At 41.8% G+C, this 262,675-nt stretch overlaps 8 protein-coding genes across 9 annotated transcripts; 4 read left to right on the top strand and 4 right to left on the bottom strand.

The window, feature by feature from the left end:
• Window positions 1-1,292: 1,292 nt before the first annotated feature.
• On the top strand, window positions 1,293-12,083 carry dcun1d4 (DCN1, defective in cullin neddylation 1, domain containing 4 (S. cerevisiae)). 2 transcript variants are annotated; one of them, XM_012861178.3, is made up of 11 exons: window positions 1,293-1,381; window positions 2,620-2,690; window positions 2,801-2,840; window positions 4,680-4,752; window positions 6,403-6,491; window positions 6,588-6,658; window positions 8,093-8,184; window positions 8,293-8,401; window positions 11,630-11,734; window positions 11,821-11,923; window positions 12,006-12,083. In XM_012861178.3, exons 1-11 carry the CDS (start codon window positions 1,363-1,365, stop codon window positions 12,059-12,061), a joined length of 828 nt encoding a protein of 275 aa, XP_012716632.1. In that variant the 5' UTR covers window positions 1,293-1,362; the 3' UTR covers window positions 12,062-12,083. The 2 variants fall into 2 exon arrangements, with proteins under 2 accessions (XP_012716632.1, XP_012716634.1); XM_012861180.3 differs by lacking the exon at window positions 1,293-1,381 and adding an exon at window positions 1,423-1,736.
• Window positions 12,084-17,919: 5,836 nt separating this feature from the next.
• LOC105916844 lies at window positions 17,920-34,541 on the bottom strand. The gene is made up of 6 exons (XM_036141683.1): window positions 34,185-34,541; window positions 32,358-32,810; window positions 25,903-26,072; window positions 25,385-25,718; window positions 22,762-25,290; window positions 17,920-17,951 (listed from the first exon to the last, which is right to left on the bottom strand). The coding sequence occupies exons 2-6, from the start codon at window positions 32,779-32,781 to the stop codon at window positions 17,920-17,922; spliced, it is 3,489 nt and encodes a 1,162-aa protein (XP_035997576.1). The 5' UTR covers window positions 32,782-32,810; window positions 34,185-34,541.
• A 68-nt stretch (window positions 34,542-34,609) lies between these two features.
• sgcb (sarcoglycan, beta (dystrophin-associated glycoprotein)) lies at window positions 34,610-41,478 on the bottom strand. The gene is made up of 6 exons (XM_012851486.3): window positions 41,266-41,478; window positions 40,460-40,669; window positions 39,066-39,251; window positions 38,769-38,960; window positions 38,143-38,274; window positions 34,610-36,388 (listed from the first exon to the last, which is right to left on the bottom strand). The coding sequence occupies exons 1-6, from the start codon at window positions 41,278-41,280 to the stop codon at window positions 36,191-36,193; spliced, it is 933 nt and encodes a 310-aa protein (XP_012706940.1). The 5' UTR covers window positions 41,281-41,478; the 3' UTR covers window positions 34,610-36,190.
• A 1,180-nt stretch (window positions 41,479-42,658) lies between these two features.
• On the top strand, window positions 42,659-53,201 carry spata18 (spermatogenesis associated 18). Its single transcript, XM_012851483.3, has 12 exons — window positions 42,659-42,969; window positions 47,168-47,273; window positions 47,369-47,484; window positions 47,613-47,731; window positions 47,811-47,906; window positions 47,979-48,113; window positions 49,760-49,991; window positions 50,188-50,346; window positions 51,376-51,551; window positions 52,553-52,676; window positions 52,770-52,838; window positions 53,074-53,201. Exons 1-12 carry the CDS (start codon window positions 42,883-42,885, stop codon window positions 53,128-53,130), a joined length of 1,476 nt encoding a protein of 491 aa, XP_012706937.3. The 5' UTR covers window positions 42,659-42,882; the 3' UTR covers window positions 53,131-53,201.
• Window positions 53,202-70,184: 16,983 nt separating this feature from the next.
• Window positions 70,185-83,704, bottom strand: usp46 (ubiquitin specific peptidase 46). The gene is made up of 9 exons (XM_012851484.3): window positions 83,331-83,704; window positions 79,304-79,384; window positions 77,888-78,101; window positions 75,347-75,585; window positions 73,882-73,958; window positions 73,701-73,784; window positions 73,323-73,520; window positions 73,148-73,226; window positions 70,185-73,032 (listed from the first exon to the last, which is right to left on the bottom strand). Exons 1-9 carry the CDS (start codon window positions 83,364-83,366, stop codon window positions 72,931-72,933), a joined length of 1,110 nt encoding a protein of 369 aa, XP_012706938.1. The 5' UTR covers window positions 83,367-83,704; the 3' UTR covers window positions 70,185-72,930.
• A 20,143-nt stretch (window positions 83,705-103,847) lies between these two features.
• rasl11b (RAS-like, family 11, member B) lies at window positions 103,848-106,064 on the top strand. Its single transcript, XM_012851482.3, has 4 exons — window positions 103,848-104,110; window positions 104,211-104,267; window positions 104,387-104,463; window positions 104,920-106,064. Exons 1-4 carry the CDS (start codon window positions 103,996-103,998, stop codon window positions 105,418-105,420), a joined length of 750 nt encoding a protein of 249 aa, XP_012706936.2. The 5' UTR covers window positions 103,848-103,995; the 3' UTR covers window positions 105,421-106,064.
• Window positions 106,065-107,937: 1,873 nt separating this feature from the next.
• On the bottom strand, window positions 107,938-246,772 carry scfd2 (sec1 family domain containing 2). Its single transcript, XM_012851471.3, has 9 exons — window positions 245,941-246,772; window positions 243,776-243,944; window positions 224,375-224,502; window positions 215,259-215,434; window positions 178,032-178,320; window positions 127,691-127,836; window positions 118,982-119,116; window positions 113,210-113,329; window positions 107,938-108,290 (listed from the first exon to the last, which is right to left on the bottom strand). Exons 1-9 carry the CDS (start codon window positions 246,752-246,754, stop codon window positions 108,198-108,200), a joined length of 2,070 nt encoding a protein of 689 aa, XP_012706925.3. The 5' UTR covers window positions 246,755-246,772; the 3' UTR covers window positions 107,938-108,197.
• fip1l1a (FIP1 like 1a (S. cerevisiae)) lies at window positions 246,339-250,940 on the top strand. Its single transcript, XM_036141682.1, has 9 exons — window positions 246,339-246,640; window positions 246,699-246,775; window positions 247,256-247,296; window positions 247,434-247,480; window positions 249,470-249,528; window positions 249,737-249,841; window positions 249,941-250,053; window positions 250,253-250,329; window positions 250,925-250,940. Exons 1-9 carry the CDS (start codon window positions 246,339-246,341, stop codon window positions 250,938-250,940), a joined length of 837 nt encoding a protein of 278 aa, XP_035997575.1.
• The last annotated feature ends 11,735 nt before the right edge of the window (window positions 250,941-262,675 follow it).

Below are 262,675 nucleotides of genomic sequence, written 5' to 3'. Positions count from 1 at the left end.
ATTTTTTTTAGCTCTGGTGATGGTTTGTATCTCATAAAACCAGCAGCAGAGGTTGTGTTTTACAATATCTATATTCTTCTTCTTCTTTTTGTTTACTGGCAGATTGCAACCTTAGCTTTTAGGTGCATACCGCCACCTACTGTACCGGAGTATGTAGCATGGGCCCTATCTATGTGATAATTACTTTATGAATATCTACATCTACATATATACCTGTATATATCTACATGTCTATATTTATATCTATAAATCTATCTATATGTATATCTATCTATATCTATATATATCCATACATACACATATCTATATATATACACATACATACATCTATATATCCATACCTATCCATATACCCATATATATCTATCTATATATACACACACATACACACACACATATATATATACATATATACACTTACATACACACATCCATATACATACCTATATACACGCACCCATATATCTATATACCTTTTAAATCTTATAGTATACTCCTATATTCTTAAGATATTTAATAACAGCTTTCTGCATTTCCTTTATCCCCTCTCCTGTTGTTCCTATTATTCCTTTCAAATTCCATTCCCTTCCTATTTGTCTTGTCTTTTGTTTTAATCTTATCCTTTCTTCATCATATTTTCTACAATATAATAAAATATGTTCTACATTTTCTATTACTTTACATTCTGTGCATTCATCTGTTTCACTTTTCTTTAATAAAAACAATGTTTTATTTAACCCAGTATGATCAAATCTTAATCTAGTTAAAATAGTCTCCTCTCTTCGATTTTTCTTAGTCACACCCTTGGCATTAATAGATTTCTGTATCATATAATAATTTCTTCCACTTTTATCCATGTTCCATCTATCCTGCCATTTTTCCTTAATTTCTTTTTTAATTATTGCCTTAGTTTCTCCTTTCCCATACGGTATATTTATAATATTATTTGTTCTAATTGATTTTTTATCTATTTGGTCTGCTCTTTCATTTCCATTTAATCCTTCATGGGCTGGAACCCAACAGAATGTTACATTTATATTAAGTTTTTGTATTCTGAATAAACTTTGATGAATTTCTAATAATAAATCTTCTCTTTCTGATTTCATATTTTGGATACTGTAAAGGGCTGCTAAAGAATCAACACAACAAAACAATATCTATATGTAAGCAGCATGCTCTTTTACCGTTTCAACCTCAGCATCACTCTAAGTGGATAACTCCTCCCACGCCAGCGCCTCCGGGGACTTCACCGGCTGACCGTAGAGGAACGCACCCATGTTCTGCGGGCGTCTCTTACGCTAGCAAGGCCCGCCTATTGGCCGGTCTACGGACTTCCCACAGACAGTTGTATGTTTCATAAAAATGCACTCTGATGCGGCAAGTAAGTAGAAACGTTTCAGGCGCTTTTCTGCCTTAAATCGGGAGTGCTTATAGGGCGAGTGGCGTGTCAGGGAGTCGGGAGCGGACGTGCTTGTGTTTCCACATCCGCTTTTGTCCCGTGGCTCCGTGGGGTTTGATGAATCCCGTGTTATTCGCTGCTCTCTTTGTATTTGCCTGCGCTGTCTGGGGCGACAACAAAGGACGGACGGCTACTGTTAATTCCAGTAGTTTTCGGGTTAGGCAAGACTCTTCGTGATCATCTGCAGCCGGGGGTTTTTCGTGCCGTGCATCCAGTGCTCGGATCACCATTCCGCCGTCGTTTGTTTTGAGTTCAGATTGGTCTGGGTGGTTAATCGGTGAGTTGTGCTGTGTTTTTTTTTTTATTTATTCGCCGTTCACCGGTCTGCCCCGGCTCAAACTTGACACCTACGCGGTGTCAGAGCCACTCGGCCGATTTTCGGGCCAGCTGCGGAGTGTTGGAGAGCTGGAAAATTGTGACGCAGTTGTCTAAAACATCTCTGGTCGCTCGCTGCAACGCCGCTGCCGCTTTTCGCGTCACCCGCACCGGCCGCCGCTAAAACGGCAGCGCGGCGCTTCGCTGCCGGTGGCTACACGGCGATACATTTATTCATCGATGTAAAACGTCTCCGGTCAGCCAGGGAGAACATGTTGGAGGGGGGTTTAGCTGGGGTCTGAGAGAAGTAGTTGTGTCGGTAAGGCCTGGGAGTTGTAGTCCCGTATCCCGAGCGGAGCCGCAGCCCGTAACGGACGCCGCGGATCAGAAGAACTACAACACCCAGAGGCTCAAACTCTCTGGATACTTTGTAAACTCTGTGCAAGTTGCTCGTCTGAGCTGCTATTTTAGGTATGCAAGCTTAGTGCTGTCCGCCCGTTACTTTCTCCGCTGGCTGTTTTGTCCACATCGGGCCTCTCGGAAGTAGATCTGTGCTTGATGGCAGCTTTAAATCACATCTCCGCTGTAATTATGTTTGCGTCAATGTCTCTTGGATGGCCGAATACGTTCGCGTTTGGTGGAGAGACATTTTCTGCAGTTTTCCAGGACATAAACTACTTGGATTCGGAGACCATTCGCCTGATACATAGACTACTTATAAAAAAAAAAAATATATATATTTTTTTTATACCCCCTTCATAGTCACGGACACTATGTTGGAATGTGGAATGTTTTTTTTCCCCTTCTCTGAATGTAAAACACATTTGTTGTTCTTATGGAAATAGATTTTCAGCTGAATTCCCATCTAACAACACTAGCCAGTATCCACAAGATTCATCACACCTTGCACAGGCTGGTAAATATCCGCTGTCAGTCATATTAATCCTACTGTCCCTGAATGCATCAGAGGTGCTGACACATCTGTGTGTGTTTTTTTTTTTTTTTGTTCTTTTTTTTTTTTTTAAGAATCTGACTGAAGACGTTGGACAGGACAGCCCCCCATCAGGTAACCCAATCAATGAGCCTGCAACATGTGTAGAACGTCTTTAAAGCAACAACATGGAAAAAAAGGCATTTTTAATTTGATTTGAGGGGAATTTTACCCCCCCCCCCCCCATTTAGTAATAGGATAATATTTTACAAGGTTAGAGCATACAGAGAGAAGGATCTTTTTTTTTTTGACAATCGCTAGATGGTTCCAAGTCCAGGATTCTCTGCCCTTTTTCGCTCAGCCCTTAGGTTTTCTTTATGACTTAGGCCCGTTGAGGGAAATGGCCATGGATTATTGTTCGTTTAGCATCTGGAAAACCAATTCTACGTCGCCTTGGCCGCATTGTTTGGGTGATTATTCCTCTGAAAGAGGCGACAGTGACCTGTTTTCACTTTGCAGAGACCGTCAGATTTCAATTTAAAATGTCTTGGTTTTTCATAGTTGATGGTGTGATCCATGCCAACCAGGTTCCAAAGGCGTGGAAAGCTTCCACAGCATTAGAGATCCTCCACTGTACTCAACAGTGGGTGAGAGAGTGTCTTTATCACATAACCATCCTGGAGTGCTTGTTGCCAAAAAGTTGCGGCATGCAGATGAAGCCCCATGAAGCACTCTCCATTCTGGGCAAAATGTGTGAGGCCTCAAACACCACATATGTGACCTGTTGCGTAACCTTAGCCAAGCAATTCTAGCTCAGGTGCCCAGTTCCATTACACCTTGCTGGACTTCGGTGGAGCAAGCTCCAGAGCCGCTACCGAAAAGCCCAATCTCAGTCCCGTCTGACCAAAGCGACCCAGTTCCCGCTGACGTCCCAGTAGAGATTAGCACAGTCCATGTGTTGGTTTGTAATGGCAGGACAGTAAAAAGCTTTTTCCTGGCTTGCCTCCTAAACAACTGGTTGGTGTCTAGATTGGATCTTAAGGGAAGCACCTCTCTGTGTGTGGTGGAAAGATAGATATAGGTAATTGTCCAGCCTTGTGGTCAAGTGCAAAATGTTTGAGTGAACGAGACTGTAGGAGTCACCAATAAGAACCTACCAATGGTGCTGTAGTGTCCCCCCCCTCCCCTCCACTGCTTAAAGCAGCACCATGTACATTTTAACCCATGTATTAGCTTAATTCGAGATATATTAAATGATTTTTCAGGTCAACACAGCACTCTGAGCATATGGATGCTCAGTGCAAGCTGCCCTTCTAAAAAAACTCACCTTTGTAACTTGGAAGGTTCAGGTCTGGCTCTGAATGGGTCATGTGACCTAGAGCGCTGCTTTGCAGCAGTCTGAGCTCCCCTTAAACACGAGAGCTAACCTTACATGCTTCTACTTTTCTCATCCTTGAGTCAAAGCTTGTCATGGCCATGATTATTACAAAATACAGTAAATAAAGTTCACAAACCTACATGTCAGTTCTTTGTTGAAGTTCCAGCAGCCTTTCATACCAGATGAGTGAGGATGTTGTCTGCCCCATCCTCTTCTATGGCTCCTGAAGCTCCCCCTCCCTCTCCCCCTCCCCCTGGCTCTGCCTTGCCCTCTCATCTCCCTGACTTCTCAGTCTGCTGCTCTGAAGGGCTCTGCTATCAGATTCCAAAACACGGAGGGAGACTCTTTAATTTTGCGGCAGTGCAGCGTTGCCAGTGGCCTCTGGGGGCGCTAAACCTGGAAGTTACATGTCTAGTGCTCCTGGGGGCTAAAAGTTACATGGCACCGCTTTAAATGTATCTGAATTAAAGTGTACGTCCTTCAAGCAACCATAAGTCTTTATTTCAGTGATACTGCTGAAATATAACATACATTTGTTTAAATGTGGCCAATGCGCAAAGCTGATGATAGTCCTCCATCTATTCTCACCTTTCCAGCCATGCCGCCGAGAAAAAAGAGGAGACCTTCTGCTGGAGACGACATGTCAGCCAAGAAAAGTCGCCAAGACAGGTGGGAGATGTCGGCGATGTAACCTTTTTTGTGTTTCTTAAGTTGATTTTTTTTTTTTTTAAACAATTTGTGGCAAAAATATTCAAACTTCTCTTAAGTTTTCCACATTCTTTCCTGTTTTATTGGGATTATATACGATGGACCAACACAAAGCACGTCACAGTGCTGAAGCAGAAGAAAACACTAGGAAGTTTTTAGATATAACTAAAAATCTACTCACTATAAACGACAGATGAATGGATGGATAGAGCTGCACAATAGATTTGCATCGCAGTAGTCATCGTAGTATTAGTGTGTGCAATATCGCAATCTCAAGAAACTGCTTGAAAGCAACGTTTGATGGGGGATATAACATTTAGAGTGTCATACATTATAGTGGGCTGATGGTAAGAACTCTGAACCCCCGTAATGACTGGACCAAGAGCATTTCTTTAGTGAAAAAGCTCTCTGAGAATGCGGATGGTAGGATTGTGGAGCGGGAATGAAAGACATGTGCTTGAAAATGATACTTTATAATATAAATAATCCACATCATTAAGGCAATAGTATTGCAATTAAATACTTTCCTGGTAACCGGACAGCTGTGCTCCACACATACTGTTTAGCATGAAGGCCGAAAAGTTGAATATTTGGTCTCTTTCTTTCAACTTTATTACAGCTCTTACATAGGGGCCAAACTTATGGAATGAATGTCTAATAGAGTAGAATAGAACTACCTCTATTGTCCCACAGTGGGGAAATTCAGATGTGGCAAAAACGCATAGACAGGATCCACCAGAGTTTCACTCTAATGGTTGGTGGGTCAACAGATTGTTTCAACTGGTGCAGCTCCTCCAGAGTAGCTATGGCCAGCCTTCTTTTATTATACAGTGTCTGCTCCAATTGCTCAGTTGGTCTGTCACATTAGCTCCTAGTAAAACGTGGGAAAGTCTATGTGGAGAGTAGTGTTGGTAAGAACTAGTGTTGCACCGATACCAGTATCGGACCGGGCCCCGATCCAGCACTAAAATGGTGTTATCGGTATCGGTGAGTACCAACAAATAGGCACTGATACCATTTTGATGTTTGTATGTCACTTGAACGCAGCCTTCTTTCTCCCGACTAGCATTATACATGTTATATAAGTTCATGAATGTTGCACTATTTTGGCATTTGTGAGCCAACTCAGGGTTTAATAGAGATTATTCAATTATTATTGTAATTTTACTGTTGCACTACTATTATACATTTTATAATTTCACGAATGTTGCATTATTTTGGCCTTTTTAGAGCCAAAAGTTTATTCAACTATTGTCACCCATTGCAGTTAGGCAATAAAAAGTTCTGCTACCCTAAGTAGTATGCAGTTCTTCATATATATATATATATATATATATATATACACACACATATATCCATTTCAAACAGATGGTATCGGTATTGGCCAATACAGCACAGCCAGGTATCGGGTATCGGTATCGGCGCCACAAAATGGCATCGGCGCAACACTAGTAAGAACCAGCTGTTTCTGTTTTATGCAGTAAGTAGATGTAGACATAAAGATGCTGCTTTAGCAGTAGGGATTTTAGAATATGGGATGGATGTCATAAACTATCCTGTCCTGCCAGTAAGGTATTGCTGCTCAGCCCATGACTGTCTCCTCAACTGCAGCATTTTCAGAAAACACGACACGTCACAGATCCGGGAGGAGGAGACGTTTTCCAGTAAAAGATGTTTGGAGTGGTTCTATGAGTACGCAGGTACGTATCTTTTTAATCACTTTCAATCATCCATCGCTGCTGTGTGTTCGTGGCTCCGCGAGCCGACCTGATGGCGCACATTTACCCAACCTCTAGGCTGCGACGACGTCGTGGGCCCAGAGGGCATAGAGAAGTTCTGCGAGGACATCGGAGTGGAGCCAGAGAATGTAAGCGGGTCTTTTGCTGCTCTTTTCGGCTGTGGAGTCTCCGTTTGGACAAAGTGTTCCTCCCACTGCGGCAAACTCACACAGTCTCCTTGTTAGTGTTGATTTTTTTTTTAGTATTTTGAATAAAATCTAAATCACAATGATAAAATCTGTTATCGGAAACATTTCTGCATTCCAGTCACAGCTTTAATGTTATTTATGCTTAAATGTGACATAAAGGTAAGTGTTTTCTACAGGTGCTTATAGCAGATAGTGGACCCAGTTATTTACCCCCCCCCCCCCCCCCCCCCCCCCCCCAGCCCAAGAGTCATTTGTTTACACCAGGGGTGTCAAACATACGGCCTGCGGGCCAGTTCCGGCCCGTCGAACAGTTTAGTCCACCCCGGTGATTAAATGCATTATCATTATTCAACAATTAATTTTTTTTTTGCAGTGTCCTGTCTGGCAATGTGGCAATATGAATTGTCGTCTTAATGCCAAAAAGAGCTCATCAGATTTGACTTTCACAAGTGGAGCAGTACGGCTTTTGCCATAGTGCTCCACTTTATTTATGAATGTGAATAGTTTTATTATGATTCATGCGGGGAAAATCTCAAATGATATGGACACTACAGAGGGAAAGTAGGAGAGGAAAGGAAGAACAAGATGAAAAAAAGAAAAGGTGAAAGAAAGAGGAGATAAAAGGAAGAGAATGATTATTGAAAAAAACATTTATTGAAAAAAAATGTTATTGGAAATTATTGCAATTATTGAAAAAAACATGTACTTCGTTTAATTGAAAATCTGCAGTTCCTATATTGTCCACGAGGGGCGCTGTATTTTAATCAGCAGATGGTAGCACTGAGCTTTAGATGTGGAATATTGATTTTAAATTATTTCTTAATTTTTATCTGTTTGATGTATTTTGTCATGCAGGACAGTGTTTTTAAGTTCCAAAAAATGTGAATAAATGTTTTTCAACATTGTATAATCACTGTGATCAGTTCTTATGCATAACGCACAAGTAAATGTTTAACTGAGTAAAAGTATTGTTGAAATTGCACATACTTTTCTTAAAAACGCTGGGGTTATTCATAATGTATTGTGCAAAAGTGAAATTCATTTAATATAAAAATCAACAACAAGTCCACTTTTATTAGTTCTATTTAATCTTGCAATGAGTTTACTCATGTGGCCCTCTTGAGATCAGATTAAGCTGAATGCGGCCCCTCAACCAAAATCAGTTTGACACCCCTGGTTTATACGATGTTTCAGAGAAACATAAAACATTCAGTAAGGTTCCCGTCTGCATGAAATCCTCCATAAGCTAGCGCGTTAGCTGTTATTAGCTTCACACACCCCACGGTACTCTGCTGCGCCCCCTCCTTCGAGTAACGCTCCTCACGCTGTTTGTTGCGATATTTTCTGCCCTTATCATTTGTCATTTCTTCCCAGGTGGTGATGCTGGTTCTCGCCTGGAAGCTGGATGCTCAGAGTATGGGGTATTTCACGCTTCAGGAGTGGCTAAGAGGCATGGGCTCGCTGCAGTAAGCCAGCCACAACCCTTTCGTCTTTTTTTTTGTTCAGTTCTGTGTTAAATCAGAGTGGAGCGAAGGGCTGAACGCGTGTCTGATGGGTACTTCTGCTGTTTTCAGGTGCGATTCCACTGAGAGACTGAGGAATTCGCTCGACTACCTGAGATCTGTCCTGAACGACAGCACCAGTTTTAAGCTCATCTACAGATACGCCTTTGATTTTGCTCGGGTAAGTCGGGAGCAGTGTTTTCCAGACGCAAGGCCGCGTAGGCACCCTTCTACGTTAACTCATTTCAACTGAACGGAAAAGGTCTATATGAGAAGTGCATCGTGCCACGCTGCCATTCTTGAAAGCTCACATTTTAACTAAATATGATGCTTTTGAGAACGTTAAAAAATCTCCTCCAGTCTGGCTTTTCTGTCTGAGACGTTCATTCACCAGCATGAATAGAAACATGACCATTATTTCAATAATGGATGGTACAGTGCTTTATGACAATTTCAATCCACAAGCCTCAATGGATTTTATGTGACATTTAGCAAACGTGTATTATGCAGGTAACTGAGCAGCTCTGCTCAGTTACCTCTAAATAAAATCCAGCCCCACTTTCTGCCTTCAGAGGCCTTTTAATTTAGTAAATGGACTTCATCGCGCCATAATTGACTCTCAGTAAATCCAGCTGTTGTGTTTCTGGCCTCAGAGGTCTTTTAAGGCGTAGTTCCACCGGCCCATCTCGTTTTCGCCCGCTCGGCTTGGCACGGTTCATCCCTGCTTGGATTATCTTCGCCCGTTTTGTGATTCGAAAGGCCTGGAATAGGGAAACGCCTCCGAGCTGTTGCTCAAACTGTATTTGAGAGGGAGACAGAAGCGGAGAGGTGGAGTAATTTACCCTGCAGGGTTCGGGCCACTCAGCTGACTCCCTGGCCGTATCAGCGGTGAGAGCGTCAGCCGAGCCTCTGCAGAGTAGCTAACAGTGCCGAAGGAAACCGCTGCCTCGCCCCGGGGGTTTACAAAGATTTGAATCTATAGCGTAAAAGCATATTAACATGTTACCAGTCAGGCTTGTTCTCTTTAATTAGGCAATATTCCCAACGTCAATATTGAAAACGAATAATGTCTAGTCAGAAATTCATGTTAAATATAACTAATCTGTCATGTAGCTTCGCTTTAATCTCAACCATTAATCTTAGCCATTAAATTAACACTAAAATAAATCCAATAATAACCGTTAACTGTCGTCTGATTGAATTGCAGCGGTAGATTTAAAACAGTCACACCTTGATCCTCCGCATTCAGAACGGACATAACGGGCATTTCAAAACTAAGCCATATCTTGATAAACCAGCCAGATATTTCTGCTTTACAGCCACATTCTCCCCTAAAATCAGTCTAAAAGTTAATTTTGTATCACAGAAAGTGTAATTTACAAAACCTTGCTAACTTTAGTTTCTTCTTCATTCGGCTGGAGCTGCAGTCATGTGAGAGGGTCATGTAATGAGGGGTTCCTTGCTCACCGGGTAACTAACGCTATACTGCCCTCTGCCGCAGCTTCAGGGAACTGCATGTGACTTAACCTGCAACTGAAAGGGAAATGTTGAGACCGCAGCAATGTTTATATATTTTTAAACGACGGGTCGACGCATAAACTTTTGTGTCGACAATTTTTCATAAACGACATTGTCAATAACGTCGACTAATTGTTGCGGTCTTACTTGATACTGCTCCAAGTGGACGGTCACCAGGACCTGTGGCGCCACAGCCGCACTGACAGGTGTGCGGTGGGAGCCTGCTGGAGGAGAAAGTGTGGGAAATGCAGGGATTTGTCATAAGAAATGTAGGCAATAGGTACGCTCGACTATGAAGGGTAAAATGTCCACAGGAAGTCCGCGTGGCTCACATCATGAGGACAGTACTCCTGAGTGTGTGGGAGCCTTAACTCCTCAGATTCATATTCGGGCTCGAACAAATAAGGTTGGATGTCATTTGAAGATATTTCTGCCTTTATGTACACAGAATTTACTGAGTTTGTGACATTTTGTGAGAAATGCTGACTGACAGCTTGCAGTATGATGGGAAGTCGTGTTTACACTCCTTGGTGCAGTTCATGCATCGCTTCCAGTTCAGGCAATACTGGCCGCGCTGGTGGATTGCTTATAGTCTGCTATGGCAAATGTTTTAGGGGATGTAAGGAGGCCAAAATCCCTGCTGCAGTTTGTGCAAACCTGGTGAAAAACTACAGGAAACTTTTGACCTCTGTAATTCCAAACAAAGACTACTGTACCAAATATTAACATTGATTTTCAGTGTTCAAGTACTTATTTTCAGCAGTAACGTACAAATAAATTCTTTAAAAAAAAATCATACATTGTGATTTCCGGATTATTATCGTGTTTTTTTTTTTTTTTAGATTATGTCTCTCACAGTGGACATGCACCTAAAGACAATTTCAGATCCCTCCATGATTTCTGAGTGGGAGAGCTTGCAAAGTCGCAGGGTTTTCAAATACTTATTTTCCTCACTGTACATTAACAGTTCTGGTTGTAACAAGATGAAATGTGAAAAGCAGGAAGTAGAGTACATATAACCTGACACTTGCCAGCTGTATGTATCGCTCCGCCTAGCTCCACTCACATACATCTGGGACATCTCCCATAGAGAGTGATTTCTCCAACCAATTTTATGGTCTGGCCAATCAGGACGCAGGGCTGGAGTTTCATGGATGTGACGTAGTGGAGAAGCGACCATGACGTGAGACTGTTTTGATAGCAATGGTGGCTCGCATCGAGGAAGCAAGCGTTAACATTGATGCTGCTATTTCTTCTGTGTTGTCCAATCTACCTAATATTGTTTCATTAAAAGAACATCAGAGGACAGCTCTGAAGGCTTTTGTTGGTGGAAACCATGTTTTCGCCTTTCTCCCGACCGGATTTGGCAAGTTTTGTTTTCCGGGGCGCGTCCGCTGTGGAGCGGTTAGCACGAACCATGTTAGGAGGCCTTTAGTCCTCAACGCGGTCGGCCCGGGATCGACTCTGACCCGCGGTGCTTTGCCGCCTGTCTTCCCCCCTCTTCCTGTTAGCTCACTGTCAATAAAACGCATGCCACTAGAGCAGCAAACGCATTAAAAAAAAAAGTTTAGTTTTTTTCCTGCGTCGCTCTCACAGCGTCACGGGTTAGCTTTGGTGTGAGTGGTTGAAATAGCACGTCGATAAAGATGACAGACAAGTGGCTTATCCAATCATATGCAAGGAGTTTTGATAAGGCCCAGCCTTCAATAAAGGCAATTCCTATGGCGGTGTCCCAGATGTATGTGAGTGGAGCTAGGCGGAGCGACATACATCTGGCAAGTGTCAGGTTAGAGTACATAGGCTGCTTTGTTGAATCTGTGGGTGTCACTTTGCGTAAATCTTTACGTGAATGTTTTATTCTTAAAATTTTTTATGTGTTTTTGTTAAACAGGAAAAGGATCAGAGGAGTTTGGACTTGAACACAGCAAAGTGTATGCTGGGGCTTCTTTTGGGGAAAACATGGCCTCTTTTTCCTGTCTTTAATCAGTTTTTAGAGGTGAGCATATCACTAATGTTGCACTCCTAAGCACAGAGAGTTGCAATAATCTGTGCCTCTTGTTTTTTTTTTTTTTTGTTCCTTAGCAATCCAAGTACAAGGTCATCAACAAAGACCAGTGGTGCAATGTTTTAGAGTTCAGCAGGACAATCAACCTGGACCTTAGTAACTACGACGAAGACGGCGCCTGTGAGTTTACGGCCCGACTAAACGTGAAGGTATCGCACATTTGTCAGCGCGTTGACGGTCCTGTGTCTCTTCCTTTCATCAGGGCCCGTTTTGCTGGATGAGTTCGTGGAATGGTACAAGGAAAGGCAGATGTCATAGCCGCGGATGGCAAAACGGAAAGAAAAAAAACCCAGAGAAAAAAAAAAAGTTACAACTGTGACCGCAACAACTCTTGAGTATCAACAACCAATAAGCAAACACAACAAAATGGGTAAAGCAGTGGCAGTTAGTGCCTCCTGGTAAAAGACGGGGTTCAGGCGGCGGGTGGGTGGGTGGGTTGGGGGGTTTTGCGGGGGCATTGGCTTTGCAGCTCGCAGTGTTTGCTGGCCATGCTCCCAGGGTGGAGGAGAGCTGTTCTTGTAGAGTTATGCTCCCTATGGAAGTTGCATTATGGGTAGGTTTGCAGCACACATCCCACCCTCCTTCCCCCCCCAGTGGCGTAGCTCTCTGTCACTGTGACGTCTCATATTGCTGTCTGTGTTGGGATAACATATTCGCTGACGATGGAAACACAGTGGTATTGTGTGTCGTCAGCGCAGAGAAACCTACAGAAGTGACCATTCATGCATTGTATCCGAGTCTTAAACAGGATCACTTGGACCTAGGCGCACTCGAGTATTGAAGACCAGTGCAATGAACTTCAACTTGAGCTCCTCGGGACAGATGGCACTAACTACTGTTTGTGGTTTTCTTTAGCGTAGTAGTTCTCCTAAAAGCACACTGTGTCAAAGGGTTGACTGCAGGCTTCTGATGCCTGTGCCGTTTACTATCAATAAAAGCCAGTTCTTTCTTTCCCTCCATTTTTTTCTCCCCGTGTCCCTCCTTCTGTTTTTGCTAATGATAACTTTCTGCTAGCCCCACGCAAAGACCTGAGACCTCATAACACCAATCAGATCAGCATTGCTGCTTACTAACTCTTACTACAGTGCGAGGCTGAGCCACCAGTGCTCTACCCTGTATTTATTGGTCTAAGGACCAGTTCATGTATCTACAATGTGTAGATGAGAGTATTACTGTGCCTCAGACATGAAAGTCGCGTTGTGTGTCCCGCACAGATGCCAACACACCCAAACATTTACACATGTGACTCTATGGTACCTCTCAAAAGTATTCACACCCCTTGACATTTTATTTTTTTTTTTTTCCCTCTCCACATTTTGTCTCAATACAAACAGAAACTTCTAGGTATTGTAGGTGGATTCTAATGTCACAGACCAACACAAAGCAGTGCTGCATTCTGTGGTGGAAGGTAAATAATACATGACTTTAAAAATGGTTTATAAAGAAAAATCTTAAAAGTGGGCCACACATTTGTATTAAACCCCTTCGTCTGTCAGGGTTAGAATTGCCTTTCGCTGCAAATGTAGTTGCGAGTCTTTTCGGTTAGGTCTACCAGTTTTGCACTTTTGAAGACTGAATTGTTTTCCATTCCTCTTGGCAAAATGGACCCATTGGATGGAGAGTGTGTGTTAATTCTCAAGTGTTGTCATGCATTTTCAGTTAGATTCAGGTCTAGACTTTCACTGGAAGGTTATCCTCCAACCCAAACCCAATTTTTTTTTGTTGTTTTTTTGTTTTGCAGCATCTAACAGATTTTCTTGCAGGATTTTGCTGTATTTCCAGAGATTTGCAAAAGTGTGTCCCCCCCCCCCCCCAACAAACAACAAATAGGACATTGTTCGATGGAGAGCCACCTTTTGCAGCAATTTTAGCTGCAAGGGGCTTTAGGTCAGTCTGTATGAGGTTGCCAAATCTTGCCTCTGGGATTTTTGTCCTTTCCTCAAAGTTAAGCTGCTCCAGCTGCTTGATGTTGGATGGCTTTCTCTTGTGAGCAGCGACCGTCAAGTCTAACCTCAGATTCTCAATTGGATTGAGGTCTTGACTTTGACTAGGCCATTACAACACATTTAAATGTTTCCGCTTAAACCACTCGCATGTTGCTTGAACCTCCGTCCCAGTCTCAAATCCCAGACAGATTGACAGGTTCTGTTCCAGAATATCCTTGTATTCAGCGGCATGCTGGCCCTAGGTGTTCAAATGATTTGAACAGTGCTTTGTAAGATGTTCCTAACTTGGCATATTGTTTTGTAACCAAACCCCGCTTTAAATACTTACTGTCTGAATTTATTTTAGGAAATGAAGGTATTTCTGTATTTGCTTTCAAACTATTTTAAATTTAGCATAGAGTGTTTATTTTATTATACCACGTACCATACATATAAATGTCGGTATGTAGTAAAGGAGTTAAGTTAGAAACACTTTTCCATAAGTCCAACCAGTAAAAAACAGGAAAGTGCTTCCAAACCATTGTTTTGGTATGTTGAATATGCAGCAGCAGGTATACATTCACCACCTTAGCTGTCTGGTGATTTGTGACTATAGTGTTAAAGAGGACATATCATGCAAAAGCCCTTAAATACATTTTGTTGTGTACCCCGAGTCTCTGGAAATGCAATAATTTTTTTTTGCGGTCTGTCCAGGAGTTGTGTAGAAATCTTTATATTCTGTTTGGGTTGTATTTTTGAAGCCATTCAGTTTTCTCTATTACATTTATTTTTTAAGTTACGTCACAGTATTTGCTGCAGAGCTGCTAAACAAGGTCACGGACTTCCAGCTTACCAGTGGTATGGAACGCTCTGTGACCAGGAAAGGGGGGGGGGGGGGTTGAAGTGCCTCCGTTAATTTAAAGAGACGGCACCAAAATGAGTTGCTCTCAGGTACACCTTAGAACATGGGTACAAGAGGTGGATTAACGATGAATTCAGACCAAAGCATTGCATTTCCACTTTATATAGACCACAAATGAATGATTAAATTGTGAAAAATGAAGAACTGAGAAGCATTATGTCCCCTTTCTAAGGGATCAAACTTCTCCACAACTGTTTTCCTCTGACCAGTGTGGTGTTTTCTATTATTCATGATGGTGTTTGTTCTTTAATGTTCTCTAAAAAAAGTTCTTCACAGAACAGCTAGATTTATAGTGATATTAAATAACCCATAGTTGGTCCAGAGCTATAAATAATTTGACTGCGTTTTACTCCAGGGGTTTCAAAGTAAAGTGGACCTAACACAAACACACGCCACAATTCTCAGATTTGGATTTAATTTTTTAAAATATTTTTTAATCCTGACATTTTCCTTCCACTTCAAAGTTGTGCACTGCTTTGTGATAGTCTGTGACACAAAGTTCCAATAAACCTGAACTTTGTGGTCGTTCTGTGACAAAATGTGTGGGAAAACAAAAGCTGAAGAAGTGCTAACACTTTTTGCAAGACACTGTACATTCAGCACATGCAGGCAGTGACACATAAGTAGTCAGGTAATCTTTCAGGATGAATTCAGACTGTTTAGGCTGTGTTAGAAGTTAACACGGTGCCAGATGGTGTCCATTTTTGTCTTGGTATTTGTTTGTCTTCCTCGGTACACTGAGAGTTTCTGGTCTCCTTTTTACCAGTAGCATTCCTCCAAACACTGACAGTGTTACTACGGCTGCAGTGCAACACCTGAGACCATCGGGGGACACGGCGTCCTTTAGGCTAGCCAGATAGGTTTGCGGAAACTGTTTCTTTCTACCACCCGTAGGGCGTGAACGAAATACGGACGCTGACCGTTTGGAAGTGTGTGACGATGCTATGCTGTTCTGTTCGCCTAGTGTAATGTTCTTGTAATACATGTATAAAAAAAATCTTTTTTTGTCTTTGACCGTGATGTGATGCTGCACCGTCAGAAGATTTACTATTTGCATGCATGCTCCGACAGAGCCTTTTGTGAATGGATGAAAGTTTTTGAAAACATTTTTCAAACATACTTTGTTTTTTGTACAGTTAATTGTGCATGTGTTTTGTGCTTACTTTGACAAACACAGTCATGTTAGTTTATTTTTCCTATGAAAAAAACAACAACAAAAAAAAAATCCACAATGGTGTCCACTACGACCTGGAACACACATTTAACCTCACGGTGAATCAGGAGTTCCCTCCTGCATTTATCACATCTCACTCATCATCATCATCATGTAGTGTAATAACAAGCAAGCTGCAAACGCTGTGACGAATCATTTTTATTATTTTGGAGTGCATACAATATTTGTTTTGTAACTTCTGCAGTCGTCAGGATACACATCCAAATCTACTGTAGGACCATATGCCTAAGCTTCCATTGGAAAGGTTCACCATTAGCAAAAACTGGATTTAACGAGTGTCGTGGCTTATCAAATGCTGTGTAGAGATAACATTTTTAGTATTCTCCAATACAAATGCAGGAGGATGAACAGCCTTGTTCCCACTGTAAATATGTATGTAAACAACCTGAGTGTCTATATGTCTGTTTTCACTATAACCAATGTCTATACACAAATAAAAAGGTTTATTAACTTATTGGCTTATACCTGGATTCTTTGAGTATATAGTATGTAAAAAATAAAAAATAAGACTTACATTCGGATTATTGTTGTCCTTTGTACAAATAATCAGACTATATTATAACATCAGTAAATGGTGTGAATTTAGATAGTATAAATGATTTGTGGCCTTTTAGGCTTAATATCTTGGTAAAAGAGATTTACTAAAAAATAACATTTGAAATGTTGAACAACAGAGGTTGTGTTGAAGATTGCTAATCTCAAACATTAAAGTTTATAGGATTGTAATAATTTACTTACACATTTAGCTACTCTGTGAACAATAAATCTGGTTATCTGCATATTTGATAAGACGTAAATGTAAATAATATACAAGTTGAAAAAAAATCACAACCGGCAGCCAAGTTCTCTGATTTCAGTTGGGACGGCGCATGTTCTTTACTTTTTCTGTCCACAGGACCTTTTATTTACCAAGGAGTCTTCAGCCAAAGCCCGCCTCAGTCATTTGGCTGAGGTGTTGTTGGATCAGGAAGCGAAGCCTCAGTCAATGAGTCCCCGATGCTGTGTCTTTTGTAGCGGGGAACTCCATACAACAACATCAAATCTATTTCTCTTTTTGCCTCACTCATGGAAGGAGAATGCATTTGAGACTGCTGAGAAAAGACTTCCATGCTTTTTTCGGACTGGCTGTGACTGAAAACACTGCCATCTTGTGCATCAAATAAGGAAGCTGTATCTTTATCCGACTCTACCTCCCAGTTTCTCCTCTGTTCTGACATGGCTTTTAGGGCACTGAGGCCTTTCCTCTCCCCCTTGCCCCTTAAGGTAAATGCCTCCTCGGGATTTTCGGAGGAGTTTCCAGGCACATAGGGAATATCACTGGGGGAAGGAGATGCCCCTTCAGGACCAAGTGAAGAATATCTATGTATTAGTGTTGCATCTGACCGCAGCCTGGTCATCAGGTCTCCATCGGTCTTTGCTCTGGATTGCCTCAGCTTCCTCTTTATGATGTCATCAAAGCTTGTATTTGGAGCCGTCTTCGAGGCAAGAGACGTGTTTCTGTCATTTGACACACCTTGTGAGAGATTAGGTATAACGTCGACAGTTTGACTCCTTTTTGGGAAAGCGGTGTTTGGTAGTGATGATTTGAAAATGGAACGCTTGTAAGTGATGAGTGATTCCTCTGTTTGTCCTTGAATGGTGGACGCCTGTCTGCTTTGCACAGTGGTGTGCTTCGTCAGGTCGTCATTCTGGCTGAAAAAAGGTTGAGTGTCATTTAGCTCTGGAAGTGGTGCCTTGATGTCCAGACGCCTCTTGATGCGTGGAACACCACGACTCAGGTCAGTAACGCTGTGGTCTTTTGTCTCATCGTCGCTGTCACTGCTAGAAGAGGAATTGGAGCTCTTCTCGGATGATCTAGTAGAATCCTTGCTGTCACGAAGGCTTTTATTTTGGTTTATCCTCTGTTTAACTACATCTGAGAAGGTAAATATGTCATCCGGATCCTTCAGAGTTGGAGAAACATTTACTTGATAATTTTCCAGCACTGGAGACGAGCCTCTGTGTACTCTTTCTTTGATCCCAACGACCATTCTTTTCAGGCCTTCTCTTCTTCCTGAGCCACTTTCACTGCTGGGTGAAAGAGGAGAGTCTGGTCGGGGTTGGGACTTCAGATCAGATGATTCTGTTGCATGGGATGCGATTTCGAGACGTTTCCGGAAACGGGAGACGCCAAGATTCATTGTGGTCCATCTTGACTGAAGCTCTGCTTCTACCTCAAGTGATGTTCTGCTAGTGTCATTTTTTGGTATGTTCTGCAAGTCACCTGAAATAACTGTATACTTTTCAAATGGGATGTTGTGGTCTGTCTTTGTACTGTAAGAATTGTTTGTCCCTTTAACTTTTTGGAACATTATGTCCTTCTGCTCTGAGGCAGTTGATGTGAAAGACATGTTTTTAATTATTTTAGTTTGGTGGTCACTGTTCTCATCCTCACTTTCACTACTGGATGACTGTGATTCAGATTGTTTAAAACCCAAAGCTGAGCTGCTGTTGAGACCCAAGTGTAACAATGGTGATAATGTTTTATTATCTACATGTCCGGTGAAGGGTTGGGCGACTCCTTCCAGGTTTCTGTCTCCATCAGCTTTCATTGAAGGGTCTGCAGTCATTCCAGCACTTTCATTACTGCTTAAGGATGACTGATGTTGAATGGAAGCTTTGATGTCTAGACGTCTTTTAATACTTGGTATTTGTCCAAGGTCAAGTGCAGGCCACTGGCTGTGTGGTTTAGGAGTCGTTGTTTGATTTATTTCAGCTGGCGGTCTTGAGATCAGCAATTCCTCTTGCTTTTGTTTCATCACATCCCCTCTAATTACATCCTTAGTGTCACTAGTAGAAGATGAACCATAAATTGGAGATGGTGCTTTGATAACTAGATGCCTCTTGATACGAGGAAGATCCTGAATGTTAATAGTGGGCCACCTTCTTTCCGGATCATACGTTTCTGTGGTTGTTTCTTGAAAAGAGAGATGTCCAACATCTGATGTCCCAGCCTTCCTGTTTTCTGTGAGGAAACCAGTTTCATTCTCACTGTCACTACTAGAGGATGACTTTGAATCTGCAGTTGGTGCTTTAATATCCAGACGCCTTTTAAATTGTGGTATTCTCCAAAGGTCAAGGGACGGCCATTGGCTTCCTTGTTTTTGACTTACCATTTGGCTTGTTTTAAGTGGGTGCCTTGACATATGTAACTCCTTTTGTTCACTCTCGCTACTGGAGGATGAATCAGAATCCGCTGTGGGTGCTTTGATATCCAGACGCCTTTTAATTTGTGTTATTCTCCCAATTTCAATTGCAGGCCACTGATTCTCTGCCTTTTGACTCGCTGTTTGACTAGCTGGACGTTCTGATATATGTAACTCCTCTTGCTTCTTTTGTGTCATGTGGCCTTTTCTTTCATTGTCACTGTCACTACTAGAAGATGAATCTGAATCTGTTGATGGTGGCTTGATGTCTAGAGGTTTCTTGAATTCAGTTGTTTTTCCAACATCAGATACAGACCAACGCTTTTCTGGTTTAGCATGTACTGATGGAGGAACTTTAGCTGGAAGCTTTGAAATCAGCAATTCCTCTTGCTTTTGTCTCATCATGTTGCCTCTTGTTTCATCCTCACTCTTGCTACTGGAGGATGAATCAGAATCTGCTTTGGGTGCTTTGATATCCAGACGTCTTTTAAGTCGTGTAATTCTCCCAATATCAAGTGCAGGCCACTGGGTTTCTGCCTTTTGAGTTGTTGTATTTACATTTGTTGGGAGTTTTGATATATGTAACTCCTCTTGCTTCTTTTCTGTCATATGGTCTTCTCTTTCATTGTCACTGTCACTACTAGAAGAAGAATCTGAATCTGTTGATGGTGGCTTGATGTCTAGAGGTCTCTTGAATTCAGTTGTTTTTCCAAGATTAGATACAGACCAACGCTTTTCTGGTTTAGCATGTATTGATGGAGAAACTTTAGCTGGAAGCTTTGAAATCAGCAATTCCTCTTGCTTTTGTCTCATCATGTTGCCTCTTGTTTCATCCTCACTCTCGCTACTGGAGGATGAATCTAAATCTGCTTTGGGTGCTTTGATATCCAGACGCCTTTTAATTTGTGTTATTCTCCTAATATCAAGTGCAGGCCACTGGGTTTCTGCCTTTTGAGTTGTTGTATTTACATTTGTTGGGAGTTTTGATATATGTAACTCTTTTTGCTTCTTTTGTGTCATATGGTGTTTTCTTTCACTGTCACTGTCACTACTAGAAGATGAATCTGTTGATAGTGCCTTGATATCTGGAGATTTTTGAAATTCTGTTGATTTTCCAACATCAGGTGGAGGCCAACGTTTTTCTGGTTTAGCATGTACTGATGGAGGAACTTTAGCTGGAAGCTTTGAAATCAGCAATTCCTCTTGCTTTTGATTCATCATGTTGCCTCTTGTTCCATCCTCACTCTCGCTACTGGAGGATGAATCTGAATCTGCTGTGGGTGCTTTGATATCAAGACGCCTTTTAATTTGTGTTATTCTACCAAGATCTAGTGCAGGCCACTGGGTTTCTGCCTTTTGAGTTGTTGTAGTTACATATGTTGGAAGTTTTGATATATGTAACTCCTCTTGCTTCTTTTCTGTCATATGGTGTTTTCTTTCATTGTCACTGTCACTACTAGAAGAAGAATCTGTTGATGGTAGCTTGATGTCTAGAGGTCTCTTGAATTCAGCTGTTTTTCCAACATCAGGTGGAGGCCAACGTTTTTCTGGTTTAGCATGTACTGATGGAGGAACTTTAGCTGGAAGCTTTGAAATCAGCAATTCCTCTTGCTTTTGTTTCATCATATTGCCTCTTGTTTCATCCTCACTCTCACTACTGGAGGATGAATCAGAATCCGCTGTGGGTGCTTTGATATCCAGACGTCTTTTAATTTGTGTTATTCTCCCAAGATCAAGTGCTGGCCACTGATTCTCTGCCTTTTGACTCGCTGTTTGACTAGCTGGATGTTTTGATATATGTAACTCCTCTTGCTTCTTTTGGGTCATGTGGTCTTTTCTTTGGCTATCACTGTCACTACTAGAAGATGAATCTGAATCTGTTGATAGTGCCTTGATATCTACAGATTTTTTAAATTCTATTGTTTTTCCAAGATCAGATGGAGGCCAACGATTTTCTGTTTTAGGACGTTCCATTGGAGAAGCTTTGTTTGGAAGCGTTGACTTCAGCAATTCCTCTTGTTGCTTTTGTCTCATCATGTTGCCTCTTGTTTCATCCTCACTCTCGTTACTAGAGGATGAATCAGAATCTGCTTTGGGTGCTTTGATATCCAGACGCCTTTTAATTTGTGTTATTCTACCAAGATCTAGTGCAGGCCACTGGGTTTCTGCCTTTTGAGTTGTTGTAGTTACATTTGTTGGAAGTTTTGATATATGTAACTCCTTTTGTTTCTTTTGTGTCATATGGTCTTCTCTTTCATTGTCACTGTCACTACTAGAAGATGAATCTGAATCTGTTGATGGTGGCTTGATGTCTAGAGGTCTCTTGAATTCAGCTGTTTTTCCAACATCAGGTGGAGGCCAACGTTTTTCTGGTTTAGCATGTACAGATGGAGAAACTTTAGCTGGAAGCTTTGAAATCAGCAATTCCTCTTGCTTTTGTTTCATCATGTTGCCTCTTGTTCCATCCTCACTCTCGCTACTGGAGGATGAATCAGTATCTGCTTTGGGTGCTTTGATATCCAGACGTCTTTTAATTTGTGTTATTCTACCAAGATCTAGTGCAGGCCACTGGGTTTCTGCCTTTTGAGTTGTTGTAGTTACATTTGTTGGAAGTTTTGATATATGTAACTCCTCTTGCTTCTTTTGTGTCATATGGTGTTTTCTTTCGCTGTCACTGTCACTACTAGAAGAAGAATCTGTTGATAGTGCCTTGATATCTGGAGATTTTTGAAGTTCTGTTGATTTTCCAACATCAGGTGGAGGCCAACGTTTTTCTGGTTTAGCATGTACTGATGGAGGAACCTTAGCTGGAAGCTTTGAAATCAGCAATTCCTCTTGCTTTTGTTTCATCATGTTGCCTCTTGTTTCATCCTCACTCTCGCTACTGGAGGATGAATCTGAATCTGCTGTGGGTGCTTTGATATCCAGACGCCTTTTAATTTGTGTAATTCTACCAAGATCAAGTGCAGGCCACTGGGTTTCTGCCTTTTGAGTTGTTGTAGTTACATATGTTGGAAGTTTTGATATATGTAACTCCTCTTGCTTCTTTTCTGTCATATGGTGTTTTCTTTCGCTGTCACTGTCACTACTAGAAGATGAATCTGTTGATGGTGGCTTGATGTCTAGAGGTCTCTTGAATTCTGTTGATTTTCCAACATCAGGTGGAGGCCAACATTTTTCTGGTTTAGCATGTACTGATGGAGGAACTTTAGCTGGAAGCTTTGAAATCAGCAATTCCTCTTGCTTTTGATTCATCATGTTGCCTCTTGTTTCATCCTCACTCTCGCTACTGGAGGATGAATCTGAATCTGCTGTGGGTGCTTTGATATCCAGACGCCTTTTAATTCGTGTAAATCTTCCAATATCAAGTGCAGGCAACTGGGTTTCAGCCTTTTGAGTTGTTGTTGCTAAATTTGTTGGAAGTTTTGATATATGTAACTCCATTTGCTTCTTTTCTGCCATATGGTCTTCTCTTTCATTGTCACTGTTACTACTAGAAGATGAATCTGAATCTGTTGATGGTGGCTTGATGTCTAGAGGTCTCTTGAATTCAGCTGTTTTTCCAAGATCAGATACAGACCAACGTTTTTCTGGTTTAGCATGTATTGATGGAGAAACTTTAGCTGGAAGCTTTGAAATCAGCAATTCCTCTTGCTTTTGTTTCATCATGTTGCCTCTTGTTTCATCCTCACTCTCGCTACTGGAGGATGAATCTGAATCTGCTGTGGGTGCTTTGATATCCAGACGCCTTTTAATTCGGGTAAATCTTCCAAGATCTAATGCAGGCCACTGGGTTTCAGCCTTTTGAGTTGTTGTAGTTACATATGTTGGAAGTTTTGATATATGTAACTCCTTTTGCTTCTTTTCTGTCATATGGTCTTCTCTTTCATTGTCACTGTTACTACTAGAAGATGAATCTGAATCTGTTGATGGTAGCTTGATGTCTAGAGGTCTCTTGAATTCAGTTGTTTTTCCAAGATCAGATACAGACCAACGTTTTTCTGGTTTAGCATGTACAGATGGAGGAACTTTAGTTGGAAGCTTTGAAATCAGCAATTCCTCTTGCTTTTGTTTCATCATGTTGCCTCTTGTTTCATCCTCACTCTCACTACTGGAGGATGAATCTGAATCTGCTGTGGGTGCTTTGATATCCAGACGCCTTTTAATTCGTGCAAATCTTCCAATATCAATTGCAGGCCACTGGGTTTCTGCCTTTTGAGTTGTTGTAGTTACATTTGTTGGAAGTTTTGATATATGTAACTCCTTTTGCTTCTTTTCTGTCATATGGTCTTTTCTTTCATTGTCACTGTTACTACTAGAAGATGAATCTGAATCTGTCGATAATGCCTTGATATCAAGAGATTTTTTTAAGTCTGTTGTTTTTCCAAGATTAGTTGGAGGCCAACTGTTTTCTGGTTTGGGATATACTGTCGGAGAAACTAAAGTTGGAATCTTTGCCATCGGAAATTCGTCTTTCTTCTGCTTAACCACTTTGCCTCTTGTTTCATCCTCACTATCACCACTGGAAGAAGAATCTGAATCTGCTGTTGGAGCTTTGATATTTATGCGCCTTTTGATGCGAGGAAGATCCTGAAGGTTTATGGCAGGCCACCTTCCATCTGGATCATTAGTTTTTGGGAAAAATTCTTGAAACGTCAGATGTCCAGCATCTAACTTCCCCAGTGTCTTCTCTAAGTCAGGTCTTTGATTTTCTGGCTTAGGGCTTACTGTTTGAGATACATTTGTTATAATGCCATGGCCTCTCGGTTCATCCTCACTGTCACTGCAGGAAGATGAATCAGAACCAGGTAATAGTGCTTTGATATCTAGACGCCTCTTGAGACGAGGAATGTGCTCAAGATCTACAGTAGGCCAAAGTCCATTTGAATTCGACTTTTTTGACTTTTGAAATGGAAGCTGTTCAATATTGGTTCTACCTTTAACATTGACATATGACATTTTCTCTTCACTCTCACTGTTAGATGAAGGTGAATGAATTGCAGGTTCATTCACCTTCATCTTTCTTCCTTTCTTCCTTTTCTTAATTTTAGTATGCATTGGCTCCTTGTCACTGTCACTGGAATCAGAGGAAGAGGAAACACCTGTTCCTTTTCCTGACCTTTTTGAATCATAGCTATTATTGACTTGATGCGAGCTTGAGAAAGAATCAAGCAGACTGCTTGCCTTGGCGGATGGACTTTGACCTCCATCGCTAAATTCAAATAGTTCTTCATCATCCTGAGAAACATCAGAGCCTGTTGGGTCTGTTGTATTTGTATGTAGAGAAGTTGATCCTAGAAATTCATTTTTTCCCTTCATGGATATTTGTGGGATTTTTGTTTTAGCGCCTGTTGATGAATCAGCGGTCTTCTGAAGTAAGTCTTCGACCAGCTGAAGAGACTTGGGCACAGCGTGGTCTCTGGTCATTTGGTATGTTTCTGAGGCATTCTGAGATGAATTTGAGGATGATGAAAGGCTTCTCCTCTCTTCTATCTCATCCGGGTCTGGAATATGTTCAAACTTCATGTTTCGGAGGCGCTCTACAGCCAGGTCATCTGAGCTACTGTCATCCCGCTGCTTTTCCTCGGGATGCTTATGCAAGTTAACCTCTGGTGCTTGATACTCAAACACTTTATCGCTACTAATGCTTTCCTGATCGGCACTCGCCCCAGCATCATAATACTGCAGATTGCTTTCTTCTGTAATTTCTATTGTGCTAAATGTCACTCTTCTTTCCCTGTGAGGTTCTATCTCTCCTGGTTCCTCAGCACTGGAAAAGGCCTGGTTGTCATATTGTCTCTGTTGAACAGAAGTGGCAGTATGAGTTTCAGGTGGGGCTTTCTTTTTAATGACTCTTCCCCAAAGCCGTTCCAAACAGGGTCTCGCCAAGACTCCGAGAATGAACGCCAACAGAAATGTGAAGAAAATAGATAGACACACTGCCAGAGCCAAGTTAGACTGTGTAACGCTCCTAGCTGCCTCCACAGCTCTCCCGTTTGTAGCTCCTTGTAGGGATATTTGGCCATGGACGCCGGGTAAACTCCTTGCTTTTCTTGCACCTCCTGTTTTATTGATTTGGAGGTTAAAAACAGACAGAACTTGGCCTTCTTCAGACACACACACGTACAGTCCTTCATCTCCTTCTGAAAAGTCACTGATGAGCAGTTGACCTTCATGCTGGCTCACAGATGCTCGACCACTGGGTGTCCACCATACTGACTCTACAAATCAACAATAATGGCGTTAGAATAATTAGATAAAGCTATGTCATTATATACTGAGTTATTAGCTCTCGATTTCAACACTTAATGTTACCTTTTGCTGAGCAGGAGAGCAGGATCTCCGCGCCGCTGTAGACTGTCACATCTTGGTGAAGATTTAGGTTGTTTTCAGTGCTCAAACACTTTAGGTCCTCCTCATCCAGCTGTAGAAGATCTTTGCCAGAGACATTGGAGGGGAAAGTGCATATGATGTTCCAGGACTGTAGGCCTCTGGTGTTGCCATAGGCCATCTGTCTTCTTAGACCGCGCATGTTGCAGTCACAGCGCCACCTGTTTTCATCCAGCTTAACATCTGCTCCAATGTTGTGCAAAGTGAGGTATGTCAACTGCTGCATGTTTGTCAACCGATTGAACCTCAGGTCGAGGATCTTTGAGGGGAACAGAATATTGAATGAGATTAAATACAAGTTATTTTATTTTATTTATTTATTTTTGCATTAAATTTAGCACAGTAAATTTTAACCACAAAAATTAACATCATTTTATATTTTGTTTAAAAGGCAATATATAATCAAGTACAAGAAAATAATAGCCATCAAAACCCAGGCTTACTCTGAGTTGATCTAGATTCTGGAACATCTGTGGATGGAGATTTGTAATCAGGTTATGCTGTAAATGCAGCTCCTGCAGCTGATGAAGATTGCCAAGGACTCCCGGCTCAAGACTTGAGATCCTGTTGAAAGACAGCTGCAAAATCTTCAACGATTTAATGACATCCAGACCTTGAAGAAAGGAAAAAAGAGATTTAATTCAAATTCAACATGATGAGTAAGCAAATATACAGCACCTTCACTACCATGGAAAAGTACTTATGCCCCTTGTTATGACCAAAAACTTTAATGTGTTTTCTTAACATTTTATGTGATTGACCAACACAAAGTAATGCATAGTTATTGTTAAGTGGAACGATAGACATTTATATTTTACAAATAAAAAAAATTTCAAAACTGCTATGTGTATTTGTATTTAAGCCACTTTATTCAGATACTCCTAAATCAATCCAATAAAATCAACAGGTCTGTAGAAGCCAATGTGCAAAGAGCAAAATTAAACTTTTCTGGCCTTCACCATGTACATTTGGAGGAAAACTAACAATGCAGAACATGCTAAACACATTACCATGGTGAAACATGTAGGTGGCAGCATCATGCTATGAGGATCAGGGGCCTCTCCACAAGGTTTCAGTTGGGGTGGCCAAACAGGGACATTGATAATGTTGAAATAACACATCAGCATTTCAAGAGTTTTATTCAGCTGATGTCATATACAGGGCAAGAACAAAAATGACCACAAGCATATATAAATAAATGTTGCAAACCACAGGCTTCTCCTTTAGTCTTTAAGTTTATATTTGAGCAGAATAATGACCCTAAACATACTACCAAAGCTATAATGGAGGGGTTTTAGTCAAAAGATTGTTTTAAGCTCAAAGGAAGCCAAGGGACTCCAAGGCTCTAAAGGAGCTGCAAGAATCCACAGCTCAGGTGGGATGATCTGTCGGGACAACCATTAGCTCTGCATTCCACAAATCTGGGCTGTATGGAAGACTGATAAAGACTCACACAAGAAAGCCAGACAAAGTATATGGAAAAACCCTCTGTTCAGATGAAACGACAACTAAACTTTTTTGTCCTACATGCAAAACATTATGTGATGAAAAATACACTTCACCATAAACAGATCATGGCCACAATGAAACACGGTGGTGGCAGCATTCTAGTATGGGAATGATTTCATTTAGAAAGGAAATCTATTCTGGGCAAGGCAAAGCAAATTTATTTATGTAGCACTTTTTAGTAATAAGACGATTTAAAGTGCTGTACATGAACAGAAAACATTACAGACATAGGAAAAGACAACCATTACATTAATAAAGAAATAAGCTGAGTAAATCCTTTGACTAGACTTCTTTCATACATTAACAAACATACAGAAAGACTTAATTGTTTATATCCATAACAAAAAAATAAGCTAAGCATATTCTTGGGGATTTCTGATATGAAGTAAGTTGATGGAAAGATGGATAGAGCATAATACAGGGAGGTCCAGCAAGAACCTAAGGCCACCTCGGGGCCTTAGGTTCACCTTCCAGCAGAACATCGACTCTTAACAAACAGCCAGAGCTGTAATGGGATAATTCAAAAGCATATTCAAGTCCAGACCTAAATGCAAATTTGAATCTGTGGCAAGACTTGAAAATGAATGCTCACAGATCCTCTCCATCCAATCAGGCTGAGTTTAAGCTGTTTTGGCAAAGAGAAAAAGGCCATTCCTGTCTTAAGGAATGTGCAAGGCGGGTAGAAACATACCTTAAATGGGACATATCATACAATTTCCACTTGTAGAGCCCTTAAATACGTCTCTCCATATATTTATATTCTCTTTGGGTCCTATTTTACAAGCTATTCAGTTTTCTGTTAAAAATTTTTTTAACAGCAAATACTATGACAATTATGTCATAGTATTTGCTGCGGAACTGCTAAACAAGGTCCTGGACTTCAAGCTTACCAGTCTCGCTGGCACCGCCATTTTTATTTCTATGAGTGATGAAGTGGATAAGTCAAAATATTCGGTTGTTCATTACACCGTCACTAGCGTACTACAAAAATAGCCAAACTGGTGGAGTAGAACGGTTGGCGACATGGAGTAAAGGTTGGGGATTGAAGTGCCTCATCTAGATTTAAAGAGACTGTAATGATTCTACCTCAGTTTTTGCCTGATCACCTCCTCCCCACTGATCACCGTCACCTGCAACTAATTCCCTGCTCTAATTACTCCTGTCAGCCCATCCCTATATAAGCACTCCTCTTTCAGTTTGTCTTTGCTGGTTTGTCTGATCTCCAAGACTCTGCACTCCCTCAATCACCAGATGTCCAGCTTCCCTTCTGCTCCCCAGCCTGTGCACTCCTCGCCAGCCAGCCTGCTACCTCACGCCATCCCAGGTTAGTGGATCTTGCCTCCCACTCACCTCTTTACTTTGTGTTCCAGTCTTCCCTCCTGTCTCGATCCACCAGCACGTCCTGGCTTTCACCCTGACGCACCACAGCCACAGTCCTCCTTCACATCCTGGTCCCTGTACCGACGCACCACCTGTCCCACTTCGTCAGCACGTTTTGGACCCAGCTCCGGAGCTCATCAGGCTCGTTCTGTCGGTGCTCCAGCGTCCCGTCTGCGGTGGCTCCGAGGACCACCGTACCCGTCTGCCTGCTAAATCTCCACCATCTCCAGTCTTCTTCAGCTCGGTCCAGATATCCTACCTTCTTTGTGGCAATAAAGCTCCTAAATATCCGGCTCTGTGTGTGGTTTGAATTCGGGCTCGGACCCCGGTCATTACAGAGACAGCACCAAAACACGTTGCTCTAGGTAGGACACGCCTCAGCATAGGGATAAAAAGGGGGAACGAGGAATTCAGACCAAAACCTTGCAGTTCCATTTTATGTAGACCCCAACTGAGTAATTTAAATGTGAAAAGAAAGAACTGAGAAGCATAACATGTCTGCTTTAAAATACTTTTTAAAGCAGACTTTTTACTTGTGAAAAAATTAAAACTATATATCTTGTTTTTTTCCACCTAACCAGAAGTGGGCCTCAGAACTCTCAGCACAAATAAATTAGATGAGCTCTCCACAACCGTTTTAACAAAAATTGCATGGGTAAAACAAAAACAAATAAAAAAAACAGGTTCAGCCAAGCACAGGAAGGTGTGTGAAACAAGCAATTCATAACTACCTAATTGCACACACACACACCTTTTATAAGGCACTGGAATGTCAATATAAATTGTGACGGGAGTTTTTTATCTTGGGAGGTTCACTCATTTCTCCATGGAGCAAAGTTCTGAAGATAAAGGATCCAACTAGAAATGGTTTGTTTATGACAAAAAATCTGAACAGCTGCAAAATGTGGCCTATACATATTTGGATTCCAGTATATATATGCTTCTTTTTTTAATTTTCACATCATTATTATGGCTTTTTTCCCAGCCAAACACAGATCATTTTGACCAGTTTTAGTAACTCAAAAGTTATTTCCCAATTCCATTCCAGATGGCAAATAAAGGTGTGACTGTACAGCTTATCAGACGGATGTTCTTCAGCCGCTTCTAAATAAGGATTCATTTCTGGGAACCCAGTCCGACAGATTGGCTCCAATCCATTTAAACTTCCAAAACATTTGGTTTGCCTAAATATTACTTTATCGTCGAAACACAACACCATTATTTGATTATTTTGTTTTTTTTATAGTCCAGTTCTGTCACTTTAACTTTTATATCCACCACATACCACAATGTGTGTATGGTCCAGATAAGAGCCAGTACAGCTGATACGTCATGTGCAAGTAAAGCCCAAAAATGAAACGAAACGGAGATCTCTCAAATGATAATAAAAGACAACAGAAGCATCAGTTTCAACACTAATAATAAATAATTATTGTTTTGATTACATTTTTACGACATATTAAAAACCTTTTGCATGTTTCCACTGGTGTTTCCCTATTTCTGTTTAGTAATGAGGTCTAGGTCTTTGAGGGTGGAAGGTCTCATTGCCATCACCCTAATCTTTGGCTCGCTCCTTAGATTCTCCGTCAGATTCAAATGGTCACTCTTAATATTACTTCCAGCCAGGAGAAACATGTTGGTTGAATTTAAAGATTACTTTAAACCTAAATCCGCCAGTTGTATGAATAACTTTGGGTTTAGCCTAGGATAGCTGGCGGCTTGGTTTAAAAATTATAACATTTATAACTGTTGGGAGTGTCATTCATATTAATGGCTTATAAAAGCTGCTCTGTTTTGTAAATTTGTTGCAGCTATCAACAATAAACCGAAACTTATTTCAGCCAAAACATTTGACAACGGTATTAATCATCCAAATCTTCTTCGACTTGTTGCTCATAGAAATGTTACATTTCAATGTTCAATTCAATTCAGTTTTATTTATATAGCACCAATTCATGAAACATGTCATCTCAAGGCACTTTCCAAAGTCAAATTCAATAAGATTATACAGATTGGGTCAGATTATACAGATTGGTCAAAACGTTTTCTATCTAAGGGAACCCAGTTGATTGCATTAAAGTCTCGACAAGCAGCATTCACTCCTGGAGAAGTGTAGAGCCACAGGGAGAGTCGTCTGCATTGTCCATGACTTTGCAGCAATCCCTCATACCCAGCAAGCATGAAGTGACAGTGGAAAGAAATGGGGATATGAAGAAATGTTATCTCTGGAGGGCTGTATAAAGGATTTAGTTGATAATAGGTATGTTCTATGGCATTAAAATAAACATGAAAGACCTGTTTAATCATTATTCATAATCATTCATATGACAATCATCAACTAACATTTAACAATCCCGTTGGCTGCAGCCCTGGAAAGGTGTCCAATTATCTCACGTCAATGTCTTGCATGTTAGTTTTGATTCAGATGGAACTTGGTTTCTAAATTAATAAGTCAGCCGACACTTTTCAGATTTCTGCAGGAAAATATGTTGTTTTTTACGTGAATATTTATAATGCATTGTCATGGCCATCTGTACACAGGTTATTCATTCTTAACAAAGATACTGCACTCAAGTGCTTCCTATATAGTGTTGGACACATTTATTGGTACTTCTGGTAAAGGTGTGTAAAAAGTCTTCCTGAATTCATGGAGCAGTAGTATAGACGATGAATAATCCAATATTTAATTGATCTTTAATCCACTTTGCACAATCTCTCAAGGTCCTCCTGGTTGATCTCTTGCTTGCTTCTTTTTAGCCCATCACGCACGTTTTCTACATCTAGGAACTGAACTTGTCATGGAAGAATGTTGGTTTTGTCCCAGGTCAGTTATATCTGTATAGATTTGTCATTATGGTTTTGCTCATTATCCTGCTGAAATAGCCTTTTTTCAGTTTTCAGGTGCTCTATCAGATTTTTATTTCAAACAGTCAATGCAATGTAACAAAGTTTACAGCCACTTCTTATAGAGAAAGAGGACCACAGCATCGATCCACCAAATCCAGCTGCAGTGCTTAGTCTCTTCTGACTGAAGCACACACTTCCAGTCTAAATCCCAGAACAGTTAAGTTTTCAGTTTGTGATGGTAGCACAGAAAAGGCTTTTTTCTAGCCTGACTCCCAAACAGCTGGTTGACGTGTACATAATATACCACATATCGCTTCATGCTTGCTCAGTATGAGGGATTGCTGCAAAGCCATCAACAATGCAGACGACTCTCCCTGTGGCTCTACACTCTTTCAGGAGGAGTTAATGCTGCTTATCAAGACTCAATGCAACCTACTGGGTTTCCTTAGATAGGATTTTTTTTTTTTTACCAATCTGTATAATCTGACCCAATCTGTATAATCTGATTGAATTCGATTTTGGAAAGTGCCTTGAGATGGCGCTATATAAATAGAATTGAATTTAATATATAATGGTTTTGGAGATTTTGCATCCTGAAAATGCTGCACTTTGCTAACAGTGGGCTGGAAGCCATGGATCACTAACAAAAAAAAGCAATTATTTATTATTATGGGATGGGACTTTGTTTTTTCCACACCTCAGGTTAATGTTTGAGTTTTATAAAATATCCAGTATGCTCCAGCAATAACTTAAACAATATGTACATGTACTAAAAGGCCTTTTATTCATCTCTAACTTGGGTGCTTACAAATATAGCTAAAGTATATATTGAGCTATTTTACTTCTAACATATATATATATATATATATATATATATATATATATATATATATATATATATATATATATATATATATATATATATATAGATAGATAGATAGATAGATAGATAGATATGTTTTAATTTTAAGACTAAATTAGCTAATGTGTTCAATGGCAAAAATATGACTCATAATGCAACGTGTAATTCTATCTAGCACCTGAGGGTAAACAGTTGTAAATGTTTTCTGATTTCAGTGTTGCTGACAGTAGACTTTGCTCATTTAGGCACCTTGATAATGTTTAATTTGGATGGGTATATGGTCACACCACACCGACTCACCCGCTGGCAGCTGCTCTAGCAGATTCCTCTCAGCTGACAGCAGCTGCAGGGAGGGGGCCCAGGTCAGGCATCTCGATCCTCTCCCAGTTTCTGAGCGAAGCCTTAAATGTCGACCCCTGACGCTTCTCTCTATGCACAGAGACAGGTGTGGGATGCTGTTGTTCCCCAGCCATAGTTTGCTGAGGTTGGGGTGCGGTTGACGAAGCGTTGCAGAGCTGAGGAGGTTATGAGACAAGTCTAGCTCAGTGACCGAGTCCTGGATGAGCTGCGGCACCGAGGACAGGCCAGAGGAGGAGCAGTTCAGCAGCGGAGCTCGTAGGCAGGTGCAGGACTCAGGGCAGGGAGGTGAAGCGCAGGAACACCACAGATCCAAGGAAGCCAGGAGCAGCACACCCGCCAAGAACGACGAGCGGCGTACTGCCATCACAACCTGGCCTTCAAACACGCAGTAAACTAGGATTTAAAAACATCAACTGTCTCATGAAGCAAGTCAAATTCATTGTCACGCTACAAACTAACAAGATTAATATTTTGACGGCAAATCTTTACAACTAAGATCAGGGGCCCGTTCTTCAAACGTCGCCAATTCAGTTTGCTGGATTTGACTGTTATGATCTTGGAACGTTTTGGTTCTGGATTTGCTGTCATAGCAACATGCACAAGCTTAAACCTGCTCGAGAGCAGGCTTATTTCATGTAAACAGGATTAGATCGCAGCTTTATGAGTGGAGGAAATAGGGAAGTCTTGTCCATTTTTACGACAGCAACCTGTTGCGTAAGGTGCAAGAATAATTTCAGGGCTTTTCCAATTAATCGCGTATTGCGCAATAGACAGGATCCTTTAGCGCAGCGCGACAGTGTAATTGTAGAGAGATTTTTTTGGTGGCTGTTATAAACAGACATAATTTAACAGTGGCGTTTAAAGAGGAAAAAGTGGTGTTAGAGCCATAAATAGAAAGTTATTTGTATGATGGTTTGCTTTTTACTTTTATCATATTCAGTAAGAAGAGTTGTTCAGGCCATTTTATTGTGAAGTTTAGTTTTACTTTGAAAGGCTTGCTTCCTGTCGAGCCGTATATTGTATCAGAAAAAACTATGGATGGATTATCTAGACACGGAGCAATACAGTTTTACCGTGTAAACTGTGGATGACTTGGAAAAGGAAGAACTTCCTTTTTTAGAGATAAAGAACTTTTTTGTTAAAATTCCCAGTTTGCACGCGTCCTTTACGTCCGGTGTCTAAGGAATGACACTGATATAGGATCTGTTGCCATAACACGTGGCTTTTTAAAATAAAGTATAATAATTAAAGGCTACCATTTTGTAGAATATTCTTGTATTTCACTTTTACTTGTTCCCATGTTCTAGTGGGTCCCGTGGAGGCTCTGATATAAAAGAACAAAGTAAATATGAAATTATTAAAATGCAAAAATACATACTGTAGAAAGTGATAGAAACATCTGCCATGGACAGTATTTACGCATTAATTTGTCTGCTACTTTTTGCCAGCCCTCTCTCCTGGCTTTAACAAACTTTGAGGTGTTCCCTGTCGTTTTAATTAATGACTCAAATTCGGAATAACCTTCTATTAAAAGCTACGACAGACTTCCCTATCTCCTCCGCTTATAAAGCTGCGATCTAATCCTGTTTATATGAAATAAGCCTGCTCTTGAGCAGGCTTAAGCTTGCGCCCATGTTGTTATGACAGCAAGTCCAAGATGAGTTTCAAAGAACCGAACAATCCAAGATCATGCCAAATCAACAATCAAATCCAGCTAACTGGGTTAGCGATGTACGAAGAACGGGCCCCTGAATTAAAGAAACTCACCTGTGTATAGGCTGGCACCAAATTGACAGGAAACCTTGTGACTTCTCTGACACACCAACTGTTCTGTCCAACATGTTCTGATCAAAGTCTGAGGTGGATGTTGCTGCTTCAGGCTTAACAAGCCCCAGCCCAGAGATGTCACAGTAATTTATTCAATCATTTACACGCCTGGTTAATGTCTTACTGTCATTGTTTTCCTCTCGGTGCATGCCAGATAAGCAATCCTGGAAGTTTATGACTAAGAGAACCATGCCCTGGCTGCACATTGTGTCAGATGATAGGGCTGCATACCGATCACAGGTATTCTTTTATGATTTTAAACGACCGCGTAAAACACACACGAGACATAGGAAAGCAACGATAAGACGTTTCACACAGCAAGAAGTTTCTTTATTGAAAAACAAACTCGTGATGATTTTTTTTTAAATTTTATTTATTTTTTTCAAAACATGATAAACTGTTATTTCTCACCCAAAGCAACAAGTCTGCAAACTGCTCCAAACTGTTTCAGCATCATCAATACTGCTGCAGAGCAGGGCACAGAAATCCAAAGCAAAGGTTCAACTTTTTATAATATATTGCACAAAATTCAAACCACTCCATCGAGCTTCCACTTTCAACTCTCTTAGCTTGTCAAGAAGTTAGCATTTTACAGCTCCTTGCAAAAGTATTCCCGCCGGCTGAGCCTTCCACTTCCTGTCATGTCCCGACCACAAACCTCCATGTATCTTACTGGGATTCTATTTGATAGACTTGTCCTGAGGCACAGTAGCAGATAATTGTGAAGCGGAAGGAAAACAATAGATGATATTGATTTTCCAAATACAAATCTCAAATAAAGTCCAGTACCAACAAGTCAGCTTCAGATGTCATTGAAGCAGTAATTAGAGCCAGCTAGGAGTGCACTTGGCAAGTCTAGACTTTATGTGCTGTTCGCAGAGTGCCACAAGGACACAGTTAACATGAGGAAGCAGGCGATCTGGTCAGATGAGACCTAAAGTGAACTTTTTGGTCTATATGCAAAATGCAGTTTCTGGCAAAAAAAAAAAAAGCAACAATAACAACACTGCATATACCGGTGAAAATCTTTTGTTCACAGCCTAATCTAACAGAGAATCTCTATCCAATCTGACTGAGCTTGAGCTGTTTTGCAAAGAAGAACGGGCAAAAGATTCAGTCTCACGCTGGTGGAAACAAACCCCGTGAAGGCACACAGCTGTACTTGTAGTGAACAGCAGTTCTACTAGGTATTGCTAAGGTATTTCAAACTATCCCATAAAGTCCTAACGAGGTCCATTAAGGTTTGCAGTTGTAAGGTGATAAGTGTGAAAAGTTCAACTGGTATGAATACTTTTGCAAGGCGCTTCATCCGCACCGTAGCTTAGCGCACGCTCTCACTGTTTTACAATTTGGCTTTGTTTGCAGTAGAAAAGCTCTGCAATCCAGGTACGATATAAATTACAGTCCATCCCTTTAAATCCGTTGGCACGTGCATCAAAAACAGCTGAACGGGTGCAGAAAGAGAAGTTCTCTCACTGAGCACTACAGAGGACAACAACAGCCTGTCTTACATAATGGCGGCGAGCTCGGCTTCTGCACATTGTTTAAGTAGCACTATTGTCATAATTATCACGTCTCAATGAAGCCGGTCAAAACTTTTAAGACAAACCCTTTTGTGAATTAACGTCTGATGACGCAGAAAATAAATACTGCAGTTTCTGATTGCCACAAACGAGCAGGGTAAACCGTGGCATCACCCTTCATCGTGAAGCATTGTTTAGAATAGTTTTTGTGAATTTAGCATAGAGGTGGACAAATCTAAGAATAAAACGCCACGTTCGTTTTTTTTTAACCGTCTACAGTAATATCTTTGGGCGGAGGGCGATGATTTGTAACAGTGCAGACACAGCTCTCCTCAGCTGTCTGGTAAACTCAGTTTTCGGCGTCGGACCAAAACCAGGTTGGTTGGGCTTTCCGTGCGGACCGACCGGTTGGGCCAGGCGGGGCTAGTGAGGTCTCCCGCACGGGTTGTCTGAGATCTGGCAGCCCATGTTCGGAAACTTCACCAGAACGCGGAACAACGTCCCGTCTTCGCACATGCAGAGCTTGTACCTCTCCAGGCCGTCGTTGAAGGTCACGTCTGTGGAGCTGGGAATGCGTGTAGCGTTGAACATGACCGACCCATTGAGCACGATACTGTTCTCCTGCAAAGAGAAGAGCATCATCGGGATCCGCTTGTCAAGACCCTGCAGTATTAGGCTTTATACAGTGACCGGAAACGGGTTCCTTACGCTTATTATGGCCATAAATATTCATTTCAGAATCAGATCTTATTTGCCAAAGTTTGTGGGTATAAACAAGGAACTGGACTTCAGATTCAGGCTTTGAAATTGTTTCTTTTTTATTGTTCATTAATGCGTTTTGTAAACACACAATTTTTTTGGCATAATTGTGGCATCTCAACAGATTTAGTACTTAATTTAAATTAGTTAGGTGACTTTAAAGATCCATGGTCCCTGATTTCAAGCATAATCCACAAATCAATAGTATATGTAAGGTCAGAGCGTTCCAAAAACCTGATATTAGCCGAGTCTATTCATTCCAGCAGCTGTTCTGATGTTCTTTAAGCACTGCTCTGTTGCTGTGCCCAGGCTTTAACCGTCTGACCCCGCCCTCCTCAGATGTAAGAAATTGTATAAAACAGCCAACAGCAGTGGAGGAAGTGTCACCGCTGTCATAAAGTGGACACAGCTGGAACACCGGTGTGACTGCGCACAGTAATTTCACTTTGACATGGACTGACGGGGCGGCAACCAAAAACGCGGCTCCAAAATTGACACCCTCAAACTCGACTGCAGAAAAGCTTCCATGGTGAGCTGAGACAAAAGATCGAACCGCTTTAGGACAACAAGATTCAGAGCAGTCAAGATAACACTATTCTATTTTTACATCAAGCTAACGGCTAGATGGTTGAAACTTGGACACAGGCAGGAGTTCCAACAGTATAATGTTCCCAAACACGTGTTGAGCTGGTTTCGGACCGGAGAAAGCTGGCTAACATTAGGCTTTTGGAAAGGTTGGACCTAAATTTTTACGGGAAATTGGTTGATTATGCTTAAAAGGCCAGTCTGTGCCAGCAAACCAACAAACTTAACTGATCTCAGATATTTCTGATCGCAAGAGTGATCTGCTAGAAGCGTGTTGATACCTGCTAATACCAGATTTAGAACAAAATATTAATTAGGGTATATATGTCTGCGCTTGAGCTTGTGTGCATAATTTGGACGGCGTTCATTCACAGCGAAACCAAGGCTGTGCATCCGGTGGTTGTTTCTTTACATCTATTGAAGATGCGTGTTGTGGTCTGGCGTTCTGTTAACTGTGACATCATCCAAGGAAGACAGATCATCCGCTATTACCATCTAATGTAGAACAGATTACTGGATCACTGTGTGCTTCTGTGCTTTTTGTGTCTCTGCTCTGTCTTCTCTAACCCCCAGTCGGTCGAGACAGATGAGCGTTCATACTGAGCCTAGTTCTGGTTCTGCTGGAGGTTTTCCCTCCCTGTTAAAGGGGAGTTTTCCTCTCCACTGTCGCTTCATGCTTGCTCAGTATGAGGGATTGCTGCAAAGCCATCAACAATGCAGACGACTCTCCTTGTGGCTCTACTCTCTTTCAGGAGGAGTGAATGCTGCTTGTCGGGACTTTGATGCAACCAGCTGGGTTTCCTTAGATAGGACTTTTTTTGACTTTGGAATTTGACTTTGGAAAGTGCCTTGAGATGACATGTTTCATGAATTGGCGCTATATGAATAAAATTGAATTGTCATCCTCCCACTGTGAAAAAAGAGCTGCTGAAATGAATCACCGCAAGCCCAGCATGAAGGTGAAATTCATGGCCCAGATGAGGGTATGTGAGCTTCTAAGCAGTGTATAAGTCATTATGTGTCATACTTACAGCCCTGAGCTCGATGTCCCCGCCCATTTTAAACTCTACGGTGCGGCCCATGATGTTCACGCCCTCATTGCCGCGAATGATGGCCTTGCTGTCTCCCTTGATGTTCAGATCAGACGCTGCGCTGCTGGTGATCTGAAAATCAAAATCAAAATATGTCACTGACAGATAAGTGGTTTCCTCATGTTAACATGAGTTTGCATAGGCTCTGCCAGGGGGGAAAAACAACTAAATGCATCAGGACAACAGGTGCATCCTCTCATTTTTCCCTCACTAATTTGGATAACAGCTGTCAACTTTTGCAAGAAATTAAATTTTTTCACCCGTTAACAATTACATGACTTGCAAAATGTTGACGATCTTCTATTTTTCTTTTGCTACAGGTGAGACGGCTGGTATCTGCTGTAAGACAGCATGCTTCCGACATGTACCCTCGCGCTCTTTTGCCTTTGATCGGACTTATTGGGGACTATTCGTGTCTGGAAACATGGTTTCCCATTTCTGCCACTGGCTGCAATAACAGCAGCACCTGCTGCACAGGCTGGCAAACCCACCCATTACTGATGTAATTAGCGATGAATCACATTTTTACAGAGCACTGTCAGAAGACAGGCCGGCATCCTACACACCCTTTCAGTGGACGCCTTTTTCACGCTGAGGACTTTGACCCCTTTGGGCAGGTGGAACTCGTGGTTTTCAAAGTCTGTGCTGAAGAACGTTGACTGCGTGCGAGGGTCCGTGAAGGATATGCCCACGTCGCTGACGACAGACGTCTTGTCCTTTTCCACACTCAGCTTAGTGTTGCCTTGCTGGAACACGACCTGTTAACGACACGATGACAGAGAGGAGAAGAAGCTCTAGCGCGGTTTTCCAGACGCTGTCGTCCCCCCTTGGGAAAACTCAAGAGCGTGTAATCTGTTTCTCACCGGATTGTTGTTACCCACGATGACCAGGTCCTGGTCCTTGCGGCCTCCCACCGTGCTCTTGTGCAAAGGGTGGACGACTCCCATGTCGGCTTTCTGCTTGAAGCGCAGCAGGCCGCTCTCGTGGAACTCCATGCTGTCGCAGCCGTTCGGGCCGATCCGGATCACCGTCCATATCACCAGCGTGATCTGAGGGACAGCGGAGTTGCATCAGGCTTCGGACATACTAAGGCTGTGTAAGGCAGTCGGCGACAGAGAACAAGCATTAAACCAAATCCCATATTTTCCTAACATGACGAGCCAGATGAATTTCGTTCCGCTTAGCTCCACCTAGCTTCACTCACATCCATCTGGGACATCTCCCATAGAGAGTGATTTCTTCAACCAATTTTATTGTCCAGCCAATCAGGACGCAGCGCTGTAGTTTCATAGATGTGACGTAGTGGAGAAGCGACCGTAACGTGAGACTGTTTTGATTCAGATAGCAATGGCGGCTCGCATCGAGGAAGCAAGCGTTAGCATTGATGCTGCTATTTCTTCCGTGTTGTCCAATCTATCTGATATTGTTTCATTAAAAGAACATCAGAGAACGCCTCTGAAGGCTTTTGTTGGTGGAAACCATGTTTTCGCCCTTCTCCCGACCGGATTTGGCAAGTTTTGTTTTTTCCTGCCTCGCTCTCATCAGTGTCACGGGTTAGCTTCAGTGTGAGAGGATGAAATAGCACGTTGATAAAGATGACAGACAAGTGGCTTATCCAATCATATGCAAGGATTTTTGATAAGGCCCAGCCTTCTGAAACGCCGTTCCTATGGATCAGTCCCAGATGGATGAGTGGAGCTAGGCGGAGCGAAATTCATTTGGCTAGTGTCAGGTTAATGTTTTCCCACTACCAGCACCAAACCTCACTGTATTTTGGAGGGATTTTTATAAAAGAGAGTTTAAAATAGTTCATATGAGCAAAGTGAAAGGAAACGTTGCAACGAGTTTCCCCCTCCCTCTGACTCCCCCTTAAGCAGTGTCCTAAGCTTTGAACGTCTCACGGAGCGCTGTTTAGTCCACCATCTGACAATGGGAAGGTCATGGCACATCTACAAACATGCCAATATGTGCCCATCAACCTGGGGAAACGTGACCGTTAAATCAGAGACGCGGCCAAGAGGCCTGGCAGACACTCTGGAGGAGCTGCAGAGATCATGGCCTCGGCTGCGGGAATCTGCCGACAGGACAGCTATTAGTCAAGCCCAAAAGCCAGCGCTGAACGAAAAACTTCAAAAGTGCCGTTTGGCACGAGCTATGAGGAGGACACGGCAATCATCTGGAAGGAGGGGCTCTGGTAGGATGGGACCAGCGGGGTTAATATCTTTGCATGGCATCTGAATCAGGCTGAGAGACTTACAATGAGATTAATCAAGGCGAGAAGGAAGAGGAGCACAATGATGCACACAGCCATGTTCCCCTTGCGTCCCCTCAGCCCCGTCTTATGAAGACGCTCTTCTTCTATGGGTACATAGCCCGCTTTGAAGTTGCTGTTGTGCTCCTTGTTGACGCTGCGCCTCTCTATGGCCTTCTCCCGCATGGACTTCTTCACAGGGCCGTTGGAGCTCTCCTGCAGGGAAGCAGTGGAGAAACGCACAGTGAACTGCAGTATCTGCTACAGCCAATCAGCGACTCATCCAAATTACGCAGGTCACGGAGATATCCTTTGCTTTAAAACCTCATTTTAACAAGTCTGAACAGACAAGACATGTTGATGTTGATTTATTCGTGTTTTGCACAACCAGGATACATAAAATAAGCTTTCTTAATGGCGGAAGTTTAGTTTAAAAGCCCATTTAGTCTGAATGGCCAGGCTCAGAGACAGCCTGTCTGTTGTCATGACTAAAAATAAACTACACTCCCGTTCAGCGACGAGACACAGCCCTTTCTTTCACAAACATGCAGCCTGCGTCCCGTTTTAACAGCAAAAACAACGTCGTTTCCAAACAGCCGGTCGAAAATAATAACACAAAACTAATTTAATGCCCTAAAAACATCGACGCGGAGGCCAGCATTCGTTTTGGCCGCACTGATATTTCCACCGACAGCAGGGGCAAAACGCTCCAATAAACTGCTTAGAGCGGAACATTATTGCAATAAGAGCGATTCCCGCGGAACTCTCCCAACAAGCTGTGAGAATAAGAGCAGATCGAGGACATAACGGACCTCCTCGGACGCCATGTTGACCCTCCCTCCTGTGCGCCGCTGCTGCTGCTGCTGCTGGTGGCAGAGCCGAGGACGGACCAACCTTCGCTGACGAAGGTGGATGATAGGTCCGCGCTGAGCTGCGGACAGGCGGATAATTCCCCTGTAATGTTTTAAATAGAAACTCTGTGAAGAGCCTAACCAAAGACAACACGCACTGCTTTCCTATTAGCCCATTTACGCGTCGCTGACGCGTTTGCGCCGAATATAAAAGATGGTCTGCTCCATGCTGAGGCAGCCAATGGCAGCAGGATGGTCCCACACGGAAAACTCCGCCATTCATGTTTTCCACAGGAAAACTAAAACTGTCTCCATAACTTTATATATATATATATATATATATATATATATATATATATATATATATATATATATATATATATATATATATATATATATATATATAGATAGATATAGATATAGATATAGATAGATAGATAGATAGATAGATAGATAGATAGATAGATAGATAGATAGATAGATAGATAGATATTGATCCGGTGTTCATTTACACTACTACTACTACTACTACTACTACTACTACTACTACTACTACTACTACTACTAATAATAATAATAATAATAAAGGTTAAAGTGTGTTTGCATCAGTATTTCACCTGTAGGCCTAGTGTCTGTATTGCCCCATGAACACTACCTGTAGGCTTTTCACACCTCTAAGTTTTCGGCATTATTATTATAATTAATAATGATAAATATGCATGATGTTATTATTATTATTATTATTATTATTATTATTATTATTATTTTTATTATTATTATTATTATTATTGTTACTATTATTATTATTATTAATATTATTATTATTATTATTATTATTATTATTATTATTATTATTATTATTATTATTATTATTATTATTATACTTTAACCTTTATTATTATTAATATTATTATCATCATTAGTAGTAGCAGTAGTGGTAGTAGTAGTAGTAGTAGTATCATTATCATAATGATCATTATTGGTTATTTTATTTTGTTAGTCAGTTAATTATAATTGTATTACTTACATATTATTAGTAAGTTAGTTAGTTAGTTAGTTAGTTAGTTAGTTAGTTAGTTAGTTAGTTAGTTAGTTAGTTAGTTAGTTAGTTAAAAATCACTCTTGATGCGCCTGGCGTTGTGAACGCAGAAATAGGGGTTTCGTCGTGTCCATTTAATTGTGTTCATTAAGTCTTAATGAGGGGAAGTATAATCGGATTGGATCCAGTGCTGGCACATAGATCTACATCAGACGGACATATCTGCCACCCTGTTTCATGTTTCCTCGGGTTTACTCTTCAGCCGTCTGGTTTCGTTTGACAGCATGACGTCACGGAGACGCAGCACCCGCAGAAGAGCGCAGCTGAGGCCGCGTCGTCCGCCAGGAGTGTTTACGCAGCAGCTCCGTGCGTGTACTTCTGTTCTGTCCTCGCTTGGTTGCCACAGGCGCTGGTCGGCATCTGTTTGGCAGGAGGCGAAAGCTGTAGGAATTTCTACTACAGCGGATCAAGCTTCCTCCCCGCTCCTCCTCCTTCAAATCTTCAGACCTCCTGGGATTAGTTGGTTCATTTGGACGGACATGGCCGATACTTTAAGGAGATTGACCCACACATCTTCATTCACCGTCTTACAGGACAAACTTGAGAGCTGGCACAGAGACTACCATGTAAGTTCATCAATAAGTCACGATCGACCTAAATCTGACCACAGCACTTCGGGTGCTCTTACCTGGCCTGCATATTGATTTCACTTATTCCACTTTTATTTATTAGTTGTGTGCTCTTTTTGCACATTTAATCAAACTGACAAGAGGCCTAAAATACCGCCATCTCCCAGTGATACATGTTAATTCTGTCGAAGAGAAGATGTGTTGATTAATTATGTTTAGAATTTGTAATTTGAGTTAGGGAGAGGGTTCTTAAAGTGAATTGCATTTTTTAATATCGCAGTAAAGGAATTACTTTATTTATTAACAGTGATTTCTCTGTAGAGTTTGGTTGCCGTGGACGCTGATCGCCATGGCAACGGCCGGGCCGTTCCAAAGATGTTTTCTTTGTTGAGATGCTTCCTCTCCCGTTTGTTTCCTGTAGGAATACGACAAGAACAGCAGATAGTCTGTGGCACAAGTGTTTGGGATTTAGGAGGTTTCTATTTGCCCATGTAGGCCTACCTTACACAGAGAGAGAGCAAAAATAATAAAATAAATAACATAAATAAATAAATAAAGTGGGAATCCTCTTCCAAGAAAGCTTAAACGTGGTAAATAATGGCTTTTATGGCGTTTCCAACAATGGGACGTGAACTGCCTTTCTTGCTGTTCATTTCATTAGCATTCTAAATATATCTGTTCAACATGTTCCAGTATAATAAAATATGAAGAACAACAAAGGAAACTTAGTCAGTTCAGCCTTTTACGAGCAACACGTGTGTAAAGTAAGTAGTGAACAGGTCAACTTTTTTTTATAGTTTAAATATTTCAAATAGGGACATTGACATGATGATGGAAGCCAACCCAAGTGATCCACACATAAAAAGACATCGAAACAAATGATGTTATGAGAAAAACTTTGAATGACTCTCAGAATAAATATTGAACATATTTATTTATGAAATAACTTGTGGCAAAGCCTTTGTTGGTAACGACAACTTTAAGATGTCTAAACTATATTGTTTAATGTATGTGTTACTCAGGTTTTGACCCATTCTTCCACATAAACTATATAATATAATCTTAAAGGTTGTTGGCCCTTTCTGTAAGCTTTGATCGTCAGTCCTTTACATAGATTTCACTTGATTACAAGTTAGCTGATAGACTGGACCATTCTAACAGTTTTACTTAAACAGAAATCGGAAACCAGTCAAGAGCTTATTTACATATGTGTTTGCTCGGGACTATCGTCTTTCATGGAAAGCCATGCTCCTTTTATCTTCAGGTTCTTACCATGATCTTTCCCTTCCTGCAACTTTTCCTTTGGGATGGTGTTTTTGCTCTGACGTGCAAAACCATTCTTCCTCCAAACATGGTGTCTTATTTTTTTCAATAATAAGATTTATTTATTTATTTATTTATTTTTTTGCTTTCTTTGCTTTCATTAATCTTTCCAATAAGTGCAACACTTTGGTGACGAGAAACGTTTAAATGCTATCAGTTAATATTAAGGCAGCTAATAAGGACTTGCACACCAGAAATGTTGTCTACACCCTGTCGGATTTCAGCTGGTTTCTTGGCTTTTTATACCTTTTTGAACATCCTATTCTTCCTGTTTTCAATACTAAGCAAGATGATGTGTGGGGGATCCTACAACTAAAAGATTCCTAAACCATTAGATGGCTTACTAAGATGCCACAATCTGTTACACCTTACAAGCAAAAAAAGGCTACAGTTTAAATTAAACATCTTAAATTTAGCCACTTGGGTAAGCTAAACTGAGAATTCAACTATAATGCAAAGAAAACAACCCTCTGTCAATAAATAAAACAGATTTTGACTTTTTACATAAAACATTTTTGCTTTAAAAAGCAAAATACTACAAACCTGCATCAATTTCAAAGTGCAACAATGAAGACAAACCAACACTAAAAACGATGCTTATTCAACAGCACAGACTCAAATGAGCATAACACCCGATATAATAAACAAAGAAATAATACCAGTTTATTCACAGATAAGAGTCGGTGATTGGGCCTCAAAATGTCTGCTCCCTGGCTTTTTTACTTAAAAAGTCATTAGTGACTTGTCCATCTCATGGTTGATGCTGATTATTGCAGGAGCAGGGGGGCGATCCTGTCCCATGGGGGACCACAGGTAGGTCTTGATGAGCTTCACCTTCGAGAAGATCCTCTCTCTGTAAATGTTTTTCGTGGATGAACCTCTTTTTTTGGATGCACAATTCCTGATCGTCCAGTCTGATAGGCTCTTCTGGGGCTTCATAGGCAAACTGTTTTTTTTTGTGTGTTCCTTGGTCTTTTCTCTTTAAGTACAGCTTCCTCATTCATTTTCTCACATAAGTCAGCGGAGTCCTGAGCTGAAGCGAAGCCAGTTTCTCTGGAGTTAAAGAAGTTTTTGCCTTAGTGAGGTTGTCAGCGGTCACATCAAGACTTATTGGCATACTGCAGGAGCTTGCTGCCATGGTTCACATGGTTTACAATGTCATTCCATACCGCTGTGCTAATAAGAAACTGGTATGACCCCACTTTTTGTACCAGACCTTGGGCTTCAAGCTTGGTTGGAGGATCTGTCACTTTTTCCACCACCAATAATGCCTCCCCTATACGAGAGGCCTGCTGTTTCATTATGTTAACATGGCTGTCCCACAAGGCTTGAGTTGAACAGTGAGGCTTTCCCTTAGGATTGCCCATTTTTGTGGGGCTCCTGAAAGAAGGCTGCACCATTTCTGTACATTGCTAAAGTAGCTGATGGCATCTATTGAAGCATTTGCTGCATCAGCCAGTACATGAGACAGCTTCAGATAAAGACAGGACATTCATTCTCCTTAGATGAGGCTGAACATGCAGCTTTGGTGCCCCCTGGTGGGGGCCACAAGCAAACACCTCTGCTTTTTATTCCCATTACCCATCCAGTTTGTTTTTGATTTCTTTGTGTGGATAGCTTGGGTTGTTACCAATACCCAATGCAAATTAATTTTAACTCAAATACTAGAAATATATTTACTGAAAAAAAAGTCAACATGTTTAATACTAATTTTGACCTTCTTTTAACAGACCCGCTTAAATTTATTAAGCAGACTGCATTTATTATTTGCCAAAATGTCTGCCAACGCGGGAGAAAAACAAACAAACAAAAAACATTAAAAGAACAAATCACTCATAAGCAGTCCAATAACTTTTAAAAATATTAAGAGATATTTTGATGGAGATTTGGATGCAACAAGCTTGGAACATACAGGCGTGTTAATGAGGATATTTCTTTTCCGTGTGTGTTGGTTGTTTAGTAGAGTGTGAGAACTCAATCTAAAGAGTCCATTTCCTAAATCATTTTGGTCAAACTGCCTGCGGTGAAATAAGGCAACAGCTGATGTGTGTTCTTTTCTAACTTCTAACTAAGGGCTTCTTAGTGCAATAGCATTATGTCTGTGCAAATTCTCAGTTATCCGGTCACCACAACAGCAAATGGGCTTAAATCTGAGGCAACTGGACTTTGACTAAATTTTTCTGAAAATGTTTCGACAACTGTCACTGTCACTGTCACTATCCTGGGTCGTTTGAGGCTGTGGATTGGGACGGGTGGGTCATTAATTAGCATCTGACCTGTAATGCGTCTAGGAGGGTGGCCTTAAAAGCAGCAGCGCTCCAACTGCAGGACGCTCTAGTGTGAGTCGCCTGAACTGACAAAAACCTCGGGAAAGGTGTAGAAACGCTTTCAGAAAACCTGATCGGATGTCCGTTTGCCTCAGATTTAAGCCTGCTTGCTGTTACAGTAGCATTAGTTTCAACTGTTCTGTCCTTTTCTTTCTGTCATCTTCTTCAGCAGTGCCACAGTTAATGAGTCAGCCACTTCCTAAAGAAAATGTGTGTTTTCTTCAGCTTCAGTAAAGTTAATGTTAAGCTGTTATTGTCATCTGCTGTCTTCAGAGTTTCCTACTTCCTGTGGCTATTTAATTCAGTTTAATTCATTGAATTAATTTATACAAGCTGACGCACAACAAATAACGTCCCAAGGCAGTTTACAGGAACAACAGACCCAATTTCTATACAGAAATATATATTTTAAAATAAAGACTAAGTGTGGGGCTGCTAAGCGGGTCAGAAAATGGATGGATGGATGGACTAAAGGTGGGTTCTTAGGCATATTAAACGGACTCTCCAGCATAACACCTGAAGTGTTAAAGTTTGTCTGTATCCAGGTGTTTTCCTGTGACCAGAATCTGGACAGATGTTGTGAGCTGATTGAACTCACTGCCAGGATCCAAGGCCAGCTGTTTGCCATCCTAAACCGCGCTGCAGCTGAGGGTGAGCTCCACATCGGCTGCTCGAGAAGCGCATTTCTCAAAAACGTCAAACCTCGTCTTTGAAAGACGACCTTAACATCTTTTGTCACGAACCAGGCGGTCACTATGCTGGCGCTGACACTCTCAAAACGCGCCTCCTGCCTTGGCTTGGAAACTGTTTCTCCGTTTGGAGGCCCTCTGTCACAGACGACAGCGATCTGCAGCTCCTCCAGGTCTCACCACTGGTCATCCACGCTGCTTTCATGCCGTTTAATGATACCATCGTAAAGTCGTCCCTGTGATCCACCGCTTTATCGTGGCTCTGCGGTAGCATCGATGACTTGCCTTTTGTCACCATCAGGATTCAGCAGAGAAGGACAGAAAGATCAGGGAGCTCTCTTTCTCCCATGAGAGCGACATGCAGAATATGGAGGCTCGGCTGAGCTCCACCCGCCTCCAGCTGGAGTCGGTCACCGCAGAGTGGGTCATATTATCTATCATACAGCTGATGTTTGAGAGGGCTTTTTGTTTTTTTTATTTTGTTTTTATTTTTTACCAGACTCATGGATGCTCAGAAGGAGCTGGACGACACAAAGAGCAAGTCGACGACCACCCTACTCGCCACCGAGGACGAAATCTTGCAGCTAAAAGCAGAGTGGGTGGTGTCGTTCAGCAGCATTACGCTACACCTGCTTTCCTATTCATACAAATGAACCTTGTGTTTTAGTTTGCGTTGTGCAAACGAGCAGGTGGAGATCTACAGGAGGAAGCTGGAGGCTCTGGGTGACTACGAGCGACAAATTCAGCTGTTGAAGGATGAAGTGTCTTATCTGAACTCCGAGAAGGCCATGCTGCAAGAGAGGTACAGCTACGGACATGCAAACATTGTACGCCATTCAGCGGTGTCCTGCATGCACTGCCTCGTATAAATGTTCACACCCATTGAGTTTTTGCACATTTGGACTTGTTACAGTCAGAAAACTCATATCCTTTCGTTGGCCCCTTAGGTGACAGACCAACACAAAGTAGTGTGTGAATGTAAGGACACCTTTATGTGCTTCACAACTGTGTTTCCCAGGTTAAGATCTGAAAGGTGTGGCATCTGCATGCTTTGTATAATCAGCCCTCCAGAGTCAGCACTTTGTAGGACCACATTTGGCTGCAATTAAAGCTGCAAGTCTTTTGGAGCACGTGTCTGCCAGATTTGCACACTTACAGTCGTGTTCAAAGAAAAAAGTTCAGGTTAAAAGTACCTTTTAAAAATAACAGCCTTTAAGCAGGTATTAGACATACTTTTAATTAACCTCATATTTCTATATATCATATGTTTTGATTGGTCTGATGAAATATTCTAGTCTTAAATGTTGTGCTTTCACTAGCTGTAAGCGGAAAGTTCATTGATATATATTACATAACAATATATATGTGGAAAATTATTATAATTAACAGAAATAAAGGTTTTAAAACGTCTGTGTGTAATTAAGTTGTATGTGTTTCACTTAGTCAATAGAGTTATTGTTATAAATAACATTTTCAATAATATTCAAATTTACTCCGAGTGACAGGCTGAAATATATGTCCATCCATCTTTTCTGAAAAGCTCAAGTTTAATCAGATTGGATGAAGAGAGTCAGGAAACATAAACTTTCAAGATATAACGTTGACTGTAAATAGCTCTGGACTTTGACTGGGCCATTCTAAGCAATTAATATGTTTTGAGCCCACCCGTGTAGCTCTGGGTGTTGTCCTGGGTTTAGGGCTGGATGATAATTCAAGAACAATATATATATATATCCATCCATCCATCCATTTTCCAAACCGCTTAATCCCTCATGGGGTCGCGGGGGGTGCCAGTGCCTATCTCCAGCGATATATATATATATATATATATATATATATATATATATATATATATATATATATATATATATATATATATATATATATATATAGATAGATAGATAGATAGATAGATAGATAGATAGATGTGTTTAAATTTTAAGACTAAATTAGCTAATGTGTTCAATGGCAAAAATACGACTCATAATGCAACATGTGATTCTATCTTGCACCTGAGGGTAAACAGTTGTAAATGTTTTCTGATTTCAGACTTTGTTCATTTAGGCACCTTGATAATGTTTAATTTGGATGGGTATATGGTCACACCACATCGATCGATTGACGCATATCGATGATAGAAAAAAGGGTCAATAAAAAGTTCAATAGAAGAACAGTTTTCCTTCCTTTTGCATTCAAGCCATGTATGTTAATACTACAGTAATTACATCCTCCTAACCAATCACAATCAGACCCAGGAACCAAGCTCAGAATCCATGTATTTCCCTTCTGCTTCCCAATCATTTGCGGCTTTGTGTTAGTCTATCACATAAAACCCCAATGAACCACACAAGACATTTGTGGTTGTCTGACAAATTGCTAAAAGGTTCAAGAGGTTTTGTTTTGCAAGGCACTGTAGGTGAAGCTGGTGTTTTTGTTTCCACCTCTCAGGTTGGTCAGAAGCCGCTCTCCGAGCCCTCTGCCCAGGCTCAGCCGATCATCCAGCCCGCTGAGGAGCGAGTCGCCCACCAGAGCCCAGCTCACCAACTCCTCGCGCCACGCTCGCCTCGTCTCACGTTTTGGGGATCTGTACGCCGTGGAGCGCCTGGAGGCACAGAGCCTGCTTCGACGCTACATCCCAGACTTGGAGATGGTCCAGAGAATTATCTTCATCGCGGCCATGGTGCAATACCTACATTGAATTTCAGCAAAGCATGTGCATGTAGACAAAAGGAGGAAAAGAAATAGGCAAACTTAGAGCACAGCAGCTAAACATCTTCTGCAACCTTCTTTGTTTTGCGCTCTTGTTTTTTGTCCAGTGTCGCTGTGTTTTACACCGCAGGAGCACTGTATGCATGTGTTTGTCTTGTCTGTTTTAGGAGTCCTTCCAACGAGCAAAGCTGGCCTACCGTCAGTTCAAGCTGCGAGTGAGAAAGACTTTGTCCGCTTCCCACTTTGGTCCAGAGAGTCTGGAGGACGCCGCCGTGGACTACATCGTCAGAAACCTGGACCTCTATGATGTTCAAAGCAGTGTCAACGTAAGTTAACGTCATCTCCTATGAACAAATACAGGATCTGTGTGTGTGCGTCTTTAGGTTATGTTATTGGGATAGTATATGATAGACAAACATAGAATAGTGCATACTTGTGAGGTGGTATCATTAGGGGCGTCTCTAGTGTGAAAATGTCCATTCTTCCCAGTATAACTGTAGCTCAGTCAGCTTGGATGGAGAGCATCTCTGAAGAGCGATTTTCAAGTCTTGACACAAATTCTCAATCAGATTTAGGTCTGGAGACTGATTGGGCCACAATAACACACAAACATTTGATCTAAATCACCTTAATCAGTGTTTCAAGCCTTCTGCATCCATATATAGCTGCATCCATCTTCCCATCAACTCTGAGTAGTTTCCCTGTCCCTGCTGAAGAGAAGCATCCCCACAGCACAATGCTGCCGCCATCCTGTTTCACCACAGGGATGATGGAAAATGTTATTTTCAGCCACACTTGGTGTTCTGCATGTCGGTAAAAAACAATATCAATAAATAAAATATGTTTTGTTCCCGTCTCACCACACCACCTTCTTGTCATACATGCCCCACATGGCTGGTGGCGACCTTTAAACAGGACATCCTATCATTTTCTTCTCAGCAGTTTTCCATAAATGCTAAATTTGCCGAGCGTGAGGCGGACAGACAAATAGTCGGAACAGATCCCCTGTGAATGAGGAAAGCATCACCACAGCATGATGCTGCCACCGAATATCAAAAATGACCTGGCTACTTCTCCTGCATGAAAACACTTGGCGCCACGTATTGCCGTGCTCATAGAACAGCTGTGTCTAAGCTGAGATTAAAATACACAAAGCTGGGCTGCATTTATTCATTAGATGACCTCTGAAGGGCTTGGTTTCACTGGATGTTATGTAGGGGGATCAGAGTAACGAAGGTGAAATACAAATGCACATCACAGCACTCCGAGTTTTAATTTGTAGAACACTGGGAACACCATGTAGTGGCAGAAATACCTTTAGGGCACTGCATCTTACCGTGTTTTCCTTTTCTCAGGACGTGATCAACGCTATGAACGTGAACCGCCTGATCTCCTACCCTCCAGATGTGGACTTCAGTCTCATCAGTCCCCTGATCAGAGAGACCTGCCGGGTGGCTTTTGCCATGCAGACACTGGATCCACCTCTTGACTTGGCCTTTGCCAGTGATGGCGAACTATACAACGACACCAAGTTAGTACCGTGTAGCTGTTCTGTTTGTAGTAACACTCTGCCTTATAAGAGTAGGGTGAGTCTGAGGGGTTAGTCTAGTCCAGGGGTGTCCATAGTGTGGCCTGAGGGCCATTTCTGGCCCTTGGACTAATTTACTGCAGCCCCCAACTGCAGTGCAGGAATGATTTGACCCACCAGCACAGGTTGATGCAGATGTAGACTTTTTTTTTTTATTGCGACAAAATTATTACAGACAAGTTCAAATCCAATTTAAAATGTAAGGTATAACACCCAATTATTTGTCTTTTACATTCTCTATAATTTCATAGATAATAGGATCACATCTAACCAATGACCTTTATTCAAATGCAGACTTTGGTGCACCAAATTACGCTTTAAATTAATCTAGTAAAGGAGGCCAAATACAGCAAGCGTCTGACCCAAATCCTGTTCTCACTGATGAAAACAGGGAACAATCTTTGCAATCAAGCCCAAAATAATCAGCAAACTGGGCGACCTTTCATTGAGGCAAATACGCAAAACACTTCGTAAGTGTTGTACCTACAATGATTTACATTTTACACAGTCATTTCCCACAGAAAATATGACTAATATTACATGTTCATATTTTGTCGGGCAGGTAAAAAAAAAATCCCTATGCAAAATTATTTATTTAGTTATTTTACTGGCCCTTGGGTAATTTTGACTTGACAACTTGGACCATGTGACAAAAAGTCAGACTCACCCTTACCCCATCCTACTGCAGTCCTTTTTTTTTTTCTACAGTAAGATGATCCAAAAAAAAAGGTTAAACAATAAAACAACCGGACTTCTATTCTGAAGCTGAAGACATTCGGTTGAAGTTGGTTTGTTTTATTTTTTTTGTAACCCTTTTTGGATTGATCATGACCTGCATGACTGAGAATCTTCACCAACATGCTGTATATGATGACCCAACCAGCAGATGTCTCCCTCAGCTCTCCCATCATCATGCAGACTCACATCTCCTGTCTCTGTTCCAGGTACCGTCGCAGCTTTGACTCTGAGTTCACTGCTCCTCTGGTCGGCTACCACGTGTGGCCTGCCTTGGTGGAAGGAAACACGGTAGTAGTCAAAGGCGAGGCTGTGACCAGAAGAGCAGCACCTGTAAGTTGCCTCTTAAGATGATGAAAACTGACGCAGAAGCGGCTCTGCAGAGCTATCCAGCATAAAGTGCTGCGTGTGTTCCTGTTTGTCTAGTGGAGCAGAAGCAGGAGCCGAAGTGCCAGCCCTGTACGCTCCCGGTCACTCAGCCCGTCTCGCAGTCTTGTAAGTCTTTATAACCTCTGAGAGTCCCACCCAGCAATGAGATCGTGGTCAAAGCTAAGAATGTTGTTGACAGAGATGTTTGCATGCTTTCTAATCACTCACACGCGTGGCTCACACACGGCTCCAAGGGTATGTTGTCTGAAATCCCAGTTTGATTGAGGTGAATCTGAGTGAATGTGCATTTGTAAATAGATACAGTTTTAATCAACACTTTTTTCTCTCTCTCTTTTTATAGAGATTTAACAGCAAAAGAAGCCTGTCTCCTGACCGCCTCACTGCCAGTCACCTGTAAGCGCTCGCCTCATTGGTCAGCGGTGATGTCCACCTGCGCTTCCTGCTTGTGAAATAAACTCTTAGGGATCGGCTTTGTTTATTTCTACGGTATGTTCTGTTCCGCTCCAACCACAGAAAGAGGCAGGATCTTACAGAAGGTTACTAACCGAGGGCTGTTTCTAGTTTACAAGGTGCAAATATAACCAGGCAGCTACTGCAGCTATATTTACTCTGGCACAGGTTCTTTTTACAGCATTCTGGGGTGCATCGAGAAACTCAATATGCTTTATTCAGACCAGGCCACGATATTATGGTCTGATACAGTTAAAATCATATCTATAAAGTCATCCTCTCTTTATTTGACACCAAAGCCTGTGAAAGGGCAGCTGAAGGATGTTACTCTTTGGTGCTAAAGTTATCAGTTCTGACCTCACATCCTGTAGTCCTTGAATATCTGATATTGCTTAACATGTCTGTTATCACAGGTTCCACATCTGCTTCTTCTTAAGAACAAGAAAATAATACTTTGTAAATCTAGAGTGGTGTTTAAAGGGCTTAATTAGATAAATGTAGTTTCCCTTCATTACAAGGCATATATATATATGCACATAAAACTAATGCTTAGTTTGGGCAGTAACTTCAATAATATAATTTTTTTTCTATCTAATATTATGTGAATTCTGCTGTGTTAAAAAGTGTTCTTATAATTACCCTTAGAGAATTTACTTCGTTTTGTTATTAAATAGTTGAGCTGTGTTTTTCTCCAGCTCTGATTTGTCGTTCATTACTTCTTTTATTTTGATATATTCTTTCTTGTAAGATTCGTCCCTGCAGCATGACTATAATATAGCAATTTGGCAACTCCCAATCGGATCTGATCGACCATTTTTGTTTCAAAAAATATCTGCAAAGTTCTTGATTAATGTGTGAATTTATCACCTACAGTCCTAGCTTGTCTTTTTAACATCAGGGGATGCTACACCAGTTTTAAACATGCCATCCAGGGGTGCATTATTGTTTTTCACTAACAAAAGTGCACTGACAGTAAAAACACAGCTGATCAATAACCTGCATTTTCTCTGCAGGATTTCACAAAATAAAATAAAATAAAAGCATTGTTGAAGAAAGTGCTACTTTAGTTTCTGCATGAGAGCAGCAGGTGACGCCACATTTCCTGCACAGAATGTTGTTGGAACTTGAAAATCGGTTCTGTCGTTCTTCACAAACATGGTTGTCAGATTTAGCTGAAATCAATGCAGCGTTCTCACGTAGGGCTCAACACTGATGGAAGAATATGAATAGAATTATGCAAAAAAAACACAAAAACAAAAAAAAACGTAGGACAAAAAACAACAACATTCTTATGGATGCACACAGTTGAATTTGCCTCCTTATACCTTATTTAATGTCACCAGTTGCAAGTCCTTGTGAAAGCTTGTGTTAGGGGCATAGATCTTGTCTCATTTAAATAACAATTCACAGCAAAAGAGCAAAAAAACCCAAAACCTGACAATGACATGTTGCGTTGTACACGTCAAACAGTAGCTATAGCGAGTTTGATTGATTTTTACCGAATACTCTGGCATGTAGCTTTAAAGTCAGCTAAAGTAGAAGCTGAGCAGAAGGTAAGGTGTGACTTCTCATGGCCCATAACATGATATTTCACTTTTATACCGAACAGATTAATAACTGAACATTCTTCTGCAACAAGTGAAAGCTGAGCACAAATCACTGACAGTTATGCATGTTGCTATTTCAAAAGGCAAATAATTGTAGAAACATTACAATGTCCAACAATTGGAATAGTTTAAAAGAATACCAATATTCTGGCGCAGGCATGTGTGTTGGTGCAACATCTTTTCACTTGAATGATCATCTGGGCTCTCCCAGCAGCAGCCTGACTGGTTCAGCGCTCATAATGTTTAATTGGCTTTTCTCTTCTGCGTAACCAGCACACACACACACACACACACACACACACACACACACACACACACACACACACACACACACACACACACACACACACACACACACACACACACACTATAATTACATTTTCAGCTCATATCTAATATCATAGATCAGGCGTTTGTTGTGCCAAGCAGAGACCAAGCAAGCCTCCATGAGCGTCGAATAGATTGGATCAGGCCCCGACGAGAGCAGCCAGAGCTCATGGTCCTAGAGGATCAGCTGTTTTTCGTGCCCACGCAAAAAGCCCCAAAATCTAGCGTTCGAATATAGTAGTAAGATATGACTGGACGATGAGCATCTTTGTTGCTGCATATTGCACTCAGCTGGATTTGAGAAAAACATGTCGGGTTTGGTGCTGCAGTTGCTGGGATTACAAATCAGAGTCTGACCCAGCAAGATGATCATGGCGTCAAAAACTATAATATCAGATGTTCAGAAAACCACATTTAGGTGCGCTTTTACAGAAACAGAGAACATTCTCGGTTAAACTGGTCTGTTAGCACCAACTAAACGGCGCTGCAGTGGAGAACATATAGACTCATGTCCACCATGCCATCTCATCACTGTCCCACACAATGAGTGATTTGTCAGATCTGCAGAAGCTCTCAGAGGTCTTAGAGGTCCTCTTCCTGGGAAACAGTGCAGGCCTCGCCAACATGATCGTAGGGAGGAGAACCCTGCAGATAGTCTCTGTTATCCTACTGTGAGCCTGTGAGTCACACGAACCCACACATCTAGATCCTGCCTGCAAAATTGGTAAAAGCACTGCAAAAATGGATCTAAAAATAAGTAAAATATTCTTAAAGTTAGTGTATTTGTCCTTGATTTGAGCAGGTCAATTAGATTATTTGCCAATGGAATGAGTATTTTGACCCCTAAAATAAGATAATTAGACACTGTGCACTTGAAATAAGATGATGGAGATGAATTGTTCCTATTTTAAGTGCAAAAATCTTATTCAGTTGGCAAATGATCTTATTTAACCGCTCAAATCAAGGACAAATACACTAATTTCAAGAACATTTTACTTATTTTAAGTTCCGTTTTTGCAGTGAGCGCCTTCTATGTGACCCCGGAAGCAACAAGTCATCTCTGCAGCCGCGGTTAAGTCTTAGCGAATAGAGAGAATCGAAGTTTCCAGTTAGGCGGCAGAGGGCTGCTTCAGGGCTGCTGGAGCGCGTCATGTTTCCTTTGGCTGCTCTCAGTGTGCCCATGGCTGGCGAGGGTTTAGTTAGTGTGGCTGCAGCCTGATGTGGGCCCACCCTGCTCGCAGCCAGACTAGCAGGGAGAAGATTCATGAGGCGGCATATGGATGGACACAATGACATTGTTCTGTGTGTCGCCGCCGCCCGCCTCGTGTAAATCAGACAGAGATGAGCACGAGCGACAGAACTCTAAGCAAAGAAGGATTAGATCTCAGAAGGTCCAGCTTTGCTGTGACAAAGTCAACTTTTAACAGAGTAGCAATGAGAAGCTGTCTATCTCTGACAGGCCTGAGCCATTGTCCACATCTTAAATAAAGCTGGATGAGCCTTTTGCAGAGGAGGACGGCACAATTCATGCCAGGAGGGTCAAACTCGTGGTTAACTTCAAGTTGACCGCATGGACGAGCAAACTCCACCCTGCTCGCTCTCCTTTCCAGCCTCTCTGCAACTCCCTGGGGCGTTTTCCCGGGCACTGACTGCCGTGTGAGGTCATAGCCACGGTTCTGCTGCAGGCGTCAGCCTGATGGACACTAAGGAGTAAACAGGCGTGATTGCTCAGTCTCAGCAACCTCAGACACCGAGTGAACCTGCCAGAGGCGCTACGGTACGGGTTAATGCTTCCTTCCTCTCCCTGTAAAGACCGTCAAATCAAATAAAGAAAAACGACTTTGGATTTGGACTATCTTTTTCCCAGAGCAGAAATTTGTCTGTGCTCCATCCTGCTCTGTCATCCTTTGCACATCTGTTCTTTCACAAGTGAAACATATCAGGAAGTCAGACTGTGCAAATGTATTCATAACTCTACATTTTGTCACATAGCCTGTGTGTGTTATTGAGATGCTGCGGTCAACAGTATCAAAGGCAGCAGTCTCCCGCTCCACGGGTCTGTTTTTTTAGAGAGGAGAAACATGGAAAAAAGCCTTGAAGAAAACATGTTTGCTGTATGCAACAGTTCTTATAAGGCGCACAGCAAACGTGTGGAAGATGGTGCTCTGGTCAGTTAACAATGAATGAAGCTAAAGCCATGGTCGTCCTGAAAGAAAACCAGGTAGAGGCTGTAATGAACTTTAGACCTGGATGGAGGTTCACTTTCAAGCAGGACAATGACCTTGAATGTACAGCCAGAGCTACAGTTAATTAGTTTATACCATAGCATACCCACGTGTTAAAATGGCAGAGCCGCTGTTCTAGCCCAGACAGAAATCCAGTTGAGACCTTCACCTTTATGGTTGCCGATGCTCCTCATTAAGCTGACTGACCTTGATATTAAGCCATTTTGCAAAGGAAAAGGGCATAAAAAGTCCGCCTCTATGCGTGCAAAGCTGGCAGAGAAGCATTGCAGCTTTTTTGTTGCAGAAAAACGGGGTTCTGCAAAGTTTGCACTGAGGCGGATGAATACAATTGCACGCCACGATTTTCTGATTTTTATTCACAAAAGATTTTTCCCACCGTTTTCATTGTATTTCACAACTATGCATTACTTAGAAATAAATAGGAGGCTGTGGCACAAAGTAGAAAACATTTTTAAAAATCAGTTTTTTTAGTCTGACTGCTGCGCTGATGAGCTTATAAGTCCCTCTCATCCGCAGTGAGCAACGGGAGGAAATGTAACAGACCTTTGTTCCAACAATAACATGTTTCCCATGAAATCATTCAGACTGCTTTCAACCCACCTTTGAAGTATCAGTGGCAAAGTGGTGCTGAGCGAGGCAGTCTGGCTCAGGAGTTTCCACAGAATGAGTTTTTAACACGCCATTAAAGCTCCTCAGACTGCTGTGACCTCCTCTCTCACCAGAGGATGAAGACGACCAACCGGAGGTCAGGAGCAGGCAAAGAGAGATCTATTCACTTTTCACATGCTGCTAGGTGAAAATGTCGATGGCACGGTCTCATTGGGGGGGAGAGAATCTGTTTCTTGTCCTCCACTGGATGCTGGAGTGCTTCATGTAATAAAAACACATGTGGACGCTGTGATTAACGTGAACGCCAGCCATCTGTTTCCATCCTGGAGTGGAGCGCCTCTGTGTGCAGGTGTGACTTTGGAAGGTTACTGCTCCACCGGGGCTTTTTAGTCTTTGGATCTGAGCCTCTCACAGAAACGTATGAGTGGCGCCAATCTGAGCTCTGCCTGGTCTTAATGTTAGACACCCTGACCCTGAACAGAGCTGGAAGAAAGGGGAGGGAGGGGAAAAAGGTGCATTAGCACATGGAAAGCATCCAGTGCCTGGTTTGGTCATCTGGGCTGGTTAAACGCACCTAAATGTGCCAGTCTCTGTTTAATTCTTTCATGCACAGATCAAAACGAAGGTTTGTTTCTGCAGATTAGATTAAAGGCTGTAAAAAAAACATTATTGGATAACAAGAATTTAGTCCTCTGCTTGAAATATGGAGGATAAACATATAGTAAATATTTTTTATTCACTGTCAAACCCCGAGGCTTCACCAGCTCAGTGTGCACTTAGTGGGAGTTTTACGTTTCGACCACCAGATGGCAGTTTGGTTCCACAGATATTTTACACAGAAACCATGAAAAATGTTGGAAAAATGCAAAAAGATCTTTTGTGAGATATTTTGCTTTTTTTTTTGGTGCAACTCTGTGCCAAACAAAACACCAACAACAACAAAAAGCACAGACAAAAAGTGCAATTCCCTGTGATTGAACAGCAAACCCGAAATTACAAATGTCATTATGAACAATATATGTTCTTACAGTTTCTGTCAAAAGCCAAAAAAGGAGCTGAGCATAGAAAAAAACATCGAGGTGGACGACAGGGTGTGACTGGCAGCACCTTCTCAGCACAGGATGGTGTTAGAAGAAATAAAGTGAAGAATTACAGGAAGCTCCCGCTGAGCACTGAAGAAGCTAAGCGTGTTTTCAAAGATAAATGTGTGACATGAAAGAGTTTTACCCAACTCCAGTAAGAGTCTTTGGCTGAAATAGACATCATTATTAGTATTGATCATGATTGATGGGTAGAAGAAGAAATTTGCACTTTTTGTGCTTTTAATACTTAAAGAGATACAGTCAATTTCTATATAATGATGCATGAAACAGGACATAAACAAGAATAACTCAGCATTGAAACACAAAGCAAACATCGAGAACCGATCCATTGCACTGTGTGTAATGAGAAGAGCAGCAGAAACAGCATCCTTGACTCTGCCTGAAACTATCAAGTAGCTTCAATTTGTACTTTGCCATATTTTCCTATACTAAGTTTCTCAGAGTCACTGTTTCACAGATTTCCCTCAGTGATCCACTCAGATTTGCGCCTGTCCGGTCACTCACAGACAGCGACGGGTTTGAACAGGTTCATCGTGTTTAACTGCAAGTTAACGTTGCTGTTATTAACTTACAAGTCAAATTTGATCTAGCAGTAAAACAGCTCTCTGATTTTGTGCAGGTCTTCATAGATACAAGCTCAGGTTTCTTGGGCACCATTAGATTTCTTATTATTCAGTTTTCAGATCAACATGGAGGTTTAAAAAAAAAAGTGTAAAAAGAAATTTGCTCCAAGCGATTTATGTAACATCACGTCAACCTCTTTCTTTTTCCTGAGTAAAGGAGACAGTTCACTCCTCTGTCTGGTGCTGATGGCACGCTTACTGCCAGCGAGGTGTTGGCACAACAGAGACAAGCTCTTGACAGTGAAGGACTATTTCTGTGTGTTTAAGGGCACCAGCTGGTACTCAATCCACACTTATATAAACGTCCCAGTTAGGAGCACATCGAGTGAGCTGTTCTTTTCAACAGCTTTCAAATACGTCACACATTTCATCATGGATACAGACAGTGTAGCTTCTGATAATCCTTTTAGTTTGGCAAAAATGCTGAGTCTTTGGGATGGATGGATGGGTGTGCATATTTGCAACTCAGAAAATTATTAAAGGCTCTATTTTTCCTGCATGGCCTGAAATTACTTTGTGATTACACTTCTAACTTTTTTCTTTCTGACGTTTAAGAGATATAATTATCTTCTGACAACTTACCTCTGGTATTTCCAATAGTTATGGGGATGGTATACCCTGCACTGCAGCTGCTGGCATGATGGTGCAGGATGGAGACTGAGCCCTTTGCCTTGCAAATGTATTCACCTCCCTTTAGATTTTTACCTGGTTTGTTACATTCCAACCTAAATGTTTTTAATCAATTTTTTTGTGATGGATCTGCAATGAATAGTCGAACTTGGTGAAGGGAAATGAGGAACTGAAAATTGGCATGTGCCTATGTATTCACCCCCTTTGTTATGAAGCCCCTAAAAAGTTCTGGTGCAACCGTTTACCTTCAAAAGACCAAAGGTAACCCTGGAGGAGCTGCAGAGCTCCACAGCAGAGACTGGAGGATCTGTCCATAGGACCACAATAAGCTGTACACTCCATGGTGCTGGGCTTTGTGGAAGAGTAACCGGGAAAAAAGTTATTATTTAGTGTTAAAAATAAGAAGATACGTTTTGAGCTTGCCAAAAGGCACATGGGCAACTCCCCAACTGTATGGAGGAAGGTGATCTGTTCAGATGAGACTAAAATTTATAATTTCAGCCAACGCATCACACCACCCGAAACAGCATCATCCCCACAGTGAAACACGGCGACGGCAGCATCATGTTGTGGGGATGCTTTTCAGCAGCAGGGACTGGGAAACTGGTCCTAGCTGAGGGAAAGATGGACGGTGCTGAATATAGGGATATTCTGTAGTAGAACTTGTCAATCTGCCTGGGATTTGAGACTGGGACTGAGGTTCCCCTTGCAGCAGTACAATGACCCACAAAGCATCCTGCTAAAGCAACACTCGAGTGGTTTAGGGGAAACATTTCAGTGTGTAGGAACGGCCTAGTCAAAGTCCAGACCTCAATCTGATTGAGAATTTATGGTTAAATCTGTGGTTGAAGATCGCTGTTCACAAGAGGAAACCATCCAACATCAAGCAGCTGGAGCCTTGAGGAATGGGCAAAGATCCCAGCAGCCATTTGTAGTGAGCGCATAGAGCCTAGTCCAAGCTACTAGTAGCTGTTGGCTCTACAAAGTGCTGACTTCAGAGGGGATGAACAGCTATGAATTTTGAAGTTTTCGGTTATTTTGTCCTAATTAGTCTTTGCCTCACAATAAAAAAAAATACATTCTCAAAGTTGCAGCTGTGCTCTGTAAAGGAAGTTTTGCAAACTCTTCAGGTTGTGAGGTTCTATACGTTTGTCTGCTTGGCGATCCTTTTCTGCTAAAATGCCTCGCGATGTAGGAGTTAGGCAGGAAAGAACAACCAGAACATTAAAGCAACATCATCTTAATGAAACACATCTACCAGACCATAGGTTTGTTTTTAATTGTCCTGAAATGATTGCTGAAGATCTTTGATCCTGGAATCTGGCTCTTTCAGCCCGCTCTGGACTCCTTCACAAAACGCCTCAATGGACTTGGTCGGTGCCGGTGGCATATTTTCCTGAAAGCCCAGCAGTGTTCTTTTACATATGAGCTCAAATGTTTTTTCTGCAGACGCACAGGATACAAGTGAACCCCTTGGAACGAGGAATTTGATTAAAAGAAAATATTAAAGTGAAAAATAAGAGGAAAAATACAAGAAAGAGAACTCTGGCAGTTGTTCTGTTCCCAGTGTGATATCATCATGGAATCCGTTTTTGGTAGGACAGATGTTGTTTTCATTAGATAAAAAAAGACAAAATAGATAAATAGCAAGACTGACTTGTTCTAAAGGTGACTAACTAAAAACTATCTAACGTTACTTTGGTTGATTATACAGAAAAGTCTGACCAGCAGGTTTAATCTCCTTTGCCAAGTTTAGAAGAGACAGCGGAGACAAAACGCTCAAATGAGAGCAGTACAAGTTGACTTCTACTGTGACATTGTTTAAACAAATGCTTACTTAGCAGATGGGGGTTCATGAGGACTTGCTGGAAGTCCTCTTCTCAGTTTCTGAACTGCCAGGGAAGCTTATTTTTGGGACATTTTCCCGATAACTGTCGGCCTTCTGCAACACAGCTCTCCCCTAAATAGTCCGGAGCAATGACTCAAGATCACACTTCATGGAAACATGTGGACAAATTCAATGGAAACAGACTCATAGATGCCTTCTTTAGTTATGTAGAGCTTAAATGGGAAGAAGTTGGGAATAATTTACTTTAAGATTCCTCGTGATACAGTATATGCTTGCATAAAACTGCACAGTTGATTTTTGGAGAAAAAAAAGACATTGCAGAGATAATAATGATTCAGTTTTCTAGACAGGACAGTCTATGAAATACTAGGACTTACTAGGACAGTATTTAATTTCTATAGCTCGGCTTAACCTAATTGACCCTTTGCTGAGTCCTGACGCTGACCAATTGTACGTTATCTACCGTAACTAAGAGGGGAGGGCCATTCTTCATGTGTTCTTTATACACATGAACTTATATGGGCTTGTTCTGATCTCCGTATTGCCAGTGTTTAAAGGTCCCAGTGAGGTAGCAAAAATGAGTTCCCACCGTCATATGTTCATGTCTTTAGTTAAGACACTGAAAGTTCTGCAGAATGTTCCGGCAAGCAGGGCGCTGTTTCTGCTTCAAACTCTCTGTGGGTGTGGATCCGTCACTGCAACTCCCCGTAGGAGCTCAAGTGTTTCTAAGAAGTCTCCGAATGTTTCCATGGAAGCCGAGTGAGCGATCTGTAAACTGTCCAAGACCCCCCGTGGGGATTCGCTGTAGCTCCATGTCTAACTCTTAAAGCAAATTACAGGAAAAGACAAACAGACTTAGTCACTCTTCCTGATTGCACGTCACGGCAAACCTGGTACCTGCTGAGTGGATAAGCTCAGAAAAGGACAGACACAATCTGTGTGCGTGTTTAGTTCTGATATTCTGATTGCCACTGATTATTCAAGGGAGTGTCATTACTGGGTGATATCAGTGTGATTAGAAAACAGGACTTTGAACCACTTAGAAAGTGTTTCAAACAGTTTTCTCCTGGGACCAGGCAAGACGCTTTTGATATAGTGTCCGGTTCAGGAGTGGCCTAAGACAAGACATTTCATATTTTCAGCCAAGGGGGCTCTTGAAGCTCTCACTCCAGCTGCATTTGATATCTTATGAATCTCACCCAATCTCTTAAATGGGGTTTATTCTATTATGATCTCAGGTCTTAGGATGTCCTCATTGCGTAAGCACATTTTCTTACAACACTTTTTCCTTCCACCAAACATTCAATTGATGTATTTGCACACAGCCCCTCTGTTGAAAATTGGAGCAGAAAGACCAACTCTTCACACATTTTGTAGCAATTCTGCAAACTAAAATAATGAATTCAGATGTTCTATATATATATATATATATATATATATATATATATATATATATATATATATATATATATATATATATATATAGAATATATATATATATATATATATATATATATATATATATATATATATATATATATATATATATATATATATATATATATATATATGTTGCCCTGCGACAGACTGGCGACCTGTCCAGGGTGTACCCCGCCTCTCGCCCAGTGAACGCTGGAGATAGGCACCAGCAACCCCCGCGACCCCATGAGGGATAAGCGGTTTGGAAAATGGATGGATGGATATATATATATATATATATATATATATATATATATATATATATATATATATATATATATATATATATATATACACATAGAACATATACACTCACCGGCCACTTTATTAGGTACCCCATGCTAGTAACGGGTTGGACCCCCTTTTGCCTTCAGAACTGCCTCAATTCTTCGTGGCATAGATTCAACAAGGTGCTGGAAGCATTCCTCAGGGAGTTTGGTCCATATTGACATGATGGCATCACACAGTTGCCGCAGATTTGTCAGCTGCACATCCATGATGCAAATCTCCCGTTCCACCACATCCCAAAGATTCTCTATTGGATTGAGATCTGGTGACTGTGGAGGCCATTTGAGTACAGCGAACTCATTGTCATGTTCAAGAAACCAGTCTGAGATGATTCCAGTTTTATGACATGGCGCATTATCCTGCTGAAAGTAGCCATCATGGGTTGGGTACATTGTGGTCATAAAGGGATGGACATGGTCAGCAACAATACTCAGGCTAGGCTGTGGCGATTGCAACGATGCTCAATTGGTACCAAGGGGCCCAAAGAGTGCCAAGGAAAATATTCCCCACACCATGACACCACCACCAGCCTGAACCGTTGATACAAGGCAGGATGGATCCATGCTTTCATGTTGTAGACGCCAAATTCTGACCCTACCATCCGACTGTCGCAACAGAAATCGAAACTCATGAGACCAGGCAACGTTTTTCCAATCTTCTATTGTCCAATTTCGATGAGCTTGTGCAAATTGTAGCCTCAGTTTCCTGTTCTTAGCTGAAAGGAGTGGCACCCGATGTGATCTTCTGCTGCTGTAGCCCATCTGCCTCAAAGTTCGACGTACTGTGCGTTCAGAGATGCTCTTCTGCCCACCTTGGTTGTAACGGGTGGTTATTTGAGTCACTGTTGCCCTTCTATCAGCTAGAACCAGTCTGGCCATTCTCCTCTGACCTCTGGCATCAACAAGGCATTTCCGCCCACAGAACTGCCGCTCACTGGATGTTTTTTCTTTTTCGGACCATTCTCTGTAAACCCTAGAGATGGTTGTGCATGAAAATCCCAGTAGATTAGCAGTTTCTGAAATACTCAGACCAGCCCTTCTGGCACCAACAATCATGCCACGTTCAAAGTCACTCAAATCACCTTTCTTCCCCATACTGATGCTCGGTTTGAACTGCAGGAGATTCTCTTGACCATGTCTACATGCCTAAATGCACTGAGTTGCCGCCATGTGATTGGCTGCTTAGAAATTAAGTGTTAACGAGCAGTTGGACAGGTGTACCTAATAAAGTGGCCTGTGAGTGTATGTTTAATATATATATATATATCTATATATAGAATATATCTATCTATATAGAACATATATATATATATATATATATATATATATATATATATATATATTTAAAAGAGGGTTAAACATCAAAAGCTCCCCTTTAGTAAAATCTTGATCGTGCCTAAACGCATTAGTTGCTCTAAATTATCAACATTCACTACAACAAAAAAACTGAAGAAGTTGAGTGTTTCAACAAAACGTGAAATCCTGTTAGTTTTTTGTTCTGCGTTGAGCCGCTGTATATCTTTGCCAGCAACTCTTGGAAGTGCGATTTTAAACCGGAAAGGGTTTCCCCGGGTTGATTAAAGCAAAAAGACACATTTTCTCTAATCTGTCAATCAGGATTTGCTGTAATCTATGTTATTGTAGCACACAAAATGCTTTTCCAGAACTTGCCCGCCGGTAGTAATGAGTGGGGAGTGTGCAGTTAGTGCTGCGGGTTAATGATGCAGACGATGGCAGTGATTAAGTGAAATTAAAATCCTTTGTGATTCACCGGTACCCTTTGAAAGCCTGCCGAGTAGAAGCAGTGACGCACACACAACATGAAAGGACAATGGTTAAGGTTCCCTGAAATATTTAAATGGATTCTGAAGAGGTTTGCATGGATTTGCACCAAAAACACACAGTCTGGATTGTGGCTTTGGGCAGCCCAGGTCTGAATTTTGATGTTTTTGCAGCAGAAAACACAATTCTTCTGAAAAGTACACGTTGTTTGAAGGGCGGATGACAAACTCCTAGCATACCGTGTTACCATGAATTATTTAATCGCGCTTGTTCTCTGGACTACAACATGTGTACTGACAGTCAGATAACTGCCTTCTCCCTAATGTACCATCCTCCAGTATTTTTCCACCACATACAACTAGAGAGCCTTGCTAACACATTTACACCGCTTGATTTTTTTATTTTATTTTCATATTGTGAGGTTGCAAGCTCACAATTTTGATTTCTTCATTTGGATTTTATGACAGGCCGAGTAAATATCACACACACATAATTTCAAAGGGTAAAGAAATTACATTTTTTTTTTTTTTTTTTTTTTTTTACAAATTAAAAACCCAAAGAGAGCAGCACCTTCACCTTGATGCTCCCTAGTGTAATGGACTGCCTATTTGGAAAATAACCGTGTGTAGAAAAACAAATCATGTACATTACCCTAAACGCAGGCAGCATTATGTGATGGGAATAATCTGGTCACAGTTAATGATGGGAAGATGGGTTTGGCTGAATAAAAAGTAAGTAAGTAAAAATACAATGAAATCTCTCAAAGGCTGCAAGAGATTTGGGACAGAAGGTCATCTCCATGGAGAACTACGACAATAAACATCTGACAAGATTCAAAATGTAAAGTTTTAGATAAATGCATGTTCAAGTGTAGAATGACCCAGTCAAAGTCCAGACTTTAATCCAACAGAGAATCTGTGACAAGATTTGATAATTGCTTGCTAGTCAGCAACTATGAAGATGGGCGGAGCTAGATGGGCAAAACAAGTCGTTAAATATCCAGAGGACTTGCAGCTCTATCTGCAAAGAAAGTGTGTGTTGGCTAAACAGAAACGCACGCTGTACATTAAAAAAACATTTATTATTTTCCTTCTATTGTTGAATTATCCTCAACGTTTTGTTGGGCTGTAACATAAAGTCTCAATAAAAGACATTGATGTTTGTGACAAAGTCTGAGATATGAATATTTCTACAAGGCGCTGTGCTAACAGCTGAGCTGATAGCTCCCTGCAGCACTTTCACAGGGTTTTCTTTTAATAGCAGAATGTTTTATTTGCAGACACTGTTGTTTTCTTTGTAGAACTATTTTTGTAATCGTTTGAAACTGCAAAAGAGGTAATTTTGGATGTCTTCAGTAAGAGCAATGAGGAAGAATGTATTTATCATGGTGAGAGCACAAACATCCTCCCAGCTTCTACTTTGACCTAAACTAGATGGAGCACCCAGCACTCTTGTGCGGTCATACTCGTACGGTTTCTCGTTGAAAGCATCAAATTGTCCCAACAATTGCCTCTAATTAAAGATTTTTGGCTACTTGGCTATGCCTGCATCATTTAGACTTTTACGTTTGCTCAGAGAGAAAACACTCCATTCTTAAACCTAAAAGCAAAAAAGCAGCAGGCTCCACTGTAAAAAATCTACAACACATGAATACACACTTTCCCCATTGTCTGATCCATTTTAGATTATTGTTAAATTATTTTTGACAGAAAGCCAGCATCATTGAAAAGGAAACAAATGAATTACCCTCTTCAAATTCAAAAATGTAGACATACTAACATTTAATGTGCCTTTAAATATTTTTGGGAAAGCTTTGGAAGCTTCTGATTAGTCCACAACCTTAGGAAACATTTCAAGGCAACAAATCAAGAACTCTTGTTTCCTGTGTGACGTCATGGAAAGAAATAATAAACTGAACAACGTATCAGGAGGAGAAATGTGGATTTCCACAATTCTGGTTCATCCTTTGGTACGATTTCCAGACGCCTGAAGGAGCCACGTTCATTTAGTTTAATGCAGTTTAGTTCACTTGCATAGCGCCAATTCACTGCAAATGCCGTCCCAAGGCACCTGAGGCCAGGCTGACTACTCTGACTGGCTGATAGCAGCAATCCCTCCTCCTGAAGCGTACGTAGCGACAGTGGAGAGGAAAACTCAGCTCTAACTTCAGTTCATACATGCCTCCAGACTCGACTACTGCAATAACCTCCTCTATGGTTTTCCCTTCAGTCATCACCAAAAATTACAATACATACATCTGTATGTATCAAATCACATCTCAAAAACCCACTTATTCAAACTTGCTTTTCCCTGGTATGATTCTTCTGTGTTGTTTTTTGGAAAGCATCTTTAAGTGTCCAAAATAGCGCTATATAAGTTTGATGTATCATTATTATTACTAACTGGAAGAAACCTGCAGGAGAACCGGGCTCGTTCTGAGCGGCCATCTGCCACGGCAGACTGGGGTTCAGAGAAAGACGAGCATCACAGGAAAAAAATAAAATAACAGCAGACGCAGAGAAATGTGTTCTGGTGTGAAATGTGTGAACCAACTCCAGAGAAGAAGCAGGCAGGTATCAGCTGTTTGTTTCAAAGGCAGAGGAAGCAATGATTTCTACACACTCTACGCATGAAACAGTGTGATTACCCACAGACTGTTAAAACAAATCACAGCAATGACTCAGTAGCCTCACTTTATCTGACACTATGCTTTGTTCTCATCAAACAAAGCACTCAGAGCTTTACCGTTTCACCTCCAGACGCTCAGTTGATGTGAGATTACAGGAAATGTAACATACTAACCCTGTCGTGTTGCAGCAAAACACTGGGGTAACCCCACCTTTGATCCCAAAACATTTTAGATGCTGTTTAAAAAGGGACAATTTCTTCAACAAAGTAACCGGTTTCGATGTCCCACAAATAAACTTAATTCCTTGAATTTTTTTTAAAAAAAAAAACGTCGTAGAGAGAAAGAAAACTGTCACAGCAGATTTATGTCAGATGTTGCCATAAAAACCAGTGGAAGTCCTTCCAGCTGGCCGGATAATTGGCAAACACAGCTTTTAATGGCCTGAAATATAATAATCCACCAAACATTATATTAAAGCAGCCCTTTGGGATTGTGGACACAGAATTTGCAATGACAACAGCAATTTCATATATTGTGCTGCAACTAATGAGAATAATTATGTCCTGGGCCGGACTGGTCCTCCCCGAGCCCCAAAGATATTTCCTTTTCTAAATAAATGCACGTTTCACCAACACTACTTTATATAAAACTCACAGGCCTATATCTGATGAGGCTTTTTCATATTGGTGTGGTTTGTTTTCATGACTACAAGCATTATTATAAGTATTTGAATATTCTGCAGCTTCGGTACATCTTTTTGGGAACATGAAGCCATCTGCCAGCCAGGGGCGTTTTAAACTGACTGCCTCAGATCTTAGCAGCTGATGTGTAGGCCTGCTCATTGATGCAATACAACTTGCATGGGTAAAAAAAAAACTATTTAGTGAATAACTAGACCAAAACTGGCTCCATGCATCCTTTTCCATCCAGCTCCAGTTCTGTCGTCTCAGGTTCAGATCACCTGCCGACGTCGTCCTCTGTAAACCAGCTGAAGGTTTGCAACAATGAACGTAGTATTTCTCAAACTGCTGTTTTCAGACTCCATCTTTCTAGTGCTCGACAGAAGAAATAACACGTAGAAACAACCAGAAGGTCAGTTCATGATCATTTTATTGAACACACACACACACAAAAAAAAGTCATCGTGAGGGTGTTACACTGTGGTTCTTCTTGTTAAAGCCTTGAAGCTCATCACTAATAAAGTGCACTTGCAATTAACTGCCACATGGAGACTCCTCCTCGTCTCCTCTTTCCCCTCACAGAGGCCCAGTCAAGCCCGACGCGGCGCGGGACCCTGGCAGGACACCAGGACGCACGCGCAGGACGACCGAACGTCCCGGTGAGGAAGAGTGCATAAGTTAATGGAAGCTCAGCATGTTAGGAGTACGTTCATCCTCACATCTGCGGTTCTCTACAGCCTGAATCCAGTCTCTAGAATAATGTGACGAACGCGAGCATCTGCACATTCCTTGGATGATGCAGCTGTGATTGTGAAACAGCACGCTTATCCTTCATCGCCGACCAGCCGTAAGCCCAGGTCTGTCTCTGTGAGATCATTTAAAAAAATATTTCTTATTCTGAGAGGTACTCTTCTATATCATGAGGACACAAGTGTGTCTTGATGAAGAAAATAATGCTCCATTAGAAACGGCTGCCAGGTCAGCTTTGAATCCAGTTTGGCACGTTTTCATCCAGTCGGAGAGAGCTCAGCATCCGCCTCTCCTGCCCTCACACTCGCACACTAATCTAGTAAATGGTCTAGCCTACCTCTTGTCTATGTGTGAAATGGTGATACCCTCTCATGTGCAGCAAACAGGAATGTCAAAAACATTTTTTTTTTGTTTTAGAAATGTTTGATCTTACACTAATCTAGAGGAAACAGCCAAAATGCCTCCGAACGGGAGGAAAATCTACAGTACAAAGGATTCACGAGGATCCCTAACCTTCAGGACTCCAGTGTGCTACATATAGAAAGCTCCGATAAACCCAGACCAAACATGTGAGCTGGTGTTCAAAGTAGGAACAAGGGAAAGAAAATCTGTGCTCAGTTCCAAAAAGATATGTACCGTAATTTCCCCAACAGGTGGGGGGGGGGGGGGGGTTGAAAAGAAACGGGTACAGCGGATCTCAGAAGTGCACCCCCCGCCGTTAAAATGCTGGTTTACACACGGAAAAGATGAGTCAGTTCTAATTAACGTCGCATTTATCCCACCTTTAACGTGACACATATCCTGTATGATTCAACGAAATGAAAACCTAATCAAGTCCAACGGAAACATAACTAAGGCTTTAATAACCTGTTAGCAAAAATGGGCCCAACCATAAACCAACGCCTCTGATGAGCGAAAAGGAGTTTCATGATTTTGCTCATTCGCAGAGATGCAACAAAGGACCAAAATGATCCAGCTGTACAACGGTGCCATTTATCAGAAGAGCTACCAAAAAAAAAAAAAGTGCTTGTTGGCACACTGACCCGTCATTACCACTAGAGACAATATGTGTTCAACGTGTGACAACAGCGTCCTGTCTTTAAAAAAAAAAAAAAAAAAAAAACACATCTAAGAAAGGATCAAATCTTCTAGACCGTTCTGGTCTGATGAAACCCACCCTGAACCTTCGGCCCAAACAACACCGTAGCCTTAATGAAACACGGTGGTGGCAGCATCATGCTCTGCGGTTACTTTTCCTCAGAGTGCGCTCTAATTCTGGTCAAGGTGGATGAAATTAGAAACCTTCAGGTGTAGCTAGAAGGCTGAGGATGAAGAGGGCTTTGGTTTTCCAGCGTTACAGAGCGTCCGCGCAGACGTAAAAGCAACAAGTTCACCAGAACAGAACGGTTCTGGACCGGCCTAGTAAGAGTCCAGGAGGAAATCTGACTGCAAATCTGTGGATTCCCTTAATAAATAAAATCTTTACAATCTGACAGATGTGGAGAAGTTGTGGAGTGCAGATAAGGGTTACCAGCTGAATGAGGCATGGCGGCCGCCTCCTGGCACGGCAGCCTGAACGTCTAAACTCAGTAACCAGCTGTGACCAGCTGTGAGCACGTTTATGCAACCAGGTGGTGGGCGCTTTGTTATTGCTGATGTTCTAATCCCAAACAAACGCCTTTCTTTTTCTCTTGGTTTGTTACAGGATATGTCATCACATTACAGGTGAAAAAAGGTTTTTGAACTATTTATCAACGAGGTACTGCAGCTGCCATTTTAACAGGCTTCTGAGAGTCGCTGTGCTCTGATACGGCAGACGCACAGCGCTGGAAAACGACTTACGAATAAACAAATCAGCTACTAGTCCAAAAAAAAAAAAAAAAAGATGCAAATGCTCTATCTTATAGGGAAATTCCCCATTGGTAACCAACTTCACATATTGCACTAGTATTACTTTTTCAAATCAGTCAAGAGGTTATACCGTTGAGGAATGTCTCTCTGAATGAATCTTTTTAAACCACAAACTTGACGCTGTGTTCTGCTGGGAGCTCAGACAGCATTTTACACAAACCAGTATTTATCAGTCAGCATGAACAAAAATCTTTTTTTTTAAATAAAACAATAAATATAATAATTTCAATAAATAGTGTTTTACAAAAACAACAAAACTGCTGATTCCAGACATCCGCCTGATGTTAAAATAATTAGAGATGCACCGATCTATCGGCCACATAAATAAACGCTTAAAAACTAAGACCTCCCTCCTTTATCCATCCATAAAACACATCAGCCGACAGTGAGATGAACTTTTCTGAGTTGAAGAAAACGAGCTAAAACTTAGGGACATGTGCTTTGATGCATTATGGAGGATAATCGTATGATTGTGTCATTTTAAAGGCGATGGAACTACCTGAGCCAGGCGCTCTGCAGCACGCTCCTCCTGGTCTAATCAGAACAGCCGCTGCCGGCCTGGCCAATCGGGATCGGTGCGTCTCCAGACATAATGTGTAGTGCCAAGAGTTGGTGGCTCAGTTAGTGTGAAACGCTCTGGTCATATCCTCTTCTGCTAATGTTTTACAGCTCGGCTAGTTTTGCGTGAATGCTCAGATATTGAGTCGGATCTTTTATTAAACGCGTGAGATTCCTCTGTGAATCGTAGTGTTTGTCTCCGGCTCCATTCATGTCTCACGCAGCCGCTGAAAGACAGGAGGAAAGTAGACGGGAACAACTAGGAAAGTAGCCCTGATGAGAGGAACGATGAGTGGCTGGCACATTTTACACGAACATGTCTGATATGGTACAGCTTCTGACCCCCGTCTGCATGTGCCCCCCCCCCCCGGTCTATTGGGTTTCTGCTAGAAAAACATCTGCAGGCCTCTCCCAGCAGCTCTGCTTTACTTCTTTCTTTCATTTTAGCTTTTTAAAGTGCAGTCCAGATGCAGGTGACTAAAAGACAACAGTCTGTCGAACACAGAGAGAGAGAAGCAGAGATGGAAAGAAAAGAAAACAAACAGATAAAACCCAGAAGAGGATTGGCACACATGTCAGACACGTTGGAGGAGCAGGATGTGGAAAGTCTGGCTCTCTTATGCTAAAAGGTAGAAAATAAAACCAGTCTTCTCCCTGTCGCTGGTCTGGCAGCGGCGTCACTCCCTCGACTGGTAGAAGAGGATGTACCCCGACTCGGAGTTCTTGGAAATGTCCGAGGTAAGTCCGTAAAACTCCTCAATGGCCTGGGCGTCGATTTTCTGCACAGCGGAGAGAGAGAGAGAGAGAGATGAGGTTTACAGGCTAGAAGAAGGAACGCACAGACAGACAGACGAGGCGAATACCGAGCAGCTCAAAGGCAGCAGAGCGACGCACCTCCACTATGTCGTCGTCGAACAGAAGCCAAAAGCCGTGGCTCTTCACGATGGTGATGTAGTGGCCTCTGTTGGGGCCGCTGAGGTGACAGAAACAAAACAATGACTGCACTGCTACCCAACCTCCACAGCGTAAAACATCCTCCCCTGTCGACTCCTCACGTCGGCAGCTTTACCTTCCGCAGTGAACCACCACCGCCACCAGGTCGTACATGCGGTCCAGGTTCACTGCGTCCCCGGATGTGTTGAAAAGGCGGAGCTCTAGTGGGAAAACCACGCGGTAGGAGAGCTTGGTGTAGCGGTGCAGCTGCTCCATGTACTTGAACCTCTTCAGGTGGAGCGCCAGGATCATGGGAATCTTCTTCACACGCATCCTGAGGAGGAGCAGGCGTACTTAGGGAAGCACCTTTTTGTTTGGTAGTTATAGATACAGAGCTAGGCAGAACTATTATGACATTTCATACATACATGCGTTTTGTTAGCATTTTATGTGATAGTTTGTGGCGAATGTGAGAAGCTTGCAGCAGTGCTGGGATAACGTGTGCTTCACTGACCGTTTCTGTGCTTCTTGCTTGCTGCAGCATGTTTCACAGTAGTATTTGTATTCGCTGCACAAAGTCTCTGTGTTACTGAAGTCCCTGGAGGACAGAGAGCATGTCACCAGAGGCTCCATTACCCAGTCTGTCAATGTGTGCCTCCTCAGCAGCGATCCAGCGGACGATAAACCCAGCCTACCTGAGACAGTGCGTTATTGACGTGTTCTGCTCCACGTCCACGGAAAGATCCAGAAAATCCTCGTCTTTGCTGCTCACCTGCAAGACAGCCGTGAAACCTCAATGTCATTCCCCCCCCTGACTGAGTCAGCGAGGAGAAGCCTTCCGCCGCACAAAAAGCCCTCGCCCACACATGCGTGTATACCCACGCTGCCAGCCTTTGAAATGCTCATTTCACTGTGGAGCCTTTGTCTCCGCACAGAGCGGTGCCTGGGGTGTTTACAGGGGTTGCTCGGGGCAACCTGGCCCTCTGCTCGCCCTCACAACGGTGTGAACGAAACTTATACCCTGTGCACACGACCGCAATTTTTAGTTAAAACGCAAAAGTTGTGTTGCGTTTCTACGCCACAACGGCGAGAAAACGGGTTTGCGCGGGGAAGGACTTAAAAAAAGTCATGATCTTTTGTCACGTAGACAGGAAGAAATGTGCATGGCAGAGCATCACAGCGGAGCTTTTCCAATTGGACATCCCCTGAAGCGACAGGTGAAACCCGCATGTTGATGTGAACATTGGATTCCCGGCCATTCTGAGCGTTTATTTAGGTGTGGCGCCTTTTTAAGGACGCGCACATTGTGTCCTGTGCATGAAGATTGTAACTGAAACATCATGATCTGTTGTTAAAAGGAGCAAAAAAATGGTTTTAAGTGGACCAGTGTGGTGTGCAGAGGGGTTTAGAGCACTGAGCTCTATAATACACTGGAGTGCTGATTTTGCCGAAAAACTGAAGTCACTGGCCGCCATCTTGCTACTCCCTACTCTCACAGAATCCCACAGGATTTGGTTGCAACAACAAGCAGTTTTCTGGCTCAGTGAAAATATTTCACAGGTAATTCTACAGTCAGTGGATGTACTAACACTATCAACTACTAGGAAATTAGGTGCTGAAATATTTTACATGTTATTCATATTAGATATATATATATGTATATATAAGTATGTGTATATGTATATATGTATATATATGTATACACATATGTAAATATATGTTTTTGTATATTGTTATTTATATATTTATAAATGTTAAATATATATATTTAAATGAATAAAATGCAAAATATTTCAGCACATGACTTTCTCAGTACTTGATATTTTTAGAACATAACATAAAACTATATGGCATTTGACATTTTAAAAGTTTTAATCCCCCCCTGAACATGAGAAAATCCTTGTTATTCGATGCTGTAGCGCACATATTCCTTAGTTACTGGGGGAAATAGGGAGTACCAATATGGCGGCTGGTGGCTTCAAAGTGACTCGTTCAAACAGACGGTGATTAGCACTCCAGTGTATTATATAGCTCAGTGGTTTAGAGTTGTCCTGATGTATGCTGGGAGGAGAAAGGCTGCCTGGTGTCCCCTATGGAGCACGCCTCCAACACAAAGCCATGGAGCATTAAAACAAGCCAGACAGGTCTGCTGTGACGTACCGTTTCACAGTTCAAGCAGCGCGTCTCATTGGTCAGTGTGCCCTGGAAGATATCGTGAACCCATGTGGGCTCGGCCTTGTTCTCCGGGTCGGCCTCAGCGGTGAGCGCCGTGCCGTTGTTCTTCAGGCGTCCGTTCTGCTTTTCCTGCTTCTTCTCCTCCTGCAGGATGTCGGCTACCGTGTTCAGCAGATAGTTGAGGAATTCGTGGGCGTCTTGTTGCATGTAGTTGTCGAACAGATCTGCGGGGAGACGAAGATGGAAGGGAACAAAGGTCGCTTTCAGACGGAAACAAGCGGGGGGGGGGGGGTCACATTGTGCGCACTTTGACCTTGAAATTAATAATTTTCTCATTTGCTTTGCCCTCATACAGCCATGACGAGTATTCAGGCCCATACATAGCAACAATCAGTGTTTATGCCTGTGTAGCATTTAGCACTTCAAAAGCTATGTTAATAAGAAACAGCCGTCAGAAGGTTTTTATTCATGCAAAGTGCAGAGTTTTGGCAAATAGAACTTTCTAACTAGCCAGAAACGTTTCCTTCAAACAATCAATATTTATCTAATTTCTGAGCTCTAAACCTCCTGGGTCCCTGGACACTTGTCTGCCATTATTGAATCTCATTTTGGTGCAGCTTCTACTGTGGGGTGGATTTTAATTTCACATGATTGGTTTTTGCTTATTCAAGTCACTGCTATGCCTTTTAAACAACATTTTAATCTGATTTTCATTCCCTGGTGTTGAAATCCCCTTTTTTCCAGCAAGGGGAAAATACATTTTTCAGTACTTTAAATCCACAGTGCACCAAGAAATGATCAGAGTGCTTCGCTTTGCTACATTTACCTTACAGCTTTGTTCCAAACTGGATTATGCACATTTTTACAAAGTAATAAAAAAATAAACCCTCTAAGAAATCACACACACATTAGTATTCACACCCTCTGAATGTCCCACAGATGCGAGTCAGAGCACAAACCAAGCGAGGCACAAGTCTGCGGAGGAGCACAGGGAAAAGTCAACTTTGGCCAGAAGCTAGATTGAACATCTCTGGAGAGATCTGGACGTGGTTGTGCACCGACCTTTCCTCCTTCAAACTGATGGAGAAGCTGAGAGGTCATGCAAAGATGAAGGCACCCAGTGTGAGAACCTTGTGGCGTCATACACAAGAAGACTTTAGGCAGTAACAGCTGCCAAAGCTAGAGCAACAAATTGTTGAGCAAAGGCTGTGAATACTTATGAACATGTGACTTTATTGATGAAGAAAACCCTTTTTTTCCACTTTTTCATTATGGGGTGTTGTGTGTAAACTTTTGAGGGTGAAAAAAGTAATAAAAAATTGTCAATAAATGTGTAAAAAGTGAAACAGATGCCCTTTGCCCATGAGCGGATATAGCATGAAGAAAACAAATTAATACATATTTTATTACCCTCTAATGACTACAAATTCTTTTTTTTATTGGTTTTGGGTGCAACATTTGACCCTCGGGGGATTCAATTAGGAACACTGGGGTACGTTGAGCAGTATCAGACAGTTTTCAGCCTGAAAGCTCTTGATCACAGACAGGCTGGTGAAAACTCCTCACAAGTGAACGCTGCACATCCAACAACCAGGAAAAGCTCCCATCAGCACTCCTCGGTGCGGACGCCGCCATTACCAAAACAACTACAGATTCATTTGTGTTTTAGTTTACCCCCAAAGGGATCACTGTGTATACCTACTGATATGTTTATCTGAATAAGAAAAAAAGGGGATTTTTCTGAAAAATTAGCATTTTTGTCTGACATCTTTTGCTATAGAAATAAACAGGTGGTCATTTCTAGGATTATTTAACAAGATTTGATTTAAGAAAATGTATACACTAATTAAAAACAAAAATGTCCTTCCCCTTTTTCATTTCTGCAGCATTTCCATTACTTTATCATAAATCCTAGCTGCCAGTCTTTAGAACAGCAGAGAAGAAAGTACGACTCTTTTAGGCACATATAATTGTAACAAAGGTGCCTCCTGACTCTCCCTCTCTCTGAAAACCAGTTTCTGACACGTGAGACTGTAGACCAAGTAAACAAGGTCAGCTAACTTTGCTGATAATTCATACAACACCTGTACACACTCCTGCTTTCATGCATGATGCGAGCGGTGAAACTGAGAAGCGGAGGGGACGAGGGGAGCGGGGGAAAAGCTCCAGAGAGGAGGCAGCTGACCGAGCAGCTCCCAGACAGAGATGGCATTGTTCGTTCACGCAGAGTCTGGACAGTAAGGAACAATCAGGCTTTCTGTCAGCTCCGCTCACAACGACCTCACCGCCAACATGCAACTGCCCTTCACCCTAAAGATTCAGATTATATTAAAGCCGACACCGCTGCAAACACACAGCACAAATCTGAGCTCCTCGGGTATTACATTAAGGCAAGGAGACGAAGAAAATAAGAACGCATGAACTATCTGACTCCAGACCACACAGTGCAGGGAAACGTATCAGTGTGTGTGTGTGTGTGTGTCTCTACATGATCAGCAGACTTCTAGACAGCCACGACCCTCTCACCGTTCTCCTTTCGTAGCCGGGAGATGAACTTCTTGGGCGGGATGACGCCCACCTTCTTCTTCTGCGTGGCGATGGAGTGGAAGAGGTCGGCCAGGCATGTGAGCAGGTTCTCCTTCTTCTTCTGCTGGGCTTTGTAGGCCAGCACGTTCTCCCGGAAGGGCCGGCAGAAGTAGAGGGCCTGCAGCACCGAGTTACAGTAGCACGTGTTTCCGAACTGAGGGAGGGGGGCGGCACAAAAACAGACGGGAGACACGCCCGGCCAATCAAAACAAGCACTCGAATATCATTCAGGAACATCGATCAAATCAGGTGGAAGAGCTCCATGTTCTCCGTCATCATCTCCATGCAATCACTAATACAATTCAATGACATTTTAATGACTTTCATGGGCTAGAACATAAACAAAGAGGTGGTTTAAATCAGTGTATTCATTGGCTAGAATGGTCCAGTCAAAGTCCAGACCTAAATCCAATAAAAAAATGTCAGGTAAGACCCTAAAGCCTGGTTTATGGTTGACGCATCAATGAGGTCCGCGCGGCCATATTACCACGGCCCTTCCTCGTGGCTTAATGCTTCTGCTCCACGCACACAGGGAAATTCCTAAATACGCTGACAATCCCTTGCGTAAAAACATGGCGGACGAGCAATCACTGTGAGCAACAAATTGTTAACAATTCCTGGAGAGAAATCGCCATCACTCTTGGAGGAAAAGGCTTTAAAACGATGGAAACAACTGTGTTTTCTATTTCAATGTGTAATGGGGTGTTGTACGCTTGGCATAGGAGCACAACACTGCCCTCTAGAGACTAGGAAGAAAGTGCTGTTTTGGACAAAACGCCACATGGAGCATAAATGCTGCAGTTGTTGTGTCCACATGTCTCATTTCCTGGCGGAACGTAGGTGCGTCAAGCATAAAGCTGCGTTAAGAGCGGCGCTCATAGAAGCTTTCCATCTGATCTGGGCCTGGAAGAACTGGCTAAAATTTCAGAATCTAGATGTGAAGAAAGTCCTTAAACTATAATTACAGTAAAATGTGGAAGACTTGCTGAGGCTTGATACAAATGCACATTACACTATTCAGATCTTCATTTGTTATAAAACTGTTACATTTTTCTTCCACTTTGTTTTGGGTTCACCACCAAACATCCTGATAAAAAGCACCAAGGTTTGTAGCTGTGAGGGATGAAAAGTCATCTATGAGGCGCTGTATTTGGTTGAAAAGGTTGGGAAACACATGTGTTTACGCCACATTAAAGATGCAGGACATCCCGTGATTAAACAGCTCTGTTACCGTTAACGCCAGCTGTCCACAAGCCTCCCTGCTCACTCTCGTTTCGCTCTTTGTTTTGAAACGCGACTCCGCTGTTATCTGGCAAAGGGTGTTGCTAATGCATGAGAGGATTTAGCGAGACTCACATTGACCAGGCCGAAGTAGTGCTCGTTGATCGGGAACTGCTCTGGGCCGATGTCTTTCTCCAGAGCCGAGGCATTGGTGCCCTACGGGAGCAAAACCACAGACATGCTTTCAGGATCACCCAGCATCATCTCATCTACACTTCCCCTATTCACCCACATGATCATTATTATGATTGAGACGGTATGTGCGGCCTCATCTGAACGCCTCAGCGTCCGTCGGTGTAGGAAACGGATACGGTCTAAAGAGGCAGAGCCAAGTCAAAAGTCAGGAGGATTTAGCTCCTGGTGGCAGAGACGGAGCACTTATCTCCCTGTCACAGCCTTTTCTCTGCTAGGGGCTCAGAGCTTCTGCAAATGAACCACAGCTTTGTGGAGAGCACACAGCAGACAATTTAGTTTGGGGAAGCCTTTGACTTTTAATGGCCTTCATTTCTTTCTGTCAAAGCACGCTCTGAATGCCCCTTTGTCCGATTACCCGCCCCCACTCAGAGAGGCTGCAGAGCATACGCAGGTCTCTGAACTGTATGTACCCATAATAACAGGCAGGTCTATTAATGCCTACCTTACCTGCGCCAAAGATTCCAGTAAATACAGACGGGACGTTTACAAGAGACTGACAAAAGACAGATGCAAGCTCTATAGTAGGGAATTAAGCTTTACCTGCCCCTTTGCATGAAAAACTACCACCTTAAGACACGAATGCATCAACTTTCTGCTCAGTGTCAATGAGTCGGGCATAAGAAAACCCCGGCACCCAGAAGAACACCTTTCACATGCCTTTAAATACAGGACTGTCTCAGAAAATTAGAATATTGTGATAAAGTTCTTTATTTTCTGTAATGCAATTAAAAAACATGAAATGTCATACATTCTGGATTCATTACAAATCAACTGAAATATCACAAGCCTTTTATTGTTTTAATATCGCTGATTATGGCTTACAGCTTAAGAAACCCAAATATCCTATCTCAAAATATTAGAATATTGTGAAAAAGTATACTAGTAGGCTATTCAACTAATCACTTGAATCGACTAATTAACTGGAAACACTGCAGGGTTTCCTGAGCCTTGAAAAACACTCAGCTTGGTTCAGTAAACTAAATCACAAGTATGGTAGTGGTTAAGAGACGACATAAGATTCTCACAGTAACTGGTGTACTGACCATGGCATTACTGTCCTTGATTGGCCTGCCAATTCCCCTGACCTGAACCCCATAGAGAATTTGTGGGGTATTGTGAAGAAGAAGCTGAAAGACACCAGAGCCAACAATGCAAATGAGCTAAAGGCCGCTATTGAAGCATGCTGGGCATCCATAACACCTCAGCAATGCCACAGGCTGATTGCCTCCATGCCACGCCGCATTGATGCAGTAATCTGTGCAAAAGGATTCCCAACCAAGTACTGAGTGCATTAATGGACATTTTCAAATGTTTGATTTTGTTTTGCTGTTATAATTTTTTTTTTTTACTTGGTCTGAGGAAATATTCTAATATTTTGAGATAGGATTTTTGTTTTCTTCAGCTGTACGCCATAATCAGCGATATTAAAACAATAAAAGGCTTGCAATATTTCAGTTGATTTGTAATGAATCCAGAATGTATGACATTTCATGTTTTTTAATTGCATTACAGAAAATAAAGAACTTTATCACAATATTCTAATTTTCTGAGACAGTCCTGTATAGTGGGGAATTAAGCTTTACCTGCCCCTTTGTATGACAAACTACCACCTTAAGACACAAATGCATCAACTTTCTGCTCAGTGTCAATGAGTCGTGCATAAGAAAACATCCCACGTGTGTCCCCAGCACCCAGAGGAACACCTTTCACATGCCTTTAAATACACGCATCAATCCCGTGTAGGATCACCGCTGCAAACCCGCATCCTCCTCTCTGGAACAAGAATCAATCCATTAGCCCCAATTATCATGCAGAACGTGCACGCTGTGGTTTCCCACCACACAGACGTGCCGCTCTCCGCGCTAAAGGATGTGCGTGAAAACGTTACGAGGAAAATGCGCTAGAAGCTGTCGGCTGAAGGTTGAAGCTCATACTGTTAATGCGACGCGTGGGCCGGGCTTTGGAGTGTGGCGACGTGGATTGCCGGGTCCGTTTGCCGACGGGCCACTCGAGCAGAAACTATGAGGCGGAATGGGAGGAGATAGACAATTAAGCGGAGGGCAAAGTCGGTTTTGCAGGCAGGAGGAGGTCAGAAACAAACCTGTCAGAGCGATCAGAGATTATTACCTCACTGACCTCCGACAATGTGAATAAATAAACTACCAGACATCACCTCCTGGCTCGCGTGCGGCCTGAAATCGATCATGATCTGCAGATTCAGTGACTTCCATTCATTATTTCAGACCTCTTTTTTTTTTATCCTGGCATCAAACGAGTCATCCTACAGAAATGAGCTGGCTGCTGGTGGCACAGGACTACAGATGCCTGGGGGTGAAGCACTTTTCTGTTTCTTTTTCTAAGCTCAGATCTCAAGCAATATTAGGTTTATCATCTAAGTTACTAAAATAAATATCAGGTGTGGGCACTACAGGTAGGGAAAGGGCCGCCCCATATTCCCAATACCTCATTGTGATGAAGGCTGAATGTCTGGCACTTGAAATAAAATAACGTAAGGCTGGACGATATTTCAATAACAATATATAATCAATCCATGTATATCGATGATAAAAAAGGGTCGATAAAAAGTTCAATAGAAAAACAGTTTTCCTTGCTTATACGTTTTAGCTATGAAGGTTCATATTACAGTCATTACATCCTCCCAACCAATCACAAACACAGACCCCAGGAGCGCTCAGTCACCAAGCTCCGCCCCCTTCAAGGAGTTCATAGAGCACATGTTCTTTTTTTTAAAACTTGCAGTTTTGGTAAAAAGTTGGTTGAATAAAAGGTTTGGGTTTGAATTCAGAGTTTGTGTGTTCTGTATCTAAAGATGGGTCGCTAAGCGACAGCGTAAAACGGTCAGAGTTCCACTTAAAATATATGTTTTCAATTTGTTAATAATTATCAATAAATATGATTTCTATTTTATCAATTTGCTTTTTTTTCTATATCGTCCAGTCGTAAAATAACGTACCAGTTATAGCAGTAAAGCAATTCTCTGCAATTCAAATGGTGCAGCTCTACTGGGGACATCTTTGAAACTGTTCATTTTTAGTCCTAAGTAGAAACGTGATCTTGGTGTTAAGTTCTTACAAACCCAATAACAAAAACTCCTGGAAAACCCTGCCGGGATAGACATCATTTGGATGAAGGGGTGTTTTACAGCTTTTTTTTTTTTTTTTGGTGTCTGGACCAAATGTGGAGAAGAGATGCTGCACACTTAATACTCAATCTTTAAAAACAACTATGTGTCTTCTGTGGAAGCTTGGTTGTGTGTGTGTTGTTTTTTTTAACCACATGTAAATCAAAACCCACAACACTTAGATCAGTCAAACCTGGCCTGGATTATCCCACACCAGCCCAGTGTTGACAGTCGTGCAGGGCTATAGCCTAACACCAGTGCACCGAAGCAGTCCTCTGAGAAGACTAAACACCGCCGGGTTCTGACATCAGTGACCTGGCTAAATAAAGCAAGGGGCCCGCGGCATTAACACGGGGCATTAAGTCGGTTCTTGCCCTCTCCTTTCCGGCCCTGAACGCAACGTCGCGCAGAGATTAGTGCAGACTCCTGCTCTCCGCAGCAGCTCCACGTTACGCAACCAGGACCGACAAGCTGTCAGGGCCAGAGGAGCCGCGCTCCTTTATCCTGTCAATCACCGGCGGCCGCTCCGCCAACTCCCCGCTGTGCTGCAGCACGCCGTCCGTGAACGACGGGGGGCGCCCCGGTGTCTTATGGGAGGCGACCCCCGCAGGGCTTCCCGTGCATCCTCCCCCCCCGGAGGAGGTCCAGTCTGGGTGCAGGTGGGAGGCAACCCGACCACCAACATCCCCCAATCCCAGGTTCAAAACTGTTGCTGCAAAGCGGTCAATAACAACAACAACGCACACGGCCGGCAGGTTTACTCACCATATTACAAATGGAGGCGATGTTTCTGACAGTCATTTAGTTCACAGTGTCCCCCTCACCGCCATCTTTATAAAAATAAACAGAGCTCGGGTGACGCTGAGAAATGAAGTTCATTCGCAGCCGCGGCTGGAGGCCAAACCGCAACCCCGGGCGTCGGAGAGCACCATGCAGCCGGGGAAACACCGAGCCGAGGGCCGCGCCGCGCTCCTCACCGTCCACACGGCTTCGTTCTCGCACACATGTTGGAGGAAGCGCAGGTTTAGAAACTGGCGAGAGTCTGGAGGAGAGGGGAAGTTACGGGCAGCAGGTTGCTAGCAGCGACCAGGAAACTGTCCCACTGCGCGAGGAAGTGATGTAGTCCCGCCCACTACAGCAAAGCCCGGCTGCTGATTGGTCCAGATTTAGAGAGTTGATTGGCAGGATAGAGTGACCACACACAGAGCTGCACGGCGAAGTTTAACTGAGTAGCAACCAATCACCAGCGAGTACATGACGCTATTGATTCATGGTAATGTAGTTCTTTTGTGAAAAAGATGAGTTTTGAGGGATATTTAGCAAAGCAACGAAAACGGATTAATCAGCTATTATAATCGAAACGTTTTCACATTTGTCAGTAAATAATCAACTGAATGTAAAAAACTGAGTCTTTTTCAGAAACTTAGTATTAAAAGGACTTTTTTCCTCTAGTTTTACTCTTTTGAACAGTATGAGAAAATTTAAGTTAATTACATTTTAAATAACAAATATGATCAAATATAAACTATTTATTACTATTACAATACTAATTTAAATCAACTAGATAATTGGTCTTAGTTGTCTTTTGTTGATTTTATGCAGATTTTCTTTTCAATTTCAGAAATAACAATGGTTCCAAAAAAGTCCTGCTAGATAGAACTGGATGCACTGTTGATGTTTTGATGTATAAAAAATAACACTCTTAGTATTATGTGAATGGTAACATTTATAATTCACCTAATAGTAAATTATTTTGTATTATATGTATATTATATAACTTTTACAGTTATTGCCATTATCTTTATCTAACTACGCTTACCTTAATGGGATGCTATCTGGGCACACTACGATTGTTTTTAAAGGTTCTCCATTTACAAAAGATGATTTATGTTGACATCAACATATCTATTTTTCTAACCTTAATGAAGACCAAAGAAGCATTTTAGAACTCAAAGAAAAGCTATCTTTTGTTATGGAATTTTTTCAGACCCTGGTAAAAATCAGTATTTAAATTGAGGTGATAAGCATAATTCATGCTTGGAGACATGCCTTGTTCTCTTCACATGTGTGTTAGTCACAGGGGATTCTTCTTCTGATGATTGTGGTCCGACCTAATCACTAACCATTAGATTTGCAGGTATTCTGCCCTCTAACCACCAATTAGCTGGCCAATAGGAAGAGGGAGGGCATTATACCTCAACGTCCTTTCTGTGGGGCCCTGCAGGAGTCCCGCGCCCTCGGGACGCATTCATTCACAAGCGGGTCTGTTGGTGCTTTCACAACATTCCTCCTGTCAATTATCCTTTTAGCATTTCAATGTTAACAAAAAGAAGGAAAAAAACAAATAATTGCAACAGACAAACTTCAGAAGCGACAGGAAAGGAGAGAAAAATAAAAGTATTCACAGCAAAACAAATAAGAGAATAATAGAGCTGCCAGCCTGAGCTGTGGAGGATGGGACGTGCTCTTTGTTGCTCTGATAGGCATGCTGTTATTGAGAAAGTTGCTTATTGATGTGCTGTCATGTTTATTTATGAATACTTTAATGGGCAGCGAAACAGCGCCATGTGCTGCAAGCTTGAGGGCTCCAGTCTGAGAACATTCCCATGACTTACTATTTCAGACCACTCAGTATTAATAGGACTAGCCGCCACTGTGGATACAGATGCCCCGTTCATGACTCACATCTCAGCTGTTATCATTTGAGTTTCTCCGGTCACTGTTTCCATGTAAGTAATCAGTTAACAGGCAAGACAAACTTTAGTACATCTAACAATCGTTTTTGGGTCATACAGTGCTATATCAAAATGTTCATACTCTTTGAACTTACATTTTTGACACATTCCGGCTCTAAACGTCAACATATTTCATGAGACTCTCATATGATAGGAATCCCACGTGAGATTCTGAGTTACCATGGGACTTTTGGCCACTTCTCTACTGAATGCTTTCCTTTCCCGCCCAGTCAGTTTAGGTGGATGGTCGTGTCTTAGTATGCTTGCAGATGTGCTATCCAAGCCCTTTCTATTGTGGGATGATGGATTGCACATGGCAAGTGCACACCAGACTTTTCTTTATTAAAAGACGTAAATCATGCATACTTGTCATTTCACTTCACAGTTGTGCACTGCATTGTAACGGTCTATCACATGAAATCCATATAAAATACATTTCTGGAGATTTTCCAGCTCGCTGTTGGAAAGACAAGACGTCTGTATCCCCTAACAGAGGCTTTCTTTCGTCAACAGGTGAACCTCAGATGACCCTCTCTGCTCGCCCGGTTATGGAGCTGTTTTTGTCTGTGGCTGCACGCTAGTTCAATAAAAAAAAAAAAAAAAAAAAAAAAAAAAAACATCTTGAGCTCGGAAAATGTTTCCAGTAAACGCGGCTGGACGCACTACTAAAAGCACCGGTGACCTTCCTGTAGGTCTGCCTCAACAAAGTGAGGCAAATGAATAATGCATCGTTTCCGTGCAGCCAGGAAAACAACCCTTTAGATTTGACCGGGCGATAGAACGCAGCCTTGTTACATCTGGCACAACCATGGCGGTCAGGAACTGTTTACAACCATGGCTCAAGTCTACTCCCTGCAGAAGGGGAGTTTCTTCCCAGTCATGATGGGGAGTTTCATGTTGGCTGCAAACAGATATTAATCATAACAAATACCTTTAAAAAGGCCATCGTACTAGTGATACTTTTGGAGTCCACTACTATTTTATATGGTAGACCAACACAAAGGAGAGCATAAGTGTATGGAGTGTGGAAGACAGATTATTCCTGATTTTTTTAAAAAGAAAAAAGGAAATAAAAATATAGCCTGCATTTTAATTGATTCCCTTCTCCCTTAATACCACAGCTCAGGTGTGTGGGTGAAGGGGGTGGGGTGGGGAAGACAGCTATTGGTCAATTTATGAAATGATGTGATGAAGAACACAGTTTTTCAAAGAAAGAAATAAGAAATGTTGTTTCCACGCCAACTTTTGGACACAGCCAATACATGGAAGAAGGTGTTCTGGTCAGATTAGAAAAATTTAGAACCAATTTATAAACGGACTGAATTTATGCTTTTCAGGTCATACTGACCACTCAAAGCACTTTACGCTAGAGCTACATTCACCCAATCGCACACATTCATACACCAACACATAGATCGTTAGGCAATTTTGGGGTTAAGTGCCTTGCCCAGGGGCTCATCGACACATAACAAGGAAGCTGGAATCAATCCCACATCCTTCTGATCGCAACACAAATACTCTTCCCATTGAGCCATAGTCGCCCATGCAAAAAAAAAAAAAAAAAAAGCTATGTGTTGTGGTAAAGCAACACCCTAAGCACAACCTGTCTATGATTGAGACATGGTGGAAGCGGCATCAAGCTCTAGAATTGCTTTAACAGAAAGAAATTTTCACATTTGATGTGAAAATAAGCAACAACATAAATAGTAATCCTGGAATCTGCTCGAGGGTGCAGAGTTTTCTCTTCTAACAGGACAACGATCCTAAACACACAACGAGATTACTGATTCAGATCAACGCATGTTTGTGTGTTAAAATGGTCTAGTCAAAGAGCAGATCTCAAACCAATTGAGAATCTGTGGCAAGACTCCAAAAATTACTATTTTGCAAGAAGAGTGGCTAATAATCTGTGTGTCTAGTGGTTATACTAGGTTCATGTATGCCTTGATTGTTTGATTAACCGATATCTCCTCTGGGATAATGTCACCGCTGCTCCAGCCTGTCATCGTCCAACCTCAGGAGGTAATTCAAACATATTTCTATTTTACAGTACATTTGTTTTTACTTTGAATATTTTCTTTTCTTGAATTCCTACAATTTCTTTACAGGGATTTTTTTTTCTAATTAATTTCTCAGCTCTTAACTTTCATTTCTTGCACAGAATTTAGCAAACATGGTTTTCAGAAGCAGTACCACTTTAAAGCATCCATGACCAAGATGATCAGCATTATGTCATATCATAATCATCCATTGACTGGCTTGTGTGTTTAATGTAACAATGGGGAAAAGGGGGGATCGGTCCTTCAAAGGGTATAGTGGCGGTAAGACCCAAGTGGCTTTCTTGTGTTCCTTATTGCCTCAGTTACCTCTTTTGAAATCAGAAACCCAGACAATAAGGACAATCTTTATGGATTTTTTTTTTTTTTTACAATATTCATCCATCACATAGTGACTATACAAAAGCCTGGGATTATCTGTACTTCACCTTTAACTCTAAATAAACTCTGTGTGGTATTTTAGGCAGGCATGAAGAAAAGCAATAAGAGCCGTCCCTGGGAAGAAAGAACCCTTAAATGTAACAGAGGTTGAGCACACGAGCTTTGGAACGATATTAAATCTTGGTACATTCTGTTCCCAGCAGTTTCTGGTTTGCATGTACAGTGCCCCTGCTTCCACAAACAGTGGAGCAGGGCAGGATGGGCGCAGAAAGTCAGCAGCTTTACTGCAGCGTTAGCACGCTGGCACGCACACTGTTTTCTGTGTCAACAAGAACAGAAGACGTAGACATAATAAAAAAGACGCAACGCAAGGCTATGAAATATACAACCAAGCAGGAGGGAAACTAACACTTCGGTGTTCTTTACGTGTGCGGATTAAAATGTGGCTTCAGGAGGCCAACAGTACTGCTACAATTTAAAAAGGTGTCATTAAAAAGGGAGAAGAGAGAGAAGTTGGAATGAGTTTTCAAACCTTGACTAGAGGAACAATCTCCATTCACTATTTCACGGTCCATTATTTAGCAGACATAAATAAAACACTGCATAGACATGTTATCATATTTGTCAGTGTACTGTTATCATTTTACCCTGAAATATAATGAACCCCTAGTATAACCCACCACGAATGTGAGCAGTTTATGTTTGCACTCAAGCTGCATTTATTTCAGATGAAAATATGAAGAATCTAATATTTTATGTTCTTTATGTTCAGGCACTTGTAAAAGCATCCATACTCCTTGCACTACTTTATCACGTTTAAACCACCGGCCACAACTTGATGTCGAACCTATCTCCAGTGTTCCTTGGTATTCATGACGCTGTTTGTTCTCTAAAAAAAACTCTTAGGCCTTTACAGATACAAATTTTGGTTTAAATAAAAATATTTTGATCCTTTTAGTATGTTTCTTCTCACTATATTAATCCTTTGGAGTTGCCTAACCAGAGTCCTGAAATGAATCAGGGCAGGCTGCTAATGATTAGGGTGGTGGCAAGTCTTAAAAATACCAGTGTAAAGATGCTCAAAGGGTTTGAATGATGATAACGAATCTACTCTTGATTAATCAGAAAGCTGTAAATCCTCTCCAACATGACATTTTTAACATGTCAATGAAAACGGATCAATGATTTATTTTAAACTGATACTGGTTTTGTTTTTTCATCCCGTCTCGTTACACATCAGAAATATATTTCTTATTAGAACAAGGTTGATTTTAAACCTTAATTTGCCTGAAAATGAATGCATGCCACAAATTTAAGTTTTAATTGGTACAACACTTGTTTTTTCCACATAACTATTGTAAACTATGTTATTGGTCTGTCACATGAAATTTAAAATACATTGAAGTCCTATGTTGCAGCTAAAGACACTGTATTTCTTTTACATGATCCATCTAGGGCAAACATGCATGCAGGGATTTGAGTGATTGTACATTTCATCCACCTCTGCTGCACGGCTGTTTAAAGATCTGAGCAACATCGACCCAATAAGCAGGTCACACAGAGAGGGACTACTAAAAGCATAAGGGTCGGCCGCACTCCTCCCTGACAGCGATGAAAACGAGATCACCAAACTACCTGTTTCTGATCATCCTGCTCTCTTTTGTTGTATTATGAGAAAACAATTCCAGGTTTTTTTGTTTCCTTTAATATAATAACCACTTTTTCAGATCTGCATATGTGTGATGAATTCATTTTAGCTCTGATTCAGTTGTATTTGGGCATGTTTTCAATAACGTCCTCCTTTAAGAGCTTCTGAAAAACCCAGATATCACATTTGCCAACTATCCAAACATTATTTGACCTCTGAAAGTGATTCAAAGTTAACATTTAAACCAGAGTAAAGGGTTAATTTACACATTTTCCACTGAAAAAGAACAAAAAAAAAATCAAACTATATATATATATATATATATATATATATATATATATATATATATATATATATATATATACATACATTCTACATATATTCCTGTCTATATTTATTGAGGTGGAAAACAAATCCACTGTCTATTCTGCCGCTGCTTACAAGTCCACCTTTTCTGCCTCATAACCACCTGATTCTAGTGAAACGGCGACGTCAATAGCAGTATTGTTCTCTACAAGCAAAGAAGAGAGGAGAAGCCTGTCTGACCCAGGATGCCCTTCAAACAGCGTGCTTCTTCAATTACGTGCATTTGTATGACTGTACGTTAACAAGGCAATTACTCAGAATGCAGCCTGATTAACGTTCAGCGCTCACATGAACAAGGTCACGCACAAAGGGTTTTTCATGAAGATTCACACTTGCATATCAACATTCAAGTAATGCAGATTCCTGCACTACTTGTGTGTTTGCAACATGTCTGGGTGAAAGAATGTGACTCATTTAACTCAACGTGAGAAATACTGGCTGAACGCTCCAGACACACAGGAAATATTTAGTCAATACGTCCTGATGCATCAGGAACAACGCCATTTCTCAAACAATACATGCACACGTACGACAGAGAGCCTTGCAGAAGTATTTATGCTCCTTAAAACTCCTTTGAACATTTTTATCACATTACAAACGCAAACGACAATGTTATTATTTTCATTTTATACGATAGATCAACACAAACGATAGTGCATAAAAAAGTAACTTATACTGCTACTACAACTGCAAGTCTTTTGGCATAGTGTGTTTCCACTAGCTTTGCTACATCATGAGACTGACATTTCTCCCTATTCCTCTTTGCAAAAAATACCCAAGCTCAGTCAGACTGGATAGAGAATATCTGAGGGAATCACTTTCAAGAATTAGCTCAGGTTCTCAGTCAGGATTTAGGTCTGGACTTTGATTAGGCCGTTCTAACACATAAACATGCTTCGAACTACACCATTCAAGTGAACCTCTTCTTGTATGTTTAGGGTTCTGAACTTCAGCTTCACTCTCAAGTCCTTTGCACCCCCGTCTTCCAGGATGGTCGTGTATCCAGCTCCATCCATCCTCCAATTATCATCTGACAAGTTTGCCTGTCCTTGTAGAAGAAAGACAAAGCATCATCCTACCACGGCCATGTTTTAAAGGTGCAGATTGTATGCGCAGTGTTAGCATTATGTAGGGCAAAAAGTTCAGTATTGGTCTTAGCTTACCAGAGCCCCTCACCGTCTGCATGGGACTCTGCAAACTGCAAAAGGAACTGTTGATGGCTTCCTTCTTGGAGCTCTTCCACAAATATTAGATTTGTAGAGAGCACGACTGATAGTTTTCCTGTCAACAGATTCTCCCAGACTTCTTCTGAAACCCGTTCCAGTTGGTTTTAAGGTGGCAAAATGTTTAAAAGTTCGAGGAAACAAACAGATACTTTTGCCAGACGCTCTAAATCTCTTACATATTTTCCACGTTTCTCCAGGCGCTTCAGATTCCTGCGCTGCCCTCTTTCCCTTAGGAGGAGCAGCAGCATCTCGTGCAGATCGCAGTCAATGACAATAGATCTGCTTGTATAAGTGGATGTGTGCAGCGACATGAGAAGGCTGCAGAAAGCATTGGAGCATGACCCACTTTCCAGTGCTGTGAACCGCATTAATTCATCCTGCCAGGTGTGCTGGGAGATTGGGAAGTCTGCTAAGGTGAACTCACTGTAGCCTTTACTTGTCTCCATAGAGCACAGACTGAGCAGGCAACCAGTTTATGAAATCTGTCAAAAAGCCTCTCCTAGTGCAATGTAGACTAGATGTGGAAAAAAAAAAGAAGAAATAAGTTCTTGGTTCTAATACCAAGAACTTCAGGTCTCCTTCTGATACAGCTAAGATTTCTGAGACCTGAATTCTGACTTTGTAGAAACTTTCCTATTTCAGTCTTATTTTCTTTTTTCTTTTTTTTTTGCGGAGATTAAGCCTTGATGTGGATGAATCTCTTATTCTGAGGGCTGTTGCGCTCCTCACTGACGCAGCTGCTGAATGGCATTACACAAGAATCTTGTTTTTCAAATCAAAAAGCAAAAAAATGTTTCCTGAGAAATGTGTCACTGCCCTCACCTTGAATTTTTCTCCTGCGTCAAGACGGGTGAATGTGCACCACAACCAGAATACTGCTAAAGTCAGTTCTGAGACCTGTTTTAAATGATTTTCTTACAGCAATATCTATCTATCTATCTATCTATCTATCTATCTATCTATCTATCTATCTATCTATCTATCTATCTATCTATCTATCTATCTATCTATCTATCTATCTATCTATCTATCTATCTATCTATCTATCTATCTATCTATCTATCTATCTATCTATCTATCTATCTATCTATCTATCTAACATGAAATTGATGGTTTTCACTATAATCTATATAGAATCAAGGCACGTCTATGTGGCCTGTCTTCAGAGCTCCTGTTAGTCTACAGTTTTAATTGAGCTTTTTAGTTCCTGACACATTCTTAACAGAAATCCCACACTTCTGACCAATATGGCTTTACAGTTCGGGTCAGAAGGTTACACACACTCATCATCCGCAGAAATCCTGCAGAATCTGGGCCTCTCAATGATTAGTTTGAACTGTTAAGTTGTCAGGGTGCCGCTCGATATGACATACAAATTCAATGTTTGTTTTTTTTAAACAAGAGTTAACATAATGTTTGAATCTATTGTGGATGACAGCTAAGTTCATAAACCAATATTTACTTTTTGATAGAACATTTCTACAGGTCTGTGTTTGAGCTTAGAAGCTTAACGTTAGCCGGCTTTAAAACCAGCTTGTTGTGTGTTTGGGTTCATTGTAGTTTAAAGTTCCAACCATCCAGCTGCTGATTTAAATGTAAATTTGGAGGATTTAGAGATGCTTTGCCTTCCTCGTCACATCGTCCCCACCACTTTGTGTGATCGCCTGCCCCACTGATAGCAAAACAGATCCCTCAGCATGACACTGCCACCACCATGCTTGACAGTTGATACATCGTTCTTATGGTTTCAAAGTCTCCTGCGAGAAATACTTTTTATAAGTGTGGCTAAACGGCTCAACTTCTGACTATTAAACCCTTCTCCAGAAGATGTTGGGTTCGGCCATGTGGGAAGCCGCAAATTTCAATCTGGTGTGAAGGCTTTCATCTTTGGTCTGAATCTTTTTCTTTGGTTAGCACCCCCTCAGTCCATGTTGATGTGAAACTACTTTTACTGTAAACAGCAACGCTGGTGCTTCAGCATTTATTTTTATTTTATTTTTTTTTAGCTTATGATCAATTTATGATAAGCTTGGAGGTTTCTTAATTGTTCTGGAACATCCTCACAAATTTTCTTCCATCCAAGGGTGACAGTTTGGGTCAGACAGTCAAGACTTAGCTAACAGGACAATAACCTCAAACACACACTTATACCTCTGGGTCCTATCACACAGTTAGGAACCTTACAATCATCCATCCATCATCTATACCCACTTATCCTTGCAGAGTGCTGGTGCCTCTCTCCAGCAGTCATTGGGTGACACCATGGACAGGTTGCCAGTCCAACACAGAGACACACTGGACAAACAATGCACACACACAGCTAATGTCATTTTAGAAAGACTAATTTATCTAACTGTGGGTTTTTGGACTGTGGGAGGAAGGCGGAGTACCCAGAGAAAATCCCCCACATGCACATGGAGAGCGTGCAAACTCCATGCTGGGATTTGAACTCAGGACCTTCTTGCTTCAGGGCAACAGAGCTACCAACGATCCCGCCATGCAGCTCACACTTTCCAAGCAAACAGCAAAAAAGTTTAATTCTCTCTGGCAGCAAATCTGACATTTTCCACAATATGTCCTGTAACTGAGGAGCCTTAAGTGTCGTTTTGAGTCCTCACTTGCTTCCCCGCCCTGATGCGTTAAGTGTTAAGACGCAGCAAGTTTCTCTGCATGAATTTAGGAATATAATTTAGGAGGATGATCGGCACACGCCGCTGCGGCGCTTCCCTTTATCCACCACGCCTGACGCAAGCCTTCTCCTCTTCTACACAGGGCCAATTCTCACATAGAGAACAGAATGTACCGTTCAAGGACACTAACACGTTTCCTCCATTATCGCCCTCGGCGGTTTGGCTCATCTCTCCTGCCCTTTATGGTCTTCGGCATCCTAATGGCCCAGGCCAAATCACAGAGCTGCGTGTGCAGAGTGTCTTTCTGAAAGGCAGGTTGTGGGGAAGCATTGTGTGCTTGACCAGCATCCCATGATCTTTGCTGGTTGGGGGTAAAGGGGAAGGAGCCATGTGCACTCCAGAGTTCCAGTCAGCGTTGTGAAGACGGTAACTCTGAAGCATTTCTGTGAAGGTTTGATTCACTTAGCCAGAAAACAGAAAACTCAGAACAAGATTCGTCATCCTTCCTTAGCTGCTTACTGTAAACACTGGCGCTGATTCACACGATCGCGGCTTCTGCAGTCACACTTCTGCTCATGCACACGTCGATTAAAACAGCGCCTTCTGTTTGACTCTCACACAGAGAGTGACCCTGACCATGAAGAAGGTTCGTCTCTGTCGGCCGCTGAATCACCCGCACCCGTTCGCGTGGAAATGTTTTCATGTTTTTGTGCGACATCTCTGAGCTGACAGGATAACTACTGGGAATCCAGCAAAGCAAAAGCGTCTGCGTAGGAGTTCATGTGCATATGAATGGAAGCGGGGGCCCGCCAGAAAGAGCATGCAGCGTCTGACAGGGGAGGAGGGTTTTCCTGCTGCTTCACAGCAGTCTCTGCTGGAACTTAAAAGAGATGAAGATGTATTCCTTACTAATAACTGGGTAAGCTGGTCAGTGAACAGGCAGGAGTTCAGGCCTTAAGGTTTAAATCATGATTGTGTTTAAAAAAACACAATCACTCAATGATTACTATTTGAGTTTCACACCTTCTGTTTCTTGCACTTAAAGAAAAAAAAAAATCTGTTATTAAGTTTTTTTCCCACCAAATTATGCTTATTTTAAAGATTTACAACATAGCATATTTTTACTTAACAACAGTGTTTTTTAGACGCATTTTAAAAATGGAATAGCAAAATATCCTTTGTTGTGTTTTGTGTGAACGAGGACCCAAAAACAGGACAAAGAAAGCAGATCAACCAACATTATCGCATGGAAGGTGTTTAAGGTCACGCAACAGCATTTTAGTTGGATTTATTTTCAAACTTTGACTAGGACACTCCCGAATCCTTTAGGTGTTACCTAAAATTTCTAGTCCATCCATCCATCCATCCATCCATCCATCCATCCATCCATCCATCCATCCATCCATCCATCCATCCATCCATCCATCCATCCATCCAGCCATCCATCCTTCCACACTGCAAAAATGGAACTAGAAATAAGTAAAATGTTCTTAAAATCTGTGTATTTGTCCTTGATTTGAGCAGGTAAATAATATGATTTGCCAATGGAATAAGAATTTTGCACTTAAAATAGGAACAATTCATCTCAATCATCTTATTTCAAGTGCAGTATGTCTAATTATCTTATTTTAGGGGTCAAAATACTCATTCCATTGGCAGATAATCTTATTTACCTGCTCAAATCAAGGATAAATACACTAATTTTAAGAACATTTTACTTATTTTTAGATCCATTTTTGCAGTGCATCCATCCATCCATCCATCCATCCATCCATCCATCCATCCATCCATCCATCCATCCATCCATCCATCCATCCATCCATCCATCCATCCATCTTTTAATGCACATCGTTTTATTGTCCCAATCAGTGTTTCATGCTTTTATTTCTGTTGCGTCTTGCAGCACTAGGCTTTGTCCACTGATTTCACTCGACTTTGTTTGTGTTGTTTGAACCATTCAGAGGTGTACTTACTGGTGTACTTCAGATCTTTGTCCCGCTGCATGACCCTAACACGCTTCAGTTTAATGTCACAAACCCGTAGCAGACATTGTCCTTAAGGATCTTCTGAAACAGAGCAAAAAAAAAAAAACGTGGTTCCATCTAGCAAGATAAATTGGCCAAATAGGAAAAAAGTACTTACATTCAATGCGACACAAAAAGGTGCGAGGGTTGGCAAAAAGCCTCTCGTCTCAGTTTGTTCACCTGGAGGTCCCATTATCGCTCCAGGCTAGGCATCACATCGCAGGTGCTCAACTTAACACTGCTGTCCTGTTGCATTAAGACTCCTCTTCTCACCTCGTCTGCTGCTGAAATCCTCGTTCTTCTTGCTTTTCTTTGTGTGGGTGCACATTCAAGTCAGCAGATTTGTGTCTGCAGGTGTCCTAATCCACCTGCGTTTGAGTCCATTATTCCTGCAGGAGGTAGTGACAGCAGCGAGCCTGTCTGTCAGTCTGAACACCAAACTTAATTCAGTCCTGACAGACGACGACAGGGAATGACAGATAACCTGAAGAAAGCACCCAAAAACCAGCTAATTTAAAGTTATGCATACAGGGAAATGGTAACAAGGCATGAATGATAACGACAGCTGTTGGACCAAAGTGTGTGAAAGAAAAAAAACATGACCAGACAAAACACTTTCTCTGTTTATTGATTTACTTTCATTTGATTGAATCAGCTCACTCACACACTGTTCCCTTTGCCCTCATTGGTCACCGTGTCCTGCTGAGGTTTGGAATTAGAGCTGCGCTGAAATCAGCGGAGGGAAATTCAGCATCACGTGTTAAACTCCAGTGTTACTTTCATTTTTGTTGCGGACGATGGTGAGACATTTTTCACTGCATTACAGTGCTTTGCAGAAGTATTCCTACCCGATGCTGGTGAAGATTCTCAGTCATCCAGGTCACGGTCATTCCAAAAAAAAGTAAAAAACAAAGCAACTGGACTTGTTTTCCATAGTTGAAGGTGTTTCGCTTCCTATCCAGGGAGCTTTCTCAATTCAAAAAGTCTGGAGTAATGATGAGTACCAAGCTATATACCATTGCCCAAACAAAGGCCTTGTAATGGCTTAGATAACATGCAAATTCAACAGAAACAGGTCCACCCCTTAGTAATGGGCGGTTGTTAAAGCCATTAAGCCAGCAGACTGAACCAAAACTGGTCCACTCCTCTGTAACGAGGAGTATCAGAGGAGTGGATGTAATTTCACACATGGTCACGTCACAACCATAGACTTTTTGGGTGCGTGCATTTTATCGGGACTTTATCGTCATTTATTACTCCAGTTGAGAATGCAGACATGTGGAAGGAAGCGACAGGGAAGCAGGTCAAAGTTAATGGGAGGATGGTGGCAGCTAAACCCAGAATAATCCTGGAAGTAAAAGACTTATGACCATATGTGTACCGCTAGAGCTATAATGAAAGGGCTTAGATGAAAGCGTACTTATGTGTTAGAAAGGCTCAGTCTAAGTCCAGATGTGAAGTCAGTGGAGACTTTGTGGCAAGACTTGAAAATGGAATTTGACAGACGCCGTCCATTCGCCACGACTGCGCTTCAGCTTTTTTGCAAAGACAAATGGGAAAGAATCTAATCCTCTTAAATTTCTGAAGTGGGTAGAGATGCACCCCAAAAGCCTTGTAGCTGTAATTGTAGCAAAAGGTAGATCTTCAGGGTATTGTCTCAAAAGAATACAAATACATGCTTGCTGCATCAGACCCTCCGGTGGTACTGTTTGTGTTAGCACCAGTATGTGAAGTGGAGTTTAGCCATCTAAAGTCCAGGCCTGGCCCTGAATCAGCCCTCAAGGACTCCGTATGTCTCAATAAAAGTACCACAGAGGCTGTTCTCTGGACCTGGATTTGCCTCCAGCGTGAGCCGCACCAGCTAACCTCAGACTGGGCAGTAAACTGCATGACACGCACAGACGTATCCCTCAGGGAATGTCTGAATTACCGTCAGAGGCCCCAAAATGAGCAGTAAATCTCAACTAACGGACGCTGTGTCCCAACACAATCTGTCCAGTCTGTGTCCATTCCCACCTCACTGTGGCCCTCTGTCATACCTGCGACGATGCCGTTCTTTCCCTGAAACCCAGCTCCCACAAATCATTCTGTAGAAAAAAAAAGTGTTTCAGATGAAAATGTTTGTTTTGCGCAAAGTTTTCCACGCTCTTTCATGTTGGAAACACAAACCTGAATGCATTTTATTGTTACTTTAAGTGAGAAGCCAACATAAATTTGCGCATAATTGTGATGGAACAGGAAAATTATACATGGTTTAGATTTTATTTAACAAATAAACACACACATATTTGTATTTAGCCCCCCTCTACTCTGAAATGAAACCAGGGGGCTTCAAACACCACCAAATTAGTAAAATATAGTTTAACCGTCATTTCATCTCAAGATGAATCTGGCAGTTCTGGGAAAGCCTCAGAGGTTTACTAGAGAGCATTAGTGAACAAAGAGCATTGTAGAGACCCAGGAAAGTATAGAGAAGTAAAAAGCAGTGTTAGATTACATATACAGTGTTGTCCAAGTCACCACGCCAAAACAGAAGGAGGATGGAGCCATTCCAAGGAGACAGCCAAGTACTTCTGCACATCACTCTGAACACACCAACGCAACTGGGAAATGTGGTGATGGGAGCATCATGTTGTAGGGATGCTTAAAGTGTAACTCACCCCATGGAAAAGCATAATCAAATGAAAAAAATCCATCAAAGGGGGGAGGGAATACGCGGGAAAAGGAGGGGGCTGTGTTCAGGATGGTGGGTAAAGCAGCAGCTAGCCTGACTTGCCATACTGAATCATGGAGAATGAGCAGAGTTACACTGGGCCACTGATCTGTCTTTTAAGGTGGAGCATTTTCACCCCCCTCGTCTGGAGCTCAGTGGGCCAGAGCCTTATCAGTGTGAGCTGCATGATCAAGGTGCTGACTCAACAATGCCCAAAGCTGGTGCTGCTGAGGCAGTGGAGGACAGGATCGGTCCAACTATATATTATCATATTTATTTCCCGCTTTGTAATCCAGGTGGGATCAGCAGCAGCTTTGCACATGCAAGATTCATTCGCAATGTGGAAACAGAGTGTGACTGAGCTCCTCTAGGCTCTCTCTTTGCTCTGACTGCAGGCGGGTTTAAGGTCGAGGCAGCAGCTGTCTGCCTGTGAGACAGTACTGAGGCAAGACAATTAACATTTAATCGCTGGACTTGATATCAATTACTGATATCTGCAACATAGTTTTGCTTAGTCAAAACTCTTATTCAAAATACCTGTAATTAGATTTTGACTAGTCAAAACTCTACAGATATCTGTAATTAGATTTTGTCTAGTAAGGTTCATGTGTTGTTTGTCATGATAGATATGTGTAATTTAATTTTGACTAGTCAGAATGACATTAGCTATATCTTAAGTCAATATTCCCACTACTCCCGTTGACATTACGACTAGTCAAAATGATGTTATAGATATACATAATGGTAATTCCAGACAGTTAAACTTACTGATTAAATGTTAGAATGGCTCTACACCCACAGGGGCAGAGCTACTGATGTCAGTTTCTCCAAATTACATCACAAAAACTTTTGAACCAATAGTAATACTGATTCGAAATTCAATGCAAAACCACCGTTTAAACCCTAGGAGGGTGCCACACTGACAATTTTACACACCAAAGCAGGATTTCAACAAGTATGCAATAATTTGTCAAAACAATGACCAGGATATGAAGAAAGTACTATGAGACAACCATGTTGACAGTTTATTGGCAAAGAAATTGTTGATTTGGGGGTGCGATACCGTTTTAGCAACAAGACAACATGGGACAAAGTTCAGGGGGCACTGACTGTATATCGTGGTTGTGTGAACGTGGTCTGTGTGCTGCGATAAAAAATGTGCCTCACGCTGGCCTTTTCTCACCCTGTCGCGAACGCGCCACCTGCAGCTACTGCTGCAACATGATTGTGTTTATGTTGGGAGAATCAGGCTAACTGTGCAGTCATGAAGTGCAGGTTGTGAGGTCTTGGTCCCTCAAATGAGTCGCATGCGTGAAGAAAACAGAACGAAAATCCCCTTTAATCAGCTACAGCAGGATAATCCCAGAGTTTAAGGTCTTACCTTAATTTCACATAGTTACAGTCATGTGGATGGTAGACCAAAACACCCTCACCCTGTGTTATTACAACAAAACCTAAAGCTCATTTTTACTCTCTCCCCTTAATGCACCCATACACACGTCTCAACATGTCAGCACACACGTGCTATAGTTTGGGGACCCATGTGTGAGCACCGGTCCATAGAAATAAGATAGCCCGCTTTATGGCAGGGATAAGCGATGAAATGTAAACACCTTTGAATCTGCAAAGAGCTAGATATTTCCAACAGGTTTGTTTAAGTGGTATAAATAGCTAACGGCGGTCATAAAGCTTGGAGGTGACATTCCTTGAGGGGGAGGAGGGTGTGTGCTCTGAATGTGTGTGGGGGGGGGGGACCTTTGTCATTCAAAGGCTGCACCGTAGCACGCACAAGCAGCTAAAATCACTGGGGCTATCCCCCTACTGCTGTGACCATTCAGAGGCATGCAAATGCCCGGGCACGTCGGAAGGTTTCCGTTTCAATAAGAAAAAACAACCTCTCTTCCTTTGTTTTGGGGGGTCGGAACTGCTTGTGGCAGCAGGGCAATCCAATTTCCATCGACCGGTGGAGATGTAAATGTGTCGTATATGTAAACGTGTGAGGGATGGGTGCGGTGAGAAAATACAGGAACAGACGTGCGTTTGTCTTGTTTTTGTGCAACACCGCCATGAAGGAAAACAGGACTGAACACAAACCAGATGGGTTTTTTCCCCCCCCAATTGTGTGCTGCTTTAACGCAATCAAAATGTAATAGCAAGGCTCAGTGAGAATATCTGGCTCTTAATAATCACCTTTGCTGACAATGATTAAAGGCAGAGAGGATGATAAGAATCTGCCATGATATGCTGATGACCATAGCTCCCGTTGCTTATCCCAGGGAGGTCTTTAAACTGCCCACTGTTTCCCTGCTATCCCAAACGATCCACTGTTGCAGGTTCAGGCCTCGGGGCAAGCAGGGACTGCATGCCTCTTATCAGCTCCACTGCAAAAGGGAAACCGGTCTTCACTGACGTGCCAAAAAGGACAGGCCGACCTTCTCTACATCCTTTTCCAAATTAGCCTGAGTCATGCATGGCTATCCACTTGATTTTAAATCAACAAAGGCTTCCTAATATTAATCGTGTGGAATTTGCTTCTTCTTTCCAGACTCAAATTGCCAGTGCATTTCCACCAGTTTCTAACTTAGAAAGCTAAATTCCCCTGTGAATCCATTACAGATGTTTTTAGAGGGGTTTATCCATCCAGACAGCTGGATGGATGGCTAGATAGATCCAGCTGTACTTCACTGCCAGCAGAGGCAACACCAGCCTGAAGGCACAGCCACTCAGTGGGAGTGGGAGTTTGTGGGAGTCACAGCGGTTTGTCAGACGTTAACGAATGGTGTAACCACATTTGCCGCTTTAGTCACCGTGTTGACCAGCAACGCCTCTGACCTCCAACGTGTGAGCAACTCTGCTGGCCTCCATTAAGCTACCTGTTCCTTCATGGTCTGCCATCATTAGCCTTCTCGCCTGGCTGCAAGAAGAGGGGGCAGTCGTGATGCCTTTAATCTCTCCGTGCTACAAGTGTGCCGAAACTGTGACCCCCCCCTCATTCACATCAGTCATTTAAGAACAGAGGCCCGAGCCTGCCTTGAGCTGTGGGCGAACCACGGGGATTCCAATGTGTCATCAAATGCAAGAATGTGTTTATTCGCCATTAACGAAAAAAAAAAAAAAAAACAGGCCTCACCGCCCAGAACCGCCAGGGTGGAGCTGGCTGCGTCGGCTGTGATGTGGTCAGAGGGGTATCTGTGTGGGTGCCCCACCCTGCAGCGCTGGCTTGTCCTGGATCCTGGGCACTAATTTCATATTTCAGCACCGCCGCCTGTCATCGGTGCTCTTATCAAAAATGCATACCAGACTGTAATCACACGAGAGCTGGATGCCAAAATACCTCAGAGCGCAAATGAAAGACGAGAGGGGAGGGAGGGAGGAGGGTTTTAAGGTAATGTGGAAGAAGAGGGAAAAGAAACTCAAACAAAACAACATCTCTTAAATCACAGCAGAAAGTAAACGCTCAAGGGATTTTTCTGGTACAACACTCAAATTACTTAGCGATAAGCTTGTAAAAAAAACAACACCTCACTTCCCAATTGCCATTAAAAACAGATCAAATCTCCTTTTGGATGCCATGACACAGTTGTTTGCACGGGTTCTTCTGAGGTATTGCTGTATGTGGGTGCCTGTTTGTTTTGCATGCAGTGTACTGGGGCAACGTCAGCAGCCGTTAACCCCCCCCATGAGGACAAATCAAGGGGCATGCCTGGACAGGTCACCTGCTAGCACGCAGCACCGAGAGCCTGAGTTCAAAACACAGGATGATGTGGAGGGAAAAACAACAGCAAACGCGACCAGTGGTGACGACACAAATGACATACAACGTTTAAGTTAGTTTCTGAAACAGTTAGTGAAGAAGAAGGATACCGGCTATAGATGCAGTAAGAGATCGCCTGATGATTTTTAGCTCGATCAGCACCCCAAACTTGAAAAACCTCCTCAGCGCTTCCTAGTGGAGGTAGCAAAAACACTCTATGGTGTCGGTGCGCACACCGAGGAAAGACGACTTAAAGACGCCTACTTTTAGTATCAGCGAGGTGTTTAAATATGGACGGTGCTCAGTTTGGTCCTCTTTAGCTTTCAGCCTCTGTCACTGAACATGGCGGCTTTTGACATGCCGGCATGATGTTGGAAATTTCAAAGCCAAAGGTCTACCTTCTCAGTGGAAATGGCTCCCAAGCTGTGGTACAAGCAACACTGGTGGTACTTTAAAGAGATTCTGGTATTAATGATTCACATGGTAAATATGAATGATTTGCCAAAAAATGAGTTACTCTGGCACATTGGTGTATACTTCATCATGATCCAGCTCTGTCTTTGAAAGAGCTTCAGTGACAGAATGCTCCATCCCAGATTCTTTAAGGAGCGGTTCTGCAGGTTGTTCCTCCCAGCTGCTGTTAGACTTTATAATCTTTGCAGCTCCCAACGGACTCAGTAATTTACAAACGTGTAAATAGTTGCACGGGTTCTGATCTGATCATGAATTGTTTACAGCGTCTCTCTATGATAAGGTACACTTGCACACACCTTAGTTACTATGTGATGCGGCTGTGCTTATCATGCATATTGCATATTATTTCAGTGTTCTGGGCTGGAGCTTATTCACTGTGTAACTAGTTCTTCCTCTTTTTCTTTTACCTGAGCCAACTAAAAAAAATACAACTTCTGAGTAAACTTTTAATGCATGGTTGAATTATATCCTTTAAGCAGTCACACAGTGCCAAAAAATAATAATATGTTTTTCTTATGTACTCAGAATGTTTTGATTTACTTACTCTTTTAAGATCACCTGTGTCAAGACTGGTGTTACTTGGAAAACTGTGTTTATATAAGAGATGCTTGATATGCAATAGGATCAGAACAAACTTTCAGCTTCTGACCCACATAAATACAACCAGAAGAGACTCGTGACCCCAACTATTTGTTACTACCAAGCCAATCAAGCAGCTGTAGTATGATTGCACAATGAACAGCATCCCATAATATTTACCCCCATTTTACTGTAGAATAAAATTTTAGTTTTCTGTTAATTTAGACTAAAATACCTTTTGAAAGTGTATTTCGTTTTTATCGGTTTAAAACCTCACACTTGTGAATCTGAAGCAGCAGGTCAAGGTTTTGTAGAAATACTTGATTGGTAATCGGCACCAAAATCTGATGGGTAAATCTCTAATCCTGGGCTACACGGAGGCAAAATCTCTTGGCTGTTTATTTCTGAAACATGTTTTTCCTCGGAGGCAGTTTATTTCCACGAGAAGTGACTTCTTACATCACTGTACAGGAGAAATACCCCCACGCCACCCCACGGACCCCAGAAGCTTTTCTCCAAAGAGAGCCTGTTCTGTCGGGTCCCACCTGTAAGCAGGAGCAGCTCTCCTTCAGAGCAGTTTATCCACGTGTGGGAGGAGTAAGCACCAGCACGCGCGGGGTAAGGACCAGCCAATCAGACGCGAGCAGCGGCTGCCTCTATAAAAGCAGCGAGCGTCTCCTCGGCAGCAGAAGTCTCTCTCAGCTCGGCTCCAGAGTAACTCTCCTCATCCTCAGCAGGGATACCGGAATAGCTCCTACCACTTCTCCAGAGCCGTGGGTTTTTTTGTGTGTGGAAATTTTCTTTCCCATTACTCTTGTCGGAACTGATTGACGGGGAAGAACAATGCGACTCATTCAGAACATGTCCACCATTGCGGAGTGCAGCGCGCCTGAATACTCCGTCCCGAACCGGGTCATTAAGATCGCTGTTATTGGAGGCAGCGGCGTGGGCAAAACAGGTGAGGCTTCCGCCGAAACGCAGGCGTGGTGATGACGGACGAGTTCACGACAGAGTGGCGAACTGAGGTCTAATGTTGTTGCTTTTGTTTCGTTTTTTAGCGCTGGTGGTGAGATTCCTGACGAGGCGTTTCATTGGAGACTATCAGCGAAATGCGGGTAAGTTAAATTAATTATTTTTCCTTTTTGGAAAACAAATGAGCCATGCTGTCGCTTATTTACTTTTTATTTTTTTTTAAAAAGAGCTCAACCTAATTTTCCATGCTTTGTGTGTGCAGGTAATCTGTACTCCAGGGAAGTCCAGGTGGACGGAGATCAGGTGACCATCCAGGTCCAGGACACTCCTGGTGCCGAGGTAAGCGCCCATTCTCCTTTTTTTTTTATTGTTGCTTCAGTCAGCCCTGGTCCCTAACGCGGCACAGCTGATCAGACTGGTCTAAATCTAATACAGAGATGACGGTAAACTTTGTCTGGAGAGGACGGTTCTGAAACCAAACACGCAGCAGATTTCATTCTCCCCCCCCCCCCCCTATGAAGCAAGCCCCTCATTTTGGGCTGTGTAATCTCTACCATTTAGGGTAATGGCTGTCTGGGGCCACTGTAAATGATACCCTGATGCAAATCTGGGCATTTTTGCAGTCATCCACACCTCTCCTCTGCAGCAGTAATAGTATAGCTCCACTCCTGTCAGCATTAGAAAGTTTTATTTTATATTTTTCTTTAAGCCTGAGAACATCTGATCTGGTTCTAAATGATGACCTCTCCCACACAGGAAGTGATCTAATCATGTTGTCGTATTTACTTTTTTTAGATGACCGATAACGGCATCAGTCTCCCCGACCACGTGACGTGCTCCATCCAGTGGGCCGACGCCGTGGTGCTGGTCTACTCGGTGACGGACCGCCGCAGCTTCGAGCTGATCGATCAGCTGCACCAGCTGGTCCTCCGTACCGGCGGCTCCAGCGTTCCCCCGGTCATCCTGCTGGCCAACAAGGCCGACCTGCTGCACCTGAGGCGCGTCGACACCCAGCAGGGCCCCTTGCTGGCGGGGACCCTGGGCTGCTCCTTCTACGAGGTCTCCGCCAGCGAGGACTACAACCAGGTGCACGGCGCTTTCCACAGACTGTGTTGCCAGCTCGCCAAGCAGCAGCAGCCGCCGCCGCCGTCGCCTCCCTCTGCCGGCGCCGCCACCGCCGCAGAGAAGAGGCGCTCCCCCCTCATCCCCCGGCCCAAGTCTCCCAACATGCAGGATCTGAAGAGGCGTTTCAAACAGGCGCTGTCTGCCAAAGTCAGGACTGTGACATCGGTGTGAGGACGGCTGAAAGCTGAGGGGGGAAAACGGAAGAACGGGGGAAGAACTCTCCTTTTATTAAACTCCTGAATCGGTCTGGCTGACGGAGGCAGGCTGGTGAGCTGAACAGTGGTGCATCTACAGAACAGGAGGTAAATGGGTCTTTACAGGGTCGACGACCTCTGGGTGAAGATCGGTCTCGTGTCAGATGGCGTGTGAAACCGCGCAGGGAGGAGGTTCGTCTTCTGCTCAGGAAGAGGCATGCGAGGACACGGGACAGCCGCTTTGAGCCTGGCTGCAATCAGACTGCATATCAGTTGGATTAAAGTGTAAATCCAGCTCTCCTAACGGCTAAAGGAAACATTGTTCTTAGCTGAGCCCATTGTGGCAGACTTTTATTCACTGCCATATATGGCGCTGGTAACGGTCACCGTTCAGCAAGGACTCTGGAACTCAATCTGTACTGTCGACGTGTTTCTATCATTAATTTCTTTAGAGCTTTGTGGATCACCGTGTGTGATGGGGAGGGGCTGAAGTGTTACAGCGGACCCGGGATGTAGCATGCGTCGACGATGATCACTGATGCACTTTATGAAAATGACCAGTCCACAGGACCTGTTTGTTACAAATTCACATTGTCCACAATAAAAATCTTAAATGAGTAATGTTGTCTTTGCTTATTTGTGAAAGGGTGTAATCTTCAGAAGTTCAAAATGTACAAAATTCCACAAATGGTGCCTTTTTCTAATTAGAGTCCATGATGTCCTCTTGACTCGTGCTGTGAAGGGGATGACTTTCAGAAAAGCTTGTCTGACCATGAATGGAGCAGCTCCTCTGAGACCATGCAGTGATGAGTCAGACAATGGTGCGACGGCTGTGCAGACTTTATATGCGAGACCAAAGCCCACCAAAAAAATGGGGATAAGCCACTGATTCACTAAAAGGTTAACTTATTTTCTCAGTGCTATGTTCAGCACATTTGCTTGAATTAGAACTATAGATGCTTGTATAGAGACCGGTTTTAAATGAGTACCTGCAACTTCAAAGATTCCTGACTTGGAACTGAGTTTTGTTCTGCTTTAAAGTAAAGCAGATCTCTTGTAGACCATACCATGTGTTCATTTAACATGGAACCAGATTGGTCCCATAGTCTAACAAGGGTTATGACTAAACCCTTAAAATCACTCCAAAATCAAATTCCGATCCTTTAAATCGTGGTAAGGTTTGGATGACATATGTAGTCCATATAACACCCCAGATCTGACCTTTTATACGCTTTTTACTGCTTTCGACGTTACCTTGAACATGCCTGTGGAATTGACCTAATCTTAGATGTCCTGAAGCTTAAGATCATGGTATTTAACCAGGAAGGCTCTGAGATTGGACACTTGTGAGGGAGACCTGGCCATGAAGTCACATCATTGCAATACAGACACAAAATAGACTACATACAGGCACAACAGCCAGGGTCACAAAACCAGATCCTGAAACACAGCGATGCATTCTGTACAATGAATGTCTTTAAAAACATGAGCAATGATGTCTATACATCAAAATGTGGTGGAAGCAGTGTGTATTTAAAGAATGGCACCATCAGCAGTGTTCAAATATCGCCTGGACACACTGATATTAAGACAGGCCGTATTTCACAAATAACCTTTTAAAAAAATTCAATGTAAACTGCAACAAAGACCATCGTCCACCTCTGAGGTTACCCTTTAATCAGATTAGATATTTTGATTCTCACAGAAATGTATCTTTAATCTGCTAGCTTTCATGTTTAGTTTTTTTTTTACTTGATTAAATCATTTAAAAGAAGACCTAAGGGTATTTAATAGCAAGTGTTGCAAAATCTCAATCCTTTAAAATGTAGACCAACTCATTTGGATTTATACTAAATGAAGAAACCCAGAGAGATAGATTGGGAAGATGGTGATTATTTACAACCCTTTAACAAAAAGTTCGGTCTGGGAGCCATTCACAGCCTCTGGACTGTGGACACTCGAACAAAACTCAAGAACTCAAGATTCCTGGGCCACCTGCAGAGCCACCTGAAGCAGGCGGAGAGGTTTTCTGACTGAAATCTTCATTCGGGAACATTTTAGAAGCAATGAAACGCATTCTTCTTGCTTTTCTATTTTTCATTTCACAGTAAATGTGACCAGTCTCCACCTGCCCCCCACCACACACACACACACACACACACACACACACACACACACACACACACACACACACACACACACACACACACACACACACACCCGCATTGAATTGGTAAACTCTTCAAGGAAGGGAGTGAATTGAGAGTGTGGGTGTTAAGTGACTGTAGGCCGTGAGGGAGTCAAAGGGTTTGTTTAACGTTGTGCTCTGATGCTCTGATGCGACGAGGCGATGATGCTGAGTGCCTTTACTCTCAGCCACTGCAGCAGGGCTTCCCTTTTCACACGTCCTCCTGGTCACACTGGAGTCTAATAAACCACAAACACCTGAGCTTCATTCACAGCGGATGTAAAAGAAAGCCAACACAAGTTGTGGTTGTGTGAAAGGTATATCACTTTATTGTCAATAGATTTAACGTAATGACGCATTCGGGTCGTCAAACACACCGCTGGAGTTTATATGTCCTGTTTTCAGGAAAGAGGATTATGTCTCGACATAAAAGGCAGGGATTGTTTTTTTTTTTTTCTTTCTTTTTAATCAGCGGTCATTTCTGTAAAATCTGTTTGACTTCGACACCTGATTGTCCAAACGTGTGCTGGTCCACAAAGCTTGTGTTTGTCCCTGGTGCCGGCCGATCATAGTCCAATATCCGGCTGGAGTCTGTGGGTGCTGAAGAGCAGCTCGGGGATGTCCGTCGGTCTGAGTAAGCGGGTGGAGAGAACCAGCACCTGGAGCGGAGCAGAGCACCCTCATTAAGGTTCAAGTATGCCAGCGTGCGTAACGCCACACTTACCATTTAAGCAATCAACACACTGGGCTAGGGTTAGGAAACGGAAAAGCCTCCTCCGCTGGCTAATCTTTAGATTTATATTTATTTTATATACATTCTGAACAAAGGGTTAAAATCTGCATACCATGCCATTAGTCTATTCTTCAGGTATACAAGTAATTTGTTAGTAGTTGACATGAGATTTATTTCTGAGAATATGCTGTCAAAGTTTGGGACAAAAAATAGACATCTTAGCATCCATTTTCTACAAAAAAATAAAATAAAAAAAAATAGTAAAGCTGGATATCGGATGTTTATTCCGGCATGGCAGCCGTGACTTTTACATGCAGTGAAGGATGTGTGAAAAAAGCTTAAGGATTCATGGAAACCACCTGCGACTCAAGCTGGCCGCTTTCTTCGATTTCAATGTAAAAGCAGCAAACAACTGGCACTGACCTTTAGCATTCACCTGTCAACACCGCAGGGGTCGAGCGGGTTCACAATCAAAACAACTATGTTAGGCGGAGAATGGCTAACAATGTTTAAAAAAAAAAGACTGAAAGCTGAATAAACAGGACAGAGACTTTCAGGGAAAGTCCAAGTTCTATTTTTCTACTTTCTGAATAAATCCCATGATGTCGATTTGTAGTTAAAGCTTCAAAGCTTTGATATAAAATTGGAATTAGGAGGTAAAACATATTTTGGAAGTGTACCAAAGTTTCCACTGCTGTTGTTTCGTCTTAACAATTTAGTGCATCTTTTCCACCAAAACAAATCAGGGGTTTCACTGCAGCAATAATCAGAAACATAGAAGTGAGCTTTAATATCTAGCCTCATCTTTAGAGGATCTTCTGCAGGTTCAAAGCCAGTTTTATATTTCACGCTTGATTTTGAAATCAAAACGGCCACAGTGGCATTACAAGAAGGTACATAATGTGCTACTGTGGTGCTTGACATCATCTTATGCTTTGCTCTAAATCTTGTTTGATATTAATCAAAGATGTTTGTTACGTTCCTTAGAACTATTTTCTTCAGCATGAGGTTTTAAGTCAGTCTGTAATCATTATAATTATCACTTTCTTTTTACAAACGGGTGTTTTTAGAAGGCAGGGGTGAAGATGTTGGAGGGTTAGGGTATAAGGAAGCAGCAGAGTAAGTTTTAATTCCCAGCCACGAGTTCAAACTCAAAACCTTCCAATAAAACAAATGGGCCAAAAATGGTACAGGAATAGACTGAAGGAACATTGCCAAAGCCTTACGTGTGGGGGACTAAACAAAGGCAAGGCATTACCGATAGGGCAAGCAGCAACATACAACCCCGGTGTGATTATTAGCAGACGAGGACCTTTATGGTGTGCACAGGGGGGAAGCAGGAAGCACTACTGACAAGTACAAACCAGAGCGACAAAGGAAATATAAAAATAAAAACAGTACTCGGTAGCAAATAATCCTCTTATAAAAAAAGCCAAGAAAACCCCACAGATCAAAAGAAATCTTATGTTGATTTCTCCAGCAAAGGTGAAAAAAGGTGAAAAAAGCCGTTATGAATTAGCACACAGTCCATAATTGTAACAGAGAACACACCACAGGCGTTAGATATGGTTCAAAACACCATTAAGGACTGGAAAGAGCTGCTAAACCACCAAGACATGCTTGTCCACCTGAATTTACAGGCTGGGCAAGGACGGCACTAATGAAGAAAAACATCTAAGAGGCATCAACCTCATGCATTTATTAGAAGAGCTGCATAGATCCACAGCTTAGGTGGGAGAATCTGTTGTCTGTGGCGCACTTTAGAGCTAGCGAAAAGCCCCGAAGGGGTCACAGAAAACGTTTGGAAGAAGGCGTTCTAGTCAGATGGAAAGCCAGCCAAAGTTCTCAAAGAGTTGTGACGATAAGGTGGTTTAGACAAAATGCAGGATTTTATTTTTTTAAACTTTGGGAAACCATGCATGATAGTTTGATGGCCTAGGTCAGTGGTCCTCAATCCCGGTCCTCGGGACTGAATGACTGAATTAGCTCCTCAGTAAGCAGCCAAGTTCTCCAGAGTCCTGCTAATGACCTGATTATTTGGCTCAGGTTAGTTCAAGCAAAATAACAAATAAAAGTTGCTGGACACCAGCCCTGGAGGACCGGAATAGAGGACCACTGGCACTGATCAGTATCAGCCGTGGCCCTGAATGCGTGAACCCAGCCTAAAGGGCCTTTCAGACAGGAAGCGATTTGCGCTGCGCTGGCCGCGGGGTTCAGCGCAGCGCATTTGCGGTTTCTATGGCAACGCGTGCATTCGTCACGGCGCGCGAAGCGGTGCGCTGCGCTGTGCTTGCGCTTTGCTCGACGCAGCGATTAACCGCCCTGGCGCGGCGCAAGCCATTGAAAAGAATGGGTTTCACAGCGCAGCAGTGCGGTCGCCGCAGCCTGTCTGAAAGGCCCATCAGAAGGTAAAACGTTCTTCCAGGTCTGACCTGACAAGTGGAAACCATTCCTCTTCAGAAAATGCAATATAAGGAAAGCAGCAGCCTCTTTACAGAATCTAAAGTATGAGACCTGTTCTGGTTTGTTTAACCCTTCTGTTTACCACATTTATTTCCAGGTCTTAATTTGCACTTTTGATGTCTTCACTGGTAAAGACTCTTCATCTGGTGCTGTAGGCTGTACTTAATGTTTATTCCGATGCAGAGCAACAATCAGGCGCAGATAAAATAAAAGGCCGCTGTTTTTTGTTGGAGCGTACGCTCTCATGGTCCTGTAGTTAGAATCAGGGCAGCAGTGCTGTTACACAACAGAGGAGCTCTGTTTCTCCTCAGCAGCGTTGCTTTTTTACTCGAGGTCAGCACCTAAAATCGGCCGTGACGGCAGACTGAGCACGTCTCTGAGGAGCTTTTGCAGAAGCCAACCCAGCTGGACTGCAGACGCCAGCCGAGGTGCGTACATGCCATTTACATGTAGAGAGCGTGTGTCGCACACGGATCTGCTGGGGTTGGAGTGCGTGTGGCCCGGCAGGTCATTGTATAATCTCATCTTTATTCAGTTCTCTTGATTACAACGTGGATGGCTTTGATCATTGCCATTGCCTCTGGCCTAATTCTCAAAGCCTTTTATTATGAAAACCCTACATTACCCAGCTTGATGTCCCTTTTCTCTCTCCTTGCAGTGGTCTCAACCACAGAAACCGCATTCATCGCCACGTTTTGTGTGTCAGTGCGGACTGCATATGTATTAGGCACTTAGACCGCCCTATACAAACAGGCAGGCATGTGATGACTGCATCAACACATGGAAAGATCAGACAGCGCCTCTAACCTTCACACCTGATCTCAGCCACCTGTGTATTTAGGTCAGTACTTAGGAGCCATCATGCAGTCAGTTTCTTTGCCTTTATAATTCATGGCTAACGAGATGACTCACTTCAGTTAAATGTCAATCTGCCCCCAGCTGAGTATGAATGCCAATTATTGTTTTGTCGTGTTTGGCGAGATTTTACAATCGTCGCCTTTGGAGGACGTTCAATTACCTGTTGAGTTTTGGTAAAGAAATCGATTATATTTAAGGACACTTTGCCTTTGACAGAATATGACAGAAACTCTTCAAAAATCACAAAGACACACATTAAAACAATGGTATGATTGGTAATTTCCCCCCTAAGACAAACTAATTAAATGACAGAATGTTGGTATGATTTGTTGTTTTTTCTCTCACTTTGGACACACATGACATTACATTTTATGTCTTAAGACATAACAGTTTATTTATCCATATAATTTTTGTACATTTAAACACGTATGATTATCATTACTGCAGTTACATTTCCCTCAACCTTATCCAAAAACAAGCCAATAAATTTATTAGGGAGCTGTAAATAGTGGTCAGCGCTCTGGTACACGAATAAAAAGGTTTAAAACAGTTGTAAACATATGATAAATTAATTAAAATCACCAGGGGCATGGCTGTTGGTATACAGTTCATATTGACATTAATTTAAACATTTTGTTCGTGATACTTTAATGCGTGAGGCAAGAAAATATCCAAAGCTCCCTGTCAATGAACTGCAGTGAAAACTAGCTTACTGGGTTGACACAGTGACGATAAGACATTATCTACTGTATATAGGGAGAAAAGGGTATTTTCTGTCCTATTAGAGATATAAAATACACTAAACTCAAGTGGGACTTTGGTTCGACGAGACTATGAATCTCAAAGCATCCAAAATAAACCCTCCAGATGGGTCGATCAGAAATCAAAGGATGAATATGTGGGAAAACACCCCATAGCCACAATTAGGTATGGTGGAGGATATGTGATGCTAAGGGCATGTTTCTCTTCCAAAGCCTCTGGGAACCTTGCTAAAGTACATAGCACCACAAACTCTTTGAGAACTCAGGACATTTTGAATAAAATACTGATTGATCTCTGATAGAAAACTGAATATGGTCCATCGATGGGCTCTAGAACAACACAATGACCCAAAACATATGGCCAAGTCAACACAGAAATGGTCCACCAAGCACAAAATCAACCTTCAGTCATAGTCATCTCTGTTCCCAGGGCTAAACCTGCAGAAAACCTGAAGTGAAGAGAAGAGAGAACAACTCTGGACCACCTTGCTAGATTATGTTAAGAGAAATGTTAAAAGTTGTCTCTCTTTGTTTGCTCAAATCTTGTAAAAGTTGTAGGAGAAGACCAAACACGGTCCTACTGGCAACAAGGTGTACTAAGTAGTGACCACCAGCGTTGATCACCAATGGTCTTATTTCTTAACAAGGGTTTAAAAATCATTAAGTATTTGATGACACAGTGGATAAACTCCTGATTCTATAGTTAAATGACCCGCCTGCAACAGGATTTCTATCCAGCACCCGACAGGATGAAACTACTGACCTGTGTTCCTGGTTTGAGGGAGGTGACTGTGTCTTTGATGAGACGGAGCTCTGAAGGTGTGACTCCACCCACCAGGAAGAAGAAGAGCAGAGGGTTGTCGCCGGGACGTGGACGGCTCACCTGGAAACGAGGACAGGTCATTTTAGAGTTGTTGGCTCTAATTCCCATTTTAGATAACATCCTCCCCAGCTTGGTGAAACACTTTCAAACATTTCCCCTGCATCTCCCCCTGCCTGCCGCTCTGTCTGTACATCTGTAATGAGGCCGTGACCATGGAGGTGGAGTTTGCACTCTGCGTCGCTGCCAGCAACGCTCCCAGGGGGGCTGCCTCCCCACGCTGGTGACATGATGGCTGACACGTGGAAATAAAAACAGGTGCTTATACGCACATACGAATGTCCCACCATCCTGGGCAGGGGGAGACTCCCACAGAGCGTTTACAAGAAGCCCTTTGGCAGCAAACTAAGCCTTGCTGTTTCTGGGCACCTTACTGGCTGCTGGGTCACACAGGTGCGGTCCTATTGGTTGGCTGGCAGCAGTCAGGACAAGCCTATGAATGCTAACCGAGCAATCAGAGCTGCAGGGGGTGGACCTGTGGCAAGGGTGGCTGTACACGTGAGGCGGCAGTCGGCTGGGCTCAGGCGTGTCAGGGACGGTTTAACATGTTTCTGGAAAGAAAAGGTGCGAGCGAATATTATTTAGGCTGATTCTGCTCGTGTTACGTTGCAGGTTGAGCTCAACGGTGAGAGATGAAGAGACACGCCAGGTCCATGTGACAGCGCCCACACCACATGCATCTACAGACACACCGTGTGAGCCATGTGTGCTGCCATGGGATGAACAGAGATGGAGGGGCCATGAGCCAAAACATGTTTCACGGTCTAACAGAGGGAGGTGTTGCTCCGTAAAAAAAAAACGGCGGCCATGTTGAACCAAAAGCTCACTGCTTAATGTGAGCTGCCTTTGTTTTTGAATGATCAGCCACAGATTTCGCTTTGTCAAGTTTACGAATAAATAGAGAAGGCAAGAAAGGACTTCAGGTTACTGGCGAACTGGTTCTTTTTAAAATAAAACTTTGTATAGGAAGCAAACTGTACAGTAAACACAGCTGGTCACTTCTTCTTAAATACAATCTATTTTTATACACAGATATTGTAGATCAGGGGTTATCAGACTTTTCGTGGCCAGGGACCTCTTAGCAGCAGTACAATTTTTCCAAGGACCCCTTTAGATTCCTCAAGTTGATAGTATTTTTTAAACAGCCTTTTGTACTGTTAAATATATCTATCTATCTATATATATATATATATATATATATATATATATATATATATATATATATATATATATATATATATATATATATATATATATATATATGAGAGATTTGGTGGAGATTAGATCCTCATACTCGATAAAGCCAAACTCGATGTAACTGTTGTCATACTTCCTAATTTTTGCTGATTTTGCTTTTACCTTACTTGATGAAGTGGACAGAGTATTTGTCCATTGTGTTACTTAGTTCAAGCCCGATGATTCCTCAGCAGTGCCTTCATTTGTCGGTTCTCACTTTTATCTCTTACATAATAGTAAAAGGAATAAAATATGGAAATGCAAACATTATTATGAAATACATTGTTTAGTTTCAGTTGTTTCCTTGACGATTTCCACCATCCACCCATCCCCTCTACCCACTAATCCTTGCAGGGTCACTGGAGCCTATCTCCTGCAGTCATTGGCCGAGAGGCAGCGTACACCCTGGATATGTCGCGGGTCCATCACGGTTACACAACACAGGACACACACGACAAATGTTAATGCACACACACACGATCCTACCAAAGGACAAGTTAGAATAGCCGATTAATCTAACAGTCATGCAGAATATGTGAAGACCAAGGACCTCCTTGCTGAAAGGCAACAGTGCAACTAACTGTGCCACTCTGCAGCCCTCCTTGACAATACTAATTTTCTGTATGATCAAAGATAAATTTGTGCTTTTACCTACAAGTAACTTTAACTTGCATATAGACCATGCAATAGTATTCAAACCCATTGAAGTTTTCTGCATTCAGTCACATTCCAACTAAAAACCCAGTCCTCTAATTGTTCGGTCATTTGAGTCTGACCTAAATGTTTGGATCTTATGTTCATATACAACATGTACTGTATGTGTGATGGGAATCCATGCAAACATGGACTATTTAAGTGTACGTCTACTATTATTGAGAGCATAACAAATGTATGTGTGATTCCTATGAAAATTCATATAAAAACAATATTTAAAAAAAACAAACTCAGTAGTGGCAGCATCATGCTGGAAGAGGGGTCGCTTAATCAGCTTCAGAGTTCAGGCTCACATTAAATTGGGAATCTAGCTATCAAGAAATAGTCAAACATCACCAGGAAAGATGTTTCGATACTTTCAACCCACGAGTTACAGATTTTTATTTTTATTTTTATCCTTTATAGCAGACTCCCATGTATTGTTTGCTGCTATTATCGTTTGGATCGCAGCTACATGCATCTTTCACTGGCCTTCAAGCTCCTGCTTAAAACTAGCCCCCCACATCTCCTGATGTCTACGATCCAAACACTTCTCGTTATTTTTAATGGATGCATCAATAATGCTGCTGTCCAAACAGTGCACTGCAAGGTGTATGACCTTTGTTGAAATCATTTTTTTACGAGCATAACATCGTGGGGGTAGATCAGGAGAAGTAGGAGCTAGACTCTTGGACAAGTGGGACTCTGTTTCAACGAAGACTAAACACGGCACACCAGACACACAAACAATTGTGGTCACAGACAGTTTGAGACGGCTCTCTGAAGCGACGCTGCGCAGGCCGTCGGCAGGCTGTAACTCAGACGGCAAGGTCCAGTCCTTAACCATATAAATTGTGTTCACAGCCGGTGTTTTGGTTAAAAATAGAGATTTTACAGCGGCGTTTTACTGCATAAAGAGGGTGCACGCCTCAAGTTCAGGTTTATAGCTTTAGTCGCCAGGCCAAGTTTCTTAAGAGTGGAACCAGGCTGTGGTTCCTGTGTTTAGAAGAGCTATTGCTAAATGGAGTAATTTGTTTTTCTTATATTGTCAGCTACACTTATGAGCTTGAAGGCCGTATGACTTCAGTAAACCTTTGCAAGTGAGTCCATCTATTGTTACTCATATACGCTGTCTCACAACATTCTGTTAGATGTTTTCATGGGAGAACACTGCAGATATGACAATTTGATACAATGTAAAGTAGTCAGCATCCAGCTTGTATAACAGTGTCAATTTGCTAACTCAACGCACAGCTATTAACATCTAAACCGCTGGCAAGAAAAGTGAGTATATCCCTTAAAAAGAATTCCCAAACGGTGCCCCAATTAGCCATTGTCCCACCCAGGTGTCATGTGACAAGGTCTCAGGTGTGAATGGAGAGCAGGTGTGGCACAATCTGGTGTCATCTCTCTCAGACTGGTCACTGGAAGCTCAACATGGCGTCTCATGGCGAAGCGCTCTCTGAGGATCTGAGGATCAGAATAGCCGCTCTACATAAAGATGGCTTAGGACAGGGGTCGGCAAACTTTACAACCCAGAGTCGTTTAGGCACTCAGTCCAGATAAATAAAACTTGTTTAGAAACAGCTCGTTTTAGGACAAAAAATTATTTGTGATAAATCTAAATTATCTTTTAGATACTTATTTATGATAAATATCCATCCATCCATCCATCCATCCATCCATCCATCCATCCATCCTGGTGCCTATCTCCAGCATTCACTGGGCGAGAATGATGGAAAATTTGTTGAGATTTTTTTTTTCCAGAACCATTATTTCAGTTCTTTATTTAGGTTTTAGAATAAAGAAAAACACAAAACATTTGGAAAAACAGAATGGATGCATCCTCTCAATGGGATATTGATATTTGTAGGAAATGATGTAAATAATAAAAACGTTATGACAAGAGAAATGGATCCAAAGAAATATTACTGTTACTGTGTCATGCCGTTGTGCAGTTATTCCATTAAAAAAAAACTTTAAAGCTGCTAAAACCTGCATTTGTTAGTAGAAAATCTATATTCAAAAACATTCTTTATCACTTTTAGCCAAGGTTATTAGGAGCCACGGTCCAAAGAGTGACCTGCAGCTCTGGAACCACTGGCTGCAGACTGCTGTCCACGGTTATAGGAAGGCTGCCAACTACCTGAAACAGAGCTGTAGCATGACGACCAAGAACGTACAGCAAGTACAATGTAAGCGTGTGTTGTCCTAAACTAATTTCACATTGTTCACATTACAAATAAAAAAAACCATAATGCTTAGAGAGAATTTTTATAGTGGTTTTCTTTACTGCATAAAGGCCAAATAGTGAACAACTCATGGTTGGGATAGATTTTCCCACTTGAGCTGTGGATAGCTACAGCTCCTCCAGAGGTACCACTGGCCTCTAGGCTGATTCTCTGATTAATGCCTCTTTTGCCCAATTTCCATGGTGACACAGCAACTCGATTTGATACGTGTCTGCTTGATTCAGTTCTAGCAGGTTTTTAATTACAACTGTGTACCACACCGATGTGGGCGGGGTCACCAAAGCAAGGCGGAGCCGAGAATACGACGCGTAACGTTTTTCATAAGCCGTGGAGCACAAAAAGATGTGCGCCTTTATGTTGAACCACAGTATTGATTTGGGGACTTACATCTTTATTCAGTATTTTATGACATACTTGGTTGCTGCTGTGGCTGTTGTTGTTTTTTTTTTAAATATGGCGGCCTTGTTTTGAAGTCGCTCTAGCCACGCAAACAGTGACTCCGCCCTTCTAGGGGGAGTGCCCACGTAACCGCTACTAATGGAAAGGCCAGAGAAGTGAAAAAACAAGTTGATCCGTAGTGAACCGCTCTGGGTTGGTACTAATGGAAAAGATCAATTTGACCTCTGAGGCCTTCACAGAAGAGCTGTGTATATACAGGAAACATACAGGTGCTAAAGGTGGAGCAAGTGACTTTTTATGCACACCCATCCCCCTACAGATGACCATGTGGAACAGTGACATGGCCACCTGTTGGGTGTGTATAAAAAGCCTTTAGTAATGAATGTGGACTAACTGGTTAGGATTAAAAACCAAAGGATGTGAGGCTTTTTCTCAGAGGAGAGGCTCATCCATTGTAGCATTTTGAGAAGGCACAGCTGGGACTCCATGTGGAGACACATGGCTGTTGGTGCTCTAAAGCGTAAACTTGGTGAAAATACCAGGCTTCATAGTCTATGTATGGTGCTTTTCTTCTTTCTTCTAACTCCAGCCACTACAGAACATGTCACATTTTTAATAATACATGCAGTGCAACAAATATAATCCTGGACTTGTCTGGTGTCCTGCATGTATAACCCAGCCATATGGTAACAGAAGGGACCTTTTCAGTCTATTGCAGAGACTTAAAATGTGTTTTGACAAAAGGTTTCTGAAAGTTTGTGTCTTCCTAATTTAACTTCCCACGCCCTTTTTTTTTTTTTTTTTTTTTTTATCTACCAAGGCTGTTTTGTGTATTTTTCCATTGTGAGGTCTAAAAGTCGGGCCGTTTTTGTAGGTTACGTCCCCCAGCACTGAGCCGTTCCTACTCCTACGGGAATGCTGCTGCAATCTGGAGAAACAGATCTCCACCCACTGCAACAGCAGAGTGTAAATGTTGTGTTTGCAAACAAAAAAAAGCTAAATCTTTGTTGTGTAATTTAAAGATAGGGTTTCTGCAGTGGAACCCTTTGGAAACCTTGAAATGATACTGTCTCACCTTCATGAACATGCTGAACCCAGTCTTCAGCAGGTCTGTGAGGCCTCCTGACATGTGTTCGATGTCGGGGCATTCGGGTCGGTCGGGGTGGAAGACTTCCTCCAGGATCTGTCGCAGGAACGGACGGTATGTGGCCTGGGACAAAACGTGGGGAGGATGGTTACCGATCAGAACCACTGTGGTGACAACAACTTCATTACTAAAAGTCATCATTAACTCTCTCCGTTTATAGTTAGTATGAAATCTGTTGTTTTTTTCTCCTCTGGACTGTGTCCTCCTCTTACCCTTCCCTGTGTTGCGTAAAATATCTCCCAACAGAGTTATAAACAGCTCATCTCAGCCAAACAGCCTGTTGACTTATGAGTCACTTCAGGAAGAGGAGCTTTAACACCTCTGCAGCCAAGACAGAGAAATCCATTAAATGTGGCTAAAAACAGCATGTTGACCAATCATGAGTGGGTAATGAAGCGGACAAATCAAGTGATGTCTCATCATTTAGAAGCAAAATAGAAACTAGGATTGCTTTATTTTCACTGTAGCCTGAGAGGCAAAGATATTTCTGGAATTGCCAAATCTAACTAAACGTCATCATACTTGAGAAACCTACAACCAACATAGGAGAGTCAAATGGGTGTGTGGCCACTTATTAGCAACACAAAAACGGATGGAGTGAGCACTCTTTTATATGCAGAAAAAGTAGATGGGACTCATGAAAGGAACGATTTCTCCTCAACCACCAAAAACAGTCTTTTACACTGTAATCTTGGCTACAAGGAAAGCAAAGACCCAAAGCTGTAGGATAAAGATACAACACGGTTTAAGACGACGATGAGCATCTTTATTTGTCATTGTATCTTTGTTTATTCCAAAGAAGTTTGCCCTCAGAGTTTAAGCCATCCCTTCTAGGAAGCAGTGGGAGGATTCAGAGGAATGCCATGCTCTGACCGCCACGCCACTGTTACAACAGATGGAGTCAGCAGCCAGACCATGGGCGGGACAATAGTGTTGTTTGTCTGAATAAGGAGAAAAAAAAAAAAACGTTTAACTGAGATTTTTTTACATTTAATGTCCATGGCAAGCACAAAACATCCTGAGTGTTAGTAAATCAATCTCTGTCCTCTCCAAACTTTCCTCCTGCCTGTTTAGCCACAGTAATCAGGTGACTTGTTTTCCATGCTGTCTGAGCAATAGGAATGACAGATTGCATGTAAATGTTGTAACTTCCAACCACTACATGTGTAGCATTAGCATGTAGTGGCTTTTCAGGGCCATTCATAACAACGAGGAAACTAACAGTAGACGGACTCACAGAGCTGCGTGGTCAGACTAAAGCTCTTTACATATTGTCTCCCAGGGCAGCAAGAGCAAAATGACTGCTCTGTTCTCGCAGCTTGTTTATGACATTCAGGGCAGAACTATTTTCTTATGTGATGTCTGGCATATACTGTGCGACTGGTCAGAAATGTGACGTGTGTTTGGTTACGTTAAGGTGACGTCTTCTCAGGGGTTCTACCCTTGAGTGATGGCGACGTTTGAAATGTCCAGGCCAGAAAGAGCTTTGTACTTGTTCTTGCCACCTCAAGGAAAAGACAATAGTTACCCGTTCTTGTGTACTACGTACCTTAAACCGTCTATTCAGAATAATTCTTTATTCTGCTATATTACTGTAGTGCATATTAGCCCTTAAACATTAAATACGGACTGATTATATGTGCAAAAGGGAGATTTTCAGCTGCTTCCATTCATTACAGCCATGTTTTACACAACTGTATGTCTGCTAATTAAGTGTTACAGTAGTTCTGAGAAAAAGGAGCGCTTATGTTTATGAAATTACGTCTTCTACCTGATTGAATGAATTTAGTTTATTGAATTACAATTTTTGTCATCCAAGCCAGTGGTGAATCATGCAGAGAAAGTGTTCTCCACACTGAGCGCCTCTAAATCACTGGGTAGGGTGCTGGTGTCCAACATCAGACAACATTTCCTCTGATATCCTCATCCTCAATGGAATAATCCTCATAGAAACATTTGGCTTATGAACCGACAGTCGCACTGGAGACTACCGTGGTCATTATGTCATGCAATATGGCTCAAGTTCTGTGTTCAATAAGTAATATCTTCACTCTTCAGCAACCTTTAGCTGCGTTCTTAGCCTCCTTAAACTAGCTTTTTTAGTTTTACACTTCCTTTTTATATTTTTCATCTACAGAGAAGAAAAAAAAAGTCAGGCTGCCCTGAACACAACTGAAAAGTAAAAGTAAAAAAACGGGGCGATATGGTCTTGAAACACCTCTGCAACCAGGAACATTCCTCTAAATGTGTCTAAATTAACCAATTTGAGCAGGGGACAAATCTACTAAGGAATCAAAACTTAGAAGCAACATATAAACTGCATTACTTTATTGTCAGAGATACTAAGATCATTCTGAAATTGTCTAATTTGGGATGTGTTTGTTGCTTAAGCTGCAGCTAAAGTTTGCAACACAACTTATTAGATGTTTTTGCAAACATATTGATACCATCACCTGATTAACTAAGCCTAAAAATGGTCGAAAAAGCATCTTTAACACATCTTTTTTCCTGTCCTTTTCAGTCACCTTGGTTTAACAACCCCATCTAATTATTTCTTCACTCATTCAGTCCAAAAGAGAAAAGCAGGAGTTTAAATAAGCACATGCCCTTGACAAAGCTGACAAGCAGAGCTTTAACTAAAGTCTCTTAAATACCTTCTAATATTCTGAAAAGGGTAATGCTGAAGGGGAAAAAAAAACCCTTCAGCGTTAATAAGGACTCAGCTTTTTTTGCCCAGCTACGCAGGACAAAATGTACCATTTATAGCCCTTAAAGCTGGAGGATCAAGATTTCAAAGCAGGTTTTTTTTTTTTCATGAGAGTGAAGTTTGCTGTCTCAGAGAACAATAAAGAGCCAGATAAGACTTGGCAGCGCCCGAAATAGCAGAAGTCTTTATATAAACATGCCGGTCTGGAACACTGGACACATTCCTATTCTAGATGAGGCCAAGGCTCTTGACACGCCAGGGCTTCATGCCAAGATCCGAGTGAAATAACGATCAGACATCACCATTCGCTTGTTGTTTAAAAAGGACGTGAAATCACAGATCTGAGCCAAACTGTTGATTAAAGCTTTAAATCAACACACCTGAAGACATAAGAGTAGTATAAACATTAATACACGCAGCTGTTTCCGCCATCATCCTCTTTCTGGCTCTCTTTACCTGCCTCCCAATCCGACAAGCAGCCAAATTAGGATTTGGGAAAATCCTGCGATCTAAACTAACATCCACCACCATCGCCGAGCCTCAATCAGCCGGGGTGTACAGAAGCGAACCTTGGCGTAAACAAAGCGATGACTCATTGCACGCGCATACGCAACAACAGCGGCGCAGCTGTAAACAGATCGAACCTGTGGTCACGCACCTTTCCGTTTTCATCCGAGTTTCACAAAGCTAAAAGCAGTCCAATTAAACCAGCGCCTCAAACACCCACAGCACAACAACAAGGTTCGTCATCTCACAATGATGCGGCACCAATATTCCTCTGGAAAGACAAATGTGCATGTAAAAAGCACGCAGCATCAAATGTGGGTATCAAGTTCCCCCATGGTGGGGGGGGGGGGGGAGATGGCGTCTTGGTGGAGGATAATAAAAACAACGTTTCATAGCAACATAGTCACCCACTGACACAAAGAGAAATGTCAGACAGGAATGCCTTTGCTAGGGTTTCCAGCGACAGACATAATCAGCGCTGTTGTTCTGATTTGTTCCCCAAAAATGTGCCAAATCTTTTTTCATTCTTAGATTGTCATTTTTTTTTTAGATTGAAAACACAGTTTGGAGTATGTGGGTTACTTTTTTTTTTTCCTGTACGAGGCTCAGTGGTTTAATAAAGGTCAGGGTGTCCACATCACATCTCAACAAAGCAATATGGAGCGACAAATTTCAGGAGGCGCTCTGACCTCGAAATCCCCCACATCTCAGTTTATCTGTGGGATGTGCTATGAGTATGTCATGAGGACCCCGACTACCTAGTAATGGGTCATTATAACATAGTGGGTCAATGAAGGTTTGGTTATCTTATGTAACTCTCGTCTCTTTTCCATCTAAACTTAACTGGGGCCCATACACCAGCAGGAGAATTAAGCCCTCTCTCTGGAGAGCCCGGTTTATTGGTTCAGGCTCATTCTGTCGCGGCTCTGACCACTTGCAGCTAATTTCGTTTCCACTTTTCCTGGAACGGCGTTCGGTTAATGCTCTCTACTGGCATGAACAGTTATGACTGGCATAGTGGGAGCATAATTAGTGCCAACAGAGGAGCCGCCTTGTCTTCATTAACGTTATCTGTTTACGCTGAAGTCTTTCTAATGATCTATCTTCCATATTTATTTAATGCATAACAGTAATTACCACATACAGTCAACAGTCCCTGTATTAGGTACGCCCACGGCTTTTTCACACAAACAGCGAATCAACTAATCACACAGCAGTGGCACCAGGCACTTAGGTATCTAACTGTAGTAAAGACAACTCGCCAAAGCTCAAAGATTCAGAAGGAGGAGGATTTAAGTAGATGTAGATGATAGATGTATACTTTATTGTCCCCATTTGACCACTTGTTGGCTCTACAACATGATGCAGTTCTAAAGGCAAATGGGGCCCAACTCGGTGCAAGCAAGGTGTATTTCAGAAAATGGTAGGTTGGTGTAGTTTTCATAAAAAACAAAAACTAAACTGAAAAAAGAAAAAATGTTTTCAGGCCCTGTCCAATTAAATCTGTGAATCATTCTTTCATTTAAAAAAAACCTGAAACCAAAAAAAACAAAAAAGAGAAATAAAGTTTTTGTTTCATAAAAATATTATAGAAAAATGGAGAGCAGTTCCCTTTTCAATGACTCTGGTCAAAAGATGTCAACTTCGGTCTTGTCCGAAGTTAAAAATCTTCAAATTAAATCATCCAGGTCTCTATGTCTTCAAGACATGCATGTAGTCTACCCAACTTCCTAAGGATTGCGTTTGCTCAAATTTAGTATAATCGGCACTGCAGTGGAAATTGTCAATGATAGTGTCAAATGATGTCTGACAGTTTTACCAAAATGAAGCATTTAGTATATAGCAAAAACAATTGGCCCAAGCACTGAGCTCTGTACTCCACCAGTAACCCTGGAGCGTGAAGAACTTTATTAACATTACCAAACTGGGTTGGCTAGACAAATCCTACCACTGTTTTTTCTCTGTTATAAGAAAGACAAAACGGGGCAGAACAGCCTCACAAATTAACCAGCTAATGGCAGCTTGTAATAGCCCTAGAGTTACACTGTAAAGAGGAAAATGGCAAAAAGGATAAAAATAAGGGATAATAACCACTTGGAACATTTTTTTTGCTCTTCATTCAATTCTTTTTTGCTAAAGCCTATGTATCAAAAGAAAATAACAGGTCAGTGACACATAACTGTTATTCCTGGAAATATCAACACGTTATAGCATACTAATTTAGCAGCAGTTAAAATATTTGTTTGATATCTGTTTAAAATAAAAGCAGTTAGGTCACATTTTATATTTTATTTTAACATTTTGTAAATACCTTGATAGTGTCTTTTTTTTTTTTTTCTTTTACTAAAGGACCATTCACAGTAGTGGTGTCCCGATACAGATACTGTTATCGGTTCCGATAACGGCGTCAAGTACTCATACACGTACTTCTACACGCAACCAGATACTCTGAACCGATACCAACTTTAATCCTGGGCTGGGCTATTCTGCAACTCAAAGGCTAGATGCCACTCTATACTAGGTAGTGGTGCTAAACACCAAGAGGCTGTTTGCTGACCTTCCAAAAGAAAAAGAAGGAGAAAAGATAACTGAAGATCGGTACTTGGAATTAGCAAGTATCTAAACTGAAGTACTTTTACTCGCTCTGGAAAAAAATGGTATCGGGACACCCCAAATACATGGTAATGTGTGAAAAATACAAAATGAATAAAAACAAAATGAAGGATTTATATCACTTTGGGAAAAAAGATGAAAGTGTGAGCTCACTAATGTCTTTTTAGATAGGATTCATTGAGAAAAATACAGAACATTATATGACACAGAAGAGACCCTTGCCTCCTCTCAGGTGACATGTTCTTTTAACTATACTAAAATAAAAACGCATTCTGGTGACACAGAACAACTTGACTCTGCCTGTCCTTAAATGAACCTTTTATCAGGGATTCCATGAAAATTGGACCTTTGTACGCAAAGAAAAGCTGAAATTTGGATCTGGACCAACGAATATCCCCTTTAGTGGACTCCAGCTGGGAAAGGCTGATGGATTTCCGATGCTTCTCGAGAACAGGCAGTAGCTGGCACATATCAAGCTGTTCCCCTTTCACATTAAGTCATTTCCATAATTCCACTGAAACACGGGTCTACAGATCTGTCCTAACAGGAGGCTGTTGCTCATTTGCCTCAGTAATATGCTGACATATAATGTGAAATAGGTATGCTTTCTTAGTCGCCCAAGTGTGGTAAGTCTGGGATTAAGCATTGCAAGTCATTTCAGTTGTTGATTAGAAAAAGGATTTTACTCACTTTTCATGATAGGTGGGTATAGTAAAGCCCAAGTTAGAAAGAAAAACAAATTTTACCTTTTTGTTTCAGTTCTATATGTTTTGAAAAAAAACCCTCTTACACATAAAACTTTTTACATTTTTATAAACCTTTAATTACATTTCTTGATATCTGAACATTTCCAGGTACATGTCTTCTAAGGATTTCCTCTCTAAATGAATCCGATCAATATTTTAAAGTTTCCATCTTGTCCACACTTTTTATTTTAGTATAGCAAACATTCCAAAAGATTATAGTCCCAGTGAAGACTGAAGTATTAAAAATAAGATATATATATTTTTTAAATTGCACAACACATTATTTGGCAGGCATCTAGTAGAGCTAAAAATAATACAGTGAAACCTCTTCAATAATAAGTTCTATACAAGGTACGGATGAAGGTTATCGATTAATGAGGTAATTTAAAGTTGCTCGATCAGATCAACTTGATACTTAGATTGATAAATAATCATTTTCTTAAAAACCTGAGTTTACTCGTGTCAAGAGGGCCTCTTCTTGCTATTTATTTATTTATTTTTTTTACAATATGCTGAATTTAATTAGAGGCACATTATTGTATTTTAACAATTTTTTACCACCTGTATTAAATACTGACTAAATAAACAAAAACATTTGGGTTTCACACACATTATTAAATTTAGACATACTCACAAAATATATATCAAAACAGGAACGTATTAGGTTAATAAATAGAAACAAATAAGACAAATAAAATAAATGTGAAACGAAAAGCCCTCATCACCACGTCTTATTTTTTATGCAATGCCATCTGCTTTTCTGTCATCACCTCCTTGTGTTCCAAGCCCATTGGTAAGGTTTGGTTGAGAAGTTGACTCTGCTACGCCATGCAGGACAGCTGAATGGTGCTATTTAGGTGGCAACTTGAGGGGCTTGTTAAGTGTGTGTGTGTGTGTATATATATATATATATATATATATATATATATATATATTTAAAAACTGAACAGTATAAAGTGCATTTTGCATTCTTGTCATGATTTAACAGTGTAGAATAATCCCACACCAACGGCTTTTTGATGTATTTTCTTTGTTCAAATTAATCCTAATTATTCTTACTCGTCAGTTATGTTTATTTACTCTGAACTTAGGTTTAATCTTGAGAAGTTTTGCGAGATTTCCCATCTGACATCTGAATTTTCCAGAGTGAAATCTGTTCGTGTGCGGGTTATTGTGCTCGCCGTCTGACTGGACACCACAGCCCACTCTACAATCAAACCTGTTTTATCGACGATTTTTTATCATTATGTGTCTCTCAGGTTTTGAAAATTGGGCAACAATTTTAAAATCTTGCTGTGTGAACCAGCCTTAAAGGATGTGCAGTGGCACTCAATCCTGGATGGTGGTAATACTACAGCACTGAAAGAAGGTCCATTTAGTGGATGTTAATTGGCAGGAACAAACTTTAATTTAATAAACCATTTCTTGACAGATGTGAGTTAATTGTTGGTTTGCATCTTTAATACAACGTTTGTGAGAGGAAGGAAAACCTTTGTAAGTCCCCAAAATTTCTGTGTTATGTGATACTATGGTGACCTCAGACTGACAATTAACTACACTCATTAATAATTTAAAACAATTCTGGCTGCTGCAATTTCCCTTTTGCCCTTTTTTACAACATTTTGATAATGCAGCTAAAATCTTCCCAGTTGTAATTAACTGGTCTTGTGATTAGTCCAGTGGTCAGCAACCTGAGCAACACATGTCTCGTAATAACTTTGGCCAAAAATGACTTAGACTCGAGTGGCACTTAAATATAGACAAGGTAGAGCTCCACAATATATCAAATCACAATCATCACCTTCATATCAACGTTGGCAATATAGCAATCTAATATGACTGTTTGGATGCAACACTTTGTAGGATATCATATTTTAAAATGTATGCATGCAACTCTGCATGCCTGTAATACGTTTGGCCTTTCAGATAGACATTCACTGCCATCCATGCATACACTCCAGGGTTCTCACCAGCGCATTTCAGCATCTGTGTGTGTGTGTGCGCACGCATTTTTCTCGTGTTTATCTAGAATAATAAAACATTATATTAAGATGTGTTTCTGACCTGGTGAACTCCATCACTTGCAGTATAGACGGAGCGCAGCTGCTTGAGGTGGTCTCTCATGTAGCTCAAACCTCTGAGTGTCTTGAACATGTTCTCCACTGCAGTATGGGCTCTTTCCATGCTCAGTTCCTCTGGGGTTGCACAGCCTGGGGCACAAAATAAGACACCAGCGTTTATACCAAATTTATTCAGAGTTTGAGATAATAGTATAACATTGTCAGCATCTGTGGGAACCATTGTAGAAACACTAGCTTGTATCCCAAGTTCATGTGAATCAAACTCACTTTGTGCGGCATCAACAGTGGTCAGAGAAGTAAAGAAAAAGAAAAAGAAATTTTCAACAAAACATCTGGCAAAAGGCCACATTATGCGGCACATTGCTTTCAGTGCACACCCAGCTGAGGAAATAGCCCACAAAAAGCAATTACCAAAGTAAATACATAGAGGTTTGAGGACAAGGGCTCCCTTATTTCAACGGCCATATAATCAAAAGGCAATGTTCCCATCTTTCAAAGGAAGTCGATGGAGAAAGGAAGACTGAGATTAGCCAGAAAAAGACAGTGCCAATCAGGAGAGAGAAGATGGAGTAACAGAAAATCAATGGGAGGCACAAGGAAAAACAGTACAAGAAAATGACAGCAAGACTGAGAACATGAGACGACATATAGATAAGTGAGGAAGAGAAGAATGGTAGCTAACACATGGTGTCCAGAAATATAAAAAGTCGGTGTGCTGGAACAGGGACATCCCTACTCTTCTTATGAATGAGGCTGGTTTATTACTGAACTAGGCCTAAACTCAGGTGTCATTTTAAGTTCATGGGAAGTAGGTCTGGCTCCTTCACTCCTATAAAGGTGGAGATTTAATAAGACCAGGCACTCTCTAGACAGCCTGTGGAGACTAAATATTTTTATTAATAATTAGGCTGAAGTTTTTCTTCCTGTAGATCAGAGTTTGATTTTATAGGACTCTGTGAAATGGCCATGCAGATGTTTGGGAATGATCTAAGACAGGTGTTTGTTACTTCAGAAAGCTTTGCCTTAGTCTACATTTGCAGTATAGTGTTCCCAAGGATCAGTTTAGGCTATTATAGGATCTATCCATGTTATTCATCTTTTTAAAACAGTTGTCAGAAACTAACTGCAGCCTAAATACATTTATATGCTGATGACTGTTATTTATTCAGTGGTACCAAAAAGCTTCATGTGGAGCTTTCACATGAAACCTTTTGGTCACAGCAGCCTTCTCTGCTGAAACGGAAGTAAATTCTGGGCTGAAAGACTAAATTAATGATTTATTTTAGGGTGAAAGTAGGGTGAAAGCAGGGTTTGGTAAAACCTATTTTTTTGCCCTATATCTTTGGAATATGTTTTAGAAAATTATCAAATCTCTCTTCATATTTTAGATAAATTGCTTTAATTTTTTTTATTAAACTGTCTTATTCTAGTTTTTTTGTTATTAATTGAGTTGGACTTAAACTATTGAACATCTATTTAAATTTTATTTTGATTTAGCTTCTGTTGTAAAAAAAAAAAATCTTTCTTTCTTTTGATTCATGGTTATGCTGGCATTTTGACTAGGACTGACTCCTTAAAAAAGTATCTCAACTGAACCTTTTTTTGTGTTTAAAGTAACGCTGTATTGTTGTTATTCATAAGGAGGTCAACGGTATTTTATGAAATCCAACCGCAAACATGATAAATGAGCCCACCAGACTTGCACAAAAACACCAGGAGCACCGATGACTCCACTATCATTTCAAAACAAAACATCCCGGTGGCCTTCATAGAGACACATCACCTCTGTGTTTTATGAAGCGTGATCCACTCAGAGACCATCTGCTGTGGAAAAACTCAGAACACCAATTCGCTGCAGATAAAAGTTGAGCCCCACCAACCAGCAGCCCTGCCTCCACTTGTGGGTGAGCGTGTATGTGGATGCATGGCTGACAGCACTTTGAAGCACCTTGTTAAGATCAAAAGGCGTTTTTAGAAGCGAAGACTATTCCCCGTGTTCTGACTGATCTCCATTGACTGGAAGCCTAATTTCTCAAAGTCATGAGCGGAAATTTGGGTCCTGCTTACTATTTCTGAGGATTATGTTTGGCACGCTCAGTGATATAATCAGCAGCCATCTTATATTAAAAGAGACTGCAAACAAACACAAACTGAAGGCTATAACTATGACAAGAGTCTGTTCCCTGGTTAACATTAGTTTTATTTGCTTTTAACTCACAAAACTGTAAAACTAAGAAGTATTGAAATATTATACCTGTGTATGTGCTGCACACAGGATATTTTTTTCTTTTGAAAATAAATGTACCAATTTACTGCCCTATTCAGGCCAATTTAAATGCTACTTTGCCATGACCCGCCACAACCACAGTTACTGCAAGACTACACAATGCAAAGGTCCCTTCTCCAGCTTTAAATTTTAAAACAACACGTTATTTTTGGATACCTGGTCAGTTCATGAACATTTTTTGCTTTCTTATTCTGTTTTCATGCCATAATTTCCCTATAAACGGATGAATATAACATTTAGACAAAAGGCTAAGGAATAAAGTCAAAAAACATATTTTCCATGCCGTTTTACTGTTCTTACTTGGACATACATGTGGATGGGTGAACAGACACACAGATCTCCACTGTTGCTCTTAGAAAACCAAATAAGAAATGTCCTGATGCATCTCAATCATCCAGGAAGAAAAATATTTTAAAAAAGTTGAGTCGGTCGTCTGGACTGGTTCTTCTTTGTCGAAACGTTTCGTCTCTTCTCCAAGAGACTTCTTCAGTCTGGGGAGTCACCAGTGATCTCAAGTAAACTCAGCTTTACAATAAGAAATGTTTTAAATAATAAAGGTAATAAGAAAGGTTTTAGCAGTTCTTTATAATTTCTATAGCAGAAGGGCACACAAATATTTTCAATACCCTGGTTTCTTAAAGTATGGATGAAATTCCAAACCCTGTATTAAGACAACTCTAGTGAGCTGCCAGCTGCGTACGGCTGCCAGGTTATTTTGGTTATTTCTCCAGAAACGTGGGCCTACATGTCTTTATTTGATAGTGACAGTGCAGACAACAAATATGAAATGATAAAGAGCATAACTGGGAATGAAACCAGGCATTTGTCTGCCAAGTCTACTCACGCAAAGTTGGTATGCAAAGCTTTGGCTTTTTTCTTCAGTGATAAGGCTTTGCTTATGGGGGGATAAAAACAGCTGGTTGTGGTTTTCTTAAAAAAAAAAAGGGGGGGGAAAAAAAAGAAAAAGAAAAGGGAAACTGAGAGCCATCAGAGTGGATCAAAACAGTGAAGCTGGGTGGTGGACACCAAACCACTGAGCTGAAACGATAAGGGCCTATGCAGGTTCATGTCAAAACTCACGGGATTCATCCACTATCCCACAACTTTGAAATCAACATCAGACAATTTGGTCATGGAAAACTATAAAAGCATACAACCCGAACCCTGGAAATCAAATCTCAAACTGCTCAGTGCGGCCAATCAGAGACTACAGCAAACTGCAAAGTGTGTGTAAGTAATCACATTTTATTTAAACAGCACCTTTTTTTTTACAGCAGTCATTGAGTGTTTCACAGAATAATGCCGTACTATGTCAGGTCTTAAGACTTTGAGTTATTCCTCCTGCTTTTATAGAAGATACCACATTAAGCACTGGGAGCATTTAGTTTTAAGTGGCTGCCTTCAGGAATCTCATGTGTCTGGGTTGCTGTCCTGTTTTGGCCCGGCTGAGACTGGAAGTACAGCAGGGCCTAGAGTGATGATTCACTCCGATGTGGGTCTTATCTTATATTAGTCCTGCAGAGCAGAAAAGCATTTAAAATAAAAATTATAATAGAAAACAACAACAAAGAAAACAAACCACAGCTGCAAATTGTGAATAGAAGGTCAATGAAAACTCTTTTATTGAGTATAATTTAGTGAAAGGGGCTGGTAACCACGTGTTTAACAGGAGGGCCAGCAATGGGAGCTCCTGCGTGTCTGCAGCAGCGAGCCGGATGACTTGCTGCCAAAGCATACAGTGCATGTCCCGGACGGGCTGTGGGACCGAGCCGGGCTCAGGGATGCAGGCTCCCCCGACACAGTCTGCGGTTTCAGATGTTTTATCGAGCCGTTGCCGCTGTAGAGGAGGAGCGGCACCAGGTGCTGATCTGCGAACATCTAAGCTTGGCCGTGAAGCTGAACACCTGCGTCTGAGCCTGCGTCACATGGCACCGCCGCGCTGTTTCACTTACCGGCAACGCTCTAAAATCTGATGTCTCCCACTCCTGTGAGCCGAGTTCCGGTTTGCTCTATTTAGGTAAATAATAAGAGCTTGCTTAAAAGCCGCCAGACTCTGTTCTAGTATAATTCCCCCTCTTTATATGATTAAAGCTTTTGTAAGACCGAGGCACACGATGGGAGCTGTGCAGACCATTTGAACAGCTCTTCATACGCCTGAGTGCAACTTTCTATTTTCATCCACGTATTTACTTTCACAAACAACACGATTCCACATGTTTACAGACTGACTCAACATTTCACCGTGCTGCTAAGAGACCGTCAGATTAGCGAGAAGCTCGGTGCTGACACAAAGCCCCACATAAGAGTGCAGACACGAACGTCTGATTGAGGGTTCTCATAATTGGCTCCAGCAGAGCCGGAGGTGAGCAATAGCTAGGAAGTGAGGCGCGAGTGTAACCTGTGACGCTCTGAAGGTGGACGCAGCCAATCAGAGGAGCACAGAGGACCGGTGCGGAGAAAAGCAGCACAATAATGCGGAAAGACTTCCACTATAGTATCATTAGTCAGTTTGAGACGATGGACGTTTTAACCAGGTTGGTCAGGTCTGATGTCACCAGAATGAATAATATGTAGATCACTCATGAGAAAAGCCAACTACAGTATTCTAGAGGGATGGGTTTCTTTATTACTCTGATTATAAAGTATCTAACAATGTTTCCCTGCCTAACAGAAGCTCAGGTCAGAGGCTGTACTGTTCGTCTCTTAGGAACAAACTAAATAAAGCTCTAATACCCCTTTAGCAAAGGGTCAGCAACATTTTCTATTCAACGAGTCCTTTTTGCTTTAATTCCATCACACTGAAACATACCTAGAGCCAAAAAAAACCCTAGATGACCGGTGGGGAAAAATCATCTAAAAAAAGTTTTGTAGACTCAATAAAAAAAAAAAAACGAGTTTTCATTTACAACAGACTGGTTAGCACATGTTTAAAAACCTCACACAGATACAAAGAAAAACATCAAACTCTTACATGAAAAAAAATAACATTATTTGTAGAATGATCCCAGCTGAGTCCTTTCTATATTTATGAAAAAAAAATTAAGAAAAAGAAGTTAGTTTATATTAATGTTGTAAGTCCGAGGGGCCATGCATACCACACATATGCACCAGTTCTATGAAATCAACACATGTGCTACCGAAATGTTGTGCTAAATCTCATGCTGTGCTCTGCTGACATCCTGCCTGTTCTGAGAAGATAGAATCTTCTCAGAACAGGCAGAAATTATTCACCTGATTATTTGGAGCACTCACAGTCTGTGTGTAGAGCATCTCTTTCATCTCCAGGTCAACCAGTGTGGGGGAAGAGGAAATCTAGAGTGATTTACAACCTTCAGAAAATTATTTTACATTCATACACAAAATTTGAGCATTTATATAATAATCTATTTCTATGATTCGTTAAAATACCCTCGTATCAATAGAACGTGATACAAAATGGTTAAGCACACAGGAAGAAACGTAGTCTTGATTAAACGGTAACCACTGTGGACCAAGATAAGATATAAAAACAGTGACCTGATCCTGAGCCCCTACGGAATATCACAATTAGCCATTAATCATTGCAAGCTGCTGTTTTTAAATGTCATGTCTACGTATGTGTATCCACCTTCGGCTGAAGAAAATGCTGCAAACCCTGTGGCAAAGAGCAGAGGAAGCTGTGCAAACAGCTAAAACAGCAGTGTTGGTATTTTGATAAAAGCCAGATGACACAGTTAGGACATCGGGTATATTTCAGCAATACTGTTCCACGTATAAAAGCACATTCTGTCTCCTTTTGCAGCTGATTTTAAAAAGTTGAGTGCTTTAGTTGCAAGCAAACCATGCTGAAGCAATAAGGAATAACATGTCCACTGAGGGCAGAAACAGAACAAAGATCCCAGCACGTCTGTCCGTTATCACTGCCACACTGTTCTGCTCACAGGAAATAAGGCCTCCGCTGCAGAATAACACGCCGGGAACATTGAATTAGAAAAAACAGTCTGTTACCTCAACAACCCTCCAAACACCGTGATGGCTCCCCCTCCACCCCTGACCCCACAATCAAAAATAATCACTCCGCACTTATCGCAGGAATGTAGAGAACGAGACTACTTATAAATATCCAGGCCTATTTTGAAACCTGATCAAAAAGGCTATTCTGGTCTGAGAAAAAAAGCACGAGACTGGGTGATATTCTGGAGATACCAAAACACAGAGAGAATTAGAGGAAGGCATGCAGCAAAGTACTGTTTTTTTATCTGAATGTTTGAAATCCTCTGTGGAATGCTGGGGAGGAAAGGCTCTCTGCTACTGTATCTGAGGATGAAAGAGGAGAGACGGAAGTGGTGGGATTTAAGAGCTAAACTCTTTTCGCGCCCCCGTTCCTTTTCATGATACTGACTGTCATGGTGTGATTCATATGGTCAGGGGGGTGGCGGCTTCCACACAGCAGGATCATGAGACTATCACGTGGAGAAAAATAAACAGAGCGAGGTAAAGCACAGGCAAGGTGCAAGAAGACGCTAAAGCGCTGCAAGAAATGTTATTCTTTCTTAAAGAAAACCTATTTTTTTTTTCGCAGGCAGCATTGCATTATAATATCAACTAAAATGTACTTTTACTCAAACCAAAATCCCATGTATAAACTAGAAAAATGTTTCTTCTGGCTACCTTGAAATAATCGTTTTATGTTAATTTCCTGTTTATAAATATAATGCAGGGTTTTTTTTTCCCATTTGGTTGCTCGTGTGGAAGTCTAAAGACCTGACGAGAAGTAAACACGTAAACGCGTGCTTAAATGAGGAACCAAAGCAGATTCTGTGAAACATCAAGTGCGTCGCTTTCTAGGCCCAGTCGCTCTGAATAGTGCATGGTTACCAGCATGAAGGGTGTGGAATTCACAGAGCGCTGTTAGTTCAGGACGGGTGGACAGATCCAGCCTCAGGCTTCTCTTTTGGTTTTAAACACCTGCCATGTTAAAGGTATACTATGCAACCGGGGTTGATTTTCCAGCGAGGCTCCCCACAGAGGGCGAAAGTAAAAGTGCACTGTCATAAAGATGCTCAGCTGTTCTGGTTTCTCCATCAAGCCAGGCGCTGTTGTTTAATAACAAACTGCATGTTTATTTGACGTTAACACGCGGTTCTTTGTTGCTTTCGCGCGTGCATATAGTGAATGGCAGGGCAAAAACACATGGAGTTCTCGCCGTAAAGCGAGACCGACTCTCGCTGTCTTGCACGAGACTTCTGAGCCTGTGAGTGCGGTATTTCCCCCACAGACCACCAAGGCGGCCGAGAAAACCTTTGTTCGACCTGAAATGACTCATTTAATCATCCAAAACGGTATGGAACACATTAATTAACTGAAAAATGTTGCATAGTATGCCTTTAAGGTGAGCGTTCCTTCATCACTGTTGAGGACAAAAACAGACTGAGCAAACTGATGAAGAAGGCCGGCTCAGTGGTTGGATTAAATCTCGACTCAGTGGACATCATCATGGACAAAAGGATGATGAATAAACTTAAGACTGCTCTGTCTCTCAAGGACCACCCTCTCCACAGCGTCTTTAACGAACTCAGGGCTTTTATAATGAGCACTGTGTATGCCCTTACTCTTGATAATGATACTGACACTGATGTTATAGTATAATGATGTGGCATTTTTGTTTGTGGTCTATAGCAGAGTTTTTGACATGTCAATGGCAACTCAATTTCCCCCTTGGGGATTAATAAAGTAAACCTTAACCTTAATCTTATCAAAGCAGAAAGTATAGCACAGCCTTAGATCAAGTAATGCTCTGATTACCCCGTCTCCCTATTGTAAATCTGCAAAAGAGAGACGGGGTTGTTAGAATGAGGAGTTGTCCTTATCACTAAATCCTTTACACAGCAGCTTTAAGATTAACATCAAACCAGTTAATCAAAAATGAAAACCAAAGTCACACGTTGCTCCTGCTTCTGTCTGAGCTTTCTCCTATCTAATCCACAAATCCTTTTTCCTATTACTGTTGATTGTTTGTCTGACAAATGTGAGAGAGTCAGACAAAAGGCTGAGAGAATAACATAATGAAATAAAAGCCCGCTAATAAAGATGTATTGTTATGAAATAAAAGTACTTCCAAATAAGGAGAGTCACCTCAAACAGTTCTAAGGCTTGTGCAATGTTTCTTTAAAAAGAAACAAAAAAAATGCATGCAGTCATGCAGAACTGATTGTGGTTTCAGTTGCCGCTGCATTAAGCGTTTTATTAGGTTTAATCATAATAAAGAAAACTCGGCTAACATTTAACATTGTTTCACCCTTGTTTAAATGGAATAAGGAAAAACCAAAGTTAATGGCATGTACTTTCAACTTCTTGCAGCGAAGCAGGAAAAAACAAAAAAAAAAACCTTCATCCTACAGATATTCAGTGACGAGCAAACAGAGGGAGACGGCTCACTTGTTGTTTCAGCACCAAAAAAGCTGGCTGCATAATAGATTTAATTCCAATGTTAAGCCTTAATATTCCCTGCAGTGAGAAAACACAAGACCCGTTAATCTGGGCTGCTTCACAGACTCTGTAGGAAGTGCAGAACAATGAGGCTCACACTGTTTATCACCCCCGGCAGCCCTCGGCAAACACCTCAGGGCATCAAGGAGCCACGGCATCTTTCACTGATCAGATGCCTTGCTGAGCGCCACAGAGGCTTTAATAGAGACGTGAGATTTCTGGGGGGGTGAGTGCGACGGAGTGGAAATGTAAAGTGAGAGGAGCCCCCTCATGTACACACAGTAGTTACAGTACGCCAGCGTGGCGAAAGTCAGACGGCTGATTCAGGGTCCTGTGGATCTACTGGGGGTGTAATTAATGGCATGCTGGGGACGGTGTGTTCAGTGCTCTGCCTGCTCTGGAGAACACTATTATGGTTAAAGTAAGCCACGTGCTGCATAGCTGTGGAGGGGGGAGGAAAAAAAAGCAAAGGGATGCGCATGTTTAACGCCGTCTCTGTGCTTTCATATAAGCGGGGCGGAAGCAGGCTGGAGGTGAGAATGTGAGCCGAGCAGCGGCTTGGCAGGGGGAAAACCCTCGGTGCTGCCAGAGGGGAGTATTGTCCTCTGTTTGTTGGTATAATATAAGACAAGGAAAAGTACTGGAGCGTGGGCGTAACTTTGGAAAGTGGGTCAACAAGTGTTATATAGAAGTCTCAGTTGTACGGCAAAAAACCCCGAAATGCTCATTTAAAAAATGCCAGCTCCTCATTTTCTCATCAGACCAAAGGACTTTTCTAGCAGATGAGGTGGAGGGATCTGAGACACGCGCGAGCACAAACCTTCGTTATCTACAAACTGCAACTTACAACACAAACTCATGTATATTAATGGAAATTTCTGCGACGGACAAACAAATACGTGTGGAAATGTGAAGAGGAGAGAAAACGGTGCATCGTTTGCTAAATTTGGTGCAAACAAATCTAAAAGATGCTGAATGCATTTATTAGTGTTGCACCGATACCGATACCAGTATCTGCTGGGGCGCCGATACCGCACTAAAATGATGGTATCGGTATCGGCAAGTACCAACAAATAGGTCACAGATACCATTTTGATGTTTGAATGTCACTTGAACGCAGCCTTCTCTCTCCCAACACTCACTAGTTCTACTGGATTCACTTTGTATTAGTCTTTTTCCTGCTTTAATAAGGTAGCAGCTTGACAAAGCCATGATACCAATTATTTTACATCCAAGTAGTATGCTGTTCTTCATATATACACACACACACATAATTTCAAAGTAATGGTATCGGTATCGGCCGATACTGCACAGCCAGGTATGGGGGCCAAAAAATGGCATCGGCACAACACTAGCATTTATACTCGGGCCCCTTTAGTCTGATACTCAGACTGCCATAAGAAGTGGGCAAACAGAGTCAACCTGTAGCCCAGTTCCTCTGTGAAGGCCTCAGAGGTTTGTTGGAGAACATTAGAGAACAGCATCATGAAGACACAGCAGACAGGTCAACAGGAAAATGGTGGAGAATTTTAAAGCAATGCCCCAAGCGTTGAACATCTCACAGAGCACTGTTCAATCAATCAGCCAAAAATGAAAAAAAATTATAACCCAGCTGCCAACCTAAATATTACGAGCCACCTAAACTGATACTACAGCCTAGAAGAGCATTAATCAGTGAAGCTAAGAGCCATGATAACTGTATGGGAGCTGCAGTGGTCCACACCTCGGGTGGGAAAATCTGTCAATCGAACGGGTATTAAGCATATGGCTGTGCTCCACAAATCTGCACTTAATGGAAGAGTGGAAAGAAAAAAGCTTTTGTTAAAAGAAAGGGGGGAGTAATCCTGTTAAATTTGTTCAAAACAGCCCATTAGGACATGCTGCGATCATGCCTTGGTCTCAAATGAAACCAAAAATTTTACTTTTAGGCCTACGTGCTAGAAAACTAACACTGCACTTCACCTTGAGCACCGTTCTCACTGGGAAACATGGCATAATGCTTTGAGAAGGATTTTATTCAGGAAGAAAAGTGAAGCTGCTACATTGATGGATGAAGGCACAGACAAGGTTGAAGATTCAGCTTCCAGCAGGAAGCCAACCTTATTGCCACAAGGGAACCCTGTAGATCCAAAGCATATTCATGTGTTAGGATGGTCAGGTCTATGTCCTGAACATAGTTTGCGCCTATGAAAAATTATAAAAATATATTTTGTCTCTAGAGGTGCAAATCTGATAAAGGCGTAGCCCAAAAGACCTGCAGCTAAGATTGCAGTGAAAGCTGATACAAAGTAGTGACTCATGGGGGAGCCGAATACTAACGCATGCAACACTTTTCAACTTGTTGCATGGTCTATCATGTGCAAAACCAAATAAATACGCTGAAATGTGTGGTGGGAATGTGACAAAATGGGGAAAAAAAGTTAAAGATGTATGAATATTTTTTCAAGACAGTACTTGGGAGTTAATATGACAGGCATTTACCACCGCTTTTCTAAAAATTTAACGCTTTATGACAAACGGACTGAAACGGTTACACTACATGTACATAAAACGCTCCGCTGCTTTAAACAGGAGGAAAAGGTCACTCACGCTTTGATATTTTGACTGACGATTTGTGTCTCGGCTCGCTGTCCTGCACCATTAACTCCATCATCAGACCCGCTGAGTTTGACTTTGATCCTCTGGGATTACAGGGAGGCCTTTTCCAGCCAGTGTATTTTTGTGCAAACGGGGAGTGTTCCACGATCGCGGGTGGCGCAGGGAGGTTGGGTAGATCAATCGGGGCTAGGCGCAAATTATGCCACCAGTTCCAGACTCGGAGAAAATTACATCTTTGCACGCAACGTAATACGAGTCCCGGCCTTTACACTGGATGACGAAGGAGGAGGGAGGGGGGGGAGAAAAAGGAGCATGTGTGAAATAGGACTATTATTATAGTGGCAAAAGACCCCTTTCTCCATATTGGCTCTACGCTGCTGTGGTCTGCCTCAGCGCATATAATGTACGACATGTCAGCTCTTCTGTCTTGCGAAGTTATGCAACTTACATCCCAGCGGTGTCTAAAACACGTGCCTGCTGCAAAGGATCTTCTGGTTTTGACTGAGTACGTGCAGAAAAACCATTCGTCTTAACAGAATAGCGTTACAGTGTGTTCCTTGGTATGGCGCTGTCAATGGAAAAAGAAACGTTGATTGCAGCTGATGAATATTGCACGGCTTACGTAATCACAACCCGGCCCATCAAACAGCCGATCTTTGTCAGAGCTAAATTATTAGGGAGAATTGAAAAAGGCTGCCGACACACTGGGGTCTCAGAGCAAGTTTCATGCTCGGCAAGATGTGTTACGGTGACAATATTTTTGCTAAATAAAATAAAATAGAAAAAAAAAAAATCAAAATGTAATGCAATGCTTAATCTGTATAATTTATACTACAGCAGCAGTCATTGTTTTTTTTGTTTTTTTAACTAGTGGACAGCAGGGAACCAGCCGTAAAGCAAAGCCACTGCTTTATTAACAAGTACAAAAGCTCGGGAGCTGCACCAGGAATAATTTGCCGCCTTGTTTCTAGTGACTCAGCAACTCGGCCGTCAGATTGAACTAATGAGCAGAAAGCTTCTCAAAAGTTAAATGGGAGGCAGAAATTTGTTGGCATGAGGAGATTATTTCTTTTGTTGCAAAGTACGCGATTATTTTCTTCCCTGACACAGTGAAGGAATTAAGCAAGCCTTTTAATTATGCACTATTTCTAGATGATTTAGGGAATTCCTTCGAGAAGTACATGCAAACTATAAAAATGCAAATTGAAGTTAACCACAGCGCTGAGCTTGCGGTTAAAAGATTTTAATGCCAGTTTGAGGATATGCTCGTCTTTGTTAGAGAGCTTGCAAAAAGAATCCTAACCCTTGAACTTTTTCCACGTTTTGCTACGTTTTCAACTGCAGACCTTAATGTGTCTTAGAGGGGTAGACCAGCACAAAGTGGTCAAATATATTGAAGCTGGGCAAATATTGATTTAAAGCTTTCATGTATTATCAGAAACAACTATGTGAAAAGTCTGGGAAGCATTTCTGCTTGTGCCGCTTGTAAAACCAGCTTTCTTTGCCGTTTGCAGCTGCAGCAACTTTAGTCTGACTGGATGAGGGAGTCTGCAAACATCAGTGCTCAAGTCCTGCCACAGATTCTCAGCTGGATTTAGGTGTGGACTTTGACTAGGCCGTTTTAAACGCATGAATATGATTTGGCCCAAACCCTTAAATTGTTAACTTTGGCTGAATGTTTCGGGCTGTTGTCCTGCTGAAAGATGAACCTTCGCCCCCAGTCTGGATTTTCCCCCCAGCTTCTAACAGGTTTTCTCCAAGGATCGAACTGTATTTAGCCACATTATCTTCAGACCTAACCAGCTTCTATATCTACACCGCAGAAAAGTATCTCCAGACCATGATGCTATCACCGCTGTGTTTGGTTCTTGGGATGGAGTGTCAAAGGTATGCAGCGCTGCTTTTCTGCCCCAAAATAATTTGTTGCATGTAGGCCAAAGTCAATTTTGTTCTCATCGGAACCAGAACATCAGCTTTTACACGTCTGACCTCTCTGGTGTGTTTCTTGGTCTTCGTGCTGCTGTTTGCCCTCTAATGTTCTCTAAGAAACCTGCGAGTCCTTCACAGGACAGCTGGATTTATGCTGAGACTAAATTACACACAGGTGGACTCATGCCCTAATTTTTGTAAAAATAACTAAATGGTTGCACGGTTATAATTTGACAATGTGTAAAAAAACAAAAAAAAACTTCAACAGGTAGAAAGGTGCTGTCTGCTCATTTTGCATGTTTACAGTTAGTAAACTAGAGATCTAGTAAAATAAGCTTGCAATTTTTTATTTATTCCTGGAGACTGTTTAGATCAGCAGTTGCAGCTTTCTCTCCGCGATGCTGCGTTAGAGCTTCTTCCGATGGGTCAGCTCACTGCTGAAACAACGGCAGATTGCAGCTCGCTGACTAATTAACCCACATGTGCCCAGTCCAAAATTGGTTTTCCAGAAAAAAAACAACAACCCTCATTTACTTCGTTGCCAAGAAAGGCAACAAAGTAAATGTGTGTCAATATGTTAGGTCTGTGAGATACTTAGGGTGTCTGAGTTCATAAAGGGTGCCACAAGGAGCTTATCAGCCCGAGCTGGGATTTATGTTTCTGCGGGTGAAAGGGTGGTTGACATGGCAACTATCTCAAACTGATAGCAGAGCCTGCCCGGGCTGAATGGGCTCAGTACACCTTAGACAATCCCATGGTCCTCTCCCCTGTGTGCGGCCAGATGATGTGGGGAGCACTTGTGCGCATACATGCGTGTGAGTACAAGCAGATCGCGTGTTTAGCAGAGGGGAGTTTGTCTGCTATGTGAAATAGGAGCCCTTTAATTAACGGCAAACATTCAGGGGGGGGGGGGGTTCGGTTACATTTTTGGAGCCAGGAGGTATTTTATCATGTCCCTGGTTGACTGTGAAAATGTTATGCAATAAATCCATTATTAAAGCAAGGATTACATAAGTAGGGCAGCATTTTGTGACACACTGAAAAAAGTTTGGAGATCAAAAAAAATATATATTGTACTTGTGATATTAGAGCTGTAAAATCCCACTGCAGCGAGGATGTAAGAGAGGTCTGCTTTATTTCACGCCAGTCTGTAGGAAAGACGTTTCTCTCCAGCAGGTGAGATCCTGAACCCAGCTGACCCTGCAGAGCGCTGCTATACATCCATACCTGCATGTGTGTGAAGGAATGTCATTAGCACTGTGATGACTGAGGGCGTGCATGTGCCAGATCAGGGAGATTAGGTCCAACATGCTCAGATTGTGTGGACCACAGTGAACGGGTTCTTGGGCACACTCAGACAAGTGTAAGGGTTAGTGTGTGTGTGTGTCTCTATGAGAAAGAGACAGTTTTCAACACTCCTCAATTCCAGATCATGCCCGGTGGTGAGCGTCAGACACCAGCAGACTATCCTGCAGGAAAAAAAAAGCTGCTCAGACTGTTTCTTTTTTCCAATCTTTCAAATAGAAACATTGCTGCCGGCTGACCAAGACCTTGAAATTTGAGGTCACAGAGCTTACTCTAACATATGCTGGGCGCACACACACACACACACACACACACACACACACACACACACACACACACACACACACACACACACACACACACACACACACACACACACACACACACACACACACACACTTCAGTTCCCTGGCAAACCTGAAGAAGCCCCAGTATTCCTCAAGGAAAGGTGGCACAAGTGAGCCCCCTGGAGGACAACAGTGGCAGTGCAGACACTAAACTACATGCAGCCCACTAAAGGAATACAGAGCTGTTGTAAATTCTGAATTTTTAACTGCAGGTGTTTATATAATCTAAACAATATATATTTTCATTTAACAAAAAAAAAAACAAAAAAACAAACAAACAAAAAAAAAAAAACCCTCTACATCTATGTAAAGTGTAATCCTACTATAAAAGACCAAATTACAATGATAGAGTGCCATCTAGTGGTTAAAGTAGACATGCATATCCAGTACCTGTCATTTCCGGTTACTTTGCCTCCTCAGAGCCTTTTAAAGTGGTCTTAATTCAGTCAGGCAATTACACGGTTTACATTTACTTGTTCACATCTACTTGAGTGATGGTTTGAAAAAGAGAAAAAAGCCATTTTACTGCAATGCATATGTTTTTCTACTTGAGTAACACCATTTTGAATAATAATAATAATTAAAAAAAAACTTTTATCTTCAATTCAATTTCAATTAAATTTATTTATATAGCGCCAAATCATGAAACATGCCATCTCAAGGCACTTTACAAAGTCAAGTTCAATCATATTATACAGATTGGGTCAGATTATACAGATTGGTCAAAAATGTCCTATATAAGGAAACCAGTTGATTGCATCAAAGTCCCGACAAGCAGCATTCACTCCTGGGGAACCGTAGAGCCACATGGAGAGTCGTCTGCATTGTACATGGCTTTGCTGCAATCCCTCATACTGAGCAAGCATGAAGCGACAGTGGGAAGAAAAACTCCCCATTAACGGGAAGGAAAACCTCCGGCAGAACCAGGCTCAGTATGAACGGTCATCTGCCTCGACCGACTGGGGTTACAGAAGACAGAGCAGAGACACAACAAGAGAGACAAAAAAGCACAGAAGCACACATTGATCTAGTAATCTGTTCTACATTAGATGGTTATCTTGAGGCTCTTTATTAAACAGCAGCTTGTCATAAAGACACACTGGGCTCCCGCTTTAAGACAACACATCTCCACGGACTGAAAATCTGATTTTAGCACCAACAAGGGGATTCCCAAAAAGGGGAAAACTTAGCATAAAGCAGTTGAACTACAGACACTTTTTCTGTCCTTTACTCATCCACTTTCCAAACCTTTCAAAGCAGAAACTGCACATTTAGATTGTCATGGTGAAGTGGGATGACTGAGTGAGGAAGCAGCCAAAGTCCCCTGAAAAAGAGCCTCAGAAATCCTGCAGAACCTTGGATCGAGACAATTTAAACATCTCAGAATGTCTGGCTTACTTGCAACTAGTAAGGCAATAAAGAAATGTGAGTTAAATCCAGACTTTTGCACGTTACTGGTTTTCAAAGTGTTAATGAAAACTACCAATACTAACGAGCTGAACTTAGCATTGTATACGGAAAGTCACTGTACACTGGAACATGGACAATATCCAAATGATATTGTCCTAAATTCAACCTGACAATGCATGAAAATTGTCTCTTATGCCCCCAGGCAGAAACTGACAAACAGAGCTGCAACCTCGTTTTAATTGGCTGCCACTCACTGCAACAGAGCAGTGACGGTTCATTTCCCTTTTAATGTATCCTAATGTGGTGCAATGTCAGCAGGAGTGATAAATATAAAGTCTTGTTTAGAAACGCACTGAGAATTTGCCCGATGTTTAGCCACATTGGTGCTGTAGTTGTAAAAAAGAAAAAAAAAAAAAAAGAAGCAATGTGGGTGTTGCTCTTTGCTATTTTGGACCTTTGAAGGTTTTGTCGTTTTGTTAAAAGGAATGTTTTGGGTTAAAACAAAAGCCTTTTTTGTTACAGGACATCAAATTGCCTTGGGGACGACTTCAAACTGACGACTTCAGCAGATAAAAGAAACGCTTAACACATTTAAGCAAAGCTGCTCGGTTTTATCGCGTTGAACTGTAAACTAGGGGTGTAACAATACCGTGATCCACATCAATATATTGATTAAATTATTAACAATCCAATTACATTGATGCAAAATGAAAATATCGACCTATATCGTAATTTTTGATAAGATGCACCTTTATTTTAAAATTCAGGTATGAGGCTATGGTGAAAAGGTGATCTGTTGTGACTATTATCATTTTACAATTAGAAGAATGCTGTTTTTGATTTAAATCCCAGAAACCTGTAAGAGCTTACAGGTTTCTGGGATATATATATATATATATATATATATATATATATATATATATATATATATATATATATATATATATATAAATAATAGTGTTAGATAAGCAGATAATAGCATATCATATCGATCGGGTAAATCGGAAATCATGACATCAGCAAAAATCGTATTGTTATCCAAACAAGTGACAAAGCTGGTGAGTTATGCCCTTACTGTAAACCTCTATAGTGGAACAGGCTGGATTTGAAATGTTTGCAGCTTTGGAAGTTACCTGTTTTGAATGCTGTCAATTGAAGTTCTTAAAGTGAAACCAGAACTGGCTGAAACTACTGGTCAAAGCTTTACAATGTTCGGAGATTGAGAATTGCTCACAAATGTCGGATTGATTTAACTCTATTGTGTTTACTTACTTTAAAAAAGGACCCTGTTTATAAAAGCGATTTAAACCAGATTTTTACTTTGCATTATTAATTCTTTCAACAGATATATTTTTTGGATATCTAGTCTTTTATTTTCATTCAGTTCTATATGATAATTGATGTATGCATTACAAAGACTTGTAGAACACCCGTGCTTAAATCACATTTGTGTATTTGTGAGTTATTCTGTGACAGGGTGATAATGGTGTCTTTAGGTTTTTTTTTAACTTTAGGGTTTTTTTAAACTATAGGTTTTTTTTTAACTCAACATAATCAACCTGTTCACCATCAACATTTTCTGCAGAACATTTACTTCAACGGCAGAAAATGTGGAAGAGTTAGAAACCCTGCAAAATAAAAGATGGGAAGAGGAGGAGGAGGGGTTTGGTGGTCAGAGACAGGGTCAATATGAGTAAACAAGGACTTCCTCCCTGAGGGTAAAGTCTGCACCTGGACTTCTCATTACAGCAACGCTGGGAGTCTGCGCTGCAGCGGGGAACACATGTGGCCCAGAGGAAACAAGCTCATAGCAGTGCCGCTTTCCAATATTGCATCAAACACGGACGGGGAGTTCTGAGAAAGTGTCATTTAACAAACCCGCTCCTCCGTTTGAATGAGTAACCGCAGATGTGTTACCTTCTGCTGGAGTAACAAGCGCCAGAGCAAGTCCAGTCATAAACTGACTCTGGTGGCTTTAAGAACTCTGACAGGACATTGCTTCTGCTTATTCAACGGTGCGGCAAATTTAATTAATGTTTCTCTTTAACTCATTCCACATGCTATGTGATCAAGCGAGGGGTCAGTATGAGATTCTCTCAGTATGATGAGCTTGAGCAAGAATACCACAGTTTCACTGAATTTACATACAGATTTAGCATAAATCCTCTATAACATGATCTAAAAACCTCAATTATGTCCACTGTCCCTATAATCATCTAACGTGCTGATTAGTATGGCTACAATGTTTGTTCATACCATATATTTGACATCTTGCTTTTGATACCCAGACTTTATTTAGTAGTACTTATAAGACCACGTTGAGCAGAGTGTTGTACCCGGCTATTTGTAGAGTAACATCTGGAGTGGAACAGATATTAGCTGCCGCTTGTGGTTTGCATCGACTTTAGGTCCCATTACCCAAGTTACCTGCTGGTCCTTTGAGATGCTGTCACACCCTTTCCTATATTACCATGCATGTTGGCCTACTGACTACTTTGTGTTACATAGGTCTAAACGTCATTTTGTGACGAGTGCAAGAAATGACAAGTGCTGTCACTTCTTTCCAGCATGTCTGCCGCTTCTGATGAAGTTCAGTTCTAATTACTGCATGTGTATTGGGATCCAGAGTGTGGATTTTACAGCATTCTCAAGACAGAGCATGTTATAGTCTCCTCGATTTTACCGCCTCGTTTTACTAATTTTTATATTTAAAGATCAACTGACCATTTAAAAACGAGGCTTGAAAACAATGAGCCCCCCCCCGAGTGTTCAGATAATCATTAGACATGTTACTCAGGAAGGAGGCTAAACCCCAGTTTCACTCAGTCGTAAGCACCTGACATACCGAGGGGAGTGAATCAATATCAGTTTGTGCACAGCAAACTGTAAAGTGAGATTAAGTAAAGTTTATTTTTGGATAATAATCATAATCATAATAAGGAGATGCATTGTGTCTTCCTAGAGAACTGAAACGACGGACGTGTTGTTGTATGACGCCCGTCTTAGTTTAACTTTATAGATGTGTGTGGAATATTTCCAAACAGCCAAGGGTTTGTCTTTCTTGTAAGAGGAAGTGTAGCCACTTTCTTTCAGCCAGCTGACCAGCAATGCACAGAGCCATGTGAGGGAAGGACAACACTACATTACTTCATTGTCCATTCAGCCAAGGGACTTTCTGGTCACTCCAGTGATTTTTCTGGCTAAGGAGTTTAGACTGTAGGTAAAACCCAATATCCCTAAGTGGACCATGCCTGTGACCGTAGCTTCGATAGCGTTGTCTCACTGTGCACTTGGAATCACCGCCCTCAGTCCATCCATAGACAGGGACCAGGACTTACTTTGGACCCACAGACTCCCCAGTTTAACATCTCAAACAGCTCTGCAGCCCGTCTCCCATCAGCACCGTTACAAACGGCTTACCCTTTATGTGCCTCTATGTGCTTTTAACACGTCTTGTTTTATCCTGAGCTTAGAGAATAATGATTGGCCTTCAGTGTTACAGGCTGGAAAAAAAAAACATCACATGGCTTTGTGGTCTTTTTCTCCCCTTTAGTCACCCAAATGTCTTCACCTGGAGGCCCTGTAGCCCCTGCCACACATAGAGGGACAACAATAATCAAAGGTTGACAGCGAGAAAAAGGACGGCAGGAGGAGGAGAGGGCGGTTGGGGGTCTCCTTTTCTCTCACCGTTTCCATGGATCCTATTCAGGACGCTAGATCCCTCCCAGTCTGAAGAACTGTCGGGCTCAAAGACCCCTCCCCTTGTCCAGACCCACGTATAAACAAACAGAATGCAGCAGAGTTGAACCTAAAGTGTCCACATGAAGGTCCGACAGAGCGGGTGGTGGTGGTGGTGGTGGTGGTGGTGGTGGTGGGGGGGGGGGGGGGGATGCTGGCAGAGACAGGGGAGAGGCCTGAAGGAAAACGGCCTTTATTTTGACAGTCCCCGTGTCCATGGAGAGAACCGTCTCTGTTCTGTTTGTTTTCCAAGGAGAAACATCTGAACATCTGCGGTGTTCTTCGGCGCAACATGCTGGGCTAGAGTTACAAGCTGAACACAAACATGTGTGGGCTTTTCCACACATAATGATGCACATACACAAGTAATGAGGAGAAGCGAAGATGCCGCAGCGCACAGCAGTGTCGGGTACAATGGGTTTTAATCAGAACCCATGGAAATTCCTCTAAAGGACAACACGGAGCGTCATCCTGAATATGGCCATGTGTACAAGCGTCTAGCATAAACGAGCTTGTCTCAAGCCGTGGCAGGACAGAACTGCTTATTTGTCTTCCGGCTGTGTCCCACATTTGCTTTGTATTAGTTCATCTAGAACCGAGAAATCCAAAGATCCAAAACAAACATTGTGTAAGAACAAAGCCATTTCACCAGGCAAGAATATCTGGGCTTCGTGACAGACTCCTTTTTTCTCATTACAAACTCTTTAAGCCCGATTTGTTTCCAGGAATGCAACAGTCTGGTGAAAAATAGAGTTACGGAGGTTCTACAGAACCATGCCTGGTCCACAGGGGGAAATATTTCCTCTAAGATATTCCTGTTAGTCAGGTTTTGCCCCATGATGCAACTTCTGTAGTTCCTAAAGGTCGACATCAGGGGGCACTGCTGCACCTTCCACTGAGCCTTAAACCCCAACACACACACACAGACCAACAAAAGTCCACATCCACACCCACACACTCAGGCCCCACTTCTAAACAGGCTGCTGCCACGACTCAACTGTTTTCTCTCGTTTGCCTGAAGGAGATTAGTCTTTTTTCTTTCTTTTTTTTTGTCTGTGACCATGTCCAACTTCTCCATTTCAGATAATACAGAGAGGTTGTGGCCCAGATGTGAGGCCCCAACTAAAACTCAGCTCCGAAAACATTCAATTTCCCCTCCTTCTCGGCCCTCGCAGTGTTTTTCTGTCTAATTTAGGTATTACTGCTTTTCTTGACCGTTTGGCGGGACTAATTTCATGCTGGAGGAACCCACAAAAAACTAAAAATTATACTTTAATTCCCCGGAGAGGAAAGTACAGATATGTATTTAAAAAAAAAAAAAACATACCCTGGAACATGAGGTGGGATGAAGCACAACAGCGGCAAAATATGTGGTTCACTTTTAAGATCATTTCCAGGTGACTGTTTGAACTGTTTAAATTCGCTTTGCAGCAAGGAGAGCACGACTCTCAGAAAAGTACATTTTAGTGCACTTTTAGTAAGAATGACTAAATGCACCCCCCCTCCCCCCCAACACACACACACGCACATTTTCCCAGAGTAAAACCACAAACAACAATGTATTTTATTGGGATTTTAAGTGATGTGGAATGTGGATTTTTCTTAGAGAAAAATATTAATCATGGACTCTTCTTTATGGAAGAGCGGCAAGAAGAAAGCCGTAGCTGAAAGAGAACTCAGAGTCATGAGAAAACTATGTGGTGGCAGCATCATGCTGTGGGGATGCTGCTCTTCAGCAGGGACAGAGAGGCTGGTCAGAGAAGATGGGAAGACAGACGGAGCCTAAAACCAGGGCAATCCTGGAAGAAAGTCTGTTAGACGCAGATAAAAGACTTGAGACATGGGTGGCGGTTTACCTCCCAGCAGGAACAAAACCCTACACATACAACCAGACTGACAATGGAAGGGTTTTAAATCATCTGTTAGAAAGCTCCAGAAAAACTCCTGATATAAATACAACAAGTCAAAGTCAGTGGTTCACAAACCTCTCTTCAATCTGACTCTCAATGAAAGAAGAAACTTTCAGTCTCTAGATCTGCAAAGGTGTTACGAACATATTCCAAACATCTTGCACTTGGAGCAAAAGGCTGTTCAAGCGTTGGTTCAAACACAGGATATGAATTCTTTGAGGTTTTCGTTTGTGGAAATGTTTGAAAACCTTTTTATTTCCCTTCAAGGTCGCAATGGTTTAACTATTTTGTGTTGACCTATTGCATAAAATCCAAAGAACTTGCATTAAAGGTAGTGGATAAAACCATGATTTTAAAAACTCTTTTTACTCCTCCAGTCCTTGGGTGGGACATGCGAGACTGTTCCGGTACAACGTCTCTCAAACCACATCTGAGTGCAGAGCCTCATTCAGAAATTGTGGCCTGTAAAATGGTAATGATGGCTAAAATAGAGGGTGGAGCTGCTTTGAAATGGCTTAGTCAGTCCTAATAGACTATCATACTGGACACAGGCAGACATTTGAGAGAGACAGAGGCGTCAAAAAGCAGCACCTAACCCTCTGGAATGAAAAGGTGAAAGAGTCGCCGGAGGACAAACCCAACGCCAGGGCGACTGCACAAATTTGTGACCCTGCGTTCGCCTGCACAGACCACATCATTATTATGTCAACGTCTTACATGAAAAGGCTTCATCACACAGTCTAGGAGAAGACTAACAATTAAGGCTATGCAATTAAGCAGACCTTTGCTCATCGAAAGGCTGGTTGCAAATGTCACCTGGGATTTTTAATGAACCCAGAGCAATCTCTAAAGCCTTATTCAGCTTCCTGGGAAGAGACTGAGCAAGAATGGCATCCAGGGGAGAGCTTCAAGTTGAGAAGCAATATTGAGCAAAGAAAAACAAAAACAAAAAAAAGAACAAAACAGCGATCCAATAAGGAATTGGAAGGACAGATGGTCGTAGACCTTGCAAGGAGGATGCCTGCAGAAGAAAACAAAAAGCTCTTATGAAAAGCTTTAATCGATAAAGTTGTAAGAACGAGCCACATTATATTGTAAGCTGCGTAATGGCGATAACGAGATGTGAAAAGTAATTAGAATATCTTGATATCGAATAAAATAACGGCGTATTATTTTCTCACACCGTTACTGCCAGCACTGGTGACGGGTACATCAGCTGAAGTTAGATGTTTTGGAGATAAAGCCAGAGAAGATTGACTGAGATGGTTTGGAGATGTTCAGAGGAGGGATAGTGAGTACAGCACTAGATAGATGCTGCAGCTGGAACAGCCAGGCAGGAGGCCTAGAACAAGACCAAAGAGGACATTTCTGGATGGATTAGATTAGACAGAGACAGAAGACTCGCTGTGGGGACCCCTGAAAGGAAAGAGGCCAAAGAAGAAGAGGTTTGTGACCATAGGCCCAAGCCCACTTGGGTTATGTCTTTAAGACGCTTAAGCTGTGGTGGCAAGGAAGGGGTTTAAGTTATGTGTTGGCACCACAGACAGTAGATTAAGAGACGTCTCTTGGTGGAAACAGAAGTTCTTGCCAGTTCTGACACAACTAATCTCACAGGACACGTGGCCGGCCCCGCTCCGCTGAGGAAGCGTACGGATCCAAAAAAAAAAAAAAAAAGCCACTTCAGGAGAAACATACAGATGTGTGGAAGGAATGCTGGATTTTTGTCCAAGAGATTTGGATTTGTTTCTTTGGAAGAAACATTGTTTCACTTCACAGTTCTTGGGTTTCAGTAGATCACTTTCAGATTTTACTCTTTTTTTTTTTTTCCTTTAACAGAAACTGGTTTCTGCTCTTTGCTGAATAGCAAAAGAGAAGCCTTTGCATTGTCACCTGGTAACCAAGCAGGCATTTTACCACGTCTCTTAATCCATGGTTAACAATCAATCTTTGTTCCACATATTTCTGTAAACAACACTCGTATGTTCTCTATAAGGCAAACGGATCAGAGATGAAGGCTCTAACAATCAAAGGAACACTTGGGTTTTTCTGTGTATCGTTGAATAAAGTTTGGGGACAAAGGAAATGCCTTCAATGTGTTTTTAGAAGATTTTCCAGTTCCGTGGGGCACCTTTAATTGAATACTTCAGAGGTTTGGTTAAATAGCATTAAGCTCTGGTTTCTGGTCGGAATATAGTAAATTAAACAAACAGCTTTACATAATAACTTCAAACAGAAGGAAAGTACCTGTTCCACTTCATTTTCTCCCCCAAAACTACAAAAAAGGTTCCTGCAAGAAAATATTCCCACACAAAACAAGTTGTATGATTAAGACACTTTGCTGAAAAAAAGAGAAGAAGCTGATTGCATGCCAATAGTTAATCTGATCCATGCTAGCATGAGTCACTACACTGAAATGGCTGCTGAAAAAAAAAAAAAAATAGAAAAAAGAAAGGCTTCGCTACAGGAAAAGCGCTGGGTTTGTCCATTTTTGGTCCATCATAAACACGAGAGGGGGTTTCTAAAAGAGGACCTGCCTCGTATGGCTTCGGTGTTAAAATCACAGGATTTATTTCTGCACTTATGAAAATGTAAAAGTCGACATGTTGTTAACATTTCTGCCTATAAAACGTGAATTCAAATCACAGCTTTAAAGCAACTGGTACCATGACAAACAAGGCTGGATACGGACACATGTTTATCTCGTCGCCGCACACAGTGACAAGGATAGAAGGAGAGGTAATTAAAATAAAAAAAAATCTCTAAAACTCACTAAAGAGAACTGCAACAAAAAAGGGATTTATCGAGCGCACCAAGTCTCCACAGCAACATCCTTTTTTTAACCCATCTATACCACAGCGACCAATACTCATGACGGACGCTTAGCGCGCATGCTATGACTATTAAATAATAAACAACCTAATGGTCAAAAATCCAGACACTCTGCAACTTTAGAGATTAACTTGTACATCAGAGGGCCAGAGACTTCAAAAGCTCTGCAAGTGTGTGAGATCAGCTGGTAAAAGTACTTAGAAGCCTGATGGCAAATGTTCAATCCCACACACTAGGAAGCATGATAATGTGATAATGTGCATGGCAGCCCAGATTGCCGTGAGTGCAGCCTGGCTGCGGCCCAGCTCGGTCCCACAACAGCCATGCTAATGAAGAGCTGAAGGGTTGGCGTGGTTCCAGGCGTGCCACACTGTTGGGGTTATCAACCATGAACTGTGGAGCATGGCCGCCTGAATTCAGGACAAAATGTCAGCTGCTGCTCCAAGGGGGCTGCCTGATTTCCTCATGAAAAGCGGCATATTGTACCATAACGCCACTAAGCACAGGTTTAAATGCATGAATTCTTGAAAGGAAATTACATTGCAAATGATCTCAAAGATGCTGTCATGAATAGAATGGGTATTGATAACCCTCTGCTGGCAAATCCATTTACTGCCAGAGGAGCACTGTAAACATAGCCAGTATTCTATTCATAACCCGTTCCAGATCATCCAGAAAATATCATCTGCTGGTTACGCTCACGGATGAGTATTTTCTTACACATCAATGTGCATAAATGTGTTCTTACACATCAAAATGCAATACTTGGCCTGGAAGGATGGAGGGATGGACTGAAATGTGCATCCTTCGCCTCAGACGTGCACGAAAAGCAGCCGCGAAACCGAGCTGTTTCTTCAACGTGAGAAGAGCTCAGAAAAAAACAAAAGCATCCAAAATAAAATAAAAGCCGCTGACGTTTGTATTTTTCATTGCAACACTGGGGGGGGTTTCCAAGGTTTGTGCCTCAGGCAGCAGAGGAACAATGCCGCAAACGAAGGCTGGCGCGTGAACCTTGAGCACGTCACAGTTCTGAACACCCATTTCAGAAACGTAGCTTTCAGGGTCCGCAGAGTTCTCTGTGAGAGGACGCCTTCTGAATGAGAAAGCCTTCCCTCCCCGGTGAAGACTTGGCTGCGCTCAGCAGGGTGAGTCCCTGAGATATCAAGTCCAATCGAGAATACCAAACTTTCAGCTAAAATGGCGCATACTTATGAATTTATTTAGAAAGGGCCCGCGAGTCTGACGTGACTTGAGCATCCATCAAATTGAAAGCCAATTTTGCAACAACAGAAGAAACACAGGGGGTTCGCCATGAATCACCCAACGTAAACACACATTTGTCGTTTTATAGAAGACAAACGTCTCTGGGATGGAGAAGAAAACAACGGAGGAGGACGACAGAACCCTTTATTTACTTCATGGGAGCAAGAGAGGGCCAGAATCGGGAGAGAAGCGCGTGTTCGTACGCATGTGCACACAGCTTCATATAAACACAGCCATTAGAAGGCAGGACAGATAGGAGAGGGCGGAGCAGCTGATGAACAGACCTGATTAACCTTTGATCCATACTCTGCAGCATCTGCATTTGTGTGTGTGAGTGTGTGTGTGTGTTTGTGAGAGCAGGAATGACAGAGTTAGAGTGAGAGTGTGCGTTCGCTGAATGATAACTGTGCTATGTGCTCCGCTGCTCCCGAGAGGAGACAGAGACAGATAACGGGTGACGCTGCTCAGATCCACTGATAATAGGATGGAGCGACGGAGAGGCGGGGGGAGGTCGGTCCTGGTGGCTGTGTATGTTTGTGTAAGTTTGTGTGTTTGGCAGGCGGCTGACATGCTGGTCAGCATGGCTGTGTGGCCTCTATTCTGCATGGGTCCCTGCACAGTGCTGCTGTCAATTACAAGGAATTTGTAAAAACTATTAAAACCCTGGGAACTTTTTTATGTTACTTTATAACAACAAACTTTTGTTGCATGCACTATGAATCTTATTGAGTTTTTAAGTAATGTGACTTTGTGAAATGGAGGGAAAAATATGAATTATTATCACAAATGTCATCAAATGTAAACTCTAAAACAAGGGTGTCCAAAGTGCGGCCCAGGGGCCATTTGCAGCCCCTGGACTGATTTTGTGCGGCCCCCCAACAGCATTTTGTTAAAAGATTTGGCTCCACCAGCACCGGCTTTTAATTAGGTAAAACCTATTACAGACAAGTTTAAATCTTCTTTTAATTGAATAAATGCAGACCTTCGTGCACAAACTCTGGTTTTAGTTGGTTATTAAAATTGGTTGAATACAGCAAGCGTTTTCAAAGAAAGTCTGACCCCAAATCCTGCTGTTCTTACTTAGAATATGCAAAAAATTTATAAATGAAAGGTCAATCGATTCCAAGAGATTTTGAAAACTGAATGACAACATTTTTATTTGGCAATTGTGCATAACCATTTTTGCATAACTATTTGCATATTCTCTTTCACACAGAAAATCTGACGAATTTAATTAAAATCTTTCATGCACATATTTTGTGGAGCAGGTAAAAAACAAACAAAAAAAAGAAAAAAGAAAATATAAAAAAAAAACAGTTGTTCTGTTCCTGGCTGCAGAGGTTTGTTAAAGAACATGACAGAACAAACAGCATCATGAAGACCAAGGAACGTGGAGGAAGGTGTGGAGACATTTAAAGCAGAATTAGGCTCTAAATATATATCCCATGCTTTCACCTAAACTGAGAGGTGACATTTTTTATTTAGATTTAGGCCTGGCCTTTGACTAGGCCATTCTAACACATGAATATGCTTTCGTCTAAACCATGGGTGTCAAAGTCCGGTCCTCAAGGAACGATGTCCTGCAATTTTTAGATGTTTGTCCGTTTTTACACACCTGAATAAAATAATGAGGTCATCAGCAGGACTCTGCAGAACTTGACTGCATGCTTAGGAGGTAATTCAGCCATTTGATTCAGGCGTGTTGGACCAGAGACTCATGTAAAAGTTGCAGGACTGAAGTTTGAAAACTCCTGATCTAAACTAGTCCAGCCTCTTCCCCTCACCTCCAACCAGCTTCCCTGTCCCTGATGCTGCCACAGAGGTGATCGTGTGTTTAAGGTGATGTAAAGTGTTGGTGTCTCTCCTCACACAGTGCATGTATGCCAAGATTTGGTGTCATCTGACCAGAAGATGTTCTCCGATATGCTTGCTGTGCCCCCTTTATGGCTTGTTACAATTTGTAAATGGGACCTTTGATGCCTTTCCTTCCGTCATTATTCTACTGAGTATAAAACTATGGGCCATCTAGTTGAAAGACTCTCCCACCAACGCCGTGGATCTCCTCCAGAGTTACAATGGGCTTCCTGGCTCTTTTTCTGATTATTCCTCTCCTGGAGGGCCGTGTCTTGAAAGCTCACAGTTGTGCCACACTGCTTCCCTTTTTGGGATGACGGACTGAACAGGGTTAGATGTTCAAAGCCGAATGTGTTGTTTTCTAACCAAACCTTGCTTTAAACTTCTCCAGAACTTTGTCTCTGAGGTCTGCTGGGTTCCTTGGTCTTCATGATGGTGTTTGTTTGCTAATGTTCTCCAACTAACCTCTGAGGCCGCCACAAAATAGAGAACAGGGTAATATGGGACACGTAACCATGGCGGCTGAGGAACAAAACCCGCCCAAAAAACCCCAACAAAATCAAGCGGCTTCTCGGTTTGTTATAATGCAACTGTCAGAAGACGTGAGCAATGAAAGGAGAGTGTCTGTGGGAAAGGCAGACGAGAGAGATCAGTTTCTATGAGTGCTAGACAAGGAGTTGTGTATTTTTGTGAACAAGTTCATGCATGACTGTTTATTGACTCTAAGAAGCTATTGCTGCTTGGTCAGGCTGAGGTAATACTCATCTGATTGGGAGAGAGAGCTGCAGGTTGAATGTGATACCTGCAGGGCAAATAAACAACCTGGGCATGGGCAGATCTGAACCCAAAGGAATAAACTGCACTGTAATCTGAGCTTCGGGGCCTGTTCACTGGCTGATCAGTCAACGCACACCGCAGAGAGGCACACGGTCCGAGATAAATCTCCACAAGAATGCAGAATATGAAAGCAGATTTTTACGCTATGAGATATTTGGGGCCGCAATAGTGTAAAATCAAAGACAGAGTGAAAGTCAGTGAGAAACGCCGAGACGTCTTCGGTGGTCACAAGTTTCTGTGAAGGCTAAGACATGGGTGGGTCGCAAAAGAAAGCAGAGATTAAAACCACATGTGGCGGCGCAGCACACATAGGAACACACACACACACACACACACACAGAGACTGATTGATTGGACCGGACTGCTTCATGCTTTCTCTCTGAAGGTTATTTAGCAAGGCCAGGACTGACAGTCATGCGTTGCTTTTTTACGCTGCTACACATTTGAAAGGGACTCGCGCATTCTCTTTGTTCAATGTCGCGCACTCATCTGACCATTCAGATGCAGCAACTCAATTCAGTTCTTTTCAATCCCTTTGCTGTAGATATGCCACTGGGCCTTGGATCAGTGTTGTTGATTAATTTTTTTTGTAGCTCTATTTCAGAAAGCCACCTGTGGCTCGTAAAGAACTAAGGTCCTGTACCAAGCCGCCGACTTGAATAACCCTCCATCATCATGCTTGACAGATGGTATGAGGTGGTTGTGCTGATGTGCCGTGTTTGGTTTTTTGCCAGACATGGCCCTTGGCATTATGAGCTAACATCTCTGCTTTGGTCTCATCTGTCCAAACAACAGTGTTGCGGTCCAATTCAGACTAGTGCAGCTTTGCACAACCAAGTCATGCAGTCATATCATTTATAAAGAGAAAAGGCTGTGAACCCCACCAACCCAGCCTCCTTCTTTTCTTACCGTGTTGTCATGAACATATCCTTGAAAATGGTAAGTAAGGCCTGTGGAGTTTTGCATTTTCACTGAACATTGCGCGGTCTACCTATGGGGTGAAGATTACTAATATTCTCTTTTCCACTTGTCAGTAACCTTCCTCAATGAAAATTATGAATGATCAAGGTGGCCATGCTTGTTGAGGATCAGTTTAATTAAGTTCATAGAGAGCAGGACCTGGCTGCTGTTTTCTCCTTTGTTTACCTTCAGTCTTATTACTCCTACTGTATCAGGAGTTTAATATGATTGAATTTGACTTTGTAAAGTGCCTTGAGATTACATGTTTCATGAATTGGCGCTATATAAATAAAATTGAATTGAATTGAATTATCATATCTCAAAACTGTATATTTAGATCATTGGGGTAGGATGCATGACATGCTTCTACATATTCACTGTTTCTGTGCTTAACCCTTGAGCGAGCTGATGCCCTTTAAATGCATTTAATAATATTGATGAGGATTAAACTAAAGGCAAATCTTCCCAATCAGCAGTTTACTTACTATTGACATTTAGAACACGCATTTGCATAACTTTGTAGGAAGACATGCAGTCAGGTCAAGTAGGGGAAACTGATTAAAATATGCGAGATGATAAAATGTTGCAGTATGATAACAAGAGATTGCTCTTCCCATTTTCCTAATCGTGAAGAAAAATCTACAAGATAAAGAATTATCTCATGCAGTCTTTTATGACGTTCAGATACACTGACATTTCTTTTTAAAGTTTAATTAAAAAGTTAAAATTAGATTTCATGTTGACCTTAAAGCCTTATTCACCTCTAAAGCCTCTCGTTGCTCTTTTCAGGTCACAGCACATAATAAACTCATTCTCCACGAAACTCTAGGGTGTTAACGTCTACTGTTCCTACCTCTACTGTTTCCTCTTTTTGTAAAAGATTCTGACGGCACCTGGTTGTGGTATATTCACAACTGAACCAAATGTTATTGCACTAATCGCATTCAGTCGCATTCTTGTAAACATTTATCTGATTAACGCAGCCGATGGGTTCCTGAGTTCAAGCTGTGTAACACATCAAGTTACTGATATCAGTCACTAAACTGTAAATACTTGTCTTTGTTATACTGAATTTAAATCTTGACCTGATCAAGATCTAGCTCAAATATAGAACTTAAAGTAGAGAAAAACATTTTTTTTTCCCCTCCAGCTTTTTAGCAAGTTGTCTCCAGAGGTTCTCAAAAAACTCTTGGATTTGCAGATCTAGCCACACAGAGTGGGGATGTTCTCGTGGACTCCAGGAGTCAACTTGTCAGCAGTCAAGTTGTGCAGTGGGTTTTAAGTGGGAAAAACACTAAGCAGCCTCTTTAGATCAGTGCTTCCCAGAGATGAGGCTGGGGCTCCACAGGTGGTCGTGGAACAGCAAAACCTTAAGATGTTTGTCAAATGTCTGTCTGCTCTTCCTTCATTAGGTTTATCATAGTTTGTGAGGTAGAATGTGTCACAGTCAAAGATGCTGGTCTTCATTGGTACTTTATGGGTGGAGATCGAAACATCTGAGTACCACTGATCTGGACAAGCTGTATCAATAAAATGTCTCGCCTTAGCTGGAGCAATCTTATTTTCAAGTGGTTTCTCCAGATATACACAAAATCACATTCCCCCACCCGTGGGCTCTTCTGACCTGCTCTAAATGAAAATCCCAAATAAACACGAGCTTCTGACAGTGTTGCTCCTCATGGGCAAAGGCCTCCAGCTCATCAATACTTTTAATTGTTCATGTTGCAACCATCTTCCTCTTGCAGGACCTATTCTGAACAGTAAATGGACACAGTTTATAGTCAATTTTTGATTAAGTGTGTTGCCCAAGGGCCATGGCAACATGTGTTTACGGAGGAAGCTGTAATTGAACCCACAACCTCCAAATTGCAAGATAGCCATTCTGTCAACTGAGCCACAATCACCCTGAACCCAAGCCTGTGTATTTGAAATCCGACTTCCTGACACTCGACTGAATCAACATTGCCTTTCACCTGCAGCAGGGGCCAGAGGAAGCAAAGCAGCCCAGAGCATCACTGAGCCACTGCCATGCTTCAATCCATGTGTGATATTCTTTTCAGTGAATGCCAAACACACCCCTGATCCACGTGCCTGAAAAGTCCCTGGTTTGAATCATAACCACATACTTCTTTGACTCATTCTCTGAGCAAATTGGAGCTGACCTTTGTTGTTCTTTTGGGTTGGTAGCGGTGTGAGTCTTGGAGATCAGACATGGAGCCCTTCAGCCTTTAACACGTATTTTACTGTAGAAACTGAAAGCCCAGTGTCTGCTGCCATAAACTCGCAGTTGAGGGTCTTGACCACCAGGTTTCTGAAGGCGCTCACAGATAGCTCCCTCTATGTGCCGCGCCCACTCAGCGCACTTTCATTTCCTATCCTTTTCCATATTTGTGCAAAGCAGTTATTTCCTCTGTTCTTTTCGTTATTAGAAAAGGAAACTTTCAAACAAAATACCTGAGTTTTACAAATGTGGGTGTTTTGAATGTCTTCATTTATAATGTGGTCTGTCTTGCGGAGGAAGTCCTCATTAATCTGATACATTTGTTTTCCAGGTTAAATACAGGCCAAATATTTTTTTTAAACTGAACAAAAAATGTTACTTTATATGCACAATTAACCAAATACTTAATATTGTCTTTATATTTTAGGTACTTGATATGAGTGAGATTAGGTGGTATTTTGTTGCCAATTAGATGTGAAGCGCTGATCTGCTGAGGCAGCATTGAGAAAGAAAAGAGTAAAACAAGTAGGAGGAAGTGTGTGTGTGTGTGTGTGTGTGTGTGTGTGTGTGTGTGTGTGTGTATGTGTGTGTGTGTGTGGTGATAAGCAGGTGAGTCCCTCAAACACAGAGGAAGCCTCCTATCACAGGAAGTTTCTTTCGCAAACGTCAGATCCCTCTAATCACAGCTCTGCTTCCTCGTTCAGCTCCACGTGTTGAACAACCTCGTATGAAACTCAAAAAGACACAGAAGCGGGATCACACATATACTTATCCTTTCGGGCAGGCGTCCTGCACAAACATCCCATCCCGCTGGGGTGTAGGTCCACATCAAAGTGGATTATAGGGTGGATGAGGCCGCTGCTACACTGACCACTGGCCGACTCAGACCACTTATTATTTCTGACCTTGGGAACGTTTAATGGAACGTCTCGAACTTCTAAATCTGCATAAATATATATATCTAATCGTCTCAGTTTGAAGGCAACGGACTAACAACACCCCAATTTGCTCATGAGATGTAGAGTGCAACATAAATAACACACTATGTTGCTGACCACAACACCATTAAAACACACACAACCTCCTCATCCAGCCCTTTAAAACAATAATCTGCTCCGCTTTTGCAGATCCCGTCGGAACGCACAAGGGATCACTCTCTGTGAGCTTTACAACTAAAGACATGTGGAAGGCAAAGGAAGTCTGCTTGAGAGTTATTGAGATCAGGTGAGCCTGCGAAGCAAAGGCTGCACCCGTGTGTGTGTGTGTGTGTGTGTGTGTGTGTGTGTGTGTGTGTGTGTGTGTGTTTTCAGATGTTCAGACTCTGGTGCAGTGGTGCAAGGAGGCCTCTCCAGGGATTTCCTGCTCCCACCTGAGAAACATATGTTTGTTGTGTCCATGTGTGTTACTGCATCCACATGAGAATATATGAATATGCTAAACTTATTGTTATAATGTTAAATAGATGTGACTGATTTTTGTTGCACTTTCGGAGGGAAACATTGACGTAAGCACAACAGGTACACCCAAGCCTTGATTATGCCTCATTTCTTTATATTCTAACATGGAAGTAACCCCAGCCTCGTCTTTTTTAAAAGAAGGTTCCTATAAAATAAATGTGTATTAACCCTTTCTGTAACTCTTCAAAACTGTAAAGAAAAGCGAACATGCTATTAAAGTAGGGAATATGTTGTTGTTGATCTTCATAAGTCAAGAATTGGCTCCTGGAAACGAGCCCCTTGCATTAATTTGTTTATATCTGCAGTCAGAGCAATAATTACAAAGTTTTAAACAACTGGGACCAAAAATGATCTTACCACAATGTACAGTGAGCAGAAAGTTAAAGAAGTAAAACAAAAAGCTCACTTTGGGAAACCTGTTGCACTGAGGTGTATCTTGGGGTCATCAAATCTCCATAACAACAATTAGACACAATCTACATGCTGACTGGTTGGTTAGAGCACATGCCAGGAAAAGACCTCTACCATCCTACCTTCACAAACAAAAATGTTGGGAGTTTGATCAACTGCATTGAGAATCTACCTGGAGCCGTGTCTGTCGGGGTGATGGGACCAGCAGCAAACACTAATACCTCATACTCACGGCCAAGTACAGCAGATGCTGTTGGCCTCCTTTCTCTACAAATGTTAAAAATGGTAAATGACTTAGCGCTTTATCAAGTCAGACGACCTCAAAACGCTTCACACTGCTGTCAGTCATTCACACCCTGATGGTGGTGAGCTACGTTAGAAGCCACAGCTGCCCTGGAGAAGGCTGACAAAGATGAGGCTACCATACATCGGTGCCACCAGGTCCTCTGACCACCGCCACCAGCAGGCGATGTGGGTGAAGTGTCTTGCTCAAGAACACAACGATTGAGGCGGTCTGAGCAGGGGACTGGACCGGAAACCCGACCTCCCTGACTCTTGCACCACAGTCGTCCCAAAGGTCCTGGAGATCTTGCTGAGAGCATGGCATCATCAGCTATTTGAAACACAAGGAGATTCTATAATCTGGTGGACTCTACCAGTAAGATCAGATTTTCTTTTAATGTGTTTATTGTGTGAATAAATCTGTGTTGGTTTGCTGATTTAAATAGGTGGTTTATGTTATATAGTTATATTGGTGTGTACAGTTATTAACTATAACATTAAATGCATGTAAATGTAGTCTACCCCTTTTCCAGCATGGGAATTAGTTGATCAGTTGTTAGAACATTATTTATAGTTCAGTTAGATATAATTGATCTAAATTTCCATCCATCCATCCATCCTTAAATTAGATAAAGACCAAAATGGGAAATTAACAAAGAACTGGTTCACCAGACAGATCCAGTGGAACAGATGTGGGATAAGCAGAACAGAACAGAACACACAAAAGAACCCAGCACTCTGCAAGAGACTGTACAAAAAAAAAAATGAGAATTTTTTTCTCTTTCAGTCTGCTCCAAGACTTGATGCTGAATGAATGTACTCAAGTTCAAGGGGTTATCAAAAATATATTTTATGAAGCTATGCAAGTCCAGCACACTGAGTTACATGTCATCACTGTCAGGCAGACGAATTTTACAGAAAATGTGTAAAACGGCAGCCAAAGTCCAAAGAACCAAGGCCACCGGAACATATTAAAACAAAGTTTGCCTCTTAGCAGACAGAAAAGCATATAGGCGTGTCAATACTAAGTTTATAAGTATGATCATCAGCTGCATGGATGCTGAATAATATTAAGTTTAGGCTTAATATGGCAGACATCACACCTCTAATGTTACTTTGTCAACACTCTGCCATAAGTGCTTCATTAGAGGGGAGAGGTTGTGTACAACCATGAGATATGCAGCATATGAGGAGAAAGTCCTCAGAGGGGGAGGGGAGTGTGGAAGAGGGGAGAAAAAAAACAACAGGAATAGGAGAAAATTAAAACCATACAACCCATCCTGGAAATAACACTCTCACTAAAGGGCAGATTTTCTAGAGACTGGCTGGAGCTACGGTAGAGACAAGGAAAGACAGAAATGACCGTATTGAGTCCTCAGACTGCAGGTTGTATGTTGACATACGGCAGGAGGAGCTGGGGGAGTATACAATTGTAAAGGTTGACTTTACAGCACAGCGAGCAGTTATAAAGGAGGCGAATCTGTGTGTTTATTTTCTGGAGGGGGTTAAGTTTACAGTGCAGCAGTCCTCCCTGCAGACTCCTCATTATCGCCGTCTGTACGCCCACGCCGTTTGGATGTGCCGGTGATAACGACGGGGACTGCGCTCTCTGCTCGAACCTTTCATGTCATGCTAGAGCCGGAGGAGGAAACATCCCAAACGACCGGCCCATTCATCCCTTCGTCCCTGGCCTTCAGAGAGAGAGAGAGAGAGAGTGAGAGGCGTTTACCTGGAGCGAGGGCGGCTGAGTCGGATGCGACAGCACCGAGCCTCCTGACGCAGAGCAGACGCCGCCGAGATTACGGCAACAAAGAAACAGTCTGGAGTGTGTGTGAGAGAAAAAAGTGGGTGAAAAGGATGGAGACTCAGACTGCTCTGGGAGAAGATAAGATGAAAAAGATGGAGGGGGACAGGAGATGTGACGGAGAAAGAGGCTCTACACCAGGATTTAAATGATAGCGAGCCTGTGTTTTATCAGACTGCAAGGATCTATTTCATCAGGCGCACTTTTTTTTTTCAAAAGCTGAACAAATACAAGAAAAATGCTCAACAGTTTTACTTATCTTTTACATCTGAATAAACCCCTTTGTTCATTTTGGAATCCGCTTTCTGAAGAGAAACGTCTCGCTGAACTGCTTTGTAGTCATGAAAAACCCATCTTTGATTGCTTCATTTTCTTGCTAACCCAAGTTTTGGACAAGTTACAGCATTACTAGATATTGACCTCATTTGAGATGCACCAGCCAGAAATACAGATTTGAAAAAAACTGACGGGTTTATAACCATGGCCTGATATTTTAAAATCCCAAAGCCTTGGAATCAGTTTCAATTAGTGTCCAGGCTCGTAATGAAAATAACAACAGTACAGATTAGCTGTTCAGCTAGAGATTCTTCAGCAAAAACCGGATACTAGACTATAAAAAAAAAATCAACTTGTGTTCATTTTCTCCATCTTATAGACTGGCAGCCTGTCCAGGGGTGTACCTGCCTCTTCCTCAATGACTGCTGGAGATAGGCACAGTCTATCTTCTTTTTAGGTATGACCTACCTTTTCTTTTACATAAAGAAAAGGTCTTAAAAGCCAGATGATCTGTATGTATGCTTGATACATGGATGCTTTAACTTTTAACATCAGCGTCACTTCTGACACGTACCCCTCTGGAATGATGCTGAAATAATGGCTTTCACTACCCTGTTTTGCTGGGCTGATTAATTAAACTTCTTACAAGGTAAATAAAATACAATTAAATCCTTTTCTCCATCCGAGTCCAGTTTAAGGTTTAAACACGTGTGTTCCTGCTCATGAGTCCAGAGCCTCTTGGCATGTATAACAGGAAAGCCTAAGCACTGTGTCACCATTGTGAACGGGAGATGAGGCACGCTGACCAGGCTTTAGGGTCTGCATGAGGATTGGCCGATCTGTTACTCAGTCTATCATATTCCTTAAGACCCAAACAAGACCCAAAAGTGACCAGGCTCCCCAGCCTGGAAGTAAAGAAAGACTCCTTTTTACTCATTCCTTGCTATCTCTCCCTATCTACTGGCTGGACCTGCAGTTCTCAGAAGGGACTCTGATAACACGGACCTCAATTTACAACCAGCGACAGCGGGATCTGTCGTTTGCTAAACAAAGCCAGGGCACAGTGTGGAAGACAAAGGAGCGTAAACTTAAGGGGAAAAAAGGGAGGCGAGAGGAAAAATGTATTTCTTTGCCATCTAAATTGAAGGGGGGAGGGGAAGGGGGTAAAGGAGACAAGTCATAAAAAAAAAAGGAGGAGGTTGAGATGGGGGAGTTGGGGGCGTTTCTGCTGGCTCAGGCCTTGATTAACACCAGACCTCTAGCAGGAAATGACCGGGCCAGCTCAGAACGCCAGGAGTGCTTCCATCTGGTGCCGAGGCCACGGAGGAGCTCTCCACCCAGGAGAGAACTGGATGAACACATTTCACTTTCAGGACCTCGACAAAGTCCCACAACTAGTACACGATGTGATTACAGAGAGCGTCAGCCTGTTCTCGCCGTTGAGTGATGCTAAATTGCCGTTTTTCCCTCTAAATCTAAGTGAGGAAACGTAAAATCCAGCTCATTACTTACGGTTCTCCTCTCAGTTAGTAGGATAAAGGTTTGAGCTGAACATGAAGGCAAAAAACAAAAGTTAGAGGGTTCCTCTGAATTAAGAGAAACATACTGGTGAAGCAAGTTGGATGGGGTGAGTGTGGGAGGGGTGTGCAGAGGGAGAATGGGGACAGTTTGGGGAGGAAAGCGGGTACATTAGGACAGGTCATCTTTCACAGCTGAATGGAATCTCAAACGTAAACAAGTTCTTCCGCACTAAGAGATAAAACGCAGATATACCGTAAAACCAAGTGGGTCTGCTGAAAAACAGACTCGCACACGGACAAACTCAGCGAACTGTGCTTTTCTGTCCAGACAACTTTCTGTGGTCAGACTTTGCCCTTTTGTTATTCTCCAAATACCCCGACAGAACAGACCTGGGCCAGATGCATCTACGTTATACTTTAGGGTACCATTAACTCAGAACAGGAATGCGTACAGATACATTTATGAAGTGTACGATCTTAACACTGTCAAAACGCAGAAAACAAAAAACATAGCGGCAACCCAAAAGACACGCTTTCAATCCTGAATCCAACTTTAAAGCAAGAATTCATGAACGCAGATGAAGAGGGGTGTCTTTCCCAGAGGACGAAGATGTGGAAGACAAGAGGGAAGAGTAGCCTCGCCAGACGCCTTTCCTGACCCTCCATCCAGGGGTCACCGGTTAACCCCAGCGTGCACTGACGCGTGTGCAAAGGCCAGGGGCCGCTGCCTCTGTCAGGGTCCCCCTGGAGCCGGGCTGCATGTGCCTCTGGAATGTACTTCTGCCAATGATTTGTTAAAGCCAGAGTATGTATATGGGACGCTGTGTGAGACCATAATGGGTGTCCATTTCAGTCCAAATCCTGGCAGAGCTAGAAGAAGTGCTCATGAGCATTTTACAGAGTGCATTTCCTGTCATAAATGAGGAGCAGAGGAATTTGATGCTGGCTGATAAAACCACTTCACAGAAGAAGACAGAAGTGTAAATACACAGCGGGTCCGCTCTGCAAAAATCCCAACAAACTAAGGCTAATGCTGATTGGACATGCATTTTACTCTTATCTAATCAGTCCTGAGATACTTCAGCCTGATGTGCGAAATGACCAAAGCAGAGTGAGGGGTTAAAGTAGACCCACTGCTGCAATGTCTTTAAACCTCTAAGTAAAGAGTCACAGCCGATTTAGCAAGTAGGTGTGAAGTAGGGTGAGATTGAGCACCTTACAAAACTGTTATACAAGTCAAACACATAAAACCAAGTTTCCCTTACAATCTCAGTGTTTTCTCACTTTACATTGATTAAAAGCGGGACTTTATTGGCAGCTGCATCCTGTTCCTGTTATGCGACTTGCTGTTGCACTGTGCCCAGTAAGTTCAGTATGGGGGGGAAGCTGCAGAGAAAGCAGCTGAAACACTAAGAAATTTGTTGATGTTCAAAGGAGAGCAAAATATATGAACCAGTAGAAGAATTTTTTCTTTAAGTCTAGAGGTTTAACCAGCACTGCATTAAAATACATTAAGAGCAGAGTCATCAAACCAGAGATTATTAATAGTACTAAAATTTTTAGAATATTAATAATAATCTTTATTAGTTAATGCAACATACATTCAAATGAAATATGTCCTCTGCATTTAACCCGTACCATAGGGAGCTGTGGGCTGTCACTGTACGGCCTCAGGGAAGCACTCTAGGGCTAAAGGTGTTGCTCAGGGACCCAAAGCGGCAGTGTGTGGGATTCAAACCGGGGAATTTGTAGCCACGCCAGCACACTGCTCTAACCACTGGGCCAACACTCCCCTTAAACATGCTAACTTCAACCCAGCACTTGACAAAACCGCTCCACAGGAAAACACTGTGAGCAGGAGTGAGATGTGGGTGTACTGTAGCTGTGTGTGTTGATTTAGAAACAAATGACAGCCCTGAATGTGTTGTCAGGACTTCTTTTTGAGTTTATTCATATCGGAGAAGCACCTTCAGGCTGTCCTGCAGGAACTCCAGTTGGCAAAAAATGTGTAAGGCTGTCAAAAAAAAAAAGAAATATTCCAACAAGAGAACTGCAGTATTGAGTAAGGATAATATCCGATGACATCTAGTGTTGCTTTACTACACTTTAAAAGACATTGAGTTTTCAAGAATAAACACTGAATTTATTTACCGTATGTTTCAGACTATAAGGCGCTGTTAAAATCCTTAAATTTTATCAAATATTGATGGTGCGACTTATAATCCAGTGTGCCTTATATATGATTACCGTTGTGCTTACTGACCAATTTTATGTGGTACAATGTGCTCAAAAATGTTAAAATGTGTAAGTACGACTTTGGTTAGCAACAATGCCGCTCCGCTCAAAAGGGCATTTGGAGCATTACGGTCACTACCTGATTGGACCCCTGAGCTGTCTATAAGACCGCCTGATTATAATGTCGAAACTAGAAGTGCATTCATGTGAAGACCCCCAGATTCTCGGGCGTACTTCACTCCGCAGAGATACGCGTGTACTCCAGGTGTACTCAAGGCGGACTCTGCACGGACTCTGTGTGTACAGGTACGTGCAGAAAGGGCTCAATTCTTACGACTTCTCGGCGGCAAGAAGTCTTTGCATCGAACTGTTTTATATGTGACACCAAGTTTGATACACTGAGCTGCTCCAAGCAGGCGGTCGCAAGGACATCAGCATCAGTCCCTCTCTGTTCTCACTGACAGATGTGTGGTGGGAGCCTGCTGGAAAAGAAACGGCTCTAGGTGCTCAGCTAGCTAATCACACATTTCACCATCCGTTCTGCCGATTCTCTGGCAGAAAGTGTGGGAATTATAGGAATTTGCCATAAGAAATGTAGGCAATAGTACGCTCCACTATGAAGGGTAAACTGTCCGCAGAGAGTCAGCGTGGAGTCTCCCAAGCTCACAGTATGCGTACAGTACGCCCGAGTACGTGGGAGACTTTAGGCAGCCTGTGCCCGGAGTACGCCCTAGCAACAAAAAATCTAGGAAGTTAATTCAATATAAAAGTTACGTTTTTTTTGGCCTTATGTTAGAAACAGGGCAGTGTAATCCAAGTACTCTGTCCTCCCAACAGAGACGGATCACGGAGTGATATTACACAATATTTAGTGCACCTTATAATCCAGTGCGCTGTATGGTTTATGGTCTGAAAATTACGGTACTCTTCTTAAGTATTTGATTGGGACTCTGTATACTTAATCTTAAATGGTTTGGATTAGCATTAGGGGCAAATAATCCTGATCTCCACATCCTCATACGACGCATGGTTCTACAACAGTTTGATCTCTCCATGGATAAACAATAAAATGTGGCTTAAAGAATATGAAATATAAGAATTCTAACAATTCGTATCGGTAATTTGGCCTTGGCTCACAATACATCAGGCGCTACAACAGAAGGCTAAAATAAGCAAACGTTGGCAGCTATTGACAAAAATTCTAACAAGTTATATTAAAGCCTAAAGTTGGGGAAATCTGCTCCTTGAATGTGTCGTGGAAGTGCTTCACCAAATTATATTCCAGTGATGTCCACCATTTGCAGATTTAATTTCATTTCTGCTTTAAAACAGCACCCATTCAAACCTCAAGTAAGGTGCTCCATATGTCCATCTGTGGTTGCTGGCTGGTGTTAGTAAGGGTGATTAACCTTAAATGTGGTACTTCCCAACCTTTCCAGCTGAGATCAGAGTTTGGTATTAGTATTCAGAAGGTCATCAAATTCTTTCCTTCTGGCTTCTGAAAAATGTATTTGGTCCTAGTAATCTTTAGCTTTTTAATTAGTTGCTTTGACTGTTTACTAGTTGTTAATTATTTCTCTAATGGTAAATTAGTTTGATTTAGAATTGTTCTTGGCTCAGTCCTAATTGTTTAAGCTTGTTTAATCAGCAGTGAGTAGATGTTATGTTAATATCAAACATAATTACAGATTCTATTGCGTCTCAGCTCTCGCTGATTTAAGCTTCATTATCAATAGAATCCCAAGTCGATTATAAACAAATTCTTAAACCAGAGAATTATAAAAACTTTTTTGCATAGATCCCTGGAAAGGATTTACCCATTACATTAATTTTAAGAAGCTGGAGGAGATAAATTCTAAGCGTTACAATCTGCGAACGAGACAAACAGCGGCTGATGACAGATATGAATTTGTTCCTTTACAGTGATCAGCTATAAGATGAAACCAGCCACCAACTGTGTGTGGCCTGCCTGTTAACCAGGCCTCCCTGGCTCTGCAGCAAGAGGCTGATGAGACGCTGTTAATTAAAGCCTGAACACCATCATCAGCCCATCTGATGAAGTGAACTGGGTGGGGAGCCAATGCCACCGGCAGCCTCGGTCACCCCTGGGTTGGCTGTTCTCTGGTAGCATCTGAACGAGTGTGTATGTGTCTTGCCCTTGTGTGTTTGTTAAACAGGGGAGGAAGTAAAAGGAAAGACAACCAATTAAAAATAATTGCAGCTAATTCCATAAACAAGTGCAACAGGGGAAATATGTTTAATAAAGCAAAATCATTAGGTGAAATTATGCTCTACTTCCCTGGCTGCAGGCGTTATGCTTCGGGGGCCTCAGAGTGAGGAGAGGGAGGAGAAATAGAGGGGGAAAGAGACACAGACGCATAAAAAACAAAGAGAAGAAAAGTTTAGAAAGTAGGCAGACAGACAGTTGGTGGCAAGAGTTATGTGCGATCCCTTTCAAGTCCTCTGACTGGCTCATGTTGTTGTGCCAACCCAAACATTCGCATTTGGGGGGAGGTTTGCTCCCCTCCCCTTCCTCACCCCATGTGCACACCACTGACAGGATGAATCACAAACCCAAGGAGTGGCTGACGCAGAAAGAGAAGAACATGATGAAAAACCATCACAATTCCCGTTAAAACTCTATTTTTTTCCCCTACTACAAGTCATTTTCTTGTGTAAGCCTGCTGACTTAAACACTAGCATCAGCACCAACTGGGGTTTAAGACTTCCGTCTCACGCCTTGTGCGCTACACTCGCTCACTCACAACAGCACACAAACTATGATCCTGTTTCCTGACCGGAGAGATGTCCAAGGGTGGGGAACTAGTAACGTTTGGCTGAGCCTTTCCATCCTGGCCTCCTTTGCCCCAAAAAATCAGAGAGGAAACAAAACATTTCAAAAGCAGGGCTGGTGATGGATTCCCTACCAAAGATTTAGCAGGCCTGACAGGAAGCACATCTATAAAGCAGCCTGAAGACCCCCCCCCCCTTCCAACCAGCATAAATGTAGTTTTTTCCCACAACTGAACGAGGAATTAAAAGTAACTGCTTGGAGCTATTTACAACCTACACACATCACACGCACCGCAGCGTTGTACATTATAAAGAGTCTGGCAGGGCCCAATCGGAGCCGAGCTTTCAGGAGAGTCTGGGTTTTCTATCCAATCCATCGTTTGCTCCGGCTCTGCGGCATTGCCCACAACCAATCGGGCTCTTCCCACATGTGGTGTTGGCTGTGGAGCGTTTGGTTTAAGAGATCATTTCCCAGTCTGCAATAAGCAGGACCATTTTCTTGGATAAATACTGTTGAGTCCTTTAATCAAATCCATACGCTAAGACAACAATACAAAGACACAACAGCAAGATTCACACACTCAGTGATAAACATGTGGCCCCGGGTTGTAAACCTAGAAAGTATGTTTAAACATTTTTCATGTAGGTTGGGTTTCCCCTGTTGGTTTTGGTGTGAAAATGAACATGTAAGAAAATGCAACCCTTTAAAACTTTAACTGGAGTCCTTATATTGGCCCTAAAAATCCTGCACAAAACAAGTGGTCTGAGCAATTGTTTTGTTATTTTTCAGAAAACATGTTAAAGAATAGCAAAGGAAAGAGTTTATTTATACAGCACCATTCATTCATACACAAAAGGCAATCCACACAGCTTTACGGTCCATCAAAGTAAAAGCCAAATGAAAATAACAAAGCATAAGCATAGAAGCACTGCCTAAAAGGAAAGCTGTGTCAAAATTTAGATATTAAAGGCACAAATGAAACAAATAGTTCTTTTGTCTTCTTTAAAATGTGAGCATTGCTGAACCTTTCCGCCCACATACAAAATTGACTCTGGACATCAGCCTGCATGATACCGTCCCTCCGGTGAAGCATGGTGGTAGCAGCATCATGCTGTGGGGATGATCATCTTAGTCGGAGACAGCAAAGGGGTTTAAAACCAATAACTCTACAAGCTACTGGCTCAGAGGGGCTGATTGTAAGTGTGTGACACACTGTAGTTGTTAATTTACAAAAAAAAAAGTATAATAATTTTCCTTTGACTTCACCATTATGAACTACTTTGTGTCCGTCTATCATGAACATTTTCACCTTTGAGGTTACAAAAAACTTTCTGCCACTTCTCTTAAGTTAAACGCTTGTTTTAGAGAGGGTGAGATAAAGCTTTGGTTTCATTTTTGGGCTTGGATAGAACATGTTTAGGTATCAGAGGTCAAAAATGTATAGTAACATATAGTTTGTGTTAGAGATTTCCTGAAGTTTATTGTAAAATATCACACACAGGATATTCCTTGCCTGAGGGACCTGAGACCCCAGAGTGGGCGACTAAATTACTATTGCTAAATATTTGGCTTGACATCTCGGGTAACTATTACAGAACAGCTTGACCTGCACAAAAATGAACTGCAGCGCTGTTAGGAATAATGTTAATAATATATGAATAATAACATAAAAAATATATAGGAAGCTAAAGAGCCTGATCCTGTCAGGGAGTTTGTTGCTGGCTACAAATAAAGACCTAGCTGGAACTTGTTTTTTTAAACTACAGAGGGCTATTTTCCTTGACAGATGAGCATTATCAGTTTCTTACAGAAAGCACTTCCACACTGATGAGACATTGTTTTTTTTTTAAAATAAACTGGAAATATAAATATGGGGGTAGATATATGCGTTCATGTTGCAATTAGATATTGAGATATTGTCTGTTTCTCAAAATGCTCTCAAAAAAATATCTACTCCTAAAATAAAAATCTCTATAAATCAAAAAACATCTCTTTGCACCAAGACAACTTTCCCAAAACAAGATAAGATTTTATGGCTGTATTTAGATAAAAATATGATCATTTGGGACAGCTGATTTAAGGAGGATTAAGCCATCCCTGGTGTTCACGAAGTAAAATATCAACATACCAAATAAACACAAATTTAAAATATTTTATCAGATCCAAGGGTTCTGTCATAATTTTTTTGGACAGATTATTTTCTTCACATGCTCCACCCTTCCCAGCCACCACTCAGCACTTAATCAGGTCCACCGGCTGCTGCCACTAATTACATCTCGGTCAGACTCATCTCTCCAAGTCATCCTCTGACTGAATACCTGTTCTAGTCAGCTGCTGACTGCACCTTCTGGTCAAGTCTACCTCTGCCTGCATCGTCTAGTCTTTCCTCTGCCACCACCTACCTTAAATAATAAAACATTTTAAACCAAACTCTGTTTGGCTAGAATACCTGCATTACATTCACCTCTGTCTCTGCTACTATTTATTCTGCCATTTTCCTCTCACTCCTTGTCAGGTCCTCCGTTATGCTACCTTTGTTCTGATCACTCCTTGTTTTATTCCTGATCTTTGTAGGTTTTGCTGTTTCATTGATAATAAACCCTTTTTTCACAGCATCATGCTGCTCCCAAGCTCTTGTCTGCAGGTTGGTCCATCAACAATCACACAACTTAGGACAGGATCTGGTTAACAACTGAATCGGCTGGCACATCACCTGTCAATCACATGGGGGTCAAAGTACGCCTCTAAGAGCAGCCAAAACGAGCTGCTTGGTTGCATTTAAGAGACCTTTTAATAAAAAAAATGGCGATGCGATATTTGAAGCACCATTTGTTGCTGAGCGAGCTCATGGAACTACAGGTGAGGGATGTGAGAGCCAGTGTGTGATTGTGCTCAGTTACGTCACTGAATGCACTGCAGTGAAGAGATACCTGGGCTTTTTTCCACTAGACGACAGGTCTACACAGGGATTTGAAAAGCTGCTGAATGAAAAACTCCAGCCACTGAAACAAAAAAATTAAAAACATGCCCCAACATCTGATGAGTGGCGCATCCTCTGATTTGCGGTCTAGGCTGAGGGAGGCCCTTTCCTCATTTTGTGCACCATTATGCCAACCAGTTTAAACCTCAACATTACTTACACCTGTCAGAACAATTTTTTTATATCTTTCTGCTTTTGGAATTCCAAAATCAGAAAAATTTAATGGAAATGGCAACCACGAAGAGCAGCTATCTCCACGAGCTGCTGTCCTGGAGATAAAGCGCGGCAGGATTCAAGCATCAGGCTCAGATGCGGCGGAACTTTGAGAAACGCACGATAAACAGTGTTTGAACATAAAAAAAAATCTGAGGATCTGCTTTGGAAAATCTATAAAGATCCCACTAGGGACATCGTGTCAATCCAATAAAACCCATGGTTTGTACACATGGGTTGAGGAGAAAACTTTTCCTTTTGTTTTTTCACTGTGCCTTTGTCCAGGCGGAGATTCTCTACAACCTTCCTCCAAAAACGAGCCACGGATTCTCCGAACCACAACAAGCCTTAGAGAATTTAACCATAAATGAGCTGAAGGAGCTGCTGCCCACAGAGGAACCACATTTAGATGCAGACACAGGTGCTCCAACACTGAGTGTGCCTCTATAGCAGCTCAGTGCAGCAAAGTACTGACAGAGCCATCAAGTCCCCGCTTTGAGAAGACCCTTTAATTATTTTCAACTTATTAACCTGGATTTGTTCTCAAATTTTAACACCATATTCCCAAGGAAACAATTGGATGCCACACAAGGACATTTATCAATTATCTGCAAAGAAAAACTCTCTATGGAGCATGTATTCATCCAAATAAAAAAAAAAAAAAACTACTGGCCTCAACGAGATGGTTAATAAGTATTTTGCATTCCAGAAAAGGAGTGTGGTGTAATGTTTTGCAAAGCTGTCTGATGGAGAAAATGATAGTTCAAACCTTTAATGCAGAGCAGTTAAGTAGTGGACAGTGGTGACAGAGGCTATGTATAAGCATGGTATTTGGTGGTGGTTTGCTGTTTCTATGCTTAAAAAGGGGCATATTCTTGTCTTAAAACAGGTTTTTCAGCACTTTTTGCTTCTTGCAGATTGTGTAAAATAAATACCGTCTGCTGAAAACTTGGTCATTTTGACAGAAAAAAAAAACTGGTCAGATATCACAGGGGGCGTCTAGAATAGCCTTTTCCTTCCAGTGATTCATAAACTGATTGCTTTGCAAATTATTTCTATAAACAAATTTGGCATAACTGTGTTTAAAGTTTCATTGCTGCACAAACATTATGGTTGTAGAATACGCTAATGGACAGTACTTAACAGGAGACATTAATTTACACAACCTAGATAAGTTCTGTAAAGAAGATCTGCATTTATTGCACAATTTGGGTAAAGTGCACTATAAAAATGTCTGTAGGAGGGCGTAGGGTTAGGCGGAGGTGGTCGGGCACACAACCCCAACAGAGAAACTGTACTATGTTTTTTCACTTAATAAAAACAAGATGCAATCAAAGTCAAGGAAGCACTTTAAAAAAGAAAAAGAAGTGTCTCTTTTGTTCTGACAATACGACAATTATTACAACCACAAGTGTTTTGGATATTTGCAATAATTTTGCAGTCTGATGTATTTAACTTCAATGTTAAATCTAATGTGTTTAATTGTGTTTCTATGCTTGAGCTTTGAATAAAGCTTGGACGTTTCAGAACCAACTTACTGTGAGAATTTTCCTTATAGTAAAGAAAATCAAAAAGTCCACACCTTGGTGTGAATTACAGAACCTTGAACATTGAGCATAATTATTTTGAAATATAGAAACCAGAAAACCCTTAACCAGATCTTTAAGCAAACAGAACTACAGTGCATAGAAGTCTGAAGAACACCCATTTCCTATCGATGCCGTTCACTAAAGTTATAAGAAGCAAATCGCTAGCAGGCTCGGGGTGGGTCGCCCTAAACTGCTATGCTTACTTTCCTAAATTCTCAAGCTCCCATTTCTCTTCTGGCATTTTGTCCTCTGTGTATATTTTTTCTGGTGAGTCTGCTCCCTGTTTGCAGATACACACAAACGCAGTTCATGCACAGTGCATTAAACTTGAGCCGCTCACGGCAGCCAAAGGGAAAAACAAGGAAGAATTTCCGAGAGAGAGCGCGCCGTTCTCATGGTGACCAACCTTCGCTCGGCGTCTGTTTCTTATTTGACTTCTTTAATTGAGGAGAATGTCACAATCAATGTTTTGCTCTGGATGCTGAGACTGACGACCTCCGCCTCATGTTACTCGAGTCAACCGCTTCGTCGGCTGTTATAAAACCGTGCGCACACACACGCCAGCGCACACACACACACACACACACAGATTAAAAAGTACTTGAACTGCCAGGTTTCCCTGACATGCTTTCTTTATTCGGTCTTAAACACACCTGGAACAGCGAGGCAGCCTTGCTTCCAACAAAGTGTTTATAACAAAGTGAGCTTTTTTTTCTTTTTATACGTGAGCCACATCTCTCAGTCTGAACTGGCCAGGAGGCCCCCTCGATTACCAAATGCACTCCGCCAAGTAGAGCAGGAAGAGGGGAGAGACTGAGTGGAGGAGAGAAAAGTGGAATAGAGAGGTCGGCAGTCTTTATTAGTGTGTTGCCACGGTTTACAAAGCTCTATACACAGCCTGACCCCAAATGTGATATAGGATGGAATGTGGGTGTTTTATTTCAGGGCGTGTGCTAATGTATGGTGAGGACTAATTGTGAACTATACGGCTGGGGGAGGAGAGCATACGCTAGAGGCTCAAGGTTAAAGATGCTATTACTCTGAGGGAGGTACGCAGGCTGTGGTGCTGAGGTAGATGGAGCATTTATCTTAGGGGCAGACCTTGATCCGCTCTACAGCAGCTCAGCTCAACAAGTACAGAGCCCACTGAGGTCGTTGCCGTTTTGTCTTGGAACAACCGCAGAGTTCAACGTTTTTCATATGAACTGTAGATGGCAGGCCAACACAAAGTGATGAATAATTATTATGGGAAGGAAAACCTACACGTGATTTTGACAGTTCTGAACACATAAATGTCTGAAAACTGCGGTTTGCATTTTCATACGGCCCCCTTTAACCAGTGCTCTAAGTACCAATATGCAGCACTGGCACTTTTAAATTTTACCCCTCAGCGTACCAGGACATTTTCCAGCTTCCCCCAGCAGTCTAAACCCACCTCTGACTTCTCCACAGTTTATTTTGAAGCCTACTTGTTGATTAAAAAATAGCACCTCAAAAGAATTACATTTTTTTTGTTGTTGTTTTGTTTTTTTAACATGTCCCAAGAAACTCACTGTTTCGGCATAGCAGAGAAAAACGATCACTACTGTGATGTCAACTTGGCTCCAAAACGGCTCAGAGAGGACCCAAACTGGAGTAGAGCTGAACGATAACAGCAGGACTCTGAATAGTCGCTCACTGCTCAAGAAAACAGAGGTCGGACTTCACAAACCAGCCTTAGCAGATCCAACCTGAGGCGGCACATATGCAGCAGCTTGCTTTGTGCCACTGACTGTGCAGCAATCCCTCATGCTAATCATGCAAGTTGCCACAGTTGAAAGGAAAACTCCCCTTTAACAGGAAGAGATCTCCAGCAGAACCAGGCCCGTTGTGAACGGCCATCTACCACGACCGTCTGGGGTTCAAGCGCGGGCTAATCCGTCGTATGAGAAAGGGAGGAATACGGCACTTTGTGAACCTACAAAGACACGGCCGTCCACCTGAAACGACGAGCTGTGCAAACAGAGATGCAGCCATAATCCAAATAAAACAAAGATTGTCTTTGTAACTGAACACATTTGCAAGGCGACCTGACCTGGTTGGCATGTACATGAGCTGTACTAATAAGCCACACAACACTCTATACCAGGGGTGTCAAACATACGGCCCGCGGGCCGGATCCGGCCCGCCGAACAATTTAGTCCGGCCCTGTGGCTAAATGCATTATCATTATAAAAAAAAAATTATTTATTTATTTTTTTTTTTTCAACATTGTATAATCACTGTGATCAGTTCTTATGCATAATGCACAAGTTAATGTTTAACTGAGTAAAAGTATTGTTGAAATTGCACATACTTTTCTTAAAAACGCTGAGGTTATTCATAATATATTGTGTAAAAGTGAAATTAACTTAATATAGAAATCAACAACAAGTCCACATTTATTAGTTCTATTTAATCTTGCAATGAGTTTACTCGTGTGGCCCTCTTGAGATCAGATTAAGCTGAATGCGGCCCCTCAACCAAAATGAGTTTGACACCCCTGCTCTATACAGTAACTTGTGTATTACAACCTAACTACAATAACGTGAAGGAGACGTCTTGATGGCAGAAAAGGGTTGTGTGTCCCAGAGTAAGCTATCTACAGTATGTTTCAACGACTGACTCTTTGTGTAGTTCGTATAAGGGTGTGTTTTTGCCCCAGCACGTGTGACACAGGGAGCTGGGGAGAACAACCAGGCGGAGATAGAAGGAGCACACGCTCAGCCTACAACGCCTTGCTAAAGCTGGTGTGGCAGACTGTGACAGCAAGAGCGCCTTTTTCTCACCGGTGAGGTTTTGGAGCATCGGGCCGAGTTCTGTCTCCTGCGTGATGACCAGCGTGAGCGCTCCTATCAGCTCCCGCTCCAGCTTCTCCAGCTCCTCCTCCGCAGCATCTGTGTGCTGCGCCTCCTCGGCCAGGGAGTACAGATAGATCAAGAGGAGGATCAGCTCTTCTGGCCCGCACTCGTCCTCCCTGAGCCTCGACCCCGACGATGAGCTGTCCTTGCCTCCACGGGGCTTCATTAAGGGCAGCAGCTGCCTTAGCACGGCGGGGAAATCGGCGTCTCCGAGAGCCTGGGACACGGGAAGTACACACAGATACAAGTGGTGTAAGCATAGTAAACGTTTGGGCACAGCAAAACTAACGATATCCTGATCAAAACCTCCGTCAGTAAAGGAAGTCACGGACTGTGTATCCTATTCATGCAAATGCCCCTGATATGCTCTCTAAATGTACCTTTGCTCATTTTGGCCAGGATGTCCTCCAAATTAATCCACAAGATCTTGTTTTCAAAATCCATCCCTTTTTTAATAAATATTAATTTGGAAGGAAACAGGACATGTTTTCTGCCAGCAACTTTTCCATGAAGGTCATGTTATTGCAGGTGTTGCTGGGGAGTAAAAAGAGCTGCACTCCACAGCCAGCTATATCCTTAGGCACTTTAATTGCCTTCCCTAGAAACCCACAAGCTGTGTTCTCCATCTTTCTTTGGATTTCTACAGAATGGAGAATGTTTCTTTATTTCAGAACAACTAAGGCAATGGCAACCTAAAAACACTATTATTTCCTTAAAAAGACCTCTCCAGCATTGTGAGCGTTATGAGCATGTGTTATGTCTGCACATTTATGCATGGAATGCAATGTATATGAGCTCAGTGACACATTGTTATTATCAATTATTATTATTAACTTAAAACAGTAGGTCAGCACTCTATAAAACCAATGAATACACCCATCTAACAACTGAACACAAAATGGTCTGAACAATGAAATTACAGATTAGATCTTTTTATGAGCTCTCTCAAAGCTCAGATTAAATCTTTTCCATAGTTTAAATTAAAGTTGTTTCCATCTGACCTATAGAGTAGAAAGGAGCTGCCATGGCAAATGGGCCCCAGAGCAGGTTTAGAGAATTTTCAGCTTCTTATTGGTGCATCCCTAGTTTAAATAGCAGTGAGTATTATACCAATGAACAATCTGAGAATTTACAATCATTTCAGTGCCTACAGGGAGAGGAGGTGGTCACACCAATCAGCATTAAAAGGAAATATTTTGGCTGAAATACAAGACTCGAGTGAACAAACTACGATGGTATAAAGTTAGTTCCTGTGTAAACTTCAGAAAGTCTTTAGAGTGATGCTAACCCTAATATGAAAGGTTTTAGGACACTTATGAAAAAACAATAGTAAACCACATTAAGCAAATCATACATTGACATATCGCATCAATAATGTGTGCTGTATTGCAAGAGCAAAATATTGCTTAGATGCAATATTTGTTAGACCCATGTACTTCAGCTACTATGTATAATACATATTTTTTGACAAAGTCAGGCCATCCAGTCACTGTCTTTAGCGTATAAAAAAACTTTAATATTGGACTTAGGTTTAACTTCTGTGTCCAAATTTAACCAAAACAAAGAAAGTGAAAGTCATGACTGGTTAGCCTATTTAATCAACCAGAAAACCCTTTAAAAAAAAAACCAAACTAAACAAACAAGTCTTGGTGTAGTGATGGACTCAGATCTGAACCTTCAAAGACACATAAAAACAGTCACAGAGTTGGCCTTCTACAAATTGAGGAACATTTCCTGGATTAAAGGACTGATGTACCAACAAGATCTAGAGAGACTCATCCATGCGTTTATCTTTAGTCGCATTGATTACTGCAACAATGTCTTCACAGGTCTGGCCAAAAATAAGATTTATCAGGCAACTGCAGCTGATCCAGAACGCTGCTGCTCGTGTTCTCACTAAAACCAGGAGGATAGATCATTTCACCCCAGTTCTAAAGTCCTTACACTGGCTCCCTGTAGCTCAGAGAATAGACTTTAAAATACTTCTGTTGGTTTATAAATCACTGAACAGCTTAGCACTAAAATACATTAAAGACCCGTTGTTGCTATAAACATTGAGAAGCAGCATTCAGCTTCTATGCTCCACAAATCTGGAACAAACTTCCAGAGAACTGCAAATCAGCTAAAACAGTTCCTTTAAATCAAGACTGAAAACCCACCTGTATAGAGGTGCTTTTGGCCCATAATAACACAACTATTGACCATGATATTTGATGTGTATTTAATGTTTGTTATTGGTCTCATAACCGGTGACCGTTTTGATGAGTTTATGATGTTTTTATGTTTTCATGATGTAAAGCACTTTGAACTTTTTGCTGCTGAAATGTGCTTTACGACTAAACTTGACTTAATACATATCTAGACATCAATAATCATCTCCATGTTAACATATTTTCCTCTTTCAGATATGATCAACATTTTATTTGACTTTGCTCAAATAAAACGCCATGCCATCTTTGAATTTTAACTCCTACTGCCCTTCAGGCCCTTTTCCTGATATAGTGACCACGTTTTCTAAAGCTCAAGGCAATTGTGGGGACACCATGAGGATGAAAAAGATGGAAAAAAGTGGGAAAAATTTGGGTTAACTTAATGTTCAACACTGGTGACTGCCTGATTACATGCTCAAAAAAAAAAAAAAACAGTTGATATAATTTGAACTTAAAAAAAAGTAATTTCTCTGACCTAATTTTCCCAAAAATCGCACATTTCCCTAGCATTGCAGTTTGGAGTATTTGGACTTGGGGTGGGAATCGGTTCATATATTAAAGTAATGCCCCAACAGTCCTGTAGATTAATTATGTTTGTTTCAACTAATTTACCAAAAATGTAAACCTTCAGATTTTGGCTGACATCATTGTTCCATTTGCTAATTTTACAGCTGAGTTAATGGTTCACTTGGTTTCACCCCTTTGTTTAATGTTCACAGAAATCCCGTGCACAAATGGTCCCAGACCCAAGACTCGGAGCGACGTCTTGGTGGAGTGGCCTGTTTATGTGAGTCTGTCTCTCTGCAGGTCTTACTAGTCTGGAGCTCACTGTGGCTGAATGGGGCTCCGGTCCAACAAGCAATAGATCACAAGATCCTTCACAGGCCACTGGCTGCTCTTACAGCAAGGGTGAGCTCATAGACCAATAAACAAGGGTGCGGAGCTAATCTGTCTGATGAAAAACATGAAACCCAAATGAGAGACTGGCCAGGGAACAGGAAAACAGGCAACAGGGTGACCAAGTGATGAGAAAAGTGAGTAATAAAGCTCAGAGGAAGATACACCAAGACACCAAGGGAGTTGAGGTTCACAATAGTGGAAAGGAAACGATTGTTGAGAGTTGAATGGGCTGTTTGTGTCGGATGAAGCTTCAAATGTCCCTGTAGCTACATCTTTTTTTTTTTTTTACGTGGGATTCCTCTGTGAAGAGCTTTGTGGTCCTCTCATCAGGACAAACAGGCTCTGAGAATGGCAGGCTGTTATTGGTGTTGTGGGGCGGCCAAAGCTATGTCTGACCCAGAGGAACTCACCGCCGAGCCAAAGATGCAGTAAAGTCCAGGGAAGGAGCCAAAGCCCCAGAACACCCTGGCCGTTCCAAAGATGTAGAACTCAGTGGTTGCTAATCTATGATTATGAATAAAGCTACCCAAAGACTGATTTCTGTCTCCGCCCCATCCTCGTGCTCAGGTAACCAACCTGCCCGTTGTCTCTGAGAGACGTTCCTGAGGTATGCTTAATCATACCAGACCTACTTCCCTCCTCACGCTCCAGCCAACCACTCACCCTCGGGGACCGTTCAAACACAATCTCACCGCACATTTCTCTTTTTAAGCGTTGTGAAATCGAATACCTCTCCAAGTTGCACTCGTCTGAACTGCCAAACAACGTTTGGGATCGTTGCCCCGTTCATTTCTGCGGGCGGACGGCACGAGGAGAGTAAGACCGAAGATGTTAGGGGCTGTTTGACTGGAAGCTGCTGAGCACGTTCCTTCTCGTCTCCACCTCCACGCATCCCAAACAGGACATTTATTTGATCCTTCAGCTTCTCAAAGAAGCGTGCCATGGTCAGCAATCAGCATTTTCCTTTCAGAGGACTCTGTTGCTACGCAGCTTGGGCATCAGACGCTGTCAGCGTGGGGCAACGGAGAAAAACTGAGTTAAAAGGGAGAGATCTGGAGGGAGTCGTTTGTTAGAAAACACTTTTCAGAACTGGACTCGTGTTACCTTGTGGACCTCTCTGCACACAAACAGTATGCTCTCTTGATTGTTAGAAAATCTAGTTCCTTTAAGCATTTACTCTTAATTAATTTTGTTACGATTTCCAAGCTTTACGACTTGTATGCCCTTCACACAAAGCAATATCCACCTGTGACTGTTAATTACATCTTATTGCCACAATGTGAACTGGAGATGTGTCTAAAGTTATTTACATGAATCCTGCCAAAAAAAAAAAATGCAAATGTCTAAACTACTCAACTTTGTCTGATGAAATATGTCTATTATTTTTAGGCCCAGATATGAACCTAGATTTAAAAAAATAGTTAAGTTTTGCTGAATTAATTAATAAAGACTGCCCATTGTGCTGACTGACGATTCCTGATCACAAAACCATGGCAGAGGGTAGCCACCGCTTTATTTATCTGGTAGAAATTCAGGCATCCAGCAGAAATAAAAGTAGGGGAAAAGGGACAACCATCATGCTAATGATCTGTAATGATGAGCAAAAGTAAAGGGCTTTTATAATGAACTCTGGACTGCTGTTGACCACCTTCAGATTAAAATCAAAATGACTTAAACCGAACTAAGCTGCGCTGAATTATTCTCCACAGACTGGGCTCTACCTTTACTAATGCAAACAACAAATGGGAGGGAGGGGAGAATTTAGCGAAATATTCCTCAAAATATTGTAAATACCTCTTATTGTCGTGAGCTTAACGTCTTTTGCAACGCTTCTATCCATTCCCATATTTAAAGTGATCTGTTTGATCACTGATGGAAGATGCAGTTTTATTTATTTTTTTTAAAACTAATGCAAGCCTCTGTCCCAAACATTAGCTGCATAGAGTAAGACAGAACGGAGCTCTGCCGTTAAAGCAGTGTGGCGTTTTTCTGGCTTCACAGTGTTCGGTGTTGTGTCATTCATCTTACTTACCTTCTGCAAAAGCACCGTACTGTGCTTTTCCAAACTCTGCGGACTGCACAGTCTGTGTACAGTGTGGTATGTGTACATTTTCTGAAAGTGCTTAAGGAAGCATTGAGCGCGACTGGGTCCCTTCAAGAGGTCTATAAAAGCTGCTGTCAGCTGCACGTCATGGCGCCAGAGCAGGAAATGGAAGTCTTTGCTTCAGAACCGAGAGTCTGTGCTGAGGGGAAGCTGGGAGAGAGAACTGACTAAAGTAATCCCAGCAGCGAACTCAACCCCGCCTGACTCAATGTGTCGGTTTCACAGGCAGGCTCTGATCAGAATGGATGGGGAGATAAGATTGCTAACTTTGATATTTTAGAGCAGTGGTTTTCAATGCTGCCCCGCATGTTTTAGATGTGTCACTGGTCCAGCATGCCAGAATCAAATGATTGAATCAGCAGAGGCCTCTTCGTCACCAGTTTATTTAGGACAGGTGTGCGGAGGCAGGGAAACACCTAAAACATGCAGGACAGTGGGTCCTGAGGACCGAATCAAACAAAAAAAATAAAAACTATTTTAGAGAACTAATCACAATATCGTATGTTTACACCAGATCCAATTAACATGCAGCCATATGCAGTGTAAGCAGTCATAAAATGAGGCATTTGGTTAAGTACAAACAATCAAACACTCCAGTAAACCGAAGGGTTTGTCTTTTAGTCAAGAAGAACATGTAATTTTGTAGGGTTGCGTTTTATGATGCTACATCATGTTCTATAAGGCTGATAATTATAACAAATGGAATAAAAGATCAAATCTTTACATTTGACCACTGTCTTTTAATAGGATTTTGCTCTCTGTAACTTACTGGAAACGTTTACTTCTTGGTATTTACATGGACATACTAACCTAACCAACACAACATATTTATTGTTAGTCTTCTGTAAGTTATTAAAAGAAATGACCTTCAACTTCCACAACAGACTCAGATACTTTTAAACCCAGATTTCAGGGAGCAGTGCTTCTTCCATGCAGGGTCCCCGCCATAATAACAGGAAACTGACATTATTATTACAACAATTAGAGAACGCACTGACCATGTAGTCCTGTGCTAATGTGACCATTACACACAATTACACAATAACAGCGGCATTACTCGGCCAGATATAGCGAAACCTAAATTTAGGCTTTCGCTATTACTAGACAACACTGTTGCTCTGAATAACTTGAGTTTGTGTTCATGACACAATGTCCTCCAAGGAAAACCTAACTTTGCACAACACACAGAACTCCTCTTTGTTCTCTGGATGGGCTCCTCAGATTGGCCGACTCGAAATGCGCCACCAGGTTATTGGTGGAAACCCGAAGCATTGCGAGCTTCTCTCCTGCACGGCGTTCTGGTTTTCAATCTGCGTGCCAGTGATTGACAGATTTCTGCCTTGGCAAGCCCATCCACCTTGGGCTCCATAAAGGCTCCCTCTCGCCCAATCAGACAGCCGGGCCAAACCCCGCCCCTGCCCGGCACCGGCTGAACAGGAAACCAGGTCCAGATGCAACCCCTGGAGGAAGGTGAGTGTTTCAGATGGAGTGCAGTGTGCTAACCAGAAGCAGGCTTCGCTTGCGCTGCATTGCTCGCTGCTTGCACAATGGACCTCTTTTCTGGGTCTGGGGGCAAAGGGGGGAGGGCTGGGTAGTGGAGGTCCAGGTTTGTGAGAGAGCGAGAACAAAGCTGGCTGCAGGGTTGCTCTTCTCGCTGACCAAAAAAAAAAAAGTCTCTGCCCAGACAAGGTTCAAGTCAAACACATGGCAGTCCCTTCACTTTTGTCATGGCAACCTTAAAAAAAAAAAAAAAAAGTTACTCACATTCCACACATGTGCTTCATTTTCAAATATACAATCATATCCAATTTGCACTCACAAATAACAACACGCAAAGCTGGAAGGCACACAAGCACACTTCAAAAAGAAAAATCCATAAATCCTTAAGCCAAAAGACAGCAACTAAAGACTGACTCTAAATCATGTTCAGCCAGCTCACTATTGATTCGTTGTAAAGCAGCTGGAAGACAAACAACTCATGTGCTCAAACTCAAAGAAGCTGGCAGAACTCTGAACAAGTAAACAAGACCAGAACCAAGAGCAAGAATCACAGCGGATTTTCCCCAACATGCTGTTAATGAGTGCGGCTCGTCTCCACACGAACAGGATCTGAGCGCAGGCGCATGTTCAGTGTTACCTGCCGCGGTGACAGGGACAAATGCCACAACTGGGCTCGCCGGACACTTTCCGTTTATCAAAAAGAGCGGATATTTGCCTTAAGATGAGCGAGAGTGGAAAAAGATCCAGTCTATCTCTGGATTCTCTTAAACAGCGATTCTTCTATCCGGTGTGAAAACAGTGCAGGTCTTTTTATTGCGGATATCGGAAACGTGACTCTAAACAGAAAAAGGAGACAGGGCGCATTCGCCGTCACCGGTGAGCATAACAAATCGAATCAAAGAGGAACCGATAAAGTTAGAAAGCTCCGGATTCTCCTCCTTGCACCTACGTTTGTCCAGATTTCTACAATCCATATTAAAACAGAGGCGAGGAAAAGTTTGATGACCGCAAACGTGACTTCTGTCAGATTTAAATCTGTCCACCACTGACAGATGTTTGAGGGCTCACATCACTAGAACAGCATCTTCTCACCTAGAAGACAGTGAGACGAGCAGCTGTACTGCCGGAAAAAGATGGATCTCCAAGGTATTGAGATTTTTTCCCCCCAAATTTCATTTGTAATATAAAAATTGACCTTTTCCCTCTACATTGCAGATTCGCACGTCATCGTGTCGGTTCATCCCATGCAAACCCAATAAAATACACATGGTTACGTTCATGGTTGCATCGTGACAAAATGCTGAAAGGTGACACTGAGCTGCCTTCTCCCAGATAAAGCTGCACAAATCTCCTGCTCATACAACTTTGCATGAAACCAAATGCAACTTGGAAAAGAAAAAAAAACATGACAATCTCAGATGAAAGGGAGCAAAGTAATCGACTTTATCCTCGTCTAATGTGAGGAAACCTACACCATCTGCATAATAAGTTGACCTTTATTGTGGCGATGGCTGAAAATAGCACCGCAAGGAGATTGTTTCGTTATTACGTCACATGTAATGATATTGCAAGCGACCACAGGTATTGCCAAACAAAGCAGCACTGAAACATTAAGGTTTGCAATTTTGTCGTCTGTCAGCACTCTCTCCTTGAACCTTTTTTTGTCACCCGGACAATTTGATGACTCAGCAAACATAAAAAAAAACAAAAACAAAAACAAAGGCGTCATGCAGAAGAATGCGGATCATTACAATAAATCTGTTAGCACCCTGCAATGGTAAAGGAATGTGCAGCATGACTTGTCCGTCAGTCGGTCAACTCGTCCATGTTTGCACTGGAAGCACTGAAAACTGAAAACGACAAAAGGAGTGAAGGCAAAACGCAACAAACACACAGAGGACCAACGTTGTCGTAAGGCTGAAGATTTACAGCGGCGCAGAGCAACTCCATGCAGAGCAAGTGAAAACACATGCAAACACCCAGAACACTGACAGGATGAAGGAAAGCCTGCACGAACAGAATATGACACACAGCCCTGTGTTTCTCACACTGGGTTATACTGGGAGGTATTTTTTTTTAATAATCATGTTTTTATCAATATGTGTTAGCGCATTTTGAATCATATAAAGACCTCATTTATGTTGTCCAGAGAGAAAATGACAGGCAGGGTGAACTCAAGTCTGGATTAATCAGCTCGATGCTTTTTTTGGTCGAAGGGAACAGAGACAAGAATCTTTGTTTTAAATGCAGCCTTTATTGTTAGCATGTGCTAAGACCAACAGGGCCCTGCAAACGTATCCCCACCTTCAAAGCTTTTCACAGTTTGTCCCCACACTGCCAGAAACGTCAGTGTGTGTCATTTGGACTTCACGTGACCGACCAACACGAAGCAGAGCACTATTGTAAAATAGAAGCAAAATTATCAAACAGTTTTCAACATTTTTACAAGTACACAGAACCAATGCCTTCAGAAGTCATATCCATTGTTAACAGGCCACCTTGTGTGCAATTTAATCTCAGCGTGAATTCAGTGGGGGGAACGTCGTACAAACGCAGACCTAAAAGGTACGCCGCCAAATCAGACAGGCCGAGCAGGACAGGAGTACCCAGCAGGTCAGCGACAACTGTGGAGGAGCAGCATAGATCGCAGCTCAGGTGGGAGAATCTGCGGACAGAACTATAAGTCATCCTTTAAAATGAAAACGAGAGCCAGAGGAAGTCCTGTGTAGACTTGGTTTGAAGCCAGGAAGAAGACACCGCAAACCTTTGGAAGAGGAAAAGTTAGGCCAAAACCGAAAGGTTTGGCCCACATGCAAAAACTGCCGTGTGTGGAGGAAAAACTAACCCCGATCCACCATGCCGCCATGAAGCCGGGTGATGGCAGCATCATGCTGTGAGGATGTTATTCTTCAGCAGGTTCACCTTCTAGCAGGACAATAACCTGTAACATACAGCCAGAGGTGCACTATAGTGGTATAGGTGCAAGCTTCATTTGTTTGAATGGCCCAATCAAACTCCAGACTTAAATCCATAAAGGATTTATGCCAAGACATGAAAGCTGATATTCACAGCTGCTCTCCTTTCAGTCTGAATAAGCTTGAGCTATTTAGCGCGAAAGATTGAGTCTCCAAATGTGGAGAGCTGGTGGAGACATCCTCCAAATGACTTGGAAGGAAGAGGAGCAAAGCTTGGTTCTAGTAAGTGTTGATACAAGGCGGCTCCGTTCTAAAAAAACATATATATATTGTTTTCTTTCCACTTTGCAAATATGCCCTATTTTACTCTGGGTGCAACAAAAACATCCCATTAAATTAAACTGGAACTTGTGGCTGCAAGGTGACAAAGTGTAGTAAAGGAGTACACAAACATTTGCAAGGCGCCGTACGCTTGACGCCCAGAGAGACGGCTAAAGATCAGCTCGCTGGAAATGAAACCGGAACCAGCCTCAGCGTCTGTACATGAAAGAGCTTTCACATCAATCCTCCGCTCCTCCACCTTTCATCCCCTTTAATCCGCTGTCTCCTCCTGCATCTCTCTGTGTTTTATCTGCCTTTATTTCCTCTTCCATGCTGTGTGTCAAACGTCGGTTTGGCCTCGGAGCTCGAGGGCTATAATTTGGAGGCGACACGGGACCCAATCAGAGAAACAAACACACAGTCCACGCACTCCACCCCGCCACCGCCAGCGAGCCACATGCCGGTCACTGCGGCTGGGTCCTGTCTGCCTGGCACACGACGTGCCGCCTGCTTACCTCCCTTCAGCCAGGGCCTGCACATCCACAAAATGTAGCTGCACTGGTTGGGGGGGGGGGGGGGGGGGGGGGGGGGGTACAAGCTTTTAATTGAAAAATTTGCACCCAAGCCACGACACCCTAGTTGTTTGGAAACATTAGGCAATTAATGAGGCTGAGTTTTGCTGCGTAGACTTTAACAGAAAATGGTGTAATTCTCCAGATGAGAGCTGCTCTGCAGCTGCAAACCCTTGGGTCGAGTAAATTCTCCCTCGCTTCTCCCCCCCCACACTTCCACAAACTGAATCGTGCGTTCAAGGCTCCCTACACCTTAAAATGCTAAATACAGTGCATTACACCCATTACTAATTAACAACCGAGGCGCCGGCACTCACAGAGCCATGCAGAAGTGTAAAAGGAAGAGCTTAGGAAGTTTAAACATATATTCTTTGCATTATTTCACAGCCCTCTTCATCAATATTTCTCAAGACTTTCTGATATTTTTGCTGTATTCTCAGATTTTCTCCCCGGTCCAGGTAAAGCACCATGAAACAAATACATGCACTGTGAGCCTAAAGTGAAGAAGAGGAACACAAAAGAAGAGGTGTCAGGTCTGAATAAAGCCTTATCACCAAAACAAATCACCAAAAACTCAAAGTCATCAGTTCAGAAAATAAGAAATGTTCATCGTCAAACAGTTCTTTGGACTAAACGACGCATTAGAGAGTCCCTGAACGGCGACTGTTTGGAATGAAGCTCAAAAACACAATCCTTTTCCAAACAGTGAACACACCATACCTTAGCAACAAAGACTTTTCAGTTTGGAAGTTGTTGCTACAAGAAAAAAAGCATGGTCAGCTACTTTTCCCAACAAACACAAAAGGTGTACGGAACGTTTTGATAGGCAAATGTAATTTCTTTGAAGGCATGTCGGCTGTTCAGTCAGGCTGCTCTGTTGAGCAGGCAGAGAGAGGGAGCAGATAACAGGAAGGGTGAACTGAAGACAGCAACATAGCTCTGTTTGATCGCCTTAAAGCTTCTACCTCTGTTTGGCACGGACCATGTCAGAACTGGAACTTTGAGTCGTCTTTTGGAAACAAGGGTCTGCATTTTCCGCTGGTGTCTAAAGTCAGTCCTCATGGCTGGTATTCTGCTTGTTTGAGGTATATCCCTGGTTCGACACAGCTGAATAAAATGATTATTCATTGTCAGGTTCCTGCAGAAGCCGGATGGCCTGCTAGGGTAGATAATTCAGCCATTATAATCAGCTGTGTTGAGACACTCAGGACATTTAGGAATGGAGCTAGACACCTCTGGTCCACAGTTCCTAATGCTGATTGATCAAATTTCTAATATCTTAAAACACCAACTACAGCAGCTGTTCTCTAACACACACAGTGTGACATCTCCTCTGCTTCTCATACAATTAAATAAAATATTTTGATAGGTAATTAGATACAAGAGTCAGCTCTGCAGTTTTTAACTAAGTAAATAGAAACATGTGTCTTCTTAAACTGCTTGAAACAAAAAATAAAAAATAAATCCTATTTTAAATAAGTTGTCTGCTCTGTGTAGACAAAGTTTTATCTCTTGAGTTTAGGAGTGTTTTTACACCTGAATGAGCTAGATGGCTTAACGAGCTGGCCCTGGCTGAAAAACAAATGAATAACGGAGGTTCATTTCTAAGAAGATCATTGATCAAGTCCACTTTCCTTTGAAGCAAAGTAAAAAGAGATGAGGAGAGGAGTCATGGCTTTTGCTCAGCACTGTGTACGAGATAAATGAAAGCGTAAAGTACATGCCTCTGATACTTTGCAGTTGGTCTGTTTCACTTTTCAGCACAGCCACTCAGAAATGGTTTTCATAACAGAGCTCACTTTTCATCCTACCAGCTGCATTAGCATGGATGGTATGTTTTTCATCTGTGTGAAAGAGTGCTTGGAAAAACAAAAGACGCGTACAGTACTCACTGACGCTGACACTGAGTGTTTAGTTGGGTGTTTATACTGCATGTCTGTCTGTGGGGAGATTTCCCCCCCCACCCCCAACAGCACTCCATCACAACAGTGCAGTCATCACAAACCATGCAGTCGAGAGCTGAAGTGAAGTCCAGAGCCCGGTCTGATCCGTGGCGACAACATACACGACTCTTCATACATCACAGGTGAAAAGGTCAGCGTGCTAAATGATGCTGTAGCTCTCATCACGAGATGGTTCCTGGTGGGTTTCTGATGACAGATTAAACCAGACCCAGCCATCTGAGCGCTCCCACACATGGACGGGGAAGGTGCTAAACACACGGTGCCATTGGGGGGAGCTGTTGCACCACACCAAGTCCAGGAAAGCTCGAGCTCAGCCTTAATGGAGTGAACCACGGCTCCTTCTCTTTCCCTCCAAAAACTCTTTCAAGCTTCAGTAGACAGGAAACGGTCTGTAGTTGAAATGAGGGATATTTTTACACTATTAGGACCGCAGCTATGTCTTTGTGAATTTAGCATAGCTTTAGAGTCGAGTTTATATCAAACATGGAATGCATCACCCTCAGAGTGAAGCACAACAGTGTCAAGCACGCGAGGAGAGCGCGGGTGTGAGTTATTGACGTGTTTTTTTTTTTTTACTCAGGGGAGGAGGCGGGACTCTGCTCCAGCCAGACGTTAACACGCTGGCCAAAGCTGGTAAGAAACTCTGAAAGACATAAGTTAAGCAATGAGATCCACATCTTGGGAAGGCTGAGTAATGCACATTTTTCCCTGTGTGGTGTAAATATGTTTCGCATCGTAACCTGGAGTTTCCCGCTGACCGATGGACACACAATCACACCTAAGCGCGGCCGCTCTGCCCAAGCATCGAGACATCGTACGTCACACGGAGAGGAAACATCCACCCGACCCTGGGAGGATGTTCAGATATGAGGGACACACAAGCAAACAAACAAGTAAAAAAAAAAAAAAGAAGCCAATTTGTGATGACAGGAAGAGAACGAGCATCGCAGGCTGATGTTATCGATGTAGTGACGATGGTGGGAGTGGGCTGGCTGAGTCATCTGGCTCCTCATAATGAACACGTTCATTAAATGACTCACACTAATTTTTTTTTTCTTGATTATGAACTACAAGGCTACAGGGCAGAGAGACTGACAGAGAAATTCATAATGAAAAACAAAATTAATCAAAGTAAGGTTAAACCTAAAATTGTATGCATGCCAGAGAATAATAAATTATTGACTTTGTAATAAATTATTTAAAACCTGTTTTCTTTCTTTTACAGACAGACTGAAGGTTATGTTTAATTCTCATTGTTCATGTTAAGCAATGTCTAACTATGCCAGACTCAAATTAGCAGTTTTAAGCCCATTACCGACCCACTATGATGTATAAATTAAAAAGTTTACTGACTTTACTGCAGATTATTCTATAGAGGACAAGCCTTAAATAAAAAAAACAAACATGAAAACGCCACAGAAAGAAAGGATAAAGGACGGGAAAAAGGAAAGAGGGAAGGAAGCAAGGGTACAAGGAAGGAAAAGGTACAGAACAGAGAGAAGAAGAAAAGAAGAAATGAAAAAAAGAAAAAGATGGGAATGAGGGAACAAAGGGAGGGTACCATGAAGGGAAAACAAAGTACAGAAAGCCAACGGAAGAACGAACAGAAGAAAACCACGAAGAAATGTAGGAGAGAAAAATGACAAGAAAAAAAAAAGGATGAAAGAAGGAATGCAAGAGAAAGAAAGTAGGAAGGAGGGTAAGACAGAAGAGCATTCAAAATACAACTATTGCTTCATACTTGTATATTTCTTTTGCCAACTGGAAATTGCCTAAACTTTAGACTGTTGCCTAAACTGCACAGGCACTCTGGTAATGATGCTAGAAGGAATAGTGTCAAACCGAAACATTAGACAAGACAAAAAAAAAAGAACGTTTTTAGCTGCCATCTTAACCCTAACATCTTTGTAGAGGTTGGCCTTAACATACTGACTTGTTCTTTATATTCAGTTTATAAGAGCAGAGAGTCATGGAGAGAAAGTTGTTCTTGTGAGTAATCGAAGAAGTGAGACAGGGCGGCATTCTGCACAGGCACCCCCCCCCCCCCCCCCACCCCCCCACCCCCCCAGCGTACACAGAGAGTACAGTACCTCCGCTGGCAGGGGCTTCGTGGCAGCGTGCTGCACACTTCGCACTCTGTCTGAGCGGGGCAAACATGCGCTGGAAGCCGGGCAACAGGAGCCGCGTGTCAGAGCTGTGTTTACCGAAGTGTCACCGGCAGCGTTACACACAACACGCAGGTCAGAATGAAAGACGGCACAGACGACCCGTGATCCGTCCGCAGACTGCGTGTCTGCACGCTAACACCCGGCATTCAGCGTGAATCTCATCTGTTCTAACTCTCAGAGTATCAGGGGGGCTTTAGCAGGGCCTCTTTTTTTGGCAGGTCGTGTGAGAACTGACCCCACGCTTCACGAAAAGCGTCAAGAACCCAGAGCCGCCAAGCGAGGACGCGGCTGAAGAGGAGGTGGGCTTTGGTCATTAAGGGCAGGGTGAACTTATCGTCCATGTATGTCTGTCAAAACCAAACACACCTAGTCTGGGTCGGCACAACGGCACAAACAGAACATTACAAACAAAACCATGCAGGATTTCTACTGTGCAAACATTCCCACCACTTTAAGCCCAGAGCTCAGCAATAAAACCGCTACGCAGCGCGGCACCGACACAGGCTGAAACCACTAAGGCAGCCCCGCACTGTTGTTTTTAATCCCTTTTTTGCTTTGTCTTGGACACAATACATCATTCTCTCCAACACTTTCTCCCCTTAAAGATTTCTAAACCCATTCCCCCGTGCATCCCTTTCTCGTCTTCTCACTATACTTCACTTGTTCGTGCCAAATCCCACACTCTTATCTCCCCTGATATAAAAAGAAAACCCCAAAGACAAGTATAACTCGGAGATGTCATAAATTATATCTTTGTCGAAATATCAACTCCCAGAACTCACAAGCAAAATAACTTAACTCGACCATCAGCTGCGCTGAGGCTCTGTGAGAAGATTTCGTTGGACTGAGAAAGTGTTGGGCAGAGATTTGAGTCATGAACGGCAGGCTTGACCGAACCTATTTAACTTCCGTCACCTCTGTTAGTCCTTTCCTTATAGCACCATATGGAGCTCTAAGAATAGTTTCCTGGACCACATTTGATCCCTAAAACGCTTCACTTCTAAGCCGGAAAATCGCTCATTAAGCTGATGACAGCAGCAAAGATGAGAGATTTTTTCCCTCACACTTTCTCCTTATCTGGATGCAATGTCTGAAGGTGTAAAGGCTATAATATTTTTAGGAAATAAGGTTGAAATGTTTTTTTCTGTGTGTATTTTGACCAGTTTTTTGTTGGCATCACCAGAAAGCCTCATTGAGGATCTCTTTCTGTTTTTCTACATTAATCAGACAATGTGCCAGAGAGAGCCCTTAACTGAATTGAATGTGCACAAACTTGCCGTCATCAACCAGCTCCTGGCATACTGGCATGAATATTTGACTTGTCCTCAGAAATGGCAGAGCTTTATTAAGCTAGTTGTTTTCCAGACACAGGTCTTTCTTTTGAGTTAAGCTCAAACATTTCCAAGAAAGTTGAAGTTGGAGGCATTTGTGAAACTTAACATTAGTCCCTTTTATACATTGCCAAAATGAGTTTTACTAAGTTTGGGATTAGTGTTGTTGGAGCACCAATTTGTGTTCATGTTTCAACCATTTAGCTGTTGATTTGGTATTCCATTTACTGGCTTTGCTGTGTAGACAGTGACTCTGCTGTTTCCACATCTTCTAGATCATACCAAGCCTGAGCGTTGTTGGCTCCGGAGTCATTCCTGTACATCCCAACCAATTTTATTTCATCTGAAGTTGACCATTTGGTTTAGATTGTTAAAGCTCAGATACAATGTGGTGTTCCCAACCACACATCTAGTTTTAGCTTTTTAATGCTACCAATAAGATTCCTGAGCGGTCTCCCCAAAACCCGACCTCATTTCTCCTTGCTATTTATGAAAAATACTTAAATACACTCTACCATTTGTGATAATACAGGTGGTGAAATATTATGCCAGAATTATGCCAGTAGCTTGTTGATGGCTACGAAAAGTCGAAGTGTGATTTACTAAAAACCAAACCCTTTTGAGATGTGAACAAAATTCACAAGTTTTACGCTATTCACCCTGAATAAGAAGGCTTCAAATGTATCATTTATAGGTTCAAATCTTGGCCATTATGAATGCACGTAACCATCTGACAGGATGTGTAAGTTACTGCAGATGTCTGGGGATAATACCCGACCCGATCCCCAGAAGACTGGTCTCTGTCTACCCAGTGAGACTGTCCTTCTCCCAGATCCTCTCCCAATATTCGTGCCCTTCCTGAGCAGCTGGTAAACACATCTCTAGTGCCCTGTCTGTCTGTTTGTCTATCCTGTGATGCAGCGCAGAGCCGTGCCATTAAACGACCACCAAACACATCACACAGTGATGGAGGCGCAGCGTTTTCAAACAACACTAAGGCCGGGAGAATTATGTCAACGCGTGCTCGATGGTATAAAGCTGGCTCACACGGCAGTGACGCGTTCAAGCAGAGGGGCCGGGTGTTGCTGAGATCTGGGAGACAAAACAATACAGCTTGATAAACTGTTGTGCTAAGGACGTCATATTTTTGAGATGACCCGGATTACAAACCATATTTTCTTCTGTTTGATTGAGCTTTTCACTAAAATGCTGCATTGACATTACATAAATAACTGTCTGACAATGAATGGCGCTTTTCAATATGAAATACGGTAAAACAGATTCGACAGACCTTGATCAAATGCTTTTTAATAATTAATGGTGAATAGCTTCAACAAATAAAAATGCAATGACAATAAAATTCATCAGAAAACGACACTCGTTACACGAAACAAGCAAACAACTTAAACGCACTTCCACTGCTGGAACGGCTGCTGACTGCGAAGAAGTTAAAGCAGAATTTACTGGAGCGGCCGGCCAGTGTTAAAAAAAAAAAAAAAAAAAAAAAAAGGACCAAAGGGCTGAGTCAGCCTCACTAATACCTGCTAAATTCAAACAAAATACGAGAAAAGTGATAAATGTGTGATTTATTGCATTGCCCCCAAATCAGATAGCATTAGATTTATAGTAGCTGCGTGTATGTGTGTGCGTGTGTGTGTGTGTGTGTGTGTGTGTGTGTGTACTTTTCAGAACAGAAAAGCTTAAGGAAAGTTTCTTCAGAGAAAAATAAGGTGAAAAGGAGAAACCAGTGTTTAGTCAGAGTCAGCTAATTAAAGATCACACCGATGCAAAATAAAAAATCGGATTCTGCATTTTCCCTCCTGGGTTGTTATGTTTGAGTCAGGATGTGGAGAAGAGGTTAGGGCTGCGTGAACGAGGACGACTGAACTTATGATCCCCCCCCCCCCCCCCCCTCCCAGCCAGATGTGCTCTGTGTTTCAACGTCTTATCTGAGTACGCGCTTCGCTTTCTCCGCAGCCAACTCCTGATTACCACAACAAACGGCCGACAGTGACACAAACGCTTCTATGTGAACACAAACATTACCACCCAAACAGAACACACGTTCATCACATCATACACGGCAGAATTTATTAGGCCTCATAACAGGCCGTAAACCTTGGCTGCATCCAAACGTCTCCTCAGAATGTAGACGAATCGTAACGTGGAGAAGAAGAAAAAAATAAAAAATACAAAAGGATAATCTTGAATAATTACACATAAAAGCAAATCCCAGAGCGGAATGCAAAAGATGGGAAGTATGAGGAGGAAGGAGAGTGGGACCAAAGGGGTGGGAGAGGGGCATGGCAGACTACCTTTCTCCCCCATCCTCCATCTCCTCCCTCCCCCACCCACTCATAATTAGTGGTTGGGCATCTATACTCGCTTAGGATCACTTTTACGCCTTTTCCCATTTCCATGAAAACCTTAGTGGGACTAACAGGCCCACATGTGTCTTAAAGTACAGCGAGAACAATAGAGCTGGCTAAGTGGGGCACATGAGTTCACCCCCAGATGAAAGCTAGAGAGGAACGACGCAGGAATTGATGAGGTTTCTCACCACATGTTTTCAAACCGACTTTTCTTCCCTCGCTGAATCACAGTCCAACGGATGGCTAGAGGAGCTTAGTTTTGGCTTCGACTGATTTACATGATGAAGAAGAGAGGAAACTTTGCAGCTACACTCTGCAGCTCTTGCTCAATTTTTGCTTTTGTTGAATCGCCCGCGTGTCTCATTACTTCAGTACGTGTCTCAATGGCTCAATGAAATGCATCTTTCTCCAAGGTCCATCAAGATCACATGTGGACATTTGTTTCTAGTCATCATGACTGCACAAAGCACAGCCAGTCTGCTGGCAAATGTTCTGACGCGTTTCCCCTAAATCCATTTAAAATATTTCGTCTGTGTTTTCTTGCTCGCAATGGCCTCTCTGGTTTCTTACACAATGCTTTAGCCCGTGGCTGCAGTCTTTCTAACTACACCAGGTCTTCCTTCTGCTCCTCATATTGGCTCAAGACATGAAATGAGACGTGTGTGCATCACTAAACACGTGAGCAACAACACTAATACGGAAGGATTAAAGGGTTTTTGCAGAAGAAAGTAAGACTCTTGGGCACAAATATAACATAAAACAAAAAGACCAACATGGATGAGGAAAATTAAAAGCGAGAGAGAAAGTACTGATGTCATGGAATAACAGGGGGGCAGGAGGGATATTTAAGTGCCTCCAGACCCCAGCAGAGAGCCTGGGGGATACATCTCCATATTCCCTGAATCCAGATGTCACTCATACTTTCCTCTGCAGACGAGTTTCATTTCATTTTAACAACCGAAGGTACAGTGCCAGCCAGAGGTCTACATTCCCTCATCATAGGCATAAATGTCAAATTAATTTATGTTTTTTTATGATTTATTTAAAGCAATCCTTTTTGCCGTGTACTGATCAAACAATGCCAACACAGTCACACTTATATGTAAAGCCCTAGTATTAGCATGCACCTATACTAACATTTGGATAAAATGTTGCTTAGGAAGTTGTACCTGAAACACGTGCGTTTTAACAAGGTGCTGGGACAATTCTGGGTGGATACTGGGACACTACTGGCGACTTTGCTTTTAAGCGTAGTCTGTAAATATTCTATACTGTAGAGGTCAAGAGAATCCCTGATGTACCTGATCCAAAACAGGTTTCGACGCACGTCTCAGATCATGTTTCTGTTGGAGCATTGGTTGTGCCCAAGCTATTAACTATCCGGGTACTGTACTGGAAGGCAGAGCACCATCTTTAATAAATCCATGCTCTTTGTGCAATGCTAGCAGCACAACAGACCCTCAGCGTCATGCTAGTTGGTACCAGTGTGCTTTTTTCTTTAAACCCTTTCATTGACTCTTTCAAGCATTCTTCTTGTCATTGTGACATGATTGCTCACTTAATATTTATCTCCTCTAACAGCAAAAAGGTCTCAAGATACCTTTGAGTTTGTCCAGGTGGGAAGGAGCAAATTCCAGTTGAGCCTGAAGGTGTTTTTCTTGTAGCAGGGGCATCTTTCTTGGTCAGCACCTTCTCAGTCCATGTTAACATTAAACTCACTTCACCGTGGACAGAGACACTGGTGTTCCCCCACCTTCCAGTGGTTCCTGTATTGTACCCCAACATTGTAACCAATGGCCTTAGTTTGGAGGTCATAGGTAGGATCAGATGAGTGAAACCTTGACACAATATTGTGTTCAAGCAGGACATTGAACCTGATCTTAATGGCATCTGGTATAGATAAAGCCACCTAACATTAAGCTTCTGGAAAGACCTAAACCTCACACCTAGTGAAAATTGACTAACCACCTTAAATGAACCCAACCAGTTCTGACGAGAATATGAGGTCGAACATTCAGCTAGACTTAAACCAGAATCTTGTTGAGGGCCTGGGGTGTATGAAAATAACTGAGAATGTTTGTATCGTTTTGAGCCTGACTAGAATGGAGAAAATCCACATTAAAAAGTAAAAAACACTGAAGTCGTTTGTCTCAACACCTTTCCAATTTGGCAAGAGAACGGTTCAAACGTATCATTAAAAGCTCAGGATGATCAGAACGTTCCCTCCAGCCATGTGTGAAGGTAACTTTGCCACACGCAGACAAAAAGGCAGAGTTTGCGGTGAGCTTCCCTGCACCAGCATGTTCCTACACACATTGAAAGAGCCGCTCAAGGTGAGAGCCGAGCTGAAGACGAAACGAAGCTGGTGTTGTTGCAATCGATACAACCTGAAATATTTAAAATGAGAGAACCCTGAAGTCTGGAGAGCATGTTTCTGAACAAATCGACCTAAACTAAACACCCTCCGCTGAAGAAAAGGCTCCCACGGCACCGAGATGCTCCACGATGGGTTTAATCAAATAAAGCCTTCCCTCAAAATTAGAGGTCCCGTTGGATCACACAGGTCACAGGACGCATTCAAGTTCTTATTACCAACATGACCCGACCTCTAAGCACACTAGTTTCAAAACTGTGTCAGATGTGGCACCCCGCGTTAGCTGGCAATAAAAACGGGACTGAGCCAGCTGTAAATACACATATGAAACGCATGCTGAGCTTCATCGGATCATACACTTAAAACCGCTGGGATTCAGCCCCGCTGACCTATGTGGCCACATGCTGGAGCGCGGCCCTGGGGAAGTGTGCGTAATTAATGACAGAGCAAGGGGTGGTAACAGTCTGTCCATGATTGACCCGCTTTGACCCTCACTGTTTAGTCACTGTGGTGATTGGTCAGGCTCACTCCCTCTGGGTGATCTGGTAAGTCCCCGGGGTGACAAGGTAGCATGGAGGGGTGGGCATGGCTGAACAGAGGGTTGGGGGATAGAGGAGAGAATAGGGATGTGGGTTGGAGTTTCAGATGGCTACTATTACATGCAACAGCAAAAAGAGGCCCTTGTCCCACCTTTGCTTCATGATACACAGCGCCCAGCACCAGTGTTTATAGCACTCGAGCCTGTTCATATTAGGTCACGTAACAAGCACCGACGTCAGTATATTTATGGGGCATTTTAAATCAGCACAATAAAAAGCATGGTTGTGACATACAAGCAAATTGATTTAGGATTTGAAATATCCTTGAGAAATATGAATCGGAAAAATGGGACGATAATTCAATATCTCAATCGATAGACGTATATTGATGATAGAAGAAAAAAGGGTCAATAAAAAGTTCAATAGCAAAACAGTTTTCCTTCCTTATGCTGTCTAGTCATGTAGGTCAATACTACAGTCATTACATCTTCCTAACCAATCACAAAAACAGACCCAGTAGTGCTCCGTCACCAAGCTCTGCCCCTTCAAAGCGTTCAGAGAGCACCTGTTCTTTTTTTCTTTTTTATAAAAGAGTTGAGTTTGAATTAAGAGTTTGTGTGTTCTGTATCTAAAAATAGGTGATTAAGCAACAGCATAAAATAGTCAGGGTTCCACTTCAATATATGTTTTGAATTTATTAATAATTATCTATAACAATCAATATCATTTCTGTTTTATCGATATGCTTTTTTTCTATATCGTACGGCCCTACTGTGCGTTTATATTCAGACCCCTTGAGTCAACACATCGTAGAAACACCTTTCACTACAATTACAGCTGCAAGGCCCTTTGGTTGTATCCCTACCAGCTTTGAACATCTAGAGGCAGACAGTTTTGACCAAATGTGTTTGCAAAACAGCTCAAGTCCGGTTAGACACAAAGGATAGCGTCTGTGAACAAGGCCAGATCTGTGGAGTGCATGAAAAATAGTTGTTCTACTGATAATTTCTGAGCTGTAGATCTCTGCAAGTCCTCCACAGTTGCCGTGTGCCTTCTGGGTCATACAAGAGAGGTCTTTCTCGATTCCTTTAGCCGTTTTCAGATCTACTACTAATCTAATGTGGCTTAGCTGAATAGTTGCAGAGGAAAATGGAAGTGGGTCCAAATAAAAACAAACTGATGTCACTTGGATGAATTCAAACCACCAGATCAATCTGCCGTCTATGTTTCTCTGAGTCAAAAGGTTCCCAGAGAGGACAACCAGAGGTCCTGGAATGTTCCTCTGTCTCCATGCAAGATCAGACATACAGACACAAAGACGCATGTCCTGTGGGCTGTGACCTTCCCTGGCCTGTGCTCAGCAGGTAGTGACAAATGACCTGATAGTTAATCTGTCCTGAGGTGCAGCTTTTCAGTGGGGAACAAGGGGGCTGTTTGTGACAACAGGAAGTTGAAACTTTGTTTCCAGAGTAAGCACATTAAAGGATGCACATGCATGAATGCTTGCATGCACAAATGGATACAAACACACCTACTTTGAGGCACATCTGGCCGTAGTTTCGGATGTAGGAGAAAAATGGAAAGAATTGCAAATAAAGAGTGATCAGGAAGATGTAAACCGAGCAAAGGCTTGCGCCCCGCTCTGACAGCTATAAACTGCTTCATTGGATAGTTCAGTCTGGAACAGTGGGTCATTGTTAAGCTTTTTTTTTTTTTTAATACCAGCTCTCCTGGTAAATGGTCAGCTTTTTCTATGGCCTTCCCCTGTTAACAATGCCAGTGTGAATGCTGGGCATTGTGCTATTTTTCCTGAAGCTGTGGTGCGTTGTTGGAGTCTGGTCAGATGGAGCTTGACTCCAGCAAGTCGGAAGCCCACATCGACCTGATTCACCAGGGATGCCGAGAGGCAGTGGTCACCTCAGGAGTCTGTTCGGATTTTCTTTATTTATTTTCATTGAGCAGCTCACTAAAACCTCTGAAAAGGTTACAGAGTTCTGTACCAGTACCAGTCCATAAGTGGAAAGAAAAATGTGGATGGACTGGAACAAAGAGACCATTGTCATTTTGCTGCTTGGTTTAATTTAGGTCCTGGGTCCTTTGGTTGAAAATGAAGAAAAGTTTCTTTGAATTATGCAACACACTCATAATACAAACATTAGTTAGGGAAACAGACAAAACTCAACACCACAGAAAGGTTATCCAGATGTGAAGGCCTTTGACTCTGCAGTTTAACAGTCAGAGTAAACAATAAAGCCCAACGAAATGTGCAGAAACGGCAACTACAGACAGCACAGCTCCCACCAGGGATGACTTTAGCTCCCAAAAAAACCTTTCTGAGGAATTGCATATTAGGAAATATTTAGTGAGAAGCCAACTTGTAACAGAACTGAAATGTCTTAGAGCATCATTGCCCGATTTCTTGCAACATAGCAGAAGGAACTGATTCTAGGAATTTGCTGATCCAATTGTGAATTCCCACAAACTTCAATGACTTTTCAAATTTTCTATCTATATTGTAATTTTAAGGGATCAGGAGCAATATGGTAAATGACCTGCACTTGTTTAGCACTTTATCAAGTCCAAGGAACCCAAAGATCTTTACACTCCATTCAGTCATTCGCCCATTCATACACACATTCACATGCTGACGGTGGTGAGTTACATTGTAGCTACATTGTAGCTGCCACACAACCAGCACCACAGCCAGCAGGCAAAGGGGGTGACGTGTGTTGCCTAAGGACACAACAACTGCAACTGATGAAGCGGGGTTTCAAACCAGCAACCCACCGGTTACAGGACAAGCTACTAGGTCCTGAGCCACTGTTTCCCCCAAGGGAAAGACCAATTGAAACAAACGACGTTCTATCACTAAGCATCTGCATAATCTGTTTATACTAAGCTCATTTTCAGGGAGACACCTGTTGAGCCTCCCGGGGCTTAAAATGCTTCTGTCCATCGCTCGTCACTTCAGAGACGGCTAACAAAAAAAAAAAAAAAAGGAAGAGGAAAAGCACTTTTCCCAGGAGGCTGTTTCAGCCATCAGAGACAGACAAGCTGCAATTTGCCAATCAGTATCGCACACACCAGGGAAAAACAGCTCAACTTGTCGGACCAAGAACTACTGATGAGGCTCTCAATGGGCAGAGAAGACACCAAAGAAATACATGAAACATAACACCCACTTGTTGCATGATGGGATTGTTTCTAGTCTTGGGCAAACGTATAAATGTCCCCATATTCACCTTGTACTCAATATAAATAATCAGAACAGTCTAATCTGAAATGCTTATGCTAAAACTAATCTTTGCCACCCAGAAAATTGCCCTATTTCCCTTCTGGTTACTTCAGTGGGACAGTCAAACATATTCCCCTTCTGTTGCAGTTTAATATCTTTGAATGGGACATAACCAGTACAACATCCCAGAAATCACCTACCATTTCAGGTGCATTCTCCAGCCTGTTAGTTTTGACCACCCCAAAGGAAACATATTCAGTAGCTCATAGCACTAAGACGCCTGGGATGCTTTTCCACACATGCATGCACAGCGTTTTGGGACTTCATTAACATGTGCACCATTCTTTTGCTGCTATTTTTGGGTCGGCAGCACCATGGCAGTTTCCCTCATACCATAATTTACTTTAAACCTGTTCATTTTCCTCTGCTCACGGTTTGAGTCGAGGTATTTTTTTGGCCGTTATGTCTGTGGCGCCATCTCTTAAATCTAGATTTTAACATGGAGCGTGAAATAAGGGTACGCTACACACTCGCATCGTTCCAGAGTAAAAAAACAAAACAAAAATACTAACAGACTAGGGCTGCATACAGAAGGACTTGATGAGCTCTTAAAGAGAGTTACAGCTCACAAAATTTACAACACACAAGTCTCACAGTTGAGTAGACTTGGAAGTACAAAGTAAAAAGTGATGATTCAGCTTTGCCGAAGGGTGACAATAAGCCATTGTTGAAAGAAAGCCATAAGTTTAGAAGTTTTATTTGCTGTTTGCTACAAGCCATATATGGGAAGCAACATACACTACTCCAGAAATGAAAGGAAAATGTCTTAATATATAATATCAAGTCAGTTGAACTTCTGCAGTATTGATCTGGTCAGTAGTGAGCGTTGTTAATCAGTGTTGGCTGCTCAGGTATTGATGAAATTAACAACAGGGGCAATAAAGGAGCAACAATGCGACAACCACAAATCAGGAATAGTTTTGCAGGTGGAGGCCACAGATATTTTATCCCTCTTAATTTTTTTATTTATTTACTACTTGTCAGTAGTTTTACATCTGATCAGGGTCAGTGTCACTATTGGCAGCATGAGGCGATCCCTGGACCTCGACAGAGGTTGCACAGGCAGTCCATCTCCTCCAGGATGGCAATGGCATTAATACCTGCCATCGTAGGAAGGTTTGCTCTGTCTCGCAGCACGGTCTCACGAGCATGGAGGAGATTCCCAGAGACAGACGGTTACTTTAGGAGAGCTGGACAGGGCTGTCAGAGGTCCTTAAACCATCAGAGGAACAGCTTTCTGCTTCTTTGTGCAAGGAAGAACAGGGTGAGTGCTACCAGAGGCCTATAAAGTGACCATCAGGCAGGTCTGAGAATCTTCACTAACAACTGAGGACCACCTTGAGTTGCTGCAATGACATTTCAGTAAATTAGACCAACCTGCCACATCAGTTTTCCAGTTTCACTTTCTCTCTGACTTTGGATTAAGCCCTCTGCAGGTAGATCACTTAAATCAAATGATGTGGCATCCCTTTGTTCCCAACGCATAACCCATTCTATAGGATGCGGGATTTCTTTTCCAACAGAGATTTGATGTGTTTTCAAAGCGGTGTTTAATTTATGTGGAAAACGGTGTTCTGGTCGGTGTTCTCCACCCAATACGCAACGTGTGACAGATAATTAGAAGGTGCTGGTAGCATCATGCTATTGGAAATCTGTCTTTGATAGGGACCAGGAATACTTGTTGAAAACTAGAGAGGTGGTTCACATTCCACTAGGACAAGAGCCGATACATGTAAAATCAAGAGCTCCAATTAGTTCATTTAAATTTCTATTCCTGTGCTAGAATGGCACAGTCAAAGTCAAGACCAGAATATTGTTGAGATTCTGGGAGAAGACTTGAAAAAGAGACGTCTATAGGGGTTCTCCCTTCAATTTGACTGAGCTTGAGCTATTTTGCAAAGAAGGTGCAAACCTTCAGTCTCTAAAAATGCAAAGCTGGTAGAGATGTAGCTGAAAAGACGTGCAGCTGTGGTTCCAGTGAGAGGTGGTTCAATAAAGTATTGAGTGGCTGAATCCAAATACCCACCTCACTCTTTGAAAATCATGTCTCACTTTCTTTCCACTCTTGCCGTTATGCGCTACTGTGTTTTTGTCTCAGATAAAATCTAACGTTTGTAGTTTTAACTTCACAAAACGTGAAGAGGTTCAAGCAGTACGAATACTAAAATACAAACTCATTCGTGTTTTATGCCCTGTGTGTGAGAAGCTCAAAAATGAAATCACACGGATAATTTAGTCAGATATGAAAAATGTCCTTTTATTGGAGAGGTGCAATTTAGGCAAAGTGGCAAATCTTTAGTGTAATACATATCCGAGCCCATTTTACTTCCTTCAGCTTTAACTTTCGGAAAGCTGCAGCTCTGTAACTCCACAGCCATTAACGTCAAACTATTAACATACAGTTTCAGTTCAGCGGGCTGAGATATAGATTTATTAGAAAGATGCTCAGTGGAACGCTTAAAATGCAGAGCAGGCGATTTACTATTGACCTGAGAATACAAGCTTATGAGGTTCAACGTGAGGCAACTTCTCGTGTTCCTCAATTTTCCGAGACAGATTAAACACAATCGTAGCCGGCAGGACGGCCAGGAGATTAAAGATAAGTAATGTAGTCGGCCTATCTGTCTGCGAGACGAGAGGTAACGATAACAGGAAGTGAGATGAGTTGCTGTAGCCCCTGTGGCCCACCGAGCCGTCACCTCAGTTAAAAAGGTCCCTTTCTATAAACAGGCCTCCCTCTGCCTATTAAACAGATAGTACATTAGGACTGAGATGTGCAGGACAATATAAACACAGCCGGCAGGGTAACGTTGCATGGGGGTGGGGACGGGGGGGGGAGGAAAGGGGCTTGAGATGGGGGCTATTCCTGAGTCTTCCTGGGAGTAAACTGCTTCCCAGCCTTTCTTCTGCGGTGTAATCCTTTCCAACTAAACACAGGAAGGAAGAGATAGGTAAATAACTCGATCTTCTGATAAACCCAGCTATGTGTTCCCTCAAGTTTTACAGCGCTTGTTATGCTAGAAAATACAGAGACGCCGGGTTTCTCAGGGTGCAGAAGTTCACGTTGACCACGTGAGTAAAGTAAAGCATGTTTGGGTGGTGCATAACAGAGAAACTGAGTTGTCACGCTCATATTAGAGCGCTGCAGATGTATTTAAATACAATGAACCACGTTTTATCCGCAAACAACCAAGACTTGAAGGTAGTTTACTGGTATTTTATTTGAAAGTAGGTTGAAATTGTTAAAGGGGAGGGAAAGGGTTATTTAGTTCCTAAATGTTCTCACAAAAAACCAAGTGTGGCTTGCCTATTTTTTCAGCCCTTTTTACTTTGATTCAGTGAAACAATTGCCTTTTTAAGCCAGCTGGATATCAAATAGCAGCAACCAGTTGTGTATAATTTACCCTACATATAAAACATCTGGTCTGTGAAGGCCTCAGAGGTTTGTTGGAGAATATTAGTGTATCGCCGGCTTAATGAAGACCAAGGACCACAGCAGAAAGATCAGAGATAAAGTTGGTAAAAAAAAGATTAACGCAGGATTATATGAAAAAACAAAATCTCAAACTTTGAACACCTTTCAAACCCCCTGCAAAGCATCTATCAACCAACAATGGAGAGAGTATGCCCCCAACTGTAAACCCACCAGGACATGGTCCTCCATCCGACCTGAAGGCCAGGCGAGGAGAGCGTTTTCCAGAGAAACTGTCATGAGATGAAGGGAAGGTGCGTGTCAACCTCTCTGCGAGGCAGTGACCATAGCTAAAACAAAGCATCCATCTGAGGTTTGAAAACAAAAGCATGCACACAAAGTAGGGCAGAGAGACAGAGCGGCTTAGAGAGGCAGACGGGAGAAGACCCCCAGCCTCCTTGGGTCTGGTCCTGCATGCAGATCCGCGTTGCTCCGGGCTCGGACGTGGCGGAATGCCGCACGGGGAGGGGACGGCTGCGGAGACAGTCAGTCCGGGTCAGTACAGATGTGAGGGTGTTAAACAGTAGGGGAACCGGAGGAGGTCAACGCTGGACTTTTTAGGGCAGCGCCCCGAAGTCATTCATGCTTCATTGTCCCCAAACGACAGCGAGCAGACAGGAACACAGCAGAGATGCAGCACAGGGGAATGTCTGGGACGTAGGGACAGACTCCATACCCCGGGGAAAGGCCAATTACTGGCTTAAAGCCCCCCGTCTTCCTGCGGCATGCGCCTCAGATAAGATTAAAGTTACTCAGGACCAATATCAACATTTTCCTCTCTGCTGCCATAAGCAATGATGAAATCCAGATGTTACATATATGCAACAGCAGGTTTAGCAGCACTTTTACGGGTTGGCGTGCTTTCTTACAGATTACCATAGGAGGAGGATGTTTCACCGTCAAGCAATAAAGCTAGTAGATGTTTTCAGGTTTAGGCCTCTGAGGGACAGTGTGTGTCCTGGAGGGTTAGGGGACTGAGGTCAAGGGGTTTTGAGTCTCTGTGCCAGAACTGTTTGGTTGTAGTGGGGGTGGTTGATTGAAGGATGCTTTTCTTAGCTGACCCTGGCGCTGGGATGACTTACCAACACTGACATGAGCAAAAACAGAGCAAAGCCACCCATCTAAAAAACAACTCTGGCCTTCTCTTGACAAATTCAACATTCAACAGAAAAGGCTGCGAAAAAGGTCCAAAAACATTTAAGCTTTATTAACCATGACAACTCTCTATGAAGCATCTGTTTCTGCAAGAACTCCAGTAGCATTGCTCCAGGATGAAATAATGTTGACTTTTGTCTTTATTTTTTTTTTTGTAGGAGGGGTAAAAAACAAAACAAAAAAAAGGTTAAAAACAGGTAGTGGAGGGAAATCTTGAAATCCTTAAATGCATGGCAATGTCTTACACTGCAGTATAAAGCATGTGTGTCTGGCCCTGCAGCAAAATGTAGCCTGAGGTTTTTCTTTTGAAATATCAATTTTATTTATTCTAAATGTACATTTCTACGCTTGGTACTTTAGGAAAAAGTCAAACAGTAAAAAATACTGGGAAAGAACTGTAAAATGTACAATTAAACACGTACAAGAAAAAAAAACTATTCAAAACTACAGTGTAAACTATTTTTCAAAAACACAAGGTTTTTAAGACAAGACATAAATCTGCTGCAAACTGAAAATATCTCCAAGTAAAAAGCTCAACAGCTTCAGTCATTCAGCAGCATCGTATGCTTTTTAAGCATCCTGGACCCCTAAAATGTTTCAAAGTCCATCATGTTATGGCCATAACTTTGGTCGGTTTTATTGAGAGCTTACATAATGCAACATACAGCAGCAAAATAAAAATACAAAGTGTGGCATGTTTTTGTATTTAAAACCTTTGCTCTGATACCCTAAAATAAAACCAACCACAATAAATTGCCTTCAAAAGTCACATTTAAGCATTAATATCAATAAGAATCTGGCTGTTATGTGAACGCTGCAGATGTTTGTTAGAGAACATTAGGATGGGTCAGAAAGAAAGTGGTTAAAAAAAAGAGGTTTAAAACAGGCTTAGGTTATGATCCTGTTTTAAACTGTTCAATTCATTATAAAAAAAATAAAACAAAGAGAGCTTGGCACAACTGCAGACTAGGGCTGCACAATCTGGAAAACATCTCACTGCAATACAGTGGCTGAATATTGGAGCGGCGATGTTGATTACGATTAACTTCTTTTTACGTGATTACAATGTCCACCATTTTTTATGGACTTGAAACCAGACAAATATATTGGCATGAAGGGTTTGAAGGGATGCTATTTGCACTGTAGTATGCTGTCAACAACTACACCCAGAACTGAAAAAAACTGATAATGTGATAAGGACTGAGATTTGATAACTTCAGGCTGGGCAAGGAGAGGATCAATCTGAGAAGCAGTCTAGAGGCCCAACGCTAACTCTGGGGGAGCTGCAGTGGTCCACAGCTCAGGTTAGAAAATATACTGACACGGCAGTTACTAGTTGTACGCGTGAGAAATGTGACCTTCATGGAAGAGTGACAAGAAGAAAAACATTGCTGAGCACGAGATTTGAGAAGTCTTATATTCAGTTTTTAGAATGGAATGAAGTAAACATGAGAAAAACCGAGCTCTGGTCGACGAAACCAAAATTTTACTTTTTATCTTCCAAGCAATAAGCTATACATCATATTTTAATAGGGACGATGCAGTTTGACATAGTTCTATTATATAGAAGGCAAATGATGTTCTGTAAAGAGAGTTTATAGCTAATGCTATAAATTACACCCTACATTGTGTTGGTCCATCACTTAAAATCCCAGTAAAAGACATTGAAGTTTGTGGTTATAATATGTCAGAATGTGAAGGGTTTACATTACTTTTGTAAGGCACTGTACATTGATTTGATCATAGTTTAGATGTCACACCTAATTCTTAACCATGAATAATTGTTGTGCTTCACTTTCTAAAACCTAATCTGGAAGTAGGATTAATTTTGACTAAATTCAACACATGCTTCCTATTCACACAAGAAATGTATTAGCTACAAAATGTAACCAATCCAAATTGTTGTTAGGTGCACATGAACAGCATTAAACAGCCCAATTTTAAAATCAGAGCATTTACTTCAGCAGACCTGAACCCAAGCACACAGCAAAGAGCGAGATAAGAAACAGGCGCGCCGTTTGAGTGACCCGTGGGAGATGGGGACATGCAGCCGAGCGCAGTTTTCCATCTATCCGAGCGGCGCTGTGACAAGCAATAACTCTGAGCTAAAATGTTTGCAGAGGCGTGCCCTGGTAATCCCAGCAGAGTGGAGCAACAGGCCGGGGTGAGAGGGGTTAGCTCTTCTCTGCAGCGCTACTGTCATCCCAGCCGTGTTCAGTGATGTGACAGAGCTCTCAGCAGCGGACTGTAAAGCACTCTTGGCCACAATACTGGCCGTAAAGAGCCTGGGATTCTCAAAGGATGGAGCTACGCGATGTCTTAAGTCTGTTCTCTGTGGGAGGGAGTTGCAGCAGCAGCAAACATGTTTGTTTTGGCAAAGCTGTGTCTGTCTGACTGGGTGGCTGATGGGAAGGTAGCGCCGCGCGCCTATGATGTTCTGGGAAGTGGTGAAAGAGCAAGTCTGTCGGGTTTCGCTTTGGCTGCCGGCAGCTGAAGACGTCTCGCACACACGGGGTCTTTAACTGTGGCCTGGAGCGCGACCAGGGCTGTTCAATCTGACCCTTTTAGACTAAAACCCAATTACATGGTCGACACCCAGGACAGCCAGGCAGGTGAGGAAAGATGCAGGCAGGGTGGCATGCCGACCAAGAAGATATGTAGCAGTCCAGGACAAATGTATGCTTTATATTAAGGAGGTAATAAATCCAGTCGCAGTATAAACTTTTAATATTAAACCAACCACAATCATGTTGTAGTCGTACTAAGATAGTTCTACTGAATAAACCTTCGAAAGCCAAGTCTGACCACTTTTCTTAAGAACCTTCCAAGCTCAACTCACAGGAATATCACCTTTCAATTTAAGCCTGCACCTTCACATCTGCACAGTCTCTGTGCATTACTAAAATGTTTTTTTACTCTGTCCAGGCATTTTTATACACAATTTCCTCCATCCATCCCAAAAAGCTGAGCTGCAATAGGTGCACTGTCTAAAACAGCTGATGTTCGCTATTTTACGTTAGACAGCTAATGACATGATGACACGGGGCAAGACCAGATATAAACTAGTGAAAACCAAGCTAGTTAAAATAATGAACCACAGTCGTTATTGGAATATATCTGTGTCTGCAGTATTGCATTTGCAAAGGACTGTGTTGGTGCAATGTTTGGGCATCTATAATATAGAAGATGCAATGGATATAAACGGTCCACACAGCCATTTTGTAATGTCAGGGTTTTGTGATTAGAAAAAAGATTTATCAACTCAGAACTTTTTCCAATTTAACGTGATATCTGTTCTGTACTACTTAAATGAAATTAAACAAATCCATTACAGGGAAAACTTTGATGAACAGAAGAACTGCAACAACCTGGTTGCAACAGTGGGCAAACCCTAGCAATAACACTTTGCTGGGCTACCTTTTGATTTGGTAAAAGCATTCAGTTTTCCTGCTGCTTACATTTAAACGGACCAGGGTTCTTGCCATCGCAAGTTTTCAAAATCACAGTGAAATTAGATTGTTATGCTCATTAAAAATAAGTGATCATCATAAGCTAACACTAGCTGTTATTAGCTTGATGAACAGCCCCCTTTGAGCTTCACTAGGCAATGCTTCGCTGCGTGAATGCATTCACAGAAGCAGCAAAACGACACACCAGCATTTGCATTGCCATTTAGTAGTGCGCTACATGAATCACAAATGACTTTGTTAAGCGTGTAATAACTACTACAGAAGCCGCGGAGAGTCATAAATGTGACAATGTCAACATGTCCTCCATGAATTTGATACCAAGCTACTGCTAATAGCTAATATGGTCATGGTGTGAAATGGTTTTTGGCAATGTTACCAAGTCCCTTTATTATAAACAACTTTGAGTTTCTATTTTTCTGAAGTTGCTTGTAAGTTCTGTGATTCATAGTTTTTTGGGGTTTGTTTCTGAACTTATATCCGTCACGTATTTGGGCACTAAAATTAGCAACAATAAACATGAGTGAAGAGACCCGCTCGCGCTGCAGCACTACAGACATCAGCGAACCAGCCTGCTGATATCACTCCACCGCTCCGCGTACACACATACTCTGAATCTCTGAGAGGGAGACGAGACGGACAAACTAGCAGCTTCTGCCGGGAGAGTAGCTGCTGGACTGCACTGTCCTGTTTCTAACATAACATAACATCAAAATAAACTCCACTGTTATATTTAATTTACTTTCCGGTCCAGCAGAAAGCCGACAACCTCCACATCTGTTTTGAATGCATTCTCCCTCTGAATTATCTCCAGCTGGTAATAGTAGCTGCACCGATATAGACTCTCGTTTTTTTTCCCTGGTTATTACTTCTTTTTCATTTCTTGGTTAATTTCTCTTCCCTCTCGCAGGGCAAAGACGATGCATGGTCCTCCATTTCAACAGAAAACGGCAAATAAATGTATCTACTGTCGTCTTTGCTTGTTTTATAGTCCACCACCGACAGCACATCTTCACATAGGAGACAGACAGAAGAGAAACGCGTACGGTTAACAAGTCTGTCCCCTTTCAGCTTCTGAAATCAGCAATGGCGACGCAACATGGCACCTCCCAGTGGGTGCACCGACATTTACGTATTTATAAACTACTAATTCTAAGTTATGAGAACATTTTCATTTTTCATATGATGTTATTGGACTTTGGTAGAATATGCATTTATAAAAGCAATACTTGATTTTTGCTAATTAAAAGCCTAATTAGTTACATGCCGTCCCTATAAATAAATGTAGAGAAAGGCAAAGAAGCTAGACACAGAACTCAACAGCCCCACACCTATGTGTAGCAGCGGCCTACTTCAAGGACCCGAGGTAGCACGCAGGAGGTGGCCTGGATGAACTCAAAGCGTCCACCAAGCGGCGGCGAGTCCAGCTCTGGTCGGCCGTCCCCACACAGCCCTCACACACACTCAGGCAGAGCAAACACATGTCGACCGCCAGGCCCGTCTGGGAGGCCTTTCATCCAGCCATTTTCTACGGTAATTAATGTCTCTCTCTCTCTTCAGGGTGAGCCAAAGCAAAAAACAAAAACAAAAAAACCCGAAAGAAATTCACATGGAAATGAAATAAACAGAAAGGGCAGAGAGGGCACACAGCTCATTTCCCTTAATACCTCAATAAAACTCAGGGCCGTTGTGATTGCAAGCAAAAACTCTCATATCACTCTTAGAGCCTCGTTGTGACTCATCAGATTTTTGGCGAATGTGTTTCTTGAACTTGAGCTAAGTCAAGCTAAATCAAGTAATAAAAACCAAACTCAAATGCGACTCCTTTTAACCTAACCGCCATCCAGTCATAACCTCATCTGAAATTCACGTTTCTTCTCGCAAATTACTAAACCTGGGCTGACAGTTGTTCTGAGTTATCCAGGTATGCTAGACAACCATGGGGGAGCGGATCAAAGAGGAGGCATGAAGTAAATGGATACTTGAAGTAGAAGCCCCCCCTGAGTCCCTTTCCCTCATTTAATAAACGAGTGGACCGAGTTGAGCAGCGAGCTTTAAGAGGTTGTTTTCAAACTCCAGCTTGGCCATGGCTGAGAGCCTGTTTAATTTTTCCGTGATTTAGTTTAATAAGTTCCTAAACACTGAGCCGTCCCACTGCTTGCCGTACGGATTCAGGAATGTACAGAGGCTGAACGAAAATAACAGAGTATGAAGAAGATGACGGAGGAAATGACTGCGGCATTAGTTATTAGTTCGATGCAACTCAAACTGTTGTACTGTTGCTTTTAGTATGATAGTTCAAACTATGTCCAGGTTACTGCTGGTAAAGTGAAACAGGAGGTAAAGAACTAGTCAATCTGTGAACGTTGACTTCTGACTTATTCTTATCACCCCTTCTCCCCCTCATCGCCTCCCACTGTCTGGTTCATCAGACTCCATCTCTGACCTTTCAGAAGTCAAATGCATGTGTACGTCCTCCCTTGTAGAAAAAGACCTCTTCCTTTCCTTTTCTGGACTTAAAGCTTCCGAGCTGAGAGGGAGAATCCGTCATTTTTTCTGTGTTTACAGGATCTGAATGTTTTCCCTGCAAGCAATACTGACCTTGTTTATCAAGGAGAGAAATCTGTAGATGTTAACAGTATTCTGGTCACCATGTTGAAACCCAGTTGCTTACCTACCTAGGGTATAACATTTATACGCTTATTTTTCCCATTATAATTAAAGTTATTATGTTTTTTTTTTTTACATTATTTGAACTAATTACTTTAAATACAGTTTTTTGTATGAGATATTAAAATGAGGAAAAACAAGAAACTGGTTCACAATTTTGAATTATTTGTGGATTTTCTCGAATCCACAGTGTGAAGACTCTGCAGAGACAAGCCACAGTAGTATTGAGATATATGTCTCTTAGCACATTTCAGAGACACAACATCCTTTTTGTTGCCATCAACAAGCTTCCAGCTTAATTCTGATTAAACATATGGCATCAGAGACGGCCAAGTTCATTTAAATTAGTTGGTTTCATACCAATGACTTTTAAGTATAGCTCACAAATTTAAAGGCTGGTTTTGATGTCCTTTTGGAATCATCGTCAAAGTTGTGTTTAACCAAACTTTCACCTCTAGCAAAGGGAAATTGGTAGGGATGGTAAAGAACAAACTGTGAACCACCCAAGTTTCAAGGCTGGCCTTACCTAAAAACTACTAGAACATCAGTGTTACTCTCTACAGTGAAGCCAGATTTATAGCCACATGGACAGAGGACATCGACCAAGACATGAGTCCCTGCAACAAAATCTAGTCCTTCAATCATGACTTAAAAGATACACCTTCATAACAAGACAAAGATTGAGCTTTTTGGCCGCAATGACAAGAAGAGTATTTGGAGAAGTCGAAGCTTTCAAATCAAAGAAGACTTTACAAACTGCAAAGCATGATGCTGGTAACATCATGCTGAGGGTCTGTTGAGCAGGCACTGGTGCAGCTGTATTGCAGTAAAATGGTGAGTAATGGTGTTTACCTCAAATCAAGAGCAAGACAGTTCAAACCTGGGCATAGTTTAGCATTGTAAACACATAAAAAAATAATTTTTGGATTAAAAGGCAGACTAAAGCCCTATTCACAGAGGACAAGCATTATCTGGGGACCCAATGTAATAAATAAATTACCCCCTATGTCTGCTTTTTATGTGGATAACCAAAGACAGAGATTTTGCTGAAATATACGGACACTTCCCGCAGCGATGTAATTATTGTCTCTAATAACCCGGTTACGTACCTAATCACGTATCTGATCCTGTCCATTTCTGTCCCAATCACAGAGATTGCTGTTTACATTGAATTAGTATTATCACAGGGCCTCGGAGTTCATCAAATTATATGTTTTTTACTTTGCAAATTACTGACATAGCCAATTCGCACAGGATTAAGAACATGGAGAATCATTATAAATCGAATCTGATCCCTTGGTAAAACACCTCAGAATAGGACTTAATATAACACTCCTAGAATGCCCTGATAACAACTTTATCAAAACTTTGTAGACTATGCTTGAAAGCCAGGCTGGTGCCAGGTAACCTGCCAGTTTAGATGAGATCTAGCATTTATAATAAGGAGAGTGGTCAGAAATCTAGCCAGAAATATGTCAAAAGCTTGCAAAATGCAACAGAAAGAGTGTGGTTGCGAGGTATAGGTTTGAGTCTGTATGTATAATTTCAAACCTGCATCGTATCCTCAATAAATTCAGACTTGTGCATCTAATTTTTCTTTCTGAAAATCCTAGTTTTATCAATCCTGGTAAAAGTACAGTTCAAAAGAATAATAAAAGCCATTAAAAGTCACGATGAATCAGTGTAAACCTCTCACCGGAACTGTAAAACTTAATATAAAATATAAATCTGTCATATGAGGAATCCAGTTTTCACCTGGCAGATGCTCACAGCGTTTATTGTGTATAACATTCGGACACATCAGGTTGCGTAAGATGAGCACACACCTGCAGCAGCAGCCTTTCAAAAGCCAGACAGGAATCCCAGCGGGCCAAGCTGGGGTGTCGGAGCATCTGGGCCGTGGCCAAGGCCAGCTGGAGCACCCCACAGTGACTCTCTAGCGCCTCCCAGCTGCTCCGGAACAACTTCACGTAGGAACACAGCTGATCGGGGGTCACGCGGCCTGACAGGAGGAAGTTGCAGGGTGAGACGTTTGAAAATGTGCACCAACATTGGTAAACGTAAACATTACATATCCATTTTACAGGGAACTCACAATAATGACAGTTACAGACAGAGTTGAAGGACTTTATGAATTGTCATGTGACTATATCCAATTATTATAAAAGAAGATCCAATGAATAAGTCTTTTGCAGTCGAATCATAAAGTTCAGTTTCTCCAAGGTGTGGCAACTCCTGAGAGCAACTCGTTTTGGTGCTGTCTCTTTAAATCTAAAGGAGGCACTTCACACCCTGCCCCTCTCCAGGAGGCAGTGCGTTCCACTTCAGCCACCATTTTTGGAGCATGCTGGGGGATGGTGTCACTTGTAGCTTCAGCATCCTTCAGCTTGCACTCTAAAATACCTCAGAAAAGTAAAAATGGCAGATTCACCAAACTGGTAAGCTGGACCTCCGCGACCTTGTTTAGCAGCTCTGCAGCAAATACTGCAATGTAATTGTTAAAAAAAAAAAACATAATAGAAAAAAAACAAAATATGACCCAAACAAAATCTAAAAATATTTACACAGAACCTGGACAGACTACATTAAACTTTTCTGCATTCCTAGAGACTCCAAGCAGACAAAAAAAATGTATTTAAGGGCTAAAAAAAAAGGATTTTGCATGATATGTCCTCTTTAATACCCAGTCATCTGCACATGAACAAAAAACAAAAAACAAAAAAAACTTTTATCCAAATTGGTCTTTTCCTCGTGAGGGCTTAACTTTTTTAAAAGAGTGTGGATTATCTTACACCGTAAAAGCTCCAGGGGTTAGAAGAAGACACCAAGCAGAGTTCTTTACACTGTGAAGACAAACCCTGTGTGAAGAGTTAGCATCACGGTTACAGTTCACAGTTACCATGAGTCACTGACTGCAATTAAGAAAACGGTGCAGGAGCACTGATTAGAGCTCCTGAACTCCTGTCTGGGCTGTGTCTAACGTGTAAATGTGAGGTCTTTGCTGATTATTTATAGATACAGATGAGAAGAACCAGACAGACAATGTTTAGGATCTGCTCTGCTGGACATTTCCAAACCCCCTGCCACCTTCTCAGACCCCCCCCCCATGAGGGATCTCAGCAAAACACAGCAAGAAGGACGACTGCATGAGGCAGGGGCCGAGATAGAGAGATGACACACATTCCTTCAGAAAAAACGTCTATTTCTTCATGTTGATATTTTGAATCAGCACCATGTGTGAGTATTTCCTGTTGGAATGACCAGTGTTTTCTTTGGCAAGGCCAACCATGACTAGGAGAGAAAGAGCCTAGTAGGATAAAGAACATGGAGCAGAGACCTGCAGAATAATAAATTGACCATGTAGTGAGAGCACTTGAACACTCCGGCAATGTTCATTGCTTTTAAACTACAGTCAACTGCGCAAGTACTTGTGCTCCCACAACATTTTTCACATTGAAGCCATAAGTTATATACGTGTGGTTTGTTGGGAATTTTTGCAATGGACAAACAAAAAGCAGCACATAATTATGAAGAATAAGGACACAAGGTTAGAGGTTTAATTTGCTACCTGAAAATCTGAGAATCGTTTTAAATGTTCGTTTTCAGCCTTGCTGGCTTAATACTGCGGCGCCTACAGCAGTGGGACTTACACCTGCAGGCAGGTCTTTTGGGGGGGGGGGGGGGGGGGGGGGGGGATGTCTCTACTACATTTACACATGTAGAGGCTGAGATTTAGGCCCATTGTTCTTTGCACAATGGCTCAAGCTCCGTCAGGTTGGATGGAGAGTGTCTGAACAGCAGCTTTCAAGTCTTGCCAAAGATTCCTGTTTGATCTGGACTTTGACTGGTCCAATGTAACGCATGAATATATCTTAATATAAACACATACATTGTAGCTTTACAGCATAGTTTGGGGCTGGACTTTTAATCGCATTTCCAATATAATCGCAATTTTAAAAACCCCAATATACAAATCACAGAGGTCTGCAATTACTGGCTATGTAACAATTAGTGAATCAGACGCGTTCTTCAGGTGTCGGTAATGTGTTTAATGTGGGTTTGCCTCCACATGGAAGGGAAGAGAGATGCAGCAGTGAGATAATCTAATTTTATTACTTGTTTCAGAGTTTATATAATCATATTTTTTACCAGAAATTCTCAGGAACCTCCCCATAGCATTACGTACCGGTCAAACCTTTTAATACACACAGCCTTGTTTGTTGGTTGCCCTTTATGTTCAACAAGGATGAATGTCCAACTCAACAAGCTGTTCTGTTGAATCATAATATTCTGATTAATAAAAGTTAAATTTCTTGTTTTAAATAGTCCTTGCTTACAAACACCTTTATCTACAGGCCATTTTTCATGCTTGTGCTTAATACAGAGAAAAGTTTAAATTAAATCGCAATAATGGTTGAAATATATCGCAATTTAGATTTTTGGCATAAATCGTACAGCCCTAGTATGTTTACCGTCATCCTGCTGGACGGTGAACCTCCACACCATTAAAGGCTTCTGCAGCCTCTAAGGATTACCTTGCTTAAACCCATTCATCTTTGCATCTACTCTGATCAGTTTACATCCTCCTACAAAAGATTATCATTCCCACAGCATCATGCCACCCCTGCCATCTTTTACTTGAGGACAGCGTATTCAGTTAGTTATCTGCCAAACATTGTGCTTAGCATGTAGGGCAAACAGTTAAACATAGGTCCCATCTGACAAGTGCTCCTTCTACCTTCTGAACCTTAAACACATTTCTACTCATAGCTCCACGGACCAGATTTTAAATGTGAGTGGATCGCTCTTTCCAGACATTTGCACCTCGGCTGTGGAGCAAGCTTCCTTTGATTTTACATTGTCTTGAGAATCTGGACTCCTTTAACAAGCAGCTTAAAATCTGAATTAGTTCAATGGAAATGTATACGTTTGCCATGCAGATGAATAAATCAACGCAAGTGTCCAACCTATGGATGAAAACTGGGGGTTGCAATCCTGGTGAGCCTGACTCAATACCTAACAAAGAAGAGCAAAAAAGGAGCAGAATGAAGGAAATGTCTAAAATGGGTTCAGTTTTCTTTCTGAACAGAAACGATTTCTGAAGCCTAAGCTGTGGTCCAGACTTATTCAGGATACTGAAAAGCTCTATTGTTAACATATTCAACCATAAAAATCCTGGCGGTAAAACTAAAGCTCTCCTAAGCTTGACGTGCCAACCATAATTCAAGACAGTACCAGGAAACACATTCAAAGCCGACAACCAAACGCTTGTCCGGCCTCTAATGGGCACCCAAGAATGGCACAGAGCTGGCCAAACCTAATCAGGCTTTACGGCAAAAAGCTCACCGAGTGATTCTGAAGGAGAAACTGAGAAAGACATTAGGCAAACCAAAGAAAAGCAGCTAAGCCAAGAAGCCACACACGGCCCTGCTTTACATTACACACTTTGCGCATCCTGGCAGAGCCTCGGCTCTTATCTGTCACTGAACTTCCCTGCGAACAGCTTTGTGATTCCTTCAGCATCTTGTTGCCAGATGAAAAAAAAAAAAGGAATTCAAAGGAGATGATCTATCAGCTGAGCTCTTGCTCCAGACTGGGGTTGCTTCTGCAGAAAGAGGAAATGGCTGCATAGTTAAACTTTAAACTTTCAGTCAATACTTGGAAACAACCAAAAAAAAGTAAAAAAGGTTTCCAAAGTTTAAATATGGATGGTATTTAGCAATTTTTTTTTAAACAATACTTCACATATACTAAGATGTTCAAAAAGTGAATTGAACTATACATACTGTAAATACAACATACAGTCCCCTTGCTAAACTACCGATTGGCTTTTTTAGGTTAAATCTCTTCTCCAGGGTCAAATGTTTAAAATAGGGGTTATTTTCAATGTTTAAAGCTTGCTTGGTTGTAGCTACAGTTATTTCCCCATCAGATCTGATCAGCTTCCCTTTCCCTGCTGAAGACAGGACGTCCACAGCGTGACGTGGCCACCGATATCTTTCACTGTGGCAGGTCTGTGATTTGTGGTATAGGTTTTCTGCTGCATGCAGCACTCTGCATGTAGGTCAAAAGATACATTTTGATCTGTTGTGTCCACTATGTGCCAAGTGTTTTTTTTTTTTTTTTTTTTTTTTTTTTCCATCAATGGTTTTACTCTTGTTACTCTTCCATAGAGTCCAGATTTGGAGAGTTTGTGACTAATAGTTGTCCTGTCAGCACCTGAGCTATGGATCTCTGCAGCTCCTCCACAGTTACCATAATAGTTTGGGCTGCTTTAGCGATTAATGCTCTCTTTGACAGCCTGTCAGCTTAAGTCGATGTCTTGATGGATATGTAGTCCGTTTTCAGATGATCGACAGCACAGCACTCTGTGGGATGTTGAAAGCTTGAAATAATGTTTTCATGATGTAACTTTTCTAAGTGTCTCCACAGTGTTGTCCTTGATCTGCTGTATTCCTGGGTCTTTATGACGCTGCTTGTTCACCAAATTGTCTCTAAAAAACACCTCAGTCCTTCACAGAACCGCTGGGTTTATATAGTGTTTGCTTTGGATTTTTATTTAAAGGTATCAAAGTAAAGGAGGCTGAATACAAACACATGTACCCAATCTCAGATTTTCTTTCCTTTTAAACTGTAAATTTTGTATGACTTTCAACCACTTCACAATCATGAGCTATCACAAAAGATCCCAGTAAAATATATTAATTTTGTGGCTGTAAACTGACTAAATGTGGTAAAGGCAAATGTAAGGCACTGTAACTCATGCCATCATGTGGTTCATAAGTATCATATGCCAGAAGGTTCGCCTCAGCACCGTAATTCTTGCTGCTCTTAATCTAAGATGGTTGAGAAACTTGAACCTTTGGGCCCGTTTTATTGTACTATGGGGTGCATTCATACGAAGACCAGACATAAAGCAAATTCCATTTTCAATCTCATGAGCTTTTGTCCACTGCAGCAAGATGTGCAGAGGTGGCAACTGAGACGCGGCCATGATCAAAGTCTTTGGCAATGCACGAAACGCTGAGGGCAACAGTGATTTAGTTCTGTTACTGCAAGATGACTTACATTCTGGGTGCACAGGGTTGCAGAGAAGCTAAGTGATCTCTGATGTGAGTTGCAGAGCTGAGTAGTGGCGCGTCTAAGCAGCCGGACAGCCTCGTAAGTAATTCCCCAAGAATGAGGGACACAGGAAGTCCGAGAGACTTATTTATGCACGCAGCAAGGAGGACCCATCCTGAAAACGTGTGGATGTGCTGCAGGTGGAGCCTCTACGCAAGACTCCACACAACATTCAAGCACACACTGCACCACATCATTCAAATGGCAAAAATAATACACACACATGTTTGTGTATGATGCCACCTCTGCCATGCTCTCCTTCAGGACGGCGTAATCAGGGTGATGTGCAGCCAGTTTTCTGACAAACATTGTGCTTAGCATTGGTGTACACAAGTTGGTCAGCGGCGTTGTTTTTAAAGTGCTTTATAAGTAAAGTTGTGTTGTATTGTGCAACCCGAAAGAGTGACAGACATGCTGGTGCCTTCTACTGCTTGAATCCAAACCACTGATACTTTAAATGCTACCTGGGTGGCCAAAGCATGAAGGACTTTTTATTCTAATTTTACCATTTCTTTTTTATATCAATGGCTAAATCAAGTACATGTCCCACTTTTAGTTTACTTTGCTCTGCTAGGTTTTACCAATTGATCTGCAAACACATACAGGTATTGTCCTCCATTAAACTAGCCTGAAGTGAGATATTTAGAGTTAGCTGGATATTAAAATAAATTGACTTTCTTCTCTTCTCTTTAGAATGCCTGGAGATGAGCTACTTTTCCACTAATACCACAGATGACCATCATTTGAATGTAGGGATAAAAAAAAACTCCAGTGACTCCTGATGTATTGAGAAACCAGTCTGGAAGGCACTCATATTTAAGCTTAATAAAAGCCATAAGTCAAATGTGTCTGTTTAGAAAGTTGTTTTCTCTGTGCCTCCAGAATCTGCTGGAGTCTTTACCCAACCAGGTCCTATCCTCTCCATGCACCTTGGAGGGAGGTAAAGCTGAGCCAGAACTTTGAACATAGCATGCACTGGATATATATATATAGACTGTTTGCATCGGGCTTTATGGGTATTTTCCCCAAATGCACTCATTTCAAAATTATTCAGACCCAGAAGTTTATTTCCCGAACCTTTTTGGGTAAGGTGCAAGACAACTTGTTGCAGATGAGGATGCAGCAGCTCTATGAATCCGTTCCGAACAAAATCACTTTACTGCTGATCTCCAGGCCTAAGTGGGTGCCCCATCCTTCTGCCATGGGACCAGGAGGGTCTCGGTACAGCCCACCATGCTATCCATTTAGTCCGATGTAAACACATGCACATTTGCATGAATGGATGATGAAACGGAACTATTAAGGTCCCATTTAGGAGCTAAAACACCCAAGACAAACACATATTGCGCACGTCCTCACACGCAACGAGGGAATTTCATCATCCTATTACAATCCAATTACATCCTATGAGACCTTAAACGGGTCAACCTCAGGCTCTGAGAAATGGATTATTTTCTCTGTGTCTCTGTGGATGATCCTATTCCGCTGAAAAGCCAAGCTCGGTCCGAGAGCGTACGAGACCACTGGGAGCCTATGAGGCCCCGCAGTCCGCTCCGAGAGTATTTTCTTTGTTTATCTGCAAAAACCAACAAGAGCGGCAATGAGCTCAGACACGAGTGGCAAAGCGTCAGTCTTTTAGAGAGCTGCTGGGCATCAAGTGAGCAGATCGGTATTATTTCTACACGTCTCGTCTGAACAGAGGGTGACGGGCCGAGACTTCGCTGGTGGCGCTGTTCTGCTGAAGGAGGACAGCGTGGGGGGTTTACTGGGAGCTCACAGGGGGGTTTGGTGGTGTCTGGTCCTCTGCCAGCTTGGTATAAAGGTTCAGTGTGTGAGGGGGCTTACAGTGCCCCCTTCTCTCCTCTTTTTTTCCCCTCCCTCTCTCTCAGCAAAGACTTTAAACCAACAGACCGTCAGTCAGCAGGCAGGGGCCGCTTTAATTCTCCTCCTTATTCAGACACTCGCGACTTTACTGTCACTCCTAAACTCAGCCGAGCGTTTGTTTAAATAAATCAATTCATATTTCGGAAAAAAAAAAAAGTGTGAAACGACAGCACATCGTGCACACGCAAAACCTTTACAGGCTGTGTTTGAGAGTGTGTGATCTTGTTACGAGACCTTCTCTACCTCACAAATTATAGGAGCTAAGAGACCAACGAGACCCCTCCCTGGTAAAAGCCCCATTCCTGCCAGATGTCAACCTGAATGTTAGACCTGGCTGCGTGCATGGGAGGAGAGGGATAGCACAGCGTTCCTGTGCACGCAGCGACTTCACGTTTGCGTGCCTGCACGTATTTTTATCCCTCGCTTCAGACCCCCTTTTGCTTCATTAGCGAACAACAAAAGTTTTTCGCAAAAAAAGCAGCGTGCGCAAGCAAGCGGAGGAACACGTGTGTTTGTGCGAGTGTGTTTCATGCAGCCAACATGTGGTTCAGATTTCCTCTGAGGCCACATGTGCAAATACACGGCAAGCCAGAGAAGCTGGAGCCCAGCAGGATCCGCTGCAGTCCTGCTGCACAACACTGAAACACAGGCGCGCGCATCTCCTCCAGAGTCAACGTCTACATGAAATGCTTTTTATGTGAGGCAAATGTTTAATTTTATTTTTCTGTGCATTGTTATGGGGTTGCTTTATAGTTAATGGGAAAGACACTCTTTCTGTGACTAGGCATGGGCTTGTATGATATTCTAACAGGGCCTTTAGCAAAAATATTAAAGCATTTACGCAAAAAAATTAAAATAAACATTCAAATTGCTATTTTGAACTTAAAAGCTACAATTGATCATTCCTACTTCTGTTAAAGTTGTATAGCCAAATATTCACCAACGATGCTTTATCCGGCCAGTAACTTTTACAGATTTTCTGTGAGGTCTCAGCAGCTCAATCATTTTATGAGTTTTTTTGCTCTTTGGGGTAAAACTTATAATAGGGTACAAAAAAATGTGAAGTTTTTTTTTTGATTGAGGTAGCAGTATTTAATCCAACATAAAACAATTAAAATTCCCATTTACAGATGAAAGCGTATGTCTCTAATCTATGTCTGTACTGAAGTCAAATAATGTGCATCAAAGTACATGTTGTTCGATTTATGTGTTTATAAATGAAAAATGGAGGGAATTAAAAATCTTAAGTATTTGACATGCCAATCACTGATCAGAGGGTAAAATTCACTGATTCCAATTTTGAACTGATTATTCATAATTTATAAAAATGTTATCTGTATTTTTTAATCTTCATTTATAAGCTAACATGCAGAACAAACATCAACTAAATTTAGTATCAAGTTTCCAAGTATCAAATGAGCAGATTTGTTTTTGCTGGTCCGCTTTTAGCAGAACACAAGCATAATAAGCTGAGATGAGTAATTAGTCAGCCAGTAGTTGCCTGCTTCACAGAAATGCTGCTCATAGCTTGTTAACGGTGGTTAATAGAAGTCTGATTACTGGACTTATGGCAAGCTCTCTTTTAGCTTACCCACTACGACGGTCCTTGCTTTTTGCAACCATAAATATTTTCTCAAAAGGAAGGAGTCTATCTTGTCTATCTTGCAAGCGAGGGAACAGTTTAGTTGGCTTTTTTTAAGCCAGCTGAAGGTCAGTGTGCAGCAACAGCTGGGGGAGGGTCAGCGCTGCTGTACTTCATGGTCCATATGGTCAGAGATACATCCGGTCAGTGTGGCACTTTCTGTGCTAATCTCATTAAAGGTACTTTAAATCATAGAAACAGTATGAGGAAAAACATCAGTGGTTTCAAACTGTTAAAAAAAACCACGGTACACCTCGGTACCAGCAACGTAATGTGCGCCATTCACATTCTTACCCATGCTCATCTTGATTGGCAGCTTTTCCTTGGTTGCCGCCTCCACTAGGTGGCGACGGACTTCCATCAGAGCCTCTTTATGTTTACTGGTAAGCATCGTCTCCCACAGTGACCCGGCGGAGGACGGCCTGAGAAGTAGAAGGATTCAACAAGTGAGTGGAAGTGGAAAGAAACCAACGGCAGATGAGCGTGTCTTGTGACTCTTCACAAAATGAAGCTGAAGTGAGCAGACAGTAGACGTAGAATGTCATCGTATCGATCCAGAGAAACGTGTCTGTGGTCCCAACATTTCACGGACCCGCTCAGTGCTTAAAGCACAACAGCTTGCACACCAAGTCAACCTCCATGGTACCATCATAGGCCACGCATCATTCCCTCCCCGATCAGCTGCTACGGTACAAAGCACCCTGATCCACATCTCTGGTGGCAGCGTGATGAAGAGATCATGGTCAGGATCGGAAAATTGCCACAAAAGAAGCCCTTTTGTCATAAAATTTACTGATGTCAAGAACTGCTCTTCAAAAAGGCTTCTATCAAACTTCAGGCTACAGACATACATCTACATCTTTGTCATCTTTTTCCTCATCTGTTAAATACACTCAGTGAAGGCCTACCACAGTGTCCTTGTCTTCGATAACTAAAGTCTGCAGCAGTTACTGGTGAACAAATACCAAGGATTCAAGAAGTCAGGCTTCCAAAACTGCTAAAAAAATGGCCATTTAGCATGGAGTAGCAAAATACTGATCCTTCCCCACCTGTTGCTGCACACTACAAGTCAGCCAGCTGCGAAAAGTTTCAAACATTTGTCCTTTGCCGACAAAAAAACAACAACAAAAAAAACAATTTCAACATTTTGGAAGAAGTTCTGAGAGTGAAAAACATTAAAGGAGCACTACCTCTGAAATGAATATATTAAATTAGTGGTGTTTTATGCAAGCTCATAATCCTGTGAAACACCTCATACTGACCCTTGGCTCCTAAACAGCCATGATGTTTTTACTCTAACAATAAATAAAAACCTGAACACAAGGAACAAGACAAAAGCGAAAAAAAATAAAAATAAAAAAAAAAACAAGAAAGAGTGGAGGGAGGAGGGACATCGTTGACAAATGCACTGTTTTCTTTGGCCTTCTCGTCTTTTTTCTAAAAGGTTGTCCCCCCCCCCCTCCTCTCGCCTTTTCGCCTTTCTAACTGCTGCCATGTGTTTAATATCAGATGTAATGTGTTCCAGACCTTGGGCTGGGGCTGGATGATGAGGAATGGTGCTCACGCTGGGACGCCCGCCATCTTCACACCAGAACTAGACCCTGAAACTTGCAAAGACAACTAGAGCCCGAAAAAAAAAAAAAAAAAAAAGTTCAAAATAATGTCTGAAAACAAAAAACAGGGGCTCTCGAAAACCATTGAATGAACCAGGATTTTAATAAAACGTGACTTGTTAAACAAAAAATGAGAGTCAGTGGACTCGAGCTATTGGACAAAACTCCGACAGAGGGCCACGGCTCAGCAGTACACGTCTTTATCTGTGGAGTGAAAACACCCACACCCTAAATGATGTATCAGGAATGCTCTGATTACACACAACATGCTGTCCCACGTATTTGTAATAGCTGAAATACCACCAGCGTAATCGGACCGGGACACGTTCAAGCAGCCGTGAGTGTGTTTGTGTCTGAGAACGTACACATGCATCCGTGTATGTTTGCACACAGACCCATGCACCCGTGCCTGTGTTCCTGGACGTTAGAGGGGCTCTGACAAGTGTGGATGACACATGATTATCATTTGGCTTCTTGCCCAACCCCCCCCATACCCAAAAAACAAAAAGAAAAGGAAAAAAAAACAAAAAGGTCCTGTCTATTTTTGTTTCATGCATCCTCTGAGTCAACCGTTCAGAACGTCGGCTGGCGAGCTCGACCGAGGGCTGATGTTTACACGGCCAGTGTGTGAGACAGCCTCCTTGACCAGCCAGAAATCTTGGTGACTAACAACGCGACTTGCAGAGCTTGGCCGACTGCAAGGCCCTGTGCAAGCGTGGGGTGCCGTCTGTCTTACTGTAGGGGGCACTCATGCACTTGACTTGTGCGCACAGTGATGAACATCCTCCTCTGGTTTGCAGAGCCAGGCTGAGCTGCTGTGCTGGGAGAGCTGAGTTTCGCCAGTGCATGAGTAATAAGTGCTGTAGCATTTAAAGGTTGTTATGAATCCAATGGGGGTGGAGGGGGTGGGTGGGTGGGTGGGGGGGTGGGGTGGGGGCGTTGTACTGTTCCCGGCAGAGAATGATGTGCAGGTAAGGAATGTAACTGGTTTCTACCCAAAATTACTTTGATTTATCCAACATCGTCACTGGTGAAAACTTACACAAGAAATAATAATGGTTTTTGGTTCATACTCTGGTGGAAGTGAAATGAATGACTAAAAAAAAAAAAAATGCACATTTACAAGTAATCCATCTACAGCATTAAAGTAAATTCAATTGTTAAATAGGCCCTGAAATAATGCTGAGCTTTACAAGGTGTTTTGTCTTGTTCTTATTGTCCTCCTACAAGATAAAAAAGGTTTTAACCTTGTTTTGATTCTCGCTCTCATTGTAGATATGGGTTTAGATAAGAACTTATAAAGTTCAAAACACATCCGTCTTACACACTGATGGCAGGTTATTTTGTTTTTTCCCCCCATTCTGAAGAGTCGCTAATACAAATGGTTCTCTGCCTAGTTGTACGCTAGGGAAACAGCAATTTATAAATTGCTAGTTAAAAGTTGCGATAAGCCTGCTTCAGATGGGAAAAGGAAAGTTAAAATAGATGTTTAATCTCCATTTTTATTTTTCAAATATTATTGCACTAACAGTGCTGTTCAGAGCACCCTCAAAACAGCGGAGATGATCGTGGACTTTAGGAGGAGCCTTATTGGAGTCGATCACACCTGGAAAACTGGGTCGGCCTCTCTGGTACAGCTCTCCACTGGTTTAAATCCTACTTAAAGGACAGGACATTTTTTGTGTCAGTAGGTAACTTTACATCAGAGATGACAAAAATCACATGTGGGGTTCCCCAAGGGTCCATTCTGGGTCCCCTCCTATTCAATATCTACATGCTCCCTCTTGCTCAGATCATAAAAAAACAATAAAATAAGTTATCATAGCTATGTAGACGACACACAGTTCTACATTACCATGTCACCAGGTGACTATGAACCAAGTGCTAAGTAAATGCTTAGAAGAAATCAATGCATGGATGTGCCAAACTTTGGACCAATAGAGGAGAGATCAAAAGTTAGCACACAGCTTCAGCTGCTTCAGCTAAAAACCACCAATCAGGCCCGAAATCTGGGTGTAGTGATGGACTCAGACCTGAACCTCCAAAAGCATCTAAAGACAATTACAAGGTCGGCTTTCTACCACCTGAAGAACATTTCCAGGATTAAAGGACTGATGTCTCAGCAGGATCTGGAAAAACTAATCCATGCGTTTATTTTTAGTCGAATAGATTACTGCAACGGTGTTTTCACAGGTCTGCCTAAAAAGTGGATCAGACAGCTGCAGCTGATCCAGAACGCTGCTGCCCGCGTCCTCACTAATACTAAGAAAGTAGAGCACATCACCCCAGTTCTAAAATCCTTCCACTGGCTCCCTGTATCTCAGAGAATAGACTTTAAAATACTCCTGTTAGTCCATAAATCCCTGAATGGCTTAGCACCTAAATACATCACAGACTTGTTATCAGTGTATCAACCATCCAGACCACTGAGGTCTTCTGGCTCCAGCCTACTCTGCATACCTAGAACCAGAACTAAACAAGGAGAAGCAGCATTTAGTTCCTATGCTCCACTTATCTGGAACAAACTTCCAGAAAATTGTAAAGGTGCGGAAAGCCTGAGTTCTTTTAAATCAAGATTAAAAACACATTTGTTTAGGACTGCCTTCAACTGTTCTAGTTAAACTGTTTTACTGAAACATCATTAGTTCAACTTTGTAGTTCAACTGTTTTTAATGTTTGCTTTTAGTTTCTATTTTCCCATGTTCTATTTTTGTTTCTACATTTTATTCCTACTTACTTTTACTCTGTTTTTTTCTCCTATATTTTAATCACGTACAGCACTTTGCATTGTCTCTGTACTGAAATGTGCTATATAAATAAATTTGCCTTGCCTTATTGTGTACGTAGGCATATGGTGAGCATTGTACAATCTAGAGTCAAATTCCTCGTATGTGAACAGCAAATAAAGCTGATTCCCATTCTGAAAAGCGTTCATTCTAATACAAATTTATGCTTTTTCATTTTTTTTTCCACATTTAAATGTTTCAGATTATCAACTGAATTTGATAATACAGTAGAGGATTTATTTTGTACATTACTGACTTGTTGAAGGTAACAGCGTCTCAATCACAATTTTTTTTTAAGCCATTCAGAGGAGGACCTGCTGGTGCATTTTAGATCTGTGCTTTACAACATGCTGGTAGAGGGAAGAATTTGTGGTCCCATCAATTACATCTCTAAGCAGCACAGCAGCCTCATGTTTCACTGTCGGTACGATTTGACACCAGACACGTCAGTCCGAAGATCATTACCTTAAGTATTATCTTAAATATTATCCAGATTCTTTATGACAAAGTTGAAATGGGCCCTTGTGTTGGTCAGCTGTGTTTTTGCCTGGACCTCTCTCTCTAATAGATGCAATTTTTGGCCTTTTTGCCATTTTGTTGAAACAAATCTGATGAAGATGCTGTGGAATGACCTTAAACATGCCATTAATGCTTCCATTACACTTGCAGTAGAACAAGTCTGCAAAGAAGAATGGGCTGCCAAGGGTAGCACAACCACCTATTAGTTATTTGCAATTACTTTTGCACGTTGGTTTCAATAATGTCTTCCCTTCGATAAATGAAAATTTCATTTGAAACTTGCTTTTTCTATTTATTGTCTGTTTTTGTCTGATATTGACATTTGTTGGATGACCTGAAACATTTAGGAGTGTCACAAAGGCAAAATCTGAAAGAATTTGTAAGGAATTCACATCATCCAGTTTAGATTTAGCTTATTTTATATTTTTCAACTCATTCTATATTTTTGAAAGAAGTTTAAAAATCAATAATTTGATTTTTAATCTTAGTTTTATTATTATACTTAAGCTTGTGTGTATCCAACAATATTGTGAAAAAAGTATTAGTCGACTAGCATTGGATTCTTTTCCCAAATAAATTAAATGTATTCAAGTTAAGAAAGATTCTGCTGCATTAAAAGACGAAATTATTTGAGGGATTTTTACACAACTTCAGCAAAGGGGCCAACAAATGTTAACTAGATAGAATATACCCATTAAAAATAAAATAAAGGAGACAGAACATTAGTCCCGTTTTTAGCATCACAGTCAGCATGGATTTGCATTTGTTTTGGCTGCTCTGTACCACATCTTTCACAAACTTTTTTACACTCCTCCTCAGACTCCAAAGCGGGTCTTCACAACTGCCACCGCTCAATTTCAGCAGATAATGGAAGCAGCTTGATGTTGCACCACTTTACAAGATCAACGTTGCTTTCTGGTTTGTTAGTTTACAGACTTTAATGGTAAAAAAAGAAAAGAAAAGACATGGCTGGTTTCTTGTAAATGTCCTCCTCTAAACATTCCCCTACAGGAAGGGGCAAAACATGGGGGGGCGGGTGAAGGGAGGATGTTGGACCAGAAGCAGACCTGGCCTTGGGTTTGTGTGTGTTTTCTGGCAAAGAGGACCAAATGACCCGGCAAATTTATGCAGCACAACCGAGAACAAGGAGCTCAGCAGGAAAGTGAGGAAAAAGCACAATCCGAAAAGGAGATGTCACTGGCTGGTTATCATTTCTTGTGTTTTAGGGCAGATCAATGTTGTAGACCATAATAAAGCATTATAGGCTGTTTATGGGAAAACGTAGGAATTTATGTGTCAGATCGTGGTTACAGGCCTGGATACAAGCTGTCTATGGAAACTGAGGAAGTTTTGTGAGGTTGGATGCATTTTCACAAGTGATGTCATCTAAGTTTGCCCCGACTGAGGCTGACTCATGCTTTGGTAAAGTTAGAATGACCTGACATGCTTGATTGCAGTTTATATTTCATGAGAATTTGAAACGAACGCCAAATAAGTTCATAGTTTTAAATGAAACAATTCAGTTCATCTAAATAACTTCAACAAATGTCCTTCACATACACTGGACGATAGATGCTAGCAGAAGTTGCTATATCTTGGTTCCCAACTTTCCCCATTGGGAGACAATGAGAGTTTTCTTATTCTGTTTTTTTGGAAAGATTTCCATAAAACACTTTAGAAGCACACAACAGAGCACAAACTAATCTAAAATAATAATTAACTGAATAAATTAGCATGTGTGTATAAAATTCACATATGAATCATTCATGCAACTGTATTTGTATCCTTTGAAAGTTTTGCGGTTTTGTCACTTTACCATTAACTTTATCATTTTAGGACATCATGTGATCGACCAACACAAAGCAGCATATCACTGTGAAGTGAAAGGAAATATCCTTCTCTCCAAATTCTGGAGAAGTTTGTATTTAGCCTGCTTTACTTGGACACCCCTAAACAAAACAGTGCAACCAGCTGCCTCACCTCATCAGGAAATAATTGTGGCAGCATTATGTTGTGGGGATGCTTTCCTTCAGCAGGGACAGGGAAACTGGTCAGAGCTGTTGGGAAGATGGGTGGAGCTAAATACGGGGCAATCTCAGAAGAAAAGCTTTTAGTGGCTGCAATAGGTTTGACACAGCGGTGAGATTTTCTTTCCAGTCGGACAGCAACCATAAACATACAACCACTGCTACAATGGTACTGTTTAGATCAGATTGCCTGTCCCTGGTCGCTTGACATTTCGCCTCCTTCTTGAAAAAAATGTGCGTGGACAATGCTTCCTCTGGTCTGTTCAACTGACTGTGCCGAACATTGATTTTACCAAGCGAGTCACGGTGCTGTATGTAATGAGGAAATTAGAGACAGTACCCTGGGTCCTCCAGAGACGCACCCGGTTAGACGCGTACCACCAGCTGCGTCTGGATGGAGGTCTCTTCCATCGCTACGACCGTCTGTCCAGGACCCAATGTGAGGACCCGCTGCCCTGCTTCGGGGGAACGGATCTCCCTCCGGGACGAGAACTACAGGTGCTCTATGCCCGCTGCAGAGTGCCTGTCCATCTGTCTTCGGTCAGTAAATTCATCATTACTTAATAGAAATTTAGCCTAATCGTGCTGACTAAATATGTAATATTTAGGAAACATTTCTACACTTAAATGAATGGATGAGGACTACCCTTTATACGACGTAAGCTGACAAAGAAGTTCAGATTGTTGAATCAGATTGCTGTACTCGCGGGTCTACCACTCTATTCATAGTTTCGCTTTGCTCTATTCGCCCAATTCACACCATTCGCATTGCTTGAAATGCGTCGTGCACATCGCCTACAGTTAATTCGCTCCTTATCACGCCGTTACGTAGGCATAACGTGTAAATCACTCGCTGCTCTAGCCTTGTTCGCGTTCGGTGTGAACGCGCCTTTAGAGAGGCCCAGTTTAAGTCCAGATCCAAGTCTGATTAGAACTTTGTGGCAAGACTTTGAAAGATGCACTTCATCCAGAAACCAAACCTAAGCTAATTTGCAAGAATCGGAAGGTGATAGCAGATATAGACATCCCAAAAAAAACTGTAAATGTAGGGAAAGGTGATTTTACAAAGCATAGACTTAGGGAGGTGAATACTTCCACATGCAATGCTTTTCAGATTTTTATTTGCAAAAATGTTTGCACACTTCGCAGAATTTTTCCTCCACTTCACAGTCGAAGAGGCCTACTTTGTGTTGGTCTGTCATGTGAAATCCAAATACAATAAGGCAAAAAGATCCACGGACATAGATACTTTTGCAAGGCATATAGTTAGAAAACGTTTTTTTACAGCATAGGCAGATGGGTAAAACATGTGGTAACATGAAAGGATGAGGAAGGAGGTGCAGAGATGTTGGCCTCTTCTTCCTCTCGTGTCTTGGCTACTCCGCCGTTTCATCTGAAACCCATCAGTATGCACTCTCCCAAGGAAAGGGGGCTGGAAAAAGCACAGCAACATCTTTGGGGGTGCGTTTATCAACTTACTAAATAAATCCGCACAACCCTTTGAAAGGGGAAAATGTGCTCCGTAGCGCGAATCAAATGGCAGCAGCAGAGGACAGCATATTAGACAGAAGAGGTTACGTTATCTCCGTCTCGATGGGAACACGGAGAACAAGATGTTCAGAAAGTAATCTACGTGATTTATGTACTGAGGCTTTTGGTTTAAGACACCTTCCACGTTGGAAGAGAGAGCAGGATCGGGCGGGGAATAAGGCAGAGACAACATGAGGATGCATGGGTGCCCTGAATTGCCAGATAAAAACTGAATCTCTGCATCTGCAAATAAATAACTAAGTTTGGTAGGAGAAAAAGAAAAACTGCTGTGGGAGAAGGTCACAAATACAGCCATGAATCAGAAAATTTGCATAGGCACAATTAACACAAAGTAAAATAAATACTTTATAAAGTAATCTAAAATCAGGTATTTGCCGACACAGAATTCCTCTCCAGAATTTCATTAAAGTTCACAAAGAAAATCACTGTATTTGTCTCTAGATTTCCTCTTCATGCTGAAAAAGTTCACGGCCGCTGCAGAATCAGAGGCAGAGGAAGGCGACCCCGGAGCGTTGTTTACATTGTTTTACTCCACTGAAACGCAAGGCAGATCAGCAACAGTGGAGGGGGGTGTTAGTTGCTTAATTAGGAACTAATGGAAGCAGAAGTGCCAGATAGTCAGGGCAAAGAAATCTTTATTTACAAATCTAATATCCAATTTCTCATGTAAGGGACCTCTCCCTTGGAAAAGCTTAAAGAAAAACAAGTCGACCTATTTAGAAACTGTTTTACAGTAATTGTGACAGTGCTTTCACTGCTTTTACATTGCGTTGTGCCTGTTAAACGTAATAAAATGTGTTAATACACAGTATGTTTCCACTGGCTACAACCAGGGTAATAAAGACAGTCCAGCATGAGTAGAAATGGTTAACCATAACCTACAATAATATGTTTCATCCATTTAGTTTCTGTACTCTCATTTTATTTGGGCTGACACAACTCGTCAACTTCCATCGACGATATCCACAATAAAAATCTACTGACATCAATACGGATGCCTCATCTTATGAATTCTTCTCATTTTTGTAAAAGAGCTACAACTGTTTTTCCAAAGTGCCGAGCAGGAACCGTCCTGATGTTTGTGGAGCCCGCGGGGAGGGAACAAAGCATTTTGGGTCAAGAGAACTTCTGCCAAGAATCCGAAAAAATTATGAAATCAGAACAATTATGTTGACTTTTCTTGTCGATGTATTTGACAAATTGCGGCAGCTCTACATGTCGTAAATACTAGTAATTTTAAAGTTAGTTTTTTTTTGTTATGTTTATTTCTAGTTCATTCTAGGGGTGAACAATAATTACATATAAATATATATTAAGATAACTAACTTTATTCAATAACGGTGATATGACGTTTCCAATATTTCAATCTACATTACAGTCTATGACAGGCATCTGTTGTGGGCATTCTTGGAAGTCTGAGGCATTTATTTTGTTCATATCAATACCTTAATTATATTGTATTGACTGAAAAAATAAGAAATATATTGTGATATAAGTTTTGTCAAGATCTAGTTCATTCTCATATTTGACATTTTGAAGATGCAAAGCTTGTTTTATTTGTGAATACATAAATAAGAACTGTTTATTTTTGTCATGCTGGAGGGCACACTTTACATATAATTCATACTTTGAAGTGCAAAACATGGGTTACACCTTGTTTTATAGGATGCAAAAAAAAATTAAGAACATTTGTGTAAAACATAAAAACCTAACTAAATATACTAAATATAATAACTAAATGTATACTAAATATATTAGAAGCATTCACAGGGTCTGGTGCCTTTGTCCAACAATCTACGGGTGAGAGGAGGGGTGCACTCTAAACAGGTTGCCAACCTATCATAACAGCAACACAAGGGTCAAACAACCATGCACGCACATGCTCAACTGAACCTAACAGGCTTGATTTTAGATGAAGCCAGAATACCTGGATAAAACCGGTGCAAACATGGGTTTAAACATGGGCGCAAACTCCATGCAGCAAGGCCCCAGGATTTGAACCAAGGAACGTCCTGCTGGAAGGTGAATGTGTTAGCAAGTGGACTACCATGCAGACCAATGATGAGATGATGATGTGTCAGCAGTGGTTGACACCATTGCTGACACAAGAAGCTCAATTCAAGTTATTGCTGGGAAGGATGATCGCGCGACCTACATAATCACAGGCTGGACTTCATCCCAGGTTTCCCATTTGGTCAAAACTAGCATCCTTTAGAACGCCGTTCAAAGGTTCTTGTCCTCGGTTCAAACAAACCTGCTGCTCTATATGAAGCGCTCTATATAATGGACATTGTAAGTGTAATAACAGAGTAGAGTTGTCAATGAGTAACTTCCATGATTTAATTTAGTTGTTTAAGCCACTGTTTTATGTCTGAAAGAAAAACAACGTCAGCACCGTTGGGAACCACAACAGAACGAACATGGCCGCTTTCTGAACCGCCTTTCTATTCCTCTGGAGCGTAAAAACAGGGTTAGCCATCCTCAAGTGTCTTTCATTTGTTCCATTCTCTCGACACTTGACTATCTCTGTTGTTTTTGTCACTTTTCCCACACCACCCTCCCTAAAAATCCCTTACTTTTTTATTCGCGCTCCTATTTCCCAGCTAAGACAGAAATAGGTGTTTTTCCTCCGTGCTGGCGGTATGTATGCAGGGTCTGCAGGCTTGATTTAAGGAGAAGAGATTTTTTTTTTTTTTTTTTTAATGGCAGGGTGGGGTCAGTCTCTTCCTGAGGGAGACTCGGAGCACCTTGGCCACCCATGCTCTGCTCTGCCCACACTGCACACGCTCCAACCTCGCCATCAAGGTCCAAGACAGACAAATGACGGGTGTGTGGGGGTTCAGTCTGAGACCGGGGGAAACTCTGTGCCCTCTGCCAGTGCAGCTCAAAGGACCTTCTCTGGATGAAAAAGTGGCCGTGAAGCCAAGCACAGCAAATTACACAGATTGGGCTTCAAGGGAAATGACCACAAAGACACACACAGACACATATATAGATATATTAAAGACACAAAAACTTCCACTGCCACTGTCTTTGCACAGAATGAAAAGAAAAACACAGCAAACTGCTCATCTCAAAGTATTTACTAATTAAACAATCTTATAGAGGAAGATGACAACAAAACCCACCATAAGAAAAGTGTGCGCAAGTGGAAGACCTCTCACACACACACACACACACACACACACACAGATCCACACAAAGCAGACCTTCTCTCTGGACTGATCGCTGCAACCACAGAGTGTAAGTCAGGTTGTAGGGTTTGGCATATTCTCACCAGGTTATGAAAGATAATACAGCAGTAATTGCAAAGTAACTGTGGGGTCTCGCCTGCAGCGCTAGAATCAACAACCACCCACAAAATGTTTAAGACACAGTGATCTAAAACAAATATCCTGGAATTACTGGGGGAAAATATCGTACGAAGAGGTTCAAATTAAGCCTACACCTAATATATAAAAGGTTTAAGACGGTCTACACAACAAAACCAATCAAAACATACTAAAAATAGCCTTGCAAATCATAGGTGTGTAAACATCCAGTAGGAGGAAATTAATTTTGTGGAGCTCAAAGGCTCTCACAGTTCAAATTTAGCAACAACATTACTTTTAAGCAAAAGAAAAGGTTTATTTCTGCCTGATTGCGAATGATTTAACTGTATGAACACATCTAAAAATCGTACGCATACAGAGTGCCGTCTTCAACGTAGTGGAGTGCTCATCATAAACGGTGCCTGTGGCGAGCTGTGCACTTAAAGGCTCTTCGGCATATGGGGACACCAGTGTTCCTCTGCAGCGCTTCAGTCTCTGAAGCATCTGTGATGAGGCTCGACTGGCCCATCTGCTCTGAGACAGCACCGGCAATAAAACTCCTGCTGATCGCCCTGACCCCCGCTCCACACAAACACTTCTGACTCCTTACTGTGGTTTGCAACCAAAATGTTAGGAACAAGTACATGAAATGTGATTGTAGATATGGACTAGCCAAATACTGTCGGAGCACGCCAAACTTTAAATTGTCTCAAAACGGCTAAAAACCGTCCAGCGTACAGTTTCTGTGGTTGTGGTGCAAGAGCTATGGCAGCACTGACCCCTCCCCCGTCTGTTGCTGAGCACTGCTGGTCAGCGAGCTGAAAGAAGTCAGCTACATGTTTGCCTCACTTGAAAAAAAAAAGAAATTCGGCTCTCTGGAAATATTTCAGGTTGTGAAAAACTACAGGAAGTCATGGAATAGAAACTAAAGGAGCATCACGCATCACTTTTTTATTAATTACACTACTGTTGCAAAACCATGAGTGACATCTCTGTTAGGCAGCCAACTGCTGACAAATTAACCAGCTAGGATAAACCTTCAATATTTGCTACATAATACAGACAGGAACAGCAAAAAAATATATACTAAAGGAGAGTAAATAAAAAATAAATTGACCTTAAATAGTCTACTCAAATGCTTACGCAGCTAAAATTAACAAGTTTTTAGTTAATATTTTTGCTCAAGTATATAGATCAAATGTAATTATTGATCTAGAGATAATAAGTAGACTTTACATACTGCAAACCAGAATTAGAAATGTAATCATGTTATTTTAGCAGCACAAAAATAATTATTGCTTTGTTGTTTTTAAGTAAAAGCATCTTAATATTTTTTTTCAAATAAGCATACAATAAATGAAATACTGTGCCTGACATGAACTAAGCTTAGGCAATAAATACGCATGTTTAGCCATTGGTTGCTACTAATCAACTACAGATAAACAGCTCATACCAGGCAAGCATAAATAAATCTATAAAAGCAGAAGTTTGAGCCCGTTTGAAATACTATTTAATAATATTATACCACAACAACAAAATGGACAGATATCAGACATAACCTCGCAGAAGTGCCTGTTAGCACTCATCACCCTGTGAAAAACTGTATCAGACCAACGTTTGGAGCCTACAGTTCCAAAGAAAGAAAAATAGTTGCTGCAAAATACAAGTGCAGGAGAGGTGGCTAAAAATAAACACAAATGGCAGCAAGTCTTAGGTTCACAAAACAATCTGAAAACTGAATCTGACTCCAACTAGCGGGCCAAACCACATCCCACCCAGGCAAGGCTAAGGGTCCATTTGCCCCTTGGCAAGTTCATACCCTGCATCCTACCTTTTATACCTGCAAAAATACATTTCATACCGATGTACTTAATTATTTAGGGATCTGTTTCTTTGTAACTGAATAATTTCAATATCCTGTTGGGTCCAGCAGATTCTGAAGGAATGTGACAAATTAAGACTCCTGACAAAGCTCCTGCTGGTGTTCTTTCTTATTTCATTGTAAAGCTTTGGCTCCGTTTATGCAATGTGGAGTTTGACCATGATGTTTACTTTAGGGTACATCAGGTTTCATGATCAACTTTTTTTTTTTTTTTTTTTTTTCAATTGGAACATGTACAGGGTTACATGTCATGGCACTTCACAGCATATCACAGAAAAAAACAACAACATATAGCAAGGCACAGTACATGATAGTGCCAAAGTAATAAACCAGAATGTACACAGACCAGATCAAGTTTTTAATAAGCCTTTTGATTCCAATAAAGCAATACGTGTATATATCATATCATTGCAATAAATTTCTGCTTAATGTTTCTCCAACCATAGTGCCCTTTTCCACTAGGTGACGCTAAAAGAAGCTTTTTTCTATACACTGTGAAATGTGCATAGTGAATTTTAAAATTACTAATTTCTAATCTGCATATAATGGGGAGAGACAATCTATTTTATATGGTGTGAGGTAGCCTGGCCAAAGTGGCTAAAGAAGGCAGTAGGCAGACGATGTCCAGTGTAGCAGGTGGTTTATTTACAACAATAATAGTGAAAATTTGGATTTACGAAAATTCAAAAAAAAAAAGACAACAACAACTCAGAGGTGTTATAGTAAATAAACTGTAAAAATGCAAAGCATAAACAAACCTGGGATAGTATATGGATTGCAGACTACAGAATAAATGAGATATGGCAAAATCAAGCAAACAAGTGGTGTTGTCACCCACTTTGTCACATACAGATTTAAAAAACAACAACAACCTAAACACTAAAACTGGCATTTAAAGTGTAAGTAACCCAATGTAAAAACATAGCCCTGCCCCCAGAGCATTTTGGGAAAATGCCACCAAAGGGGGCAGTGCTGAGACACGACCAAGTGTGGAGATGAATGGAGGGGGTTAAAAAGGGGTGTGGTCGGGATGAGGGAAAGTGACATCAAATTTGATATGACCAAATAATCAAAGTACCTAAATTAAAACACAATGCTGGCTAATAAAATGCTCACTTGCATAACGCTATCGATCAATGCTCGCAACTCCACCTCAAGACTCACCGCGGTGGCGTGTCTGAGTGAGATGGTTTTATGGTCCATTCAGTTTGAACTTAAAAATCGGAACATCTCATTTGGCATTTGTGAAAAAAGATAAACACTATTTAACATTATTTACAACATTTAATGGGATTTATTTGTCCAAGAGACACAGATGAAACAAAACTTAAAAGGTCCCCATAGAACTTCCTGTACTTCCTGCGGAGGATGAGGAGAGCCCACCTGCCCCCGCCCATCCTCACGACCTTCTACAGAAGCACCATAGAGAGCATTCTGACCAGCTGTCTCTCTGTGTGGTGTGGAGGCTGCAGCGCCTCTGACTGGAGGAACGTGAGGAGAGTGGTGAGGACAGCAAAAGGGATCATCGGGGCTCCTCTCCCCTCCATTAAGGACATTTTGTCCCAACGCTGCATGTCCCGAGCCCATAACATCATCAGAGACCCCTCACACCCCCACCATGGACCGTTCTCCCTGCTCCCCTCTGGCAAGAGGTTTTGCAGCATTCGCTGCAGGTCCTGCAGGTTCTGCAACAGCTTTTCCCTGTTGCCATCAGACTGTTGAACTGTTGAACTCTGAACTGGACTCTGCATCACATTTGCATCATTATTTTGCACTACAAATATTGCTGAACTCTCATTATCAATTTGCCTTTTTGCACCATTATTGCCTTTTTGCACCATTGTTGCCTTTTTGCACTATTATTGCCTTTTTGCACATAAAAAAAATGGCTGAACATTCTTCTGTATACTGTTTTTGCACACTGTTTTTATTCTCCTGTAGTGTTACATTCTTATCACTGCTGCACTTTATATTGTAATGCTGCCTATTCCACCTGCAATCCCTTACACGGTCGTACGCCGTATGCAACAAAATTTCGTTTTGTATGCACTCAGGACATACAAAATGACAATAAAGTTGTCCAAGTCTAAGTCTAAGGACTTAAAGACATTTTCTTCAAATTGTCAAAGCGGGTAAGAAATTAACTACAAAGGAATGAAAGTGAGGAGTACCTAGAGATCTAAAATTTGTTAATATTACCCCAAGCACTTCATCATTAACACTTTAAATCAATTGTTATGAATAACCATTGGCTTTTAGGCATCCCCACAGCTTGGGTCATATTTGAACTCCTTCAACACGACAAAGATCAAAGACAAAACCAGTACATGTTCAATTAAATTGCCTGTAAACTAAGTTTATGATGCAGCACATAAAAAAAGAACAGAAGCACGGTCCAAAGAAACGGTAGGCCATAACTTTCCCTGCATGATGAGACAGAAGACAATAACTGCAAGTTAATCCTGCTAATGGCTGTTCTAAAAGCTACCGAGTCATCAGTTCTTAGGTTTTCCATACCATGCTTGGTGTGGTTTTTAGAAAACAGCTTATAGGAGAGTGTAAAAGATCCTCTCATCTGAGGATGTTTATCCAAGGGATTAAGAATCTGATTAGACCAGATATTCTTTATCATGTCATGATAGGTACAGCCTACAAATTTAAAAAAATAAAAATACCTTTTTCTTTGGTATTTGTAAGCCTTTGTGAAATCGCCATGGTTACACCTAATGCATCCCAGGTCCAGCCACCAAACCTTGCCTCCAAGTCAAAGTGTTTTCCTCCAGCAACCACATAAAGGGACAGACGCTGAGTGGAACACATGATGTAGGACTAAATGCTGCCATGAACAACAGCCTCACCGCAGGCACTTAACACATGCACCTGCACAGCCAAGACCAGAACAACTGGCACCCCATGCTGGTCATGTGCTGCTTCCTTCAGCCCAGAGAGGAGTGGCTCCGACTGGTGAATTAGACTTTCCATCCTGACCCAACACACGCGTGGCCAGTAAATTAAAGATTTGTGGTTTAGTAAAATGATTAAATCAATTATGTTTTCTGTTGAGAGTGTGTTAATGCAATATTGGCCATGATTTCCTAAACATAAAAGTCATCCTGGGTGGCATTTTAACTACACTGACAAGATGAAGGAGACTGTAAATTAGACAAAAAAAGGGAAAGCTAGGAAAACTGTGTTAGTCAAGGGGGGGGGGGGGGGGGGGGGGTAAGGGTTTAGTTAACTGTGTTGGAAGTTAAGGGGGGGAAACAATCATACAAAGAGCGTTGGAGCTATCCATATGTAGATAAAACCTCCTTTGGTTAAATTGCAAACTCAGATTTATTTAATATTTGTTTAAAGTTCATGAGACAATGACTTTGCAACCAAGTAAAAAGCGATCCAGTGCACACACACAGCTCCACAAGTCAAAACAGGAAGTCCACCTGTGTGCATTCACCTTAAAGCACAAATACCACTGTTCTGCAGAGGCGTCAGACGTTTATTAAAGCAACTGTAAACAAATGTGATTTCCACGCTGAATATTCAGGGATCAATCAAAAATAATGCAATGATAAAATTGTGGAGAAGTTTGAAGCAGGGTTCGGCTATAAAACACCGTCCCAAACTTGAAACATCTTACAGTTCTTTGTTCAATCTCTCATCTGAGAATCTGAGGACAGGACAACTATTAGTCACACAGCGGACAAAGCGGACCTCAATGCAAGAGTGGCAAGAAGAAAGTCGTTGCTGTTAGTTTACCACATAGCCGTGTAGAGGTCAGATGACACCACAACTGAGTTTCTAGCCTACATGCCAAACACTATGAGTAGGAGAAAACTAACACAGCACCGCTATCTGAACACATCATTCCCATGGTAAACACGGTGTTGGCAGCATCATGCTGTTGGTATCCTTTTTTTTGTTCCTGCAGGGAGATGGAGACTGGAACATAGGGGATTGGTTTAGATCAGGGGTCTGCAACCTGTGGCTCTGGAGCCGCAAGTGGCTCTTTGGACCTTCTACAGTGGCTCTTAATAACTTTGGCTGCAAATTATATTTTTATTATGGCATATAAATGTAATAATGACAATAAATGCAGGTTTTAGCAGTTTTTTTTCTTAGAATTATTGCTTTTAATTTTCACAACAGAATGATTCTAAAAGTGCCAGTAATATTTAATTTAAAATCAATATTTTTTCATTATGTTGAAAACTATGATTTTTTTTTTTTTAAATCATTATCCACAAACATCAACATCCCGTCCATCCTCTTTTGTTTTCCTCAAAATAGACATAAAAAAGGCATTTCTTTAACGATGACAACATATTTCCTACATTAGATCTTTATAAAAAATTAGAACTTGTCTTTTTTCAAAGGCCAGGCAACATTTGCGGCTGTGAACGAGAGTAATTCAAGTGGACTGTAGGATTATGTTTGCAATGTGACAAACCGCGGAAAGGTTTAAAGGGAAGGAATTCTTTTGCAGGAGAAAGTTCAGGTTTCATTTCTTCCTCCGTTTATTTTATGCAACAGTGATTTCACCATAAAACCTGATAACAGTTTAATGAGTTTGCTCATTTTGCAAATTGAAACAAAGGTGAAACATTTCCCGACGGTGAACATGGAGGTTTGCATCAGACACAAAAATGCACAATGCAGAAACGACGTCGACAGGAGTATAAATATGGCTCTGGAGCTTTTCATTGTTCATTTTACAAACTAGCAATGGCTTGGTGCAGTCCTCTTTCCCTGCAAATTTAACAAGTCACCTGCTAATTGTCGCCCTCTTTGCTTGATGATGTGGTGATTGGCCCTGCAATCAGAACCCGAAAGTTAATGACAGAAATCACGCTAATGGACTGGAGCCTTCTCAAAGTTTCACAGCAATCACACACGCATTGTTAGAAACCCCGGCACACTGCATCTGTATCGCAAACCAAAGGCGAAATCAGCTCTGGCTTTAAAATAACAGCTCCACGATGACGAAATCACTCGTATTTCATCTTTCACTACTGTCACAGCTTTCAAAGAATTTATTCCTCAAAAGTTGGGTAAAACAACCGACCCTTTATGAAGACTTCCACTCTGCTTTTAGAGCAAACGACAAACCTGGGATGGTGTTACAAAAGGTGAAAAAACGACTACATGCTTCAGACTACACTCGTGTGTCTGGGTTTGTTTGGCTGAACTAAAAATGCTCTTCATGTAAGGCCGGCCGTCCAGCACAGCGTCTTACTGCTGAGACTGACCCACCTTACTGGGGTCAGTGGTGTTTTCCCGCCACGGGCTCCCGTTGGGTGACATCATCAGAAAACATGCCATCAATTTCCATTGCAACTCGGAGGACACCCGTCTGCACAGCCAGATGTTTCTGAAGATATAGTTGGCATGGAAACTTGTCTCAGAGGCATAAAATCCTGAAAGACAAATAACTGTTTCCCCTTGATTTCTGTCCAGACAGTTTGGTTAAAGTGCTTTGGTCCATCCAAACCAAACTGGCCCAGCTCTGTCCTGGTAACAAGACATCCTTGTGGCTTATTATCCTCCAAAACAATCTGGTCTCAAGAGGCAAGTTTACTTTTCGCCTTTAGAAGTTCTATAGCATGAGCAGATGCCTGAACCGTTAGTTTTCAGGCCCCTGACCTCTGGAGTTAGCGTTAGGGGACACTGACACAACACCTGGTGTAAAAAATAAAGCTGAAATCCTACCTATTTGAAAGATCTACACTTTGTGCTTATCGTTAATTATACTTAACAGTTTTTATTTTACATAATAGTGTTGGGTTTTGCAGGATTTAAAACAATCTTTTTAATTTCAATACAGTTTATCATACATGTTTATCAACTTCCCCATTTGTAAAATGGATCTTAATGCATTTGAAAATTTGATTCACATGTCTTGTCAATTCTTATTTGAATTTGTGTTTGAAAAGTGATATGTAAAAAAAAAAGAAAAAAAGAAAAGAAAAGAAAAGAAAAGAAAAGGAGGTACAGCTGTACAGAACTCACTGGCTTTGAGCAAGGCAGCCGGGGGCCACGGTGTTGTGGGAGTGAGGAGTTCTCTGTACGTCCGTGAGTTCCAACATGTCCACCTGCACATCCGTCACGTGACCGGGCAATGGCTCCAGCACTGTAAGAATCTTCTCGACCAGGTTGTCGCCGTGATGACCAACAGCCCCTGTGAATAAAGAGAGGAGAGTGCATTGGTCTGGACACTGATCAGTCGTAACATTATGACCATTGACAGGCGAAGTGAATAACATTTATCTTAAAAGGTATATAGCCACATTATATGCTTAAAAAAGACCAAAAACTGTTTGATCATGATTAAAAAAAAAAGAGTTATATACACCAAGCCTCCATTCTGATAATGTTTTGAATATTTGCCCCTGAAGTTGATGTGTTAGATGAAGGAAAGTGGGCAAGGGTAAGGATTTCAGCCAAGATGCTCAACAGCTGGACCAGAGTCAGAACTGCAGCTTTTGTAGGATGTCTTAGAATGCAACATAGACTTGTTTGTTGGTTGCTCTTTATGCTCAACAAGGATTGATGTCCAATTGACAAAGCTATCCTCTTGAATAATGATATTGTGATTAACAAAAACAGTTAAATTTCCTGTTTTAAATACTCCTTGTTTACAGACGTCTTCATTTACAGGCCATTTCTCATGCTTGTGGTTAATGCAGAGAAAAGTCCAAATTAAATTGCAATTATGGTTGACATATATCGCAATTTAGATTTTGGGCAAAATCATACAGCCCTAATTTTAAATGCTTTATTAAATCTTATTTCTATGTGTTGGATCCTCAAAAGCTCCAGAGCTTCAATGCAGAAACTGTAGGATCTGTCCATAGGACCACGATAAGCTGTAGACTCCATGGAGCTGGGCTTTGTGGAAGAGCGGCCATAAAACATTATTTAGTGTGAAAAATAAGAAGGCAGTTTGAGTTTGGCAAAGGGAACGTAGGCGACTCCCCGAACGTACGGAGAAAGGAGCTCTGGTCATGAGACTTAAATAGAATTTTTAGGAAAACACTGTTTGGTGCAAACCCAACACATACGATCACCCAAGTACACCATCCCCACAGAGAAGCATGGTGGTGGCAGCATCATGTTGTGGGGAGGTTTTTCAGCAGCAGGGACTGGGAAACTGGTCCGAGTCAGGGGAAAGATGCATGGTGCTGAACAATACAGGGATATTCTGAAACAGAACCTTTCAGTCTCCCTGTGATTTGGAACTGGGGCCGGGGTTAACCTTCCAGCAGGACAATGACCTGCTTTAGAATACTGCTAAAGCAACATTGGAGGGGTTAAAGGGGGAAAATTTAAATGGGTTGCGATGGCCTAGTCAAAGTCAAGGTCCAAATCTCAATCATATATAGAATCTGTGGTTACACTTAAAGATCGCTGTTCCACCATGGAGGAGCTGGAGCAGCTTAGCCTTGAAGAATGGACAGATATCCCAGAGGCAAGATGAGGAGAGCTCATAGAGGCAGACCCAACAGACACTTGCAGCTGAAATCGGTACTAAAGGTGGAGAAGTAGTGACTTTTTTGGGGAGAAGGGGAACGTTAAAGTCTCCTGTTATTTTTGTCCTAGTTGTTGATTGCCTCACAATGAAAAATACATCTTCAAAAGGTGTGGGCATGTTCTGCAAATGAAAATAGTGAATACTCTCAATCCATGTTATTTCCAGGCTGCGAGGCAACAAACCATTGGACATTTCGGACGTGTATAGGGCGTGTAGGTGTATACTTTTGCAAGGCCTCAATCCAAAGCAATCACAAAAGCACTTTGAACCTGAAAATGGCTCATGGGCAACTAGGCTTATTGATAGATGTGGGGTGTGAAGCGAAATGGAATCCAGCCGTTCCCGGCCTTGAGGAGCACAACCATGAGGTACCGTACTGGCCTATCTATTCCTCAAATCTCAATCCAATTGAGTGCGGGAAGCAGTGGATAAATGTCTGATCCATGGATGTCTCATCTAACATGTGCAGCTAACAGGCTGGTGCCAGGTACCACAGGAAGCTTTGTCCTAATGGGCGAGGAGGGCAGTTGTGACCGCTAAAAAGGAGGAACCGGCACACTGGTGATCATAAAGTGACAACAATGACAACAGTAAGGAGGGTCATTGTCAGACGATTCCAGATGTGCTTCAAAGTAGACTTCACCTGTCAGATCCATAGTTCGGTCTATAAAGATGATCGACGCTTTATTGGGAGCCGTCTTCCTCCTGTTTTTCGCCTGGTTGTGATTGGCCAGCTCCCCTGCGATGATGCGGCTCATCGGCCCCACGGCGAAGCTCTCCTCCCTCGTCCCCGCGGCCTCAAACATGGAGTTCAACGCAGACACCAGGCATTTGATCTCGATCTGGAGCTCCGCCGGCAGCGCGTGGACATCCAGGTCGTTCAAAGCGCCAAACCTCTTCTTCTCCGGCCGCCTGGCGTTGATGCTCTCCAGGTCCGCTGGGAGCAGGGGAAACAGGCGAGCGAACGGCGGCGCGACGGTCAGCTGCTGCGACACGGGGGCGAAGACCACCGGGGAGTGCAGGACCTCCGCCGTGTAGTTCATGTTCCCCATCCACTCGCAGAGCTTCTCCTCGAACTGCTCGAACACGGGGCAGGCCTCCGTGTCCGTCGAGACGTTGTTGGCGAACAGGTGCACGGAGTGGGGGACGGCGGTGAAGACGACGCAGTACTGGAAGTGGCTGAGGGTGACGATGTCTTTGATGACGTCCACCGTCCTCCCTTTGAGCAAGGTGCTCACCACGAACACGGCTTTGGGCTCGTTCTCGCCGCCCGCTTCGAAGCTCGAAAACTGCTTGACGTTCCTGGCCCCGGCTTCCAGCAAGGCTGCAGCCCCGCCGCTCCAGTGGAGAGCCTCCGCGCACCTGTCGTCCATGAAAACCACGGCTTTCTTCACCTTGGAGAACACCTTCTCCCACATGCGGTGCGGCAGCTGTGCGAAATCCTCAGCGGTCAGCATCGCTGCTGCTGAACGGCGTCGGTAGAAGCGAGGAAAAAAGTGAAAAATAAAATAAAAATAGCCAGAGATGCTACAGAAACCAGTTGCCTCCACAAACCAAAACACACGTCTCCTCGAGGTGACGTGGCGTCTGCGCGTCGCAGGGTTTACGCGTCACCAAACGTTGCCATGGTGATAACGCGTCGCACCCGGAGAACCAACAGTTCCGAGTTGTAGAGTAAATATTTTTTTTTAGAGCGTCGGCCGTGCCTCCATAAAGAACAACAAAACAGAAAGAAGTAAAAACAATAAGAAAACACCATATTTAATTGTTTTTATTTTAATACAGACATTGTTTTTGTTTTTATTTTTAAAACAGCGTGATTTACTGTCAGGATAATTATAGTTGGTCATATCTGCGCGAGACAGCTTTCCTCTGTCCCACAGATTAACTGCTTGCACTGTTACCGTAGTCTTCATTTAGCTATAATTTCTTTACTCTTGAATGTTGTTGTTTTCCAGTCCTCATGAATACAATGACACAATGCTTCAATGTTGCTGTGGTAAGTTAAGAAACATGCTACATTCTATATTAATTTGTCCATCCTCATTTCTCTTGGATGCCCATTAATTAGTGGACTAATAATTGGGTCAATAATTACTGTCAGGCAACTTAAAGTCTAACTTACGTTTCTTTCAGGAAAACATCGATGACATGGAGGCGGAAGGTTCCCACAGTCTTCATAGGTATGTTATTCATTCCAGCAGCAAACAGCCACTATTTTCATCACCATCACCACAAGAAAAATATTTAGAATATTTCTCTTGCAATGTTGTGTGACAGTCATAAATAGTTTGCATTGTATATAGTTTCAGAAGTTGTGTTATTGTACTTAGTTCCTGAGGTCATTAATTTTTAGCTGCATCATAGCTGCAAGCTTTTGCTTTAAGCCTCTACCAGCTTTTACAGTTCAAGTGGATTTTTAACATCTTTCGTTTCTTTTCTTTCACGGGGAAAAAAGGAAGATTTTGCAAACCAATGTATAAAACATTTTCCAAATCAGAATTTTGGATATGGAAAAAATTAGCAATTTTTAAAAGCATTTTTATATATATATATATATATATATATATATATATATATATATATATATATATATATATATATATATATATATATATATAATTTTATTTTTTTATTTTTATTTTATTTTATTTTTTGTCTGAGTTGTTTTTTTATGTTGACTCGTAACAACAGAATTTTTTATTTTCTGACTTGTCACGCTTTAACTGGTAAACTTTGTTTTAGCTCCTTCAGCCTTATTGGGTCTATTTTACCTTCATGTACAGATGTGACTTCTGTATTTGTGATGCTTGCACAATAGACAGGGAGGTTGTCCTGCAACTGGCGGGTTGCTGGTTCAATCCCCCGCTCTCAGTTGTTGTGTCCTTTTATTGCCTGGAGTGGTCAGAGGGCCCGGTGGTGCTCATGTATGGCAGCCTCGCCTCTGTCAGGCTGTTGCACAAGCACAATACAAGCCATTTACTATTTATTTTCAAATAGCCTCAAATTATTTGAAAAGTGTATATTTTGACATCTGAAAAGAATTATTAGTCAACAGTTTAGATTCTTTTTTTTCTATAATACGTGTGAGCAGGTATAATGATGACATCTGATAGCTGTGCTCTGTGCAGAAACCAGGTATTCAGGTGTAATGCAGTGTTCTCTCTACATTAGTGTCCATGATCATTGTAGTTTCACAGTCCAAGTGACATCTCAGTGTTCACTGACCGTAATGTGGCGTGAAGTCGATCTGCTGGAACATTAATAAATATCTCATGCTCATTAAATCTACTGCCAGCAAAAGAATGCTTGTTTATGGGCTGGAAATATTAATGTAAGCATTCACACAAGGGCAGCATTGATTATTTCAGTGGTGTGCTTTCACAAGGCTTTTTTCAGTTTTTTTAACCTCCAATTAAATGTAGGGTGAGGTGCCATTAAAATTGCATTTAAATTTCTGATTTAAATCATATACTATATTTAAAACACATAAGATCCTTGTCTGTTGTTGGATAGAATTAGGCCGAATCGGCTGAGGTTTGAAAAGCAATGTGAAAAATCAAATGTAAATTAGCAAAAGAAAAAAGTATTTGTATTAGATGATTGTAATTTCATTTTGATCGGAGCACTTTTAACAATTTTGGATTTAGTGTCTTTAAAGAATGTATGGCCTTCTGAATAATTTGCTGTTTACTGTTCATGTTGAAGATTTGTAGGAAAAGAAAGAAATATGGCAGAAATGCAGAAGAATTATGTTTCCTTTTGTTGTAAAGGGAAATCTAAAACCTCTCACGTATGACTGGGTTGGTGATAATAAAACTGCAGTCATTTCTAAAACTGCAGTCATGTGGCTATACATGTGGTATGAATCATAGCTAAATAATGGTATGTTTCCACATTTCTAATGCATTTCTTTTTTTCTTTTTTATTGCCTGTAGGACATATTTATGAACTTGCATTAGTTGTCAGGAACCCACTTCTGTCAAGGTGTAGCCTTGTGAATTTTTCTTTCATAATGTCCTGGGGAGGAGGTGTGATGTATTACTCTTCCATTTCAAGGCGCCATTTGAAATTGGGCTATTAGCACTCAACCCAGTCCAAAGTGTGTCTCTGAGTTCAAGTTCTTCTCATGATGACAAGGATAACAGCTGTAGCAATGTGATTTCTTGCAGTTCTGGGCAAACACCCGAGAATGCTGAGTTCAGTTCTGAAATGAGGACAGATTCAGCTGGTAAGGCTCATGCTAACCTTTGAAAGAGCACCCTGAGAACAAAATGACTCAAAAAAACAAAACAAGCACACGTTTCTTAAGAAAGCAAGCATTCAGCATTCAGACATGCACAGGCTATAATCTTTTTTTATCTGTAAAAATTAAGAAAACATGTTTAGCAGTTAAGGTTAACACCGTCTTTCTAAAAAACTGTGAAAATATCTATCAGGCTGCACAAAAGAGGAGGACAAAGCTGTGTTTGAGGATATCCAGGAAGTCAATCAGTCATACCAGTGTGTGCAGCCGGTAGAGGAAAGGCCATGGAGGAAATCTGGTAAATTACTATTAGTTAGTGTACATCATCTATATGTAAGTTCGTTTAGTGTCTGTTAATCATGCATACTTAAACTCGTTAACAATTGTTTAATGTTAGGGGCTGATATCTCAGATTACTTTAACTATGGTTTCGATGAGGAAAGCTGGAAGGCGTACTGTAGGAAGCATGCCAGACTTCAAACCTTCCAATCACATATCGCTAAAGTCACGGTAAGATGAGATGTAATGAATATTTATATTCATATATATGTGGTATGAATCATAGCTAATGAATCATATATATATATATATATATATATATATAATACTGTCTTTTTTGGGACAAGTTAGAAGCATTTTTAAACACAGCATCACAACAGACAGAGAGCAGAGATTGATTGTGACTTTGGTCTCACTGTCTGGACCCCAGAGGGAGCAGGCTAAATATGAAGAGGAGGGGTCTAGGCTTTCTTCTACTTCAGGCAGATCATCTAAGAGATCTGGCAGGTCAGTAAAATTCTTTGCACTGGTTGTGCACATCCTTGTTCGTCCACATAACTGATTCAGTATTACAGCTGGGAACTGGTCGTTTCTGTCCATAACACAACAATATGACTGATGTCCTCTGTTTTTTGTTTTGTGATCGACTCAGCAGAACAATGTTGTTTTAAAAATACCACTTGTGGGGTTTTCATTTTGTATAAAGACTGAAAAAATTCCTTTATTGAGCTTTCCATTATTTAAAGTCACTGTTTACTCCAAGCAAACAAATTGTAAGTTATTATTGGCATTTAAAATATTGAATTGCAGATTTGTTGTCTTATTAATGTACAGTGCATTGCACAAGTATTCATACAAAACTTTTCATATGGTGATTTTACAAAAACAAAGTTTGTTGTAGTTTTTTAGGGCTTTATGTGATAGACCAACACAAACGTGCATGTAATTGAGAAGTGGAAGGAGCCAGAGGCATAGTTTTACTCCTCTTTTGCTGGAAAATGAACCTCTGCCTAAGTTCTTAAGTTATTTTCCCAGATGGTGCAGTATTTAGCTCCAACCACCTTCCCATAAACTCTGATAAGCTCCCGTGTCCCTGCTGAAGAGCAGCCTCCCCGTAGCATGATTCCTCTGCACCACGTTTTACAGTGGGGGTGTTCTGTTCAAGGTGACGTGCGGTGCTAGTTTTCTGCTTCTCTGTTTCCCGTATGGCCTGTGGCTGTTCTTTTAGCCAAGGCTTTCATCTTGCCACTCTTTCTTAGAGGCCAGACTTGTGGGATGCACAACAAATAATTTCAAAAGATTCTCCCACCTAGCTCATGAGCTCTGGATCTTTCCAGCTTCTCAACATCTATATGGTCCACTCGTTTGCATCCCTGATTAGTGGTCTCCATGTTTTGTGATTGTATATTAAATTACAATGGGCCTCTTTGTCACTTTTCTGATTAATTTTCTCCAGACACAGCCAGTTATTTAAGGAGGCCTGCCCTTATCTTGGTGGGTTGTAGTATTACCATACTCTTTCCATTTTTAAATGGTGGGCGGAGCGGTGCTCTGGGAGATGTCTAAAGCTCGGGATATTGTTTTTATAACCAGCTTAAAACTTCTCAATTACTTTAATCCGGACCTGTCTTCTGTGTTCCTTGGTCTTCATGATGATCATCAATGTTCTCAAACATTGATGATCATTTTTGAAAACAATGATCATCAACGCTCTTCAAAGTTTATAGTAGTATGTCACTTCATGCCTTTTATCATACCCTGATGCTCCCATCACTCTGGAGTACGGTAAACATGGACTCATCAGACCACATGACATTCTTCTATTGCCCCAGAGTCCAAGCATCAAGCTCATTAGCAAACTGAGTCCTTTTTCCAATTAGCCTCACTGACCAGTTGTGCTCCTAAGGCTACAACGCTGTTTAGTCCCAATCCATAGGGTCACAAAACGTTTATGTGATCACATCCACATTTTTTTCAATAATTTCTTTTACCATTTCTGCCATTTCTTCCAATTTCTTTCAAGTTTGTACTAATGCATTGGACAGGTTTTTCTGTGTGTCCTATCTGGCAACGTGGCAATAAGGATTGTTGTCTTAATGCCAAAAAGAGCCCAACAGATTTTATTTTCGCAAGCGGAGCCTTACTACTTTCGCCATAGTGCTCAGCTTGATTTAGTTTTGCAAGAAGCTTCATTAGAATTTATGCAGGGAATATTTCATGTTAAATGGACACTGAAACAAGAAGGTAGAAGAGGGAAACAAAGGAGAAATGGTGAAGAAAAAGAGGAGAGAAAGAGGAGAGAGCAATAAAACATCCTCAGTCTGCTTCTTCACTTGCATAGGGAGATATAAAAAGAACAACACAACCAGCTGATAAAGTACAGGTACAAACAAGAAACGCATTGATGCCATTAGACAGCTCTTGACCAAGTTTCAGTAGCTTCAGCAATCTCCTTGATTGATGCCAGTTAAATGGACTATTTTGAGACAGATTGGAATCTCTTCCACCACCACAGGATGTGTCTCCGACATGGAAATGAGAAGCTGCTCGACACGTCAGCTAGGGTTAAAATAATTTGTCGCCAGCTGAAACATAATCATCCAAGCAGTAATTATCTAGTGGGAGGCTTATTAGCTGTAGCGGTGCCTTTTTGATGGCGTTGATTGACAAAGTTTAGGCGGTATGAAGAAACTTTAAGGGTTCTGCAAATGCCTGTTTAGAGGCAGACTTAGTAAACATCTCTTAAACAACAAGGATTATAAACGGCCGTAGGGAACGATCTTGTGAGCTGGTAGGAAGGAAACAGGAGAAAAATGAAAACTTACCAGTGAGGACATTTTACATTATTCACTGCCACCTTTTAATTAGTAAAAGACAAGAACCTTCTAGAAAACTAATATTTTCTGTCATATATCACCCAACACACAGACATATTTTGATTCTGAAATGACTGGCTTTAGTAACCCCCCACCCCCCACTAGTCCTTTGGCTTGACAGTTAATGAAGACGCTCACCACAGGCCTGACTGTCAGCCAGGATGGACTGGCAGGACATAATATTTAATTAAAGATTCTTGATGATGTTCTCAACCATTGGCAAGGTTACCCTACAGTGGAGGTCATGGAAATCTAAGTGCTATGTGGGGACATGAATCTAGCTCACTTCGTGTGACAAAGCAGGACCAGAAGGGATGCAGGAGGTCATACTGTAGCATGTTATAAACTCACAAAGCCTAACACGAGATGCCTTTTTCTCAACCAACATTCAGCAGAAGGCTAGTTCTAGAAGAGAGCTGCTTGCTTAAAGACGTTTATGCAGTGTTTTTCCTTTTTCCATTAAAGCATGATATTATCCACTGGTGTTTGCAGCTGTGCAGACTGTTAGGCAAATGTGGAGTTTTCTTACATTTCCCCCCAGTTTTACATTTCTATCTCATAATATTAATAAAGGGAACTGATTTCCAAGGCCTTTTTGCGAGCAAAGCTTCAGCTAAAGTGCATGTGTGTTCTTCAAAGATGAAGCAAATAAAAGAGACATCAGGGAGCTGGAAAGTGTTCGTTAATGAGCTGCCATTGGATATCACAGTTGCTCTCTGTTTCCATGTGCAGTTCTTCTTCCTCTGATTAAGTTCTAGTGACAGAAAGAGGTTAGTGTCCCATCTGTGTGTGTTTGTCTCCGTGTGTGTGTTCTATGAGGGTTAGTGCTGGAGAGTGGCTGCGTGTGTGCGTTGGGGTTGGACGTTAGGAAGGGAGTGTTGTTAGAAGAAGACAAAATGACCCAGAAAGGAGGTTTAATGCATTAATGGACCAGTGGAGGGATGATGTAGGGCCACTGGGAGGGAGATTAGGCCAAAACTAATGCGCTCTTTTTAATATATTATAAGTGCACATCAGCATAACATATGTTCATGGTTTAAGCCTATTTGGTAACAGGAATCAAGAAAGCCTCAGTCACTTCTTGGTGTTATGTTGTTGTGTAAACTTAAAGGCCATATTGTGTGCCAACAGACAAAGGAAAGCTAACAGTACTGGGAGTGGAGGCAAAGCTGGAAGCAGCAGCAGCAGAAAGAAAGCACGCCCTTGTTGCAGCGATGCAGCCAGAGATACTCAGGTAGTGTGTGTGTGTTTGTGTAGTGAGGGAAAACGACACAGTCTCTAAAGCTATTTATAGCTCCAGATGGGGGGCAAATAAAAGAGAAAACTGTAATCTCTTTGACCCTCACTGTAAACGCGTGCAGTGCCTCTGTTAATTTGTGAGGAACATTAATCTGTGAAGGTTGAGGTCCACTTACCCACCTATGTTTGAATCAAGCCATGTCAACCTTTTATTTTTATCGAGCACATTTTATGTTACAATCACAAACCCAGCAAGTGTAAGGGGAGAAATAATAAAACAACTATAAATAATAAAGAGAGACACCATTAAAACAAAAATAAAGCAAGTCACCTTATGACTTTAGTTTAGAAAGCATGCTTGTTCCAGATCAATACAACACTGTGGATAATGACATTCTCTTATCAGCTTGAACCGGCTTCTTGATTTTCCATGATGTCACAGGAGGAAGAAACATGTGTGAGATGTGTCTTAATACAGCTACAAGTATGCTTCCAATTAATTAAAATATTGAGAATTAACATTTAGAAGCTTGAGAAGCTTTGATGTCATCTTTTAGACTTTAATCAAGTCTTTAAAGGCATTGTGAAGTGTATTTAAACTTCTGAATTTGAAGGAAGTAACAGAAATAAATAAAGAATTTTCTGGTCTTTCTAATACGTAAGAAAATAGAAATATTTTTAGTCACTCTTACTGACAGAAAACGAGACTGAGTCTGATCTAATGTCTGACAGTGAGGAAAAAGGTCCACGTCTTTTTATACAGTGTGTGTAAATATGGTTTTATTTGTGCATACACATTACTATCTGGTAATAAAATGACATAAAACACAAATAGAATTATCGATTAAACATGAAGAAAACCTAAAATAAAAATCAAGAAAACAAAAATAAGAGGTTAAATCGCCTGTTGTTTTAGGATAAGAAAAGACATTCCTTTTTTGCCCCACAATGGGGAAACTCTGGCGTGACTGTAGCAAAGACACAGACAGAGTTAGACACAGTTTATAGTAATGAAAAAAAACAAGATAATCTACTCTACAGTTAGTTCAAAAGCACCAGGGAATGAGCTTTGTCAGAAACGCCATAAGTAAAAGTAAAAGTACAAACCAGAGTAAATATTGCACAATTATTGATAATATGGCAAACTCAGATAAAAAAAAAAGAAATATTCAAGTGAAACAGTGGTAAAACACCAGCCTATATACAGAACAATATGACATAATATGCAATATACAGTAGAGTACAGCAGCATTTAGAAATAACTAATCTGTGTCCAAGCGTGCTTTAGGATCTGAGATAATGTGAAAATGATTCATGATCCGATCAGAACCGGTGCAACCATTAGCATGTTTGTAAACAGTTATTCAGTCTGTTGTGATCAGCAGAGATTATAAATCTATAATCTGTATAATTCACAGATTAATTAAGAATATAACTGGGTAGAATTGTTAAGATTATAAGGAGCGAGATAAAGCAGTCAGGCTAACTTTTTTTGTTGTTTTTACACCCTGCTTTCTTTTCTAACGTGTAATTTTTGTTGTTGCATTGCAGGTCGTTGCTGGGATTTCCCACAAGGAGAAGAATGTCACCAATTATGATTTGCCACGTTCAATCAATGTCTGCACTGTGTTTTCATTTGTGCCTCCACCATGTAAGTCACCATGCCGCAAGGCAAAACCATTATGTTTATATATATGTACATGTATATAAATAATCATTTACAGTATGCTTAGATGTTCACTTTTTATTTCTGCAAATAATTTGCTGATTCAAACTAATTGTGTGCCATTAAAATAAAACAGATGGATCATGTTTAGATTAAACACAGAGGTTTTATAGGTGGATGGGGCCCAAGGGGGACCTCCTGCTGTCCACATAACTCATCATGCAGCTGCACAAATGACTAACGGCACTATGAGAGTTTTTTCGTGAACCTGCAACACATGTCCAAATATACAGCCCTGTGGAGTAAAAGGACAGAGGTGAACACTGCTAACTTTGTGAGTGTGTGTGTGTGCTTGCAGCACATTTGGGGCCATTATATGGCTGCAGTGCAGCTCTGTATTCAGCCAGGTGTCTGTAGTTCTATCCAGGAGGTGGTCCATCAAGGCTGTCAGTCAGAGGACTTCCTCTTGGTTCTTGGAGAGAATGAGATAGAAATCCAGGAGGACTTCCTGGCGAAAGCACACAGCTGAGGATATAACATATTTTCTTCTTCAAAGGTTCCAAAATAGAAACACCAGCTTGGGCCCCTCTCCTACCCCTCATCCTGTGAGCCCCATATCGTGCAGCAAAGCCATGCCAGGGCTGGTAATGCAACCATAATATCAAACATCCTGCTGACTGCAGCTTTACGCAGAAAACACCAGCTTTGAAGTGCATATTCATTGCTTTTCTCTGTGAAGGCTACTCATGTTCTTTAAGTCGCCGGCCCAGCCTTCTCGCAAATGCAAATGGCTAACATGATAAAAATAGCCTATACAAAAAAAAAAAAAAAAAAAAAAAAAGCCCAAAGTGCTTTGTCTGCATATTCTAGCACGATAAATGTGCTGAGCAGACTGGCTGTGGGTAACAGACCAGAGGAAAAGACTTAGCTGTTTTTAATTTTTTTGTTTGTTTTCCATTGAGGTCACATCAGGTGGCAAATGGATTTCGTAGATGCAGAATGTGCTGCAGAACTGTCATTACAGAGTTATAACCAAGGCTGAACTTGTGTCATTTATAAGTGCAACACAAGACTGATGTGCTGAAACTTTTGCTTTCTTCAACTGGTTAGTTTGGTGACAGTAAAGGACTAATGTTTAACAATAGTCGATCACATATTTTTTTCTAAGTCAGCTGCAACATGACAAAACTTCCTGTGACACAAACCACTAATGGGGGCATATCATGCAAAACCTTTTTTTTAGCTTCTAAATACAATTTGTAGTCTACTTGGTGTCTCTAGGAATGCTGAAAAGTTCATTTTAATCTCAGCTCAAAAGTTCAAAAATAATAAAAGAATTTCCCTGGGCAATCTAAACCAGGTAATAAGCCACTCGTCATCGTCATTTGCCAGCAGGTCAATAAGATCTCTGAAAACATGCTTCCTCCACATTATTCCATTCATGTCCTCCAGCAGTACTAACGCTGCCGTCGATCCACAATAACACACCTGACTGTTTCAGGTATTAATCTGCTGATCCGACCCCGTTTTATTCTCAGTGAGAATGAAAAAGCCCCTTAGATAATTTGCATGATTTTTATGCTCCTCAGCCCACAGACAAAAACAGAGAAATATTTACAGTTTACATCTGAATGAGATTGTTTCCATCATTTTTTGAGGGGTGCAACGTTAATGTATGAAGCTAAATGTGACTCAATTTCTTTGCGCGGATTTAAACCAAAGAAGCTCAAGCTCAAACATCAGATTCAGTGCTCCTTGAGATGAATAAAACCTGAACTGAGGTATAGTTCAGTGTACTTGAGTGAGATTCAGAACTTTGAGGTTTGTTATTGTCGATTGAAAAAGTTTGTGTGGCTGCCGCACATTTTCACTGCAGGTCAAGAGTTTTGTGTGGATTTCCCCACTTCGTTTCCCCGCACATCGTTTGTTTTTCTAAATCCGGGGTTGTGCTTAACACACTGGATTTATAAAAATGCAGCTGCCTATTTTTTGTGCGTAGACATTCTTTATACATGAAGCCCCTGGAAGGGGGTTTGACGTGTTCCCATGCATTTCAAGAGACCGCACCAAAACCGGTTTCTCTCAGACGAACCCTAGAACAGGGGCAAAATAGGGGCTGCAGGGCAACAATAATGAGGAATTAAGACCAAAGCATTGCAGTTCCACTTTCTATACGCCACAACTGAATGATTTAAAGTGGAAAAGGAAGGCTTTAAAAGCACAATATATCCCCTTTAAAGTGTTGATCTTGGATCAGACACATTTTTTCCACACTTACTCAATTGAGCATTGGAATATTATCAAATCAGTTTAAATTAATTTGTAATCAATCAAGTTCAACATTTAGAACATAATTTTAGTGTTTCAACAGGATAAGGAAGGAAGCTCAGTAAAACAATAATGAGAATCACCTTTATTGGCCAAGTTTGTGCTCACAAAAAAGGAATTTGACTTCAGGTTCACACACTCTCAGCATGCACACAATAAAGATGAATGAGTCAAACCAATAACCAGGATATAGACAGATTCTAATTAAACTATGTATAATTAGTTTGATAATATTTATAATTCAATGCAACCAAATTCAGGTCACTATTAAAAGGTTATCTATCTAATGGGGCCTAGCCAGTTGTATCAAGTCTCTGACTTCGCAATAAACTCTCCTTCTGTCTAGCAAGGTTGGGGCAGGAAAAAAATAAAGATTTCTTCCTTTTAACAGGAAAGAACTTCCAGCAGGACCCAACAAAGTATCAGCAGCCATCTGCCGTGATTAGCTGTGGATTTGAGACGACAGAGTAGACATGCAAAAAACACAGAGTACTGGTCCAAGAGCACTTTTGATGCTAAAGGAGAAAGTACATAAAGCTAAAGTAAGGACAGATAAGCACTGAACCAGGACTACTATCTATGAGATGAAAAGGAGAATACATGTTAGAACTGAATTACTTGTAGGAGTAACTTCATCAGCTTTGTACAGGAAAACGGTGAGGTTGAACCAAATGACAGAAACAAGTGTTTTAAGTATAGGTGGAGAAAATTACATTCCCTCATTCCAGTTGTGTTCTTTGACACGGTGAGGTCAAGGGAGACCTGTAGTCTGAGGAACGGGATGCTATCCATTCTCTTTACTGCAAAGCTGTTGATCCCGAGGTCTGTTTGCTCTGGTGGTGACTTCCAGAGGTTGATACATGCTCCATACCTGCTAATGTTAGCACTGGGAACTTGAGTACAGACAGTACGTTCTCAGTTCTTGAGAGTGTGATCAGAAAAGATTGGACATTTTTGACCTGAGAAGTCTTTGTCTCTGGTATGCGCAGGCAGTAAAGGGGTGACAGGATATCGTTGCATGAGAAGAAAACTACTGAGAAGTTAGGTTAAGAGTGTGGGTGCCACAATCTTTGCTGAACATATGCTCTGGAAAGCAGCAACCGTTGGTCTACGGTGAAATATCGTCTCCATCTAAGTCTGCAGCCTGCACCTCTGTGAAACATTAGCATGAAACAGAAAGCCACGCAAGCCCAGGCTGCAGCCATTAGCCCTTAGCCATTAGCTCTCTTATATGCTGCCAAGCATAAAGGTCCAGTCCTTATCAAACACTCCCTGCAGGTAGAAACAATTACTCACTCACACTAACTTTGCAGGCATCTGTGCGGACGAGCTGATGTTTACTGTGAAGGCATGTTTATGTCTGCGCGCTATTGTACGAAGCACGCACTGCCTGTTGTTTTTGCTTTTGCTTTCCCATGCTTGACCGTGTTGCTCAGTATTCATGAAGCGTTTCATGTCGTGACCTCATCCGGTAATGAGTCGTCTCAGGTGCATGTGACTCACACCACTGTCTTCTGGTCTGCTGTCTTTAAAGCAATTGCCTGAAGGCCGTCAGCATTTCACTCTTGGCTCAGCTTTGCTCCTACAGCACGTTTCTTTAGTTCTGAGATACTTGTTCTCTCAACTGTACGGCACTTCTTTGTCAAGCATGAAGGGCTAGCTTGGTCCTCAGGGCAGCGTACAGTATTTGTTCAATAGCGCATATAATTATTCCTTCTGTTAAAAGTACTTAGTTGTTCTTTATCTCGAAAAGCTGCACCAAGCTTTTCTCACGTTAGGGGTCATTATTTTAAGAAAAAAAGAAAAGAAAGGATAGTATCCAGATGTTAATGTGTTTGCACCAAGTGCTGATTCGTGTGTGCGCATGCTGTTGTTCGGAGCAAGTTGAGTGTGTAATTTGGAGCTGATTGTTTTGCTAGCTCTCGTAAAATTTGAGCAGTATCACAAGTTGGACCATTAACTGTGAAGTGAGCGTTCTGTGGAGCCGATGGTTCGGACCTGCCATGTTTGTTGCTGTTATGTTTGGAGGAAAGTCTAATTTTAATACCCTAGAAGCTTGTATACCACACATTGCTTTTGGTATCTGATATCTGCACTCCAAATGTTTTGAAGGAAAATATATTATATATATATACCTTTCATATATTTCAAGTTTTACAGCCCTGTAAAACAGACCATTAATGCAAAAAAACAAAGGACTTTGTATTGCCTTTTGTTTTGTAAATCTAATATGATCAACACCTAAGTGCAATTTAGTAACACTTAAATGTGATGTAAATATAATTGTGATATAAATATAATTAGGAAATTCTATGGCAGGTTGCTATTTGTAAAGGGGCCATGACATCACTGTATAAACTATTGAGTTAGTAGTTAGTTTTAGGTTGAATATTGGAGATTTGCGCTCCACGGCTTCTGTGGCGAACGAGCAGACTGAGAGCCGTAGCCCCAGATTATCTTTCTGTATCGGCTTGAACAGGAGGCAGACGCCGCTGACGCCACGGAGCGCGAATGCCCAGTATCCAACCTAAAGCTAACTTCCCCGCGGTTCAAATTGGGGCTATAATTTTGTGGTACTTCCCCATTTTTGAAAATGCGCGACTCACGGCATTAAATTAGCTGGCTGATGTATGAACTGGGGGGAGGAGGGAGAGGGAAGGCTGTTTTTTTATGGTGAGCTCTAATTGGAGAATCTGAATTACGTAAAAAGATAACCTACATGGAAAGATGAACTGTTTTCTGATTTGACCGTTTTTTGAGCAAAAAACAAAGCTGACCGCCCATAAGCAGGTCCTTTACCAACTCTTGACATTCACATGGCCTCATCAGTGCACCACAGATCATATTATACCACCTAAACCAGAGAAAAATTTCATTATTGTAATGCCCCCTTTAACAGTTTTTAATTCACAGCCAAAGCAGCTACCAGTACTTAAATGAATAATATTAAAGGTATACTATGCAACCGGGGTTGATTTTCCAGCGAGGCTCCCCCCAGAGGGCGAAAGTAAAAGTGCACTGTCATAAAGATGCTCAGCTGTTCTGGTTTCTCCGTCAAGCCAGGCGCGGTTGTTTTGAGCTTAGCAGACAGGCGAACGCAACGAAAAGTGGAAAAAACGGCAGTACAAACAATGACTAACACAGTGAAGGTATGAACATCAAGCTTCTTGCAGCGCTATCTTGGCGAGGCGGTCGCCGCCGCCTCACCAAGCCGCGACCGCCGCCGCCTCGCCAGTTTTATTATTATTATTATTATTTTTATTTTTATTTATTTTTTTTTTTATGTTGGCGAGACGCTACCGCCACCGCCTCGCCAAGCCGCAGCCGCCGCCGCCGCCGCCGCCGCCGCCGCGGTAGCGTCTCGCCAACATAAAAAAAAAAAATCAAAAAAAAAATAATAATAATAATAATAATAATAATAATAATAAAACTCGATATGCTTGCATGTTTATTTGACGTTAAACTTTGCACCGCTGACCGGCTGAGCGGAGCGGGGGGAGACAAACTTTGCACCGCTGACCGGCTGAGCGGAGCGGCGCACATATCGAGTTAGTTTTATTTTTTTATTATTATTTTTTTGGAATGTCGGCGAGGCGGTAGCGTGAGGGAAACCCTACAATGTTACTTACAATCGCATCAGCAGAAAACGCGAGGTCCGCGTCAGCCTTGCAGCCTTCTATGTTCACCCGTGTACGACTCCCTCTCTCTGTCCGAGCCCTTTTCTCTCTTCTTGCCTGCTCCAACATGGGCTTTCGCTGTTTTCTCGCTGGTTCCGCCATGATAACTGCACAAATATCGCCACTGCGCTAGCAACGAGCACACCTTTCACTGCGGGCGTGTAGCAGTTCTCGCCGTAAAGCAAGACTGACTCTCGCGATGTACATGAGACTACTGAGCCTGTGAATGCGGGCCGACTGCTCCTGCAATTGCAAGTGCGGTATTTCCCCCACAGACCACCAGGGCGGCCGAGAAAACCTTAGTTCAACCTGAAATGACTCATTTAATCATCCAAAACGGTATGGAACATATTAATTAACTGAAGAATGTTGCATAGTATGCCTTTAACCCTTATTTGGGTTCCAAAGTTCTGGGAATTTTCAAAGTTTGAAACTTTAGTTTTATGATTGCACCCCATTTAACTCACCAAAGAATCTGCAGTATCTATTTTCACTGACAGCTGATTTATTTTGTCCCAGATGGAGTCCCACATTAATACGTTGCTACATAACGGCTTCACTTGGTTATGATAGCCATCCGCATTGGGTGTGCCATGATGCATTGCATCAGTTTGCCTACATCATTGGGCCTCTTTAAAACACACTGGATGCAATGTGCTGAAGCGCTCTGAGATCGCATAGATTAACGAACTTCAGCTGGAGTGGTGGCCACCAACCAGACCGCGAAAATAACAGAGGTGCATACTTTGATGCGCGTCTGTAGGGTCCATTAGAAAACCATCATACTTCCAGGGCAGTGCATCTGAAACATGCATTACTTTATCTTTTGTTTCTGTGGCTATATCAGCCTTGCCACATGTATAGTCTTACATGTTGGCCTCAATATGTTGTTGGAGTGCTAGGCTAACGCTAGCATGTACATGTACAGGCAATTGTGCACAAACAAAACTTCAAGAAAAAGTGGTTCTCTTGCTTCATAAACTTCCATCCTCCATCCATGCTCATTTAGGGCGCTGGAAATTAAAAATAATCCAGTGTGTGTCGGAATTTAAATATTCAATATTAGT

The sequence above is a fragment of the Fundulus heteroclitus genome, chromosome 9 (genome assembly GCF_011125445.2).
Source record: "Fundulus heteroclitus isolate FHET01 chromosome 9, MU-UCD_Fhet_4.1, whole genome shotgun sequence".
In the NCBI taxonomy this organism is placed as follows: Eukaryota; Metazoa; Chordata; class Actinopteri; order Cyprinodontiformes; family Fundulidae; genus Fundulus; species Fundulus heteroclitus.
Note: the sequence above shows the minus strand (reverse complement) of the source record. Positions and strands in the feature narration are given on the sequence as shown.

Coding starts and splice junctions, on each gene's coding strand:
- spata18 (XM_012851483.3), top strand. CDS start 42,883: ATGGCCGATACTTTAAGGAGATTGACCCACACATCTTCATTCACCGTC. Junction 42,970..47,167: donor GCTGGCACAGAGACTACCAT/GTAAGTTCATCA, acceptor GTCTGTATCCAG/GTGTTTTCCTGTGACCAGAA. Junction 47,274..47,368: donor AAACCGCGCTGCAGCTGAGG/GTGAGCTCCACA, acceptor GTCACGAACCAG/GCGGTCACTATGCTGGCGCT.
- fip1l1a (XM_036141682.1), top strand. CDS start 246,339: ATGTTCCCCATCCACTCGCAGAGCTTCTCCTCGAACTGCTCGAACACG. Junction 246,641..246,698: donor GCTGCAGCCCCGCCGCTCCA/GTGGAGAGCCTC, acceptor TTCACCTTGGAG/AACACCTTCTCCCACATGCG. Junction 247,297..247,433: donor AATGCTTCAATGTTGCTGTG/GTAAGTTAAGAA, acceptor CGTTTCTTTCAG/GAAAACATCGATGACATGGA.
- usp46 (XM_012851484.3), bottom strand. CDS start 83,366: ATGACTGTCAGAAACATCGCCTCCATTTGTAATATG. Junction 73,521..73,700: donor AAGCAAGAAGCACAGAAACG/GTCAGTGAAGCA, acceptor GCTCCTCCTCAG/GATGCGTGTGAAGAAGATTC. Junction 73,227..73,322: donor GTGGTGGTTCACTGCGGAAG/GTAAAGCTGCCG, acceptor CTGTCACCTCAG/CGGCCCCAACAGAGGCCACT.
- scfd2 (XM_012851471.3), bottom strand. CDS start 246,754: ATGCTGACCGCTGAGGATTTCGCACAGCTGCCGCACCGCATGTGGGAG. Junction 224,503..243,775: donor GGCTGCCTTGCTCAAAGCCA/GTGAGTTCTGTA, acceptor TCTACTTCTCAG/GCCGTCCTCCGCCGGGTCAC. Junction 119,117..127,690: donor CAAGTGATGGAGTTCACCAG/GTCAGAAACACA, acceptor GTTTTGTCCCAG/GCCACATACCGTCCGTTCCT.
- sgcb (XM_012851486.3), bottom strand. Junction 39,252..40,459: donor TCGCCTTGATTAATCTCATT/GTAAGTCTCTCA, acceptor GCTGTCCCTCAG/ATCACGCTGGTGATATGGAC. Junction 36,389..38,142: donor GGGACATCGAGCTCAGGGCT/GTAAGTATGACA, acceptor TTCTCTTTGCAG/GAGAACAGTATCGTGCTCAA.
- dcun1d4 (XM_012861178.3), top strand. Junction 6,492..6,587: donor GTGGTTCTATGAGTACGCAG/GTACGTATCTTT, acceptor CCCAACCTCTAG/GCTGCGACGACGTCGTGGGC. Junction 8,402..11,629: donor ACGCCTTTGATTTTGCTCGG/GTAAGTCGGGAG, acceptor TTTGTTAAACAG/GAAAAGGATCAGAGGAGTTT.
- rasl11b (XM_012851482.3), top strand. CDS start 103,996: ATGCGACTCATTCAGAACATGTCCACCATTGCGGAGTGCAGCGCGCCT. Junction 104,111..104,210: donor CAGCGGCGTGGGCAAAACAG/GTGAGGCTTCCG, acceptor TTCGTTTTTTAG/CGCTGGTGGTGAGATTCCTG. Junction 104,268..104,386: donor AGACTATCAGCGAAATGCGG/GTAAGTTAAATT, acceptor TTGTGTGTGCAG/GTAATCTGTACTCCAGGGAA.
- LOC105916844 (XM_036141683.1), bottom strand. CDS start 32,781: ATGGCAGTACGCCGCTCGTCGTTCTTGGCGGGTGTGCTGCTCCTGGCT. Junction 25,719..25,902: donor AGAATCTAGATCAACTCAGA/GTAAGCCTGGGT, acceptor TTCCCCTCAAAG/ATCCTCGACCTGAGGTTCAA. Junction 17,952..22,761: donor TTCATCCTCCAGTAGCGAGA/GTGAGGATGAAA, acceptor TTCACCCAGCAG/TGAAAGTGGCTCAGGAAGAA.